At 46.2% G+C, this 251,255-nt stretch overlaps 10 protein-coding genes, 1 long non-coding RNA gene and 1 other non-coding gene across 40 annotated transcripts; 7 read left to right on the top strand and 5 right to left on the bottom strand.

The window, feature by feature from the left end:
* The first annotated feature begins 21,867 nt into the window (after positions 1–21,867).
* Positions 21,868–25,157, top strand: ANAPC15 (anaphase promoting complex subunit 15). Of its 10 annotated transcripts, none has more exons than XM_055548988.1 (6): positions 22,396–22,664; positions 23,319–23,368; positions 23,538–23,667; positions 24,174–24,233; positions 24,563–24,700; positions 24,807–25,157. In XM_055548988.1, exons 3-6 carry the CDS (start codon positions 23,548–23,550, stop codon positions 24,864–24,866), a joined length of 378 nt encoding a protein of 125 aa, XP_055404963.1. In that variant the 5' UTR covers positions 22,396–22,664; positions 23,319–23,368; positions 23,538–23,547; the 3' UTR covers positions 24,867–25,157. The 10 variants fall into 10 exon arrangements, with proteins under 10 accessions (XP_055404955.1, XP_055404956.1, XP_055404960.1 ...); XM_055548984.1 differs by having other exon boundaries at positions 23,319–23,398; XM_055548987.1 differs by having other exon boundaries at positions 22,397–22,664; positions 23,319–23,398; positions 23,543–23,667.
* Positions 25,158–25,288: 131 nt separating this feature from the next.
* Positions 25,289–30,689, bottom strand: LOC129629162 (transmembrane O-methyltransferase). 2 transcript variants are annotated; one of them, XM_055548974.1, is made up of 4 exons: positions 30,446–30,689; positions 27,943–28,217; positions 26,679–26,875; positions 25,289–26,206 (listed from the first exon to the last, which is right to left on the bottom strand). In XM_055548974.1, the coding sequence occupies exons 2-4, from the start codon at positions 28,199–28,201 to the stop codon at positions 25,886–25,888; spliced, it is 777 nt and encodes a 258-aa protein (XP_055404949.1). In that variant the 5' UTR covers positions 28,202–28,217; positions 30,446–30,689; the 3' UTR covers positions 25,289–25,885. The 2 variants fall into 2 exon arrangements, with proteins under 2 accessions (XP_055404949.1, XP_055404948.1); XM_055548973.1 differs by lacking the exon at positions 30,446–30,689 and having other exon boundaries at positions 27,943–28,349.
* On the top strand, positions 30,539–36,977 carry LAMTOR1 (late endosomal/lysosomal adaptor, MAPK and MTOR activator 1). Its single transcript, XM_055548990.1, has 5 exons — positions 30,539–30,748; positions 35,114–35,259; positions 35,502–35,579; positions 35,912–36,038; positions 36,347–36,977. The coding sequence occupies exons 1-5, from the start codon at positions 30,707–30,709 to the stop codon at positions 36,437–36,439; spliced, it is 486 nt and encodes a 161-aa protein (XP_055404965.1). The 5' UTR covers positions 30,539–30,706; the 3' UTR covers positions 36,440–36,977.
* A 750-nt stretch (positions 36,978–37,727) lies between these two features.
* Positions 37,728–51,883, bottom strand: LRRC51 (leucine rich repeat containing 51). Of its 4 annotated transcripts, none has more exons than XM_055548977.1 (6): positions 51,743–51,814; positions 44,515–44,577; positions 43,786–43,923; positions 39,262–39,467; positions 38,220–38,368; positions 37,728–37,944 (listed from the first exon to the last, which is right to left on the bottom strand). In XM_055548977.1, the coding sequence occupies exons 3-6, from the start codon at positions 43,865–43,867 to the stop codon at positions 37,803–37,805; spliced, it is 579 nt and encodes a 192-aa protein (XP_055404952.1). In that variant the 5' UTR covers positions 43,868–43,923; positions 44,515–44,577; positions 51,743–51,814; the 3' UTR covers positions 37,728–37,802. The 4 variants fall into 4 exon arrangements, with proteins under 4 accessions (XP_055404952.1, XP_055404951.1, XP_055404954.1 ...); XM_055548976.1 differs by lacking the exon at positions 51,743–51,814 and adding an exon at positions 51,620–51,696; XM_055548979.1 differs by lacking the exon at positions 43,786–43,923 and having other exon boundaries at positions 51,743–51,883.
* A 41-nt stretch (positions 51,884–51,924) lies between these two features.
* Positions 51,925–124,679, top strand: NUMA1 (nuclear mitotic apparatus protein 1). Of its 8 annotated transcripts, none has more exons than XM_055548955.1 (26): positions 51,925–52,062; positions 93,782–93,855; positions 99,153–99,238; positions 104,248–104,327; positions 105,594–105,676; positions 106,385–106,465; positions 107,745–107,832; positions 109,042–109,162; positions 109,693–109,850; positions 110,131–110,248; positions 110,326–110,443; positions 110,749–110,889; positions 111,606–111,728; positions 111,877–115,275; positions 115,725–115,766; positions 117,178–117,246; positions 118,562–118,672; positions 118,755–118,973; positions 119,073–119,230; positions 120,452–120,698; positions 121,631–121,859; positions 122,418–122,554; positions 122,898–123,074; positions 123,227–123,340; positions 123,445–123,660; positions 123,984–124,679. In XM_055548955.1, exons 2-26 carry the CDS (start codon positions 93,814–93,816, stop codon positions 123,993–123,995), a joined length of 6,369 nt encoding a protein of 2,122 aa, XP_055404930.1. In that variant the 5' UTR covers positions 51,925–52,062; positions 93,782–93,813; the 3' UTR covers positions 123,996–124,679. The 8 variants fall into 8 exon arrangements, with proteins under 8 accessions (XP_055404930.1, XP_055404933.1, XP_055404929.1 ...); XM_055548958.1 differs by lacking the exon at positions 51,925–52,062 and adding an exon at positions 52,180–52,201; XM_055548954.1 differs by lacking the exon at positions 51,925–52,062 and adding an exon at positions 87,913–88,165.
* Positions 110,978–111,049, top strand: TRNAW-CCA (transfer RNA tryptophan (anticodon CCA)). The gene has a single exon. It is a non-coding gene; the product is annotated as a tRNA-Trp (tRNA).
* Positions 124,680–124,973: 294 nt separating the features above from the next.
* Positions 124,974–148,261, bottom strand: IL18BP (interleukin 18 binding protein). Its single transcript, XM_055548975.1, has 6 exons — positions 148,141–148,261; positions 126,931–127,016; positions 126,394–126,594; positions 125,672–125,795; positions 125,443–125,590; positions 124,974–125,250 (listed from the first exon to the last, which is right to left on the bottom strand). Exons 2-6 carry the CDS (start codon positions 126,956–126,958, stop codon positions 125,122–125,124), a joined length of 630 nt encoding a protein of 209 aa, XP_055404950.1. The 5' UTR covers positions 126,959–127,016; positions 148,141–148,261; the 3' UTR covers positions 124,974–125,121.
* On the bottom strand, positions 130,325–210,066 carry RNF121 (ring finger protein 121). 6 transcript variants are annotated; one of them, XM_055548968.1, is made up of 10 exons: positions 209,919–209,990; positions 208,911–209,026; positions 176,460–176,497; positions 172,673–172,814; positions 154,706–154,860; positions 151,118–151,225; positions 148,141–148,261; positions 132,791–132,924; positions 132,044–132,145; positions 130,325–130,678 (listed from the first exon to the last, which is right to left on the bottom strand). In XM_055548968.1, exons 3-10 carry the CDS (start codon positions 176,489–176,491, stop codon positions 130,558–130,560), a joined length of 915 nt encoding a protein of 304 aa, XP_055404943.1. In that variant the 5' UTR covers positions 176,492–176,497; positions 208,911–209,026; positions 209,919–209,990; the 3' UTR covers positions 130,325–130,557. The 6 variants fall into 6 exon arrangements, with proteins under 6 accessions (XP_055404943.1, XP_055404939.1, XP_055404940.1 ...); XM_055548964.1 differs by lacking the exon at positions 208,911–209,026 and adding an exon at positions 179,632–179,710 and having other exon boundaries at positions 209,919–209,938; XM_055548965.1 differs by lacking the exon at positions 208,911–209,026 and adding an exon at positions 179,641–179,710 and having other exon boundaries at positions 209,919–209,938.
* Positions 145,748–149,711, top strand: LOC129629167 (uncharacterized). The gene is made up of 3 exons (XR_008703077.1): positions 145,748–145,847; positions 146,948–147,038; positions 149,618–149,711. It is a non-coding gene; the product is annotated as an uncharacterized LOC129629167 (long non-coding RNA).
* XNDC1N (XRCC1 N-terminal domain containing 1, N-terminal like) lies at positions 210,028–229,298 on the top strand. 2 transcript variants are annotated; one of them, XM_055548963.1, is made up of 11 exons: positions 210,028–210,149; positions 210,273–210,590; positions 214,190–214,358; positions 216,775–216,916; positions 218,036–218,191; positions 219,712–219,890; positions 224,912–224,997; positions 225,237–225,409; positions 226,149–226,221; positions 227,456–227,574; positions 228,291–229,298. In XM_055548963.1, the coding sequence occupies exons 3-11, from the start codon at positions 214,314–214,316 to the stop codon at positions 228,524–228,526; spliced, it is 1,209 nt and encodes a 402-aa protein (XP_055404938.1). In that variant the 5' UTR covers positions 210,028–210,149; positions 210,273–210,590; positions 214,190–214,313; the 3' UTR covers positions 228,527–229,298. The 2 variants fall into 2 exon arrangements, with proteins under 2 accessions (XP_055404938.1, XP_055404937.1); XM_055548962.1 differs by having other exon boundaries at positions 214,187–214,358.
* A 220-nt stretch (positions 229,299–229,518) lies between these two features.
* LOC129629158 (short transient receptor potential channel 2) lies at positions 229,519–246,822 on the top strand. Its single transcript, XM_055548961.1, has 13 exons — positions 229,519–229,533; positions 231,692–232,411; positions 234,023–234,235; positions 235,288–235,452; positions 236,578–236,752; positions 239,820–240,020; positions 240,108–240,270; positions 241,492–241,584; positions 242,630–242,822; positions 243,387–243,514; positions 243,636–243,714; positions 245,217–245,346; positions 246,242–246,822. The coding sequence occupies exons 1-13, from the start codon at positions 229,519–229,521 to the stop codon at positions 246,631–246,633; spliced, it is 2,667 nt and encodes an 888-aa protein (XP_055404936.1). The 3' UTR covers positions 246,634–246,822.
* A 265-nt stretch (positions 246,823–247,087) lies between these two features.
* LOC129629161 (ecto-ADP-ribosyltransferase 5-like) lies at positions 247,088–250,999 on the bottom strand. 3 transcript variants are annotated; one of them, XM_055548970.1, is made up of 5 exons: positions 250,696–250,993; positions 250,303–250,493; positions 248,458–249,181; positions 247,689–247,721; positions 247,088–247,603 (listed from the first exon to the last, which is right to left on the bottom strand). In XM_055548970.1, exons 2-5 carry the CDS (start codon positions 250,384–250,386, stop codon positions 247,512–247,514), a joined length of 933 nt encoding a protein of 310 aa, XP_055404945.1. In that variant the 5' UTR covers positions 250,387–250,493; positions 250,696–250,993; the 3' UTR covers positions 247,088–247,511. The 3 variants fall into 3 exon arrangements, with proteins under 3 accessions (XP_055404945.1, XP_055404946.1, XP_055404947.1); XM_055548971.1 differs by having other exon boundaries at positions 247,176–247,600; positions 250,696–250,991; XM_055548972.1 differs by lacking the exon at positions 247,689–247,721 and having other exon boundaries at positions 247,182–247,475; positions 250,696–250,999.
* Between the last annotated feature and the right edge of the window lie 256 nt (positions 251,000–251,255).

The raw sequence follows: 251,255 nt of genomic DNA, 5'->3' as shown, positions 1-251,255 counted from the left end.
AGGTGAATTCCTCTCTTTCTTCTTGAGGTCCCCATAATAGCCTGCGGTTCCTGGACTCCAGAAGTGATCTTGTAATGCTGCTGAAACATTGTAAGCAAGGAACCAGAATAATTTTTTCCAAGGGGCTTTATTGGCTCTATAAAGTTCCTTAAAGTTGTCTGGTCATATCTGAGTCTGTGTATGTCTCTTGCAAATATGACATTCCTGTCAAAGTATTGGTGATACAATCAATACTTTCCATTTTGTCCTGTTACAAGAAGAACAGATTCTTGCTGCACTTCTGCAAATAACTATATTGTCATGAAGTAGTAGCAGCACATGAGCTCAGCAGTTGTGGCACACAGGTTTAGTGGTCCCCAAGTATGTGGAATCTTCCTGGACCAGGGATCGAACCCATGTCCCCAGCACTGGCAGGCAGATTCCTATCCACTGTACCACTAGGGAAGTCCAATCCTATGCAATTAATTCTTAATCTTGATCTTTTGCTAGCAGTTTTATGAATCTAGTTTTTCTTTAGACCTCTGGAAAATCCCAAAGTCAGTCCCAGCTCAAAAAGACTTCACTTAAAATTTGATTTGGGGAAGCTTGCCCAAAATAATGTTTTGGACACTTACACTAAGTAGGATCACAATTCATTATGAAACAATATGTAATTATCTACTTAACCCAGGTGACAAAAGATTCTAAAGGCGAATATAGAAGGTCCCATAGATCTGAGCAAAACAGCTCTTTTAATATTGAGAACACTAAGTTTTCTTAAGTAATCTTGATTAAGACAACATGAAGCAGAGAAAATTATTTTGGTAAAACACAGCTTTGCTTTCTAACCAGATTACTTAAAAGGCAAAGAAAAACTTCTCTTATCAGGAGTAGATTAATACTCCAAGGTAACTTTATTCTTTTAGCAAATGAAAGAAAATACATAAGCATACTGTTGAGAGTAAAGCCTATGTTTTAAGAAAACCCTTATAATGACAATTCCATTTTATCTAACTTGACTGCATAAGGTAAAAATCTCTCTTCCTTTCTCTTTCTGCCCGACTTTCTACACCTTTTCATCCTTTATTTTCCTCTTTCCCATTCTAAAATAATCGGTTTTACTTTAGGAAAAAAATTTACTTTCTTTTCTCTTAAAAATGCATCTCCACACCTCATGCCTTTTCAAAGCCAAAAATGCATCCTGCTTTCCTTGCATTCAGAGTTATTTACCTTATTATTTCTAGTAGGTTAACTACGTATGTTAATTAGAATTCTTAACCTTGAGAAACTTTAATTTCTGGTGAACACTGAGTAAGCACATATGTGGGGAGTTCCCTGGTGGTCTAGTGGTTAGGATTTGGCACCATGCTGTGGTCTGAGTTGAATCCTTGGTTGGGGAACTGCAATCCCTCAAGCCTTGGGGTGCAGCCAAAAACGAAATAGAAAGAAACAAAGAAGAAGAAGTAAGCACTTGCAAACTGAACTGTCTGTTAAATCAGCGTTCTTTAGATTGGCAAAATTATGAATGCATTTTGTAATTTCTATAAATATACATTTCCTCATAGTATACATTTTCAATCTAGCACAGGACATGTTTACTAATAGAACAAAATATTTCCTCTGTAATAAGAAGGAGATGCTTACTAATAGACAAAATATAATTTCCTCTGTAATAAGTCAAGATTAGGTAAACTTAGCGGAGAAGGCAATGGCACCCCACTCCAGTACTCTTGCCTGGAAAATCCCATGGACAGAGGAGTCTGGTGGGCTGCAGTCCATGGGGTCGCTAAGAGTCGGACACGACTGAGTGATTTCCCTTTCACTTTTCACTATCATGCATTGGAGAAGGAAATGGCAACCCACTCCAGTGTTCTTGCCCGGAGAATCCCAGGGACGGGGGAGCCTGGTGGGCTGCCGTCTATGGGGTCTCACAGAGTCGGACATGACTGAAGCGACTTAGCAGCAGCAGCAGCAGCAGCAGCAGGTAAACTTAGACTTTAGCAATTGCTGCTTCAGCATTTTATCATATATGGAAATGATCTAGACATCCAATAATTCCCATTATTTAACTTAGCAAAAATTTAAAGATGGAAATTACCAAAGATTTGAGAAACTGTTTCTAAGTAGACATACTGTAACACATAATTATTCCTGTAAAGTTCACCTAAAAACTCTCATCCCACGTACATTCATCTATCGCCCAACAATTATGTTTAGGCTACCCACAAAACTTCATTAGACATTAAAGTCTGCCATCATCCAAAGCTACTTTTCTTGTTGACAAATTTTGTAATGGAGATAATGTGAATGTATTTGACTAGTGAGCAGGGAGAATAGAAGTTGTTCACCTACATTTAATTATTTATTTATTTTTGGACTTGCAGCATGTGGATCTTAGTTCCCTGAAGGGATCAAACCTGTACTCCCCGGAGTACAGGAGTAGAAGCGTGGAGTCTTAATCACTGGACTGCCAGGAAAATTCCAATCTATGTTTTATTTAATGCTGACAACTCTGAAGACACACTTTAAAAAACTTAACCAGTTTTTATTTACCAGAGATCATCCTGGATTATGCGAACATGAAAAACAATTGAGTTACTTAATGTATTTCTGAGTTTTAGGAATGCTTCATTCATAACTACTTATTTTTAAATCAGTTAAATAGATCTCTATTACAAATTAATTTTGGCATTTCCATCCAGAGGTAGGCAAAGCAAAAAAATCACACATATACAACATATATCCATAGATGTACATAAATGTGCAGACAGACACAGACACACTGTAACTTCTGTTCCAAATTTTAGCTATGAATCATATACAACAATATAAAACTCATTAGTTTATAATAACAGTTGAGTCCAAGTTGGCAGATAGGACAATTTAAGTTTAACTGCTCCAATGGCTAAAGCTTCTCACTAATATTTGTGGAGAAGACTTTTAAGATTTGTATTTATTCTTGACAAATAGTCTCCTGGCATGCTATATTTCAAAGACATGGTAAGATATGTATCTTCAAGGGACATAAAAAGAATGCAAGTTTTCTCCTAGGAGTTTTAGTACATTTTGGGTGGTTTTGGCAGTCCCAATAAAATGTAATTAGAGGAGTACCCTGTAAAAGTAATTTCTGGGTTCCAGGTCAAAGTAGGCCTTTCCAGAGTTGGAAATGAAGAAGCATGATTTTTGGATCACTTATGGTGACAGAAATGATAAGCCCATTGAACCATGCCAATTTCACACAGCAGGAGATGGGCTTCATCTTAATGTTTTCCATTCACCAGTGATTACTGTGATGGAAGGATGGTCAGGGTGCCAGGCACTAGATATCCAAGTGAGGAGAGGAAGTCCCCTGGTGCAAGTATCAGTGGCTCTAAGGGGTTTTTGGCCTGTTATACAGTTTGTGAGGTTCTCATGGCAAGTATACTGGGGTGGTTTGCCATTCCCTCCTCCAGTGGATCACGCTTTGTAGGAGACCTAGTAGATGCTGAAGAGATCAAGAAGAGATGGGAAGAATACACAGAAGAACTGTATAAAAAAGATCTTAATGAACCGGATTACTATGATGGTGTAGTTATTCACCCAGAGCCAGACATTCTGGAGTGTGAAATCAAGTGGGCCTTAAGAAGCACTGCTGTTAATAAAGCTAGTGGATGTGATGAAGTTTCAGCAGAACTATTCAAGCCCCTAAAGGAGGATGCCATCAAGGTTTTACATTCATTATATCAGCAAATCTGGAAGATCCAGCAGTGGCCACAGGACTAGAAAAGGTCAATCCTCATCCCAATTCCCAAGAAGGGTAGTACCAACGAATGTGCTAAACATCAGACAGTTGCACTCATCTCCCACACTAATAAGGTCATGCTTAAAATCTTGCATGCTAGGCTTCAGCGTTATGTGAACCAAGAATTTCCAGATGTTCAAGCTCGGTTTAGAAAAGGAAGAGGAACTAGAGATCAGTCAAATTGCCAACATTCACTGGATTATAGAGAAAGCAAGGGACTTTCAGAAAAACATCTATCTCTGTTTCATTGACTACACTAAAACCTTTGACTGTGTGGATCATGAAAAAATGTGGAAAGTTCTTAGAGAGATGGGAATACCAGACCATCTTACCTGTCTCCTGAGAAACCAGTATGTTGGTCAAGAAGCAACAGTTAGAACCTTGTATGGAACAACTGACTGGTTCAAGATTGAGAAAGGAGTACAACAGGGCTGTCTGTTGTCACCCTGTTTGTTTAACCTACACACTGAGCACATCCTGAGAAATGCCAGGCTGGATGAGTTACAAGCTGGAATCAAGATAGGCGGGAGAAACATGAACAACCTCAGATATGTGGATGATACCACTCTGATAGCAGAAAGTGAAGAGGAACTAAAGAGCCTCTTGACAAGGGTAAAGGAGGAGAGTGAAAGACCTGGCTTAAGACTACATATTAAAAATACCAAGATCATGGTATCCAGCCCCATTCAGTTCAGTTCAGTCGCTCAGGCATGTCCGACTCTTTGAGACCCCATGAATCGCAGCACACCAGGCCTCCCTGTCCATCACCAACTCCCGGAGCCCACTCAGACTCATGTCCATCGAGTCAGTGATGCCATCCAGCCATCTCATCCTCTGTTGTCCCCTTCTCCTCCTGCCCCTAATCCCTCCCAACATCAGAGTCTTTTCCAATGAGTCAACTCTTTGCATGAGGTGGCCAAAGTACTGGAGTTTCAGCTTTAGCATCATTCCTTCCAAAGAAATCCCAGGGCTGATCTCCTTCAGAATGGACTGGTTGGATCTCCTTGCAGTCCAAGGGACTCTCAAGAGTCTTCTCCAACACCACAGTTCAAAAGAATCAATTCTTTGGCACTCAGCTTTCTTCACAGTCCAACTCTCACATCCATACATGACTACTGGAAAAACCATAGCCTTGACTAGATGGACCTTTGTTGGCAAAGTAATGTCTCTGCTTTTCAATATGCTATCTAGGTTGGTCATAACTTTCCTTCCAAGGAGTAAGCGTCTTTTAATTTCATGGCTGCAGTCACCATCTGCAGTGATTTTGGAGCCCCAAAAAATAAAGTCTGACACTGTTTCCACTGTTCCCCTCTCTATTTCCCATGAAGTGATGGGACCGGATGCCATGATCTTTGTTTTCTGAATGTTGAGCTTTAAGCCAACTTTTTCACTCTCCTCTTTCACTTTCATCAAGAGGCTTTTTAGTTCCTCTTCACTTTCTGCCATAAGGGTGGTGTCATCTGCATATCTGAGGTTATTGATATTTCTCCCGGCAATCTTGATTCCAGCTTGTGCTTCTTCCAGACCAGTGTTTCTCATGATGTACTCTGCATCGAAGTTAAATAAGCAGGGTGACAATATACAGCCTTGACGTACTCCCCTATTTGGAACCAGTCTGTTGTTCCATGTCCAGTTCTAACTGTTGCTTCCTGACCTGCATATAGGTTTTTCAAGAGGCAGGTCAGGTGCTCTGGTATTTCCATCTCTTTCAGAATTTTCCACAGTTTATTGTGATCCGCACAGTCAAAGGCTTTGGCATAGTCAATAAAGCAGAAATAGTAAAGTACGCTAGTAAAGTAATGCTCAAAATTACCCACACGCTAGTAAAGTAATGCTCAAAATTCTCCAAGCCAGGCTTCAGCAATACGTGAACCGTGAACTTCCAGATGTTCAAGCTGGTTTTAGAAAAGGCAGAGGAACCAGAGATCAAATTGCCAACATCCGCTGGGTCATCAAAAAAGCAAGAGACTTCCAGATAAACAACCTCATCTCAGGTGGTTTCCTAATCTTGGTGAGCCTCTCTGGTTCCTTTAATCTTGCCTCAGGTGTTTCTTGGCTGCTTCTCCCTTGATTGTGTGTGTATGCACAGGCTCAGACTCTGTGGCCCCATAGACTGTAGCGCTAGATGCCTCCTTTTGTAGAATTTTCCAGGCGAGAATACTGGAGCCAGTTGCAGTTTCCTCTTAAAGGGGGTCTTCCCGACCCAGGGATTGAACCCGTGTATCCTGAGTCTGCATTGGCAGGTATGCTCTTTACCACTGAGGCCACCTGGGAAACCCCTTGATTCACAACTGTGAACTCTGTCCTCTGGAACTCAGGGAAGGTCATGAAGGCTGAAGTTTGTTCCCAACAAACCAGGAACAGGGGACAGAAAGGCTTCCATGCCCAGGAACCCACATGGTCCTGCTCAGTTTCAACAACACAGCAGGAATCAGATCCATAATATACAATTGAGTGTTGTATCCATTTTGGCCCAGCCACTTCATTCATTCTGGGACTATTGATAATTCTCCTCCACTCTTCCCCAGTAGCATATTGGATACCTTCAGATCTGGGGGACTCGTCTTTTGGTGTCATATCTTTTTGGCCATTTATACAGTTCATGAGATTGTCATGGCAAGTATCCTGGGGAGATTTGCCATTCCCTCCTTCAGAGAATCAGCCACGGTCATATTTTCCCTCTGGTGGTGCCACTGGTTGCCAGACTATTTTATTCTTCAGGGTTAGGACACATGGTCCTATATAGCACAGCCTACTGACTCATTGGTAGCAGGAAGAGGTCTCCTCCCCTCCTCCCCAAAGGGAATGTTTTTCTCATGCATTTAGCCATAGCTTCTCCTTGGGTAGTGACAATAGCCTTGCAACTTACCTTGGCTGTCCTTGGCCTTGAGGCATAGAGGACCCTTTGGGCAAGTGGCTCAGATGGTAAAGTCTTCCTCAAGGCAGCTATCATGAATCCACAGTGTGAGAGACCTGGGTTGGGGAGATCCCCTGGAGGAGGTCATGGCAACCCACTCCAATATTCTTGCCTGGAGAACCGCCATGAACAGAGGAGCCTGGCAGGATCTATGGGGTTGCAAAGGGTTGGACACGACTGAAAAGACTAAACACAATGTTACTAAGTCCAAGCTCAGCCTGCTTACCCCACACTACAGAAGATGAGGTGTTGAGGCAATGAATACTGACTTGATTCAGAAAGTCAGACATCTGAGAAGATGGTGAACTAGAGTCCTGTTGGGACTTATTGGGGTCTGGATGCTACTTTCTTTTGTAGAACAGAGAAGAGGAGGAAGTGAGGAAGTAAAGTAAAAAGGCCATAAGTCTTGCAAAATATCTCCTGATTTGGTCAGCCTGAGAGAGGAGATGTGTCAATTTCTTCTTTCCTGCAGCCATTTCCAGGTGATCAGGATCAGGGTGTTTCCCTGTGAGCTGAACAAAGGCACTCTAACATTCAGGCAGAGGGGTGGGCTTCCTCAAGGTAGCTATCATGTATGCTTAGTAACAAAAGCAACGGAAAGCAAAGGTTAAAATGAAAGAAACAGATCCAACATGGAGTCAGATTTTGTTCTTCCCTATTACATTAATAGTTAATTAAGGCCATTTTTACCCTGGCCACACTGCATGGCATGTGGGATCTTTCCCGATCAGGAATTGAACCCATGCCCCTGCATTGGAGGTGTGGAGTCTTAACCACTGGACTGCCAGGGAAGTCCAAGGGCCTTTATAATTAGTGGTCTAATCATCTCATTAGCGGAGAAGGCAATGGCACCCCACTCCAGTACTCTTGCCTGGAAAATCCCATGGAAGGAGAAGCCTGGTAGGCTGTAGTTCATGGGGTCGCTAAGAGTCAGACACGACTGAACGACTTCCCTTTCACTTTTCACTTTCATACATTGGAGAAGGAAATGGCAACCCACCCCAGTATTCTTGCCTGGAAAATCCCAGGGACAGGGGAATCTGGTGGGCTTCCGTCTATGGGGTCGCACAGAGTCGGACACGACTGAAGTGACTTAGCAGCAAAAGCAGCATCTCATTAGGCCACTTAGCCTTTTTTTTTTGGCGGGGGGGTCTAATTATTTGTTTATTTTGGTTGAGCTGGGTTTTCATTGCTGTGCTGGGGCTTTCTCTAGCTGCAGTGAGCAGGGGTCACTCTTGGTTCTGGTGCGTGGGCTTCTCATTGTGGTGGCTTCTTTTGTTCTGGAGCACAGGCTCTAGGTTCATGGACTTTAGTAGTTGCAGCCCACGAAACTCAGTAGTTGTGGCTCTCGGTCTCTAGAGTGTGGGCTTAGCTGCTCCGAGGCGTGTGGAATCTTCCCAGATGAGGGGTTAAACCTGTGTCTCCTACATTGGCGGGCAGATTCTTGTACCACCAAGGAAGTCCTAGACCACCTAGCCTTTATCACACCAGTCTGGGGAGATCCTTGGGTTATTATGGCTGCTGTGGGCTTTTGGGTTGGATACCACAGGCAACACACTACTGAGAAACACGTGAAAGCACACAGTAGTACAACAGACCCCCAGAAAGCAAAGTTCAGTTGGTGTTACCCACCTGAGTTAGTAAGCAAGTTGCAGGTAAAAAGGAAATTCCCCTTGGTTAATTGCAAGGGCAATCATGCAATCCTCCCTACTATGCTGATTGTTTTATGCTTGTCTCAGCCTGTTAATAAGCAATGTTATGGTTGGACTGGCCCTTAAGGTTCTTAGTATGATTGCAAGACAAACTGCAGCAATAAGCATCAGGAAACTGAAAAAATAAAGATTTGTTCACCCGACCCGGAAATTACACAGTGTACCTGGGGCCAAATAGCCAGGTTGTGTGTAGAGAGAGGAAGAAAGAATGTGTGGGGTTGGGGTTGTGTTTTTATTGGGGAAGAAGGTGGGAATCTAGGGTTTCACAGTCTCACTCGTCACTGATGAATTTAACACATATGAGCAGGAATTTAAAGTGTAGGAAGAGAAATAAAAAGTGTCCCAAATAGTCGGTTATTGAGATAAACCAATACCTCCAAAACAAAGGAGCCTTGGTTCCAGGAGATGGCCTGATTAGTTACCTAGCAATTTGTTTATTCAAGATATCCTTTGATGTGGCTGCCTTAGTAACCAAAGCTTAAGTCAGACACTTTCATTACGAAAAAGGGCTGGGACTTCCTTGGTGATCCGGTGGCTAAGACTCCACATTCCCAAAGCAGGGGGCGGGGGTTCGACCCCCAGTCAGGGAACTAGATCCCACATGATGCAACTTAAGAGTTTAAATGCTGCAACTGAAGATCCTACTGCAACAAAGATCAAAGATCTCAAAGATCCTGTGAGCTGAAACTTGGTGAAGCCAAATAAATCAATGTTTTTTAAAAATCTGTAGGGTCTGGGGGCTTTGGGGACATGGGGAGAGAGGGAGAGATCAGGGACAAAAATGACTGTCAGGTTTCTGGCTTATGGGTTGAGGAGATGTTGGTGTCATTTTCAGAGACTGAGAACCTGAGAAGATGTGGAAGGTGCTGACTGGTACTGCAAAAGTAAATCTGGGTAGCAGCTGCTGGAAGTGATGCTGATTCCAGCCTGGAATATTCCCCCACTTCCAGCTTGCTCACTCCCTTCTCTCTTTGGGAATCTATTTAAATGTCTGCATATCAGCGAAGATTTTCCTGTCCACCTTCTCTGGAATATGGTGTCATCCTCACCCCTGTGTACTCCATTGCCTTCCCTGGCTGTATTCTTTTTTTTTTTTTTTTTTTTACCACATTTATCACCATCTGATATTATTGCTTATTTATGTGATGGTCTCCCACCACTACAAAGTGGGTCTTATGAGAGCAAGTAATTGTGTCCATTTTGTTCTCAACTTAGAACAGTACCAGGTATCCAGTCAGCACTCAGGAAATATGGGAAGTCTGAATGAATGAATGAATGGTGAATGCCCAGTAGGGACTGTGATGGGTCCCTCTGATTCTGGCCTGAGACTGTCCTCAGTTTGGACTCAGTGATTCTTGATGAAACTGTCCTGGCTCTGGAGGCTGTGAGCAGAAGGAACAGTGGCAGAGGAAAACAGGGAGCTGGAGTGAGGAGGAACAAGGAGAGCCTCAATTTTGTATGTGATCTGTGTGCTCAGTTACTCAGTCATGTCCAGCTCTTTGTGACTCCATGGGCTGTAGCCTGACAGGCTCCTCTGTCCATGGGGATTCTCCAGGCAAGAATACTGGAGTGGATAGCCACACCCTTCTCCAGGGGAATCTTCTCGACCCAGTGATCGAACCTGTGTCTCCTGCATCTCCTGCACTGGCAGGTGGATTCTTTACCACTGTGCTGCCTGGTAAGCCCAGAGCTTCCATTTCCTTATCTGTAAAACACAGAGAAATGTAAAATGAAATATGAATTCCCTAAGGGGCTGTGTGTGAGGATTGGATGTGGGAGAAATCCTTGGATCAAGTTTCCTGAAGTGCAGGGTAGGGGATGCAGGTAAGGATAGTGTGAGACAGTAGATGTTTGCTATTTAGTAATAAAAGATGTTCTTGTGTGGGTTGTCACTGGGGTGGGAGGAGGCTGGCCTGCTTGGGAAAGTCCAGGAAATGGAAGGAAAGGGCAGAACACAGCTTTGGGGACAGTTGGGTCCTGGGGCTGTAACTAATTGTGATAAGATTGGGGCGATTTGTGAGCTGGAGTGCTCAGGCAGTCAGGAATTCAGTCACTGGTCTCTATCCAACATTTCTGGCTCCGTGAGTTCACTCCTCTGGGAGAGATTGTCAGAGGCAGGGAGGGGGTCAGAGCAGGACTGAGGCTATTATTTTCCAGAAAAAGAGACTTGAGGCCCAAGTGGGAGAAGGATGGTACTAATGCCCATGTCCTAAACCCCAGAGCCTGGATATGTTACTTTGTATGGCAAAAAGGAGTTTGCAGATGTGATTAAGGGACAGCTCTTGAGATAGATTATCCCGAATTATCTGGGTGGGCTGATATCATCACAAGAATCCTTATAAGAGGCAGGCAGGAGGTTAGAGAGTGCCATAGAAGATATAAAGATGGAAATAAGAGGTTGGAGTGACATGAAGAAACGGCCACCAGCACAGCCTTGCATGTGGTCTCTGGAGGCTGGAAAAGGCAAGGAAATGGACTTTTTCTAAAGCTTTCAGAAGGAATGCAGTCCTGTTGAAACCTTGATTTTAGACTTCTGACCTCCAGAACGGTAAGAGAATAAATCCATGTTTTGTTGCTGTTGTTAACCCTTGGGACTTCCCTAATGGTCCAGTGGTTAAGAATCCACCTTGCAACGCAGCAGACATGGGTTAGATCCCTCATTGTGCTTCACAGGTGGCACTAGTGGTAAAGAACCTGCCTGCTAATGCAGGAGGTATAAGAGATGTGAGTTCAATCCCTAGGTTGGGAAGAATCCTTGGAGAAGGGCGTGGCAATACACTCCAGTATTCTTGCCTGGAGAATCCCACGGACAGAGGAGCCTGGCAGGCTACAGTCCATAGGGTTACACAGAGTTGGACACGACTAAAGCAATTTAGCATGTACGGGGAACTAAGATCCCACGTGCCTCGAGGCAACTAAGCCCGCACGCCACAACTACTGAGCCCACGCTCTCTGGAGCCCGTGTGCCACAGCGTCACAGCTAGAGAGTCTGTGTGCTGTGACGAAACATCCCTCAGGATGCAAAGAAGATCCCATGTGTTGCAACTAAGATCTAGTGCAGCCAAATAGATAAATAAATATTTTATTTTTAAAAATCTATTAAAAAGTTCACCCTTTAAAACATATTTACTTTTATAGCATGTTTCTTTTATTTCCTTATTTATTTGGCTACACTGGGTCTTAAGCACAGCACACGGGCTCTTTAGTTTCAGCATGTGAATACTTGTTGTGGCATATGGGATCTAGTTCCCAGACCAAGGATCAAACCCAGGTCCCCTGCATTGGGGCATGGAGTCTTAGGCACTGAACCACCAGGGAAGTCCCAATCCATGTTGTTTTAAGCCACAAAGCTTTTGGTAGTTTGTTATAGCAGCCCTAAGAAACGAGGGTCACCTGGGGATTCATGGTGGACTTGGAACAGAATTAGAATCCTGTTAGTCCAACTCTCTCAGTTTAAGCCTCCTTGCTCCCTCCATGCTTCAGCTGAGGTTTCTAGGTCAACGTGCAGCTCCCGGGGGCAATGACTGGACCCTCATCATATGTATTTCACTTGACCTTGACAAGAGCCCTGTGGGGCAGACAGTGCCCCTACTTTACACATAGAGAAACTGAGGTTCAGAGGTGAAGTGTCTTGGTCAAAGTCAGAGCACACAATGAGGAATCAATGAACTAGATCCCAAACCCAAGTCCTCTGCCTTTCCCTGGACAGTTCAGATACTGCATGCGTCCAGTATATATATTTTGGTCTCTTATTCATTCATTCAACAAATATTGGGCATCAGCTGATTGATGGTCACTGTGCTCAGTGCTGTGGATCCACTAGTAAACAATCATGACATTCAGGGAGTAGGAATCCTTTGTTCTTTCAGTGTCCACATAGGTCAAGTCACAATGTTCCTGTAAACCTCCAACAACACAAATATTATTCTCTGTTCTGCAACTTTTTATCTCTATACGAAGGGGAAAGTGTTATATTAATACCTTTAAAGGTAGGATGGAGCCTTGAGAATGGGCTGTCATGTATATTTCAGACTATAGGCAACATTCGTTTTTAAATTAATTTTTATTGGCTTATAGCTAATTTACAATGTTGTGCTAGTTTCTGCTGTACAGCAAAGTAAATCTGTTATACATATATGTATATCCACTCTTTTTTGGATTCTTTTCCCATATAAGTCATTACAAAGTATTGAGTCACCTCCCTGTGCTCAACAGTAGGTTCTTGTTAGTTACCTATTTTATATATATAGTAGTGTGTATATCGGAGAAGGCAATGGCACCCCACTCCAGTACTCTTGCCTGGAAAATCCCATGGATGGAGGAGCCTGGTGGGCTACAGTCCATAGGGTCGCTAAGAGTCAGACACGACTGAGCAACTTCACTTTCACTTCTCACTTTCACGCATTGGAGAAGGAAATGGCAACCCACTCCAGTGTTCTTGCCTGGAGAATCCCAGGGACAGCAGAGGTTGGTGGGCTGCCGTCTATGGGATCGCACAGAGTCAGACACGACTGAAACGACTTAGCAGTAGCAGCAGCAGCAGCAGTGTGTATATGGGGCTTTCCAGGTGGCGCTAGTGGTAAAGAACCCACCTGCCAATGCAGGAGACGTAAGAGATGCATTTTTGATCCCTGGGTCAGGAAGATCCCCTGGAAGAGGTCATGGCAGTCCACTCCAGTATTCTTGCCTAGAGAATCCCCATGGATAGAGGAGCCTGGCAGGCTATGGTTCATAGGGTCACAAAGAGTTGGACACGACTGAAGCGACTTCACACACACACACACATACAGCGTATATATATCAATCCCAATCTCCCAATTTATAGGCATACACAGCTTTCTTCACTTGAAGCAAAAACAGTAGAATACAAAAGTTACAGTAAATCTAATGTGGAGTCAGATTTGTTCTCTGTTATGCCTGCAACCACTATTCCCCTATCCTCTATGAATTTAACTTTTCTAGGGACCTCATGTAAGTGGAACCATACAGCTTTTGTCCTTTAGTGACTGGCTTATTTCACTTGGCATAATGTCCTCAGGGTTCATTCATGCTCTGTTCACATCAGTGTTTAAGGTAAAAACTGGTGTAGAGGTTGTTAAAACTAGAATGTAAGGACTGAGGGAGCAGAGTGAAGGCAAGAGAATTTGCCCAGCAGGTGAGGGTTTTGCTCTGTGCTTTCTCACAACAAACAAGAAGCAGCCCTAAGACTGCACCCTGCCCCACAGAGCACCCCTGCAGGCTCACTGCTCCCCAGCCTCCACTGAAAGCCTGCTCACGTCTCTGGGTCTCTCTGCCTGGGGCTGTTCAAGTGTGTATGACAACGTGATTCAATGTCTATCTAGGCGTGAGGACATAGGCATTGCCTGTGTCTTTTCTATTGGTGCTGTAACAAATTACCACACATTTTGTGGGTTAAAACAGCACATGTGTATTATCTTACAGTTCTGTAACTTAAAGTCCAACTTGGGTCTTGCTGAACTACCACAAGGTGTCAGCAGGGCTATATTCCTGTTACGAAGTCTGAGCTTATATTGCTCCCTGCACAACAGGCCAATAAATGGAGAGATGAGTTGCTGAGGCATGGAATAGCAACTTTATTTGGAAAGCCAGCAGACTGAGAAGATGGTGGACTCATTTCCCAAAGAACCACCTTACCTGAATTAGAATTCAGGCTTCTTTTACACTCAAAGGGAAGAGGGTATGGCTGATTGTTGCAAACTTCTTGATTCAGGAATCCTTTATTCTTACAGCTGTCCAACACCTGGTCATAATTCTCCTTTAGGTCTCCAGCAAGACAACTGTTATTTTCTGTTTTGCCCATTTTTATCTCTAAAAGTGTTGTACCTTTAGAGGCCAGAGTCTTGAGAATGGGCTATTGTGTATATTTCAGGCTGTAGGTAATATTCTTTTAGTGATTAACTCACAGCAAAAGCAATAGAATACAAAGGTTAAAGTAAAAGAAACAGATCAAATATGCAGTCAAATTTGTTCTTCCCTACAACATTTCTTTCTGGAGGCTCTAGACTGAGAATTAGTTCCCTTGCCTTTTCCAGCTGCTAGAAGCTGCCTGCGCTCCTTGGCTCGTGGTCCCTTCTCCCATCTTCAAAGTCAGCAGTGTAGCATCTCCTTGTTTCTTTTTCCTTTCTTGTATTGTTTTTTTTTCTGACCAAAGCTCTTGGGAAAGATTCTTCAATTTTAAGGACTTGTGTAGACAGACTGGGCCCACCTGGGTGACCTGGGCTATGCTCACCATTTTAAGGTCTTTAATCACATCTCCAAAGTCCCTTTTGCCCTGTAAGACATGTTCACAGGTTCTGGGACTAGCATATGAACATTTTTGGGGAGCCTTTATTCTGCCTAGCACCCGTGTGTGTGCTGGGAGTGTGCACTGGTGACTGTATGTGCATGTTTGTGTCCCCTCAGCCTTGCCATCTCATACAGAGGGCCTCTCTTCCCACTTTTTGTTTTTGCTTTGATCAGAGTGAGGAAACCTTAGCTATAGTAAGCAAATATGTGCAAATCCTCCATGCAAGTAGGGGCCTAGCTGGAGCACTATTACTGAGCAAGTTTCTGTATGCTTATCAGAGAAAGTGCCTCCAAGATCCCTGGAGGGAAATGAGCTCTGGCAGCTGCTGGGAATTCAGGCAAGGGGCTGTCTGGCCGGGATCGGCCTGCCACAGGTGCAGACTCCTAGGCTGACTTCTTGCCAGAACTGCTGCTGAATGCAAGTTCCTGTGCCCGATGCACAGTGAGGCCAAACAGCCCTGAAATGTTGCAGTTTGGAGCAGAGAAAGGTTTAGTTCAGGGCCATGCAAGGAGAGTGACTCAATGGGTGGCTCATGCCCGCAAAAGCCCTGAACTCCCCGAAGGTTTTCAGCCAGGCATTTTTAAAGGCAACGAGAGGCAGAGGCATGGTGGGTTGTTGCCAACTTCTTGGTGTAGGAATGGTGTTTTCTTACAGCTGGCCCCGTAAGTCAGATCACCATGTCCCTGTAAACCTCCAACAAGACAAATGTTATTCTCTGTTCTGCAAACTTTTATCTCCATATGAAGGGAAAAGTGTTATATATACTCTTAAAGGCAAGAGCCTTGAGATTGGGCTATTCCGTAGATTTCAGGCTGTAGACAACATTCTTTGCTTTTTTTAAAAATTGAGATATAATTGACATATAACGTATTCATACAAGATGTACAACATAATGATGCAATGTTTGTATGTACTGCAAAATGATCACCACAATAAATTCAGTCAACATTTGTCCCCAAACAAAACATTTTTTTCTTATGATGATAACATTTAAGATATACTTTTTTAGAAACTTTCAAATATACAATACAGTATTGTTAACTACAGTAACTATGTAATGCTGTAAAGTTTGTAAAATATGGCCTTTAAGGGCCTAATGATTTGCTTTATGCCTCCAAATTAGATGGGGGACTTCCAGGGGATGAGGACTCAGATATGACTCCTACATGAGTCCCCATCACTAAGCACAGACTGGCTAATAAGAAAGCTTTGTAGATGGGAAACCATGTCAATAAATTTTCAAATACAAAAAAAAAAAAAAAAAAGAAAGCTTTGTAGAGCGAATGCAAGATTGACCATCTTGAGTTGTGGCTTCAGTTTGGAAAAGTCACTTCACTTTTTGGAACCTCATATTCCTCATATGCTAGCTAACTGGGAGCAGGATTTCCAGGACTGGGGTGAGAATAAGAGGAAATGACAGGTGTGAAAGCTCTTTAGAGAACAACTATCCCTTAGAATACATAAAAGATGGTAATTGTGATATTTTCCTCTGTCCTCTACTAGGGCCAGCCATACTCCTCAAGGACCATGGAAGCAGCTCTCACTAGCATTGAATTCACATCACCCAGCTATAAACCATCCTGGATCCTGGAGAATTCTCTGCATAGAGCCATGGACTTATCACTCCAGCCTGCAGGCTTTGGATTTATCTCTGACTGTTGGGAAATACCTATCCCCATCCTGCCTTCTGCTTTCAGCCCAGGCCCTGGTTTGTGTAAAACCCAGCTAAGGAGCAGGTAACATCTGAGGACAGAAAAGGCCAGGTTGGGGGCTTCCCTGAAAATCCAGTGGTTAAGAATCCACCTTTCAATGCAGGGGATGTGGGTATGATCCCTGATCTCGGAACTAAGATCTCACATGCCCTGCAACACAGCCAAAAAAAAAAGAAGAGAGAGAGAAAGGGTCTGCTCAGGGAAGTGCCTTCCAGGGACTCACACCAGAGCTGGAGACATGGTTTGTACTTTATGCTAGAGAAAATGAAAGTGGGGGGATGGGGAGGGACCTGCCTGGGGTCTCCATAAGTCAGTCATAGAGCCAAGATAAATCCCAGGATGCCCGACTCTCATCCCATCCACTCTATCTTATGGCCACACCAAAGCCCTATGCCATCAGAGTCCCCTTAACATTCTTTCTCATCTCTCTCTATCCCCAGACACCTAGTTCAGTGTAAACATTTTCTCATTATTCTCCAAATACATCATTTGATTAACTCCATGCATTTGCATGCAATATGCCTTTTTGTGCATCCCCTTCTCCCACTTGTCTAGCAGGTAAACTCCTATTCATCCCTCAAGGCCCATTCAAATGTTTCCTTTCCTCAAACAAAATCTAAACTCATTTTATCCAGAACCCATTCATCTCTCCTTCCTCTGTGTTCTTATAACACTTTCCTTATACACTAATTTTAATATTGACTACTGTCTCCTATAATTGTCTATAACTATCTTAGTTTTCACTAGATTGTATTTTTCTCTAGAACACGGATTATTTCTACTTCACCTCTTTGTCCCTGGGGCCTGTCAAGGTGTCTAGAACTCAGCTGGCACTCAAACAATATTGATCAAACAGTGGAACAAGTGAAGGACCATGAGGCAAATTTTTAACCTCTCAGAGTCTCTATTTATTTATTTGTCTGTACCTTGAGGCTCGCAGGATCCTTCAGTTCCCCAACCAGGGATTGAGCCCTTGGCAGTTAAAGCATGGAGTTCTAAGCACTGGACCATCAGGAAATTCCCTTAGAGTCTTAGTTTATCATCCTTGAAATGAAATGAAAAAAAGTCTAACACTTCAGATCAGATCAGATCAGATTAGTCGCTCAGTCGTGTCTGACTCTTTGTGACCCCATGAATCGCAGCACACCAGGCCTCCCTGTCCATCACCAACTCCCAGAGTTCACTCAGACTCACGTCCATCAAGTCAGTGATGCTATCCAGCCATCTCATCCTCTGTCGTCCCCTTCTCCTCCTGCCCCCAATCCCTCCCAGCATCAGAGTCTTTTCCAATGAGTCAACTCTTCGCATGAGGTGGCCAAACTACTGGAGTTTCAGCTTTAGCATCATTCCTTCCAAAGAAATCCCAGGGCTGATCTCCTTCAGAATGGACTGGTTGGATCTCCTTGCAGTCCAAGGGACTCTCAAGAGTCTTCTCCAACACCACAGTTCAAAAGCATCGATTCTTCGGTGCTCAGCCTTCTTCACAGTCCAATTCTCACATCCATACATGACCACAGGAAAAACCATAGCCTTGACCAGACGGACCTTTGTTGGCAAAGTAATGTCTCTGCTTTTGAATATGCTATCTAGGTTGGTCATAACTTTCCTTCCAAGGAGTAAGCGTCTTTTAATTTCATGGCTGCAGTCACCATCTGCAGTGATTTTGGAGCCCAGAAAAATAAAGTCTAACACTGTTTCCCCATCTATTTCCCATGAAGTGGTGGGACTGGATGCCATGATCTTCATTTTCTGAATGTTGAGCTTTAAGCCAACTTTTTCACTCTCCACTTTCACTTTCATCAAGAGGCTTTTTAGTTCCTCTTCACTTTCTGCCATAAGGGTGGTGTCATCTGCATATCTGAGGTTATTGATATTTCTCCCGGCAATCTTGATTCCAGCTTGTGTTTCTTCCAGTCCAGCATTCCTCATGATGTACTCTGCATGTAAGTTAAATAAACAGGGTGACAATATACAGCCTTGACGAACTCCTTTTCCTATTTGGAACCAGTCTGTTGTTCCATGTCCAGTTCTAACTGTTGCTTCCTGACCTGCCTACAAATTTCTCAAGAGGCAGGTCAGGTGGTCTGGTATTCCCATCTCTTTCAGAATGTCCCACAGTTTATTGTGATCCACACAGTCAAAGGCTTTGGCATAGTCAATAAAGCAGAAATAGATGTTTTTCTGGAACTCTCTTGCTTTTCCCATGATCCAGCGGATATTGGCAATTTGATCTCTGGTTCCTCTGCCTTTTCTAAAACCAGCTTGAACATCAGGAAGTTCACGGTTCACATATTGCTGAAGCCTGGCTTGGAGAATTTTGAGCATTACTTTACTAGCGTGTGAGATGAGTGCAATTGTGCGGTAGTTTGAACATTCTTTGGCATTGCCTTTCTTTGGGATTGGAATGAAAACTGACCTTTTCCAGTCCTGTGGCCACTGCTGAGTTTTCCAAATTTGCTGGCATATTGAGTGCAGCACTTTCACAGCATCATCTTTCAGGATTTGGAATAGCTCAACTGGAATTCCATCACCTCCACTAGCTTTGTTCGTAGTGATACTTTCTAAGGCCCACTTGACTTCACATTCCAGGATGTCTGGCTCTAGGTCAGTGATCACACCATCGTGATTATCTGGGTCGTGAAGATCTTTTTTTGTACAGTTCTTCCGTGTATTCTTGCCATCTCTTAATATCTTCTGCTTCTGTTAGGTCCATACCATTTCTGTCCTTTATTGAGCTCATCTTTGCATGAAATGTTCCTTTGGTATCTCTGATTTTCTTGAAGAGATCCCTAGTCTTTCCCATTCTGTTATTTTCCTCTATGTCTTTGCATTGATCCCTGAAGAAGGCTTTCTTATCTCTTCTTTTGGCAAGGATAAATAGTGGATAATGAATGTAAAGCAAATGGCACCATCATTAACTCAGTTTCCTGAGCCGAAAATAGGGTATCACATCAAATTTCCACTTCTCCTTCTCCTTTTCCCCCTCCCCCTAGCCACCATGGCTTGTTGAACATGGGTGAGGATCTAGGTAAGAAACTGTCTGTTAGTGGGGAATTTCTATCAGACCAGAGCCATCAGGCAGGATGGTGGTAACGAGCGCCAGGCATAGGGACCTTGTAACTAAATTAAGAAGCAGAAGGAGCAACTGATGGGAACACTGAAGGAGAGATAAGGGATCAAAAAGAAGGGAGAGGTCAGACTGGGTTCTGAGGATTTAGAAACCACTCAGTGTCTGCCCTCAAGAAGCTCATGGTCTGCTGAGGAAACAGAAATAATTTTATATAGAACCCTAGTACAGTGCAGCACTACCTCCTCCTGATACCCCTTTCTTTACTTGGCTTCCAGGACACCACCCAACTTACCTGGGTTTCTGCTTATCTTTTTGGCCCTTCTCAGTCTAGTTTTCTGCTTTTCCTAGTTTCCTCAAAATTCTGAATTTTGAAGGAAATGTTCTTACATCTACACTCCCTCCTTTGGTGGCTTTAAAGACCAATCATGTGCTGATGACTCTTAAAACTGCTATTTCCAGTCTTGATCTCTCCTTCCACCTTCAGAAGTATTCCCCCTCCCTCTCCCTCAACATCCCTCCTCTAAAGGACATCTCAAACTCAAAAATGACTCCAGATGTTTTCCCCCCACACCAGCACCTCTCATGTCTTTTCCTGCTTCTGCCACTATCCCCAACTGAATTTCTCTTTATAAAATTGCCAGAGTAACTCTGTTAAAATGTAAATCAGGTTGTGTGGATCCTCTGCTCATAACCCTTCAAGGGATCCTGAACACGGGGTAAAAGCCAAAGTGCTATTGTGATCTGTGAAGCTGTCCTCTCTGGCTCCTACCTCTATCCTCATCTTCTCCCCTTCTCTCCATAAAACACTACACTATAGCCATTGGAGGCTCTTTGCACTTGCTCTTGCCTTGATGCTCTTCCCTAAATATCAGAATAGTGCTGTCTTTTTTTCTTCAGAACTTTTACTCAAAAGTCAACCTCCCAGTAAGGTTTTCCTTGGCCCTCCAAGATAAAACATCTCATCTACCAACATTTTATTCCCACTTCTCTGATTTATTTTTTCTCCTTAGTATTTACTGCAATCTTAAAACTATATATTTTATTTAGCTATCTTTTTATCTCTCTCATTAAAACGGAAGCACCATGAGTCTCTTCATGATTTTGTTATTGTTGTTGTTCTGTTTTGTTCACTATTGTACCTTCTTTACTTAGAATAATGATAGGCATATAATAAGGTACTCAGTAGATACTGGTTGAATGAATGAAAGAAAAAAAAAAAGGTGGACATATCCAAGGGGCAAATTTTACTCTTTAATGAAAAACTTTATAACAACCAGAACTGCTTGGAAACAATGTGAGTCCATATGCACAGTACACTAACTCTTAAATATGTTATCTCATCAAATTCTCACATCAGTCCAAGGTAGGAAGAAGCCTGGGCGGAAGAGGAAACGGAGTCCAGACACGGAAAAAGGATTTGTTAAAAGGCACACATTGGGTCAAGGCAGTAGTGAAATGATGGCTGATTGCTGGCCTTAAAATGGGCTGGTGGATGATGGAGCGTAATGGGCACTGGGTTTGAAGGAATTCCATTGCCAGAATGTATTATGATTTCTGAAGGGGAAGCTGAGTCGGACAGAGGTTAGAATGAAGGCATCAGCAAAGGAGTGGGAGAGATGTGACAAGGCTGACCCCTAAGCGGATTTAGCACAGACCTGGAGAGGGCAGCTCAATTCCCCAGTAGCAGAATGCTGCGCCTGAGACTGAGTAAACACTAAAGCCCTTACAAAATCTGGAATGCAGACTTGGAAAGGCAATCTTGAGATCAGTGAAAGGAATTCCCTGGAGGTCCGCGCTTCCAATGCAGAGAGCGCTGGTTGGATCCCTAGCCAAGGAACAAGATCCCACATTCCCTGGGGCTGCCCGTTCCGCGCCCCCCACCCCCCCAAAAAGACCAGGGAGTCCACTGCAGATCTGCAGAGTCTGGCTTCCCTACTTAACTCTGAGGTCTTTGAGGGCAGGGACCATGTTCTTAGATTTAGCTCCCGCTTCTAGCAGGGCCTGGATTACAGAATATAATAGGGACCCAAATATTTCCGTTGAAGGCATACATAAATGAATGTATGCACCAAAACGGGAAACTGAAGGAGAGAAAGGACAGACAGGAACGGCGAGGGGTTAAAATCACCCAGCGATTCTGAGGTAGAAGTAGACTAATTTTCCTGGTACGCAGTACGACAAACAGTCCTAGAACTAACGCTGGTCGCCGCCAGCTATTTTTCAGCAGGGACTGGCCAGCAAATACGGCCTGAGGAGGGAGAGGCGGGGCTACACAGGACCGTTGGGGCAGGCCAGGCTAGAGAGATCGGTTGGCTGAAACTCAAGGCTGGGCCGACAGAGCTGGCGCGCCAAATTTCCATCCAGCACGTGACCGACGTATGGAACGTCACTTCCACTCTGGCGGGGCGGGAGCGGGAAACAAAAGAAGAGCAAACACGCATGCGTTTGGTGTGTCCCTGGTTCTGGCGGGCTCTTCCGGTCAGGCAGAAAGAAGTGCTTCCGGGTCGCCGCCGGCTGCCGCCTCTCGGCGCGGTAAGTACAGAAGCTAGGCTGCGGCTCCTGACTCCTCGTCCCTCCTTCCCTCCCTACCCCAGAGAAACCCCATTCTCCTGATCCGCCTCCTCAGGAGCTGCCTGCTCACACTCCCCTTAGCATTAAAACGCTCCAACTCATTGGCCGTTTCCTCGAGAGTAAGCCCCACCCCGTCACACAAGACCCGTCACTCATTGGTACCACTTCCAGTCACTCAGCATTTCTTCCAGTTAATTGGCCTTACCCTGCCGCTCCTTTCGCGATTAGCGACCCTATAAGGGCAAATGCCTGTCCGAATCCCGCCCCTGCCTTCTTGTTGGTCAATTCCACGATTATAATAATAAGCAGAGAAGGGTGGTAGCTTTACGACGCTGGGTTGGTCTTTCGGAGCCGCGTTCTTTGGCCCTTCAGTACTTCTGCGGGGGGGAGGGGTGTTATTGAACCTGTTAAACGCGCCGGGAAGCTGCGGTACACGGAAGGGCAGCAGCTAGCCCCGGATTGGTCAAATAAATTAGGGCAAGAACAGAATTAGACGTAGATCCTTTTCTCCTCATCTCTCGGGCCTGGCCTGGATCTACTACCCGCAAGCGTTCCCCCCAGTTTACCGTGTGACCTAGAGCCAGTCGTTGCCTGTTGCTGGGCCTCAGTTTCCCTGTGAGCTGAAAAGTTTTAATTCAGATTCTCTGGGACCTTCCTTGTCAGCTCCCTCAGCCGCTTAAGCCGAACTGAGTTTATGTATTCTCTCACGTTAGTTCATCTATTCAGTCTTTCATTTACTTATTTACTCATGCCTTTAGAATGTTTTACTGAGCCATACTTGCACGTGGTAACACCTCCCTTCCCTGCCCCCCAGTTTGGCTGTGGTTCATTATAGAGATGGTTCGTGTCCTAAATTTCTGACACTGGGTACGTATGGGGTGGGGCAGCATGGAGGAGCAGAAAGTAAGTCTGGTGTTTGGAGCGGGTAGAGGTAGTTTCAGTAGAGTCTTTCCATCTTTAATTTTGTTGAATTTTGTAATGCCAGTCTGCATTCTGGTTTCCTCTCTCCACATTTGGCTTCCATTCTCTTCCCTCCTTGAACAGCTTACAAACAGCTTTACTTATCCATAAAGTAAATTACTGATTGTTATAATAATGGTGAAGTGAAGTCGCTTAGTCGTGTCCGACTCATTGCGACCCCACGGACTGTAGCCCTGCAGGCTCCTTGGTCCGTGGGATTTTCCAGGCATGAATACTGGAGTGGGTTGCTATTTCCTTCTCCAAGAATAATGGTGAGGGTGGTATAATTGTTATTGTCTCATTTTACAGACGAGGAAACAGGCTCAGAGGTTAAGTGACTTGGCCAAGGTCAAAAGCTAGTAAGTGGTGGAGCCAGGACTCAAACCCAGGTCTGTCTGATTCCCACAGGGAAGGGGTGCGTCTCTGCTACCGTCCACTCCACCCAATCCCCAAGTCAAAATGTAAGCAAATAAAATCTAAAACCACACACATCTAAGACAGCTGGATTCACCTGACCCTTTCCCTCAGTCTAGGAGCCATGTCCACCTTGTTCCCCTCACTCTTCCCCCGTGTGACTGAGACACTGTGGTTTAATCTGGATCGACCCTGTGTGGAGGAGACAGAGCTGCAGCAGCAAGAACAGCAGCATCAGGCCTGGGTGAGTGAGAACCTAGCACAGCAGGGGAGCTTCAGTCAGGCTCCCCATCCCCCTTCACTGGCCTTAACCTGGCCCTACTCTGCAGATCTGCCCTGGGGGAGGTTTTTGTCCTGAGCTGGGGGCCTAGGTTCTCACCTTTTACCCTAATCTGCTGAGGACTGTGGGCCCTCTAGGCCAGATCAGAGCTCAGGCTCTTTTCCCTACAACACAGGAAGTATTTTTTGACTGTCTATTGAGGACCTTGCAGATGTCATGTTCTAGGCTGGTAGTGTCACTTCATCCTTACCATAATCTTATAAGGAAACCAAAGACCAGAGAGTTTACACAGCTAGATCAAATTCATAATTAAGTGGCAGATGACAGGAAAGAGACTGAATCTTCCTGAGAGTCGGAGGAAGCTTCTCCTCCACACTTGGGGGTCTTCTTGGGGGCAGGGCAGGTGAGTGCCAGGCCTTTGACTGCCCTGCTTGGGCCCCAGCCTTGCTCTCCTCCCTGTTTGGCCACAGCTCCAGAGCATTGCAGAAAAAGACAACAACCTGGTACCTATTGGCAAGCCGGCCTCAGAGGTGAGTGGCTCCAGCAGGTGGGGCCTATGTGGGGCTCAGGTGGATGGAAGCTCTGCTCTAATTCTGAAGGTCTGACCTCTGACTCCAGAGTAGGTGTGGTCCTCAACTTTGGTGGAGACCAGAAAGAGGTGAGAGAGAGGGTGGGTAGTGGACTCAGCACTAAGGTCGTGCACCAACCAGCTAGACTCAAGTGGGACAGGATCAGGGAGTGGAGCTCCTTCATTGGCCCCAGAGCGAAGCTCCAAGTGGGCCAGTCCTTGAAGTGGGCCAGTCCTTGAAGTGGCCCAGGCAGACCTATGGAACCTCCAAGCTCTTCCCTGCCTCACCAGCACTATGACGACGAGGAAGAGGAAGATGAAGATGACGACGAGGACAGTGAAGAGGACTCAGAGGATGACGAGGACATGCAGGACATGGATGAGATGAATGACTATAATGAGTCACCTGATGACGGAGAGGTCAATGAGGTAGGCAGGAGTGTAGCCAAGGGTACGAAACCCTGGATCCTGCCAGGGGCAGGATCTGGGACTGGGGCTGGCTGGGTGGCTGAGGCCCCTCCCCACCCACACCCAGCCTCCTCTGCAGGTGGACATGGAAGGCAACGAACAGGATCAGGACCAGTGGATGATCTAGGTAGACAAGAAAGGGTGGTCTCAAGAAAGGGGGTCCAAGGACGGCCCTGGACCCCCTGCAGAACCAGCTGATCACCCACCCCCATGCCCCACCCCAGTGCCTGAATCCTCATCCTTGGGCACTTCCTCAGCTGCTGCCAGGACCTGATCTTCTTGGTCCCTCCCAGGCCATCAGTCTGCCCTTGAATCCCCAGGGCCTAAGCCCAGCCCCCTCCCTTCTAGCCAGCACGTCACCCATTGTTTGTCAGATCTAGTTTCTTTCTAACTTTCTTTAATAAAGACACAGAACTGATTTTTTTTTTCCCATGTCTACTCCCTATTTCTTGGTGGAACCTAGAGGAGTCCAGCATCTTTTCTTGAGCTTCGGGGAAAGGGTTTTCAAGGGACTTCAGGCAGATCTACTTGGCCGTGTGGGCTGGGGCTGCTGCTGCTAAGTTGCTTCAGTCGTGTCGTGGGCTGGGGCTAGGGAAGGCCATAGTAGCCCTGGCTGTCATCTGAGGCTCCACTGCCATTTCCTCTGGCCCAGCTTGCACCCAGCCATTCTTGCGAGGCCTCTAACTTAGTGTTTAGTGTTTTCCTTTGATACCACCCGAAACAGAATGGAGTTGGGGAGAGTCGGGGGCAGGTTCTCTGAGGCCCAGAACTGAGAGGCCCCTGGAACTCTCCTAGTCAACTTCCTTGGTGTTAGAAGAGATTAAATCTCAAAACAGGGCAGAGACTCCCATGGAGTAACCCAGCAAGTCAGTGACAGGGCTGGGTTGGGAGCTCAAGTTTCTTGCCTGTCAGTCCACAACTCTAGACTGGAAGGAGAGGAACCAATGGAATCAAACAGCCTGACAGAACTTGAGGCCTCAGGTTAGCGTGGAGCCAGAGTGGGACAGAGGTGGGAGGAGAGCCCCTCTAGCCCTGAGCCCAGCATATGTCAATCCACAAGCAGGGAATGGAGGGGAGGGGATATTCTGAGGTCCGTGCTTGGGGAGGGGTGGGGGGAGGCAGCAGTAAGTACCCCTGCACCTGGACTCAGCCAGGCCCTGCATAGGTGAGCTGGGCTATGCCATCCTTGATGGCAGGGAAGTCAGGGAGGCCAGTGTGGTGGAGGCGGCAACGGTAGCGGCCACAACTCTTGGCATACTGCAGGAAGCGGGGTGCGCCAGGGAAGAGCACATGGTCAGCTAACACAGTGGCACCAGCTGGCAGCAGGGCATGGCCTTCCAGAAGCTGCAGGTCTTGCAGGTAACATCGGGGCCGGTGTGCCAGGAGCACCAGGTCAGCCCGATTCAGCTGGTATTGGGTTCTTAGGCGTGGGATCACCTCCTCTGATCTCCCCACGATGAGCTCCACCTGTCGGGGGAGACAGTGGAGGTGAGGTTGGGAGGGACAACTGTTCTCCCACACCAGACCCCACTGGCATTTGGCTTATTTTGTGCCAGGCCCTGGCCAAGGTCCCCATGTGTGTTCTCATATTTCCTCTGGCTTCAGAACAAGAAATCAGAACCAGAATTGTGATTTCCATTTTACCACTGAAGAAGCTGAGGTTCACAGGACAAGTGCTTTGCCCAGGATCACATAACTAACAAGAGGCAGACTAAGGTTTGAACCCAAATGGGTTCCAGAGACTTTCCTCTTAACTGCTTCTTTGTCATCCAGCAGCAAATATGTGCCAGTGACTTGGAAGAGAAAGACAGTTCCTCTCCAAGGTCATAGTTCCTAAGAGGAGCTGTTTCTTTCTCCTAAGTGGGAGACAGGGGAGGCTGACTAGTGTAAGGCCAAGGGTGGTAGGAAAGAGATCAGGGGTGGGGAGGTGGGGCCTGACCGTGTGCTCGTCAAAGCCAGCCAGGCGGATGAGTTTTTCAGCCACTGCTGCCGTGCGTGGATCCTGCTCCACGGTGAGAAGGCGACCCCCAGGGGGCAAAGCACGGGCAATAAGCAGTGTGGAGTACCCGCAGTAGGTGCCCAGCTCCAGTGCACTGGCAGGGGCCTTCTCCTCCACCAGCCGCATCAGGATCTGACCTGTGGGAGGAAGTGGCTATTGCAGCAGACATGGGAGATGATGCAGGGGGCCTCATAGAAAGGGGTCTCAAATGCCCACTTTCCTCACTGCAGCCCCCAACTGGCTAGAATCTCATTTCTTTTTTGGGTTATAGTCCTAGTAGCTCCATTGGTCTCCCTGCCTCCTTCACACCAGCCACTAGGAATCTTTCTAACAAATCTGACCCTATTGCTTCCTATTGTTTCCTATGATCCTAAAGGCCTTTGGGATTGAACATGGGATCCTCAGCCTGACATTCAGAACTTTCTTAGACCTGATCCTGTCCTTCCTTTCTGGTTTCAGCTCTCAATTCTTCCCACCACAACAGTCCTGAACAACTGCGCCCAGAGTCAACCATGCTGGCTCATTCCTTCATGCCACATTCAGATACACGGCTGGCTTTGTCCTGCTCCACCTCTATCCTCAACTACCTGGCCAACTCGAAAGCAATCACTCTAGGCTCAGATCAAATGTTGCTTTCTCCGGGAGGGCCCAGGTGGAAAGCACCACCAAAATCCTAAGAGATCTTTGTTAGACCTTCCAGTTTCATTCTCCCTTGTTTTGTTCATTGAAATATCTTTCTAACCATTGAGTTGGATGAATCTCTTAAATAAGACTCCAAAACACATGTGCTGGGAGGTGGGATTCAGACAAATCCAAGCAGACAGCTACCCTGAATAGGATGGGGGAGCCTCCATGGTGGGGGAGAATTACAGACCCATAATTACAAGGTTATGGATTATGTGCTGAGATGTTTATTCCCTGTATTATGCCCCCTTTGAGGCCAGCCTTTGTGGCTGATTCATCCTTGTGGCTTCTACCTCTTTCTTCCCCAGCACTTAGCACATGCCTGATACAAAACAGGTGGTAAATTTTACTGGACGAATAAGTAATTTTACCCAGCTCCCTGCTTTGCAGAGGAGAAAAAAAGAGACCCATTGAAGATCAAGAATCTGCTCAAGTCACCCAGTAAGACAATAGCAGATTGCAGATCTTCCTTTACCATCTTGGAGGTGCTTCCTGGAGCAGAAGGCTAGGGAGCACTGACCTTTGGCAGGCCCCATGTGGCTCAGGTACTCGCAGTGGCTGCTCCAGTGGTCCAGAGTGGTGAGGATGTGACCAGGGTCCCCAGGCAGGGCGTGGGTGAGCACGTAGCTGAAGGCCCGCTCCTCCGTCCGCAGCCCTGACAGGCAATCTCGGAGGCTCCGGAGCAAGACTGTGCGAACCAGGAGTCGGAAGTAATGCCGGTACCTCACCAACAATGTCACTACCAGGGGCAGGAAGGCCAGCGCGATGGCAGGGGACATGGTCCCTACCTGGGCCCTGGGGTGGAGGAAGGGAGGGAAACCACACATGTCATTTGCCTGTCATTTGTGCAGCCCTTACTAGTGGCAATTATCCCCGTATTTTACACACCATGGCTCAGAAAGGCTAAGTCCGTTGTCCAGAGTCACACAGGACAACTAGGATTTGAATCCAAGCTGGTCTGATTCCAAGCCCACACACTTTCAAGGACTCCATGCCACCTAAGTTCAGCACCCAATCCCAAACCATCTCTTCCCGCTTCTGGACCCTGGTATACCTTCACCTTGTTCCCTTCATCAGTTTTGTATCATCTCTGTAGTCTCCCTTTTCAGGACCCCTTTCACCAGTTCCTGCCTGAGTTCTCCTCCCACCTTACCCAGTGCCTGCTTGGTCTCTGACCCATTACTGTGTAGCAAAATAGCACAACTCTGTAGTCAGGAGCTTCTTCACTGTCACTGCTCTGCGTCAGTAAAAGGCCATCAAAATACTCCATAGTGTGTTAGGATGAGATATCCTTACCACCACAGAACTCTCCCTCTGTCAGCATTTCCCTGGAAGGTGAGAATGGTCCTTGATTGGCATATTTATTCTCCAGTTCTGTCTCCCCTCTCCTGCACTCCCCTCCTCTGTCCTCTCTCAGAATTCCCTTCACAGTCACATAGACACACAGCACACACTTTCCCCTAACTCAGCCTCTTTTCTCTACATCCCAAGACACCCACCCCACTATCCCCATGGACCCTGTCTTCTCCTGTGCCCTGGACCTTTACCCTTTTGAGGCCACTGGTGGTAGTTGGAGGGGGGAGGACTAAAAAGCATGTATGAATGGGGTTAATAGGTAGGTGAAGTGAAGTGAAAGTTGCTCAGTCGTGTCCGACTCTGCGACCCCATGGACCATACAGTCCATGGAATTCTCCAGGCCAGAATACTGGAGTGGGTAGCCTTCCCTTCTCCAGGTTATCTTCCCAATCCAGGGATCGAACCCAGGTCTCCTGCATTGCAGGCAGATTCTTTACCAGCTGAGTCACGAGGGAAGCCCATAGGTAGGTGGGTGATGGTGAATCTGAACTGGTGTGCTTGGGAACCCACATTCCAGGGCCCTGCTTACCTGGGCTGCAGGCTCCTGCTTGGGAAGATCAGAGCATAGGACAGAAGGGGGAGTCCTTGGGGTGAGGAAGAACCCTAAGGCAGGCTGGACTTGCTCTCAATTATTGATGCTGAGGCTGCTGTTGTTACCTGAGACCTGCGGTTCAAGTTGCCAGCCCCAGAATGTGCTGCAGCTGCCTCCTACCCTTCAGGATCCCTCAAAGAACTTATAGAACTCCAGGACCTTGATTTGAGGGATAACAGAAGTACTTGGTTTGGTGACATTTCCTCCAACCCCTTGATCCAAGACATGGGTTATGGTGTGAGCCAAGGTGATGGGGAGGTTGTAATTTATTAATTCCAAATTCTAAGCCAGTGCTCAGGATCGAGTCACAGATTAGAGTCAGATCCTGTCCCTGTCCCCAGGAACTTCACCTTTAGTAGAAGAAACTGATACAGGGACAGAGAATACAATATAACGTGATCACTAGAATGCATGCTCCATGAACACCGGGACTTTTGGCAAGCAGACCAGGTTGGGGAGACAGACAGTGTGTCAGCCCATGGGTGCAAAGACCAGAACGTCAATCAGGAAACTTCCTAAGTATTTCCCTGCGGTTGGAAAGGCAGAATCTACAAGATCTTGCACGACAGTCTTGGACTTGTGTTCAGAGTCCAAGGGAAGATGTGTGATGGTTCTAACAGCACTGACTATGAGCTTTGTGTGTTAGATTACTCTGCTGTAAAAAGGCAGGATTTAAAAGAAATGCCTCAGGCCAAAGAAATCAGCGAGGTGGCCTCTACCTCCTCCACCACGATTGAGCTCCACTCTGCTTCATTTTGTGAAGATATAAAGTCCCTTCTTCCACTCTCAGAGCCCTACTCCAGGTTGGGTGCCACACCCGCTGTGTGAGCCCGGGTCTGGTGCCAGCCAACTAGGCCTGTGGGTGTGTACCCACACTGCGCTCTTGGAGCGTAGGGCCTGGCTTCCACTTGCCCTTCTAATGTCATTCAGGAGAGTATTTCATGACCGCAACTGGTATAAATTCATTATAGCCTAGTAGCCTCGGGAACTCATACACTTCACACGAGGACCTTTACACCCCGCAGTGGACGTCTCCAGCTGAGACCAGCAAAAGCTTAAGTCATGTGATCCACACCTCCCTTTCCTTGCGTCACGTGTCTGACGGCCCGTCACGCAGGGTGTGCCTTCCCATTGGTTGGCTGTGATCACGCGGTAGGGGTGGGGCCGGAAGCTTGGGTTCTGGCGGCAGCCACGGCAGCGAAGCCGCTCCGGGAAGGCGTAGGCACGGGGGCGGTGGTTACTTGCTGGATCCTGGTGCCGGTCATGTGACCGGAAGGGCTCGTGACGGACGCCGTCCCTCCTCGGCGCGGCCTGAGTGCCCGGCCCGACCCCCGCCATGGGGTGCTGCTATAGCAGCGAGAACGAGGACTCGGACCAGGTGCGGCCGCCGCGGGCGGGGCTCGGGAATGAGGGCTGAGATCCTGGGGCATGGGGCCCAGAGAAAAGTGCAGAAGAGGGTCACCTGGACTGCAGGACTTACTGAGTACGGAGGCCCGGAGGGGACAGATTACAGAGGAGACGCCGGGCCGGGCTCCTATTCCTTTTAAAGCCCGAGTTCTTTCTGCACACCCCCCACGTTAAGATGTGCAGGCAACCGCTTGTCCCGCTCGCTCCTTCCCCTTCTCCTACTTTCAGACGTTTACAACTTAAAGGGTCCTCAGCCTCCGTCTCTGGGAAGCACTCCCTTCCCAGCTTCTTGTGCCTTCTCTGTGCTTGTGTTAGTGGGCTTTGTGAATCCATTGTAGAGGTGGGTAAGCTGAGGCTCTTGAATTGCCCCGATATGAATCAGGAATCTGTGTATACTCTGAATCCTTGGGGTTGAAGAAGGAAGGTCACTGCTGGTTTGGAGTCAGGGAAGGCCTCTGGAAGATGGTGTCATTTGAGCTGATCAGTGAAGGATTTAACAGACACAGTGAGGGCATTGAGACGGTGGGAATTTGGAAGGCAACAAAACGGGTTTAGCTTTGGCTAGATTGCGGGGAAAGAGAGGTGGGATGGGAGCTCACTTTGGCCTGCCTCAATGCAGTCCCTGCCTGGGGCCTGAGGGCTCCTGTACCTAGAGGGGTGTTCTGGGTATTCGGCTGTAGATCTGATTCCTTGGCAGAAAGGGTTAGGTTGGGGCGGCCTGTACAGTTTTAAATTCTGCCTCTTCCCCTTGGTGTATTCTCACTTCTTGCTACACTTTAATCCCTGCCCTGCCTGCCTAACCTTTTTGAGGAGGGCAAGACCTTTTCAAGATGAAGTCCCACTTGCTGTCTTGGTTGCCACTGAGCCTGGATTCTATATTTCAAAACATATTGACAGGAAAACTGTAGAAAGATTTCAACAAGTAGTTCACAGTCTAGAGAAGTAGATGGTCACAGAAATGGATTATGTCACTGGTATAGGGGAAGTAGGTCTTTCCTCAGTGACTCACATGAATCTATTTTGGGTCAAAGACTTAAACTTGGGAAAAGTCATTTGTATGGGAGGCATGGGTGGCCCCTGGATCTCACTGTCTCCACACACCCAGTGAACATATATTCATATTTCTGTGCCTTATGTTAGGTGTGCCATCCAGGCAATACTTCACTTCCGGTTAGAAATTGGAGACAATATCTGTTTCTACTGGGAAAGCTATGGCCTAATGAGAAATTGTCCCATAAAGTATAATAATGCACTCTTGCACAGAATGAGTCAAGGGTTAACTTTTTGTGAGAAAGGATACCAGCTTTTGGAATTTCTCATTGGAATTTCTACTGTCCTGAATCTACACCTTCCCCTTGATGGACTTTCACTTCTGGTCCTAGCTCCCAGAGATGGTGCTTGATCAGTCCTGGGTGATTTTTTTTTTTTTTTTTGGACTGTGGACCATCTTTAAATTCTTTATTAAACTTGTTACTGTATTGCTTCTGTTTTATGTTTTGGCTTTTTGACCAAAAGGCATGTGGGATTTTAGCTCCCTGACCAGAGATTGAACCTCCTCCCCCTGGAAGGCAAAGTCTTAACCCTGGACTGCCAGGAAAATCCCTGTCCTGGGTGATTTGAGGCCTCAGGTGGAGAAGGTCTGCTTTCCTAGTCTATAAGCCATAACCATTCACTGTCCACTCTCTCAGGTCTTGGGCAGGCCTCTCTCCCATTCTCACATTGGACTCTTTGTTATAATAATAAAAAGAAATGTACATTATGTTACAGTTTTCAAAGATCTTTTACAGTTATTTTGCTTGACTCTTGTCCAACATCTGTCTTAGGTTCTAGTTATGTCTATTTAAAGGTGAAGAAAAAGTTGAGAGAGGCTAAGTGATATAGCCAAGCTTATAAAACAGAGGGCTTCCCAGGTGGCACAGTGGTAACGAATCCACCTGCCGTTGCAGGAGACGCAAGAAATGCAGGTTCAATCCCTGGGTCAGGAAGATCCCCTGGGGTAGGCAATGGCAACCCACTCCAGTATTCTTGCCTGGAAAATTCCATGGACAGAAGAGCCTGGTGGGCTACAGTCCATGGGGGTCTCAAGAGTCAAACATGACTGAACGATTGAGGAGACACACACATGCACACACAAAACTGAGAAGTGCGACAAGCACGGTGTTCTGCTGCCAAGGCCTGTCTTTATCCATTGTGCTAAGCAGTGTCTTCTGGCTGTGCCCACAGATCAGGTGGCCAGTCATAGGCAGACCACATACATGTCTGTGAAGAGAAGATGGTGAAACTCCTCCCAGGTTGACATTGACTTTAGTACAAATCTTGGTGTGAAAAACCCTCCCTCATGTTCCATTCACCCTTTTGGGGGTGGGGGCGATGTTATTTGTCCACTCTAATGGTGGTAGCATGGCCTCTTCAACGAGTTTAGGGCCCAGGAAAACAATCTTGTTCTTTTTCTTTTGTTTGGCCGTGCTGGGTCTTCACTGCTGTGAGGGCTTTTCTCTAGTTGTGGCGAGCAGCACCTAAGTTGCGGTGTGTGGGCTTTTCGTTGTGGTGGCTTCTCTTGTTGGAGAGCACTGGCTCTAGGGCATGCCAACTTCAGTAGTTACAGCACTTGGGCTCAGTAGTTGCACAGAGCCCTCCTGGGCTCTAGAGCACAGGCTCAGTAGTTGTGGCACACAGGCTTGGTTGCTCTGTGGCAAGTGGGATCCTCCCAGATCAGGGATCGAACCTGTCTCTCCTGCGTTGATAGGTGGATTCTTTACCACTGAAACCCCAAACAGCCTTGTTCTTAAAGGACCCCGGATAGGGGAGAAGTGGCCTTGTCCTGCAGGAGCATCTGTCTGAAGTGTGGCTGGGGAAAAGATGGACATATAGAAAGCAACTCAGGCTTTATTATGGAGCCAACTTTCCTTAGAGATAGTTTAATCTTTGGCACACATTTTGTCTTTCAAGTTCTTTAATACTTAGTCTGTGTTTTAGGTGGGTCGGGGTGTCTAAAGGAGTTGGGAGCTGATGAGGCAGGAGCCTAGAGCTTCTGTCTCACGCTGTTGGGAACGAAGGACGTGGGCAGCCTAGGCTTGAGAAAGAAGAGGAATGTCAAAGGACTGACCTTGCCTAGGGTGGGGCAGGAGGAAGTGTGCTCTGTAAGGAGAGCTGAGGAGCTGTTGGCAGGGGAGCTGGGAGCCTGCAAGCGTGAAAGACTGTAATAGGAACTGAGATGGGCCTGGAATGGAGCACTAAGAAGTCCGGTGGTCTGGCACTGAAGGCCGGTGAGTCACCTCTAGCCAGGATGGCCCCTTGTCCCTGGCATCATCCTGGGTACCCTTGTTCTTTATGCTTTGGATACCCAGCATGATGGCTTATCCATTTTGCAGCTGACACAAAGCCAGCAGGGATTTACAGCTGATGGGCCCAAGGCAGGGTTGTATTCAAAAAGATTGCAGTAGATTAGATCAAGGGACTAAAACAAGATGAGGAGAAATAACACGTAGCATTATATAGGACCAGGGAGACTTGGTTTGGTCTCAGGTCAGTTCAGGGGTTGTGGTGATTGGCACGGGCTGGCAGAAACAGGACTGCTGATGCTAAGGAAGCCACGTTCACAAAGGTGTGGCTTGGCGAGGGCGGGAGCAGCTCCATGTTCAGGGGAAGGTACTCTGGGAGCACCGAGTTAGGTTCTGGGAATCCCACACAAAGAGGAAAGGATAGTGAATGCCTGAGAGTAGAAGGGGCCTACCCTCAGGAAGGGACCCTTGGACAGCAGGACCCAGAGCCTGCAGCCGGGACTCCTGAGATAATACGAGGAATGGCCATCGAGAGGATGAGCTTGCTTTCCCTTGGGGCCCAAGGCCTTGTCTGGCCTCACAGGGCCTCTGGGAGCAGAGAGTCTGACCAGGGAGGATCTGGTCTCGGGGATCAGAAGGGCCATACTCAGGCTCCTGACTTGTATCAGTGTCCCCTCTAGACCCCACTGTTGGTATTTTCCACCTTCTCTGGCTTCCAGCCTCCAATATCCTTTCTCTACCAGGTGCTAGACTATTTCCTGCAGCTGCAAGGCTGTGACTAAATACCTGTGTTGTGCCTCTGTCCATCTTTTCAGGGCCTCTAGGACTGCTTGGTTCCACTTTAGCTCATCCTAGACTACCACCAGCCTAGCTCCCAAAGGCAAGCAGGATCTTGGTCCTGGAGCAAACGCTTCTGTACAGTTGGGCACTTGGGATGTTCCTAATAGAAATATTTTTGGTGCTTAAAGGTCAGAGCTGGGCTAAGAGGAGAGCCCAATACAGGTGGGTTGGACTAAGGGCCTCGGGGCCGATGTCTCCCCTGTGGTCTCTCCTAGGACCGAGAGGAGCGGAAGCTGCTGCTGGACCCTAGCAGCCCACCCACCAAAGCCCTCAATGGAGCCGAGCCCAACTATCACAGCCTGCCCTCTGCTCGCACTGATGAGCAGGCGCTGCTCTCCTCCATCCTCGCCAAGACAGCCAGGTGGGCATCACAGGACCGGGCCTGGGACAGCGCTCCTCCATCCATGTTAAAGACTGGGATGGGGGGCCAGACCCAGGATGCAGGGGACAGGTCAGTGGGAAGAGGCACTCCTGGGCCCAGTTGTGCTCCCGTGGGCAGGCAAGGACACGATTGTCAGATAGGCCTGGAGTTGTCACCTGGCAGGGAGTCTGTTCAGCCCTCTCGGAAGCACTTCTCACGTGCTCTCTCTTCTCTCCCCGAAGCAACATCATTGATGTGTCTGCTGCAGACTCCCAGGGCATGGAGCAGCACGAGTACATGGACCGGGCTCGGCAGTACAGGTGAGCTCCCGGCCACTTGGAGCCTGAGGCCGCTGGGCCCTCCCTCCACCTCCCTCTGCTCCAGCTGTGGAGCCTGGGCCAGGCTCCTGGTCTGGGTGTGGCCCAGGAGGGTGGCCACAAATCACTCGGGTGCCTCAGTCGATGTTCATGTTCAGCTTGCCCCGTGACCTCCAGGGTGTGGAGAGCAAAGGAGGTGGGCCTGGAGAGGCTTTGTGGCGAGCTAAGGCCTCCTCACCTGCTTCTCTGGTCTGAGGGATGAGGCCTGCCTGGGCTGGTTGGGCCAATTACTGTGGCCTGACTGCCTGTCCCCACACCCACCTCCCCTCCGCCAGCACCCGTTTGGCTGTGCTGAGCAGCAGCCTGACCCATTGGAAGAAGCTGCCGCCGCTGCCGTCTCTCACCAGCCAGCCCCATCAAGTGCTGGCCAGCGAGCCCGTCCCCTTCTCCGACTTGCAGCAGGTGAGCCACCCCGAGCCCCACCCTCTCCGCCTCTGAGGAGGTGGAGGAGTAGAGGGAGGGAACCCGGTAGCCTGTGGGCCCTTCTGTCTCCCACCTCACTGTTTTTCTCTCCTCCCCATGCCCTCTTTCAGCCTTCATTCTTTTTCTACTCTGTTCTTTCTGCCCGCCTTTCCCATCCGTGCCTTTCTCTTTGGCTCCCCGTCCCCCATCATTCCCTCCTCTCTGACCATCCAATCCCCCTCTCCCACTCCACATCTCCCTTCTCACTCCTCTGTTTCTATTTCTCTCTCCCCGTCCCCCTGTCCCAGGTCTCCAGGATAGCTGCTTACGCCTATAGTGCACTTTCTCAGATCCGTGTGGACGCAAAAGAGGAGCTGGTTGTACAGTTCGGGATCCCGTGAAGAGAGGGGGGGGTCCCTGGACAGCTCTTCTTCTCCTCTCTTCGCTCCGTCTCCACCCTGCCTCCCCTGGCCCCCAGCCACACTGCGGCTTATACAGTATCCTAACCTGCTACTAATCACAGAAGAAAGTGGAGGAGGAGGAGAAGAGTGAGGCGAGAAGCCTGAGCAAGTGAGGATGCAGCAAGGGAGGGTAGAACCATTTGGGACTGGCCTTTGAAGCTCTGGCCAGGGGTGGGGTAGGGGTCACAGGGACAAGGCCCGGTAGCTCTCACCCGTCATTGGGAAGGTGGAGGTGCCAGTGTGGGGGTGGTCACTAGGGGGCCTGTTAGGGCCCCCTGCCCACCCTTTCTTGGCTCACTCCTGTCCCCCGTCCCTGATTTGGTGCTCACGTGCACCTCACGAGGGCTTGTGACCAGGGTCTGGATGAGCTTGAATTTGAACGAGTTGAGTTTGTATTTCTAGCACCCTGGGTTTTTACATGTTTGGGGTTTTTTGGTTTTGTTTTGGTTTGTCATCCTCGATAAAGGACATGTATCCATCTGTGTGTTGGTTCCCGCCCCTCTGTCCTGCCCACCACCCTCCTTACTTGTGGCTACTCCAATCTGTGAGCGGCATGATGGACGAGGGGGAGGGGGTATCTTCTACGGGCACTAAATGGAATCCAGGAGATTTCCAGGTCTTAGCTGAGACTTGACCCGTGCTAACCTCAGATTGGATAAGACTGTGCTTGTCCCTTCTCCAGCGATGGGAACACTATCAAAGCTGAACAGGCTGAACTCTGAGGCAGCCATCATCCTTGTGGGCATTGCCTCAGGCTCAGTGGAATTCCCAGGAAGCTCAGTGAGGGGGTGGAGGTCTGCACGCAGACCAAGAGCACCTGATACGGATTCAGCAGACACAACAGTTTCAAGCAGAAGATTGTTTTTATCAAGTGAAATCTTAAGCAGAATCATAACACATAAAACATGAGTGAGGAACTACTCTGATCTGATTGAAGTGGGGCGTCCAGAGGTCACAGCCCATCTTCCTGGCCTCCTGTCACAGAGGCCTCTGGGGCGTCTCCACAGAACCTTGATGCTCTGCGAAGCAACTCTAACCTCAGGATATCTGAACTAAAGAACGCCAAAGGTCCCAGACAGGTTAGATATATTTCCCAGGGCTATGCCATCAGCTGAGGCCAGTGGGCCTTTCTTTCCATTTCCTCCTTGTTTCAGTGATGTAAGACCAGAACATGATGCTGGTTCCCTGATTTGGGGGGCATCTTTGCATGGGACAAGGTGGTCTGCCGAACAGTTCAAATCATTTATTGTCAAACCAAACGGACCACCCTCAGGCCTTTAGGACTGCTGGGGTCCTGGGAACCTCAGAGTGCACTGTGCTTGATCCGGACCTTCTTTGGTTTGATGTTCATGTGTTTCCACACTTCAGCCGTTGTGCGGTCTGCTTTGGTGACCCCACTGAAGTCGAATGTGGTGATGTGGGGCAGGGTGCACAGCACATATTGCCTGTGGGGAAGACTCAGGCTGGGGGCCAGCCCCCCTTGGAGGACCCCTTTCCCCCTCCACCAGTCACTCCTGTCTCCCCTGACTGCAAGGAATGGAGGGACTTGAGTTTGGAGGAGACTGGATTTATCCTGACTGGCAAGCAAGAAATGCCTAAAGCCTTCTCCTCCCTTCCCCGGTCCAAGCAGAGCAGAAGGATGGTGTTGGGTTTGTAACCCCCGCTCTCCTTTCCCTCGTGGGGGCCCAGCCGGAGCCCATATCCAGGGCGGGGGACTCACCTATACCCCTTCTCCTCTTCAATGGGGTTCCCGTGCAGGGTCAGGCTCCGGAGCCGAGGGAGGGCAGCCAGCTTGTTCACTTCTCCAAGGCGCTGGATGCTGTTGCCATGGAGATAGAGGACACTCAGGTTGAAGAAAGTTGTCAGGACCTGTTGGGAAAGGAGACTGGAAGCTAGACTGGACAAAGCCATGTATCTGCTCAAGACTGACTGGTGGCCAAAAAGGAAGTTTGGGGAACAACCTGTCACCTTCACAGCCATGCTGGATTGAGATTGAGTTTAGCATTTCATTACCTTTGAAGGGTAACCACACTGACAGCACTGTGATCGAGGGCAGGAAGTACGGACCTGGGTCCTACCACTGCCACAGGCTTGGCAGGCGCCTGTGTGCTCTCCCGGAGCCTCAGCTGTCCCTTCACTGAAGACCATTCCAGCTTTAGTGTTCTAAGATTGTCACAACAGGGGACAGCACCTTGGTAGGTACATCAGAGCTTTTAAAAGAACAGTTAAATTGAGATCCCTGCACCCGGGGAATAGTTTCCAAGTCATACGATAGCTCCTGCCTTTCCTAACATAGAACTTGGATGAAAAGAGGCCAGTCTTGTTTGTTCCTTCGCATTTAGCCTGAGTTCATGGAAAGTAACTGCTGTTCTTTTAGTTACTACCTCTATTGAAGAACTTGGCACAAAGCACAGTGGGTGCCCAGTAAGCTACAATATTACTTTAGCCTCCTACGCGAGGGCTTGCTGTGTGCTGGTTGCTTTTCATACGTTTTCGTTTAATCCTCACAAAATGTTTATAACGCTGGCCTATTTATCCCCATTTTTCAGACAGGGAGGTTGAGGTTTTCAAAGGTTAGGAGCTTACCCAAGGTCACAAAGTCAGTAAGAGGCACATCTAAGATTTGAACCTATAACTGTGTGAGCCCACAGCCGTGTGCTTTGCACAGCACCATGCTGCATCACTACTTCCTTGACAGCGTGGGAGGTGGGGAGACTGGAGGCTGGACAAGGTGGCTTTGGGCCCGCCCTGACTGGACTCACAGGATCAATGGAAGTCAGGTCATTGAAGGACAGGTCGATCCAGGCCAGGTTCTCTGGATGCTCCAGGAGCTGTGAAACCGCATGGTTGAAGTCTCTCAAGTCAGTGAGGACATTGTTGTTTAACCACAGGGACTGGGTCATTGACTTCCCCGACTTCGCATGCCTTACTGGTCGTAGCCCTGTCCGGGGCTCCTCGCTTAACAGATCTGTGGGCACAGAGTGAGCTTTGGGTATGTTATCTTTGCTTTTCTGGCTCTGGGGGGTGGGAAGGGACAGAGCTGGGAGGATTTGGCAGGGCCGTAACCCTATGCTTGTGTCTTGTGCAACTGCATGCACTGTCCCACAGGCCCCAGCAGTTGGAGCTTAGATTAAGGGCCAAAGACTTCCCATCCCAGGCTCTTGGTTTGGATCACATGCTCATGTCGACTGTCATTAGGTTCTCTGTATACCACCCCTTGGAGAAGGAAATGGCAACCCACTCCGGTGTTCTTGCCTGGAGAGTCCCAGGGATGGGGGAGCCTGGTGGGCTGCCGTCTATGGGGTCGCACAGAGTTGGACACGACTAAAGTGACTTAGCATTAGCATACCACCCCCGTGTGGGAATTGGAGGGAGGCACATTTTACAGATGAGGAAACCAAGAACAAGAGATGTTGCACCTGAGCCAAGATGCTAAAGCACAAAATCCAGAATTAGCCACCAGCAGACCCTATAGAATTTCACTTCAGTGTTAACACACTCTGGATGTCCTTCCCCTTCTTCCGTTAATAGTAACTATGTGCATCATACTGGACATACAGTGGTGAACAAAATGAGCGAGAGGCTCTGTATGGTAATAGAGCAGGGGTAAAGCAGATGTTTGTCTTGGAGGCGGTCACGTGGGCAGAATGAAAGCAAAACAGTCAATATAATATGATAAATGCTCTTTAAATTGTGGAAGCACAGGCGAGGGCCTCCTAACCCAGTCTGAGACCTCAGGCAAGTTTCCCAGGGAAGGCTGAGCCTGAGCTGGATATCTCAGTGGGTTAGGAGACATTAATCAGGCAAAGGAGTGGAAAAGGTGAGAAGAGCACTAGCAAAGGCACAGAGGTATGGGATAGCATGGGCACACACGTATGTGCTGTGCAAGGGGGCAAGGAGGGGAGAGGAGGCAAGGAGCCTTGAAGACCAGGTTGAGTGTCTTAGACTTTATCCTGTAGGAGGTGGGAAGCCATTGGTGGGTTGAAAGCAAAGGAGATGATTCACATCTTTCAGAAATGAAAGATCGCTCTGAAGCCTCAAGGGGACATAGCATGACTTGACGGTTGACCACATGTAAGGGTAGAATAATATTCAAGGGTGTTGCTCAGTTTCTTGGTATTTGGGGAAATGTCAGTCCTATGGGGTGATGTGGGATGAAAAGGAGAAGCACGGTTGGGAAAGTGGGAGTTCAGGCTTGGCCGTGGCATGTCTGAGGTTCCTCTAGTACAGGAAAGAGGAGCAGCCAAGTAAGCAGTTGGATACGAAAGTCAAGCCCAGGAGAGACAGACTTGAGAATCATTAGCATAGGCTGTATACAAGTTAGTAAAATAGATGAGATTGTTCAAGCAGAGTGAGGGGAGAGGGGGAAGGAGAGAGGAAGAGGGGGTTCCATTTAAAGAAGTCAGTGAGTCACCAGGGAGGGCAGGGAGAACCAGGACGGGATAGTTTTAAAGATGCTCAGGGAATCCATAGTCTGTAGGAGTTTTAGGGAAATAAACTGAAAAGTAATTTTGGCAACTCAGAAGTCTTTGGTGACTGTTGAGGGTTGTTTCAATGAAATGACAAGGGCCTGGGGGCAAGCTAGATTGGAGTGAGTTCAGGAGCAAATGAAAGGTAAGGAAATATAAACAGGTGGTATAAACATCACTCTCAGAAAGTTTGGCTGAGGAGTAGAGTTGGAAATAGAGAAATTTTTTTTTTTTAAGAGCGATCTTAGAACCCATCTGTATGGACCCCTTCCCTTCTTTTTTTTTTTTTTTTGTTCCAACAAATAAGGTCCAGGGAGAGAATGGGCTCTGCCTAAGCTCACAGACTTGTCAGTGGCAGAGCCAGAACCACTCATCAGCTCAGCTGAGGTGATTAGATGTTTCCTGTTGTTCCTATTATGCCTTTAGTTACTTGTCTAAAGCTGCCTCCAAGAAAGGAAATTATGTAGTATTTTCTGAACTGGTCAGCTTGTCTTAAACCTCCTCTTAGCTCTGACTGGACACACTTCTCTTCCACCCCTACCCAACTTGAACTCAGCTGCAGGTCAGGCAGCATCCACCAGATGGCTCTCTGTCTTAGTCCTGGAGTGAGCACAACCCACAGGTGGGGCCTGAGGGTGGGGGGAGGTGGCAGGAGGGTCCTGTTCTGGAGGAGAGTACCCTAGCTCATGAATAAACTAATCCTGACCTGTGTAGCCTCACATCTCCTGACTTCGAACCCTGAGATGAAAGAGGAGTAAAAGTTAAGATCAAAATAAACCTGCATATGGACTAGTCTCCAGTTTGATGAGACAGTGGCTTGGGAATACCAAGCATGGGGCTGATCCCTAGCTCAGGGGAAGCCCCTGGGGATGGCATTGCTTAAAACTTGAGGCTGCCTGGGGTTGCTGTTATCACAGGTGGAGGAGGGAGTCCAGGTTGCTATGGTTACTGAGAATCAGACTCCATCACAGCACTGCATTGCCCGAGGATCAGTCAAAGCTGCCCTGTTCAGAGTAGGCCAAGACAGGGCTGGAAACTGGACCAAAATGCCAACATTCAAAGAACTGGGAATTGTCTAGCTCCAGGATGATCTGAGGAAAACATAATCTGTCTTCATATCTCCTGAAGGGTTGCCGTGCAACTTTCCCCGTGTCCCCAGAGGGCAGGAGTTAGTCTGATGTGAAGAACTTCTGTATGTCATTGCTCACCCTGGAATGGAAGGGTTGGGAGGTGTGTGGCAGACTCCCTAAACTGTGGGAGTAGTTAGAGGACTGTGCATTGGAGGTGGTAGGCTGTTTGCCTTCTAAAGTCACTGTCATTTCAGATTCTGTGCTTCATATATTAATTCAGGAAATTGTGTACCAAGTTCCCCCAAACCACCCTGTCCTCTAACCCCAATTCTAAGTAAATATACCAAGTGCTGTGGAGAACCTGAGGCGACTGGCCTTTTGGGGCTTAGATGTACCTCTCTGCTTGTCCCTTCCTCGCTTAGCAAGAAGCACCATGCCTGGCATATGTGTACAGACTGACACACATATTTAGAAGTGCTTAATCATAGTTCGGTGCTCAGTATTTAAGTACTGAATGAAAGACAGGGCATCTGTACAGATTATGTTTGGTGCTGTGCAGTTATCCTTGGTCATAGTAACTTCTCTCTCTCCTCATTCTGAGGACACCATGGAGGGCAGAACTACGTCTCCCCACTCAGAGCTAGGAATTCCCAGGGTGGGTGGGAGTCATACTTCCTTCTTCCTCTGTCACCTCAGCTATCTTGTACATAGCCATTATTTCAGCTAAAACCCTGTGGAACATGGACTCCCATCAGTCAGAAGTGATGGTGTGCATAAGAAAGGAAGATCACAGCCAGTGGGTGTGAGAGAACAAGCAGGAGTTACTGTTGTGACTGATGTCAACCCAAGCTGTAAGTATCCTAAACCCAAACCCAAGTAGTATCCAGTATCCTTGATAACTATTCATCTGCTTCTTGAACTTAAAGGTGGCCGCTGATTACCTAAGAGAGACAACCAAAGCCAGGTAATGCGTCCAGGATAGGCCAGCCTGTGTTCTGTGAGGGCAGATGTACTGATGTGTTTATGAGAGCAGATAACAAAGACAGAAGAACTTGCCTGGGAAGAAGCATATTACCTTGAGAATATGATCTTGCTGAAGCCTCCCTCTGTCCCCTCCTGAGAGGTACTAACTGCCCCCTTACAAACACACTGAAAGATAAGATGAGCGTGGGCAGTGCTGGAACATGCAATAAGTGTGGGTGATAATGGAATAAACTTGGATATGACGGGAATGAATATAAAATTTGTCAATAACTATTTCAACTGGAAACATTCCAGTTTGTTAGTAACAAGACCGTGCATGTTTCTACTGGTGATCAGGACAGGCTTGTGTCCTGAGACAGGAGAGAAGGTTCTGCCTGTTGACTGGGATGCTGAAGCAGCCTGTATTTTTCTTTCATTAGTCTCTTCTCTCCAAGTAAGAAATGGAGAATAAAACTATCAGCTGATAGACTAGCTCCCCAGTTTTCTTCCACCTGACTTTCCTGCTGTAGCCTGGATTCTTTTGAAGAGCATCAGTTACCCTAAAAGCCCCCTGGGTTCCTTTCAGATGTGCTGATTTTTTAAAAGGTCAGATTCTTCCACTCCCACCTCCCTACCCACTACTTCTCCCCAAAATGATGACAAAAATCCCATAGGCTTATGGGAAGAATCTCTTTAGGCTTTTAAATAAAGGGCTGGTTTCTCCCTAGGGACCACACCCAGCCTGCTGCCATGGTGAGTGGAGTGCTGTGCTCTGGGGGCTGACCTTGGGTCACGTGGATGCTTCGGAAGGAGTAGTCAAGAGGGGGCTCTTGCACCGAAGTGTTCATATAGTTCCGTTTGTTCATAGCTCAGGCCATCATTTGTCAGGTGTAAGCATGGGCCCTGGGAATCCGGGTTCAGCCTGGGAGGACAGAGAAGGACTGGTGTTCGGCCCTTGGGTTTTCCCAAGAGCCCTCCACCCCAGCTTTGTGTGGCTGCATTTCTACTTGAAGATCCCAATCATGATTCCTTGCGTTTGTAGGGCACTTCCTACTTCTCCGAGCACCTTCACATCCCTGAGAGTTCACTGACAGTTAAAACACCTTCTACTTTCCAGATGAAGAGACTGAGACCCCAGGGTGAAAGCACTTGCCCAAAGTTAAGCCAGTGAGTCAGCTGAGGACTGCCATCATCGTCTCCTGAATCCTACTCGGAGACCCTTCCTGCTACTCCACAGTAGTTACCACAGAGGCTGTCTTGATACCTATCCTCTGGTGACATCAGCTGGGCTATTCTGTTGCTTAATAAACCCTTGAGGGCCTGTAGTGGATTTGGTGTCTGCCAGCCCTTTGCAGCCTGACACAGATGGGGATTTGCTACCTTCTCTGCTTGTCTGTCAGCCCCCCATCATCTTTCCATCCAAAGACCTTACTTTCAGCTACATCCTGAATGTAGTTGTACATACATAAACACACGTACACACAAAACCAGAGTCTGCCTCACTCTCACTCACCTGTCACTGATGCCTGAAACTCCACCATTAGGGATTCACTCCTTTGGGTTCAGGGATTGTTCCCTGTTAAAATGGAAATACCCCCGGGAGGGGTGAACAGTGTTACCGTCATTTACAATGTGGTGTGAATTGTCTTATCAGATCCTTTCCAATTTGTTGGCTCAAATAAAGCTGAGAATTTTCCCAGACTGGGCAGAGCCATGAGACCACCACTCACCTGGGGAGGGGAGAGCTGGCACACTTTGCTAGAGGGGGTTTGTATGTGGCACAAACAGAAGGTAAATAGACTGACAAGCATGTGTCCCAATCAACCTCCCCTTCTCACGCCATCCACCGCTGTCACCTTTGCATTTACTACTTCACTTGTTTTCCCAAAGGACTTGAGGTATTTTATGGTAATAACACGCTCATGGAAAAGGATGATCTGTAGAAAAGAGCTGTCCTGACAGAAATATAATGAACGTCACAAATGCTGGCCATGTGTGTAGTTTTTTTCCCCACATACATAATTTGAATTTTCCTAGTAGCTGTATAAAGAAAAGTCAAAAGAAACAGGTGAAATTAGGTTTAGTAATATATTTTATTTAACCCACTATGTCCAAAATGTCATTCAACATATAATCAATATTAAAAATTGAGATACTTGACACTTACAGCACATCCCAGCTGGAACAAGCTACCTGTCAAGTGCTCAGTAGCTGCATGTGAATACAGGCTACCATACTGGACAGTATGGATGCAGAAAATGAAAACATGGAAGAGAAAGATTAGAAGCCAGAATAAAGGAAGTGAGAGAGAAGTACCAGGGAATTAGGAAACACTGCTCATCCCCAAAATTCCTGGAAGCTGAAGCAAAAGGGGGAAATTTAGCATATGTGGTTCTCATCATTTTATTCAAAGAAACAAATCATTTGTATGCAGAGACAATGAAATTCATAAATGTTATTAAAATGGAATTTCTCTTAAAAACCACAGACCTGGTAGCTTGTAATTCCGCTTAAGCTTAATACAGTCCAGGTAAATTCGTTTTTTGGTGACTTAACATATGCAAGGATAGAGTTGAACAGGTTTAGAGGAATGGAAAGTGAATTTCTTCCTCTCAAAAAGCAGCAGCCTCAGGAATTCCCTGGTGGTCCAGTGGTTTCACTGCTGAAGGTGCAGGTTTGATCTCTGGTTGGGGAACTAAGATCCCACAAGCCGTGCAGTGCAGTCAAAAAGTAAAATATATATAAAAAAGTGAGATCTGTCAGCGCACTTACAGGTTAGGAAAAAAAGCATTCTCAACTGAGTTTTGGGAAAATGCTGGCTTGAGTCACTTGACAGCTGAATTGTCAAGTGTGGGACAGACCTGGTGGGCATGGGTTGTCGGGAGTTCTCAATCTTTGGATATCAAATCTACAGACATGACAAAAAACACTTTATTCTTTTGTAGAAATAGAGGAAGGTGGCTTGTCTCACCTAGACTTGAGGACCCACAATGAGTTTGATGCCTCTGAGTAAAACTGGATATTTTCTCAAAGTGAGTCCTGTGTTGGGACCTCAGAGTTCAGCCCTACAGGACATGGATTTTAGTTTACAGTATTTAAGGGCAGATTTTTATCATTAGTCTCCTTGACCATCAGAGAACCTCAGTGGCGTTCCAAAGGGCTTCTGAATTTGTGTAGCACCAGCTCCTGGTGCATTTTTCTAGAAGAGTTAGTATTAAAAAATGGAGCCCCAATAGTTGGATAAATCAGCCTATTGGAAAGGGTTATTAGTTTTCTCCATTTAAACAACAGCTCAGGCTGTGAACTAGTATTGTGTCTTATTCATCATCTAATACAGGACCTGGCTTACAGATACTCGGGAAATGTTTGTGGGAGGAATGAATTGAGACACTGCCAAATACAAGGATTTCTGTTTTGGGAGTGTTGATGCTAAACTGCTCTTTCTAACAATTGGCTTCAAGATTCAGCTGTTTGAGTCCACACCTCATTCACAGTAAGATATTTAATTCAATTCTTCGAACATTTGTTGAGTGCCTGCTGTTCTATGCCTGACCAGAAGGAATGAAGCCAAGATACAAATAATAGAACCCTGTCTGTCATGAGTACAGGAAGGCCTGCTGGGTTGCTATTGGTTGTAGAAAACCAGCCTGCATCCAGTTCTAAGAAACAGCTGCATACTTAGTGAATACTCTTGTATTTCAATGCTCAGCTCTAGTGTACCCTCTTCAAAGACTTTCTTTCCAAATAAAATTGATCATTGTGTCCTGTATTAATTCTCTGGATGAACCTTATCATGGTCTCCCCTGTATCCATCTCTTTTGCCCTCTGACTTTTAATAGTTCCATCCACTCTGATGCTTGGTTCAGCCATGTGACTTGCTTTGGCCCAAAGGATGCTGGTAAACATGAAGCAAACAGAAGCTTAAAGAGAGGACCTGCCCTCGTGCTCTTTGTCAGTGCCAAGAGAACACTGCTAGCCTGCTGGAGGGATATGAGAAACACGTGTAGGTGAGATACATGATAAAAAGAGCCAGTGATCCCAGGTGAGGCCATCCTAGACGAGCCTATAGTCAGCCCACCCCAAGTCAAGATCAGGAGAGTCACCCAACCCACATGTGACTGCAAACACATGAATGAGTCCAGCCAAGACCAGATGAAACACATGGCTGACTCAGAGACCTACGAGCAATAATACATGTTTATTGTTTTGAGCCACCATGTTTTTGGATGGTTTGTTATGGAGCAGTAGCTAACAGATACATGCCCCCACTGTACTTGGAAAAAAATTTCATCACAGCCTGTTTCCTCATTTGTAAAATGGAGACAAACGCTGTCTTGAAAGCTATTGTATGTCCTGTAACAGATGTTCAATAAATAAAACCGGTTGTTCTCTCTGTACTCATAGGCTTGAGGACAGGGACAGAAAGCAGACTTCTTTCTCTCTTCCCACCTTCCCACCTACCCTGCAACTGAGCCTAAAGTGAAGTGAAGTCGCTCAGTCGTGTGCGACTCTTTGTGACCCTGTGGACTGTAGCCCACCAGGCTCCTCCGTCCATGGGATTCTCCAGGCAAGAATACTGGAGTGGGTTGCCATTTCCTTCTCCAGGGGATCTTCCCGATGCAGGGATCAAACCCAGGTTTCCTGCATTGCAGGCAAACGCTTTAACCTCTGAGCCACCAGGGAAGCACTGAGCCTGAGTATTCACTGAAGACTTGATGGACAAATGGATAAATAGAAAAATGAATGAATGAATGAATGATATCTTCAAGGTGTCACATAGTGAGCCTTGAAGTGACATATGTGAGGAGAAGTGTCAAGCTCTAAGGTTGCCTTATTCACTCCAGTGGCTGTTTTTGGAGTCGTTCTCCAAAGCTGCGATTCAGCCTCATGACCAAGAGCTAGTCAGACCCTAGTGCCTTCCTCATTTGCCTACATTGATTGACTTGATGAATGACAGGGTTAGGGGCATACCTACTCGATTTCAAAGTCTTTCTTGCAACTGGAAATAATATTTACTGTTTTTCTTTTTCAATTTTGAAAGTTAACACGATAGCTGAACGAAGTCAAACAGCATAGAGAGGTACATAGAGTAGCAACTAAAAGTGTGACTCCCCATCTCACTCTCCAAGAACGCTCATGATTTACAGTTTGGGAATACAACCTCCTATAAGACATACATAACAAAAATATATTTTAAAATGAACACATTCTGTATTCCTTTGTAAACCTATTTTTTTTCCTTTTCAAATTATTGTAGATTATTTTACCCTTTTTAATAGCTGCAGTTTTCCACAGAATTTGTGTGTAACTTGCTTTACTTAATTTAACTTCATTTAATCAATCCCAAGTTGGTGATGGAAATTTGTTTTCAGTTTGGGGAAACTGCTAACAATTGCAATCCCTTCCCTCTCAGGTAAGTAGCAACATGATGGCCCAGGAAGCTTTAAGAAATATTCAGATGAAGAGATCTGATAGGAGATTCAACAGCCTGGCCCCAGTAAGAGCTATTTATGGGCTACAGGTGGAAGGAAAAATCGAAGAATGTCATGAAAAGTTTGCCACATAATCTAATGTATTCTGGGAAGATACATCTCCAGGTACCAAAGGGAGGCCCCAAATTCAACCTGGTTCTTGCCCCTCCTCCCCCAACACACTTCCATTTCTTAGCCTCGCCTCCAATTTCGCAGTCCAGCCAAATTCAACTACTCAGAGTAAGTTTCCTGTGCCTGCCTCTGGGCTTCTGCACATCCAGCTTTCTCTGCTTGGTGTACAGTTTCTTCTTTCTGCTGTGCTAACTTTTAATGACTCAGCTCCGGTTTCCCTTTTTTCCCCCCTGAGAAGCCCACCCTCATATCCAAGTCTGGGTGTGCAACTTTTCTTCTGGCCTCCCAATGCACCCTTTATTTACCCTGGTAGCACTCATAACATTATCTCCTAACTACCTGTGTTTACATAAATTCCACTGGGGCAGAAGCCATGTTTTTCTCGTGGCTGTATCCCTACAGTGGTGGCAAGAGTTATTTAGTTGCTTAATCATGTCTGACCCTTTGTGATTCTATGGACTGTAGCCCACCAGGCACTTCTGTCCATGGGATTTCCCAGGGAAGAATACTGGAGTGGGTTGCCATTTCCTTTTCCAGGGGATCTTCCTGACCCAAGGATCAAACCTGCATCTCCTGCATTGCAGGCAGATTCTTTGACTATTGAGCCACCCAGGAAGCCAGAGGTGGTAAGTAGTAAGTACTTAACAATATGTTAAATACTGTATCAGTGAACAATACTATAAAGGAGAGGGACACAAAGTTGCTATTAATTGAGGGCTCTGAGCTGGTCTGGGCTCAGTCAGGGGAGTTATTCCTGAAGAAGTGAATGCAAGAAATCTGAAAGATAAATGCAAATAACTATAGCATAGGAAAAGATGAACATTTCAGGAAGAGATAACAGCATGTGCAAAGGCTCTGTGGTGAGTGGTTTCTTGGAAATTTTGAAGACCTTAAAGAAGGCCATATAACTGGAGGGAGAATGGGAAGGAAATGTATGGTTAGACTGGAGGTTGGAGAGGTGGGCAGGAGCCAAGTTGCTGCTGCTGCTGCTAAGTCGCTTCAGTCGTGTCCGACTGTGCGACCCCATGGACAGCAGCCCACCAGGCTCCTTTGTCCATGGAATTCTCTAGGCAAGAGTAATGGAGTGGGTTGCCATTTCCTTCTCTGGGAGCCAAGTTGAGATGTTGCCTAATGCTAAGAGCAGTAGGAAGCCCAAGGTATATTTTTAATTGGGAATGTTGTGGGGGAAGTGAACAATATCAGATTTGCATTTTGAAGGATTAGTCTTGTTGCAGTATGCAAAATGGCTGGGAGGGAAGGCAGGAAGGATGTGATGGGAGCTTGGACTAGAAAAAAAGATATTTAGAAGTTGACAAGATTTTATAATGGATGGGAATGGAAGAGGTATTAAAGATAACTCATTTTTTTGACTTCTGTAATGGTGGATACAGTGAGACATTGGAAGAGATCCTGGCTTGGAGTACATAGAGATTATGAGTTCAGCTGAAGACATGCTAAAGCTGAAACTCCAGTACTTTGGCCACGTCATGCGAAGAGTTGACTCATTGGAAAAGACTCTGATGCTGGGAGGGATTGGGGGCAGGAGGAGAAGGGGACGACAGAGGATGAGATGGCTGGATGGCATCACTGACTCAATGGACGTGAGTCTGGGTGAACTTCGGGAGTTGGTGATGGACAGGGAGGCCTGGCGTGTTGTGATTCATGGGGCTGCAAAGAGTCGGACACGACTGAGCAACTGAACTGAACTGAAGACATGTTTGTATGTCTTTGAGATATATGAAGGAGCTATTAAAGATGCAATTGGTTCTATAGATCTGAAGCTTGGGGAGGAGGTTGGGCAGGGTTGGAGATACATACTTGTGTATTGATGCATATAGGCGGTAAACAAAGATGTGGATAAGACAATTCAAGAGGAGAGTGAGGTGGGAAGTTAGCCTAGGACAAAGCATGAGGGAGCTTTAAGATAGTAAGTGACTCAATTAGGGTCAGTTAGGAGTCAACCAGAAGCTAGCTAATCATGGCAGGACCAGACACAGGTGCTGTGTTAGATTGTTTACTTCTTGTTTAGTTAAATCTGTTTGATTTCCATTGCCTTCAGTCTCTCTAGTTCCCTTTCCCCATTTAAACTTTCAAGGAAGGATTTGAAACTCATTCAGGGTGAAATGTCAATAACCCAATGTAGGCTATAGAAGGGTCTTTTGCCCCAGGGCAGTTAAACTACTTTGAATAAGTCCTTAAGCTTATTGAGAGGCTGTAGGCTCAAGGTAGAGACTTGGCTGGAAGATGGCAAACCGGGGTCTAGTCCTAGTTGTCACTGACTTGGTGTATGGCCTCTGGCAAGTCACTGCTCCTCTATAGGTTTCAGTTTTCCAATCTGTGATATGGGAATAAATATCCTTGGATTCACTAAGTTCAAAAGAAGACTGGATGTGAAAACACTAGTTAAGTCGCTAAATATAACAAACCTGTCATGAATACTGTTAAAAGGAATGAAGCTTTAACTGCAGAACTTGGAGAACCAGACCACAGAGTAGTGTAGGGAGAAAATATAATTTAAGGACAGAACCCCTAATAAATATGTGAGGGAAGATCCTGCTGACTCTCTGAAAAGGAGGCTCTACCCTGGGGTCTTCCTGCTTGGAAGGAAAGGGACAGTTCAAGCCCCAGAAAGTTTCCTACATCTCCAGAATTACGGACTGTGATTTACTCTAATCCTACTCCCAGATTTTGAAGACTTAGTCGACCAGAGGAAAACCAACCCCACGTTTGACGGCGTTTCAGATCTCCCAGGATATGTCACGGATTTGAGACAGTAGTACTGCGGGGAGGGATCTGTATGGGTGTGTTTCTCAAAATTCCCTTCACTCCCCTCGCCCATTTATCCCACAAGGGTTTGTGTCTTGTTCACTGTGAAAAGGAGTTAGAGGCAAGGGGTCGGGGGCTAGGTCTCAGGTTCCCAAGAAAGCAAACTCTTAAGTCTTTCAGTGTGCCCCTCCCCTCTCCACAGAGTTCTTGTACCCTGGAGCAGGCTTCCTGTTTTCCCGCCCAACTCACCCGCAGTTGCTTCCACTCCAGCCTCGGAGTCCACTAGCTCACGGTTACTCAGCGCAACTCCATGGTAACTACTTACGTCACCACGTCCCCTCTAAGAGCCGTAGGCGCTGCCGCGATGCCTACCGGGAACTGTAGTTCCTCAAGGGAAGGGCGCCAAAGCCGCGGGCGGTGCTGGGATTTGTAGTCGTCTTTGCACTCAAGCCGCGGGCCGGGGTCCGGAAGTTGTGGCACCCTTTTCCCCTTTCCAGTGGCCCTCACACTTCCTTTCCCCCGGTCCTTCAGGCTGCTTTTGCGTGCGACGCCAGCCGACAGGGGCCAATCGCAGGGCGACGAGAGGGGGCGGGACCATAGTTTAAACTAATTGTGCGCTCACAGCGCTGGCGCGGGCCCGAGAAGAAGGCGATCCTGGGGAAGTGAGAGTCGGAGCGGGAGCGCGCGGCCAGGTAATCGGCGCGGGCCCGCTACTAGCGTGCGGCTGGGGCCCCTCCAGGGATGCCCGAGTCTAAAAGAGGTGCTGAAGAGGCGGGTGCGGGTGGAAGGCCTCCTTCATAAGCGAGGCTGACTGGGGAGAGTCTTTCGAGGGTAAGGTTTGTAAGGAAAGGGCCTTGTCCGAGAGGGAGGTGCGGGGCGTGCTTAGGGGGAGGGTGTGTTTGGGGGCGTGTCCGTGGAATTGTGTCGGGGGGCCGACGCGGGTGTGGGTAATGCAAGTTCCTGAAAGGAGTGTCGCCGAGGGTTCCTGTAGTGGGAAGTCTTCGCCTATTATTGTTAACAATAGTGGTTGTAGTAATAATAAACATTTTCTGAGGACCAACTACGTTTCAGACACTGTGCCACACCCTTTATATGGATCATCTTTTTAATATTCCTAACGCCTTATTATAGTTTATTACAGATGGGCCGCCTGAGGTTTATGTTCAGCTTGGCCCCGGTTACATAGCTCGTGCATGGTTGGCTGTACGGGGGGTTTTTGTGGGTTGGGTCTAAGTGAAGGGGAAGGATTGTGTTGGCTGTGAGGGTCGTCTTCGACGAGTCGGTTTCTTTTGAGTCTCCCTTTTTTCATATGTAAACAATGAATTTACCTGCCTTATCTACTTTCCTGGGGTTATTAGGGTCAAATCAGGTGAGCTGTTTCTTGCAAGCATCTTGGAGAGTACACATTTTTGAGTTTAAGTGATGTGACTGCTGTGAATATATGGGAAGCTAGAGGGAATGTTCAAATCAGGTAAGGCAGCCTTCAGCCTGCAGGGTTGAATGTGTTCCCTCCCTTTCTGATCCTGTGTGGTATTTTCTCCTTCAGAGGAAGAAGCACATACTTCTTTGTGAAAGCTGCCAAAGTACTCTTTTCTTGGCCCAAGTTCAAGCAAATGATGACTAATTATAAAGCCTGAATCCTAATCCATAGCCAAAAATTACACTCCCCAAAACTAGCAGATCTTAACCAAAAGCTCATATAAGGGACATTTCTATTTAGAATGTTCTTTTTTTAAATTTGTGGAATATGGGAGTGGAAAGAATGCCTTGAACTGAAACTCGAGTTCTAGAACTGTTAGGATGAGGGAAAGCCCTGCCACAGATGGCTAAACAGAGCTGATCAGGAAATGTTTTGGCAGCTTTGTCTAATTGATAAAACCATACGGTCAGTAGGTATGTTGGAGGCCATTTATTTCAGCACAGTGTACATTAAACAGACTCAAAATGAGCCTTTCCAAGAATGAGACCACCCCCAAATGTTAGAACAATTCTAATAAATAGCATAGTTTTGTGCTTTCAGTGGTTATTTCATTTTACTGATATATGTTTACTGTTTTTTTATCATTCTTTCTTGCATTTTATTCCTTCTTTTTCATAAAATAGATGAATACATACTTCTAATTTTTTTTTTTTTTTTTTGGGGGACCATATTATGCAGCATGTCAGATCTTAGTTCTCCCACCAGGGATCAAACCCATGCCCCCTGCAATGGAAGTATGGTGTCCTAATCCTGGACTGCCACAGAATTCCCCCTTCAGATGTTTTCTTAGTGAGAGTCTGTTAGTGGTAAATACTCTGTTGGAAAATATCTTTACTTCCTTATCAATCTTGATTGATAGTTTAGCTGGGTACTAGGCTTCCAATTATTTTTCCCCCAGCACTTTGAAAGTATCATTTTACTGAAATTATGGCTTTTTGTTGTTAACTCTTGAGAACTGTGTTCACAATTTAACTATTATTTCGTTGTATGTAACCTGCCTTTTTCTCTGGTTCTTTTTAAGATCCTCTTTTTTGTCATTTGTGTTTTGCAGTTTCATTACATGTGTGGATTTAATTTTATTCTACTTGGGCTTATAGTGATGCCTCAATCTGAGGTTTCATACCTTTCAGTTTTCTAAAGATTCCCAGTCATTATCTCTTTATTTAAAAAAAATGTTTTTCCATCTGTCACCATACAAAGATGCTACATTATACCCGCTCCCTCAGCAGCCACCTGTTTGTTATCTGTATGTGTGAGTCTTTCTGTTTTATGTTTTTTCATTTGATTTTTAGATTCCACGTGTAAGTGAAATTTACAATATTTGTCTCTCTCTGTCTTATTTCACTCACCTAGTACATGTTATCGCATGTACTCACCATCCATGTTGTCACAAATTGCGAGGTTTCATCCTGTCTTACTCCTTGGAAGGAAAGTTATGACCAACCTAGACAGCATATTAAAAAGCAGAGACATTACTTTGCCAACAAAGGTCTGTCTAGTCAAGGCTATGGTTTTTCCTGTGGTCATGTACGGATGTGAGAGTTGGACTGTGAAGAAAGCTGAGCGCCGAAGAATTGATGCTTTTGAACTGTGGTGTTGGAGAAGACTCTTGAGAGTCCCTTGGACTGCAAGGAGATCCAACCAGTCCATTCTAAAGGAGATCAGTCCTGGGTGTTTGGAAGGAATGATGCTAAGGCTGAAACTCTAGTACTTTGGCCGCCTCATGCGAAGAGTTGACTCATTGGAAAAGACTGTGATGCTGGGAGGGATTGGGGGCAGAAGGAGAAGGGGACGACAGAGGATGAGATGGCTGGATGGCATCATTGACTTGATGGACATGAGTCTGAGTGAACTCTGGGAGTTGGTGATGGACAGGGAGGCCTGGCGTGCTGCAATTCATGGGGTCGCAAAGAGTCAGACACGACTGAGCGACTGAACTGAACTGAATATTCCATTAGATTATATGCCACACCTTCTTTATCCATTCATCTACCCATGTGCATTTAGGTTGCTTCTATATCTTGGCTGTTGTCAATAATGCTGCAATGAACATAGGGGTGTATATATCTTTTCCAATTAGTGTTTTCCTTTTCTTTGGATAAACACCCAGGAGTGGAATTGCTGAATCATATAATAGTTCTATTTTTAGCTTTTTGAAGAACTTCCATACTATCTTCCATAGCGGCTGCACCAATATACATTCCCCTCAACAGTGCAGGAGGACAGTTTTGTTCTTCAGGATGGTTTTGGCTATTCACGGTCTTTTGTGTTTCCATACAAATTTTAGAATTACATTATTTGTCTTAGTTCTGTGAAAAATTACCTTGGTATTTTGATAGAGATTGCATCAAATTTGTAGAATGCCTTAGGCTAGTATGCTCATTTTAATAGTATTAATTCTTCCAAACCATTAGCATGGTGTATCTTCCCATTTGTTAGTGACATCTTTAATTTATTTCACCAATGTCTTATCTTAAGTTCAGTTGCTCAGTTGTATCCGACTCTTTGCAAACCCATGGACTGCAGCACTCCAGGCTTCCCTGTCCATCACCAACTCCTGGAGCTTACTCAAACTCATGTCTGTCAAGTTGGTGACGCCATCTAACCATCTCATCCTCTGTCTTTTCTTAGTACAGACTTTTTACCTCCTTAGATTTACTACTAGGTATTTTATTATTTTTGATGCAGTTGTAAATAAAATTGTTTTCTTAATTTCTCTTTCTGATAGTTCTTTGTTAGTGTCTAGAAACAATAGATTTCTGTATATTAATTTTATATTCTGCAATTTTACTGAATTTATTAATTGGTTCTATTGGTTTTTTGGTGGCACCTTTAGGATTTTCAGTAATACCATGTCATCTGCAAACAGTGACAGTTTTACTTCTTCCTTCCAAATTTGGTTTCTTTTTCTTTTTCTTGCCTGATTGCTGTGGCTAGGACTTCAAATAGTATGTTGAGTAAAAGTGGTGACAGTGGGTGTCCTTGTCTTGCTCTTGATCTTAGAGGAAATGCTTTCAGCTTTTTACTATTGAGATGCTGTCAGTGTGGGCTTGTCATATCTGGTCTTTATTTTGTTGAGGTATGTTCCCTATGGACTCATTTTGATGTTTTTTTTTTTAAATCATATACAGATGTTGAACTTTGTTTCTACATTCATTTAGATGATTTTTATTCTTTAGTTTGTTAATACTGTGTTTTACATTAATTGATTTGTGTATATTGAACCATCCTTGCATCCCTAGAATAAATCCCACATGATCATGGTGTATGATCTTTTTAATGTGTTGTTGAATGTTGCAAATATTTTGTTGAGAATTTTTACAACTATAAAGTGATACTGGCCTATAATTTTCCTTTTTTGTGTGATATTGTTGTCTGATTTTGGTGTTTGGGTGACACTGGCCTTGAAAGTGAATTTGGAAGCATTGCTTTCTGTAATTTGTTAGAAGTTTGAGAAGGATACGTGTTAACTCTTCTTTAAATATTTGGTAGAATTTCACCTATGAAGTCGTCTGGTCCTGGACTTTTGTTTATTGGGAGTTTTTTAAATTGCCAATTTGATTTTATTACTGGTAATTGGTCTGTTCATATTTTCTATTTCTCCCTGATTCAGTCTTAGGAGGTTGTATATTTCTGGGAATTTGTCTGTTTCTCTTAGGTTGTCCATTTTTTGGCATATGCCTCTTTAAATAGTGCCTCTCCCTGATCTCATATTTAACTTATTTTGAGCCTTCTAGTGGCTTCCCTGGTGGCTCATCAGTAAAGATTCCGGCTGCAGTGCAGGAGACACAGGAGACTGGGGTTCAGTCCTTGGGTTGGAAAGATCCCCTGGAGGGAGGGTATGGCAGCCCACTCGAGTATTGCCTGGAGAATCCCACAGACAGAGGAGTCTGGTGGGCTGCAGCCCATAGGGTTGCGAAGTGTCAGACATGACTAAAGTGATTTAGCGGCGGCAGCAGCAGAGCTTTCTAATTCTGTCCTTCACATCTCTTATTCTTTATCATTTCCATCTCTATCTTTCTGTGTTACTTCTGGATAATTTCCTTTAAGCTAGAATTAGTTTATTTTTTGAATTCTTATTTTCATTTGCTAAGTTTTTCATTTATACAAGTACTGTGGTTCATTTTCAAATCTGGCTGTCTGTTTCTTGGTATCTTGATTTTGTCTTGTGTTTCCAATTCTTCTATAATAACTTCAGATAAGTTTAATGTGTCCTGTTTTCTGAAGTTTTGGGGATATAATTCTGCCATTTGCTTTAATGACTCTGTTCATGATGGATTGTTTCCTCAAGTATTTTATAATTTTGGATTGTGAGCTCATTCAAAGGAGTATCATCTATGGTGGTCTTTTTAAAAAGCATTTTTATTTATTTATTTATTTTTGGCTGCACTGGGTCTCCATTGCTGCTCTCGGGCTTTCTCTAGTTGTGGTGAGTGGGGGCCTCTTTGCGGTGCACAGGCTTCTCATTGTGCTGGCTTCTCTTGTTGTGGAGCATGGGCTCCAGGTGCTCGGGGTTCAGTAGTTGCAGCACTCGGGCTTAGGTGCCTGCAGCGTGTAGAATCTTTCCAGAGCAGGGATGGAACCCATGTCCTCTGTGTTGGCAGGCAGATTCTAACCACTAGACCACCAGGGAAGTCCTATGGTGTAGCTTGAGTTGAGATCAGTTCTCTAAAGAAAAGCTTTTTTTTTTTAATCAACTTTGCTTAATCATAATTTATGTACAATGAAATTTATTTAAAGTAAAAAGTTTTGACGGATTTATACACTTAGAAAAGGTTGCCCCAGTCATGATACAGAGCATTCCCATAACTCCCAAAAGTTTCCTTATGCCTCTTTACAGTTCATCGTTGGCCCCCAAGAACCAAGTAATCTAATTACTGAAGATTAATTTGTGTTTTCTAGAATTTTATCTAGAAAATATATACAGAGTATATGTTTGTGTTTGCTTTCTTTCAGGTAGTGTAATGCATTTGATATTTATTTATTTAGTGCATATATCAGTAATTTGTTACTTTCTGTTGCTGTTGCCAAAGAATGCTCAAACTACCACACAGTTGCAGTCATCTCAGGGGCTTCCCTGGTGGCTCAGGGGTTAAAGTGTCTGCCTGGAATGCAGGAGACCTGGGTTTGATCCCTGGGTCGGGAAGATCCCCTGGAGAAGGAAATGGCCACCCACTCCAGTACTCTTGCCTGGAGAATCCCATGGAGGGAGGAGCCTGGTGGGCTACAGTCCAGGGATCTCAAAGAGTCAGACACGACTGAGCGATTTCACTTTCACTTTCCTTTTCACACACTAGTAAAGTAATGCTCAAATTCTCCAAGCCAGGCTTTAGCAATACGTGAACCGTGAACTTCCAGATGTTCAAGCTGGTTTTAGAAAAGGCAGAGGAACCAGAGATCAAATTGCCAACATCTGCTGGATCATCAAAAAAGCAAGAGAGTTCCAGAAAAACATCTATTTCTGCCTTATTGACTATGCCAAAGCCTTTGACTGTGTGGATCACAATAAACTGTGGAAAATTCTGAAAGAGATAGGAACACCAAACCACCTGACCTGCCTCTTGAGAAATCTGTATGCAGGTCAGGAAGCCACAGTTAGAACTGGACATGGAACAACAGACTGGTTCCAAATAGGAAAAAGAGTACATCAAGGCTGTATATTGTCACCCTGCTTATTTAACTTATATGCAGAGTACATCATGAGACACGCTGGACTGGAAGAAACACAAGCTGGAATCAAGATTGCCGGGAGAAATATCAATAACCTCAGATATGCAGATGACACCACCCTTATGGCAGAAAGTGAAGAGGAACTCAGAAGCCTGTTGATGAAAGTGAAAGTGGAGAGTGAAAAAGTTGGCTTAAAGCTCAACATTCAGAAAACGAAGATCATGGCATCCGGTCCCATCACTTCATGGGAAATAGATGGGGAAACATTGGGAACAGTGTCAGACTTTATTTTTCTGGGCTCCAAAATCACTGCAGATGGTGACTGCAGCCATGAAATTTTTTTAAAAGACACTTACTCCTTGGAAGGAAAGTTATGACCAACCTAGACAGCATATTAAAAAGCAGAGACATTAATTTGTCAACAAAAGTTGGTCTAGTCAAGGCTATGGTTTTTCCAATAGTCTTGTGTGGATGTGAGAGTTGGACTATAGAGAAAGCTGAGCGCCGAAGAATTGATGCTTTTAAACTGTGGTGTTGAAGACTCTTGAGAGTCCCTTGGACTGCAAGGAGATCCAACCAGTCCATCCTAAAGGAGATCAGTCCTGGGTGTTCATTGGAAGGACTGATGTTGAAGCTGAAACTCCAATACTTTGGCCACCTGATTCTAAGAGCTGACTCATTTGAAAAGACCCTGATGCTGGGAAAGATTGAGGGCAGGAGGAGAAGGGGACAACGGAGGATGAGATGGTTGGATGGCATCACCAACTCAATGGACATGGGTTTGGGCAGACTCCAGGAGTTGGTGATGGAGAGGGAGGCCTGGCTTGCTGCGGTTCATGGGGTCACAAAAAGTCAGACACGACTGAGCGACTGAACTGGAACTGTTGCTAAGTAGTCCTCCTTTGTATGACTATATCATACAGTTTTGTTTATCACTTACTTTTTAAAATTTATTTTATTGTAATATTTACAATATTATGTCAGTTTCTGCCACACATCAACATGAATCAGCCATAGGTATACATATGTCCTTGCTCTCTTGAACCTCCCTCCCACCTCTCACCCCATCCCACCCCTCTAGGTTGTCATAGAGCACTGGGTTGAGCTCCCTGCATCATATAGCATTTCCCCACTGGCTATCTGTTTTACATATAGTAATGTATATGGTTTCAGTGGTACCTTCTTCCCGAACTGTGCTCACAAGTCTATTCTCTTATGTCTGTGTCTCTGTTGTTGCTTTGCAAATTGGTTCATCAGTACCATTTTTCTAGATTCCATATATATGTGTTAATATATACTTGTTTTCCTCTTTCTAACTAACTTTACTCTGTATAACAGGCTCTAGGTTCATCCGCCTCACTACAGGTGACTCAGATTTGTTCCTTTTTATAGCTGAGTAATATTTCATTGTAATTATGTACCACACCTTCTTTATCTATTCATCTGTTGATGGACATTTAGGTTGCTTCCATGTCCTTTGTAAATAGTACTGCTATGAACATTGGGGTACATGTATCTTTGAGAATTGTGGTTTTCTCAGGGTAAATGCCCAGTAGTGGATATGCTGTGTCATATGGTGGTATTATTCTTAGTTTTTTTAAGAAATCTCCATACTGTTCTCCATGGTGGCTGTATCAATTCACATTCTCACCAACTATGCAAGAGGGTTCCCTTTTCTCCACATCCCTTACTAGCATTTATTATTTGTAGATTTTTTGATGGTGGTCATTCTGACTGGTATATCATTTACTGTTGATGGACATTTGGGCTGTTGGCAGTTTTTGGCTGTTGTGAATAAAATAGCTGTGAGCAATCATGTACAAATCTTTGAGTGAACATACATTTTCCTGACTCTTTGGCGTGAAATGGCTGGGTCATATGGCAAGGTATTTTTAATTTTTAAGAAATTACCAGTTTTCCAAAGTGGTTGTACTATTTTATGTTTCCATTGCAGTATCTGAGAGCTTTGGTTTTTTTATTTTCTTACCAACATTTGGTATAGTGAGTCTTTTTAATTTTAGCCATTCTCATGGAGATGTAGTGTTATTGTGGTTTTAATTTGCATTTTCCTGATGATGTTGAACATCTTTTCATGTATTTATTGGCCATTTGTGTGTCTCCTGCTACAACTTTGTATTTGCTTCTTTGGGAACTCAAGGCTGTTCCCAACCTGGGGCTAAAATGTCTGTAATTTTTCTTTTAGATTTCTAGGCCACAGATTTAGTATAAATTTTTAAATTCCAAATCCACCTCTTGTGTGCACTCAGGTTATTAATTCCTAGAAAGTTTTTTTTCCTCCTACTTTACTACATTTGTAAAGCAACCTTCCTTATTTTCCTGTGGATAGTTTTTTTTTTTTTCCTAGTCTCTTTTTACTGAGGGTCTCAGGGTCACGAAGAGTCAGATGGGACTGAAGCAATTTAGCACACACACGCAGCCTTTATACAGAGATCTCAGTTGCTTTTTATGGGCTCAAGATCTGAAGTATGAGGAGGTCACAGATTCCTTACATTGCTAGGACAGCTATGCCTCACTAATCCAATTTTCTGCTTCTTTTGTTTCTGTTTCCTGGGATTTCTTTTACTTTCTTGTGAGTTAGGTTTATCTAGTGTCAGAATCCTATCAGGAAAATAGAAACCACACACAGGTATTTTAAGAGAGTGAATTCAGTAAAGGGGTTTAGTTTAAACCTTTGTTGGAGGGCTGAAAGAGCAAAAAGGAGAATCTTCAGGTAACTTATATTATAACTGCATTAAGCGGCTGCTTCATCCAGGACTGAAAAACAAAGGGAGAAGGTTGGGGTTGGCAGAACTTAGAATTCTGGAGGGATCTGGTGGGACTGCGCCTGGATTCTCTGAGGAGAAGGCGTTGCCTGGTGTTGCTGGTGTCTCAGGAACCCCCAGGAGGGGTCTGGGGAGCCAGTTTTGGTTGAGCCCTGCTCTGGTGCCTCGAAGAGGGAGTTTGGAAGGAAGCAGGGAGAAACCAACTGCAGTTGTCAGGAGCAGAGAGCCACAGGAAGAAGGAAGCCCCTGGCAGCCTCCTCCTGCGTTCGATTTTTCCTGTTTGCACCCCGTTAACAGACCCTAACTGGGAGCCAGCTGGCAAAGGTGAAGTGGTATTGGAAGAGTCCAAGCCCCGGCAACACAGAGCAGACCATAACCACAGGGTAGGTGTGGTTCTAAGAGACAGTAATTTAGCAAGTCAAAAAGGATTTTTATTCTATTTTTCTGGGCATTTTCAGGCACATTTAGTAGGAAGATTTTCAGGTTACCTGGTCCATTATATCAGCAGTCAGTAACAGCAGTAGCTGACTTTGTTTTTTTTTTTCCAGCATATAATGTGAACCCGGCACTGTTTTAAGCACTTTACATGAACTGCTTCCCAAAGCTCTATCGTACTGTTGTTGTTACTATAACTTAGTTTACCCAAAGCCATACAGTTTGTAAGAAGTGGAGTTGGTGTTCTGATCCAAGCATTCTGGGTTCCGTAACATACATTCTTAACTTCTCTGCTGTGCTGAGGGTTCCTCCCCTACATCAAACCAGAATCTATCCTCCTCTGACTTCCACTTGCTAGTTCTGGTTTTGTCTTCTTGCAAGGGGTCATATGAGTCTTTCTCCTCATCTGCATGACAAGCATGCATACATTTGAAAAAGTTTTCATGTTTCATGCCATGAATTTCAGACACTTCACCAGGGTGGTTATCATTCTTCCTCTGCATGTACTCTTTGCTTTTCAGAGGTGGGACATAGATTAGTCTTCTACTAACATGTCCTTATTACCAAATTCAGACTTAAATTGAAGAAAGTAGGGAAAACCACTAGACCATTCAGGTATGACCTAAATCAAATCCCTTATGATTATACAGTGGAAGTGAGAAATAGATTTAAGGGCCTAGATCTGATAGATAGAGTGCCTGATGAACTATGGACAGGTTCGTGACATTGTACAGGAGACAGGGATCAAGACCATCCCCATGGAAAAGAAATGCAAAAAAGCAAAATGGCTGTCTGGGGAGGCCTTACAAATAGCTGTGAAAAGAAGAGAAGCGAAGAGCAAAGGAGAAAAGGAAAGATACAAGCATCTGAATGCAGAGTTCCAAAAAATAGCAAGAAGAGATAAGAAAGCCTTCCTCAGCGATCAGTGCAAAGAAATAGAGGAAAACAACAGAATGGGAAAGACTAGAGATCTCTTCAAGAAAATTAGAGATACCAAGGGAACATTTCATGCAAAGATGGGCTCGATAAAGGACAGAAATGGTATGGACCTAACAGAAGCAGAAGATATTAAGAAGAGGTGGCAAGAATACACGGAAGAATTGTACAAAAAAGATGTTCACGACCCAGATAATCACGATGGTGTGATCACTCACCTAGAGCCAGACATCCTGGAATGTGAAGTCAAATGGGCCTTAGAAAGTATCACTACGAACAAAGCTAGTGGAGGTGATGGAATTCCAGTTGAGCTATTTCAAATCCTGAAAGGTGATGCTGTGAAAGTGCAGCACTCATTACGCCAGCAAATTTGGAAAACTCAGCAGTGGCCACAGGACTGGAAAAGGTCAGTTTTCATTCCAATCCTAAAGAAAGGCAATGCCAAAGAATGCTCAAACTACCGCACAATTGCACTTATCTCACATGCTAGTAAAGTAATGCTCAAAATTCTCCAAGCCAGGCTTCAGCAATATGTGAACCGTGAACTGGCAGATGTTCAAGCTGGTTTTAGAAAAGGCAGAGGAACCAGAGATCAAATTGCCAACATCCACTGGATCATGGAAAAAGCAAGAGAGTTCCAGAAAAACATCTATTTCTGCTTTATTGACTATGCCAAAGCCTTTGACTGTGTGGATCACAATAAACTGTGGAAAATTCTGAAAGAGATGGGAATACCAGACCACCTGACCTGCCTCTTGAGAAATCTGTATGCAGGTCAGGAAGCCACAGTTAGAACTGGACATGGAACAACAGACTGGTTCCAAATAGGAAAAAGAGTTCGTCAAGGCTGTATATTGTCACCCTGCTTATTTAACTTATATGCAGAGTACATCATGAGACACGCTGGACTGGAAGAAACACAAGCTGGAATCAAGATTGCCGGGAGAAATATCAATAACCTCAGATATGCAGATGACACCACCCTTATGGCAGAAAGTGAAGAGGAACTCAGAAGCCTGTTGATGAAAGTGAAAGTGGAGAGTGAAAAAGTTGGCTTAAAGCTCAACATTCAGAAAACGAAGATCATGGCATCCGGTCCCATCACTTCATGGGAAATAGATGGGGAAACATTGGGAACAGTGTCAGACTTTATTGTTTTGGGCTCCAAAATCACTGCAGATGGTGACTGCAGCCATGAAATTAAAAGACACTTACTCCTTGGAAGGAAAGTTATGACCAACCTAGATAGCATATTGAAAAGCAGAGACATTACTTTGCCAACAAAGGTCCGTCTGGTCAAGGCTATGGTTTTTCCTGTGGTCATGTATGGATGTGAGAGTTGGACCGTGAAGAAGGCTGAGCACCGAAGAATCGATGCTTTTGAACTGTGGTGTTGGAGAAGACTCTTGAGAGTCCCTTGGACTGCAAGGAGATCCAACCAGTCCATTCTGAAGGAGATCAGCCCTGGGATTTCTTTGAAAGGAATGATGCTGAAGCTGAAACTCCAGTAGTTTGGCCACCTCATGCGAAGAGTTGACTCATTGGAGAAGACTCTGATGCTGGGAGGGATTGGGGGCAAGAGGAGAAGGGGATGACAGAGGATGAGATGGCTGGATGGCATCACCGACTCGATGGACGTGAGTCTGAGTGAACTCCAGGAGTTTGTGATGGACAGGGAGGCCTGGCATGCTGCAATTCATGGGGTCGCAAAGAGTCAGACACGACTGAGCGACTGAACTGAACATGACCTGAGCTGGATTGATGTTTTGGGTGGCTCTGTCAGATTCATGCTTCCTGTGAGAGTGTATGGCCTCTCCTCCCACCATAGGCAGCCTTCCCTGCCACCCCCAGCCAAATGGCAAGCTTTTCAGTATCAACTATGTACCAGGTCTCTACCATCCTGTATTAGTTTGGTTGATTTCTTTTATTCTAAATGCAGGGTTTTATATTTAGTCCTATTAAATTACACATTTGCTATTTTTGGTACATCAAACTTGTTAAGATCTTTTTGCCATATCAAATCTAAAAACATTGTATTTTCTTTTCTTCGCAGTTTACAATTCCAGAGTTTAACAAACCAACCTTACATGTTAAATTCTATCTTTGGTAAAACATGCTAAATTTGGTAGGTTTGAGAAGCAAGCTGAATGTTATACCTCTAGAGATCTTGAGGACTTCCCTGGTGGCTCAGAGGGTAAAGCGTCTGCCTTCAATGCAGGAGACCTGGGTTCGATCCCTGGGTGGGGAAGATCCCCTGGAGAAGGAAATGGCAACCCACTCCAGTATTCTTGCCTGGAAAACCTCATGGATGGAGAAGCCTGGTGGGCTACAGTCCATGGAGTCACAAAGAGTTGGACATGACTGAGCAACTTCACTTTCACTTTCTTTCACTAGAAATCTTACTTCAATTGATGGAAGTTTGGGGGGAATAGTTTTGACTAGACTTTCTGCTAAATTGTGGGAGGAGCTATCCGGAAGGGACAGAATCTTGGCTGTCAGTGAGGGGAGGAGAGAGTCAAGGTTAAGGGCTGGCCATTGGGCAGTCAGTCACCCTAATAAGGGACCACTTGGCAGAAGTAAAATGATCTGGTGTCTGAGGAGAGGAGAGGGAGCATATTGCACAGCATGCTGCTGGGCTGAGGCCTCTGTTGGCAGCTGTGTCAGCTGCCCTTTCTGTCCTCTTTAAGGACCAGTTTCTTTGAAGTCAGTGCAGGAAGTGCCAGTGATTCAGCCTTGCATATTTCTTCTGCCTTATTGCAGCTAAGGACTGGTTTGTCTGGTGAGGAGTAAAGACCGCGCATATATTTCAGGCATATTTATTTGACTACTTGAGCGCCTTCCTGTGACGGGCCAGAGATGCTTTGTAGGCTGTCGAGTTTTGGGTATCCTGTGGTAAGGTGGATACAGAGCCCTTTGTCTTATGTGTGGGTAACGACTGCATTCTGCCCTGCAAGGGGGCATTTGCCGAGTGTGTGACTTCTGGATGGTCTCAGTGAGGGATGAGGTAACAAGAGCTTTGATTGCCTACTTTTCTGGCTTGCTTATGGCATGACAGTGTGAGTTTGAGGGAAGCTTCTGGTTCACTTGGAGTTTGCCACTGTACCCCTCATGCACTGCTGCCAAGTGGACTCTGTCTGGTTTGCTGACCCCCAAAGCCCAGTTTCCTTGTGCAGTGAGCAAATGCATAATGTGTCTCTATTTCACCTCTCACAGAGCTGAGTATTTACAGATATATATATACACACACACACCTACACACACACACACACACATATATATATATATATAAAATATATTTAAAATACAGGAGTTACCTACTCCCCAGGCTCTTCAAACCTACAGATACTTTACAGGAATAATGTAACAAATGTTTCTATATTCTTCACCTAGGTTCACTGTTAACATTTTGCTGTTTTGGCCTCTGTCCTTCATTTTTGGAACCTTTTGACTGGTAGATGTGAACTTCATATTACTTCATCCCTTAAATAGCTTAGCAAGTATTTGCTGAAAAAATCAGAATATCTTCCTATGCTAAACACAGTAAAATTACACTCAGAAATTCAGTACGTTCGTACAATACTTGTTCAGGTTGCTCTGGTTTTTCCAGTGATATCTTTCATAGATTTTTTTTGTCATTTCAGGATCCATTGAAAGATCATGCATGTGTTAGTTGTCATGACTTTGTCATTCCCTTAGTATGCTTTAACTTTGAACAATTAAAAAAAATTATCTCTTTATTTGCTGCATTGGGTCTTACTTGTGTCACGCGAGATCTTTTGTTGTGTCTCATGGACTCTCTAGTTTTGGCGCATGGGCTCAGTAGTTGCAGTGCAAGGGCTTAGTTGCTCCACAGCAAGTGGGATCTTAGTTCCCTGACACCAGGGATCTAACCTGCATCCCCTGCATTGCAATGCAGATTCTTAACTACTGAATCACCAGGGAAGTCTCAACTTTGAACAGTTTTTAAATCTCTTAATACTGAATGCCTTTTTGTCTGTCATATCATTGACATTCTTTAGAGTTCAAGTTAGTTGTTTGCAGAATGTCTCTTAATTTGGATTTGTATTTCCTCTTGATTATTTGTGATTTGTCTTTCCTCTTGATTAGATTCAGGATCAACATGTTTTTGGTAAAACTAGGTAGGTTACTACAGTAGTTTGATAGTGAAGCTAGACAGGGAAGCAGTGTTCAGTTTTGCATGACAGTATATAATTTAGCACCTGATTATGTTTTCTGATCTGTAAGCCCCACAGGAATTGAGTATGGCATTCAGTAGGACCTAGAGGAACCAGGAAAGACTTTAGCTGGAAGATGACAGAATTTTTGGGGCAGTTAGACAAACTGCTCTTTGGACTTCTCATCCTGCTACTGAAGTTATATATATATATCATGAAAAGTGAAAAGTGAGTTTCCTCTTCAGAGTTTAGAGCTCTGTATCTTCCATGGTTTTTGTACTGCTGGGAAGCCTAATAGTTTAGAGCTCTTGCTTTGGTTTCAGATAGGCCTGGAGACTGTGCTCAGCATTTTTCCAGCTGCCCAACCTTAGGGAAGTTTTCTTACACGAAAGCTAGAAAGACTATTGGTAACTCTTTAAAATGTTACTGTGATACTCATAGTGCAATATTGCATAAATAACTTGAATGAAAATATTTTAATGCCATTATGTGGGGGCCACACTTCCTAGTTTTTCTGGGTGCCTCACTGGAACATTCATTTCTATTACCTGCCAAACCTTGGAAGGGGCTTGAATTTACCACTGCTGGATAACTAAAGGCATAGAAATGAGAAAGGGCTTGGCTCATGAGAGAAGTGGGAAGACTGGCTTGATTAGTTCAGAGTGTACACTGTGGAATAGTGAGAAACAAAGTCGAATAAATGACTTGAGGCCATGTAATGGAGGGCTTGGGAAGTTAAGCCAAAGAGATTGAATATGGTGCTTAAGGAAGAAAACCATGGAAGGTTTTTGAGCAGGTGGGCAACCCTTGGAAATGTGAATGGTACGGAGTCTCGTGAGGAAGGACCTTTCCTGCTTTGGAGACTAGAATTCTAGTAGGGCAGAGTCTTCCCTGTGCTGACCATGTTGGGGTGTGGTTTGGGCTGTCTTGCCACAGGAGGCCAGACTTTCTGCCCCAGTGACTCTTCCTGCTCTGTCACTGACTCACCCCGTTGACCTAGGCTGGGTGGCTTTCCTTCCGGTGGCTGGCTGATGTACAGAGCGCTGGGGCTGCCCAGGGTGAGGTGAAGCCGAGCTGACCCACAGCTCGGTGAGATGGGGGAATGAACAGCATTCCTGTCCTTTTGCCCTTCCCTGGGTTGAGGCTAGTTATAAGCCATTGCCAGGGATCGCTTTGTCCCAGCCTTAGAAAGCTGTTCACCAGGAGGTAAGTCAAGATGGTTCCTGCCCTCTCTGCTTTTTCATAGGTCAGTTTTTCCTCAAACAGGATTTCTACTACTTTCTTTTTCCTTGATCCAGGTCCTTCTAAGTAACCTCTTTCACTTACTTGAAGTAAACAGGTTACTGCAGGAGGTGGGCAGAGATGTTTAATAAATATATTCTTCTAGCTGTGGGGGGAGTGTCTCTGGGGGCTCACTGACCCCTGTTGTAAGGTAGTTTACCCAGAATTCTTGTGAACTAGACATTGAATGAAGGCTCAAACTCATAGGGAGTGACTGCAGAGAAGTTCTGGTTTTAAGTTATCATTTCTTAGCAACTGGGTTTCAGAACCATTCTTGGTATGCATTAGTGTCCTGAGTTAAAGACAACAGTGAGGAACAGGAAGAGGGAGGTGCCTGGATTAGGATATGCTTGTGGCTTATGCTAGGAGTTAGGGTGGCTAGGTTTCTAGTCCTAATTACTCCTCACCAGCTGTGTGATCAGGGACCAACTGTCTAACCCCAGTGGACTGGAGTTTTCTCATGTAAAAATGAGCAGTTTATATGATCTGAAAGATTTCTTTCAGGGCCAAAATCTATGATTATATAATGTGTGATTATAAATCAGTATAATAGTTTAAAAGGCAGTTCCCAAAGGAGTATTTGTAAACTTTAGGAAACTATTTTGATTACCATCTTCATTTGATTTAACAAGATCGGAAAGGTTTGTTTGAAAGAGTGTCACTTCCTTTATACTCACTGTGCGTTTGCTTACTTCTAGGTCAAGGTGACTAGATAGTGGAGAAAATTAACCTTTCTCGTGGAAGTCCTCCCAAATCACAAATGTGTTAAGGGCCAAAAAGTGTTGGAACATGTTGCTGTGGAACACTTCAACTGAGGAGCCACTGCGGTCCCAGCTCCAGGAGACCCACAGCCACAAGTTCTGTAGGCTGCAGCAGCCACTGCTCGCCAGCACGCCATGGTCCATGGGGACGCTTCCCAGGTGGCGTGCTGAAGCAGATGATTTGGTAGCTCCATGCTTTTGCAGGAGAAGTGATGTACCAAGTTACTTGATTTTTTGTCGTTGTTTACTTACTAGGTTTGGTCAGCACTTTGAGAGACGGTGGGGGTTGTTGGGAAGGGGGTGGTCAGAGCAGAGGGGCTCTCCAGTGCATTTCAGTTAGGCTGTCTGTAGTACCCTTGAATCTGTGCCAGGCAATGGTGGTCTTGTTGATAACTAGTCAGAAAAATAAGGTGTTAGGCATCCTAGTCAAAAGATTCTGTCATCAAGACACTCTGTGATCATTTGCAATTAATTCTCTTTCTTAAAGCCATGTTTTCTTCATTTATATATTGAAAAATTTAGATACTAAGAGTTCCAGATCTGAAACCAGGTAGGCCAAAGGAGGTTTGAGGTGGGAAAGGATCTGTTTGTTCTAAGCTGCTTGACTATTAGACAAGGGGTAGAAGTGGAATTCCTTTTTAGTACTTGAATTATAGCAACTATGCTCTCTACTCACAGTCACAGCTGAGTGATCAAACGTGAAGCAGCTATTTAATGAGAAGCAGGCCCTGGGAGCTTTCTCCTGAAAAACAATCACAGGACTTGCTGGTCCTGAGAGAAGTAGTCGTTCCCTGGTAGGACCTATTGTTTGAAGGAGGTGGGGGTGAATATCATCAAAATGGACAGTGTGGATATTGTGATTTAGATGGTTCAGAGAATTTGTTCCCTGCTGTTGTTAATTTCAAGCCTCTCTTTAAAGAGATTCTCTTAATGATTGGAGCAGTGTGGGATTCATTTAGAGAAAAGGCCCCGAGTAACCACAATTAGAAATTAAATGCCTAAAAGCAGAGCCAGTTGCTGGAGAGACTGAAGTGGCCTAATCAGTTGCTTTTCAATACTCAGGTCCTAGGGCGACAGCAGCCAGAGAATAGGCTGCTTGGTGAGCTCGCTGGGTACTAGGCTGGGAGATCTGGGCTCCCGACAGAGGAAAAGGTGACCTGTAGTATCCACACTGGAGAAGGCAATGGCACCCCACTCCAGTACTCTTGCCTGGAAAATCCCACGGATGGAGGAGCCTGGTGGGCTGCAGTCCATGGGGTCGCTAGAGTCGGACATGACTGAGCGACTTCACTTTCACTTCTCACTTTCATGCACTGGAGAAGGAAATGGCAACCCACTCCAGTGTTCTTGCCTGGAGAATCCCAGGGACGGGGGAGCCTGGTGGGCTACTGTCTATGGGGTCGCACAGAGTCGGACATGACTTGAAGCGACTTAGCAGCAGCAGCAGCAGCAGCAGTATCCACACCTCTTAATCTCTCTGTTTCTCTTCTTTCCCTCAGTGCCCTTTAGTTTTAATTAGGATTGTGTAAACACAGACAGCTTGCCAGTCCCCTTAAAGTGGCAGGCCCATGACAGCTTTTTGCTGGTCACTCTTACCTAGGTGTGTGGCTTTAAATTAGAGGGCTTGTCCTCTGACAGTTCAGCTTCACTGGCTGCCTCACTGAAATAATCCATTAGAAGAGGGCCAGTTGGCTGTCATTCAGTCGGGCAGCATTATTTAGCACCTGCGGTGTGCAAGCATTGTGCTGGAATGGAGCTGATAGGCGAATAAGATGGTTTCTGCTCTTCAGGAGCTTAGTCAAGTGAAACATATATGCAGCTAGTGTCGACCTAAGGAGGAATGAAATGAGGTGTGTAGAGGAACAAGCAATATGGGAGCATATAGAGGAGACAACAGAGTTGTTCCTGAATTGGGGGGAACAAGGAGAGCCTCTGAAGGGAGAAAGCATTTGAGCCAGGTTGTAAAGGGTGAATTAGAATTCCTTAAGTTTATAATTTTATTTATTTATTTATTTCTGGCTGTGCTGGGTCTTCCTTGCTCCAAGGGTTTTCTCTAGTTTTGGAGAGGAGGGCTACTCTCTAGTTGCTGTGTATGGGCTTGTCATTTCGGCGGCTTCTGGTTGCAGAGCACTGGCTCTGGGGTGCCGCTTCAGTAGTTATGGTTCCCAGGCTCTAGAGAACAGGCTCAGTAGTTGTGGCGCATGGTCGTAGTTACTCTGTGGCACCTGGGATCTTCCTGGATCAGGGATTGAACCTGTGTCTCCTGCATTGGCAGGCAGATTCTTTACCCTGAGCCACCAGGGAATCCTAGAATTCCTTAAGTTTAGAAGGGCATTTTGGAGGAGGTTATAGAATGGCAGCAACACAGAGCCTGGGGAAATGTTTGGCATATCTGGGAAAGTGCTCTTGAGATAGAAGATATTTTGGAGGAATGAGCTGGAAATGAGGCCGGAAAAGATGTTTGGTTGGATCTTAAAGAATAGTAAGAGTCATACTAAGAGATTTGGATTTTATTCTGCATGAAGTTAGCTCATGAATGTTTTGGATAAGGAGTGACACGATCCCAGCTGTGTGATTTAGGTTTTGATGTGTTTTTCAGGTGTAAGGTCTTCGATTTCAGGGTTGAGAAGGTGGTTATCTTGGTTCTTAAAGTACAAAGTTTGTCAGGCATCTAATGTTTAGGTTCTTTATTCCTTAGTTATATTTTCTAAGAAATAAAAGTAAGTGAAGTCTCTCAGTCGTGTCCAACTGTTTATGACCCTATGGACTGTAGCCTACCAGGCTCCTCCGTCCATGGGATTTTCCAGGCAAGAGTACTGGAGTGGGTTGCCATTTCCTCCAAAAGCAAGAAGACAGGAAGTAGTCAGCAGTGTCCCTTTAGACTGAGCTTTCTTTACCCCTCAAAGATGAAGGTTTTCTTAGACATATATATCATGCAGTCTTGTTTCATAGGTTGCTTACTACTGCTTATTCTTTGAGGATAAAACCCATCATAAGGGGTCAACTTCTGATTATATAGTGGAAACCAACGACATTTTTTTGAATTGGTTGAAAAATAGTATATAATCATTGTAGGAAATATGAAAAGTACAGAAAAAAATACAGAAAAATATATAAAGAAAAAGCTAAAATCATCCATAACTGTACCATCTGGAGAAAACCACCTATTTTCATTTTGGTATTTTGTACCTACGCATATTTCTCTGGAGTAGTCCAGGTCATATAGTACCTACAGTTTTGTCTTATGCTTTTTCTCTGTTTCCCATTGGTTTTCATTATATGTGTGTGTGTGTGTGTTAGTTGCTCAGTTGTGTCTCACTCTTTGAGACCACGGACTGTACCCCACAAGCCCCCTCTGTCTATGAAATTCTCCCGGTAAGATTACTGGAGTGGGTTGCCATTTCCTTCTTCAGGGGATCTTCCTGACCCAGGGATCGAACTCAGGTCTCCTGCATTGCAGGTTCAGTGCTATACAGCGGCTTCCCACTAGCTATCTATTTTACACATGGTAGTATATATATTTCAATCCTGATCTCCTAATTTGCCCCACCTTCCCCTTCGCCTTCCATGTCCACATGTTCATTCTCTATGTCTGTGTCTCTATTCCTGCCCTGTAAATTGGTTCATGTGCACCATTTTTTCTAGATTCTACAAGTATCCTTAATATATGATAATTGTTTTTCTCTTTCTGACTTAACACTCTGTATGACAAACTCTAGGTCCATCCACATCTCCAAAAAGAACCCAATTTTTTCCAGCCTTTTTATGGCTAAGCAATATTCCATTGTATATATGTATCACATCTTCTTTATCCATTAATCATATAGGATTTTTATAGTGCTTTCAGTTTTTTCTATTTTGAACAATACTGTAATACTTTGATACAAATTATAAAAGTAATATATATAATAAGTAAGTCCCTTGCACTTCACCCTTTATCCTAATCTTACTCTACAGAGGTAACAATGACTTATTAATAGTTTTTATTACTCTATAATTTATTAGTAATTTCTGTTGTATCTTTGCATGAACATTATTATGCATAAGTTTTGGTCAGTATTTTTTGTTATTATGATTTATGTCTGCAAGTGAATTACTGGGTCAAATGATGTGAAATTAAATTTTCCTGATTGTATGTCATGGTACAGTTTAGAAAACTTGAAAAATAAGGTTTTTAAGGGAGAAAGTAAGAGAGATCCATAATTCCACAAATCAGAAATAAACATTATTTGACCTGTTTCCTTATAAATATACACATGCACGTTCATACTCACAAGTGTGCAGATGTGTGTATATGTATCACATACACATCTGTATATGTAGTTTAAAAAATAAATGGTCATACCCACTAACACTATATATGCTGCTTTTAAAATTCAACATTCCTTGTGTCATTAAAATTATTTAAAATATTTTTAATGACTGCATAAGGCTCATATGCATGTATCTTAATTTACTTTGAGTTATTGTTAGATATTTAGTTTTTCTCCATTTTTCATAATGTTAAATAATTATATTAGTACCTATATATGTATTTATATTTCAGATAATTTTCTAAACTTTTATTGCTGTGAATGGAATTATTTGATCAAAGAATACCAAACTTTTTTTTTTAGCAGTCTCACTTTAAAATTTTTTGGTAAAATATGCATAACAAAATTTACCATTTTAACATGTTAAATTCATAATTAGGAGTACAATTTAGTGGCATTAAGTGTATTTACAGTGTTGTGCAATCATCACTGCTATTCATTTCCAGGACATTTTAGCATCCCAGACAGATTCTCTGTACCCATTGAACAATAGTTCCCATTCCTTCCTCTCCCACTCCCTGGTAACCTCTGTTCTACTTTCTATCTCTATGAACTTACCCATTCTAGGTACCTCATAAATGGGATCATACCATTTTTGTCCCTTTTTGTCTAGTTTATTTCACTTAGCATGTTTGACTATGAACATTTTTTAGGTTCTTGATATGTATTGCCAAATTTCTTTCCAGAGAATCATTTAAAGAATGCCTGATTACTTACATAAGAAAATGTGCTGTTCCTTTTTTAATCATTAGTTTCTCAATTAAAATCCTAGATTGTTATCTTTCCATTATTATATTAAATTATATAATTTTATACATATTAATGGGCTTCCCTTGTAGTATGCTGCGCTGCTGCTGCTAAGTCGCTTCAGTTATGTCCGACTCTGTGCGACCCCATAGACGGCAGCCCACCAGGCTCCTCTGTCCCTGGGATTCTCCAGGCAAGAATACTGGAGTGGGTTGCCATTTCCTTCTCCAATGCATGAAAGTGAAAAGTGAAAGTGAAGTCACTCAGTCGTGCCCAACTCTTAGCGACCCCATGGACTGCAGCCTACCAGGCTCCTCCGTCCATGGGATTTTCCAGGCAAGAGTACTGGAGTGGGTTGCCATTGCCTTCTCCGTCTAACATGCACAGACTTCATCAGTTCCAATTATTGGTACCTATCCTAGAGAAATATTAGCTTGTATGTAAAAAGGTTCACTATTTATTGCTGTAGCATTCTATCATAATACAAATTATACAGTATGACTGTAGGTAGGTAGACCAAACACACGCACACTTTGTCTAAATACACACACATTGTGTATCCATACATATGTGCATGTGTGTGCATGCTTAGGAAAAGTCTGAAAGGTTATACAACAAATTTCCAACAGTGGTGCTTCTGAGGAAGGGAGTGCCATTGGCAAACATAGGTTAAAAGTTTGACAAATGGGGTGTTTTGCATTTTACTCTGTGTACTTCTTTATTATATTATTTCATGGTGATAATGTATTCTCCCTCCTTCCCACTTGTTTGGATAGCTGGTGGGCCGGGAGTGTGACACAGTAGAATTAATTCGCCAAGCCAGCTCTGCCCACGTCAGTTGAGTTGGAAGCAGCTGCTGGGCCGAGAGCAAGGAGCGCATGTGCGAGGGCCTGGGAGTCCACTGTGCACAGGCGGCTGGGAGAGGCAGCCAGACAGGCCAATTCTGATTCACCAACAGTCACTATCGTATGTCTTGACACTCTCCAAATTGCTTTATTCTTGGTTATCACACGGGGCCCAGAGAGGAATTCAGTGAGCGTGTAAAGCATGGATGGTGATAGGAAAAAAAAGCAGTCATGTTTGGGACAACAAGGAACGTGTGTGAAAAGAAATATGTACAGGGATATTCATTATAGCACTGTTTGAAATCTAATACGGGAAATATCCACGTCCATTGATAGGAAAATATGTGAACACATTATGGTATATCTTTTATATGCACTGTTATTATACAGTTTTTTTAAAGTATGAGTTAGAATTAAATTTACTGACCCTTGGGATGTTCATAATCAATTATTAAGTGAGAAAAATAAGTTGCAGAGCAATGTTAATATGTAAACCTAGTTTTTGAAAAATAGAGAACAATTAAAAAATCCTCTTAAAATATAAAAAATATACTTGGCTTATGATTTTGGGGGCCTGGAAAAATCTGATAACATTTCTTTTTTTAAAATTATGGTGATGTATACACAAGCCTAGGAACTGAATGCCTGCAAGTTGTACATTTAACTTAATTTTTGGCCACGCTGCACAGCATGTGGAATCTTAGTTCCCTAACTGGAGGTGGAACCCACCTCCCCCACCCCCCGCAGTGGAAGCATGGAGTCCTAACTATTGGACCGCCGTGGAAGTCCCTAATGTTTCTTATCTTATGGGAGGACTTGGAGGCTGAGAGATTATGGGAGGCTAATTTTGTTTTTATCTAACTTTGTATTGCTTCATTAGTTTTACAGAACAAGGAAGATAAACTTCCTGAGTAAAAAATGAAGTTTCCTAAATAGTTTTTCATCTTAATTGATTTCTAAGAGGTACTTTAAATTTTTTTTTAGTGAGTTAATGAAGTAAAGAATTATGAAAGTAAAAATAGAGTTATCATGTAAATCCCTTGGGTTTAGTATCTGGGTAGTGGAAAGAGAACACAGGAGTAAGGGAACCAACTTTGTAGTTGTAGTTCTAAACTTTCTTATGTGTGAGCTTTAATTTAATAAGGTCATTTAACAACTGTTAAACAAGGGCCTCAGTCTTTTCATCTGTAAAATGAAGAGCTTGTACCAGGAGACAGTGGTCTCCAAGGCCCTTTCCAGGCCTGACATTCCACAGGTTTAGGGTCCTACAGTTCTACAATTGCAACACCTCTTGAGATTTTAGAACATTGCATTTCATTTACTTTTAAATGCCTTTTGTTTTTGTTACATTTTAACAGTCTGAAATTAAAATGCATTTTATAATTGGCACTGGCTATTTTTTCACATTTTTATTATCTCTAAAACTGAGATATCATTGAAGATACAGGATAGTTCTACTTTTCAGTGCCTTTTTTTTTTTTTTTTTTTCATTAACTATATATTCTTGGCCCCTTTCTGGGCTTCCCTTGCTCCTAATCCCAACAGATTCACTCATATCACCTGGTCGTTCTGGGTAGGGAGAAGCAGGTGGGTGGATATGGTATTTGAGTGTGCAAGGATTTTGTACTTAATTAACTGGTAGGTGTCCTATATGTAGCTGCTGCTTGAGAAGTCAGGTAAATATACATGTAGTTCTGAGGCATCCTACGTAATGCTTCTGAATTTTGATTAGTCTGTCGTAGTTTTGCCTGGTATTTACTTTTTACAGTGTAACACACGTAGAACAGCTTGTAAAGTATATAGTTCCTGAAGTTTGCAGAAAGTGAGCAGATCTGTGTAACTAGTGCTACATCAAGAACCGGAGCAGCATCCAGCATACCCACCCTTCCAGTCATTGTCCCCATGCGGTTTTCTTTTTAAAAGGAGTGAAAGTATATGTCAGGATAGCTCATGGTTCTCTTGGGTGAGTCTGCTGGAAAGGGCTCCAGGTCTGGAGCCAGAATATCAGAGTTGCATCGTGGTCCTATTGCTCTTTCGTTGTAGAACCTTAGGGGAGATACTTTTCTGAACCTCATTTCTTTTTGATAAAATGAAAACAATAACGTCTACCTCACAGAACTGTTGTGAGATCACGTGAAATATTTTGTAGATGGAAAATACTGTCAGTGATGAAAAGCCAAACACAACTGCTAGTTGGTTTTGGTGAGGGAGGTATCCAAGCAGGAGATGATGTGAACCTCAAGTAAGAAGAGAAATGAAGAAGTTTGTTTGATCCCAAATCCATTCTCTTATCTACCAGTATTATCTCCTTTTTTGTTGTTGTTGACATTTGGTATAGTCACTAGTTTCTGTTAAATGCTCCAAAATGGAAATAATATAGAGGAGTAGAGGACCTAAATAGAATCCCCAAAGATGTGGAATTTCTTCCATTTTTCTCTCATTTCCTGTCTTAATGCTGGTGCCTCCTAGAGTTGTGTAAGGCAGAGGCTTTGGCCTCAGATTAGCTGATTTCAATAGCAAATGAATATACCACTCCTTTACAGGCCCAACAGGGCAAGCATGATCCCACCACAGACCCACTTCTGATTATAGTCACAGTGTTCCAAATGTGACCCAAATTGATATCTCTAACCTATATAAAGATTGCATCTTATAAACAGTTCATTTTAAAAATGTAATTTGAAACCTTTCATTAATTCTGTAAATGCCTATCAGGTGCCATGCACTTTACTCAGTTCCAGGAATTCAGTGGTGAGCACATGGTATGTGATTTCATGGAGCTTACAATAGTAGAAAAAAGAGAATGAAATATAGAAAGATATAACTAGAGACTATGAGAGCTATAAAGGAAAAGAATATGATGCTGTGCCTGACCTAATCCAGGTGGTTAGGGAGATTTTACATGGAGAAGTGGCATTTGAGCAAAGATATGAAGGATAAGTTGGGGCTTCCCAGGTGGCCCTAGTGGTAAAGAACCCGCCTGCTAACACAGGAGACTTAAGAGACTTGGCTTTGGTCCCTGGGTGGGGAAGATCCCCTGGAGGAGGGCATGGCAACTCACTGCAGTATTCTTGCCTGGGGAATCCGAGGACAGAGGAGCCTGCAGGCTCTAGTCCATAGGGTCCCACAGAGTTGGACATGACTGAAGCAACTTAGCATGCAATCATGCAAGAAGAATAAGTTAGAATTAATCATGTGAACAGGAAGAGAAAGCTTTGGGTAGGAGGAAGAGCATGCACAACACTAGACCACACACAGAAGTAACTTTTTACTAATAAACTTTCAACCTTTCTGCTGGGTACTGTGCTAAGCACTTTCTTCACACATACTATCTTGTAAATTCCCTATATCACCCTCTGAGAAAGTATTCTTACTCCCATTTTACAGATGCGGAAGCATGCACAGTTACTAAAGTCCTAGAGCCAGAATTTTTTTTTTTTTTTTTAATTTGGCTCCAGCTTTTTTGGCCGTGCTGGGTATTTGTTGTTACATGTGGGGGCTCTCTAGTTGTGGTGATCGAGGGTTACTCTTTGTTGCATGGGCTTCTCATTGTGGTGGCTTCTCTTGTTGCGGAGCACAGGCCCTAGAGCACGAGGGTTTCAGTGGTTGTGGCTCGAAGGTTCTAGAGCTTGGGCTCAGTAGTGGTGGTGAATGGGCTCAGTTATTCCATAGCACATGGAATCTTCTCTGACCAGGAATTGCACCAGTGTTTCCTGCATTGGCAGGTGGACTTTTTAATCTACTGTACCACCAGGGATGTCCCTACAGCCAGAGTTGTAATTAGCCTGTCTAACTCCATACTCCATGCTCTTAACCATTATGCTATATTGCCTTCCTTCTGTTTCTCACCATTCTAGCCTGTACTTTATACAGCCGGGAACATAGGTCTGATCTGTGTTACTCCCCTTTACTTCTTCCCTTCAGAAACCTTGATTGTTTCCCATCACCTCCAGGATAACTTCTGAATTCCTTAGTGTGATGTCAGTACCTTATGGTTTAGTGCTCCTCAGCCTCACCATCTGCTACACCTTCCTAAAACTGCACGCCATGGCTCAGATGTAATAAGCTCTGTCTTTGCACATGCTGTTCTCCCTGCTAGAATGCTTTTTTTTTTTTTTTTAAACTTCTCTTTTGGTGAAACCATGCTCATCCTACTCATACTTTAAGTACCCAGCTTCAATGCCACTTCCTCGGTAAAGCTTTCCTCATCATGCCTTCCTGAGTTAATCCGTCCCTCACAGGGCCTGTAAAACAGTAGCTCCTCCTGTGTTCCTCTTCTGAAGTCTTTCACCAAAGTGAGAATCCTAGAGGTCTTTACTGCTCCTCACCTTTCCCATACTCCTGTTTCCTAAGATCTTGGAGCCTATTCCACAGTGCCTTTTAAATATACCTTTTTAAAGTTCCTACTGCCCTTGCCTGAGAGCAGCAGTTTTACTTCTGCTGTATCTGCCTCTGGACTCAGAGTCCTGCCAGATCCATCCTTTACACAGCACGTAACACGTATGCCATCCTCCTGCTCAGAATCCTTCAGTGCCGCACACTGCTCCTTTAGTAAGTCACTCCTGGTCTCCACTGCGCTTTCCAGTGTTCTCTCACCTTCTGTTCAGCACTACCCAAGGCCTTGTCCTTTGGGCTCATGTTTAGGTGAGTTATAGGTATGTCTCTTCACAGGATTCTGAGCCCATCTCATTCATCTGAACACAGTATTTCTAGGTTGGTTGTTTCATGTTTATAGTTGCATGTCTCTGATTAAATTTCATTAACTCTAAGAGTAACATATCTTAGGCATTTTGGGGACTTTGTATCGTGAATAGTTTTTTCAAAAGGGGTTTGGTCCTAAAGGGAGATTTCAGTTTTTAGAAAAACTGCTTGTTGGGGATTCTGTACTTCTCAGTGATGCCAGATATATGGAATGTTATTTTGTCAAATGGTGTTTAGTGTCTTTAAAGATGGAGAAAATCATTCCAGCTCTGCCACTTCACAAGCTGTAGTAGAAACAGTTTGAACAAGGAATTCAAAAGTGCTTTGAATGAATAAAAAGCTGTGCTGATGGGAAAGGTATATAGGATGTAGCTCAGTTGGACTGGAGAGAGCCATGGATTTAGAAGATGAATTCTGGTTCTGCAGCCTTGGTGGTTGACCCTGAGGGCAGATATTGCCTTCTTTTTTGAAGCCTAGGGTCCTAGTTATAAAAATGTCACTCATTATCAGAGAAATGCAAATCAAAACCACTATGAGGTACCATTTCACACCAGTCAGAATGGCTGCGATCCAAAAGTCTACAAGTAATAAATGCTGGAGAGGGTGTGGAGAAAAGAGAACCCTCTTACACTGTTGGTGGGAATGCAAACTAGTACAGCCACTATGGAGAACAGTGTGGAGATTCCTTAAAAAACTGGAAATAGAACTGCCTTATGATCCAGCAATCCCACTGCTGGGCATCCACACTGAGGAAACCAGAAGGGAAAGAGACACGTGTACCCCAATGTTCATCGCAGCACTGTTTATAATAGCCAGGACATGGAAGCAACCTAGATGTCCATCAGCAGATGAATGGATAAGAAAGCTGTGGTACATATACACAATGGAGTATTACTCAGCCATTAAAAAGAATACATTTGAATCAGTTCTAATGAGGTGGATGAAACTGGAGCCTATTATACAGAGTGAAGTAAGCCAGAAAGAAAAATACCAATACAGTATACTAACGCATATATATGGAATTTAGAAGGATGGTAACAATAACCCTGTGTACGAGACAGCAAAAGAGACACTGATGTATAGAACAGTCTTATGGACTCTGAGAGAGGGGGAGAGGGTGGGAAGATTTGGGAGAATGGCATTGAAACATGTAAAATATCATGTATGAAACGAGTTGCCAGTCCAGGTTCGATGCACGATACTGGATGCTTGGGGCTGGTGCACTGGGACGACCCAGAGGGATGGAATGGGGAGGGAGGAGGGAGGAGGGTTCAGGATGGGGAACACATGTATACCTGTGGCGGATTCATTTTGATATTTGGCAAAACTAATACAATTATGTAAAGTTTAAAAAATAAAATAAAATTAAAAAAAAAAAACACAAAACTGTTTAACCTTAAGCAACACATTGAAAAAAATGAAAAAAAAAATGTTAATAAACATACTTGCCTTTTAGGGTTCTAAGTTTAGGGGGGTTAATTGAGACATGAGACGTAGCCTTCTTTAAATCTTTGAAATCTGTTAAAATGTTAGGGTTTTTCAATTGTTTAAATTTTTTATCATGACCATGTTAGACACTAGATCCATGTATTTTACTTATTAGTAACATATTGACAGGTTTGGTTCTTGAGTTATCTGGCACCCCACTGAGAAATCTAATCCCTATTAATATGTTTTTGTTCATTTCTGTCAGTGGTTAAAATCATCCTGGTGTGGTAGAAGAAGTGGATTTGAACCAGAAAGACAGAGGTTTCAGTGCTGAGTGAGAGGTGGAGATATGAAAGAGAGGAAGAGGAAGACAGAGAGAGGATGGGAGAGAAGAGAAAAGAGAGAGATGTCCTCTGAGTTTTATGGCTACTTAAAGCTGATTTGAAACAGACCAGATCCTGGACAGTATCATGCTCTCCCAGCTCATGTTCTGAAATTACAAGTTGTCTCGAATTGGCAGTCCTTGCTCAGGCATAAGCAAATGAGCTTTTACAAATAAGCTGAACAATTTCTCTTGGGCAGAAGATAGGAAATCTTCAGCAGAGCTGTCACATGGACTCCAGTGTTGATCTAAGCGGGGACTAGAAGACCATTAAGGGCTCTTTCATCCTTGAGGTTCTGTGATTTGTTGGCCGGGTATAGAAAGCTGGTTTTCTTTAGGGTGTTGAGATCAATGTAATCATAAATTGCACTTTCTCTGTGGCTTTTATTTATGAAACCTTGTAAATGCCAAGTATGGCTCGTATTACTTTTCATTGTACCCCATGCAAAGTTGGAACTACCAGTTTTTGAGGACCTCCTCCTCTCATCAGGATTAATGAAACACCCTTGAGTGCCTCGCTTTGGGCATGGGACCCAGTAGGGTGACAGACAAAGTGCCTCTTTCTAGTGGACTTGCTATTTGGGGGAGAAGGAAGCCCTAACTGGTGAGGTTTTTGACCATGTACTGAGGAAATTCATTTTATTGCAAGATTCTTGTTGTTGAGAATGGTGTCCTGGAGAAAGAATCATGGGAAATTTTTGGAGATACCTTTAGATATGCTCTGACCCTCACCTTTTCCTGAGGCCCAAGTTAGGGCAAGTGCCTTGCTTGAAAGCCACAAGTACAGTCTGTGGCTGACACAGAATTTCCCTCCAGTCACTTCCAACACCAAACCTAGTGTGTTTTCTATTACTGGCAAGGCTGTCTCCAGGAGTTGCAGATCTTTACATTAAAACTGTTCCTTTTGTTTCTTTGACCTTTCTCATCATCAGTTCTGTGCTTGTGAGCAAACACTATGCTAGACATGTTGCCTGTAGGGACAGAGCCGTTTGCTCCTCTGTGACAGTGAAACAGGGTGAACAGGTTCTTAGGTGTTTTGCAGAAAGACCTCCTTGAGGGAGAAGTGAATAGAGCCTCTTGGATGTCATAATGAATCCTCTCTGGGTTTTGATATGCCCTCTGCTTTTCTCCCCAGGAAGCTCAGGCTTGCCAACACTGCCTCATTACTTAGCCCCTACCCTCTGGAGAGGGAGAATAAGGCCTGGTAAATAAGCTCCAGATCAGGGTTCTGAAATACTGTCCTTCCCTCCAGCCAATGGTATTTCCTCCAGCCTTCTTTCTCCATGGCTTCTCACCCTTTAGATATGTCCAACATCCCTTCTAGGAGAAGACTTCTCTTCTGTGCTTGCTGATTCAGAAGAGTTTTGGCCCTTTAATGTTTATAAAGCTCTTGCATCTTCAGAAAAAAATTTTAGTGATTACTTAAAAATGCTTTATTTATTTGGCTGCGCCAGGGGTTAGCTGTGGCACACGGGACCCTCGATCTCTGCTGTGGCATGAAAACTCGTGGTTGCAGCATGGGGGATCCAGTTCCCTGACAGGGAGTGAGCCTGGGTCCCCTGCACTGGGAGTGTGGAGTCTTAGATACTGGACCACCAGGGAAGTCCGTTTAGGGGTTATCTTGGAAATTGGAACTGTTGAATGTTTTTGATTAAACGGTTGGTTTTTGGGAGGAGGTAGAGGTGCGAGGCTTCTTTGAGCCACTGAGGATGTGCTGCTGCCTTTTTTTTATTCAATGATTTGAGAGCAGCAGAGAATGGTCTAGAGACCAGATAGACAACTCACTACTCAGGTGACCAAGTCACTTAATTTCTGAGTCTCAGATTTTGTCATCTTTAGAAATAAAACCTACCTTAAGACTTCCTGAGAATTAGATAAAAGGACCATGTAAGAGGATGGATCTGGGCTCAAATTGGGCTCAGATTTTACCTCCAGCACTTATTCTTTGTGACCTTCAGCAAGTTATGTAACCATTCTCGGTTTTCCATTTCGGTAAAATAGGGATAATCATAGTATTTTGGGTTATTGTGTCACTGGGTTATTGTGAGGATTAAACAAAGTAAAGCTAAGAAGTGTTTAGCATAGTGTCTGCCACATACCAAGTGCTCATTAAATGTTAGCTATTAATTACAACAGTAACAGCAACAACAGTAATGATAGTCTTTAGGTATTTATTATGCTGGGACATCAAGTGGCAGAGGAAGGACTTAGAAGGCATTGCATAGGGTAGTGGATCCATAAGCATTTCTCCTGCCAACATTCCTTGTGGGAGGGCCTGTAGGGACTGAGAGAGAGGCTCTCGGTAGGCTTTAGCACGTAGCTTTCTGTGGCGAAAGCTTCCCTCCCAGGCTGGTAGGCTGAGGTGTGAGGTTCAGAGGGACCTCAGAAGACAGTTCGAAGACCAGTCTGGCAGGGTGGAGGGTTTGGGTAAGGGCAGTGACTGTGGAAGGTAAGACCTGGGCCGGGTCCCACAGGACTGTGAATACCAGGCAAATGGTTCGTATTAAGAACCACTCATTCCTGAACCATCTCAGGGGAATAGCTCCCTTCCTTTCTTCAGTTTAAACTTGTAAAAATGATAATACACTTTAAAAAATCATAATGTTTATATCTTAAACAAGAATAATAAATACCCATACACCATATACCACTCAATTCAGGAGATATAATATACCAGATGCCTTGAAAACACCTTGTGCGTTCTGTGCCCATCCCCAGTGCCGCCAGCCTCTACCTGAATTCAGATTTTGTGCTAGGTGTCGTTTTCTTCCCCTCCTTCTCTTTCTTTTAAAAATGGTTTTACCACTCTTATCGCAATCTTTCAGGGACCGTGAGCAGCGGCTGTGGAATCCAGCAGGAGCCATGGCCGGCTGACTGCCTGGCTAGGCTGGGAGGAGGGGTGGGGAGGTTCTTCTGGCCGGCTGCCCTGGGAGGGGAGGGGAGGGCTGGGGAAGGGAGGGGAGTGGTGCTCTGTGGTGGGGGAGGGAGAGGCCAGGGAAACTGGCCCAGCTCCTTGGGCTGTCCTGAGGAGCGGGCCCAGAAGCTTGGCAGCTGCAGTGGAGAGGTTCCAGAGGAGAGTTCAGCGCCTCTGAGGCCGCACAGCTGGAAGCTGTTGTCTTGAGTTTAAAGCCAAAGGAGGGCGGGAGGAGGACTTCTTGTATTCTTTTGAGACTCAGTATCAATCCTTTCGTGTGCTGGGGAGCTTCAGAGCTGACACAGTGCCAGATGTGGCAATGGTGATTTTAGGAGGCCTGCCTCCTATTTTCACCTCAGACCTTTTCTGGAGTATTGATCATGCCAGTCATTAAATCATGTTTGCCTCTTTGCTTTTCTATAAAAGCTTTGGTTTTTGCTTTGCCTTTACTTTCCTGGTGCATATTTGAATACCAAGAGCAATTGCTAACCACAGACTGCAAGTGATACGATGGGAATAGGATACAGGGTCTGCCCAGGAGAAGAAGTGGGACCATGGAGGTCTCTGCAGCAATGGGCCTCGTTCTGACTCCTTCCAGAACACCCCCACTAACTCAGCACAGTCCTTCTTTGGCGGCCAGAAGGTTGAATTTGGCCAGAAGGTTGAAAAGGCCAGAAGCCTTCCATCCAGATGTAGTTCCGTGGAACAGATTCAAGGAGCCCTAGGTACTATGGGGTATCATAGATGGTTATGCCCACGAGGAATTTACATTCTAGATGTGAAAACAAGACTTCCCTGCGTATACAGTCAAGGGAATACAAATGACAAATGCAGTATGTAGACACATTTTCTGATCACCAGTGTAATACGTGGTTATTAAAAATAAACTGAAACATAAAAAGAAATCCAGTGTAGAAAGTCCCCTACTATCTAACCCCATCACAAGATAACCAGTAATCGGGGTGTTGATAAAGTAAAATCCATAGAAGCATACTGATGGAAGGAAAGCAAGCATCCTGGCTGGGGACCTAGTCTCTTTCAGGGAGAAGCACCCCACTAGCTTCCCTGACAAATGGTGAGCGAACTTCCGCTTGGACATCTTGGTGACAAGGGGCCAAAACCCGTAAGTAGGAATTGACCTTTAAGTACCACCCTGTGCCTTACTTGCTAGTCAGTGTGCTGGGTTCCCTGGTAGCTCAGCTGGTAAAGAATCCGCCTGCAATGCAGGAGACCCCGGTTTGATTCCTGAGTCGAGAAGATCCCCTGGAGAAGGGATAGGCTACCTACTCCAGTATTCTTGGGCTTCCCTGGTGCCTCAGATGGTAAAGAATCCACAAAGCAGGAGACCTGGGTTCGATCCCTGGGTTGGGAACATCCCTTGGTAGAGGGCATGGCAACCCACTTCAGTATTCTTGCCTGGAGAATCCCCATGGATGGAGGAGCCCGGTGGGCTACAGTCCATGGGGTCGCAAAGAGTTGGACACAACTGAGTACGTATGCTCTCTGGAGTGTCCTCTAGCAGCACCTTTTGCATAGTTCAGTTCAGTTGCTCAGTCGTGTCCGACTCTTTGCAACCCCATGAATTGCAGCACGCCAGGCCTCCCTGTCCATTACCAACTCCCGGAGTTCACTCAAACTCATGTCCATCGAGTCAGTGATGCCATCCAGCCATCTCATCCTCTTGTCGTCCCCTTCTCCTCCTGCCCCCAATCCCTCCCAGCATCAGAGTCTTTTCCAATGAGTCAACTCTTTGCATGAGGTGGCCAAAGTACTGGAGTTTCAGCCTTAGCATCATTCCTTTCAAAGAACACCCAGGACTGATCTCCTTTAGAATGGACGGGTTGGATCTCCTTGCAGTCCAAGGGACTCTCAAGAGTCTTCTCCAACACCACAGTTCAAAAGCATCAGTTCTTCGGTGCTCAGCTTTCTTCACAGTCCAACTCTCACATCCATATGTGACTACTGGAAAAACCATAGCCTTGACTAGACGGACCTTTGTTGGCAAAGTAGTAGTTGCTTAATAAATGTGTGTGGTGTAAGTGCAAGTAAGAAGAGGGGCTTCCCAGTGACCCATGGGTTTCTCTCATGATTGGTGAGGGTCACTGTTTGGTGGGTGGAAACTCTGTGGTTTTGTTTTATGAGCATCAGACATCTTTTCTTTTTAGTTGCAAAGAGTCGGACACTACTGAGCGACTAAGCACAAGAAGTGTGTTGGGCATTTTATAGATGTTATTGAATCTTCATCACAATCTTACAAAATAAGTATCTATCCTTGTTTTACAAATAGAAGAACTGAGACTCAGTGTCCTGCCATTCACAAGCTGTGTGATCTGGGGCAAATTATTTTATCTCTGTGGCTCAGTTTACTCACTGTACAGGTGAGTGATAATAGTATCTACTCTTTGAGGGGAGTTTTTCAGATTAATGAGTTTAACACAATTAATGCACAGGAGACCAGCAGAACAGTGCTTGGCACATAGTCTGCACACAGTAAGCATTAGCTGCTATTTATTGCACCTTGTTTTCTTTCTTGTTCTATTAATAATGTGATCCCTAGCATTTCTACACTTATTTTAATTCTGTATATGGCTTCTCTGTCCTCCCTCCCACCCCTCACACTTTGTTCTTTACAATTCCTCCCTCAGCTTTCAGTCATTCCCTTCCCTTCATCCTGTCCCCACTGTGTCTGTCATTCCCCTTTCCACTCTCTAAGCTTCAACCTCCCCACCCATTGCCTGTCTCCTGTCTTATGGCAGCCTTCTGACCTGCTTCCCTGCTGCTAGTCTCATTCATTTATATACCAGAATAATTTCTCAAAGTACACTTCTCATCACACCACATCTCTGTGCTAGAAACAAACGATAAAATAAATATCTAAATCTTTGTTCCATTTCTTGAAGTTCAGAATTTTCCAAATCTTACCCCAGTTCTCCCTTCAAGTCTGTTCCTCCACTATGTCCACATCTTTCTGCTTTCCTTCTTCCTTACTTCTCTCTCCATTTCTATGTGGGCAAGTTCTACCTATGTGTTTTTAGATCCAGATTAAAATATCACTTAGTTTTTATTTTTAGTCCTTCCCTACTCTTGACTGGTTAGAATTTTTGTGTCTTTTTTTTTGTGAAAATTAGCACATGCTGTCTTGAAATATAATTTCAAGTCACACTGCTTATCTCCTGTGGAATTATAACCTACCTTAGTACAGATGCTTGGTGTAATTCTTCTTTGTGTGCTCTCTGGGCTTCCCTAGTGGCTCGGAGGGTAAAAAATCTGCCTGCAATGCAGGAGACTCAGGTTTGATCCCTGGGTTGGGAAGATCCTGTGGAAAAGAGAATGGCAACCCACTCCAGTATTCTTGCCTGGAAAATCCCATGGACAGAGAAGCCTGGTGGGCTACACAGTCCATGGGGTCGCAAAGAGTGGGACACGACTATGCTCTCTAGAGTGTCCTCTAGCAGTACCTTTTGCATAGTAGGTGCTTAATAAATGTTTGTGGTGTAAGTGCAGGTAAGATGAGGGGCTTCCTGATGGCCGGTGGGTTTCTCTCGTGATCGGTGAGGGTCATTGTTTGGGGGGTGGAAACACTGTGGTTTTGTTTTATGAGCGTCAGACATCTTTTCTTTTCGGCCCTGGCGGGGAGGCGGGAGCAGACACTGCCGACGGGTCCCAGTGCGTGTGTCTGCTGAGGGGCTCCTGCCTGCCGCCCGAGGTCCCGAGACTCGGCCCCTCAGCCCCTCCCCACCAGTGCTCGGCGGAACAGGGGATTAGGTTCTGGCAGCACAGCTGGGGTTTTGGCGGCCATTCCGCAGCCGACAATAGCGCGCAGTCACCCGGACAGGACAGCGCAGGCCCGCGCTCCAGGGCCGCCGTGGGCCCGGGCACCTGGTTTGGGTGGCCGAGGGGGAGGAGCGGGCGCGGCGCGGCAGCCCGGCCTAGCCACGCAGAAGGTACGGGCTGGAGAGGTTCCCTCGGGGAACGGGGCGGCCATGTCCCGGGGCAGGCGGCGCCCGCGGACGGAGGCCGGCGCTTTGTGTGCGAGCGAGCGGCGTGTATGCTTACGGACGCGGCCCGCCCCGGAGCCGGCAGGAAGCCGCCCCTTGTTTCCGAGGGCCTGCGTCCCGTGCGCTCTCTAAAGCCTCTGTTCCCGGGTCTTACTCCCTGCCCTGCTGTCCTCCAGGCAGGGCTGATCTAACCCGCGGGGCAGCCCGCGGCCTACTCTGCAGCGGCTGGCCAGAGACGGACGGGCTGTCACTGCCGCCTTAAGAGCGCGAAGGGGGAGTGTCCGGGGCTATCAGGTTTGTCAGGCAGGCCTCTGTGAGATGCGTTTCGTTGTGTTTATGCCACAGTTTGCTTTGGCGCTCGCCACTGTCGCAGTTCAGTATTTTTGTCTGCCGGCTCCTCCCCCCGCCGCCCCCACCCCGCGCGTCCTGGGCTCTTGTTTGCGGCCGGCTTCGGCAGCTCCCGCTCGGGCGCGCCGGGGGCCCCCTCCTCCCGGCCCCGACTGCCGCCCCTCCCCCCTCGCGGAGAGTGCCCTGCTCCCCGCTCGCGGAAGCTCGCTGCGCCTTTAAAGAAAGCAGACTCCTGGCTGTGACGCACTTCTGGCTGTCAGCCAGGAAGATCGCTCCTGCCAGGCAGACTGAGAAGAAAACCAACAACTTTTCTTTTGTGTGTGTGGGGTTACTTTCCACTAGACCCCCCCCCCCCCTTCCTCCTCTCAAGATTTAAATGCTAATGGTGGATTAAAACCTCTAGATCCGTGTGGCTTTGGGAGTCTGGTAAGGCCCCCCTCCCCTTTCCCCCCTGCACTGAGACTTTTTCTCCCTCACTGTTTCTCTGGGGTTTTGTTCAAACATGGAGGAGGGGGTGCGGTGGACTCTCCCCCCTCACCTCCCTTTCCTGCGCCATCCTTGAAGGGGAGGGAGAGGAGAGGGAGAGCAAATAAACACTCAGAAACAGGCGCTGGGAGCAGAGCTTGCCAACATCCGGGAGTTGGCGCCTTTTAGAGCAAAGGGTCGCTTTCTTTCCCCCTCGCGTAGATGTCAGCGTGTTTTTGTTCGGAGGGAGAAAGCGTGTGCGCCTGCACGTTGAGCTGTAGACAGCTCTGGAGAGCGTCTATTCCTGAGTGAGGCCTGGGTGTGTACACAACGGTGGGGAGTGAAAAAGGTTCATTTTGTCCGCTGGTAGGGACCAGGGTGTGTTGATATAGCAGTGGGGGCAGGTGCTGATAAGCTGCTGGAGTTGGGGGGGTGTGTGTAGTGTCGGGCTGTAGGCCCCAGATCTGGTTCTTGATTGCAGCCCTTGTGCCCACCTCTTTCTGATCTGGACCCTACAGAGCATAGGGGGAAGGGCAGATACTAGTAAGCCACTTTGAAGAAACCAGGGAAACCTTGGTTTCCCTTGCAGTCCTTCTTGTGTTCCTCACCAGGACACTGGGCCAAATTCTAGGCTACACAGAGGGGCTGGTCTGCGTGCAGAGGAGGAGGCCTGAGTCCAAAGTGAGCCCCTTCGAGGGCTTGGGAGTACAGCCAGCACCACTGGTTTGCCCTGACCTCAGGAGTGCAGAGAAACTCTTTGGAGTTGGACAAGACCTCCTGCTCAGAACTCCTCAGGGGTTGAAGAGGACTGTGTTTTCCCCTCATTGGCTTCTCTTAGAGCTGCTGGTTCTTGGGCTTTTTACCTCCTCCTAGCCAGGGCTGCACCAGCAGGATATTTCCTATCCTGTTCTTTATGACATGTGAGCCAGTGGTGACATGAATTGGCCTTTGTTGGGTCACTCTGGAGTAACCCAGCAGATGAGGTCTGGGTGCTTGCCTGAGTGTGCCTCCTCTCCTGTTAGAGGAAAGGAGCACCCTCAAGATCAGGGTGTTCACTCTGGATGTGGGGGTATCCTTTTAGAAAGACGTATGGAGGTCACAAGCAGGCAGGCTGTCTAGGTAAGTAGTGGTAAATCTTGCATGGGCACAGAGTTGGGACAGCCATTTCTCTCGTGAGTTGTGGGCCTTCGGAACCCACGGTAGAAAAGCAGTGGGTCACACAGCTGAAACCTTTGAGGTGAGGGTTTGTGTGGGCTTTGGGTCCCAAAAGTCTGGGAATGGGAGTTAGCACCTAAAAGAATGAAGATTCAGCAGAGGCAAGGGCCCCTGTTCTGAGTACAGTTCTGCAGCTTTCTGAGACCACAGGGCACTTTGGTGTTATCATGGTGTTCATGAGGGCAGTTAGTGGCTAAGAAGTGGTCTCAGAAGGAGCTGGCACCCAATTTGGGGGGCGGGGTGAGGAGAGTAGTGCTGCCACAACTCAAAAGTCTGGCCTTTGGCCTGTATTTGGTCAGTGCTTAAAACTGAAGGTTTTCCAGAACAGACCCCAGAGCTCAGCAACCTGACCCTCCAGTCCTGGTCCTTCCATCTGAGCAGGTGGTTTGCATTAGCTTCAGCCCTGGTAGGAAACCAGGACTAGGTTTTAACTCTTTAAGACCCAGAGAGGGTACAGGCCAGGTCCCTGCGTGTCTCTTGAGTGTCAAGTTCTTGTCCTGATTTATCTTCTCTGGAGACAGAGGGGTTACCTTAAATGTGGGGATTTATCCTGACATGAGGGAGTTACATTATGTCAGTTGTGAAAATGTCAAGAGGATACAAGACCTTTGGTATAAGGCAGCTGCTTTTGTGTCTTGGTTCCTTTTTGAGCCCAGGGCAAAGAGAGTGCTTCTCTGCTGAGGGCACTTCTTTTCAAAGAGAGATAGGTTGGAATTCTGAAGGTGTCCACAGAGGACCTGCATCTCAAGATTTTTATTTGTTAGTTTGTTGATTGAGGGTTTGGGGGGTGGGTTGGGGGTGAGTTGCTTGATTGAATTGGGGGTGAATCTTAGCAGACCTTTCTGTGAAATGGTTCCAGGCTGCAATCGCGGGGATCTGTTTTTCCATCACCATCACCCAGTCTTCTGGGTGGGGCCTGCCTCAGATTTCAGGGGGAGGGTGTGGAGGATGGTGCTCTGGCTGGGAGCCCTAGGGTTTCAAGCCAAGGTCTGCTTAAAGTTGTAGTCCCATTGCCGAGGTCTAGCTGTGTCACTGGCTTCAGTCATTCATTACCCAAGGTGAGTGAATGACTGAGCTGCTGTAAAGGCTCTCACCCCAGTGTCCTGTCTCTGAGAAAGTGCCCCTCTGTGGGATTTGACCTGATAAGGTCTTTCCTTATGTTGAATATTGAATTCTGCCTGTTTGTGTGCCTGGGGAGCACAGAAGAAGGCATTTGGCCTTGACACCAGTATTAGACAGGCTCCCCTGGGAGGACGTAAGGGTTGTGTGTTTTGCCTCTGAGATGAAGGGAAGAGGTGGGTCAGGTCATTTTTAGCAACACAGCTGTGGAATCTCTCAGAGGCGGCAAGATCCACCTCCGGTTGCAAATGCAATTTCTGACTGCAGTTTTGGGCCTCATCAAAAGGACAGTGAGTCTGGAGAGGCAGCAGGGGGGTTGACGGGGAGGTGATCAGGGCCTCATTGCCCTTGTTCCTGAATACCTCTGAGGTTTTATTTTTTTTGCACTTGGACATTGCTGCCTTTACTCCAAGGGCCAAGCGTGGTCCTTGTGATAACTTTGACCAACCACAGAAAAGACTTTGTGCAGTTCAGTAGTTGAGGCCATCTGCCTTCATCCTGTCGAGGGAGCAAGACAGTCAGTGCCCATAGATGGGCCGCACTGGGTGAACATCATCAAGAACCGAGGAATACATAAGCCCCTTAGCTTCTCTGCCCTCCTGAGAACTCTTCGTTAACCACTACACTTGCTTTTGCCAAAACCTGGGTGAATTGGCTCATTTCCAAAACTGTGATGTTTGTATGGCAGGTGGAATCACATTGGGTTTTGCAGGGTCAGGAAGCAATTAATTACAATTAGCATTTAGTTATATTTAGCATTTAATTATTCTATTATTTCGTGCGCTTCTATGTTTAATTTTACTTCCTCTGTAAGCCCCTCAAAGCAGGGACCATGTCATTGTCTCCCATTTCCCATGTAGCTTCCAGCACAGGATGAGCATATGTAAGGACTAAGAAAGTAACCTTTTTGGTTGGTTTTATTAAGCAGAGTACACTTGCAGAGGAAGGCCTAAGAGATGATGGGTAGTGGATTATCAGATTTAGGTATCTCTTTCCCCTATTAGACAGTGAGCTCCTTATGGACAAGCATGGCATCTTATCCCCAGCACCTTGTATTCAGATAGTACTCAGCATGTGTTGGTCCCACAGAGCCCACAGCTTGGAGATGCTGATATATAGGGAAAGTTATAGGTGATGTGGCTCTTGCCACTCTTGTTCCTCCTTCTACTGGAGTAGTGACAGACTTGGCACCCATGGCAGTAAGAGGTGGGGGGGTGGGACTGATTACTCTCATGAAGATTTGTAGGAGTTATGTGAGCTGCTAAGAGATGTTGGGGAATATGTAGTCACCGGGGTGTGTGGTCTCTTGAGCAGTTTGGCAGACAGATGGAAGATTCCCACTGGAAAGGAAAATTGGGAGTAAAAATACCAGAACAAGTACCTGATCTTTCATTAACTGTCCCCTGGGATCTCTACCAGCATTGGATTTGGCTTCATCCAGTCTCCCATGGCACCCCGCTCCAGTACTCTTGCCTGGAAAATCCCATGGATGGAGAAGCCTGGTGGGCTGCAGTCCATGGGGTCGCGAAGAGTCGGACATGACTGAGTGACTTCCCTTTCACTTTTCACTTTCATGCGTTGGAGAAGGAAATGGCAACCCACTCCAGTGTTTTTGCCTGGAGAATCCCAGGGACAGGGGAGCCTGGTGGGCTGCCGTCTATGGGGTCACACAGAGTCGGACACGACTGAAGTGACTTGGCAGCAGCAGCAGTCTCCCATTGGAGCCATGTCTTTGATATTGCTGTGGGGGATACAGAAATCCAGAATTTGATGGTTTTCCCTAAAGACTTGGTTATTGTTAATTAGGCAGACTTTGGGTACCTACAGAAAGAGCCAGAAATCAATCTTTTTGCTTAAGGACTGTGATCATTTATTGAATACCTACTGTGTGCCAGGCACTATGCTATTTGCTTTATGTGTTTTGTCTTGAAGCATCACAGTAAATAACCTGGAGAGGTTTTTGCAGATCCTTTTTTGCAGGTGAGGAAACTGAGACTAAAAGAAGTTAATGCTACTTGTCCAAGGTCACAAGAGCTTGGTCACATGGAATCAGCATTCAGACCTAGGTGTGTCTGAAAAACCATGTTTGTTCCACCTTTTAAGGGCACCACGTCCCAAAGAGTAGGGCTGAAGTCCAGCTTTGAGTGTTGTATTTTCTAAGGGACAGAAAGATTGTGTGTAGAGCTTGTGGACGTTAAATTAAATGCAGAGTTCTTTATTGTCAGCTATGACACTGTATGTTATATAGAATGATTTTGATGTATGCTCTGAGCTCTCCAAAAACTCCCATGGTGTCTTGGTAGATTAAGTGCTGAGTAACTTATCGAAGCTGGTAAATGAAGCCATTTCCCCCTTCTTCCTTCATCGTGGATATCTGATGTAATTAACTACCCTGCCTCTTCTCTTGGGTTCCAGGTGCATCGGGGTGACTGTCTGGTTTCACCAAGATGACGCTCCATGCCACCCGGGCGGCTGCACTCCTCACTTGGGTGAGTGGTTTTCCTCTGCTTTTGTGAGCCACAGTTCTCCAGGAAGCTTGGGAGAGGTGAGAGAGGAGTTCTCTAGGAGTCAGGGCTATGTAGAGTCTTCTCTCCAGATAAAGAAAACACAGTTTTCTTTTGCCTTTCCCCGTAGCTTTTTTTTAATTGGGGTATAATTGATTTACAATGTTGTGTTACTTTCAGGCGTACAGCAAAGTGAATCTGCTACACAAATACATATACCCACTCTTTTTAAGATTTTTTCCCCCATATAGTCCATTACAGAATATTGAGTAGAGCTCCCTGTGTTGTACAGTAGGTCCTTATTAATTATCTATTTTATGTGTAGCAGTGTGTATTTGTCAGTCCTAATCTTCGAGTTTATTCCTTACCCCCTTGTAACCGTAAGTTTATTTTCTACATCTGTAACTCTATTTTGGTTTTGTAGATAAGTTCATTTGTGGCCTCTTTTTAGGTTCCACATATAAATGGTATCATGTGGTATCTGTCTTTCACTGCCTGACTTACTTCATTTAGTATGAGAACCTCTAGGTTCATCCTTGTTGCTGCGGATGGCATTATTTTGTTCTTTTTATGGCTGAGTTCCCCTCAGTTTTTAAAAATTTATTTATTTATCTGTTGGCTGTGCTGGGCCTTCATTGCTTCAAGGGCTTTTTCTCTAGTTGCGACGAGAGGTGGCTACTCTGCAGTTGTGGTGCGTGGGCTTCTCACTGTGGTGGCTTCTCTTGTTGCAGTGGTGGGCTCAGTAGTTGTGGTGCATGGGCTTAGTTACTCTGAGACATGTGGGATCTTCTGGGACCGGGTATCAAACCCATGTCTCCTGCATTGGCAGGTGGATTCTTTACCACTGAGCCACCAGGGAAGCCCTCCCCTTGGTATTTAACTTTGATTATTTCTGATGATGTTGCTGCTGACAAGTGATCCATGACTTCACTTGTATAGCTTAGAAAAGGCCTCTCTGAGGTATATACTCCCTTTCAGTGAAGGGAAGGGTGGCTGCAGAACAGCCCGGCAGCCCATGTTTGCCCCCTCCGTGTGCATGTTTCTTTCTTTTTTTTTTTTTTCCTTTCACGTTTCTGAAAAAGGATTGATGCTGGATTTCGTTGACGTGTAGGGACTTTGGTCTTGAAAGGCCTTTAATCTCAGGGCAAGGTTCTCCTTGCTTGCTTTACTGTGTTTCTGTCAGCTTCCATTGTCCTCCTAGTGCCTTGATTACTTCACCAAAATTCTTCTCCTATGTCTTTTCATATACTTCTGCCTAAGACAATGGCAAATAACAAAATAACGCTGAGCATTGGGAGCTTAAAGGTACAGAGAAACAGAAACTGCCACACAGTGTAATGATGACATGCGAGGATCTTAGAGGCAGACAGCCCAGCTTAATTAGAATTGTTGCTCTGGCTTATCTGTGTGACCCAGGACAAGTTACTTAGCCTCTCAGCACCTCATTTTAAAAATGGAAATAATAATATTACCTCATGGAGTTATTATGAGAATATGAGATATGTCTGTAAAAAACACTTAAATATTAAAATATTGCCTGGGGGAATTCCCTGGCAGTCCAGTGGTTAAGACTCCATGCTTCCACTGCAGGGGCATGGATTTGATCTGTGGTTGGGGAACTAAGGTCCTGCATGCTGTACAGAGTGACCAATAAATAAATAAGTTAATAACACGTCACACAGAGTGACCAATAAATAAATAAATAAATATGCTCCACAGAGTGGCTGATAAGTAAATAAATAAAATGAGTAAGTACATACAGTACTGCCTGGGCATGCTATTTGGTAGAGGGTATTTTAGTAGTCACCCTAACTACTGATCAAAAAGACTAATTAAAGAGCCAACTTTAAGAAAAAATTACAGAATTAGGAAATGAATGTTTAATTTCCAAGTAAGGTGGATTTACTAAAACTGTCCTTATAATCACTGTCAATTCTGTAGTCAGGAAATAATGTGTTTAGTGTCCAAAACGTGTGTTCTTAATCTTCAGCTTCTGAAATAGATTCAAATTTTAGTTGTATAGTTTAAGATGGGTGTTTTATATTTATATTTTTATTTACATTTCAGTGTTTTATGTCTGTATTAGAAGCATTATCTCTTTCTCCTCTTCCCCAGGAAAAGACTGGTTGAGTAGTGTCTGTGTGCCTAGTTCAGTTGATGAAGTGATCTTTAGGGGTCCTTCAGCTGCATTGTTTTAAGTTTATCAGTTTATTTATATTGGTTTTAGGCTTGGTTTTATAGTGACTACTACAGTTTACCGAGAAGACACAAAAAAGACTGGTTTTATTTAACAGCAGATACTTGTATGCTTTTTTGAAAAATCAGAGTGAACGTACATTAATATATTAAAATATAGTTAGATACAATTTTTCAATTGAAATACATTAGGCAGCTAAGTGGATTTTATAACACTGTAGCAACATGGAATAGTGCTTGTTAGTGAGAAGAGTGGCATCCACACAGACACATGCATGTGACAATCACAGCGGTGATTTCTTTTTTAATGACCTAGGAAAAAAGAGAAATAAATCAAAATGTTAGAAGTACAGGTATTAAAATACTAGAGTGAGTGGAATTTTTTGTTTTCCAAGTTTTCAGTAATTTATTTTCTAATGTAAAGATAAACCTATATTTTATTTAAATTGAAGTAGGGCTTGAAATTATTCTGTACCCAGCAATTATAGTGAATAAATTGTTGTAGGGAATGTAAGGAACTTTAAGATTCAGCCACCGTAAATGACCCTGATAGCCTCACAGGAAGTTCCTGGGTTCTTCAGTGAGCTTGGCCCTCGCTCACATTTTATATCCTGACTAGAGATGAAGGAGCTTGTCTGCTTCCTCAGCTTTCAAATGATTTCCCATTTAAGAGCAAAATAATGCACAGGAAGGAAATATATTTTTATATCCATGAAAGAAACTGTTGCTGAGTTATTGCTTAATTGATATGAGATGAATCCTGATTCCTCAAGTTAAACCAGCTAACTGGTATGATTTTTTCCCAATCTTGTTAGTGAATGAGCATTCACAGCCCTTGAATGTATTTATGTAGGTTCAGATATTAAAAGAAGATAGTTTTTGGATGCTTAAGTCATTGTAGTCTCTTCATTTTCAACAGATAGAAAGGGACCGTGGCTTGGAATATTCAGAATCTTCTTTAAAAATGCACACGGGCCTTTTCTAATTAGATTAAGCACACACACACACGCACACACACCTGTGCCCCTAAAGATAGTATAAATGAAGAGCATGTGCATGCATGCACACACACACACACATGCCCCCAAAGATGGTATAAATTATTATCTTTAAGAGTCCAATGAAAGGTTCTATTTTATATTCCACATTTAAATTTTTTTTTTTACTTTCAATCCACTTTAATTTAGATCATTTAGAAGTTCTCAATATAAAATTATTTAATGGAAATAAGTACTATCGTTTCTGTAACTGATGACTGATTTTTTTTTTTTTCATTCTCATGATTCTCCAGTGTAGTCAGCTAATTTAACTAAGAAGTAGAAGTATTGCTGGATCTGTTTCATTATTTTAATTTTTATTAACCATAGCAGAGCCTTGCATTTAGTCCTCTTACTTGATAATGTGTTCTTTCATCCACAATTTCATTTGAACACACACTGGCCCCCTAAAGTAGGTAAGTTTGACAAGCGAGAAAATAGGCGCAGAAAGAAACAAAATTGGTAACAAATGTTCCTGGCAAGTTAGTGGACGGAGGAGCTGGATTCAAAATCCTTGTCTGGGAGCCTCTTCTAGTGCCTGTTGAAGAGCACATTTGAGGGGGAGGGACAAATTAGGGGTGTGGGATTAACTGCTACACTAAATAGAAAAGCACCAAGGATATACTGCATAGCACAAGGAATTATTTGCAGTGTTTTGTAATAACCTATCATGGAGGATAATCTGCAAAAATACTGAATCACTGTGAAACAATTTTGTCAATCAACTACTTCAGTTAAAATAAAGAGTACATTTAATAGAATGTACTCATTTGCGCATAACTGCTACTCTGAAGTTTTTAAAAATACCTTGTAAAGCAGGATATGTCTCCCTTCTCCCTCGGTCTTGCATATGTGATTGACTGACTTAGCAAACCCTTCCTTCCTAATAAGGAATCGCAAAGGTAAACTTTAGCCCAGACTTCTGCACTCGGTACCAGTGGAATTTATGAGGTTTTCCCGTAGAAGTCAACCATGCATGCTTGTTGAATACCCTCTGTACCTGGTTCATCTGTGTGTGACTGCTGGTGAACTTTCTAGTGGCAAAGACTGAGTTAGATGAATGCCTGCCTGAAGGCCAGGAATGGGAAAGGTGATGGAATCTGAATTGACACGTTTTTCTTTGGGGTTTGTAGCTCTTCGTTTCCTTCCTCCCTCCTTTTTCTTTGTTATCGTGTGTTCCCATCGTTTCTCCCTGCCTTAGCCAAAGTTTCATGTCTGGAAAGAATTTAAAAATGCATCAATTATGAGATTTTATGTCTGTGTGGGAGCATATAAAATATACCTAGTATTTAATATCAACTTTAAGTGGATACAAAATTCAGATTTCAAGAGCTATAAAATCAAGAGATACAAAGGGCTGTAAATGTAACATCTGAGCTGTAAACATTCAAGAAATACAAAGGGCTATATAAAAAAAGCCTTTCTTTTTCCTACCCCTCACTCCCAGCCTCAGGTTCCTCTCTTGGGGTACAAGTTTCTTTCATTCTTTCTAGAACCATTTTATGCCCAATTACATTTAAAATACACCCGAGTGCTGGAACATTCTAGGAGAACTTAAGCTCTTATTCAAAGGATAAGAAGCCAAAGGAAGGACTCTGAGAGCAGCTTTCAGGTGGCCTTTAGTGGATGAGTTGGTGCAGCAACATTCCTTTGCTGAAATTAAAAGTCCTAGAATCGCCTGTTCCTGCATTCCTTTAGCTGCAACTATAGGCTCTCAGAAAGGGCTTCCCAAGTGGCACTAGCAGTTAAAGAGCCTGCCTGCCAATGCAGTGAGACATAAGAGATGCGGGTTCGATCCCTGGGTTGGGAAGATCTCCTGGAGAAGGGAATAGCAACCTACTCCGGTATTCTTGCCTGGAGAATTCCATAGACAGAGGAGCCTTGTGGGGTACAGTCCAGGGGGGTGCAGAGAGTCGGGTACGACTGCAGCAACTTAGGACGCACACAGGCACTCAGAACAAGCAGAGTTGCCAACACCTGGGGAAAGGAGCAAACCCCAGGGCTTCTTGCACTAGACGGTTTCACCAAGTGCTTCCCTTTGCCTCGCAGGTGAACAGTCTGCGCCTGGCTGACCCGGTGGAGGCTGTGCTGCAGCTCCAGGACTGCGGCGTCTTCATCAGGATCATTGACGGCATGTAAGTCGGCACTGCCTTCCCTGCAGCCTCTCGTGCAGCTGTAGGCTGCGGTGGGAACTGCATCTGTTTCCTTTCCTGGCTGGCCAGAGAGCGCCACCGGATTGGAACGTCTTCCAATCACTGTGTGTCTCTATGAGAGAGGTTTCACTCTGGTCCCGTCTTGAGGCTTCCTCGCTCTTTCGTAGGAGAGCTGCCAGGTCTCTGTTCTCACCTCTGGGAGCCTGCCCTGGTGTTCCCTGTCCTCTTGTCTCAACAGGAGTCTTCTACAGCCCTCCTCCTTATCTCACAAGATCATCCTTACCTCACAAACCCTCTTTGCAACCTTTGGGGCCAGGAAGAAGAAAGGGGAAGCTCATAAACTTGAGAGAAAGAAGCAGGACCTAAAAATCTTTTAACTTGTTAGCACTGCACAGATTTATGCCTTTCTAACCCATTAGCGCATTTCTGGGGTTTTCACCTACCTCATTTAACTTATTCTCTGAGGTCAGTTAGCATTTGGTAAGCTGCTTGTCATGTAGCCAGGATCTCAGTTTAGGCCTCTTCGTTTTAGATCTGTGTCTTTAGCACATTTCCTTTGAACTTCACAATTATCTGAGAAATGAGTGGAGTGGGCCCTCCTCCTCTTGTCTCACCTTTCTGGAACCCAGCAAAGATGGGTCAAGCCATAACCTATATTTATTTTTTTAAAGCTTATATGGTTCATCTTGTTTCCTGTACCCTCAACTTTAAGGAATTATGAAGGGCAGACTGACTGACCTTTTACTTCTTTGTGCTATGGGCAAAAGTATAGGGAAACCATGATGTAAGGAATTGGGGGGACAGTGGAGAGGACCGACTTTCCCAGTTTAAAGGAAAGCACAATAGATGCTGAGTCCCCCGGACCAAGATCTGAAGTGTTGAGGCATCCTATGGGGCTCAGTGATAATCTGCAATGCAGGAAACACAGGTTCGATCCCTGGGCCAGGAAGATCTCCTGGAGGAGGAAATGGCAACCCACTCCAGTATTCTTGCCTGGGAAATGCCATGGAGAGAGGAGCCTGGCGGGCTATAGTCCATGGGGTCGCAAAGAGTCAGACACGACTGAGCGACTGAGCACACACACACCTGTATGCGTTGTATCCACACACAGCATGGGGCAACTGGAATTCAGCATCTCTGTGAAGCAGGTTGGCTGCATTTATAGGCAGCAGCTCATTGACAGGGAAACAAGGTAGAACTGAACTTGTCAAAGGCAGGGTCTGGGTCTAATTCATCTTCAGGTCCTCTACACCTAACTTAGGACTGCGGTGATTAGTTTTAATTAATGTTTATTAGGTGAAAATGAGTGAATGAACATATAGTTGATATTCTAGTGGGGCTGAGTGCCCCACGACAGATGTGTTTTCTAGAGTGGGTTTTTTTGGTTTTTTAATCTTTTGAGATTTATATTGATAATGAGATGTCTAATATGATTTCTTAAAGGTCCCTGTGGCTCTGACTGGCCCACTTGCCTTAGTGAAGGAAGCCACTGTATTTTCTTATTTTGGTACAGACACTGCCATTTTCTTTTCTTTTGGTTGCACCACATGGATTGTGGGATCTTAGTTCCCTGATCAGGGATAGAATCTGGGCCCTGGTAGTGAAAGTGCTGAGCCCTGACCACTGGACTGCCAGGGAATTCCTGGACAACACCATTTTTTTCCCCGGTTACCCAGACACAGGACATTTCAACATCATTTTGAATTCTCCCCTCACCTGGGCACTGATTTCTAATGTCACCATCTTCTCAGTTTGTCCTTTCAGGAGATTTCTCACATCCCTTCCTCTGCCTCTGGATACCAGACTCTCATGACTTCATTCTTCTCTAACCTATCCTTAGTCCTGGGTATCCCTGTAGTGTGATCTCAAGACCTTCCTCCATCCTGCTTTCAAAACTGTGTGCTCAACAGCTCATGGATCTCGGCAACTCTTCATTGCCAAGAGGTTGAAATCTAAAAACTTCAGTTTGGGTATTCAGAGCTTTCATCAGGGGCCCATTTCTTCCCTCCAGTCTTGTTTCTTATTCATTTCTACCTCTACACCCAACTCTCTGTTTTTTTGTTTTTTTGTTTTTTGGATCTTGTAGACTTTCCTAAATTCTGACCTTTGTTAATTGCATCATCATGGTACTGCTTAACTTGTTCTTCCCCTTGTTGCCTATAAACTGGTAATTAGATCTAAATTTAATTAGCTTAAGATTTTTTTTCAAGGATACTTCATAGACGGAGTTGTGTACCACCTGTAAGTCAGCATTTTGTAACTCATAATGTAACTAGTAACCATTTTGCAAACCCTAATGAAAGTAGATCTAGGCAACTAACATCAATGGCCAGTAAAACATTAGGCTGGCAGTACCTAACCTACAATTTAATTTTAACATCACCAAAGGAGAGACAGCCAGGTATGACTTCCTCATTGTAACAGATATAGTGTGCAGCATGGATGGATCAAGCTTTTGCTTTTGAGGAGATAAATTTCCTTGCCTGATGACAAAAGCTGTAGATGTGTCCAGGGGTGCGGATGTATATCCTTGGTTTAGCCACTGTAAGTTTATAACCCAGTGGGAAATTTGCATAAGGCAGGTCAAAATTTCAAGATGCCCATTTTCCAAGTTATTTTCTAAGGTGCTGCCTGAGCTTTAGATTAGAAGAGACAGGTGGGGAGAAGAGTAGCAGTGGGGAGAGAGGGAGTGTGTGTGTTGGATGGAAGTGCTACTGAAATCCCAGGTTAACCCTGATCACAGATACAGGGCAATGCTGACCAGCTTTCTATGGGAAAACGTTATTGGTGAATGTGTTCTGGCTGATTCGTTTATGATGCTCCTACTGTTGCTAACAGAAATCAGACACCTGGTTCTCAGGGAAAGACAGCGGAGGAGGGCTAGGTTGGCAGCGGATAGAATCTGTGGGAATTGAACAAATGCTTGTTCCTTGGCCACTGGCTTTCTCTCTCAGAAAATTGATTAGAGTCAACGCCTTTGACAAGTTTTTCCATTTTTCTGTATGTGAATTCAGTTCAGTTCAGTCGCTCAGTCATGTCCGACTCTGCAACCCCATGAATTGCAGCACGCCAGGCCTCCCTGTCCATCACCAACTCCCAGAGTTCACTGAGACTCACGTCCATCTAGTCGGTGATGCCATCCAGCCATCTCATCCTCTGTCGTCCCCTTCTCCTCCTGCCCTCAATCCCTCCCAGCATCAGAGTCTTCCAGTGAGTCAGCTCTTCACATGAGGTGGCCAAAGTACTGTAGTTTCAGCTTTAGCATCATTCTTTCCAAAGAAATCCCAGGGCTGATCTCCTTCAGAATGGACTGTGTGTGAATAGCCTGAACCAAATAGGCTATCCCATCTCTTTGATATCTGCAAATCAAAGTTCAGTGGAGGCATTTTCCCAGAAAACTTAAAGCCCTGATATTTACCTTATGGATGTTGATCTCTGCTCATCCCAGTTAAAAGCATTCCTCATCGGTCAGTCAGTATTCCTACCTTTCAGCTCACACAGAGTGGTCACTTACAAATGATGCGCATGGGTCTGTGAGTGTTGTAGGAATGCCTGAGAAGGAGGGGGGACATGACTAGCAGTGGTTCTGTTTGGCTTCCTGCCAGAGATGGGACTTGAATGCAGTCTTCTTAAAGGATGGGCTGTGTTTCCCCAGGACCAGCGTTTTCCAAAGCATGTTCCATGCAACTGTGCTATCTCAGGGGCTCAGTGGTAAAAAAATGGGTTTTGTGGTCAGATATGTTTAGGAAATAATGCATATAATGCCTTCTTCTTTAGAAAATGTTCAGTTGGGTTTAACCCAGTATTTCTCAAACATTTAACCGAAGTACCATGTTTATTTTTTTTTTATCAAATGGAATACACTTAGGTAAATTACTACTCTGTGATGAGGCAAAGAAAGAGTCACAACATTCCACATTGTGGGTGGGTAGGGAGGATGGCTCTTTTGGGAGTCTGAGGAGATTAGCATCTCTGAAGGAATTTGTAGGTGTCCCTAATCACAGACCAGCTACCCAGAGTGCTGCTTGTGGGGCTTCCCTTGGAAGAAGCCCTTGTAATCACTCCGGAGCTGGATGGAGTAACTCCCAGTCTTGGCTGGGATGCTTCTGTGCTTTGCAGGGGGATTCTCAAGTCTGCCCTGGGGGATTCTCAAGTCTGCCCTGCCCTCTGGAAAGTTGATTGAAACCTGGAGATGTGGGATCTGAATAATAGGAAGCCTTTTAATCAGTATCTTCATCTGTAGCCTTGATTGAAAAGTCAGCTTTCTAACTTCTAAATGAGGGTAGTCACTTCTGAAAATGAAACTGCATTTAGCCAAAGGGGCTGGGGCCAGGCCTGTATGAGAGCGCCCCCTGCTGCTCCCTGCCGTCCTTGCTCTTCACACTTCGCTCACCTTTCCACTTAAACCAGCGTCGGGAAGGTCACAGATCAAGAGTGATCGTCCCTTGGCCTGGCCCCTCGGAGACCACCTCAGCCTTCAGCCTTGTGAGTGTTGAACTTTGCCGGGCCACTTGAGAGCCTTGTTCCCATCTGCTCTGTCAGTTCTTGGATCTGATTTCCTGTTTCCGTAGTCCTCTCACTCTAGCGGCACACATAGTGTGCCCGTACTTGTCCTCTTGTCACATGTTCCCAGGCGTCCTGACCTTTTACGCTGAGCCATTCTGGACTATTGACCCCAACTTCCCCTCCATCTGTGCTGCCTCCATCACTTCTCGGCCTGCTTCCCACAGAGCTTTTCCATATTCACAAATGGGGTGGCAGAGTGCCGTCTTTTCCAGGAGGGCCTCAGGCCTCAAGTCCCCACTTCTCAGCCACCACGCAGTTCCTTCTGGGTAAATGGTGTCTTCTCCCCTGCTTCCAGCGCCTGGCCTGGCTCTCCATCAGATCCAACAGAGACCCTGCCTGAAGGGATGGGAAGGTGGTAGGTAATGCAGTAGCCAGGAGGGAAGGCTGGCCAAGTACTCTGGTTCTAACACTTGTTCTTTTTCTAGCCTTGGCTCTGATGAGGGGCAGCAAATCCTGCAGCGGCCGGTGCCAGAGAGACTGGAGTTTGTGTGCAGTTTTCTGCAGAGTAAGCACCTTCCTGGCTGGGAAGGAGCTGCTTCCTGGGGCTCGGGCGGCCAGAAGAACCAGGTCTCAGGTGTCGGGAGGGGCAGAGGCTTGAGGCCACCCACTGTGTGCCACCGAGATGAGTATGGCCAGGGTGGCTTCTCTGTGTCTGGCCTGCACCAGTTGGGGGAGAGTATCACTACAGTCCCAGAGTATGAGTCTGGGATCCAGGTAGAGCAGGGGGTTGATTCTGGGGACTCATTACCTTGGGTTCCCATTCCTTCCACTGCAAGGAGACAGAAAGATCCGTGTTACCTTCTTCCCCTTGCTGGGAGAACAGTTTCCCATGGTAACCCTAAATTAATTGCGTAAGTGATAGGTATAGGGGCACAGGCAGGGTAAGAGTGAGATCTTGCCCTTCTATTCTACTGTTTGTGTGACCTTTCTAGACATGGGTTCCCTGTCTATAAAATGAAGATGATTAACAATTGCTCTTAAGATTGACATGCAGAGTAAATAAAGATACATGCAAAGCTTCTAGTGGGCTTCCCAGGTGGTGCTAGCAGTAAAGAAACTCCCTGCCAATGCAGTGAGACATAAGAGATGCAGGTTTGATTCCTGCATTGGGACAATCCCTTGGAGGAATGCATAGCAACCACTCCAGTATTCTTGCCTGCAGAATCCCATGTACAGAAGAACCTGGTGGGCTACAGTCCATAGGGTCAGAAAGAGTCACCTGAACAGCTGAGCACACGGGCAGTCAGAGCTTCTGGCGCAGTGCTTGTCGGTCCCCTCCCCCATAAGGCTGTGGACACAGTTCTCACCTTTGATCCAGGCGCTCTCTGCCATCCCCACCTCAAGAGGCTTATAAGAAAGGTGATGATGGATTAAGATAAAGCAGGGTATTAGTAATTGAGCCCAGCCCCCCTGGCAGCATAAGAAGCAGGTATCCCCCCCAACCCTGGTCTGACTCAGCTGCAGGCAGGCTTCCTCTGTACCCTCAGTTGGAAGGAGACTCTGCAGTGACCTGGAATCTGGGCTCCTCCTCTGTGGTGCTGAGGGGGAGTTGGTGTGTGGGTGGGTGAGTGCTATATCAGGCCCCAAATCTGCTGTGAATTCCCAGCCTGTTTTCTCCTTGAACTGTCCCTGTAGTCCTTGGACTAGCCCAGGATAGAATTAACTTCAGGTGGAAATGTGTGTGTCGTCTCCTGGCCCCACCGGTTTTCTGATTATCTCAGGGATGGTTCCCAGGAAATTCACCTTGTTTTCTATATTATTGTCATTACAGAAAACCGAAAACATCCCTCTTCTGCAGAATGCTTGGTGTCAGTGCAGAAGGTGATGGAGGGCTCAGAGCTGGAGCTAGCGAAGGTACCTGTGGAAAACGAACCTGATGGGGGTGAGAGGGTGGCACCAGAGGGGCCTGCTGGGGGGCCTTCTCTCAACCCAGAAGTGGTGGGGGCTTTATTTCTGAGTCTTGTGGAGGTTGGTGGTAGGTCAAGGCAGCCACCTAGCTGAGGCTTGATTCAGCCAAGGATTTTAGCCCATCCTAATGACCAAGAGACTTACTGGACCATTACTGTGGCCTCTGTGGACAGCTGGCAAGTCAGGCCTTAGCCGGCTGTCGTCATATTTTTCTTTTTAGCTCAATCCAGTTCACTCCCCTTCTGTTTCTGGGTGCTGTCGTATGAAGGATGCCTTAGGTGTCATACCCTGGGTTCCATGAGTGCAGGGATTCTGGCTCCCGGCTTTTTGCACAGTGAGCACTGAATCCTCGATCAAGAGGGATGGGGTGGGGAGAGGTGGGAGTGGGGTTCAGGACGGGTGACACATGTACACCCATGGCTGATTCATGTCAACGTATGGCAAAAACCACCACAGTATTGTAAAGTAATTAGCCCCCAATTAAATAAATAATTTTTTTAAAAAAAGAGAAGAAAAGTGTTTCCTGATACAGTTAAGGGCAGCAGCCTGGGGCTGCTGAATTCTGGGAGAGCTCGGAGTCCCCAGAACAGGGCAGGGGTTGGGGCCTGAGCAGAGAGGCAGCCCTGCTCAGCAGCCGCTCCTGCTTGCTCCTAGGTGGCCATGCTGCTGCTGTACCACTCCTCCATGAGCTCCAGGAGTCTCAGGGACTGGGAGCAGTTTGAATACAAGATTCAGGTAAGCCCTGCGGCTCCATCCCACCCAGCAGGCTTGCCCATGTTTCACTCCATGCCAGTTGTTTTTCTCTAAACAACATGCATTGTTCTTTTTAAAAATTATGTTATAGTAGTAACAGCCATTCAGTATAGAAAGTCTGGAAAATACCAAGAAGCACAAAGAAGGAAATAAAAGTTGCTGGTAATCGCATTCTCAGCAGTAACTGCTGACTTTTAAAGGATATACGTCCAGGCCCTTTTCACGTACATATGTTTAACTGTACCTGTACGTGAACTGTGTTTGGATAATACATAGAAATTATTTTTCCCTCTTGTGTGTGCTTCTGTATGTTTAAGTGGGTGTTTTACACAGACTGTCACTGCATTTCACCCTCCTTTCCTCTAGTAGGACGGATCAGTGAGGGTGTCTTTGTCTATCGTGACAGTCTAGCTCAGAGCGGTTGCCCCTCTTCCCTCCTCTGCATGGTCCCTAAGTGAAGGGGAGTTGGTGCATCTGCTTCATTAGAGAGGGAACTACCTGCCGTGCGGTCCTGATGTTGTCCTTGCTTCCTGCATGAGCAGCTGTGCTTTGTTTAGAGCAGCAGCAGCTGGGATGCCAGAGGGTCATGTCTGTTACTGGCAGGGCAGTGTCCGGAGAGCTGTGGCCTTTCACGTAGTGGTAGAAGTGTTGAGTTCACCCCCTTTCGTACTCACTTAGCTCGTGGCTTGTCACAGGTTGGGGTTGTAATGCTGTGGGAGGAACAAGTGGCTCCTTCCTTCCTTTAACGTTTTCTCTGCTCTAAGCTGATCATAGACCAGGTAGAAAGAAATTCTAAAGAAATAAGGAAAATGGCCAGAGAAGTCAGATCAACTCTGTAGCTTTGGAATTCAGACAGCGAAGGCAAGATTTTACAGCTGAGCTGGTGGTTAAGCCCTGCATGAGCCCCGAAGGTGTTTTCACTCAGACAGAGAACAGCAGTCAGGGCCAGCTGGGAGGGGCCAACAGAGTTCTGTGTAAAAGCTTTCTGACTGGGTTGCTTTGCTTACCTATTCTTATCTCATGGTCAGGAGTGAAGTCAGTTTGGACTTCTGTCTGACCCTGGGTGCATCTTTGGGGGAAATGAGGGGCTGGGGACAAGTAGAGTGGAACGTCTTTGGTGGGATATTCTGGACTGGACCATGGGGCTCTGAGGGCGGGGATGGGTTCCAGCAGAACCTTAGGGCACCTCCAGGATGGTGCCCTCCATGCCTGCAGGCCTCCCGAACACCTCAGTGATGCTCTTTCTCTGTCTGTGGCCCAGGCTGAGTTAGCTGTCATTCTCAAATTCGTGCTGGACCATGAGGATGGGCTAAACCTGAATGAAGACTTGGAGAGCTTCTTGCAGAAAGGTAAGTAGGGACCATTCCTGACGATCTCGTCTTTTCTGAGCTGGGGACTGCTAGGATCCTGAGTTGTCAGAAAGTTCTGGGGGTTTGCCCCCACACAGGGCACTGAGTAGGTGCTTAGGAAACGTGTGGAACATGGAGTGACATGACTTCTGGCCATGTTGCCTTCATCCCAGTTTCCACAGAGCTCCTCCTCGTGCCTGGCAGCAGCTCAGCAGGACATTTGTAAGTGATCGTGTCTGCTGTCAGTTCTCCTGGTTTACCCCACTACCTACATGCACATCTTGTTTTGTTTTTTATTGTTTAAACAGTCATTACTCTTGACTTACAAGCTGGAAGTACACAGTTTTAGACGACTGTTATTCCTTACATATTGCTCGTGTGCTAGGTGGGAAGGCAGATACATAAACCAGAATATATGATGAGAAAAAAGTGCTAGAACAGGGAGGTATTGAATCTATCAGGCATCTTGCTGGAAGTACAGTAAAGAGTGCGAGTGCTGCCTGTTGGGAAGAGCCATCTAACGACGACAGGTGGCAGGTCTCGGCACATTCACCCAGCCCCTGAATTTGGTATTCCTTGTGTTCAGGTTCCCTGTGAGCAACTTCAGGTGGAGATGTTGTAGATGTGAGTGTAGAATGCAGGAGAGGGCTCTGGGCCAGGCTGTGGGCTTGCACGTTGGTATATGGATGGCCACTGAGGCCTTGGGCACTGTGGGCAGAGCACGCAGGCCCCATCAGAACTCTGGGGCTTGGTGGGCAGGTGGGTGGGAGAGGAAGGAGCGGGTGCCGGAGAGGGAGCCCAGGTGTTCGAGGCAGGAGGGCCTTGTGAAGGTCGCCGTGAGAGCCAAGAAAAGAGGAGATTTTGAGAAAGAAGTCATGCTGGCAGTGCACGATTTCAGAATGAGGGTTTCAGTGAGGAGGCTGCTGGCTCTTGACTTGAGAGGCCACTGGGACTGAGAGGAGTCATGAGCACTTGGTCCGGTCTCTTGAGTACAGAGTCTGGGCAGGGAAGCCCTGTACTTTGGCTTAGGGCACTGACTGCTGGATAACCCAGACCTCAGGCTTCAAGCTCTGCCCAGCCTTCTTCTGCAGCTGACATATAAGTGTCTGGATTCATCCCCGCTAAGGCAAGTTCTCAAATAGGATAAAGATGCAAATCTGTCCACCTCTTACTGACCTCTCTGTGGCTTGTCTGCTCTTTCCACTCCAGCTCCTGTCCCTTCCCCCCGTTCCAGCACCATCTCTGAAGAGCTGTCTCCACCCAGCCACCAGGCCAAGAGGGAGGTTCACTTCCTAGAGCTACAGAAAGTTGCCTCTTCCAGCGGGAACAAGTATGTGCTGGGCCTCTTCTCCCAGGATGGGAGGCCCTCGACACCCAGCGCTCGGATCCCTGCCTCCAAGGGGCCAAACTGTTGACCAGCCCCTGAGTCATCAGAGAGCTTGGAGTATCTTACAGACGTGTGACGTCCTCCCCTATGTCAGGATCAGAGGGGGACTTGGTTGGGATCTGTCCTGGGCAAAAGGCCTGTCAAAGACTGGTCTCTGTTTATGGGATTTCTTGCTTTCTTGAAGACTAGGCTAAATTCCCTTAGTGCAGTTCTGTAAAGGCAAAGAGAATGCCCTCCTTTTGCAGCTGTGGGGGGTGGGGAGGCATAGAGAAATTAAGACTTGAAGAAAGAAGAGGAGCTTTCTCTAGGTCACGTCATAAAGCACGAGGTAGCACTGCAGGCAGAACCCAGGTATTTGGGCCTCGCCCCTGTGCGCATACCCACAGGGCCCCCCGACCCCCACCCGCGCCTGTTGGTTGCTTCCGCCCTCATGTCTTGGGCTCTGACCATGGCATCTGGGCCATCTTCCTCAGCTTCCTCTCAGGTTCTCCAGCCTCCCCCATGGGTGACATCTTGCAGACCCCACAGTTCCAGATGAGGCGGCTAAAGAAGCAGCTTGCAGATGAGAGAAACAATCGAGACGAGCTAGAGCTGGAGTTGGCTGAGAACCGCAAGCTCCTCACCGAGAAGGGTAGGTTCCTGGCTCGCTGGCGGATGTGTGTGGACGGGCAGCATTCAGGATTTTCATCTGGGAACGTGCTGGGCTTGTCTGAGGTGTGGCCCTTCTGCCTCCTGTGTTGTCTCCTCTGCTGGCCTGGGAGCCGAGCTCCTCCCTGGGCCCACTGGCTGACCCCTGGAAGCAGGTGCTATCCGTGCCCCCCTCCTTCTTTCCCTGGACCAGCTGCCCCTCCCCCCTCCCCCTCGCTCCTCCCCTCGCCCTGGGTTGAGTCCTCTCCTCCCCTCCGGGGCAGATGCACAGATAGCCATGATGCAGCAGCGCATTGACCGCCTCGCTCAGCTCAACGAGAAGCAGGCGGCCAGTCCGCTGGAGCCCAGGGAGCTGGAGGAGCTGCGTGGCAAGAACGAGAGGTACGGTTCTCCTGCTGTCCTTCTGTGCCCGGCACAGCAGCCATGTGCTCTTTCCTCACTGCCCCACTCTCTCGCAGCCTCACTGTGCGGCTGCATGAAACTCTGAAGCAGTGCCAGGACCTGAAGACAGAGAAGAGCCAGATGGATCGCAGAATTAACCAGCTTTCTGAGGAGAATGGGGACCTTTCCTTTAAGGTGAGAGTTGGGGTTTCTGGTCCGCACCTGGAAGCCCGGTGCAGCTGAGTTGGTCTGTACAATTCCCCCAGAGGATTGAGGAGAGTGTCCTCATTCCTTAATTGGCTACTGCCAGGGACGGACCGGCTGGTGGCCGTAAATTTTGATTAGTAGTCCTGCGTTAGAGATATGATTAGTTGCATTTGGCTTGAGGAGGGCTGGAAGGATAACAGGAACCGTCCAGACCCTGGAGCTCAGCAGGCAGACAGCAGTGGTTCTGGCAGTTTTGACCCTGCGTGACGGGGCTTCCCTCTTGTCTGTCTCAGCTGCGGGAGTTTGCCAGTCACCTGCAGCAGCTCCAGGGGGCCCTCAACGAACTGACAGAAGAGCACAGCAGGGCCACTCAGGAGTGGATGCAGAAGCAGGCGCATCTGGACAAGGAGCTCGGCACAGCCCTGCAGGACAAGGTAGCCCTCTGCTTTGGGAAGTCAGGGCCACGGCCTTGACCACATGCCCAAAGCTGAATGTCGTTTACCTCTATGGGACCTTTGGACTTCCTTGGTGGCTCAGATGGTAAAGTGTCTGCCTCCAATGCAGGAGACCCGGGTTCAATCCCTGGGTTGGGAAGATCTCCCGGAGAAGGAAATGGCAACCCACTCCAGTATTCTTGCCTGGAAAATCCCATGGATGGAGGAGCCTGGTAGGCTGTAGTCCATGGGGTCACAAAGAGTCAAACATGACTGAGTGACTTCACTTTTCAGTATGGGACCTTTGGGAATTATGCTAACTACTCTTCAAGGCTTAATAATGTGCTGTAATGGGCTTTGGTTCAGTATACCTGTATATCCTGTCTCTGCTGTTTACAGGTGTGGCTCTTGGACAAGTTACTTCTTTCTAAGCGTCTTTTCCCTAAAATGGGAAAAAGAATTAGTAGCTGCCTTATCGTCTGTTGTAGGATAATGCGTATAGAGCACTGAACACACATTGTCTGGTACGAGGTGAAGTTGCTGAGATTATTGTTGCTATTAAGAACGCAGCTCTGCCACGTATTAGTAACCATGTAGCCCCCGGACAAGGCACTTACCTAACTAATGGGATAATAATGTTGATGCTCACAAGGGCTTGTGTGACAAGCTGGTGCCTGTTTCATTTCTGTTAACCTGGGGCTCTCATTTACTCCCAGAAATGCCTTGAAGAGAAGAACGAAATCCTTCAGGGAAAGCTTTCACAGCTGGAAGAACACTTGGCCCAGCTGCGGGAGAACCCACCCCAGGAGAAGGGTGAGGTGCTGGGTGACATCTTGCAGGTAGGGACTCGGGCAGCGGTGACACCTGTGGGCTGGGGTGGCTGCTGACCCGTGCTCTCCATGTTCAGGTTCCTGGTGGGCCTCAATCCCTGGAGGGGCAGAGGGCACCAAGTCGTGCTGATCCCCGTTTGTCTCTTTATTTCACCAGCTGGAAACCCTCAAGCAAGAGGCATCCACTCTCGCTGCAGACAACACCCAGCTTCAAGCCAGGGTGGCAGCATTGGAGACCGAGCGGGGCCAGCGGGAAGCCAAGCTGCTCGCCGAGCGGAGCCACTTGGAAGAAGAAAAGCAGCAGCTGGCTGGCCTGATTGCCGAGCTGCAGGGTTCCCTGTCCAACCTCAGCCAGGCCAAGGAGGAGCTGGAGCAGGCTTCTCAGGCTCAGGTGGCCCGGCTGTCCACCCAGGTGGCCACATTGACCTCCGAGCTGGATACCCTCAACACTGCTGTGCAGCAGCGGGATGGGGAACTGGCCGGCCTGAAGCAGCAGGCCCAAACGGAGCAGGCACAACTCACACAGACTCTCCGTCAGCAGGAAGAGGCTGCCCAGGGCCTCCGCCAGCAGGTGGAGCAGCTGAGCAGCAGCCTGGAGCGGAAGGAGAGGCAGCTGGAAGAGGCCGCCACGGAGAAGGAGGCCACCCGGCGAGACCAGGCCCAGCAACTGGCTGTTGCGGCCGAGGAGCGGGAGGCTGCTCTCCGGGAGAGAGACATGGCCCTCCAGCAGCTGGGGGCAGTGGAGAAGGAGAAGGCTGCCGAGTTGGACGTCCTGCAAGAGCAGCTGCGGGCTGCCCATGAAGCCCAGGATGGTGCCCAGTCCTCGCTGACACAGGCCCAGCAGGAGAAGGTGGAGCTGAGCCAGAAGGTGGAGGAACTCCATGCCCATGTTGAGGCAGCCCGCCAGAAGCAGAGTGAGGCACAGGCCCAGGTGGCAGAGCTGAAGGCCCAGTTAAGGTCTGAGCAGCAGAAAACAACCGAGTGGGAAAGAGTGGCCCAGGAGAAGGCCCAGCTCCAGGAGCAGGTCCGGGCCCTGGAGGAGTCCCTGAAGGCCACCACAGGCAGCCTGGAAGAGGAGAAGCGCAGGGCTGCAGACACCCTGGCAGAGCAGCAGCGGTGCATCTGCAGGTTGGAGGCGGAGACGCAGAGCCTGGTGGAGCAGCATGAGCAGGGACAGAAGGAGCTGGAAGAAGAGAGAGCTGGGCGCAAGGGGCTGGAGGCCCGGTTACAGCAGCTCGGGGAGGCCCATCAGGCCCAGACGGAAGCCCTGCGGCAGGAGCTGGCCGAGGCTGTAGCCTCCCAGCGCGAGGCCGAGAATGAGTGTGAGCAGCTGGCCAAGGAGGTGGCCACCTGGCGTGAGCGGTACGAGGACAGCCAGCAGGAGGAGGAGCAGTACAGCGCCATGTTCCAGGAACAGCTGATGACTCTGAAGGAGGAATGCGAGAAGGCCCGCCAGGAGCTACAGGAGGCCAAGGAGAAGGTGGTGGGGATCGAGGCCCACAGCGAGCTCCAGATCAGCCGGCAGCAGGACGAGCTGGCTCAGCTCCACGCCAGCCTGGCCAGGGCCCTGCAGCAGGTCCAAGAGAAGGAGGGCAGGGCCCAGCAGCTCGCCACCGACCTTGCCACCCTGCAGGAGAAGATGGCGGCCACCAGCAAGGAGGTGGCCCGCCTGGAGGCCTTGGTGCGCAAGGCAGGTGAGCAGCCGGAGACGGCCTCCCCAGAGCTGCCCAAGGAGCCGCCCAGGGCAGGAGACAGAGAGTCGGAGTGGCTGGAAGAGCAGCAGGGACGCCCGTTCTGCAGCACGCAGGCCGCGCTGCAGGCTATGGAGCGTGAGGCTGAGCAGATGGGTAGCGAGCTGGAGAGGCTGCGGGCCGCGCTGATGGAGAGCCAGGGGCAGCAGCAGGAGGAGCGTGGGCAACAGGAGAGGGAGGTGGCGCGGCTGACCCAGGAGCGGGGCCGGGCCCAAGCTGACCTTGCCCTGGAGAAGGCCGCCAAGGCGGAGCTGGAGATGCGGCTGCAGAACGCACTCAATGAGCAGCGTGTGGAGTTTGCTGCCCTGCAGGAGGCACTGGCCCAGGCCCTGAGGGAAAAGGAGGGGATGGACCAGGAACTGGCCAAGCTTCGTGGGCAGGAGGCAGCCCAAGGGGCAGTGCTGAAGGAGCTTCAGCAAACCGTGGAGCGACTGAAAGAACAGCTGGCCAAGAAAGAGGAGGGGCGCCCGCAGTCTCTTCGGACAGCCAGCCGAGAAGACGCTTCTGGATTGCGAACCCAGTCCGAGGCTACTGGAAAGACTGAGCCAGAAGGCTCTGAACTGCAGGCTCTGCAGGCAGAGGTGAGCCGGCTGGAACAGCAGGCCCGTGAGCACCAGGAGAAGGCCTCCAGCCTGGAGCACAGCCTTGAGTCTGAGCGCGCTGCCCACATGGAGCAAGCCAGTACTCTGAAGACTCTGCAGGGCCAGTTAGAGCAGAAGGCCCAGGAGCTGGGGAGCAGTCAGGATGCCTTAGCCTCAACCCAGAGGGAGTTGGCCACCCTCCGTGCCAAGGCCCAGGAGCACAGCAAGGCCGAGGACGAGTGGAAGGCCCAGGTGGCCCGGGGTCAGCAGGAGGCCGAGAGGAAAAACAGCCTCATCAGCAGCTTGGAGGAGGAGGTGTCCATCCTGAACCGCCAGGTGCTGGAGAAGGAGGGCGAGAGCAAGGAGCTGAAGCGGCTGGTGGTTGCTGAGTCAGAGAAGAGTCAGAAGCTGGAAGAGCGGCTGCGCCTGCTCCAGGCGGAGACCGCCAGCAGCAGCGCCAGGGCTGCGGAACGCAGCTCCGCTCTGCGCGAGGAGGTCCAGACCCTCCGGGAGGAGGCTGAAAAGCAGCGGGTGGCTTCTGAGAGCCTGCGGCAGGAGCTGGCCTCGCAGGCGGAGCGAGCAGAGGAGCTGGGCCAAGAGTTAAAGGCCTGGCAGGAGAAGTTCTTCCAGAAGGAGCAAGCCCTCTCGGCCCTGCAGCTGGAGCACACCAGCACACAGGCCCTGGCGAGCGAGCTGCTGCCCGTCAAGCACCTGTGCCAGCAGCTGCAGGCCGAGCAGGCTGCTGCCGAGAAGCGCCACCGGGAGGAGCTGGAGCAGAGCAAGCAGGCGGCTGGCGGGCTGCGGGCAGAGCTGCTGCGGGCTCAGCGTGAGCTCGGGGAGCTGCTGCCTCTGCGGCAGAAGGTGGCAGAGCAGGAGCGCATGGCCCAGCAGCTGCGAGCAGAGAAGGCCAGCTACGCGGAGCAGCTGAGCATGCTGAAGAAGGCTCACGGCCTGCTGGCTGAGGAGAACCGGGGGCTGGGTGAGCGGGCCAGCCTCGGCCGGCAGTTTCTGGAAGTGGAGCTGGACCAGGCCCGCGAGAAGTACAGCCAGGAGCTGGCAGCTGTGCGCGCTGACGCTGAGACCCGTCTGGCTGAGATGCAGCGGGAAGTGCAGAGCACTGCCCGGGAGCTGGAAGTGATGACCGCCAAGTACGAGGGTGCCAAGGCCAAGGTCCTGGAGGAGAGGCAGCGTTTCCAGGAGGAGAGGCAGAAACTCACTGCCCAGGTGAGGCCCTGGCTCAGCCACACCCCCGAAGGGCAGACCTGAGAGGTGGAGACGTTGTCCCTCTACGTTCCCTGGCCTCTGATCCCCCTGTGATGCCAGAGTGTCTGGGTGGCAGGAGGAGAGGTGGCTGCTAGTACAGGTTGTCTGTTGCCCCTGCTTGCCTAAAGAAACTCTTAGTAGCCTCCCCTTCCCCAAAGGTTCTGTCTCTGGTGAGGCAGGCTGTGAGAGCCATCAGCCTTTTGAGGCGCTCTGTCGTGAGGAAGCATACTTAGAGTGGAGGCCCCAAGAGCCACCGGGGCCTCCAATGAGCCAAGATGGCATTTAAAGAGGCTGCTAGACATCTAGTTCCTTGGGGGCAGATTAGAGCCTCGGTGAGGTCAGCCTGGGAGCAGGGCGGGTGCCTTTTGGGCCCCCATCTCACGCTGTCTCCGTTGCTCCCCCATGCGCAGGTGGAGCAGCTAGAGTTATTTCAGAGAGAGCAGACTAAGCAGGTAATGCCTGAGGTCCTCGATAAATGCTGGCTGCTTAAGCGGTGACTGGTCTCGGTGCATGACCCCGGCTGCAGCTTGCCTCCGTGGGCTCCTGTTGTGAACTGTTTGTGAAGGGGCAGGGTCATGCTGTGGAACCCAGGCCGTCCCAGAGTGCGGTGTGCTGGGCCCTTTCAGGCCTCGCCCCACCCATCCCAGGTCGGCCTCTCCACCCGTCTGTATTCTCATCGTCTGTCAGGGACGAGGGGTAGGGCAGGCTTCGTCTTTTCCGTACCAGGTCCAGAGACAGCCTGCCCTTGGGACTCCCAGACTTCCAAGTCCTGCTCCCAGTTTGGGTACTCAGCTGTGGGGACTCGCAGTTTGGCCTCAGGCCTGGTGTGGCACAGCTCCCTTCTTTCCTGCAGAAGCCAGAAAGGTGATGTGCCAGGCGGCCTCCACAGATTAGCAGGGCCGTGAGCTCAGGACACTTGCCCATCACCCTCTGGGGTTTTTAACCCCCAGCATAAGATAGAGATGTCTGGGAGCAGGAGGGCCAAGGTTGAGAGGAGGTGAGGTCTGACTGCCTCACCCTTACCAGGGTTTCTGTGCTGCCCTAGACATCAAAGCTATCAAACTGGCATTTAGTGGGCGCCCCCTTCCTCCACTCCCTTTCCTACCCCATCATCTGGGGCCTGCTGAGGAGGTGGGCCCTCCTCTCCTCACATCCCCTCCTCCAGGGAGCCTGAGATGATGGGGAAGATCAGACAGAAGAGCAAACAGTTAGCAATGGAGCTCCTGCCTTTTGCCTTTACTGATCGTGCTTGAGCTCCCAGAAAGCCCAGGGGAGCCAGGAGCGTCTGTGGCTGCCATGCGCCCTCTCGTCCCCTTCCTCCCTGAGCCCTTCCTCTCTCTGGGGGTGGGGTGGGCGTGAAATGCGTGTGCTGCCCTGCTCTCGTCTTCCAGCTGCCTGACCCAGTGCTAATCACAGCCACCACACCACTAGCGCCAGCCCTGATGGCCTGTGGATGTCGGGGAGAGGTCCGAGCAGTTGGGCTTTTGCTCTGGCAGTTTCTTGCGGTAGGGGTTGGGGGGTGTAGTCATTGAGAGTGTCTGCTGGCGTTTTAGAATGGGTGCCCTGCTCCTGTCCTGCCGTGGGAAGGTTGGGGCTGGGAACGGCGGCAGTAAGTGGTGGTGGGGTGTCAGCTCCCGAGTGACCCTGCTGCCTGTGTCTGAAGCAGGGGGTGGAGGCAAGCGCGGGCAGGTGGCTCTGACAGCACTTGCGTTGGGTCATGTCACTCAGGTCCTGCCCACCAGCCAGGGCGGCCCTGAGTTTCTTACAGGGACACTGGGGACTGGCCTGGGGAAACCCCATAATTTGTCTGGATCTTCAGCGGAAGGCCCCCTGAGTCTCTCTCCTCTTGCCTCCCTGCCCCAGGTGGAAGAACTGAGCAAGAAGCTAGCCGACCATGAGCAAGCCAGCAAGGCTCAGCAGCAGAAGCTGAAGGTGGGACAGCAGGGGATGGGCCTGCCCTCCATCGGCTCAGGGGAGCAGGGAGGGAAGCGCTAAGCCCCGTCTGGGGCACCCTGGGGCCTGGCAGCCTCAGGAGCCCTGCCTGTGCCTCTGCGATCTGAGAGTGACCAGAGTGGCTCGCAACCCGCAGACCTTCACTGTCTGCTGCAGTAGCCACTAGCCATGTGTGGTTATTTAAATAAAATCCAGTTTCTCAGTTGCGCTAGCCACGTTTCCACATTCCCATGTGTGGCTAGTGGCTACCATACTGGACAGGGCAGATCAGAACATTTACAGCACTGCAGGGGCCAGTTGGGCTGTGCTGTTTAATCTTAGGGAATGAGCGCTCGTGACATTTAGTACTGCAGTGCAACTGAATATTCTTAATGCTTTCCGTGGCATCACCTTCTTTGGTTTAATGTTTGCTTTTTTGCAACTCCAGGCTTCACAGCTTTTAGTTAAGGGCAAAGGAACTTGGCCCCAGTGGCCCCAGGAGGGTCACAGGAGTTGGTGGGAGCTCAGAGCTGTTTGCCCAGCTCACTGCCCTGTGTTCCACACCGTGTCACAGTCACGCTGACACACAGGCGGAGTACACTCCTCTCAGGGGCCTTCCTGGTGCCGGGGGGTGAGGAGGTAAGGCTGGGTGGCCCTGGCCAGTGCCTGCTACAGACTTAGCACTTGCTGGCACAGATTGCGGGTGGACAGAGAATCCGCCACGGACAGACAGATCCTGCGCCCAAGGAGTCTGTGGTCTGTCTGGGAGGCTGCGCCCGCAGCATCACTGAGCCCACACCCACTTCGGAGTGAGGTGGGCAGAGGCGCAGATCTTACTCTGCTGCTCAGTCCCCGTGGCCAATGTGCTTTCAGGCTCTGTACTCAGTTTCTTCATCTGTGAAGTGGAGCTGAAGTTAGTTCCCAGAGTGGTTTTGAGGAGAAATGAGTTCTCGTGTCCTCAGCACACATGCCTGTGCCTAGACCCCTGGTGTTCCTGGGGGCCAGTGCCTTTCCTCCCGGGAGACTGTCCTCACGGAGGGAGGGTGAGGTAGCATGTGCCTGGTGTCAGGGCAAAGGCAGGCTGCCAGAACTCTTCCAGAAAGGGCACTGTCTGGACAGGAAAAGCTCCTACAGCATCTGGACTCTGAGGGGTGTGTGGTGCTTAGGCTGGAGCTGGGAGGGGCCCAGAGGCCTGTTGTGTGTCCTCAGAGAACATGCAGGAATCTGTAAACATCGTGGAGCCCAGGAGGCTAGGGGTCGGTGGATTTGGGTGAGCCAAAGAGGCCAGTGGTCATCAGCTTCTCTCCTCATTCAGGCCCAGGGCGGTGAGAGCCAGCAGGAGGTCCAGCGCCTCCAGGCCCAGCTGAGTGAGCTTCAGGCCCAGCTGAGCCAGAAGGAGCAGGCGGCTGAGCACTACAAGCTACAGGTAAGGAGCCCGGCCCCAGCCCCGGCCCTGGCGCCCCCCACTTCTCAGACCCCACCACCCACTCGCCCTTCCACCCACCCAGATGGAGAAGGCCAAGACTCATTATGATGCCAAGAAGCAGCAGAACCAAGAGCTGCAGGAGCAGCTTCGAGGCCTAGAGCAGCTGCAGACAGAGAACAAGGAGCTGCGGACAGAAGTGGATCGGCTGGGCCGGGAGCTGCAGCAGGCCGGGCTGAAGACCAAGGAAGCTGAGCAGACCTGCCGCCACCTCACAGCCCAGGTGCGCAGCCTGGAGGCACAGGTGAGGCTCTGGCCGTGCCGGCACACTGGCCTCCAGTGCCCTCCTCTCCGCAGCCACCCTGCTGAGGCCTGCCTTCACTCTCTCTCCACCGTTTCCCAGGTTGCCCATGCCGACCAGCAGCTTCGGGACCTGGGCAAGTTCCAGGTGGCGACTGACGCCTTGAAGAGCCGGGAGCCCCAGGCTAAGTCTCAGCTGGACTTGAGTATTGACAGCCTGGATCTGAGCTGCGAGGAGGGGACCCCTCTCTCTGTCACCAGGTCAGGGGGCACCCTTCCTCCCTGTCTGTTGTCAGCCCACTGTGATCAGGCAGCCTCCTGGGCACTGGGGCTATGAGAGAGGAAGATGGGAACCCTTTGCCCTCTGGAAGCTTGTTCTTAGAGGAGGAGGATGTATTAGAGGTATTAGGCCAGATGCTTGCATGTAGCATAGCGGGAATGAGAAGTAATGAGTGGTCAGAAGAGGCTTCATGGAGGCTGTCACTCCTGCTCTTGAGTCTTGAAAGAAACTGTAGGTGTGTGTCCCATGGACAGAGAAGAGTGATAACAACAAAGGTCGAGAAGGAGCTTGGCTGGACAGTGAAGTGGGGAGGGTTGGGCTCAGGCCCCTGAGGGCAGGCTGGACGCCCCCCCACTGAAGGAGGCTGGGGTTTAGACCTGATCCTGAAGGCACTGAGGGGCCTCAGAAGGGTTTGCGGTTGAGCACATGGTCAGTTTTGCATCTTAGCCTACCTATCTTGATAGGGAAAACTGAGACTTTAATGAGAACAATAAATGTATTTTTATGTTAAACACTTTATATGTGCCAGAGATACTGTTACACACCTGAGAAATATGAATTCATTTATCCCATAACAACTCTCTGAGGTAGAGTCTATGATTATCTCCTTTCACAGAGGAAAACTGGGGCAGCCTGGGGTCCCACAGTGGCAGGGCTAGGCTTGACCCCAGGCAGCCTGGCTTGAGTCCTAGCTTGTCACCACCGTGTGTCTCTCAGAGGCTGTTGTAGTCGAGGTGAGAGGGGACGAGGTAGACAGGAAAGGAGAGGAGTTGGGTGTGGTTAAGGGGCTCCTGGGTTTGGCAGGAAAGGGAAGAGATGGAGGCTGGCTGGAGGTTGCTCCCCCCAGCTTCGTGTTGGCTATAATAGGAAACAGAGGAGGAACAGACAGTGGACTTAGTTCGGGACATGTTGTTGTGGAGTCCAGAGGGGCAGTCTGGGGCTGTGTCTGGGAGGGTCTGGAGAGCAGGGTCTGGGAGTTGCCTGTATTGAGGAGCTCAGGGCATCATGGGGTGAGTGGGCTCACCAACAACAGAGCAGATGGAAGGCAGGGTCCCAGTCAAGGACTCTTTTTGGTACCTCTGAAAAATCAGAGGGTGGGGTGCTTGACCTAGTGGTCTTGTTATAAATGTCACTGGAACAAAGGGATGGACAAAATGTGATCTAGCCCCAGGAATGGCGCCTCAGCAGCCTTTTCCCCACAGCAAGTTGCCTCGCACCCAGCCAGACGGCACCAGCATCCCCGGAGAGCCAGCCTCCCCCATCTCCCAGCGTCTGCCCCCCAAAGTGGAGTCCCTGGAGAGCCTCTATTTCACACCCATCCCTGCTCGGGGTCAGGCCCCCCTGGAGAGCAGCCTGGACTCCCTGGGGGACATCTCCCTGGACTCAAGCCGGAAGACCCGCTCCGCTCGTAGGCGCACCACGCAGATCATCAACATCACCATGACCAAGGTCAGGCTGCTGGGAATGGGGCTGTAGGACAGCACCAGTCGCTTCCTCTCCAGGGCCTCTCTCCATCAGGTCTCCAAAACCGCCTCCAGACACCCACAGACGAGAGCAGCAGAGCGGTGACTTGCTTTGGCCTCCCGTAGAAAGGGGCAAGGCTGGCCTCGGCTGCCTGTCCACTGACAGGCTGCTGTGCTCTCTGTGTACAGTAGCGACCCTGTGCAGGCTCAAGGGGACAACGCAGAGAAGCCGCCCAGCCCGTGCCTCCCAGCACGCACGCTGGGTGACAGATACGTTGTGCTGCCCAGGGGGCTGCCTACCTGCCTGGGGCTCTGGTCCTTGTTTCCACATCCCAAGGAGGTTGGGGAAGAGAGGAGGGGAGCACTTCAGCTACCAAGAAACCGAAGTTCTAAAAGATGGTCCCCTGGTGCACTTGGTCAGAGGGACCTGTGGGACAAGCCTGATGTGCTCAGGAGCCACGGAGTCCAGCCCCAGCTCTGTGACCCTCAGGCCAGTCCTTTAACGCCCGTGTACCTCACTTCTAAGACAGCCTGAGGCACTCGGCCCACCCTCCCTCAGAGCCTTGTTAACAGACTCAGCGAACAATGGGCAGGAGTCCCGACAGTCTCAGCACCTTGTGTGGGATTAACAAGGCCCATTTCTTGCAGATGGGCAGCTGAGGACCCTGTGCAAAGCAGTGTGGACACGGGCAACCATGGGATCTGAGGCGCTTCGGGAAAGGAAATGGGAGGCTTTTTAAAAAAATGTTGATGTATTTGGCTATGCTTGGTGGCAGGTCTTAGTTGCGGCATGTAGGATCTAGTTCCCTAACCGGGATCAAACCCTGCATTGGGTTCAGTCTTAGCTGGTGGACCACCAGGGATGTCCCAGGACGTCAGGGCCCAGTCCCACTGCAGCAGGTGCGTTTTCTCTTCCAGAAGCTGGACGTGGAGGATCCAGACAGTGCCAACGCCTCCTTCTACAGCACACAGTCAGCCCCCGCTTCCCAGGCAGGCCCGAGAGCCGCCTCCTCCACCCAGTCTCTAGCCCGCCTGGGCTCTCCCGACGACGGCAACTCCACTCTGCTCAGCCTGCCTGGCTACCGGCCCACCACTCGCAGCTCCGCTCGCCGTTCCCAGGCCGGGATGTCCAGTGGGGCCCCTCCAGGTAGGGGACTGTGGGGGCCTGACACCCAAACATGAAACGGGACAGATCCTGACACAGCCAAAGGACAAGCTGCGATCCAGCACCTCACCCCTCTCCTCCCTTCCTGTTGTTCACCCAGGGGCTGTGCTAGGCAGTAAGGCTGATGTCATTCTCAGCCAAATGCTGCATGAGGGGCGGGGGATTCCCTGCACAGGACTGGTCCAGGCCCCTTCTCAGGTGGGGAGGGGCTGCCAGGGGGGGCCAGACTGCCAGGGATCTATCCTCAGATTCCTTTCTGAGGCTCTTGCCTTCAGGGAGCCCTCTGGGTATGGATTCCTGGTCCTCCAATAGTTTCTTTTGGTGTCACAACCTCTGCATGGGACCCCAGGGAGGAGGCAGGGAGCCAGTCCCCAGGGAAGAGATGGTAGTGGGCCTCGTGCCCATAGCTGCAGCATGGAGCAGAGCAGGACCCTGGGGTGCTGGAGTTCAAGGGCTAGGAGGGACAGAGTGGTGGCACCAAGGCGGGCAGGGTGCTGGCCTTGCAGCCCTGCTTGTTGCTGTCTCCCTGGCCCCGCACAGGCAGGAACAGCTTCTATGTGGGCACCTGCCAGGATGAGCCCGAACAGCTGGATGACTGGAACCGCATTGCAGAGCTGCAGCAGCGCAACCGAGTATGCCCACCGCACCTGAAGACCTGCTACCCCCTGGAGTCCAGGGTGAGCTCTTGGGTTCCCTGCCAGGGACCCGCCCCTGCTGGCTTCCCTCTTCCTCCTGGACCTCCCTCCCGTTTCCTAGCCTGCCAAGGAGGGGGACCTGCTTCTGGTCAACTAGCAGGCAGAGAGGAACTCAGGAGGAGGTTCTGTGGAGGGCCGGAGTGGGCAGAGGTCTCTAGGGACGGCTCCTGCGGCTCTGGTGCATGGCATAGGCCGGAAGACAACAGGACGGGAGCCGTTTGCAATAGGAAGGCTCCAAATGCCTGGCCAGTGAGGAGTTCTAGGGCGGTCTCGCTCCATTTCCAAACAGCTGAGGTCTACCGACCACTTCTTTTACCCCACACAGCCCTCCCTGAGCCTGCCTGCCATCACAGACGAGGAGATAAAAACCGGCGACCCCCGGGAGACCCTGCGCCGAGCCAGTATGCAGCCAGCCCAGATAGCTGAGAGCGCTGGCATTACCACACGGCAGCAGCGCAAGCGGGTTTCCTCAGAGACCCACCAGGGTCCCGGCACACCCGAGGTGGGTGACTTGGACTTTGGTCATCTCTAGCGGCCGCCACGTTTGCGAGTCTATTAGCAGGGAGTCTCCTGGTGCAGGAGGGAGGCAGGCGCTGGCTGGACACAGGCCACTTGTCTCGTATGCTGTAGACCTAACTGTCCTCTTCCCCATAGTCAAAGAAGGCCACCACATGTTTCCCGCGCCCCATGACCCCCCGGGACCGACACGAAGGGCGCAGACACAGCAGTACCGAGGCCCAGAAGAAGGCAGTTCCAGCTGTTAAACAGGTTAGCCGGGGGTTGAAGGGAGAACCTGGAGGGGCCCAGCCCGCGGAGCCCTAGAGCAACTGTGTGGCCAGTGGTGCCCGCAGTCTGACAGCCCTTCCCAACAGGCTGACCGCCGCCAGTCTATGGCCTTCAGCATCCTCAACACGCCCAAGAAGCTTGGGAACAGCCTTCTGCGGAAGGCAGCCTCAAAGAAAGCCCCCTCCAAAGCCTCACCCAACCCCTGCAGTGGGACCCGCCGCTCTCCGCGCATCGCCACCACCGCAGCCAGCGCTGCCACTGCTGCTGCCAGCGCTGCCGCCACCCCCCGGGCAAAGGGCAAGGTGCGGGCACTGACTGGGAAGGGGGAGGGTTCGGCTCCTAGAAACCCAGTAAGGAGCATGGGTGACAACCCCCACCCAGCCACCCCAGGGCTCTGAGTAGGCCCCTGGAGGGCAAGGGCTGAGAGCAGGTGCTCCCCTCTGGTTAGCTGCTCCTCCTCGAGGAAAGCAGAGGATAAAACACCCAGAGCTGCTCAGGTGAAACCAGCCCCTGCAAACCCGCGGTAGATGGGTCCAGGGCTGCAGCAAGGAGACCACCCTAGTCTGGGCGTGTGGGAGCGGGAGGGGGCACAGGCTGGCACTGAGCAGCTGTCTCTCTCTTCCAGGCGAAGCACTGAAGAGCCAGTGCCAGTGAGCGGCCCCACCTGTGTTCCTGATGCTGCCCTCGCCTGGCCCTTCTCCTTCTGTCCCTTTCAGTGCCTTCTCTCAGCTCCCAGGCCAACAGTGGCCCAAATCCTCGAGACAGTGACGCCTGCCCACACCCTGACGGGGACCCGGACCATCCCCAGGTGAACCGTGTGTCCTCAAGAGTGGCCCAGAGCCTGGGCAGTCTGGGTCCTCTCCCTGCCTTGCTTCCTGATGTTTTCCTAGAGTAAAGTCACTTCTCCATCGTAACCGGATTAGAGGCTGGCTTTGTGTGGCTGGGTCCTTGGGCCTAGCCAGTCCTCCCAGCCTCTGGATCTAGAAGGGACCATTGGAGGAGCAGGCCCTGGTCCCTGCTGCTCCTGGCCTCTGGGCCTCGCAAGGGCCCTTGCTCTTGAAGTCCAGGACTGGGCACTGACCTAGTGGGAGCACCCCAGCCCCAGGTGCATCCATCCACCCAAGGACCCAGTTGCCCACAGGATGCTCTTTTCCAGGAGAAGGGCCCTGCACCTGGGGGGGGGGGGCAGCCCTCAGTGGCAGCTCCCATCGCCCACCCTCCGGGGTGGGATTTGGAGTGATGGGAAGGTTTTTAAGGGCCAGAGATGGATCTTTTCTAAATGTTATTACTTGTAAATAAAGTCTATTTTTTCTCCCTTGAATGCCGAGATGCCTTGGTCTGTGTCGGGGAAGCAGGGAGACTCCAGACCACCTACCTTCTCTCAAACCCCTTCTCCTGGCCTCTCTGAGGCCACAGGATCTTCCACTGTTTCTGGCCTCTGCTCCTGAGGAGCGTTACGGGCCGGCATCTTGTGAGGGCCTGTGTCCCTGAATCTGGTTTTGTCTTCAGCTTCAGAGTGGCATCCTCTCTCACTCCATGCTCCCTCCTCACACGAGCCACGTTCTGCGCTGGAACGACGGCCTAAAGGATAAGTGACTGGACACACGTCAGATGCTGCTGTTGAAGATGGTTTATGAATGCCCCCCCATGGGCCTTGCTGGGGTGACAGATACAGCGGTGGGTCAGAAGCAGCCTCTGCCTGCATCCCAGGAGCCCACAGAGGAAACAAATATATTAAATCAATGCAGACTGTGGCCTGGACTTCAGTAAAGAGGTGGTGTTTCAACCAGGTGGCGGTGGAGCTCGGGTTCACCATCGGGATGGTGCAGCAGAGGGGACTGGCTGGAGGGTGGGGCTTCCTGTGGCAGGGGCACACTTGTCTTCGGCCCAGCCTGGGGGAGTGAAGCAAACAAGCATCAGGGCCAAGGTGGGAAGAACTTCCCTCTAAGCCATGTCTCTCCTGCCTGAGTGGCTCGGGCAGTCAGTGGGCATCAGCTGGAAGCTGCTGTGGGCAGAGCCCACCCTTTCCTTCCCACACTGAAGTAGGGCTCCTTATGTCCCGGAGGCCCTCCCTTGGGCCTCACCCAGAGCTGGGCCAGGACAAGGTGACGCTGGACAGTCTGCCCAGGATCCATGAAAACACAGGAGAAGTTGGTATCTCGCAGGGTAGGGCTCAGCTCCTCCAGCACCAAGGGCCTCCACAGCTGGGTCCACTTGCCCCTGTACTCCCGCCTGGAGCAGAGGAGGGGGAGAGGCTGTGAGAGGACCGCAGCAGCGGCCTGCCTCCAGCCAGCCTCACCACCACGCCCTCACCTGGTGCTGCCCTCCCGCAGCCGGCCTGGGAGGTGCTCGATGAAGGAGCCGTTGCCCAGCCAGTAGAGGATACTGAAGTGGGGAAAGCGGCTGCAGGCGGTACAGGACAAGGTCAGCGTTCCATCTAAGGGGCACATGTGGCTGTTAGTCCTATAGAGCAGACCCTCCCGCCTCTGCCACGGTCTGCCCGCCCTGCCCCACGATTCAGGAATCTGGAATGCAAAGTCCAAGGGAAAGGCTGAGCAACAGGAATCTGGGGATGGGTCCCTCATCTGGGTCCTTGACTCCTGAGCTTGTTTCTTCAGAATGCCCCGGGGTTTCTAGCACCCAACTTCAGTGATTCTAGGAGCTCTGGCCAAGGAGGCAGCACAGTAGGCAGTCGCTCAACTGAGAAGGCCAGAGGGCAAGTGGGCCCTGTGAGGAAGGGCTGGGCTCGGAGCCACCTCCGTCAGGACTCTGGGAGTCCTCTGACTGTTCTGAGTCCTCTCCATCCCACGTGACAGCATCTTGGGAGCTGTGAGCTGAGCCCTGCACCAACTCGCAATGCTGGCTGGGAGAGGGAGAATGCCCACTGCTCAACCGAGCTGCTCGGTTGGTGACAGGCTACGTGGCAGAAGGCTGGGGGGTGCGTGCTCAGAGGCCAACCCACTCTTGGCGCCACTGTTCCCTCAGCCCGCCCTCAGACCACCGCGCCCTCCCCTCCCACTGGAATAGCTGCTTACTCAGTGAGACTTTCACTGCTGGCCAGGTCACTGTCAGCGCTGGGCACTGTTTAGCTGCTGGGAGCGCTAGCGGCCGCGAGGAGCAGGGGGCCTTTGCCATCCCAGGTGAGGCAGCTGTGGTGGCCTGAGGCACAGGTGTGGCTCTGGCCAGGTGGGAGATGATGTGGGCACAGAAGAGCAGGGCCCAAAGAGGGCTGGGGTCTGAGGAGAGGACAGTCACAGAGATCAGCAGCTGTCTGACCTCCTGGGACTGCTCGGCATCCCAGCTCTGCTCTTGAGAGGGAGCTCCTGCCAGGATTAAGTCTGGCAGATTCTTGGCTCTGCTGGGAATGGGTGGGGCAGAAGAACCCCTCCAGCCCTAGCTCTTGTCTCTCTGAATGGAGCACAGGGAGACCTTGGAATGGAGCCAGAGCACAGCATCCAGAGGCTGAAAGCCACAGCACAGCAGCTGAAGGGACCACCTGGGGTCAGGTTCCTCACTGCCCTCAGGCCGCGCCCCACCCCTTCCACCCGCACATGCACAGCCCCAGGGCCCACCTGGAATCCAGTTCTGTCTCATGGTCATGATGAACTGTGTCAGGAGCTGCCGTGCCTTGCTCTATATATCTGTGACAACTTCCTCTCTGGGGAGGCGGGGGAGGTGACCGTGACAAACGGGTTCTCCTACAGATTCCAGGCTGACTAGTACAGCCTTCCTGTGGTCTCCACAGCCCCTTCCTACATCTGACTTTTCAGGGGGCTGCCAGACACTGTCCACTCTGCCCTGTCCACCTGTCCCAACTGTCAACTGGAGGACCAGCATCAAGCGCAGGCTGGAGCTCTTCCAGCCCCTAGAAACAAAGCTGGTGGATCCCCACCCTAGCTCTTTCTACCATCAACATTATACTTGTCACTACTCCAATCAAACGCTTCATTATAGGATGGAAACTGAGGCCCAAAGAGGATCAGGGACTTACCTAGTCACAAAGGAGGGAAAATTCTGCTGCCAGAGCTGTTCTGGGAAGGGCAGGATAGACAGTGAAATCCTTCTGGGAAAGCACTGCCCCCCTCCTATCTTACTTTCAGTTTTATTTAAGCAGGGGATCTAGAATAGGCTCTGGCCACCAGCAAGACACATGTGCTCCACAGCAGTCTAGACCCAGTCCCGAAGGTCCCTGCACACCGTGCCTTCTGCTGAGCTGGAGCTCACTGCGGCCGTGAGCCTTCTCACTTACCCCCAGGCCCCCTGCTCTGCAGGTGGTGTCAGCCTTCAACCATCCTCAGCCTCCCCCTCCAAGGGGTGCACAGGGCCATGAACTGATGAAAGTCTCTCCATCCCAAGACTCTGCTCTTCTATGTGAACAGAAAAGGCCTCCTGCTTCTTCCTTCAGTCACACTATATTCAAGGGGACAACTGTCCTAGGCACTGGGGACCCGAAGTTGGATCAAGTGGACCATTTCAGACTCACACCAGCCCATCCACATCCTGGCCTTTCTCAGGCTCCCCACTCCCTCCAACCAACCCAACACCCACCCCTCACCCCCATGAATCCTCACTTCTGTCACCCCAGCTCCTTGGCCAGAGTTACAGATCTAAGCTCACCAGGAAGTCTAGTTTCCCCTTGCCTGGATCCCAAGAAGCCCTGAAGAGCCCTCTCTTTTGGAAGCTGCCCCTTTCGGAGCTCCCCAGCTCAGTTTGGCTGTGTCTGGCCCCACATGAGCCCCATCACGGGAGCTACATTTCCCGGCCTCCACGGGAACCTCTCAGACACGCTTGGAGCACAAGCTAGAACACTGGCCCTACGGAGAGGAGAGGGTGCTTTCCAGGGAAGAGTGGGTACACCCAGCACTGGCTGGAGCAACAAGAGAGCTACAGAAGTCAGGGTCACACATGTGGCTTCAAGGGGTGGACAGACCAGGGCTGGTGATCCACGGAGCAGGTGTGAAGGACCAGACCTGAGTGTCTGGGATCAGGAGGATGGGGTCCTGGAGACAGAGCCAGGGAGGCCAAGAGATGAAATAAAGTTTGGAAGATGAGTCAGGAGCATGGCTGCAATCTCAAGGGGTGAGTGTGTTGTGTGTGTGTAAAAACCATACATTTCCAATTTAGATGTGGGAGACTAAAAGTCAACTCCTCTTCTCCAGGGCTCTAACTCACATCTTCTCAGTCCTTCCCCCACCGCCTGCCCAGCAGCTTCTGGGCTGCAAGACGCAGAGAAGCTCCTCCCTAGGAGCGCCAGTGTCTCCAGCAGGGAGGTCAGGAGGCAAGACTGTCGGGGCTTCTGAGACCCAGTTCTCCGGGGAAGGGGGTGGGGATGCAAGGGACAGGAGACAGGATTCTACCTGTGAGTGTAAATAAGGCCAGAGTCGGGCTGCTGGGAGGTCATGGTACTCAGGACTGTTGAAGGACGGAGAGAGTGCCCTGGAGAGACTGGCCTTGGCTTCTCACATGACCTGATGTGGGGGTGGGGGGCAGTGGTTTATTCACTAAGTTCTGTCTGACTCTATGACCCTCTGGACTGTAGCCCACCAGGCTCCTCTGTCCATGGAATTCTCCAGGCAAGAAAACTGGAGTGGGTTGCCATTTCCTTCTCCAGGGGATCTTCCCAACCCGCGGATTGAACCCCATTTCCCGCATTGCAGGTGAATTCTTTACCGCTGAGCCACATGTGGGTGAAGGAGGGACAAAAGTGAAAGGATGACCGCAGGCCCCAATCCACCGAGGACGGGCCCATGGGCATGAGCGAGCGGCATGTTGGGTAAGCCACAGTTGGGTAAGAGAGTGACTGGGAAGAGGGGTGGTTGCGGCAGGGCACTGACCTCAGGTCGTGAGGATGGTCACCCTGTGATGACCCAGGGCCCCTTCTGCGACAGGACAGAAGCCCAGCAGGCCATCTCACTCAGGGATGTTGGACGGGACCCACCACTCACAGGACCCAGCTCTCAAATGGGAAGAGCAAAAAGGCAGCAGAGGCCAGGCAGCCCCGGGGACCGCAGGGCAAGAGGTGGGAAGAAGAAAAGCAAGATGGATATTCAGCTTTCCAACCCAGCTCACAGAGCTTTATTAAGAACAGATGACAAGACCCTGCTTGGTTCCTGCTGCACCTGAAGGGCCATATTCCCTAGGAACCCGGCGTGGAAAGCCCGAATTTGCCCTCCTACTTCCTTCAAAACCCCTAGGACCAGAGCTGGGGCCTACCTGAAACCCCCTTTCAGACACCATACTCACCCGGCCCTGACCCTCTTCCCAGCCACCCCAGCACTCAGGCTGCTGGGCCCAGGCAGAACCCAGGGGATGACCGGGCTAACATGAGGATATTCCTTGAGCTGGGAATCCCCTGGCAGCTTTAAGGGAACAACGTGTGACTACAGGAAGAAATGTCACGTCTGTCAGTCCCTCCACCGCAGACACACACACACACACGCTCACTCGGGCTTGCAGGGAAGGAAGTGATGTGGTAGTGGCGTTCGGCACATGTCACCACTTCTGGGCAGAGCGTCAGCTTGCATAAGCGGCCCTCAATCACTGCTCTGTATAGATGGTCTCTGTTCTTGACTGAGTAAGCCCTGCTTAGGGGAAGGTTCCCCAACAAATTCTCAGGGAATTCTGAGGTCCCAGGGCTTCCTTCACTGGAAAAGCCATGACAAGGTTCCACTTGCCTCAACCAGCCTATGGCCACCCCCACAGGGAAGGCCCGCCCGTGGCCTTAGCTGGGAGGAAGGACACTTCACCCCGCAGTGCTCTTCAGTGGCACTGGCCACAGTTCTCTGGCCCTTCCGCACAGAGTGTACCAGGCTTGAGCCCCACGCATGGAAAGAAGAGGGGGGCAGGGCCTGGGGCTCACAGCCAGAGGTAAGATGGCTCCTTTACGTCAAAAATGTTGTGGCTCTGCTCCTGCCCTGCTCAAGCAGGGAGGTGAGGCCTGGAAGAACTGGGGCAATTCCTAAGCTCCACAATAAAAAAGGTTTTTAAATATATTCATCAAAATAGTTTTCTTTTAAAAAGCCCCCACTGCTGACAGCCCCACCGGCTGGCTCTCCATCACCTCCCTCCCCAGCCCGGACACAGCCGGAGGAGTCCTGAGTGGCCCAGTGCCCCTCTGAGTCTTTCCCACCCAAGAGGTCTTGGAGGGCAGGGAGGAGAGTGCCCTGAGGTCCATGGTGGGTGGATGTTCTTCTTCCTGACTATTCCAGGCCCAGGATATAGTTGATGCCTTGCACCAGGCCAATGATGACAGGCTGCCATGCTACCAAGTACCGAAGCCAGTCGAGCAGTTGCCCGTACATGACATGAGGCCTCTCCCAGCTGTCAAGTGAGTTAAAGAAAAGGGGCTACATGTTCGAGCTGCTGAGGCTGGCCTAGGGGATGGGTAAGAGGGTCTGTCTACATGTTCCAGACACTTCACAGAAATCAGCCTACAAAGAAAGGTGCTTTCTAGAAAGCCCCACCCAACCTCTCCATGTTGGAACACAGGTCTGAACCTGGAGAATGAGGGAAGTGGGACAGAGGGGATCAATGCAGAGGATCAGACAGACAAGGCAGAGGGTGGAGTGGTGAAATGAAGCTCTCTGTGGATGATACACACAGAGGGCTCTGCATGACCCCCTCTGTAAGCTGGGACTGCCAGTGAGCCTGAGACTGCCGTAGATTTCTCATGACAACAGCTTCGGGAAGACGGGGAAAGAGATAAGGTAACCCGAAGGTTCTTGTCCAAAATGGGAAGATTTCTAGGTCAACGGAGGGGTTGAGTGTGAGGACAGAGGCATATAGGGGCAGAGCAAGAGGCTGGTCACAGGGGATAACTCCTGGTAGAGAGGCTCGCACTGAACATGGGGGCCCTGCTGAGGCCAAGCAGCCCTGGAGAGGAGTCCCTTCCCTCCACTTTACAACCCACTGCCGGGAAAGACACTGGAGAGGGAGCCTAGGAATCCAGCTCCGGGGAAGCACAGACCTCACAAGCCTGTGGGGAGTCCTTCTGAGGGCGTCAGGAACCACAGTCTGGCCCAGTACTGGGAACCAAGAGAAGCCCCGACCCTCAGCTTGACCATGGAGTTACTGAACTAGACCCCAAAAGAACCAAGCAAGGAACCATAAAGGGGAACACCAAGGCCCTCCACAGCCCGGCTAGTATCCAGGGGCCAGGAAACCCCCATACAGAGAGAAAGGGCAACTGGGAGAGGTCCCTAGATCCAGGGGCAGCTGAGAGCAGCACAGGTCCTGTGTTCAAAGTGGAGGGGACAGGGCTGGTCTCCAGCCCCGCCCGCCAGAGATGAGGCATCACATGTTAGTTATATCACCTTGAGAATGTTACTCAACCTTGAAACTGTTTCACTGGTAAAAATGAGGATACTATTACCCAGGTCACAAGGCTCTAGAGAACGAGTGAGCCCTCAGAAGGAAAGCGCTTGGCACAGTGCCGCCAGGTGCGCAGGAAGCAGGCGGGCAAAGGAAGTAGCTATCACTACCGATTCACCCTCGAGGGATCCTGAGTGGTGAGGAGAAGCTGAGCTGTTGGTCCTGCCCCATATCCCACCCACCTCCCTAGACAAGCCAAATGGACTGGTGGGCAGTTACCAGACAGGACTCAGGAGGGGAACCCCAAGACCCGCCTGATGCAGGCTGGTACTTTCTTACCACTGCCCGCTCCCAGCAAGAGCCCAAAAAGGATACGGGTTGCTGAACATCCTCTTGAGGTCTACCTTCTCTTTGCAGTAGGGACACGTCTGCTTCTTTCCCACAATGCACCAGCCGCGGATGCAGAACTCGTGGAATCTGAGCACCACTGGTCAAGGGAAATGGTGGGCAGCCAGGATGGCACTCCAGCCCCATGACGGGCTTCACGGCGTCCAGGCCCTAGCTCTGGAGGGAGGTTCAAACCCTGGCTTCATCTCTTACCAGCTATATCGCCTTGGGCAAGCTGAGAGTACACCTCCGGCCCTGCTTCCTCACACATGAAGTGGGGTTAATGAACTCTGCCTTACAGGGCCACTCTGGGCACAATGGAGAGCACACGGCACGGAACGGGAGCCGAGTAAGGACGTGGTGAACGCCAGAGGCGCCACTCAGGGGCACTTGATTCCAGCACTGAGGGAGCCAGTTAGAGGATGCTCCTCCCTGGCGACTGACCCAATCTTGCAGCAGCTGGTGTAGCTGAGGCTCCCTTCTGACCTGGCCAGGCTATACACACTGCTTACGCACAAGTGGCTCCCATCTATGAGAAAGACCAAAGGAGGCAGCCGTTTCCACTCCCTGGGATTGGCTTCCCTATCAGAGGACATCACCCAGATGTGTGCCTCTTGTGACTCTCCTCCTCTCAAAGGTCTGGATGGCATGCCCAGGGTCATGACGGTCCCCTCCATCCCTGACTGCAGTGTGCATGTGGTGAGAGAGGCAGCCCAGGAGCTCCAGGCAGGATACACGTGATTGCAAGACAGCCTATACGTGTTCTCGATGATGCCTTCTTCACTGACATCCACAAAGATCTGCTGCCCACACACTGCGCACACACTGTCCGAGAGGTGTTTGGTAGGCATGCCCGACTCGCTGTAGAACTGGGAGAGAAGAGCAGGAGGAAAAGACAGGAAAGACGTGAGAATCAACCAAAGTGGCACGATACCAGCGAGGCCTGGGGTCTTCTGGAGAGAATGTGACACGGCAGGTGGAGGATCCCGAGCTGGAGAATATCTCACCGTCAGTCATCCTCATCTCTGTGGGGCAGATGGCATGAAAGGACTAGACCAGAGATGGGCTGGAAGTCAGATCAGACAGAACCTGAAGACGGGGCTGGTCAGCATCAGGGCAGGAGACCGGCAGGGAGAAGGGTTCGGGGCCACTGATAGGGAACCACATCAGCTAAGCCACTCTGTGGCCACACCGTGGTTCCCCCAGATGGGCGACATCTCTTCTCCAAGAGGCACATCAGTGAAACACCTGGTGCAATGGTGGCTGGGTGACAAGGACATTTTCAGGCACTTGTTGCAGCAGTAAAACAGCTTCAACCCATTTGGACAGCATTTGGCATGATGTCTCAAACTGCCACACCATTTAACCCATTAACTTCACCTTAAGAAATTTAAAGAAATTTCTTTAAAAACAAAAAAAGCTTCATGCATACAGATACTCATTTAAGTGTTATTTATAACTAAAGAAGTGAAGAGTCTGGCAACCTCTCAAAAAGTTAAACACAGCAATACCATATGACATAGCAATTCCATTCTTAGATAATACTCCTAAAGAATAAAAACCAGGCCTAACCACACACTTGTACACCAATGCTCATTAGCAGCATTAATCACAAATAGCCAAAAGGTGGAAACAGCCCAAGTGTCCATCAACAGAAGAATGGACAGACAAAATGGGGTCTATCCCTCCAATGAAATGTTACTCAGTCACAAGAATAACGAAGTTCTGATACATGCCAAAACATGCAGGCACTTTGGAAACATGCTAAGTAAAACAAGTCAGACACAAAAAGATAAGCATTGCACTGATATATGAGTCTATTTCTATAAAATATCTAGAATAGCCAAATTCATAGACAGAAAATAGAATAGAGGTAACCAGTGGTGGGGAGGAGGAAATGGGTTATTGCTTCTGTTTGGGATGATCAAAAATTTTGGAAATAGCACACTGAACAATGGCTAAAATGGTGAATTTTATGCTACATATATTTTCCCAAAAAATCAAGAAAAAAAAAGCGGCAAACAAAAACAAGCAAAGAAATGGAAAGAACCATAAATGACCAACAATAGAGGGATGCCTCGATAACCTGTGGCACCCACTCAAGGGGCTAGATAGGCAGCGAGTCAGCTGAAGCTTGAGATACAACATTAAGTGTCAAAAGCAGGGCACAAAATTGGAGGCACAGTACTGTTATTGGTACCATATGTAAAGACAAGCAAGCAGATCAGTCAAAAGGTCAGAAGGAAACGTATGAGAATATTTACACCAGTGATGTCTTGGTAGTAGGATTATAAATGGGTGTTTTTTATTTTGCCTACTTTTCTGTACTCAAATTTTCCTTAATGAACATATATAACAGGCAAGCCTCAGAGATATTGTGGGTTCCATTCCAGAACACCACAATAAAGTGAGTCACACAAATTCTTTGCTTTCCCAGTGCATTTAAAAGTTATGTTTCTACTTACTACTAGGGATGCAATAGCACTATGTCTAAAAACCAACTAGGACAGTAACATCCAAGACCACAGATCACCATAACAAATAATAATGAAAAAATTCAAAACACTGCCAGAAATACCAAAATGTAACACAGAGACACAAAGTGAGCAAAGGCTGCTGGAAAATGGTGCTGACAGACTTGCTTGCTGCAGGGGTGTCCTAAACCCTCAATTTGCAAAAAGCAAAACAAAAAATTATCTGCGAAATGCAATAAAGCAAAGCATGATAAAAAGAGGTACGCCCATACCTTAAAAGATTATTTATTACCATGGTTAATCACAGTGAATGAGGAATTCCATGCTCCAAACAGAAATTCAAAATTTTGCATACCTTCCTTATGGTTTATTGTTCAATAGCTACATAGCATTTCCCCTTGATCCCAAGAATAAAAGACTTGAATTTTGTTGAAACTGTCTATTGTTTTTTTTTCTTTTCTTTGTTCTTAAAAATGATGGTAAAACACACATAACATAGAATTTACCATCTTAACTATTTTTAAGTATACAGTTTGGTAATGTCAGTAAGTATATTCACATTGATCTGCAGCTCATCTCCAGAACTTTCACATCTTGCAAAACTGTAAAATTAATTTTTTAAAAGGCTTCTGTATTTATTATTACAATTTGATCTGTACCTATAAAGGGAAACAGATTATACTTAGCCTTTTTTGTATTGTTATTTTCCTAATTCGAGTTTCCTGTTTTTTGTTTCCAAGCAACTGTCTTCTGAAAACTTCACAGACTGTTAGCTGGGTGAGGGACAACAGTGGAAGAAGGGCGGGGGTAAAGGAGCTGGGACAAGGAGTAGGGAAGACACAGCTACGTCTGCCACGACCTCCACTCCACATGCGGCTTCTCTGACTCCAAGCAGCCCTTCTGAGAAATGGCCTCTCCTGACTCCAAAAGTTTTCAGGGGTAGAGGGCAGAGCTGCCCCAAGAATCCATGAATATAGAGTTTCTGGCCTTCAACACTCCCTCCCTGTCTTGCAAGAATGTCTGAAGTGGCTTAAGGTGAGCCTGTTACTGTCACAGGACACCAGAGCAGCCCCGTCACTGGGGAAACCAAAGCCCAGTGATGGAAAGAAACTAGCTGTGATGAGAACCCAGACCCCCTGACCAAGATGTTCACTGACATCTGAACACTGGAGAAATGCAGCTACTTAGGTCAGTGAGGGCCAATAATTCAAAAGGTTCTGATTTGTGTATCTAGAGTGCAAAAGGATAAGTGAGAGTTAAGTGAAAGTGAAGTCGCTCAGTCATGTCTGACTCTTTGCGACCCCATGGACTATAGCCTACAAGGCTCCTCTGTCCATGGGACTCTCCAGGCAAGAATACTGGAGTGGGTTGCCATTTCCTTCTCCAGGGGATCTTCCCGACCAAGGGATCAAACCTGGGTCTCCCGCACTGGAGGCAGACGCTTTTTAACCTCTGAGCCACCAGTGAGAGTTAGGGTGAAGCCAAACCCATGGGAGCCCACTAGCTGCAATTCTCCAAAGCAGGAATCTGAATGTTTGTGCTGAGGGGACCTCTGAGAGAGACTCCACCAGAGTTCAAGAGGCTGACGGCTCTGAATGTGCCTGCCTGAGTATTTCTAGGCACATCAACTGAACGGCGAGAAGAGAGACCAAGAAGTCTGAGCCCAGCTCTGGCACCAAATCCTTGCACACTTGTGCAGCACAGGAACACCACCACTCATTCTGGCCCATGGCATCAGCAGTGAGAAAGGGGAACCCTCCAACTCAGGACAGGAGAGCTCTGAGGAAGAACTTAACCTCAAACCACTCCAAGTTCTGCCCCGGATACTGGGGCAGGGATACAGCATCAGAGAGAACCTGCATGAGGTGATGAGAGTAGGAGGGACACTGAGGCAAAGTTCTATATTAGGCCTCTAGCTTCTCCATTCTCCCTGCGAGCTAATGTAGCGACAGGCCAGCAGGGTCAAATCCCACAATGTTTCAACAAAGTCATCAGATGAGTCTGTCAAGTCAGGAAGGTCCCAGCAACCAACAGTTCGCAGAGCCCACTGAGACTGCATAAGGAGGCCCTCGGGCTGAGTAAGGTAAAGTACAGGGAGGAAGATTCTGGTTTAACCTCAAGAGCCTGATGCCTCAGTGTGGAAAGGGCTCAAGGGGCCACACAGTTTGTCAGGACAGACTGCATTTCCATCCTCTGTCACTTACTATCTTGATGATCTTGAGCAAGCCACTCAAACTCTTCCTTCCTTCCGTCAGATATACTGGGTACCTACTAGGTACCAGTCACTGGACTATGTCTTGGGCTATAATGTTGGAAAAACACAGACCTGGCCTCTGTCTTCAGGAAACCTACAGCAAGGGGAGACTGGCATTTAATGGCCATACTACTCAAAGCAATCTACAAATGTAATGAGATCCCTATCAAATTACCCATGACATTTTTCACAGAACTAGAACAAATGATCCTAATACTTACATGGAACCATAAAAGACCCAGAATTGCCAAAGCAATCCTGAGGAAAAACAACAAAGCAGGAGATATAACACTCTTAGACTTTAGGCAATACTATAAAGCTATAATAATCAAAACAGGTTCCCATTACCACAAAAACAGACATATATAGATCAACGAAACAGAACAGGGAGCCCAGAAAAAACCCACATACCAACAGTCAATTAATCTTCAACAAAGGAGGCAATAATATAAAATGTAAAAAAGACAGTCTCTTCAGCAAGTGGTGCTGGGAAACCTGAACAGCCGTATGTAAATCAATGAAGTTAGAACACACCCTCACACCATGCACAAAAATAAACTCAAAACAGCTTACAGACTTAAACATAAGATATGACACCATAAAACTCCTAGCAGAGATCAAAGGCAAATATTCTGACATAAATCATAACAATGTATGCTTAGGTCCCTCTCTCAAGGCAACAGAAATAAAAACAAAAAAAATGTGGCTTAAACTTATACCATCCTTTAAACTTATACCAGCTTTTGCATAGCAAAGGAAACTATTAAAAAAAAAAAAAGACAACCTATGGAATGGGAAAAAATATTTGCAAATGATGTGACCAACAGGGCTTGATTTCCAAAAAATACAAACAGCTCATACAACTCAAGAACAAAAAACCAAACAGTCCAATGGAAAAATGGGCAGAAGACCTTAACAGACATTTCTCCAAAGAAGATATACAGATGACCAACAGGCATATGAAAAGGTACTCAACACCGCTAATTATTCAGTTCAGTTCAGTTCAGTCGCTCAGTCGTGTCCGACTCTGCGACCCCATGAATCACAGCACGTCAGGCCTCCTTGTCCATCACCAACTCCCGGAGTTCACTCAAACTCACGTCCATCGAGTCGGTGATGCCATCCAGCCATCTCATCCTCCGTTGTCCCCTTCTCCTCTTGCCCCCAATCCCTCCCAGCATCAGAGTCTTCTCCAATGAGTCAACTCTTTGCATGAGGTGGCCAAAGTACTGGAATTTCAGCTTTAGCATCATTCTTTCCAAAGAACACCCAGGGCTAATCTCCTTTAGAATGGACCGGTTGGATCTCCTTGCAGTCCTAGGGACTCTCAAGAGTCTTCTCCAACACCACAGTTCAAAAGCATCAATTCTTCAGCGCTCAGCTTTCTTCACAGTCCAACTCTCACATCCATACATGACCACAGGAAAAACCATAGCCTTGACTAGACGGACCTTTGTTGGCAAAGTAATGTCTCTGCTTTTGAATATGCTATCTAGGTTGGTCATAACTTTCCTTCCAAGGAGTAAGTGTCTTTTAATTTCATGGCTGCAGTCACCATCTGCAGTGATTCTGGAGATCAAAAAAATAAAGTCTGACACTGTTTCCACTGTTTCCCCATCTATCTCCCATGAAGTGATGGAACCAGATGCCATGATCTTCGTTTTCTGAATGTTGAGCTTTAAGCCAACTTTTTCACTCTCCTCCTTCACTTTCATCAAGAGGCTTTTTAGTTCTTCTTCACCTTCTGCCATAAGGGTGGTGTCATCTGCATATCTGAGGTTATTGATATTTCTCCCAGCAATCTTGATTCCAGCTCGTGCTTCTTCCAGTCCAGCGTTTCTCATGATGTACTTTGCATTGAAGTTAAATAAGCAGGGTGACAATATATAGCCTTGACGTACTCCTTTCCCTATTTGGAACCAGTCTGTTGTTCCAAGTCCAGTTCTAACTGTTGCTTCCTGACCTGCATATAGGTTTCTCAAGAGGCAGGTCAGGTGGTCTGGTATTCCCATTTCTTTCAGAATTTTCCACAGTTTATTGTGATCCACACAGTCAAAGGATTTGGCAGAGTCAATAAAGCAGAAATAGATGTTTTTCTGGAACTCTCTTGCTTTTTTGATGATCCAGCACATCATTGTTGGCAATTTGATCTTTGCTCAAATCAAAACTATAATGAGGTATCACCTCACATCAGTCAGAATGGCCATCATCAAAAAAATCTACAAACAGTAAAAGCTGGACAGTGTGTGGAGAGAAGGGAATGCTCTTACACTGTTGGTGAGAATATAAATTGGTGCAACCACTAAGGAAAAGAGTATGGAGGCTCCTCAAAAAATAAAAATAGAGTTGCCATGTGATCCAGCAATCCCACTCCTGGGCATATACCAGATAAAACTACAATTCAAAAAGATACATGCAACCCTATGTCGATAGCAGCACTATTTACAATAGCCAAGACATAGAAACAACCTTAATATCCATCAACAGATGAATGGATAAAGAAAATATGGTATATATACACAATGGAATATTACTCAGCAATCAAAAAGAACTAAACAATGCCATTTACAGCAATCTCTAGGATGGACCTAGAGATTACCATACTAAGTGAAGTAAGGCAGAAAAAGAAAGAGAAATACCATATAATAAAACTTATATGTGGAGTGTAAAATACGATACAAATCAATGTATCTACAAAACAAAAACTGACTCACAGACATAGAGAAGAGACTTGTGGTTGCCAAGGAGTAGGGAGGATAGAGGAGGGAGGGCATGGGACTTTGGTATTATCAGAGTCAAGCTATTATATATAGGAAGACTAAACAACAAAGTCCTACTGTATAGCACAGGGGACTATAGTCAACATCCTGTGACAAACCACAATGGAAAAAATATGAAAAAGAATACACACACACACACACACACACACACACACATATATATAACTGAGTCACTGTGTTGTACAGAAGAAATTAACCCAACACTGTAAGTCAACTATACTCCAATAAAATTTGTTTTAAATGTACATAAAATGAGAACTAATTACTTAGAAGGCTAAAATAAGAATTAGTTAACTAAGAGGTGTTCAAAGGGCTATCACAGAACACTGCAATGAAGGGGTCTCCTAACTAAGCCGAGGTCATCTGAGGAGGCTTCCTCAGAGGAGTGGCATTTTAGGCTGAGAGGTGAAACGTGAGTCAAGTTAGTGAGATGAAGACAGGCAGAAGTGACAAGAGGAGGCCAGGGGCAGGGAGAACCTGATGCACTTGAGAAACTGAAAGAAGTCTGTAAGAAAGAGGAAAACAGTAAGTCCTTAAGGCCAAAATGGAGGACTTTGGACTTTAAATGAGAAGTCATCTAAAGGCTTTATTTTAGACTTGTACTGTTTAAAAGATCACTCGATCTTCCATGAGAAAAATGGATTGGAGACAAGGCCAAAATGGATTCAGTGAGACCAGCTAAGAGACAGTTACAATATTTTAAATGCAACGGATAATGGGGCCTATGCTCAGGTGATACGCTATGCTATGCTAAGTCGCTTCAGTCCTGTCCGACTCTGTGCGACCCCATGGACAGCAGCCCACCAAGGCTCCTCTGTCCACAGGATTCTCTAGGCAAGAATACTGGAGTGGGTTGCCATTTCCTTCTCCCATGTTCAGGTGATAACTTGGGCTAATTTGATGGCAATAAAAATTGGGAGAAGTGGACCAATTGTTGATACCAAAGAGACAGCTGACTAGGAAAGGCCTGGAGTTCAGAATAGAGTTCTGGATTACAGATCTGGAATTCATGGAAAAAGAAAGGAAATAACTAGTGAAGAATAGAGAAGATGGTTTCACCTTGAGCTCATAGGAACAGTAACATTTAAGGGGAATGAAAATTAGCAGAGAAGACAGAAAATATCACAGAGAAAGAAAACCAGGACAGGGTAATGTCACAAAAGCCACTGTTAGGAGGCAGGGGCGGGGGGGGGGGGACCCCTTTTTAAGAAGAAATAAGTGCTGAGTCAACTGTGCTGTTGACTGCTGAGATCATAATCAATCCCCCAGAATAAGTGACATACAGTCCCTGGTGATCTGAGTAAGAGTCACTGCATAAAAAGGGTATGACTTGAGGTCAATTAGAATAGACCAGAAAGTAAGTGAAAGGTAATCAAAAAGGAAACAGAAACTTTCCACAAATTTAACTGTCAATGACAGGAAATGGCTCAGTAGCTAGAGAAAGTGTGTCAAAGAAAGGACATTTTTTCAAACAGAATATTTAAATGATTAATAGGCAAGAACCCAGCAGAGGGAGAAGTTGAAGTCCTAGGTGAGAAAGGAAGTCAGTGGTACACCAGGTCCCTGGGAAGGCAGGAGGTGTGGAATCTAGAGCACAGGTAGAGCTGGTCTCTGATGGAGGAGAGGACACTTACTCCACTGTTCCTGGAGGGGAGGAGAAGACAGGTGCAAACAGAAGTGGGTCTACAGGTACCATGTCAGGAATTGGGGGGAAGTCCTGTTTGGTTTCTAGTTTCTCAGGAAAATAGGAGGCAAGATCATCTGCTGAGAATGAAGGGCAGAGGGAAGGGGTATTAGAGGTTTAAGAGTGGAGGTTTGAAACAGAGGTTACTCAAAGTGGGAGAGGGTGCGCTCCCGATGAACAGTCAGATTTCTCCTTTTGCACAGGAGCTTGTCTGTAGTAGGGGCTCAGGATACAGGAGTTCCAATCCACACCATTGACCATCACAGGAAACGTGTGCCACGACAGCCTCAAGGGCTCTTCTGGTCCATCCCCTCAACTAGTGAGGAGATTAATGGCCAGGGAGCAGAGCCTCACTCGAGGCCAGAGAGTTGGTGGCAGGGCTCAGCTGGCTCCCTGTCAGTTCAAGATGGCTTCAGAAATACTTGCTGAAAAAGTGAATAAAATACCCATTTCCAGGATTATAGAGGAGGAAATTCCATACCACAGAGTGGTTGAAGGTGATTTCAGACAAAAGATAGCATCAAGAGAGAACTGGCACTCGTGGTTAATGATCTGTCTGGCTTGCTTTATGTGTTGAGTATGATGAAGATACAAAGTCTACAAGGGCCCTGTGCTCCAGTTGATTAAATATAAAATATGTAGCACAGGAGGACTGTACAGTAGGTAACAGCAGTTGCTATCATCATCACCATCTGAGTGTCTGCCATGGGCCTGGCTAGTCTGCAAAGTGCTTGACATTAACCCATCTGTTCCTTACCACAATTCTATAAGGCTGACAATATTATTACAGCTAAGAAAAGATGATCAGAAAGGTAAAGCAACTTACTTAAGAGTATATAGATAATTAAAAGTGGAGGAGAATCTGAAACCAAGTCTGTCTGACTCTGACCCCCCAGCTCTTTACACTACTACTTCAAGTCAGATGAATGGGTAGCCAGCCCTGTCCTCATATTATCTGGGGCTGCTGAGCCTCCAGGAAGTAGGAAGCCTGAGGCACAGCAATTTGCTCAGGAGACAGAAAATGTGAGCTAGGACACCAGGCCCAATGCAGCACAATATGTTGCTACCCTGCCTGCTAATCAATCCCACAGAGGAGGAAGTCCCAGAAATAAGCTTATTTCCCAATGGCCATTGCCCCACCCCTCCATGACTTTCGGGTGTGAATGGAAACTAAACTGAGTGGCTATCACAAGCTTATGACCTCACAGTAACCAGCTGGAAAACACAGACTTCATCCAAGAGTCCCTTGAATCAACTGACTCAACAAAACAGTTACAAATTTCTCCAAGTGAGGCAAAACAAAGAGCTGCTGCTGCTGCAGCTAAGTCGCTTCAGTCGTGTCCGAGTCTGTGCGACCCCAGAGACAGCAGCCCAGCAGGCTCCCCCGTCCCTGGGATTCTCCAGGCAAGAACACTGGAGTGGGTTGCCATTTCCATTGCATGAAAGTGAAAAGTGAAAGTGAAGTCGCTCAGTCGTGTCCGACTCTACACTAACTAAAGAGAGTAGTAGCGTAGAATACTGTAAAAGGAGTTAAGAATGCTTAATACAACTATAAAATGTCATAGTTTTATTTCTAGGAATTGTGAAATAAATTAATCACAGATTTTTTTTTTTAGGTCAAACCACTCCCAGAGGGGGACTAAGAGATGAATCAGACCTAGTTCCTGACTGGTACAGCTCCAAAATCAACTATGACTCTTTGGGATAGAAGCTGTGATCACCAAATATACAAAAGACTATGAAAAAATAAATAGAACTGAAAATGTGGTATATATATATACAAAGTGAAATATTATGTAGCCTTAAAAAGGAAGGAAATTCTGACATGCCATAACAAAGGTAAACCTTGAGGATACTATGCTAACTGAAATAAGCCAGTCACAAAAGACAAATATTGCATATGAGTTCACTTATGAGAGGTATCTAAAGTGGTCAAATTCATAGAGACAGACAGAATGACTGTTGCCAGGGGCTGGGGAGAGCGGGGATTAGGGAATTATTGTTAAATGAGTATAAAGCTTCAGTTTTGCAAAATGAAAAGTTCTATAGATGGATGATGGTGACAGTTGAAGAACAATGTAAATGTATTAATGCTACTGAACTGTACACTTCAAAATGGTTAAGATGGTATGTGTATTTTTAGCAGTTTTTTAAAAAAACAACTAGGGCTGCTATTGAAAGTGAGCAATGAAGCTAGTACAGGCTGTACTTGGTCACATTCTGTGCACTGTAGACTACTGATAAATAACTGTTGCTTGAATAAATAAATGAATGAGTTGAAAGCTGCTGTCTCTTGACTTCCTCAAATTACCCTCCCCAAAGCTCTGGTCAGATTCTGGCTTTGAGACCACAGATATTCTCTTTTTTTAACTTCTTTATTTATGTTTTAAATTTTTTGGCTGTGCTGGATCTTTGTTGCTGCACATGGGCTTTCTCCAGTTGTGGTGAGCGGGGGCTGCTCTACAGTGGCAGCTCTTGGACTTCTCATCTCACTGCGGTGGCTTATCTTCTTGCAGAGCACAGGCTCTAGGTGTGCATGGGCTCAGTAGTTGTTGCACAGTGGCTTAGTTGCCCTGCGGAATGTAGAATCTTCCTGGGCCAGAGAGCAAATCTGTATCCTCTGCAAAGCCATGTGGATTTTTAACCACTGCACCACCAGGGAAGCCCCAGGACTATTCTTGAAATTCAGGCTGTCATGGTTCAGGGGCCTATGTGTTCCTGAGAAGACCAAGGCCCATCTGACCAAAGTGGGCAGAAATAATAACAGTCCTGAAATTCTCAGGGTTAGAAAGAACTCTAAGATAGATCCCTTTAATCTCATGTTGGAGTCTCTTCTCCCACATTCCTATCTGATCTAATCTGCTGGCATCCTGAGCCCTAGCAGAAGACCTGTTACTAAATCTCAGCAATATTTACGAAGAAAATTGGAAAACAACAAATCAATGAACTCCTGGTGACTCACCCGGTACTATCACAGGCCATCCTAGTATTCCTATGACCTCCAGGATGGGACCCTGGGGAAATAGCAAACTGCTTGTCCATAGTTAGGATCAGCAAGGTCACATTCTGTTGGATGGGAGTTTTCAAAGTGACTCCTCTGAAAGAGACAGTTGGATAGAGTGGCTCCTCTGAAAGGGAAAGCCATTCTCAATGTCAATTACTTAGGGAGAGGTAGCTATCAGGTAAGATACTAGGATTCAGAAGATTAGCCTGTGGAATAAAGGAGGGGCAGCACTATTTTTGTCAAGAACACAGGCTCTGGGTGTTGGCATCTGGAGGACAGTCGCTGTCCAGGTGTGGATTCCAGGTTGTGGGTGCTAAGATGACACCCAGTACACTGACACAGGCCGAGATGGATGAGGCAGGGTCTAAAAGCCCTGGAGAGCAGGCCGCCTGGTAAAGATGCTAACACTTTATTTTCGCACTCTTATCCTCAACTCTGTGCTAAGAGGTACAGTGAGGTATGTGGTTTACCCTTGGGACAGACTGTTATCATGGAGTGGTGGGGGTAACTAGTGGCATCCCATGAAAGGAAGGAGAATGAGGCACTCTCCACCCTAACGAGAAATTCTCCCACCAGGTCTCCTGGTGAAGCTGGAATTTATCGTTATTAGGGAATTATCTTGGAGAAGGCAATGGCACCCCACTCCAGTACTTTTGCCTGGAAAATCCTGTGGATGGAGGAGCCTGGTGGGCTGCAGTCCATGGGGTCGCTAGAGTCGGACACGACTGAGCAACTTCACTTTCACGTTACACTTTCATGCATTGGAGAAGGAAATGGCAACTCACTCCAGTGTTCTTGCCTGGAGAATCCCAGGGACGGGGAAGCCTGATGGGCTGCTGTCTCTGGGGTCGCAGAGTCGGACACGACTGAAGGGACTTAGCAGCAGCAGCAACATCAGCAGCAGCAGGGAATTATCTTATGAGGGATTATCATTTACAATCACTGAAGTACCCAATAATTCTTCCCAAGAACATGGGAAGAGGCCCAAGTCAAATCCCATCTTGCAGAGGCCAATGTAATAACTCCATCTCCCAGCTGCTGCTCCTGCTAAGTCACTTCAGTCGTGTCCGACTCTGTGCGACCCCATAGATGGCAGCCCACCAGGCTCCCCCGTCCCTGGGATTCTCCAAGCAAGAACACTGGAGTGGGTTGCCATTTCCTTCTCCAATGCATGAAAGTGAAAAGTGAAAGTGAAGTTGCTCAGTCGTGTCCGACTCTAGCGACCCCATGGACTGCTGCCCACCAGGCTCCTCCATCCATGGGATTTTCCAGGCAAGAGTACTCGAGTGATGCTAATTTGGTGATCAATTAATTCTGAGCTTAGCTCCATCTGGACAGAAAAGGGATTCTGCAGATTAGTCATTAGGGACCCACCTGGGAGGGAATAAAGGCTATATTTAAATTGGCAGCTGATAATAACCTTGAGATAAAGTTGGCAACTACTTGGGAAAATCAGAGAATTGGTCCTGTAAAAACAGAAAAAGAAGAAGAAATCACTAGAGAGTAAAGGACAGGATTCCAGTAAGAGACACTCTGAAAAGCTGGCTGTGCCACCGAAGGAAACAGTTTTAGTGAACAGCTGCTGCTGAAAGTAAAGTGAGTAATTAGACAATCTAGGGTCTGAAAATCTCTTCAGGGAGTGAACTAGTTGAATGAACAGCTGAAGACACAACTAAATAAGAGAAAGTGAGATGCTGTTAAAACATGACACAGCTGTTCAGAAAAGAATCCAATAGGCTGTCTATAAAGTGACCCAATATACTTTGTTTTCTATTTAATCCATTACAGGAAAAATAAAAGAGTCCCATGATACTGGGACACAAAGTTCCAGACCCAAAACTGTACTTGGTTGACATTACACAAGGTGATAGGGCTTCCCAGGTGGGACAGTGGTAAAGAATCTGCCTGACAATGCAGGAGACACAAGAGATGCAGATTCAATCCCTGGGTCGGGAAGAACCCTTTGAGTAGGAATGGCAACTCACTTCAGTATTCTTGACTGGTAAATTCCACGGACAGAGGAGCCTGGCAGACTCCGGTCCATGGGATCACAAAGAATTGGGTATGACTGAGTGACTAGCACACACACCCAAGGTTATCGATAGCTGTATCTTCTGTTTAACCTGAATTGCCCTAAGCCTACCAGCCCAAGGCACAAATGAGATCACAGTAGCTATGATATACAAATTTGCACAGCCAAGAGGTCCCCACCTGCAAAACTGCCACAAGCTCAGCAAGAGGTCCTGAAGTGCCTCACATGAAGTCAGTGCCAAGCCTTTCTTGTTCTTTTCAATTGGTCTCCATTGATATCTCCTGGCTAAAAGCCAGGACTTGTATGTGGAGGAACCAGGAGAACCCACTTCCCTGATGTTCTAGAGCTTCTCTCCAACTTGCCAGACTTCGACCTAGAAAGAACTTTGGAATGCCCTTCAGTCCCCACACATCAGAGTCACAATTATTTCAGCACAGAAACTGGAGAAATGTCTATTAAAGTTGGAAATATTTCTTCTTGGGGTGGGGTCTAATGGAATGATACCAAGATGGGGAGCACTTCTGTGTTGTTCACACAATTACAAAAAGAACTCACTATTTTTACAAACAACAGAACAACAAACATATTTCCATTGTGGAAAAAAAGGAGTTAAGGATACTGAGTTGGGTTTCTTAGACTGACTGTTACTTTATCTATATTTTAGGCTTGAAGAATCTTTGCATGGTCTCCACCTGGTCCTCTCACAGCATTTCCTATCTCAGTGAAGGATCCGAGGAGTTGCTTGAGTCAGAAATGTCAGCTTCGGTACCTACCTTTCTTTTCTTCCTGTTTTTTCCTTCAGTCCCCAGAACCAATCTATATCCAAGTCCTGTCAAACTTACCTCCAAAATACCTCTCAGTCTACTTCTGTCCCTTTTCACCATCTCTACACTAATCCAAGCTGCCTTCATCTTGCACAAACTATTGCAACTGTCTCTTTAAATAGTCATAGTGGGTCACGCTGATCTGTGGATCTGTGGACCCCCCTCCCATCTGTTCTCTATCCAAAAAGCCAGAATGAACTTTTCCAAGTGCAAATCTGATGACACCATTTTCTACCTTAGACCCTTAGTATTTTTAGTATAAAAATCACAATCTTTCATTTGGCCTATATGGGTTTTTCTAGTCTAGCCTTTATTTCTCTAGACACTTCCACTATAATTCAGCCCCACAACCACGTTAGCCTTAGTTCCTCAAAGTTCTCACCTTTTCTCCCACTACAGGCCTCTTATACATGCTATTTCCTCTACCTGGTACACACTTCACTTTTCACTTCATCTGGTTAACTCCCACTCATTGTTCAGGTCAGCTCAAAAGTCACATCAGGGAAGGCACCGTTGAGCCGCAAGACTAGGTCAAATGATGTATTTGTTAATAGTATCATGAATATCCCTTGATAATATTTATTAGTTACAATTTCTAATAATATAATTTCATAATATATTATTATGAATATATAATGAATGTATCATATATAATTTATTGGTGTTTTAAATTAATACCCATCTCTCTCGACAATAAACTCCATTTGGGCAATACTCAAGTTTATTTTTGTACACCTTTCTAATCTAAGCACATTAGATGTGCTTAAGGACACAGGAGACATTAAATAATTATCTGTTGAGTGACTCTCAACTTCCTGTAGGGTAAAGTGATTTTTACCTTATGGCTTAGAGTTAAAAATTCCGGGGTACCTCTGAGATCCAGCTTTCCAAATTTTAAAGAGGAAATCTCCATATATAACCACTCACATCTTGAAGGATTTTGTAAGGCTTATCTCTTCCATCAAACAAGTGATGCTATCCTGAACTCTTTGAAGATGGCAGGAGGCAGTAATAAAAGCCCAGGTGAACTCACCCCTATGGTCGATGCCATGTAGTCTGCACACATTTCTGCAAAGTCCCGCTCAAGAACACCATAGTAGAGGCCATAGAAGAGGAGAGAAATGCCAAAGTCCATAGCATCTTCAGGTTTGATCCTGTAAGGGAAGCAGTATGGCCTGTAAGACTTGCCCTGAGATGCACTTGCTTTGCATTACTACCCTGGGACACATAAGACAGCACCTAAAATTGGAAGCCTCAAGAGTAGAGCAAGTATTGACAAACTAAAACCAAGTCCAACCTGATTGCATATGGTCTGTGGGCACCTCCTGACAGGCTAGGACTGGAAGCTGTGAAGACCAAGACAGAGTATCCCCTTCTGCCCATTTCCTCACAGGGTTTCCAGTGCCTGCCTCCTGTGACTGATGACCATGCCTTGCAGCAGCCTAGGCTCTGTTCTGGTTCGCATTTACACATTGGGGACTCCACCACTGGCAACCACTACACACCAAACAGTGGGATTTTCGGTCTGGAAGTCAGCAACTCACTAATGAATTGCCTCTCCTCCAGCAAGTTGCCTAAATTGAAATGGCCAAGCCCTCCAAAAGGAGGGAAGAGCACAGCAGGTTCTGGGTGTCACAGGAGCAGACTGAAACTGATCCCAGTGCTCACCCACCCCCATCAGGCCCCTCCTTTAGAGAATGTTTCACCTGATGGCAAGTGGACACAAAGAACGCCCACCATCTGAGACAGTTCACCCAGACAAATATATGGGGCAGGGAGGCGTTTTTCTCTCTTGTTATGTAAATACCTAGAAACCATCCTAGATCTTGCCTTTTGTCCCATGAAACCGAAAATACTTGGCCTTTTACAAAAAAAAAGCTTTCTAACCACAGCTTTAGAAAAGAAAGATACGGTTAGTAAATATACACATACCCGTTACATACAATTTTTAAGTTGCAACTACACATATTCTGTATCATGTCACCAAAGTTAAATTTTGGTTCAAGTCTTCTTACTAAGGACAACATGCCTGTATTAGGAAGCTTGTTTTAGTGATTTCACGGACCAATAATTTGCAAACTTGAGTCTTTAAGTGTTTATTAAAGAAAACTATCTTTGTTAAAACATTTGTATGAAGAACTGAATGTATTCACTTAAGAATGTAAATTACATTTCTCTCAGAAAGTTGAATTTGCCCACCAAGCTTGTAATATTTAACATACTAATTTGATATCATGGTCTTATACCAATTAACTAATTAGCATCATAAAAATGGTCAAGATTCTCAAGTATATTTTCCTCCTTATGTAGTTTATCAAAGTAGAAATTATAATTCTAGAGTAAATACCTTTAAAAACATAACATAAAACAAGGAGAATCTTGGTTTTTACTTTTTTAATCACAAAGGTTAGGAAGCTATCTGGAAATACCTGGGTTTTCTTTGATGAGAACTGATGACTCTTCACTGATAAATTCCTATAAAGATCTGTGGCACCTGTTTATTCTTTCAGCCTGTACTACACCTGGAAGGAAGAATTCCGTGGTTGTCCTCTCACTATATAAAGTAGGACTGACATCTTTCAGTATCAGAAACTCCTGCCTACAGCGTACTCAGTTTGGGGAAGAGGTCAGTGGTCATGAATTTAAATTTTAATCCTAAATCTCTAGCTTCAACGCACTGTCCCAGGCTTAGAATTCCTCACGACCCACAGCCTACAGCCCCCATTCCCTCAGCCAGGAAACCATATTTCTACCCTTTTCTGCCCTACTTTTTGTACCCTCCAGTCCCAGAGTCATTATCATTGTCATAATCATTGTCCCAGAGTCCAGGACAGGATTATCTGGCTTTCAATCTAATGAGCAGGGGCGTGGGAGGGGACCTGTATGCTGAATCAGATCTTTCGGAAAGCTTATGACAATAGGAAAAGCCAGAATCCCACTCCTAGTCGTGTATCCTTAGGAAGCAACTCGGCAATGTTATCCGTGGCAGCAGTACACTGAAAAACAACCTACATGCCCAACAGTGGAGCAAGATGTAGAAGTCCATAGGTTAATTCTGTCTCCTGAGAAATCTCTTAAAAGTAGAATGTCAGCTGTGTTACAAAGCAACAATGCTTATGTTAAACCTGATCTGCAATTAGAACACAGTATCTGGATCCAGGAAGTTTTAAACCTGATGTGTTCCTTGGAGAAGTGCAGCTTCTGGGCCTGGGTGGCTCCCACACTCATATGCGTGGTCTCATTCCCTCACATCTCAGCCCTGGGACTACTGGAAGGACTCCAGCAGGCACTGCCTTATTATTTCTGGTCTTGTATCTTTCTAGGTGCATCTGCTGCCAGGTGCAACCAACCGTTCCATGAGTTCAACTGTCTAGCCTGGGGTCAGCAAACTTTGTCTGTAAAGGTCCAAATTGTAAGTATTTTAGGTTTATGGCCCTACAAGTCTCTGCCACAATTATTCAACTCTGCTGTTTTACTGCAAAAACAACAACAGGCAATGTGTAAACAAATGAGTGTTTCAGCAGAAATGTTTTATTTTATAAAAATCGAAGGCAGGTCAATTTGGCCCATAGGACGTAGTTTGCCAACTCCTACTCTCCTTGAACATAAGACCACTAAGGTAGAGTGGATGCTGTAAGAAACGATACACACATGGAAAAGGAAAATGGTTCTGTTGGGGTGATGGAGTTACGGGTATAATCATTATTATGATTATAATCATTATTATGCTTATTTTTGTTATTATACTTTTCCATTAAAATATAAATTCTTAGAAAGTACAACCAATGATTTGAGACTCTTAACTCTGTATTATCCAGACATTCCTTTCTCTGTACCAGCACAAAATCATAGAGGGGCCACCCATCCTCCCATCCTCCACAGCCCAAGTCGCCTATCCTGAGTGCCATGTTCCTCTCGCTAATACTCAGGACTTGTCCCAGGAACAAAGGCACATCTCACCAGTCCCTTCTCCCCAAACACCAGCAAAAACAAAAGCAAAGGGTACTCACTTGAATAATAAGTTAAGACCAAAGAGGGTAAACATGACAGCCATGTAGCCAACGATGCCAGTGGCATAGCTGATTTTATAGATCAGCAAGAACCACTTATAAACCAACCTGGAGAAAGGAGAAAAAATTAGTAATGCTGACCCAGAAACACTGGCCCAAGAGCCTCTGCATCACCAGAATTCCTTTCTCTCACATCAATGGGGACATCAGGCTCTTTGCCTAAGACTTATATTGAGCAACTTCAGTTACTATACATGGCTGATCACTCCCTCAATTGCAAAACACCTCCACATACCCGGGAGGTATTTTGTATTTGTATTTTGGTATTTATATTTTCCTGGTCTCAAACCAAGGGAAGAAAAGGGAGCATTAAAAGGAGGTTTCAACATATGTAAAATAGATAGCCAACAGGAATTTGATGTATGTCTCAGAAAACCCAAACAAGGGCTCTGTATCAACCTAGAGGAGTGGGATGGGGAGGGAGATGGGAGGGAGGTTCAAGAGGGAGGGCATAAATGTATGCCTATGGCTGATTCATGTTGATGTTTGACAGAAAACAAAATTCTGTAAAGCAATTATCCTTCAGTTTTTTTTTTTTTTTTTAAAAAGGAGGTTTCAACATCAAAGAATGCCTGCCTAACCTCAGACAACTATGTCATCTCAAATTTAGGTTAGCTGGATAAGGAAGTGAAAATCAGTAACTACAGCTATGCTCAGAAGGAAACAGGTATTCTTGCCAGGAAAGAGGATTCAAGGAAAAATGAATAAGAGGTAGAATTAGCTACAGGCTTTTGTAACTGGGCATGGTTAATCTGAATACTGCTTTGTTCTAACCCACAGAACAATAACAAAATGAATGATGTCTAATGAGTTCGCTTCTGAATTTTTTCCCCCTTGGAAGAGAAGGGATAAGGAAGGAGGCACTCGAAGAATACCTTTATTTGGATGTGTGTGTGTGTGTGACAGTGGTGTGGGTTGGGGAGTGGGGGTTTGATGGGGGTATGAGATTCTCCTAAAAGAGCCATGCTCCCTAGGATTCAATGAATAGAAGTATGGAATCTGGTTGGTTGACTGCAAGTAGGTTCGGAGAGGAAAGATGGTTCCCAGAATGTACCAGAGCCTTTTAAATGCTGTGGACATAGGTCCCTTATATCATGGGTCACCGTTCTACTGGCGAGGAGAGCTAAAGAGCAACTCAGCAAATCTGTCTAGCTATTGAGAGCCAACAAGGTTAGTGTCACTCTAATGGGCCTCAGGGAAGATGCTCAAGGTCCCTGCTTGGGCCTCCCTGCTGTGGCTAAGCAAGGGTGTAATGACTTCTCAGGTTAGCAAAGGGACCCAAACACCTTGCAGTGTCCACCTTCAAAGACCACAGAAGCTCCACCATCCAGAGTTTGCAATGATCAGCTGGGAGTGAGACACAGCGGAAAGGATATGGCATTTTAGGAGGAACGTGGATTAAGTAACCCCAGATAAGTCATATTAACTTGAGAGAAGTTTATTAAGTCCTAAAACAGGAACCCCTTACTACCTTTCTCACTGGATTGTATATAGCCCACTTCCTAGTGTATAAAATATATGGTCAATAAATGCTGCAAAAATAAATGTGGATGTTTATGAAAGTGCTTTGAAACTGTAAAGCATTATTGAATGCTAGTTGTTAATCATTGAAAACCTCTCATGTTAAAAACATATTTTCAGTCATTTAGCTAATATATTTAAATTACCTGATGATGCTTAACATGCTTTATTACACTTTCTTCATATTACCCTATATGAAGTAGCAATTATTATCACATTTTTTAGGGATAAAGAATTCAAGGCTGAGAAACATGCAGTCATATGGGTCATATAATTAACAAATGGCAGGGCTGGGGGTTTCCAATCCACATCCATCTGGCTCCAGAGCCTATATATTTTATAATGGCTTTTACTGTAGGAGACTTTCCAGGTGGCCCAGTGGTAAAGAACCTTCCTGCCAAGTAGGAGATGCAGGTTTGATCCCTGTGTAGGGAAGATCCCTAGGAGAACGAAATTGAAACCCACTCCAGTTATTTTTGATTGGGAAATCCCATGGACAGAGGAGCCTGGTGGGCTGAAGTCCATGGGCTCACAAAAGAGTCAGACACGACTTAGCAACTAAACAACAGTAACAACAAACTGCTGCTGCTGCTGAGTCACTTCAGTTGTGTCCGACTCTGTGCGACTCCATAGACGGCAGCCCACCAGGCTCCTCCATCCCTGGGACTCTCCAGGCAAGAATATTGGAGTGGGTTGCCATTTCCTTCTCCAATGCATGAAAGTGAAAAGTGAAAGTGAGGTCGCTCAGTCGTGCTGACTCTTAGCCACTCCACGGACTGTAGCCTACCAGGCTCCTCTGTCCATGGGATTTTCCAGGCAAGAGTACTGGAGTGGGTTGCCATTTCCTTCTCCATAACAACAAACTACCATAGCCAGAGAGGCGGTTCTGGATCACTGACTTCACCTTGTAAGTAAACTTTATTTTGTAGAATAAAACAAACATGTAGAATAATAGAAGGCCAAGAAAAGGCTGGCAGTAAAGTAGAACATAAGAAGCATGGGAAAAAGAGGAAGTTTCAAGTTGGAGGTCTCTGGATCAGGTAGTCACAACTCTGAGACTGGCCAGTTCCTCTGTTAGGCTCTCCTAGACCTGCACACGTGTCTCACAGCACTTACCAACTGCACTGAAACAGCTGCTTTCTTGTCCATCTCCTCCATTAAAACGAGTACTCCTTGAGGGCAGGGACCATATCTTATTCAGCTCTGTATCCCCAGCACTCAGCACAGGGCCTGACACAGAGCAGGTGCTTGTTGAATGAATGAACGAGAAAATCTCTCTCTCTCTTTTTTTTTCTGTCAAGCATAGATATAAATGACCTCACAAGCTGGTTGGGAGGATCAGATGAGAAATGCATTTGGAAATACAAAGAATTATACAGGAAGGGGCTGCTTTGTGACCAAAGAAGGAAGTATTGTTTGTTATAATTCTCCAGTTTAAATTTACTGAGATTCATTCATTCAACAAAAATTCAGAATAGGCTACTATGTGCCAGGCCCTTTGGCAGAGCCTGGATATACAGTGACAAACAACATGGATGTGGCTCCTGATCTCACAGTTAGTTAGTGGGGGAGATAGACACTTAAAATAATATTTAGTCATAAACTGTGATTAAGTTCTATGAAGGAAAGCTACAGGGCACTAGGAAGAGAATGTGACAGAAAATCTACTTAGAGATCAGAGAAGAGTTCACAGAAGAAAACAACACTTAAAATGAGACCATGAGGACCAGGATTTGCTTACTTATATTGTTAGCTTTTAATATAAACAGACCTTGATGTAAATCGTAAGGTAAGCTACAGGGAACTATTTGGGGGGTTTTATTCTGTGAATGGGGCAGGAGATCTCCCAATCAGCTTGTTTTGGTGGGGCTGTGTGCCAAGTAATCTTGGCAGATAAAAACTGCAATTTTTTTTTTCCAGTTTAAGCCCACCCACCTCCCATGCATCCCAACCCATTAGTTTCAGGAAACTTTGCTCCTTCCCACTACGCACTAGCTAAATTCTCACCTTGGGGTTGTCTGGACTAGTGGTTTTCGGGTGGCTCGGAAGGTGACAAAGGCTGTGACAGCGGAGAACAAGACCCAGATCACTAGGAACCTCCACCAGTGCAGCTTCACTGTGAAATAGAGGGGAACAACCCACATCTGAAAGAGGGTCACCATCTGAAACACAAACATAAGCACTTCAGCTCTAGCCAGCTTCCTCTGCAGCTCCATCCACAAATCCAGAGCATGTCTTTTGTGTTCCATTTTAGCCTGATCCTCTCTCTGTGCTTCCAGTTTTGGATAAAAGCACTTCCTAGTGACCCAAGTTAGAAACCCTGGGACCATGCTTGACACCAACCTTTTCCCCCACCCAACTGTTCATTGTACCTACTCTTTCCTTTCCATTTGAGCCCTTGCTGTCTCTTACCTGGCTGACCATGACCTCATTAAGTCTCCCTGAATTCAATGTCTCTGTTCCAATTTATCCTTCCCAGGAACATGTTCCCAGTGAACATGTCACTCCACTGCTTAGAACCCTCTGAGGTCCCCCTTTCTATAGATAAGATCTGACATCCTTAGACAGTCATATCTCCCACAATGGAGCTCCAAACGACTGTTTCAGGACCATCTTCTACCACTCCCCATGACTGCAGTCAAGGTGTTCCGCTCTGAGACTAAAACATCCTTCCCACCTGCCTTTCAGCCTGAGAGTACCACATGAGAGACACATGAAGCCTTCAGTCTCCTTGCTAGGCAGAATAAGTCACGATTTCCCAATGCTCCAAAAGCATTTTCCTTTCTACCATCATTACAGTGCTTATCTAGAGTATGAGGCTAGGTTCGAATTCATCCTCTACCTTATTGTAAGCTCCTTGAGAGCAGTGACAAGGCCATACTCTGGCCCATGACAGAGCCTCAATGAATTTAGATAACTGAGGGGAAAGCTAGACTAGAACCTTAAGAGAGAGGCACAATTCTGTTATAAGAGTATCTATTTTACTTTCCCTCCTTCCACCTCAGACTTGTTAGCTAAGGTGTTCCAAATGTATAAAATGATTCTAAGTCAGAAACTGGGACCAACACCAGTCTTCTGCTTCCCCAAGTCTTCTAACTCCTTCCCCAACCACCCAACTGTCACTAGATGGCACTCTTCTCAGGTGAGCAGCAGGTATAAAAAAGATAACTGGCACTTAGACGCTTTCTTCCTGGTATTAAATGAAATGAAAGAATATATTTTTATAAAAGGTGGGGTGGGTATAGAGAGGACAATAGCAGCTAGCATCCTAAAGTTTCACAGAAGAGAAAACTTTTGAGAAAATATTTACTCTTGAGGATTTCTAGACTAGTGCTGCCTAGTCCAAATATAACATGAGTCATATGTGTAATTTTAAGTTTTATAATAGCTATGCTTTAAAAAAGTAAAGAGACACAGATGATCTTAATTTTAATAATATATTTTATTTAACCCAATACATCTAAAATATTACCCTTTTGACACGTATTCAATATAAACTACCCATGAAACATTTTACTCTTTTTTTTTTGTAATAAGGTTTTAAAATCCGATGTTTTATATTTACAATATATCTCAAAAGAGACTAGTCACATTTCAGGAGTTCTACTGCTACATCAGATTGGATAGTGCAGCTTAAAGCATCTTTTTAGTTGTAGCTACTACTCTTTTATAGACAAGAAAAAGCTTTAGTTTTTTAGTGTTATTTATATATTTTAAAAGAGAGCAAGAGACAGAGGGAGAAAATGGTGATCAGCCACTTTGCCTTAGAGCCTCTAGTGCTGTCTGCCCACTGCTCAGTGAACAATGCAGCCTCAGGACCAGTTCCACTGCACAGGAACCTGCAGCTGACTCCTTGAATGAAGCATTCTAAAATATTTAAACTAGGGGATAAGGCAACTAGAATCCTGACACTAAAAGTGGGTAGATGAAGGTGGGTGTGCAAAGAAGGGCTGCATGGTCTTCAGCCTTCACATCATTTACTCTGACAGGCTCATGCAGGTGTTTATAAAGCAGTAGGCCCAGAGACTTGAGAAGAATTCAATCACATGGTCCAGTCACATATGTTTTCTCTAAGAAAGAACAGGAATTCTTGTCTACTTCCAGCTTTTCCAAAAACTTGGCTCTTTACATAACAACAACCAGCCTGCCCTCACAGCCTCTTTCCCACTCCCCATCACCAATAGCATGTTCTGGTGGGGAAGGGGTGGGTAGAAAGCAAGTCAAGATAATTATCCCCACATGAGCTGTAGCTATGCATATTTTGGGTTAGGAACTGGATTTTATTTGCAGTGGAAGAAAGACATAGTTAGGAGTAAGTCTGGGCTTCCCTCATAGCTCTCAGTTGGTAAAGAATCTGCCTGCAATGCAGGAGACCTGCGTTCGATTCCTGGGTCAAGAAGATACCCTGGAGAAGGAAATGGCAACCCACTCCAGTATTCTTGCCTGGAGAATTCCATGATCAGAGGAGCCTGGCAGGCCACAGTCCATGGGGTTGCAAAGAGTCGGACACGACTGAGCGACTTTCACTTTAGGTTCTTCAAAACAGATGTCCTGGTAGAAGCCCAGCAAACCTGGATTCTAGTTCTGATCTGCCTCCAAATCATTAGGTCACCCCAAGGAGGGTTTGACTTGATTCTCAAAGCCCTTTAAGTTCTAGCACACTAAGGTTCTGTTAGACCTTATCTGAGCCTTGTATCGCAGACTCCCTGGGAGAGTGAAGGCAGTGTGCACTCTCACTCATCCATCAAGTATTTACTGTGCATTTGATGGGAAGAAAAATAAACATGACTTCTAGTTCCTGTCCTCAAGGAGCTAACAGTCTAGCAGCAGGCAAATAACATAGATCAAATCCTTATTTAATGACTCAATAAAACTTTAGACCCTTTCTAAAGAAGAAAAAATCATTAAAGATCAAGTGGACACAGTAGAATGATGTAATACAATGAAATGACTAGCGACTTTAGAATTAAAGATATCTAGATATGAATCCCAATATAGCTACTTACTGTTACCTAGGCAAGTCACTCAGCTCTGATAGCATCAGTTTTTTAAAGTATAAATGAGGTTAAGAGTATCTACTCCATTAGGCTATACAGATTATGTGTTAACGCATGGAAAACTTTCAGAACAGTACCCAACAAGGCAAGCATTCAATACAGGTAATGTAATAAATACAATGTAAGGATTCAATATGATAGCTCTTTTATTTCAATGTCAGCTTTCCAGGTGGCTCGATGGTAAAGAATCAGCCTGCAACGCAGAAGACATGGGTTCACTTCCTGGGTTGGGAAGATCCCCTGGAGAAGGAAATAGCAACCCACTCCAGTATTCTTGCCTGGAAAATCCTATAGGTAGAGGAGTCTGGAAGTTGTAGAATCCACGAAGTTACAGAGTCAGACATGACTGAGTGACTAAAAACAAAAATATTTCAATGGCAACAATGTGTATAAAACCATAAGCACAGCTGCATAGTAAGCACAGTTGCTTAAAGAAATGAGAACTCTTACAATGGCTTCACATGATCGAAAATTCATAAAGTCACATATATAAGGGAGCAAAGATTGCAATGAGGTAACTAAAATAATCAACATATTAAAAGTGGTGAGGTATCAAGACACTCTCTGCCAGGGAAGTTTGAAAGCCAGATTATGTTCAGGGCCTTGAAAGCAGCTGCTGGGGTGAGAGCCCAGTGCCCGACAAGGGGCAGGCAGAGGGGCTGGGTGAACACAACAGTTTACCATGGGGAAAATGGTAAGTTACAATTCTGCCTGATTAATTTATTTGTGTCTACTGTAGTATCTACTGGCATTCTGCTTAATAAATTAAGTTGAAGGCATTTTTAATGGCTAGCTTGGCAATAAATGGCTGAAAGTTACTCAAAATTCTCAAGACTAATGGCAGGGACTCTGGTGCCATCTGGTGGCAATACTCCGGTTCAACAGTTTGTTTAACCAAATGCTTATACCTGATGCCATGAAAGGCACAAAACAAGGGGAAGCCGTGGCCCTAACTTCTCCTCCAGAATCTGGGGTAATAAGACGTAAATGCAGGAACTGGGCGGTCATGCAAAGCATCAAGCACTGATATGGGAGTTCAGAGGAGAGATGCAGCAGTGCTGGCAGAAGCTGTCAAGGGGAGACTGGCCAGAAATGGCAGTGCTCTGGCTGGTTCTGAAACGTGAGAGTGAAAGTCGCTCAGTCGTGTCTGACTCTTTGCTACCCCATGGACTATACAGTCCATGGAATTCTCCAGGCCAGAATACTGGAGTGGGTAGCCTTTCCCTTCTCCAGGGGATCTTCCCAGCCCAGGGATCGAACCCAGGTCTCCCACATTGCAGGCGGATTCTTTACCAGCTGAGTCACAAGGGAAGCCACAAGCGAAGCTGGTTCTGAAGGAGTTTCATTATGGTGTTTGTGCATGTGTGTGTCGTTTCATTATGGTGTTTGTGCGTGCGTGTGTGTGTGTGTGTGTGCAAGTGCACATGTATGTGTGAAAGCCATTCATCCTCTTTCCCTGAATCTGCAAATATGAAGCTGAAGTGAAGACCAGCCTGAAACTGACTTACTGATTCTTTCAGCAAACATTTACCGAGGAACAATCTCAGCTTCTCCACAAGACTACACAGTTGACATGATAATGTTAGATGCTACAGGAAGAGTTAGCTAGCCCTTATTCAAATGGACTTTGTTTAGATTTCTTTCATCTCAGAAACTGTAATTCATGAAAACAAAAAAGAGCTGCCAGATTACATCCTTCTCTGGACACTAGCTCCCTTGCCAGAGGCACATCTGACTTTCAGGATTCTCATCACTTCTTATTTGCCTGTGTTGTGGGGATAGAGATCACCTACTATGCTTGACTGCAGAGGAATACCAAGAATGATATGAAAACTACAAGTCCAGGTAGCACAACAAAGTAAGAGACTCATAGCTTGAATCAGCTTGAAAAAAAAATGCTGATAAATGGACAGAGGTCAACCGGAAGAAGGTCTGGGATATGCTCCACAGCTCTGATCAATACTGTCATGAATGATTCAGATGAAAATACAAAGGATCTGCTTATCAAACTGTGAGCAACACAAAGCTTGGGAGAAAGGAGAGAGGAGCAACACAGTGAACATGGAAAATAGAAACAAGATCCAAAATGAATGAAGCTCATTCCTACAGTTCTTCTAGATCTACCATTCTGTGATCTGGTAAGCTGAAATGAAGAACCAAAACCTCAGGCTGAAACTTCACCAACTACCCAAGTATAGGACGGGGAAGGAGCTGCTCACATGAAAGAGATCTAGGGGTTTCACCTGACTACAAATTGCCAGGGAATATATGCCAACAGGATCATTATCTAAAAGCCAAGGCAACACCATGCTACTGAACTAAGAGTAAACCCTGAATGAAGGAGCAAGTAGCTCTACCGTTCTCTGCTCTGTCAAAGAATCCTTCGGCCCTGAGATCTGGTTTTAGGTCCACAATGTACAAAGAACACTGATAAATAAACATGACCATAACAGAGTAGCCAGGATTACAAAGGGTTTGGAAACCAAATCACATAACAAACAGCTGAAGACGCTGGGATAACAGGCCTGGATAAAACTAAAGGAAGGCGTGGCTATTATCTGAAGATCATTCAGAAGCCCAGCAAGCAGATATAGTCAGCATGGTTTCTGTGACCTGGTAAGACCCCAAGTATTGCTAGAATATTACAAAGAGCAAAAACTGGGTTGGCAATTACCTCCTACCACACCCCTGGAAAATGGTCAACCTTATCATAAGAAGCAGATATTCCAGTGACAAAAGATGTGCTAGATAGTTCTTTCCTATTGCTGACCTGAAAAAACCTGCCTTTGTCTACCTTATGCCTCTGGGTCAAATTCTTGTCCCTCAGAGAAGTGCAGAGTATATTTACTCCCTATTGCTTATGCCTACTTTCCTAATACCCCGAATTATGTCTTTTTCCCTCAAGTCTTCTCCTCTTCAGGTAAAAGTCACTCAAGCAGTCATTTAACAAACACTTGCTGGGCATTTACCGGACACCAGGCTAAGGACTGGGGAATTCAGAGTTGATAAACAAAAGCTTCTCAAGGAGAAGTCTACTGAGGAGAAATAACCATAATGCAGTATGCTGCTGCTGCTAAGTCGCTTTAGTCATGTCTGACTCTGTGCGACCCCATAGACGGCAGCCCATCAGGCTCCCCCATCCCTGGGATTCTCCAGGCAAGAACACTGGAGTGGGTTGCCATTTCCTTCTCCAATGCATGAAAGTGAAAAGTGAAAGTGAAGTCGCTCAGTTGTGTCCGACTCTTAGTGACCCCATGGACTACAGCCCACCAGGCTCCTCCGTCCATGGGATTTTCCAGGCAAGAGTACTGCAGTGGGGTGCCATTGCCTTCTCCGATAATGCAGTGTAAGTGCTATAAGCAGGTCCTGGTGGCCAAGAAAGCAGAGCAGAAGTGCCCCACCCAACGTGGAGGAATTATCATCTCTGTCCTGGGTGGTCCAACAGGTGCAGATGGAGAAAGGCATCATGACGCAAGAACAAGGTATCCTTGAGAGAGTACACAGGTACCTGAGGGAGGTGTGAGAAATGAGCCTAAAGAGGTAGGTAAGGCTCAGAGAAGGCTGATCACACTTAGGAGTTTTTAATTATATTCTGGGGAGAAAAGTTTTTCTCACAGAAAGTGGATTACAACCCTTTACCATCTTAGTCAGCATTCTCTAGCCACATTCTACTGACCCTCTTATTGTCTCGGTCTGAGAAAAATCTATAGTACTTTAAAGATTTCCAGGTAGGAGATTTTGCCACTCATCCATTCCAGGAGGGAATAGCAGTTCAGGAGACAGGAGTCTGAAAAGATACTATATTTGGTAACAGACAGGGATGATGAAAGCTTCTCCTTGGAGATCTTTAAAAATAGGATAGATACTTTTCCAGGCTTAGGCTTACTCCTTCCCCTAACATCCCTGAGGGAGCTAAGGAGCAAGTAAGATTAGACTCTGAATAGATGATGAAAACTGAGTTACAGAGAAACCAAACATCAAGTCCTGGGCTAGGCTTCCAACCCAGATCTTCTGTCTCCTGAGTCCTGCCTCCCAGCACTGGTCACCAAGTTAGCGAGAACCCTGAGGAGGCAAAATAACATAGACCAAAGTGGGGATGGTTGTGAAAATACTGAAATTCAAGAAGAGGACATGGGCAAAAGTCATTAAAGGAAAACCCGGGGCAGGGAGGGGGTTAAAAACAGAAATGACTATGGCAGAAATGTCAACAATCTCCTGAAACTTTTGGAAACCTAAAAAAATGGTTGAGTACTCTATGGAAAGAGCACTTAACCAAGTACCAGATTTTACATCCAGCACTCCAATATGATGGTCATGTGCTCCTGGCAAATTACATCTGGATTTTGCACTTCAGTTTCCTAATCTGAAAAATGGAGACAAACCCCTATCCTATCTTATAAAAGCTATTTGTTGTGAGGTTCCAAAGCAATAGCAGATGAGAAAAGTATTTTGTTTTTAATCAACAAATTCAAAACTATAAAGCAGTGTAAGGTGGTATTATAGTTGTTGCTGGTACTGAAAAGAACAGTACCTGAAATTTAAATACAGAAAACAGCAGGATTGCTTGTTCCCAAGAGCAGTTAATTTAGACTCTTCTTTTAATCTAAAATTTCTTTTCTTTGAACTCCTATATTACAGAAAGAAGTCTGATAATCTTCACAGTGAAACCAGTAGATTGGCATACTCACTCATAATCAGCCTCATGGCTGGCAACATCCGTGCCGCTCTAGGTTCCAGAGTCTAGGACAGTGTTTCTCATTATGGATGAATTTTCTCCCCAAGGGACACCTGACAGACAATGTCTGGAGATAGTTTCGGTTGTCACAATCAGAGGGAGGAGATTCTAGGTAGAAATCAGGGCTGGTGCTCAACATCCCATGATGCACCTCACAGCCCCCGAAAAAAATAAAGAATCATCTGGCCAAAATGTTAATATGCTCCCTGCTGAGAAACCTCGTCTAGGAGAACAGAGCTAGTGTTTATCTACTTAGCGGTCATGGGTGCCTGATGGAAGGCTGGGCCACCAACCAGCACTAGTAAAGAATAGAAAATTTCATTCAGTTGGAGAGAAACAGAGCCTTATCAATTAATTCCATCATTTCTTGGCATGCCCTGAGAAGCATTTTCTGTGAAGCTCTGACAGCTAACCTCAAACAGCTCATGTTTCCACTACTCAACAACAATCCGAGAGCTTCACCTTTGCACAACATTCTCAAAAGAGTTGTTTTGATTCTTGTTTATTCCCATTCCTTACTCCACAGACATTTTACTGTGTTTAATATGTGTATTTTGGGTTGTTTTTTTTTTGAAATAACAAAATTTACTTTTCACATAGATCTGAGTAGCAAAAGAATTTTTTAATTAATTTTTTTTGGAGTATAGTTGCTCTACCATGTTGTATCAGTTTTAACCATTATTAATCACCCCAGTTTGAACTGTAAACCTATAGCTATAGCAAGTACCTAAAATCTGTTTAGGCACGGAGAAGAACTTTAGATTTTAGATGCCCCAGGATGGAAAACAAGGAATAACAAGATGGGATATCCAAATAGAACAGCAAGGAATAGAATCCTCAGTCCACAGGATGGTTCAAAAATCTAATCTATAAAGTACCAATCCTAAAAATAAAATCAAAGCAATCTGGGGAAACAGATTGCAACACATATGTCAAAATGCTTATTCCTAACATACAAAAAGCTCTTATAAATCAGTAAGAAACATTCTAAAAGAATCCTAAGCAAGGAAAGAAATGTGACTGAACATACCACATGGTTCAGCTGTGAATAACATTTACATGTCACAATAATGTAAATAGAGAAAACTTATTTACTAAAAACTGGAAGGAGCAAAAGTGTGTATGTGATGGGTATAGACGTAGTGTATAAGATAATCACCACTTTCCATGGCAGAATGTCAATACATGTTCAAAAGTAAAATTTTATATATATATTTTTATATATATATTTTATATTATTTATTTATATTTATAAGGCAATGGCACCCCACTCAGTACTCTTGCCTGGAAAATCCCATGGATGGAGGAGCCTGGAAGGCTGCAGTCCATGGGGTCGCTGAGGGTCGGACATGACTAAACGACTTCACTTTCACTTTTCACTTTCATGCATTGGAGAAGGAAATGGCAACCCACTCCAGTGTTCTTGCCTGGAGAATCGCAGGGATGGGACATCCTGGTGGGCTGCCGTCTATGGGGTCGCACAGAGTCAGACACAACTGAAGTGACTTAGCATAGCATAGCATACATTACATACATATATAAAGGATGAATAGAGATAGGCAGAGGATTGTTGGTTTCTAAACATCACAGAACTACCTGATTTTTAAATTAGATATTTTCACCATATTAGATTTGACAAAGATTAAAAATACTGAGGATTCTCTATATTCTCTTTAACACTGGGTAACAGCACTGTTTAACATCTGTTGGTGGGATTGTAAACTGCTGTAACTTTTGTGAAGGGCAACTTGACAAGATCTATTAATAATTAAATGGCAATTCCACTTGACCAAGAAATTCCATTTTTAATTCTACAAGAATGCTGGCCCAGCTGTGCAAATTATTTCTGTAAAAAGTTTACTGAATCACTGCTGTAACTAAGATAAACATCACATTGAACAAGTCTATTGGTGCCATTTTTCCAATAGCATTTACTCAGTTCATGTGAGTCTCTGTGTCACATTTTGGTAATTCTCATGATATTTCATCATTATTATATTTGTTATGGTGATCAGTGATCTTTGATGTCACTACTATACCTGTTTTGGAGCACCACAAACTACGCCCATATACGATAACAAACTTAATCAACAAACACTGTCTATGTTCTGAGTGCTCCACTGACCACCCATTTCCCATCTCTCTCCCTCGCCTTGAAAAAGTGAAAGAGTTGCTCAGTTGTGTCCAATTCTTTGCGACCCCATGGACTACAGCCTGCCAGGGTCCTCTGTCCATGGAATTCTCCAGGCAAGAATACTGGAGTGGGTTGTTATTTCCTTCTCCAGGGGATCTTTCCAACCCAGGAACAGAACCCAGGTCTCCTGCACTGCAGGCAGATTCTTTACTCTTTGAGCCACCAGGGAAACCCCTCCCTCTCCCTGGGTCTCTCTATTCCCTGAGACACACAATATTGAAATTAAGCCAATTAATAACCCTACAATCACCTCTGAGTGGTCTAGTGAAAAGAATACTCACATGTCTCTCATTTTAAACCACAAGCTAGAAATGATTAAGCTCAGTGAGAGCTTAATCTCACTGGCATGTTGAAAGCTGAGACAGGTTAGGCTTCTTGGTGCCAGTTAACCCACGTTGTGAATGCAAAGAAAAAGTTCTTGAAGGAAATTAAAAGTGCTACTCCAGTGAACACATGAATGATAAGAAAGCAAAACAGCCATATTACCACTGACATAAAGAAAGTTTCATGGTTGGATACAAGATCAAGCCAGCCAAAACTTTCCCTTAAGCCAAAGCCTATAATCCAGATCAACTTTCTGAAGGCTGAGAGAGGTGAGGAAGTTGCAGAAGAAAAGTTTAAAGTTACCAGTGGCTGGTTCATAAGGTTTAAGGAAAGAAGCCATCTCCACAACATAAAAGTGCAGGGTGAAGCAGCAAATGCTGAAGGAGAAGCGGCAGCAAGTTATCCAGAAGATCTAACTAAGATGATGAATGAAAGTAGCTACACTAAATGACAGATTTTCAAACAGATGCCATCTTTGACTTTCACAGAGAGGAGGAGAAAATGCCTGGCTTCAAAGCTTCAAAGGATAGACTGACTGACTCTCTTCTTTAGAGGATAACGCATCTGGTGACTTTACGTTGAAGCCAATGTTCATTTACCATTTCAAAAATCCTAGGGCCCAAAGAATTATGCTAAATCTCCTCTGCCTGAGATCTGTAAATGGAACAACAAAGCCTCAATGACAGCCTGTCAGTTTACAACATGGTTTACTGGATATTTTCATACCGTTCATGGGGTAGATCATGGCATCTGGTCCCATCAGTTCATGGCAAATAGACAGGGAAACAATGGAAACAGTGAGAGACTTTATTTTGGAGCTCCAAAATCACTGCAGGCGGTGACTGCAGCCATGAAATTAAAATATGCTGGCTCCTTGGAAGAAAAGCTATGACCAACCTAGACAGCATATTAAAAAGCAGAGACATTGCTTTGCCAACAAAGGTCTGTCTAGTCAAAGCTATGGTTTTTCCAGTAGCTATGTATGGATGTGAGAGATGGACTCTAAAGAAAGTTGAGTGCTTAAGAATTGATGCTTTTGAACTGTGGTGTTGGAGAAGACTCTTCAGAGGGTCCCTTAGACTGCAAGGATATCCAACAAGTCCATCCTAAAGGAGATCAGTCCTGAGTGTTCATTGGAAGGACTGATGTTGAAGCTGAAACTCCAATATTTTGGCTACCTGATGCGAAGAGCTGACTCATTTGAAAAGACCCTGATGTGGGGAAAGATCGAAGGCAGGAGGAAAAGGGGATGACAGAGAATGAGATGGCTGGATGGCATCACCGACTCAGTCTGGGTAAACTCTAGGAGCTGGTGATGGACAGTGAAGCTTGGCATGCTACGGTCCATGGGGTTGCAAAGAGTAGGAAACAACTGAGCGACTGAACTGAACCGAGCCCTCAGACTGGGAAAAAATACTTGTGAATTAGATATCTAATGATGGCGTAGTATCCAGACTATATAAAGAACTTCTGTAACTCAACAAGAACAAAAAGACAAAAACCGAGGAGTTCCCTGGTGCTCCAGTGGTTAGAACTTGGCTTTCACTGCCATGGCCTCAGTTAGTCAGGGAACTAACATCCTGTAAGCCACATGGTGCAGTCAAAAAAAAAAAGGACAAAAATCCAATTAAAAAATGGGCAAAGAACTTGAAGAGACGTTTCTCCAAGAAAGATATACAGCCAGCCAATAAAAACATCAAAAGGTGCTCAACACCATTCAGTTCAGTTCAGTTGCTCAGTCGTGTCCGATTCTTTGCGACCCCATGAATCGCAGCACGCCAGGCCTCCCCGTCCATCACCAACTCCCGGAGTTCACTCAAACTCACATCCATTGAGTCAGTGATGCCATCCAGCCATCTCATCCTCTGTCGTCCCCTTCTCCTCCTGCCCCCAATCCCTCCCAGCATCAGAGTCTTTTCCAATGAGTCAACTCTTCGCATGAGGTGGCCAAAGTATTGGCGTTTCAGCTTTAGCATCAGTCCTTCCAAAGAACACCCAGGGCTGATCTCCTTTAGAATGGACTGGTTGGATCTCCTTGCAATCCAAGGGACTCTCAAGATACTTCTCCAGCACCACAGTTCAAAAGCATCAATTCTTCAGCACTCAGTTTTCTTCACAGTTCAACTCTCACATCCATATATAACTACTGGAAAACCATAGCCTTGACTAGACGGACCTTTGTTGGCAAAGTAATGTCTCTGCTTTTCAATATGCTATCTAGGTTGGTCATAACTTTTCTTCCAAGGAGTAAGCGTCTTTTAATTTCATGGCTGCAATCACCATCTACAGTGATTTTTGGAGCCCCCCAAAAATAAACACCATTAGGGAAATACAAATCAAAGCACAATGAAATCCCACTTTTATGCAAAATAATGTGGCTATAATACAAAAAACAAAAAAGAAATTGGAAAATAAGTATTGGTGAGAACGTGGAAAAACTGGAACCCAATATAATGTGAGTTAGAATGTAAAATGGCATAGCTGCTGTAGAAAACCATTTGGCAGTTCCTCAAAAAGTTAAATATAAAGTTACATATGACTCAGCAATTCCACTCTAGGATATATCCAAGAACTGAAAATAGGTGTTCAAATAAAAACTTACAGTGAATGTTCAGAGCCACACTGTTCAAAACAGCCCAAAGGTGTAAACAACTCAAGTGTCCACCAACTAATGAATGGATAAACAAAATGCAGTATATCCACAGAATAGAATATTATATGGAGGAGCCTGGTGGGCTGCAGTCCATGGGGTTACTAAGAGTCAGACACAACTGAGCGACTTCACCTTCACTTTTCACTTTCATGCATTGGAGAAGGAAATGGCAACCTGTTCCAGGGTTCTTGCCTGGAGAATCCCAAGGACGGGGGAGCCTGGTGGGCTGCTGTCTCTGGGGTCGCACAGAGTCGGACACGACTGAAGCGACTTAGCAGCAGCAGAAGGAACAAAGTACTGGTAGATACTGCAGTGTGAGTGAACTTTGCAAACACTGTTAAGTGAAAGAAGTCAGGCACAAAAGGCCACATATTGTACGATTCTATTTATATCTAGAATAGGCAAATATATAGAAAGCAGCTTAGTGGTTGCCAGGGTGTGCTGGGAGGGGGGAAATGGGAAGTGATTGCTTAATGGGTATGGAGCTTCTTTTCGGGTTAACAAAAATGTTCTAGAACTAAATAGTGACAGTGGCTGCACAACAATGTGGATGTGCTAAAGGACACTGAATTATACACTTTAAAACAGGTAAAATAGCGAATTCTGTTATGTGAAATTGTCTTTAACAAAAATAAAATTATATTCCATTTCCACATAAAATAGTACCTGAAGATATTATGTCTTGAGCTTTTTTTCTCTTAAGAATAGGAGCAAAAAAGTCCCTAACATTAGCTTTGGAGTTTACAAAATACTTTGCCATGTGATCTTATATAATCTCCACAACACATGAGATAGACATTATGACCTCAATTTAGAGACAAGAAGAACTGAGTCTCAGAGAAGTACAAAGTCAGATAGCCAGGAAGCAGAAGCGTTGACTAATCAAGTCAGACAGTCTGACTTAGAGTATTTACTGTTGCATGGCAAACAGCTCCAACTTCTGATAAGCTTGAAAAAGGACAGGAGATGCCATTGTGTACATACATCTTGGAATTTTTCTTCTTCCAAAGTTAGTATTTTAAAGCAGCAAAAATATTCACTGTATCCAAGTTAATCAAAGTTTTAACAAAACCAATATAGATAATTACTGAATAAGAGAAGCATAAAGCAGGACATACAGATTTCCTCTTCCAATTTTCTAAAGATATGAGTTTAAGTTTCTTAGTACAAGATATGCTATAATGCTAGCGTGTCCTCTCACCAACACAGTTCAGCATAATGTTTACAGGGCATGGCACTAAGTAATGAGATGACTGTGCATTTCCTTATACAACTGGCCTCATTAATTTACAATCACATTCCTATTAAGGATTAACTACTGAATGGCACATTAGTGGTTTTCTAACACTCTGATGAGTCCTATATATGTTCTTGAGAAAGCAGAGGGGTCAGGGTTACCAGCCCAAGCACAGCATCCTCTCATTTTCTACATAAGGTTTTTTCTTAAGATACTGTTTTAAGTAAGGATGTCATTGCTTTAAAAAAAAAAATACATACGCAAAGACACTCCAGTATATATATGCATCTTCAATTTTTCAGAGATTTTCAAAAATCTCTGCAGATAAGCTAACATTATATAATCATTTCTAAATACAAGCACAGAAATGCAGTGGGTTCACTCGACATTTGACTTAAGATTTTCTTAGTTTCTAGGTTCAATTAAACTACCCTGATAATCCCTATTTTATAGAATAGGTATTGTAAGCACACAAGGAGAAACAAGTGACTTATTTCACATGGTAGGGTGAAGCCCAACAGGGTCTAGACATCAAGCTCCACCCAGATGGCTCAGTCTGTTGGATGGTGCCTAGTTCAAAAAGCCTTGGTGTCACGCGGTCATTCCATGCACTATGACCTGAAGATACAGATGTCTCTACTTGAGGTACATGACAATACTTGAGGTGGCTATGTGCCAGTAATGTCTGGAACATGTGCCAGCTCAAAGGCAAAATTAGTCTCTCTTCCTCCTATGCTTTAGATTATCCTTTGGTTCCCCTGATAGAAAATCCTTTCCAGAAGCACAGTCAAAATTGTGAAACATGAAACAGAAGATCTGGATTCAAATCACGTCTCCATCGATTAGTTTCTCCTTCATGCCTGAACTCTCTGGGCCTCAGTTTGTTCACAGTATTTACCTCAAGGGCTATTAGGAGGGTTAAATGAGATAGTTTAGCAGTTCCCATCCTGTGGGCTACAGACCCCTGGGCATCTCTGGCCATATTATAAGAGGTCTGAAAAAGCACATACTAGAGAAAAAGAATTATTTAGGGTTTAAGACTAAAAGCTCTGGAGTAAAACCGTCTGGGTTCAAATAATGGTTTTACCACTGGAGCAGGTTACTTAGCCATTCTGTCTCAGTTCCTCATCTGTAATTGGAGGCAACAGTATTCATTGGATTATTCTGAGGATTAAATGGGGTATATATGTAAAATGCTTAGAACAGTGGCTGGCATAGTAAGAATTCAATAAATGTTAGCTATTACTGACATTTACTGAATTAGTAATTGCTATTACCTGAAAGAGATGGGAATACCAGACCACCTGATCTGCCTCTTAAGAAATCTGTACGCAGGTCAGGAAGCAACAGTTAGAACAGACATGGAACAACAGACTGGTTCCAAATAGGGAAAGAAGTACGTCAAGGCTGTATATCATCACCCTGCTTATTTAACTTAGATGCAGAGTACATCATGAGAAACGCTGGGCTGGAGGAAGCACAAGCTGGAATCAAGACTGCCAGGAGAAATATCAATAACCTTAGTTATGCAGATGATACCACCCTTAACAGCAGAAAGTGAAGAACTTAAGAGCCTCTTGATGAAAGTGAAAGAGGAGAGTGAAAAAGTTGGCTTAAAGCTCAACATTCAGAAAACAAAGATCATGGTATCTGGCCCCATCTCTTCATGGCAAATAGTTGGAGAAACAGTGGAATGGGAGAAGGGGACGACAGAAGATGAGATGGCTGAATGACATCACCGACTCAATGGACATGCGTTTGAGTAAACTCTGGGAGTTGGTGAAGGACAGGGAGGCCTGGCGTGCTGCAGTCCACGGGGTTGCAAAGAGTTGGACACAACTGAGTAACTGAACTGAACTGATTACTACTGTATGTGTTTACATATTCTTTCAAAGTATAATTATCATCATGTGGATGCTTGCCAAGTTTGTTAAAGAACGGTTGTTATACTTGAAAAGGTTACATACTTCTATGATAATAGTTATAAAAGAATTCAGTATACTACCTGCCATGTCCTCATCCAGAGTAGTTGCATTTGTGATTTCAATGTTTTTTAATTTACTGAGGTTTACTCTGTGGCCTAACATATGGTCTATCCTGGAGAATGGGCTATGTGCACTTAAGAAGAACATGTATCCTGCTGTTGTTGGGTACAGTGTGCTGTGTATGTCTATTAGGTCTAATTGGTTTATAATGTTGTTCAAGTCCTCTGTTATCTGTTAGTCTTCTATCTGGTTATTCTATCCATTATGGGAAATGGGGTAATGAGCTCTACAACTATTACTATAGAATCATCTGTTTCTCCCTTCAATTCTGTTAATTCTTGCTTCACTGATCTGGGGACTCCTTTGTTAGGCTACATATATGTTTATAATTGTTGTATCTTCTGGCTGCAGTGAACCTTTTATCAATATGTAATCACAGCAAATAGATGGGGAAAAAGTGGAAGGAGCAACAGATTTTATTTTCTTGGGCTCCAAGATCACTGTGGATGGTGACTACAGCCATGAAATTAAAAGATGTTTGCTCCTTGGAAAGAAAGCTATGACAAACCTAGACAGTGTGTTAAAAAGCAGAGACATCGCTTTGCCAACAAAGGTCTGTATAGTCAAAGCTATAGTTTTTCCAGTAGTCATGCATGGACATGAGAGTTGGACCATAAAGACAACTGAGTGCCAAAGAATTGATGTCTTTGAATTGTGGTTCTGGAGAAGACTCTTGAGAGTCCCTTGTACAGCAAGGAGATCAAACCAGTCAATCCTAAAGGAAATTAACCCTTAATACTCATTGGAAGGACTGATGCTGAAACTGAAGCTCCAATACTTTGGCCACCTGATGCAAAGAGCTGACTCACTGGAAAAGACCCTGATGCTGGGAAAGACTGAAGGCAAAAGAAGGGGGTGGCAGAGGATAAAATTGTTAGATAGCATCACCAACTCAATGGACATGAATCTGAGCAAACTCCAGGAGAAAGTGAAGGACAGGGAAGCCTGGTACATGCTGCAGTCCACAGAATCGCAGAGTTGAATATGATTTAGTGACTGAACAACAACGTCCTTCTTTATCTCATGTACCTTTTTTGATTTAAAAGTCTATTGTCTGATATTCAAGAGCCACCAGCTCTTTCTCAGTTATCATTTGCATGAAATATCTTTTTCCATCCTTTTACTTTTATCTCGTTTCTTTGTATCTAGAGTATCTTGCAGACAGTATATGGATGGATAATGTGTTTTCTTAAATCAATCTGACAATCAGCCTTTTTAAAGGAGAATTTAATTCACTTACATTTAAAGTAATTACTAATAAGCAAGGATTTATTTCTGCCATTTAGCTATATGTTTTGTATGTTTTTGTTCCTCATTTCCTCTATTAGTACTTTATAGGTCTCTCTAACTCTGACCCTGCCTTCTCATCACCTGCTACATTGCCTCCCCACTGTCACTGCCTTTTTAAAATATTAATCTAAAGATTCACTGGAGGCCTGCTCTTTCTAATCTATTTGAATAGCTCCTGACGAACAGTTCCTTCATGAATTTATCCCACAATGTTAAAAGGACCTACCTTTTCTGGCCATGAAAGTAGGTTCAGGTGCTAGCCCAGTTTTCACCATCTGAATCACTTGTCCTTTAAAGGCACATTCACCACACACTATTCACAGTTTATTATTATTATTGATTCCTTGCCTATATGAGGCCTGGGTTAGGCTGGACTCTAGAATACTTAAGAAGAGTCTCTTGATGACTGGCAAGCAAAGAAATGAGCAAAGTGGCTTACATTGTAGGAGCGGGGATGTCTCTGTTTCCACTGCACCAGGAGCAGCTGGGCCACCACCAAGGTAGCAATAAGGATGAGGACCATTTCAGCATGCATGGCTTCGTGGCCTCGATGCTTGGCATGCATGCGTGCGTGCTCGATCCTGAAAGCCAAACAGATGCAGTGAGCTAGGTCAGGGATGGTGTGGTGATAAAGGGTCAGTGCTTTCCAGGGATACCCACTGGTCTATAGCTCAGAATACACTGTTTTAAAAAATAATAAACATTTTTATTTTTGGCTGCACATGGGCTTTGTTGCTGCATGTGGGCTTTCCTTAGTTGTGGTGAGTGGGGGCTACTCTCCAGTTGCAGTGTGCAGGCTTCAGCAGCTGTGGCACACAGGCTTAGTTATTCCGAGGTATGTGGAATCTTCTCAGACCAGGGATCAAACCTGTGTCTCCTGCATTGGCAGGCAGATTCTTAACCACTGGACCATGAAGGATGTCCAGAACATACTCTTAAACTACACAAATTAGGGGCTAGAAAGACACACGCCTTAGAAGACAGGAATTCTGAGATAGAACAGGGGTTCTAGGGGCTCCAGTCACCAAGGTTAGGTATGGGGTTAAAGGTTGGTGGCCTGCTCCCTTCCCCCAATGGTAGAAACAGTGGATTCCTTTCCATTTTGGTCCTATTTCAACCTGTCACTGGAAGGAGAAAAGTAACCCAGAGAGAAGGTCACAGCCATAAAAGCTCATACTCTTATTCAATGATATTTATGACACCAATAAAGGAATAATATTGCAAATGTGTGCTAATTTCAGTTTTAAAGTCTTGCTTTATTTGTCCTACCCTCTCTGTCAGGATCAGAGATCCTTAAGACTAAAGCCTGAAAAATGTGAACTGCTTCAGCTTTATACTACTCCAACAGTGACTTCACTATCAGTATCCAGAGGTAAATAGTCTCTTCAAAGGCTCAGGAGAGAAAACCTAGAAACTCTTATTTAATCCAAGGCTGGCATTCTCTTATCTCAAGGACTGGCAGAAAGTGATTCCCTTGGCCAATACAGGCAAAGAGCTTCCTCTGAGAACAGCAAAGTCAATCCTACCATTATGTGTCAGAGTCAGCTAAGGGAGAGGAATTAAGGAATTAGAAAACTGAATACAAATATAACCTATGGTCAGAAGTTTTGGTGCAAGTTCTCCGTGGTGGTGACGGTGGGGGTTTAGTCGCTCTGTTGTGTCCAGCTCTTTGCAATCCCATGGACTGTAGCCTGCCAGGCTTCTCTGTCCATAGGATTCTCCTGGCAAGGACACTGGAGTGGGTTGCCATCTCTATCTCCAGCAGGGACAAAGGGAAAGGACAACATAAATGGTATGTATCTTCATGGAATCCCCAAGGGCAATGAGAGACTAAACGAGAAGAACCAGTGGGATGCATTATAGACAGATAAACCATAAAGAAATATAGCAAAAAGTTAGTTGTAGATTCTAGGTGGTAGGTACAAGGGTGTTCAGTGTACAATTCTTTCAACTTTTCTGTATCTGAGATTTTTCATAATATAATAAAATGTTAAGTTGGAAAATTTAGTAGGCAGCCAAATGTCAGCCAGCCAGGCAGCCACAGTACTTAAGGGTTCATCTTACATAAATTTTTATCCTAGGTGGGAGAATCTGACAAAATATATTAATACGGGGAGGAGTCAGAAACAGGTTCAGAAACACCTATGTGGTCTTAGCCAAGAAAATGTACATCTCTTCACCACAATTTCTTCATCTATCAAAAGGAGTCCATACCTTTTCTGCCTCCCTCATAGGATTGTTTATTTGTTGCCCAAACTAAAAGGGCAATGGATATTTAAAAACCTAAGGACTGTGGGGAGTTATAAAGACAATAAAAGATAAATTTCCTGTTCTCAGACAGTATATAACTGATCGTGTACAAGAAATCAAAGAAAGGATTGAGAAAAAATAGAAGTCATCTAGCTCAAGTTTGCAATCCTGTGTTTGAATACCTCCATTGGCTGAGAATATATGCCTCTTAAAGTAACCTATTTAGAACCAGAAGTGTCTGACACATTTTTAGTACTCATATGTGCCTATGAAGGAATACAATTCTAATGCTTTAAGAAGCAGGAAGCTCAGTATCTCAATATACCATGATTTTTTTTTTTTTTTTTTAGTATTTATTTACCTGCCCCAGATCTTAGTTGTGGCATGTGGGAACTAGTTCCCTGATCAGGGACTGAACCCGGGTCCCCTACATTGGGAGCATAGAGCCTTAGTCAATGGACTACCAGGGATGTCCCAATAAACCACGATTATTTTAATGATGTTTCTGATAATGAGATAAAATCTATCTTACTACAGCATCAATCCTTCAGACCTAATCCTATGCTCTGGAACATATCCACTCTCTCTTTCACAATGCTGCCCCTTCAAATATTTATCATAATACTTAAAAACAAAACAAAACTAGGCTTCCCCGGTGGCTCAGTGGTAAAGAATTTACCTGCCAATGCGGGAGACACAGTTTCAATCTCTGATCCGGGAAGATCCCGGATGCCACGAAGCAACTAAGCCTGTCCACCACAACTACTAAGCCTGCACTCTAGAGTCCTGGAGCGGCAACTACTGAAGTCCATGGCCGAGAGCCATGCTTCCAACAAGGGAAGCCACTGCAATGAGAAGCCCACCCACCACAACTAGAGAGTAGCCCCTGCTTGCTGCAACAAAGACCCAGCACAACCAAAAATAAATATAATTTTTTTTAATTCCTTAAAAAAAAAAAATCCTGTTCCTACCACCATTTTCCTGGACCCTTTTAGGCTAACAGTTCTAGATCTTTTAAACATGATGCATATAACATAATGTGAAGACCATTAATTCTGAATGCCTTCTAGATGTATTTAGCTAAAGATCTTTTAATATGCAGTATTTACAATACAGTCAGTGTGGACTCAGCAAAACAGAACACAGTAGTACTGTTACTTCCCTTAAGGCAGATAGCATACTTTCAATGAACACTTTCCAAAATGTGGAATATTTTGGTAGCTCAGGTATACAACTGGTGCATATTACACTTAAAGTCACCTAAAATCTTGTCATATGAGTCACTATCTTTGCCATTCTATATTTTTATCATCAATAGTTTTCCTCTAAATGAAGTGCTTTTTTCTCACTATTAAAACTTCACTGGGTTGATTTCAGCTCATTGGTCAGCTACCTTGTGAAGTTGAAACTCATTTACTGAGGAGAAATAATGATAAGATATTTGTTGACTCACTCTGGTTACAAAGCAAGTTAGCAGCAGATGTGAGATCAGAAAATACACCTCCCATTTTCTCAAACAGAGCTCTCTGCCCTGGTTCCCAGATAATGATGATGATAACCATCCTCAAAACAGGTAACACTTACTGGAAGCTTACCACATGCCAGGCACTGTTCTAAGAATTTCACAATTATTAATCTTCAACTCTATTATGGGTACTGTAGTTTTCCTCATTTTACAAATGGGAAAAACCAAGGTAGTATGAAGTAAACTTGCCCAAGATCACATCATTAGGAAATCGCAGAAGTAGTATTCAAACCCAGATGGATGGTTTGGTACAATTATCTATTTACTCCCAAGGATTGAGTGAGCTACCCAGGAGTGACTCAAATACTGGGAAAGATCTCAAATGACCTGTCCTCCTCGTCACAGGTCACTGTCTCCCATAGACAAGGAAGCAAAGAGGGTAGGTGTACAACTCTATCAGTAGGATTAATCTATGGTTCCCACCATGAGGGGCCCATTCTGTCACACTTACTTCCATTGCTCCTCTGGAGAGAGTTCTGACATATCCACCTGTAGAAAGACACCACCATAAACATCCATTACTGTCTTAGAACTGTTCCTGCCCAACATACAGGGATCACACATCTGCTAAAGCTAAAAGTATGAATCAGGATTTGTGGGATATGAAGCTAGATAAAATATTCTGCCACATAATACCATTTGACTCTAATTGGCCTCATTAGACTAAGCATCAGTCCCTGCTCTGCTATCAGCTAGTGGTATGACCTTCCAACCACAAAGCTCCAGTTCTATTTATTAGTCTTATCCTTTTATAGCAGGATTTCTTAAACCTGGACACTAGTGATAATCTGGGACTGGTTAATTCTCTGGGTTGTTTGGGAAGGGGGGATTCTGTAGATTGTATAATGTATAAGCAGCATCCCTGGCCTCTACCCACTAGATGCGAGTAACATCTTCACAGATACAACAACCAAAAAAGTCTACAGATATTATCAAATGTCCCTTGGGGGATGAAAAATTGCCCCCAGGTGAAAAACCACTGCTCTAGAATTAGAGCAGTGGTGGGACTGCATCACTGACTCAACGGATATGAGTTTGAGCAAGCTCCAGGAGATGGTAAAGGACAGGGAAGCCTGGCATGCTGCAGTCCATGGGGTCAGAGAGAGTCAGACACGATGGAGTAAATGAACAACAACAGAATAATACTAAATTCTTTGAGTTCAGAGCTTGAGTGTAGCCATATGGAAGAATACCCAAACCTCAGGACATAAGTCACTCAATACATTCTTACACTGAACTGAGCTGAAAATGCTTTTTGATGTAGAGAAGAAAAGCCCTCATAAACACTCAAAGGAACCAATCAACAAATATTCCTTTAGTACTTATGAAGTTCAAGACCCAGTTTCCCAGTGTTCCTCTAATAACTTCATAAAAGTACCTTAAGTGGAATGTTTGAAGTAAAATGGGCAGAACACCACTCTACTACTAAGTAAGTTGGTACATATTTCCCATGCATCTTTTATGTGTGTGCACTGGGAATTCACCATTGCTTAGGGAGGGGTTTCTGGTTTCTACATATCCCATCTAGGGAAGGAAGGAAAGGGAGAAAAAGAAAGAGGGGAGGGATAGAAGGGAAAGGAGAGGAAGGGAAGAGAGAGAGGAGGGGAGAAACAATATCCCAAGGCTTTCCCCAGCCAACCAAGGTATTGAAATCAACCACCCCTTTATCCTACTTTACACTGTATCACGGAATTTATTCAAGTGACTGACTCAGTCCTTCATCTTCCTGGAAGGACAGAGGTCCCCTCCAAGAGAGGACAAGTAGATGCAGGAAATGGAAAGGCCCAGCTGGGTGGTACCTGAGCAGACAATTCAGAACCACAGTCTTACATTATCTTAGATATGCTTTCCAAGTGATTTAACTGCTGCTTAAATCCAGGGCCAGGGCCAGGGTGATATAAGCAAGGCATCGAGGACCCAAAATTTACAGAGGCACACACTTTCAGGTACTGACCCCTCACTTGCATGACCTTAACGGTGACTGCCTCCTTCAAGTCTGTGCCCTGCACTTTGTATGCTTCACCCTAGTCCAAGTCCGGCTTATGTTTATCTTGCTCCCATCCTAGAGCATCTCACAGAGCTAAGGAGAATACACTGCTTTTGTGTCTTTCAAGAATAGCAGAGCTGAGCATATATTAAACACTCAATGAGTACTTATGGAACTGAACAGAATTCCTTCCAACAGGGTAATAGGTAAGTATGCTGACAAACCAGCATCCTACCTGGAGATGCTTAAATGAGGATGTAAACAAACTCTTGAAAAATACCTAATGAGCATCTGGGAAATAAGTATTCATTTTCTGGAGGCACCCAGAAAATCATGCTTAAAAAAACTGCATGTCAAAACAAAACACAACACAACTACATGTTCAAAAAAGCAAGACAAGTCTGTTGAATGGAAAACAAGGAAGATCCAGAGAACTGGGCCAGGCATGGGGACACCTCTCTGTGAGATAGTGCTCAAGCGTGCTACTATTTGTGCCTTAAAGTTTCTCTCATTGGAAAATAGAGACTGTCTTCTGACTTCATTGTGGGGCTGTGAGAATATACTAGTATTATACTGCAAGTGATTTCACTGCCTTTCCTCCTAGGAGCATAGGTGCTCAGTTGCTAAGTCCTGTCCAAGTCTTTGCAACCCCATGGACTAGCCCATCACAGTCCTCTGTCCACGGAATTTTCCAGGCAAGAACACAGAAGTGGGTTGCCATGCTCTCCTCCAGGGAATCTTCCCAACCTAGGGTTCGAACTTGAATCTCCTGAGTGTATTTTACAAAGTACCTGGAGAGGCCAGGGAACTGAATGTTGGTGAAGCACAGGGCAGTGATGCTTTCAGAGCCTCAGGGAAGGCTCAGAAGGGCAAGCTCTTACGCTGAGACTAGACCTGGTGCTCAGAAGGCCATTTAGCTTTTCATGGAGTAGCATGAGTACTGGAGTGGAGTAATGCTAAGAGTCAAGAAATGATGTGGCTTTAATATTTCCATCCTGAACCAAAAAGATTTTAAAAATTACATCCAAACCAGTAATCTAGCTCAAGTGGAAAAACAAGGAGAGCTATAAGCTATTCTGTAAGTAAGCTGTACCCTAGAAATACATCTGCATTCTCTCCCTCACTAATGAGTTTATTCATCTGGGGCCAAGCAGTTAAGTCATTCAGGTCCCCTGTCCAGGCTCAGGTAGCTAATTAGGCAAGCTCTCAGGGCAGGATTGATAGGCCCATACTCCACTCCTAAGACTTGTACACAGAATGTCTTTTTGACAACCAATCACTCCTCTCCTAGGATTTCACAAAGCTTCTAGTCATGTAAATCTACCAAAGTCCAGATTTGAAAGAAGTTAAATCAAAAATGTCAGGCAGAGGGCAAGATAAAATTTCACAAAAATGGAAAATGATCTGCGGTTGACTGATATATTTTCTCAGATGCAAAACACAGATGGATCCACCAGTGTAATCCCACAAGCAGGCCTCTGTCCCCCACAAATACTGATACTCTGGGGTCTCTTGAGTCTTTACACAGACTGATTAGTTTGTCCCTTCAGCCTTTCTCTTCCACCAAACCACATTCTGCCTTCCTGCAAAATGCTAGCCAAATCCTCCTGGATCCAGAAAGGCCCATTAGACTGACCCCACTCACTGAAGGGAAGAAAAAATCCTCTACTGCTTTGAGCATGATCCACAGTCCAGAAGCATCAGCACCCTGAGAACTTAAAAACAGAGGCTTCAGAATCCATCCCGGACCTCCTGGATCAGAAGTTGCATTTAATAAGATACCCAGGTAATTCACACGCACATAAAAGCACTGCTGTTGCATTCCAGCACTCACATTCAGTCTGTCCTACAGTCACACACCTCCACACAGCTGAACTGCTTTTGTTAACAGCTTTCCTGAGATCTAATTCACAAAGCATAAAATTCACCCATTTAAAATGTGCTATTCAATGTTTTTAGTATATGCAGAGTTGTGCTACCATCACTGCTATTTAAATTTAGAACGGTTTTTACCAGTCTCAAAATTAAACCATATACCAGTCAGCCATCACTCTGCAACATCCCTCAGCCCAAGAAACCACTAATTTAATTTAGATCTCTATCTACACATTTGCCTATTCTAGATGTTTCATATACATGAGATTTGACAATATGTGGTCTTTAGAGAATGGCTTCTTTCACTTAGCATATTTTCAGTGTTGCTGCAAGTATTATAGTCATTCCTTTTTACTGCCAAATAATACTATATTTATGGATATACAATATTTTCTTTGCCCATTCATCAGCTGATGGACATCTGCATTGTTTACAGCTTTGTGTTATTATAAATAATGCTGTTATGAACATTCACTTACAAGTTTTCATACAGACATGATCTCATTTCGCCTGAGCATATATCTAGTACTGCAATGGTCTGGTTATATGGTAACTCAATGCCTAACCTTTGGAAGAACTGCCACCTTGTTTTCCACAGCAGTTGTACCATTTCACATGCCCACCAGCAGTGCAAGAGTTCCAATTCCTCCACATCATTGACAATACCTGGTATTATCTTTTTGGTAAGAAGCATCCCACTGGGTGTAAAATGATAGATTAATGTGATTTTGATTTTGCATTCCTCTGACGTATAACGATGTTGAGCACCTTTTCATATGACTATCAGCCCTTCACATATCTTCTTTGGAGAAAAATTTATCCAGATCTTCGTCCACTTGTTAAAAACAGACTTTTTCCCCAGCAGTTTTAGGTTCACAAACTTCCCTGGTGGCTCAGACAGTAAAGCGTCTGCCTACAATGCAGGAGACCCAGGTTCAATCCCTGGGTCAGGAAGATCTCCTGGAGAAGGCAATGGCACCCCACTCCAGTACTCTTGCCTGGAAAATCCCATGGACGGAGGAGTCTGGTAGGCTACAGTCCATGGGGTCGCAAAGAGTCGGACACGACTGAGCGACTTCACTTTTAAGTTCACAACAAAACTGAGTGGAAAGCAGAATTTTCCATATGCTCCCTGCTCCTCAATATGCATAGCCTCCCCCAACAACATCCCTCATCAGAGAAGTACCTTTGTGCCAACTGAGGAACCTACATTGACGTATCATCACCCAAAGTCCACAGTTTACCTCAGAGTTCACTACTGATGTACATTCTATGGGCTAGGACAAACATAACATTCTTATGGACACATATCCATAAACAGAGTATCATACAGAGTAGTCCTACTGACCTAAAAATTCTCTGTGCTCCTCTTATTCATCCCTCCATCCTCCCTAATCCCTAGCCACCACTGCTCTTTTTATGGTCTCCATAGTATCAGCTTTTCCATATAGTTGAAATCATGTAGTACACAGCCTTTTCACATTGGCTTCTTTCACTTAGTAACATGCATTTAATATTCCTCCATGTATCTGCAGGGTTTAATAGCTCATTTCTGTTTTAGTACTGAATAAAATTCCACTGTCTGGAAGTACCACAGTTTATTTATCCATTCACCTACTAAGACACTATGTGTGTGCTCAGTCACTCAGTCATGCCCGACTCTGCAACCCCCGGAGCTACAGCTTGCCATGCTCCTCTGTCCGTGGAATTTTCCAGGCAAGAATACTGGAATGGGTTGCCATTTCCTACTCCAGGGGACCTTCCCAACATAGGGATTGAACATGTGTCTCTTTGTCTCCTGCACTGTCAGGCAGATTCTTTACCACTGGGCCACCTGGGAAGCAAAAGACATCTTGGCTGCTTCCAAATTTTAGCAACTGTTAAGCTGCTATAAAGATCTGTGTACAGGTTTCTATATGAACATACATTTTCAGCTCCTTTGGGGATATATTAAGGAGCACAACTCCTGGATATGGTATGGTAATAGTAAGTTTAGTTTTGCAAGAAACTGCCAAACTATCTTCCAAAGTTTGATGGAAGATATTATCTTGCATTCCCACCAGAAATGAATGACAGTTCCTTTGCTCCACATCCTCCCAGTATTTGGTAGTGTCAGTGTCTCAGATTCTGATGATTCTAATAGGTGTGTAGTGGTATCTCATTGCTGTTTTAATTTGAATTTTGCTGACTACATGAGGTGGGACATCTTTCATACGCTTATTTTCTAGCTATATATCTTCTTTGGTGGGCAGTATGTTAAAGTCTCTAGCCTACTTTTTAAACAGGTTTTCTTATTACTGAGTTGAAAGAGTTCTTTGTGTATTTTGGGTAATAGTCCTTTATTTCTTTATTGTATATTTATTTATGGCTGTGTCAGGTCTTAGTTGTGGCATGTGGGATCTTGGGCTTCCCAGGTGGCTCAGTGGTAAAGAATCTGCCTGCCAATGCAGGAGACGCAAGAGACATGGGTTCAATCCCTAGGTTGGGAAGATCCCCTGGAAGAGTAAATGACAACCCATTCGAGTATTTCTTGCCTGGAAAATTCCATGGACACAGCAGCCTGGTGGGCCACAGTCCATGGGGTCATAAAGAATCGGACACAACTGAAAACACACACACATGTGGCATCTTAGTTCCCCAACCAGAGATTCAACCTGCACGCCCTGCATTGGAGGATGGATTCTTAACCACTGAACCACCAGGGAAGTCCCTGACAGTCTTTTTTCCTGACAATCTCTTTTAATTGATGCATTTAAACAACTAATGTTCAAAGTGATTATTGATACAGTTGGATTAATATCTTCTATATATTTGTTACTGTTTTCTATGTGTTGCCCTTACCTTTTCCTATTTTTGTCTTCTAATCTTTTTCTGCCTTTTGTAGTTTTAACTGAGAATATTATATGATTACATTTCCTTTCCTTTCTTAGCTTATCAGTTATACCTTTTTTTTTTGGCCACACTGTGCAGTTTGTGGGATCTTAGTTCCCCAACCAGGGATTGAACCTGGGCCATCAGCAGTGAAAGCACAGTCATGACCACTGGACCACCATGGAATTCCCTAAACTTTTATTTTTACTTCTTTTACAGGTTGCTCTAAAATTTGCAATATACATAAATAGTAAAATCCACTTTCAAATAATACTGTATCATGTCACAGATAGTGTGAGTACCTTATAACAACAAAATAATCTTAATTCCTCCTCTCATCCCTTGTATCATTGCTGTCATTCATTTCACTTATCCCTAAGTACACATACAGAAACATATGCAGTCAAATATAGTGTCGGTATTACAACTTTCAAAAAACTATTCACTGTTATATCAATCAACAACTTGTAAACTAAAAGAGCAACTACAAAATTCCTATAGCTTATATATTTAATGGTGAAAGACTGAATGCTTTTCCCCTAAGATCAGAAATAATGTCAGGATGTCCACCCTCACCACTACTATTCAAAACATACTGAACTTTCTGGCCAGCAAAATAAAGTGATAAAAGGTACAGATTAGAAAGAAATAAAACTGTCCCTTATTTGCAGATGACATGATGGCTTACACAGAAAATCCCAAAGAATCTATGAAAAAAAAATTCTAGAATAACAGCGTTCTGCAAGGTGGCAGAATATAAACATACACACAAAAGTTATATTTCTATATTAGCAAAGAACATGTGGAAAATGACATTTAAGATACAATAAAATCTACAATTAAAAAAAGAATTAGTAAAATAAATGTTTTTTTCAGTCTACTTTCACTAACCCCCATTCCAATGCTTTTCCTTTGTTTAGGTAGACCTGAGGCTCTGATCTCTCTCATTTTCCTCTCTCTAAACAACTTTTAATATTTCTTGCAAGACAAGCCTCTGTGTGTGCTCAGTCATGTCTGAGCCTCTGCCACACTGTGGACCGTAGCCCGGCAGACTCCTCTGCCCATGGGACTTTCCAGGCAAGAATACTGGAGTGGGTTGCCATTTCCTTCTCCAGGCTACCTTCCTGATGCAGCGATCAAACCCGAGTCTCCTGAATCTCCGCACTGGCAGGTGAATTCTCTACCACTAGTGCCACCGGAAGCAAGACGGCCTACTAGCAACAAATTTGCTCTATTTTTGTCTGTCTTTTTTAATTTAATTTTATTTGGGTCTTTGTTGCTGCACATGGGCTTTCTCTAGTTCCAGTGGGCTGGGGCTCCTCTAGTTGTGGTGCACAGACTTCTTAACGTGGACGCTTCTCTTGTGAAGCATGGGCTCAGAATCATGGTGCACTGGCTTAGCTGCTCCGCAGCACGTGGAATCTTCCCAGACCAGGGATTGAATCTGTGTCCCCTGCATTGGCAGGTGGATTCTTAACCACTGAACCCTATTTCTCCTCTTTTGAAGGCTGATTTTCAGGAAACAGAAATCTAGGCAGATGGGGGTTTGTCTTTACTCTTCTATAGGTAAAGTGTTTTCTCTGCTGGCTTCTTTCAGAATTTTTTCTTTGTCTCTGACTTTCTATGATTGGAAAAATGATATGCCTAGATGTAGTGGGGGGAGGGGAGGCACGGTGTTGGCATTTATCCTGCTTGGTGTTTTCTGAACTTCCTGGATCAGTGGTTTGGTGTCTGACATTAACTTGAGGAGATTCCCAGTCATTATTGTTTAAAATATTTGTTTCTCTCCTCCTTCTGGTATTCCCATGATGCACCTGTCTCTGTCTATTCAGGTTGCTGTAACAAAGTACCATTGAATAGGTGGCTTATAAACAACAAACATTTACTTCTCACATTTCTGGAGGGTGGAAGTCCAGGATCAAGCACAAGCTGGAAGGGATTAGGAAACTCTGTGGGGCCTCTATTGGAAGAATACAGACTCCAATTATGAGGGTTCTGCCCTCAGGACCTAATCACTTCCTAAAAGCCCCATCTCCTAACACCAATACCTTTAGGATTAGGATTTCAACATATGAATTTATGGGGAACATGAACATTCAGACTGTAACAGCACACCTTTACTTTTGTAGTTGTCCCACAGTTCCTGGATATTTTCTTTCAAGTCTTTTTTTTTTTTTTAATTTTTATAGGTTTCTACTGAAATATTCTCAAGCTCGGAGATTCTTTCTTCGGCTTTATCTAGTCTATTGATAAGCCCATCAAAGGCATTTTTCATTTCTGTCAGGGTGTTTTTGATCTCTAAACATTTCTTTTTGATTCCTTCTTAGAATGTAAATTTATCTGCGTACAATGCCCAGTTGTTCTTGCATGTTGTCTAGTTTATCCATTTGAGCATAATGGCAACCCACTCCAGTGTTCTTGCCTGGAGAATCCCACGGACAGGGGAGCCTGGTGGGCTGCCGTCTATGGGGTCGCACAGAGTCGGACACGACTGAAGCGACTTAGCAGCAGCAGCAGCAGCACAGCAATCAGAGTTATTTTAAATTCCTGGTCTAGTAATTCCAACATCCCTGCCAGAGATGGGTCTAATTCTGATACTTGGCCTGTCTCTTCTGTGTGTTTTTCCTTTTAATATATCCTGCAATTTTTTGATAGCTGGGTATGATATACGAGGTAAAAGGAATTTCTATAAACAGGGCTTTAGTACTGTAGTGGTAGGATGCTGGGGAGGAGCAGCCTTCTACAGATCTATGGCTGGGTTTCAGTCTTTTAGTGAGTGTGCGCCTGTGAACTTCACAAGTGCTTCGCAGTGCCTCACCTACCCCTCTTAGGTGGGGCACAATGGCTTAAGAGGACTGGAGTTGGGGATTTCCCTTATCCAACATGAAAAGCTACAACTGGTCAGAGATGGGTATTTTCTTTCCCCTAGATCAGTCAGGCTTTGATAAAACCCCAAAAGGTTAGACTATGGTTAAACAGTTTCCCCTGATGGCAGATCTTAAGAAGAACAGAATGCTCTGGAGTATTTTTAAAAGGTTCTTTCCCTGCCCTGCCACCCTCAAAAACACACAGGGATTTTTCTCAATACTCAATGTAAGAACCTGCCAGATACCTGGAAGGTCATGGTCGGGGCCCTGAATAACTATGAGTACCCGTGGAGTTTGTAACTTTGAGTTGTCCACACTGAGCCTTTAGCAATTTATTACAAGCCAGGTTTCCCTGCACCAATACTGGTTCCCACAGAGGTTTCTGCTTCTGTAAGTTGTGATTCATGTCGGCAGTATGTCTTTGTCCTATGACCTCACTTTTTTAAAGATCTAAGAATTGTTGATTTTTCAGTTTTTTCAGCTTTTTCCTCATTCCTAGGACAGAATAGTGATTTCCAAGCTTCTTACATGCCATACTGAAACCCTTCTGTCCATTTTTTAAAAGTAGGTTATTTACATTTTTATTGTTGAGTTATAAAAGTTTTTTTTAATATATTCTGGATATAAAGTCTTTTATCTGATATATGACCTGCAAGTACTTTCTCCCATTCTGTGCTGTGCTTAGGCGCTCAATCATGTCCGACTCTTTGCGACCCCGTGGACTGTAGCCCGCCAGGCTCCTCTGTCCATGGAATTCTCCAGGCAAGAATACTGGAGTGGGTTGCCATGCCCTCCTCCAGGGGATCTTCCCAACCCAGGGATCAAACCCAGGTCTCCCACATTGCAGGCAGACTCTTTACCATCTGGGCCACCAGGTAAATCCCCTTCTCCCATTCTGTGGGTTCTCTTTTTATTTTTTTTTTGGTGATGTCCTTTGCAATACAAAAGTTTTTCATTTTGATGAAGTACAATTTTCTTTTTCTTTTACTGCTTTTGCTTTTGGTTTCATATCTAAGAAACTACTGTCTAATTTGACAGTGATTTATAACTATCTTTTCTTCTAAGAGTTTTATATTTTTAGTTATTACATTTACGTCATTGGTCTGTCCCCCTCCACTCACTGGCCTGTTTTGAGTCAATTTTTTTATATGGTGCAATGGAGGGGGTCCAACTTCATTCTTTTGCCTGTGGCTATCTAGCTGTCTCAGCATCATTTGGTAAAAAGACTATTCATTTTCCCTGTGGACCTGACTGTTCACATTGGCTCTTAACTCTCTAAGATGGCACAACACCCTTGTTTCCCACATTATTTTCTTAAGTGTCCACACAGCTCTATATATTTTGCTGACAGAACCTCTGAAAAGATAGCTAGACATACATAATACCATATATACAATATCAGGCCTATAAGACCTTTTAGAACTAACATCCATAAAAGATGTCTTTTTCATTACAGGGGACTGGAATGCAAAAGTAGGAAGTCAAGAAATACCTGGAGTAACAGGTAAATTTGGCCTTGGAGTGCAGAATAAAGCAGGGCAAAGCCTAATAGAGTTTTGCCAAGAGAACGCACTGGTCATAGCAAACACCCACTTCCAACAACACAAGAGAAGACTCTACACATGGACATCACCAGATGGTCAACACTGAAATCAGACTGATGATATTCTTTGCAGCCAAAGATGGAGAAGCTCTATACAGTCAGCAAAAACAAGACCAGCAGCTGACTGTGGCTCAGATCATGAACTCCTTATTGCCAAATTCAGACTGAAATTGAAAAAAGTGGGGAAAACCACTAGACCATTCAGGTATGACCTAAATCAAATCCCTTATGACTATACAGTGGAAGTGAGAAATAGATTTAAGGGACTAGATTTGATAGACAGAGTGTCTGATGAACTATGGATGGAGGTTCATGATATTGTACAGGAGACAGGGATCAAGACCATCCCCAAGAAAAAGAAATGCAAAAAAGCAAAATGGCTCTCTGAGGAGGCCTTATAAATAGCTGTGAAAAGAAGAGAAGCAAAAAGCAAAGGAGAAAAGGAAAGGTATACCCATTTGAATGCAGAGTTCTAAAGAATAGCAAGGAGAGATAAGAAAGCCTTCCTCAGCGATCAATGCAAAGAAATAGAGGAAAAAAATAGAATGAGAAAGACCAGAGATCTCTTCAGGAAAATTAGAGATACCAAGGGAACATTTCATGCAAAGATGGGCTCAATAAAGGACAGAAATGGTATGGAGTTGAACAGAAGCAGAAGATATTAAGAAGAGGTGGCAAGAATACACAGAAGAACTGTACAAAAAAGATCTTCACGACCAAGATAATCATGATGGTGTGATCACTGATCTAGAGCCAGACATCCTGGGCTGTGAAGTCAAGTGGGCCTTAGAAAGCATCACTACAAACAAAGCTAGTGGAGGTGATGGAATTCCAGTTGAGCTATTTCAAATCCTGGAAGATGATGCTGTGAAAGTGCTGCACTCACTATGCTAGCAAATTTGGAAAACTCAGCAGTGGCCACAGGACTGGAAAAGATCAGTTTTCTTCCAATCCCAAAGAAAGGCAAAGCCAAAGAATGCTCAAACTACCGCACAACTGCACTCACCTCACATGCTAGTAAAGTAATGCTCAAAATTCTCCAAGCCAGGCTTCAGCAATATGTGAACCGTGAACTTCTAGATGTTCAAGCTGGTTTTAGAAAAGGCAGAGGAACCAGAGATCAAATTGCCAACATCTGCTGGATCATGGAAAAAGCAAGAGAGTTCCAGAAAAACATCTATTTCTGCTTTATTGACTATGCCAATAGTCTTTATTTGACTGTGTGGATCACAATAAACTGTGGGAAATTCTGAAAGAGATGGGAATACCAGACCACCTGACCTGCCTCTTGAGAAACCTGTATGCAGGTCAGGAAGCAACAGTTAGAACTGAACATGGAACAAGAGACTGGTTCCAAATAGGAAAAGGAGTACGTCAAGGCTGTATATTGTCACCCTGTTTATTTAACTTATATGCAGAATACATCATGATAAACACTGGACTGGAAGAAACACAAGCTGGAATCAAGATGGCCAGGAGAAATATCAATAACCTCAGATATGCAGATGACACCACCCTTATGGCAGAAAGTGAAGAACTAAAGAGCCTCTTGATGAAAGCGAAAGAGGAGAGTGAAAAAGTTATCTTAAAGCTCAACATTCAGAAAACTAAGATCATGGCATCCAGTCCCGTCACTTCATGGCAAATAGATGGGGAAACAGTGGAAACAGTGTCGGACTTTATTTTTTTGGGCTCCAAAATCACTGCAGATGGTAACTGCAGCCATGAAATTAAAAGACGCTTGCTCCTTGGAAAGTTATGACCAACCTAGACAGCATATTCAAAAGCAGAGACATTACTTTGTCAACAAAGGTCCGTCTCATCAAGGGCTATGGTTTTTCCAGTAGTCATGTATGGATGTGAGGATTGGACTAAAAAGAAAGCTGAGCACCAAAGAATTGATGCTTTTGAACTGTGGTGTTGGAGAAGACTCTTGAGAGTCCCATGGAGTGCAAAGAGATCCAACCAGTCCATCCTAAAGGAGATCAGCCCTGGGTGTTCATTGGAAGGACTGATGTTGAAGCTGAAACTCCAATACTTTGGCCACTTGATGTGAAGAGCTGACTCATTTGAAAAGACCCTGATGTAGGGAAAGACTGAAAGCAGGAGAAGGGGACGACAGAGGATGAGATGTTTGGATGGCATCACTGACTCAATGGACATGAGTTTGGGGAAACTCCGGGAGTTGGTGACGGACAGGCAGGCCTGTCATGCTGTGGTTCATGGGGTCACAAAGTCGGACACGACTGAGCGACTGAACGAACTGAAAGAATGTATGTAAAGCATACTACAGAGAAAGAAAGCCTCTGAAGCTATCTGTAAAGTTGATACATTTATTCTTTTATTCAACTCTCATTTAAGGGACCTGTGTACTAAATGTGTAGGTTCTGGCTAGTCATGGAGATACAAAGATGAACCAGACATTTTTTCCTGCCCTTGAGAAGACAGATGAAAAACAAAACAATTAGGCTGTTTTAAAAGCATTTACTCAGTAGAGGGAGCACAACTCTTCCATTTTACAAAACACACAAGTGAGGTATAAAGGAGAACATCACTCACTAAAAATGACATTATGGGGGACAGGGACAGGAGTGATGGGGAAAGACTCGCAGACCTTAAGGACGAAATCAGAGTCAAAGCTTTGGGCCTCAAATGGCCAAGCCAATGACTAGCCACAAGGTCATGCGAGGGCCACATTATGACTTTCATGGGCCCTAGGTACTTTCGCCTTTGTGGAACCCTTCCTACGTTAAAAATATATATATTAGGGACATCCCTGGTGGTCCAGTGGTTAAGAATCTGCCTGCCAATGCAGGGGACACAGGTTCAATTCCTGCGCTGTGGAGGTTACACATGCCGAGCGGCAACTAAGTCCATGCATCAAAACTACTGAGCCTGTGTGTGAGACTACTGAAGCCCACACTCTGGAGCCCATGCTCTGCACAAGAAGCCGCTACAGTGCGAAGCCCATGCACTGCAACTAGAGAGCGGTGCCTACTTGCTGCAACTAGAGAAAGCCCGTGCACAGAAATGAAGACCTAGCACAGCCAAAAATAAATAAAAATAAAAATTTTTTTAAGTATTTCAAAATATATTTTATAACTGCATTAATATAAAGATGTACAATCCAAGGTGGATTATATCCATTTTTCTCTTCTGATTAAAAGAAATTAAGACATTTTTATGGGCCACTGGGCACTGTGCCTACTGGGTAAGTCAGCCCTGAATCCTGCTGTCTCTCCACAGCTATGCACCAAGAATTCTCTCCCCGGCTGCCAAGTCACATTGCTCTACCACTTCCAAGATTCTGTCCTCTACTGGGTTTAACTGATCAAGTGGCTAAATCTTATACCATCTAAATCCACAAAAAAAGGTAACCTCATTCTCTACTCATATGAGCACTATAAAGTTACTGGACAGTCATTTGCCAATACTGTGTATTCTATGTTTAAGGAAGGTTTAGATATATTCAAGAATGATCAATCCCAAACAAAGAAACAGACATGTCATGACCTGCAAATGGCAAAGTCCTAGGAAGCATGTGCTTGGCATCTTGGGGACAGCCAAAAAGTATCTGTTCATCTGCTCATTCATTCAAGCACAAGACAATCATAAAACAAGTCTCTTCCCTTATAAAACCATCTAAGGAAGAAGACAGATAATAAATATGCAAGTAAATATATATTTATAGTATGAAATAATTTCTGGTAGCGGTGTTATGAAGAAAAATAAAGCAGAGTGAGAGAAGAAAGAATGAAAAAGTAGGCTATCATGTGGCTACATGTAGACACTCTGTTTTCCCCAAACAGGTTTCCAACAAAAGGAGAACATGGGCAGGCTGGATAGGAAAACTAGTCCATGTGGAATGCCTTATTTCCTTGGCTTTTACGTGGCTCCAGAGCAACAACCACCTTCCTCAGTGATAAGAAAAAGTTGTAAGTCCTCATTTGGCATAGCTATTTACTTGCTATATGTCAACAAACAAGGCACTTCTCTCCACGCCTCAGTTTCCCCAAATATAAAACGAAGAGGTGGGCTTAAGTGATTTTCAAGGTCCATTAAAGGTAAAATACTGTAATAATTCATGCCAAATCTAACTCCAAAGCTTTGGAGTCAGCTATAATACTCCGACTTTCTAGACTGCCACAGTTTCCTTAGTTACCACAGAAGTGAAAGCAAATGCCTCTACTGTGGTGAGATGTGATATAACAGGATGCTACCAAATTAAGTCAATGAAAATTTACCAAGCAACGACCATGCATCAGAAATATCCATCACTTGGAGGATGGCCTCTTGCCCTAGCTTCAAGTACCTGTTAACTGCAAAGGGCCCTAAACTCTGGAACCCCATCCACCAGGGCAACCTGGCACTTGAGAGGTCTCAACTGATCCTTTCAAGTCAGGGACTGAGCAACCATGCAGCTAGAGACATCACTCTTTCACAAAACATTAGAGATGACTAAGTCCAACCTTTGCCCTTGCGGTAGTCACAGTCCAAGGGGTAGAGGGCAGACAGACTATTAAACATAATATGATAAAGATAACCACTGACACATAAACAAAATGCTGTGTAAGCCCAGAGAAAGGAGAGATTAGCTAGTTTCTGAGCCTGTTATGAATACAGCAAAACCATCATGCTAGCTGTCTCTGTCTCTTGGGGAAAGATACCATGGCCTGCTGAGTGATTAGGATAACACATCAAGTCCAAAGTTTCATGGCCTACACATATTTGTAACTCCCACTTTCCTTCTTGTTCACATTCTTCTCTAACTCCTTAGCCCTAGCAAGAATTCAAGGCCAATTAATTAAAGTGCAATTATCTCATTTTTCATACCTCATAAGTCATCTGGGGACCATGAAGACATTGGTCATGCATAGTCAAACCGTGAAGCCTGCCATGGACAGCACACTGGGCAGCGGAGGGAGAGCAGACGCTGGCTGGGATAACTGCTGTGGCTGCTGTCTGCCCACCACTCCACCCCTCCCACTATCACCAGAAAAGCGCATGCTCCAGGCCAGCTAACTGGAAAGCTTTTTAAAACCAACTTTTCAAATTTCTACAGAAGTGGAAGGAATATTTAATGACCTCTCTCACATTCAACAATCATCAAATTTGGGGGCATTTAATGCTCACTTCCTGGGTTCTTCAATTCCTACCTCATAAAATTTCTATTTCTCCAACTGGCTTCCTCTCCACCTGGTCCTCCTCTCTCTCTCCTACCTGCACTCCAGCTTTCCACACACTCTTTACTTTTCTACCCATCCTTAAAGACCAACCCAGATGTCACCTCTTCCAGAAGCCCTTCCGGACCAAAACTATGAAACTCCTAAAGCCCATGTGTCTGGAATATCCACCCACCTATGAAATCTTCCTCCAGATTTTCATTGCCACACTTCGTTGGTCCAGACTTTATCTTGTGCTGTCTCCTAGACGTGCAGTCACTTCCAAGGTGCCCTCTCTGCCAGAACAATTCATAACAGAAGCAGCCACAGTAATCTTTATCAGACACCATCTGACTGCATCAGCCCCCTACTCTGACAACTATGACAATTTTCTACTGCCTTTGGATTAAAGTCCAAAACTCCTTGGTATGACACACAAGGCACTTCATCATCTGGTACAACCAGCTACTTATCTCAACACCGCCTTTCACTCCAGCCTCACTCCATCACCTACCACTCTAACATGCTCCTCCCTTTTCTCCCTCAGTGCTTTGGCTGCTGCGGTCTTCTCTTCCTAGAATTCTTTCCTGACCTTCACTCTCTAGTTCATTTCTATTCCTTAAGATGCAGCTCAAATATCACCTCCTTTGTGACATATTCTCCAACTTTATTCACTCACACCCCCATTCAACAACTGTTAACTGATCATGCTATGCTCTAGACAGGGAATACAATAATAAATAAATAACAGCTCTCACTCTCAATGAGCTTAGAGTCTAGCAGATCTCCTCAGGCAGAGAGTAGTTCCCTTCCTCCTCTGTTCTCCAGAAATTTACAATTTGCACAAATCTCTAAGGTCATATTTATTACATTTAATATAATACTTGTTTCTGAGTCTGTTTTTATCTCTAATCATCTTGAGGTCAAGGATCTTTTACTTTTAAGGCTTTATTAAGGCATAGCATCCATCTCAGGTGCACAATTCACTGACTGTTCATATATTTATAAAGTTGTACAGCCATCTTCTTTTAAATCATTTCCATCACACTATAAAGAAAGCTCAAAGCTCACTGGCCAACTCCCCATTCTTGTCCCTAGACCTGCTGCTGCTGCTGCTGCTAAGTTGCCTCAGTTGTGTCCAAATCTGTGCGACCCCATAGATGGCAGCCCACCAGGCTCTAAGCAACCCCTAATCTACTTTATATCTCTATAGATTTGTCTGTTCTGGATCTTTCATATAAATGAACTCACACAATATGCTGTCTTTACTTACTGGCTTCTTTTATGTAGCATAACAGGTAGCATAATGTTTTTCAAGGATTATCCATGTATCATGATACAGCATGTATCAGTAGTTCACTCCTTTTTTGTAACAGGTAATCTTCTACTATATGGATATACATTTTATGTATCCATTTACCAGTTGATAGACATTTGAGCCATCTACTTTTTGGCTATTATAATACTGCTATGAACATTCGTATGTAAGTTTTTATGGAGACATATGTTTTTATTTCTCAAGTAGATTTCTAGAGTGGAACTACTGGGTCTTTTGGCAACTCTATGCTTAACCTTTTGAGGTACTGCCAAACTGTTCTCCACAGCGGCTGACCATTTACATTGCCACTAGCAGTGCATGAGGAGTCCAATTTTTCTACATCTACAACACCTGTTATTACATCTTTTTGATTATAGCATCATATTGGGCATGAAGTTGTATCGTGGTTTTGATTTGCATTTCTCTGATGGCTAACGATGTTCAACATCTTTTCAAGTGCTTATTGGCCATTTGTGTATTTTCTTTTGAAAAAGGTCTAGTCAGATCATTTTTACTGGATTATTTACCTTTTTCTTATTAACTGGTAAGAGCTCATTACATATCCCAAATATAAATCCCTCATCAGAAATATGGTTTACAAATATTTTCTCCCATTTAGCAATCCAAAGTGGTCTGATAATCATCTGAATCTTACTCACTTTCACATTTCAAAGAACTAGCACATAATCTGATGCACTGCACATGTTCAGTAAATGTTAGGTGGACATTACTGCTTTTAACTGCTTTGAAGGCAAGAATAATGCCTTACTTGTTCAGCATCTCCCTCACATGTCACACCTAGCACTAGACATAAAGCGCATGCTTTGGAAATACACAGAGGCTGAGTAACTCTCACTTGAACAAAACAGTGGGAATGATGTTGCAGAAGAATCCAGAAGAACTGGGAAAGCCACCTGAAACCAAGAGAACTTATTTACATTGGCTACTACCAGTTACCCCTGAGACCGCTGCTGCTCCCTGAGAGTAAGAAGCAATTCTTGCAGTGGCCCACACTAAGTAGTAGTCATCAAAACGTTCCATTACTTAGAAAACCAGCCACCCTCCCTCCATTCCCTCAGCCAGTGAGAGACAGCAAGCACACGACAGCACTAATTGAGACGCTGGCTCTGCTTGAAATGCCCTTTCTTCTCCTTCAGTTCAGTTCAGTTGCTCCGTCGTGTCCGATTCTTTGAGACCCCACGAATCGCAGCACGCCAGGCCTCCCTGTCCATCACCAACTCCCGAAGTTCACTCAAACTCACATCCATCGAGTCAGTGATGCCACCCAGCCATCTCATCCTCTGTCGTCCCCTTCTCCTCCTGCCCCCAATCCCTCCCAGCTTCAGAGTCTTTTCCAATGAGTCAACTCTTCGCATGAGGTGGCCAGAGTACTGGAGTTTCAGCTTGAGCATCATTCCTTCCAAAGAAATCCCAGGGCTGATCTCCTTCAGAATGGACTGGTTGGATCTCCTTGCAATCCAAGGGACTCTCAAGAGTCTTCTCCAACACCACAGTTCAAAAGCATCAATTCTTTGGCGCTCAGCCTTCTTCACAGTCCAATTCTCACATCCATACATGACCACAGGAAAAACCATAGCCTTGACTAGACGGACCTTTGTTGGCAAAGTAATGTCTCTGCTTTTCAATATGCTATCTAGGCTGGTCATAACTTTCCTTCCAAGGAGTAAGCATCTTTTAACTTCATGGCTGCAATCACCATCTGCAGTGATTTTGGAGCCCAGAAAAATAAAGTCTGACACTGTTTCCACTGTTTCCCTATCTATTTCCCATGAAGTGATGGGACCGGATGCCATGATCTTCCTTTTCTGAATGTTGAGCTTTAAGCCAACTTTTTCACTCTCCACTTTCACTTTCATCAAGAGGCTTTTTAGTTCCTCTTTACTTTCTGCCATAAGGGTGGTGTCATCTGCATATCTGAGGTTATTGATATTTCTCCTGGCCATCTTGATTCCAGCTTGTGTTTCTTCCAGTCCAGTGTTTATCATGATGTATTCTGCATATAAGTTAAATAAACAGGGTGACAATATACAGCCTTGACGTACTCCTTTTCCTATTTGGAACCAGTCTGTTGTTCCATGTCCAGTTCTAACTGTTGCTTCCTGACCTGCATACAGGTTTCTCAAGAGGCAGGTCAGGTGGTCTGGTATTCCCATCTCTTTCAGAATTGACCTAAAGAGACAGCCTGGTATCTGGATCACATCAGAGATGCACAGCTGGCAAAGGTGCTCCACCCTTTGTGGGTTTTAAGTTAAAAAGTGCTCCTCCTCTTAAGCACTAGCATGAAGTCCTTCATGATTATCAACAGTCTATAGTAAATACTGAATACTTTCCAAACTTGTAAGCATACAAATAGGACTGAGGGAAGCTTTGGGAAGAAGGAAAAACTGAAGAACATGGTTGGTTCTACCAGAAGGCCTCGATCAGTGGGGCAGGAAATGTCTCTATCATCTCTTCCTTTCTACTATTCAAGCTACAAACATAATCCAAGTCCTTCAACCTCATGCCTTTCTTGCCAGTCACTGTGTCATTCAAGTTCAAAATCTTCTGGTTTCCTAATACTGCCTGTAAGAGAAAGTAAGAACTCCCCAGTAGGCTACATAGTGCCCTCCAAGAATGCACTGAGAGTGAGCTCACGTGACCACACAAGGCCATGACCTGCCCCAGACTGCCTTCCAGTTCCACCCTCCTCTGCTCCTGCACACCTCTGGCATTTAACACGTGCTCCCCTGCACTATACATAATACACCAGGAAGCACACTTTGAAATTAGTTAAATCTGGAAGCACTACTTGCCTGGGTTAAGGTATGTCTTCCCTGCCTCTCTAATCCCTTCTTCATTTCTGTCCCCCGAGTGATCTTTCTAGAATGCAGATCTGATCCACGGCACTCACCTAAGTGCTTAAAGTTCTTCCACAGTTAATCACCCAGTACATATAAAAATCCAAACTCCTCAGCGATCTCACACCCACCTCCGTTTCCAGTCGTGCTTTCTCACCACGCCCCGCCCTCTACTCACGATGCTGCAGTGCCACTAAACCTGACTCGGTGCCCGGCCCTGCTGTCCCCTCCCTCTCACCTCCCACCTTGCTCATGTTGCTCCTTCTGCCCAGAGGCTCTTTCCCTTCTTTTCTTGGCTGATTAACCTCTGGTCATTTTTTCCACACCAGCTGAAATGCCACTGCTCTGGGGAGCCTCTCTTGATCTCTTGCCCCCCATTTTCTGTGCTCACAGAGAGCTCTGTGAGTCTCTGTATCACAGCAGTTGTTACATCTGCTTATTTCACTAACTCTTCCACTGGACTATAAGCAGCCTGATAGCAGGGCCTAGGTCTTCATTATCCTTCACAGCTAAGACAGTGCTGTGATAAATGCTCAGTGCATACTTGATGAATGGATACATAAATAAACAGGATTCTCCCGCCATACACACAGCCTGGCCTAACAAATACCTTTATTACTTCTTTAAGCCGACGACACTGTGACTCAAGTGTCTCACTGACTTGTCTCAGTAACAACTGTGTGGTAGAGACAGGATAAAAAGGCAGCTCTTCAGAGTCTCAGACCAACGTCCAGAACTCTCCTCCCACTCTACATTCATATTTCCAACTGCCTAATTAACACCACCACTTAGATGTTTACACAGGCATCTCAAACTTAGCATAGACAAACACAAGTTTTCTGTATTTCCTTCTCCTCTCCCCGACAAAAATTTCTCCTAGTCTGTCCTGTCAGTACACAGTAACATCAGCCATGGTGTCACCAACTACTCAAGTGAAAGCAAAACAAACTCAAAAAACCTGAAAGTCAAGCTTGATTATTTTCATTCCATTACGTCCCATATCCAATCCACCAGCAAGTCCTGTAGGCTCTACTTTAAAGCATTCTAATTTCATCTCACCATCTCTGCCACCCTACTCACACTCCCCCTCGCCCCCAACTCCAAAACTATCATTTCTCACTCAGCCTCTTAACTGCCCTCCTCGAGTGCTCCCCTACAATCCATTCTCCTCAAAGCAGCCAGAAAGATCTTTTTGAAAAATGCAAATCAGCTCGCCTCACTATTTTAAAAACCATCCAAAATCTTCATTGTACTCTCAATAAAATTCAACACATTCAGCAGCATCTACAGGGTCTTACATATCTGACTCTGCCAAACTCCATGACTTCATACGGTGCTATTTTTCTTTTGCTCACTGTAACTCAGCCCCACTGGTCTTCTTCTTTGGTCCCAAGACATGCGTAACCCGTTGCCACCGATTTGTAGTTGCTTCTCCCTCGACTTGACACAGTATGCTTCCAAATCTTCAGGCTGCTAAGTCTTCTTCACTCAGGTCTCAGTTTAAATATCACCTCCTCAGAGGCATTCCATAAACCTCCCCATTGAAAGTAGCATCTCTCCTTGAGTCATTCTCCATCCTTTTCTCAGCGTACTTAACACCATTTGAAGTTATCCTGCTAGTTACTTACTCATTATCTGTGTTTCCCCTATTAGAAAGTAAACTTCACAAGAGCAAGGACCTTCATTGTCTTGTTCACTGCTGAATTACTGGGACCGAGAAAAATTCCTGACATTCTGAAGTTGCAAGTATTTGAATCAGAATGAATAAATAATATAGATTATATATTTAATAAACGCTTGATGAATGTGTGAGTGAATGAATTAAGGAATGGAATGGAAAAAGCAAAAAATAATAAGTGCACTGTATTTAATATTTTTATGGCTGCTCACTTTTCTCCACCCTGCTTTTGGTTTTGCTCAGATCCCCACAATCTCTTGGACTACTGTGGTACTCCCAACTAATTTCTTCTCCTTTGCCCAAGCTGATCCTTCCAAAAATAACTTCCACCCTTCTACCAGATTTGATCATTCTGAGTCATATATCTGAGTGTGTTGTAAGTTCAAGCCTCTTAGCATGTTGTTAAAAAGGCCTTGCCGACCTTATAACTCATTGCCATCCCCCTACATTTAATCTATATTCCACTAATACAGGAAATCTTACAGTTCCCAGAATATTCTATGTGGAATAGAATAGAATATTCTAACGCTTCTAAGCCTTTGCATATCTTTTCATTTTGCTGGACTACTCTTCCCTTTCTCACAGACTATCTACTGAACTCAATCCTCAAGAATCATCTCAAGCATCCTCTGTTAAGTTTTTAATGATTCCCTCAAGCAGTTAGTCACTCTCTCCTTTGTCACCACAGTACGTAACACACACTTGCACTACACTGCAATCATTTGTTTCCATGTCCGTCTTCCTCTGTGTGACCATTAGCCCCGTGAAAGCAGGAGTTATGTCTTCATGTTTGTGTCCCCAGCACTGTATCTGGCGTATTGAAGCACTCAATAAATGCTGACTGAAGGAAGGAGTGGATGTCTTAATTCCTCAACCTGGCATTTGAAGTCAACCTCATACTGGCTCCAACCTATGTTTCTCCATTTAGTACTTAGTCCTCTCTTACTAAGAGAAGGCAATGGCAACCCACTCCAGTGATCTTGCCTGGAGAATCCCAGGGATGGGGGAGCCTGGTAGGCTGCCGTCTATGGGGTCGCACACAGTCAGACACGACTGAAGAGACTTAGCAGTAGCAGTAGCAGCCTCTCTTACTTGCTGATCCCCGATCACATTTACTTTCTCATATTTACTTAGGACCTTTATTTCTAACGCTCTCTCTCAGTTCAGTTCAGTTTCTCAGTCATGTCCGACTCTTTGCGACCCCATGAACCGCAGCACACCAGGCCTCCCTGTCCATCACCAACTCCTGGAGTTTACTCAAACTCATGGTCATCAAGTTGGTGATGCCATCCAACCATCTCATCCTCTGTCATCCCCTTCTTCTCCTGCCCTCAATCTTTCCCAGCATCAGGGTCTTTTCCAATGAGTCAGCTCTTTGCATCAGGTGGCCAAAGTATTGGAGTTTCAGCTTCAACATCAGTCCTTCCAATGAACACCAGGACTGATCTCCTTTAGGATGGACTGGTTGGATCTCTTTGCAGTCCAAGGGACTCTCAAGAGTCCTCTCCAACACCACAGTTCAAAATCATCAATTCTTAGGCACTCAGCTTTCTTATAGTCCAACTCTCACATCCATACATGACCACAGGAAAAACCATAGCCTTGACTAGACGGACCTTTGTTGGCAAAGTAATGTCTCTGCTTTTTAATATGCTGTCTAGGTTGGTCATAACTTTCCTTCCAAGGAGTAAGCATCTTTTAATTTCATGGCTGCAATCACCATCTGCAGTGATTTTGGAGCCCAGAAAAATAAAGTCAGCCACTGTTTCCCCATCTATTTGCCATGAAGTGATGGGGCTGGATGCCACGATCTTAATTTTCTGAATGTTGAGCTTTAAGCCTCTCATTAATGTTTTAATTAAATTAAATTAAATTAAATTAAGCTTTAATGCTCTCTCTAGTGAAACTTAAATCATCCATTAAGGTCCAGCTCAAGCGTCTCCTTCTCCATGAAGTCTTCCCTAACCATTTTGATAAGAAGAGATTTACTTCCCCTACAGCACTTTGTTTTTTCTACTGATGAGGTATTTAGAATGTCTGATTTTATAATTACAGCCTTCCCAATTGAACTACACGTGCTACTTTTCTAACTGAATGATGAAAGCTCTTTGAAGGCATGAAATACGAATTAGTATATTTCTTCTCAACTTAAGTACCTAACACAGTGCATTGCACAAAGCAAGCAGGTATCACTAAATGTTTTATTAGTGGAGAAAAATATGTTTAATAGTATGCTTAGAGATAATAAGCCTCCAGTCCTTCACATATATGTGCTTTTACCTTGGTATAAATTAGTCTCCTGATCATATGATAAACATTATTCTTGCTTTAAGAATGAGCCCAACGTCATATCCTCTCTGAAGTCTTCCCTAACTCTCCCAAATACACTTTCACACTTTGCCATGTACCTGTGGTACCTGTACATGACTTCACACTACACTGGTCATTATCACTTAGGGGGTCCCTCTCCCTACTAGACCATGAACTCTTGAAGCACAGAGTCTCTTTAAACATTTATGGGGTTCTTTTTTGGTTGTTTTTTCTTTTTGGCCACAACGTGCAGCATGCAGGATCTTAGTTCTTTGACCAAGGATCGAACCCGTGCCCCCTGCAGTGGAAGAGTGGAGTCTTTACCACTGGACTGCCAAGGAAGTCCCTCTTTAATCATTTATGAATTCCCAACACAAAATAAAGTATCTGGCAAAATTAAATGCTCAATAAATATACAGTGAATTTTGAAAACAGTAAATTAATGTTATAGAGTATACCAGCAATAGAGATCATGGCATCCCATGGCTGGGTTCAAATCCCAGTTCTACTTACAAGCTATCCACCCCTGAATAAGTTACTTGGCAATGCCTCAGCTTTTACTCATCTGGAAAGTGAAGACAATAATAGCATTAAAAGAGAATTAAAACAGCTAATGCATGTAAAATGCTTGGTGTAATGCCTGCCATGCAGCATGCACTGAAAAAGTTAGCTATTGTTTGTTATCATTAGAAAGAGAGCTAAAAGACAGGAAGCTTAATGACAGGCTCAGCAAGAGGGTGGGCTCAGTCCTATGGGAAAATGGGGAATAGAACGCCACTGGAGCCGTCCTCAGTAACAGACACACTCAGTTACTGAGAACATCCTACTGGGAAGGGGGAAGGAGGGCAGAGAGAACAGACCACGACAGGGCTATGCTCTCTGCCTCCAGCTTCCCCTTTCCCCACTGGTTCTCCCTAGTTGCTCAGGGCCAAAAGCCCCATGGCCACAACTCAGCATCCTCTTGGGATAGCTGCACTTTAGAGGGAACTAATGAGTTTATGTTTACCGACAGATTTTCCTCTGAGGAGCAGAGAGATAAATGACTTCAAGAAGGGAAAACACAAAGAAATAAAATAGAGAAGAGGAATGACACTGGGTGGATTATCCTGGGTTGACTTCCACAGAGTAAGCTTTTAGGCCAATAGCCCCAGGTGAACTGAACCTAATTAACCCCAAGTGGAGTGAACCTAAATTCGTCAGAGGATTCTCTAGCAGGGCATGTGCCTCCATCATGGGTCAAAGATGCAAAGAAGTAGGATCTAGGAAAAGAGGACTAAAAAGATGAAGCTACAGAAATAAGAATTCTAGCCCAATCTGAAGAATACTGCAACAGAAGAAATCAAAGAAGGAAGAGGCTGACCAAAGAATGATAAACTCCCTTTCACTGTTACTTAGTCGAGCTAAGTTGTGTTCAACTCTTTTGCGACCCCACAGACTGTAGCCCACCAGGCTCCTCTGTCCATGGGATTTCCTAGGCAAGAATACTGAAGTGGGTAGCCATTTCCTCCTCCAGATGATCTTCTCCACGCAGGTCTCCTGCATTGGCAGGTGGATTCTTTGTGTTTAAACACAGACTAGGTGACCACTTGCGGGGAGTGTTTGACATGGGTAAATGGATTAGATTTAAGATCCTTCAATAAGCATTTGAATATCTACGATAACTATTGTGAAAGATTAGGTGCTGGGAACACAGAGGTGAAAAATAATATGGTCTGTCCCCTCAGTAAGTTCACTGCTCACTGGGGGAAACAAACAATGCAACACAGTAAGTGCTGGCAGACGTCTGCCCAGGGCACTGTGGGCAAAAATCAGGTCCTCAAGATTCTGTGCTTATGACTCACTGCTGAGCAGTAATATGGCATTAATTAAAATTGGAAAAGCAGTTTATAAGCAAATAGTACTGTCAGGAGCTATTGTATTACTGCCCGGCCAGAACAGACAGTATGTCAGTTAATCTTTGCAATTTAGTCAACACTTCCTTAAACCTGAGTAGAATCCACATCTACAAACATTCTCATTTATTCAACAAATATAATCAATGTCTGCTATTGCCAAGCACTGGGTAAGGCAGAGGAATGCAGAGATGAGAAAGACAGTTCCTGCATTCAAAAAATTAGAACATTCCTCTTCATCTTTTCTTATTCTCTCTCCAACCTTCCCTTATTGACCAGCATGTGTATGTGCTCATCATGCCTGATTATTTGTGACCCATGGACCCGCCAGGCTCCTCTGTCCATGGAATCTTCCAGGCAAGAATACTGGAGTGGGTTGCCATTTCCTGCTCCAGGGGATCTTCCAGACCCAGGGATCAAACCCATATCCCTTGCATCTTCCGCATCTCCCTCATGGGCAGGCAGATTCTTTACCATTGTACTGCCTGGGAAGCTCTTTATTGACCAGAAGACACTTTAAATTCCTTCTGGAAGTAGATGAGTTATTAAGTAACAGGTTAATTGCAAAAAGAAAGAGTGAGCTGGGGGGGGGGGGGGGAGGGCAGTGGGAGGTTTGTAATGGGAAACCAAATGGGAAAAACTGTAGACATGTAGACAGGGTGTCTGCCGGAGTATGAGACTCTGACTGCACAGAAAGTCAAAGGTTACGGTATTGGAGGTTATATGGAGGCCTTTTTGTCTACAACTTTCCTATCACCATTTTTTCTACTCTTATCCTAAGATTATGAGCACAGATTATTAATAATAATTACACCTTCATTCGGTCATTCTCTACCATTTACCAAGTACCCAACAGGAATTACAGGACTCACAAAGCAAAGTAAAATACTTTCAAAGCTGCAGGAGACCTCTAGAAGTCATGTGGTCCAAACCTATCATTTCAAAGATGAAGAATTAAGGTGTGGAATCTCTCATAAGCTCTTATCTTCAACCATTTATTGAGTCATACTCTATGCCAGGCACCAAGGATATAAGGATGCATAGGAAAACAGCAACTGACTTAATTTTCTTGGGCTTCAAAATCACTGCAGATGGTGACTGCAGCCATGAAATCAAAAGATGCTTGCTCTTTGGAAGAAAAGCTATGACAAAGCTAGACAGTATACTAAAAAGCAGAGACATCACTTTGCCAACAAAGGTCCATACAGTCAAAACTATGGTTTTTCCAGTAGTCATGTATGGATGTGAAAGTTGAACCATTAAGAAGGCTGGGCACCAAAGAATTGACGCTTTTGAACTGTGGTGCTAGAGAAAACTCTTGAGAGTCTCTTGTACGGCAAGAAGATCAGTCAATCGTAAAGGAAATCAACTCTGAATATACACTGCAAGGACTGATGCTGAAGTTCCAAATACTTAAGCCACCTGATGCCAAGAGCCGACTCATTGGAAAAGGCTCTAATGCTGGGAAAGATTGAAGGCAAGAGGAGAAGCAGACAACAGAAAAGGAGATGGTTGGATGGCATCACCAACTCAATGGAGATGAGTCTGAGCAAACTCCAGGAGATGGTGAAGAACGGGGGAAGCCTGGAGTGCCGCAGACCATGGAATTGCAGAGTCGGACACAAAAAAGCAAAAAGCACTTTCAAAGAGAACTCAGTCTCAAAGAGTGTGATCACAAGTCAAATCATCTAGGTAAATGAAGTCCCACACTTACACAGTAGAAATGTCCAGCATAGGACAGCATGGGAAGTTATAGTACTCTTACTGCCCACAGTGGTTAAGAGCACAGATGCTGGAGTCATCTTGGATTTGAACCCTACCTCTGTCACTTACCATCTGTCCAAATTAGGCAAGTTACTTAAATCTCTGTGTCTCAGTTTCCACATCTGTAGAATGGATATAGCCATAATAATATCTATCTTGTAAAGTTGTGGTATGAAATTAGATAATGCATAGAAAACACTTGGCACAGGAACTGGCACATAGTAAGTACTGTATCATTTTGCCTTCAGCACTCTCCCGCTGAGCCCTGGCCTTAGAATCCTTCTGGACACAGTCTCCTAAGCATCTATTATCATCTGGCTGTCTCTGAGATAAAACAAAATCTGCTATTCCTAGTCTAAAACCTAGGTCTATCATTTATAACTAGTTTTTTTTTTTTTTTTGCACACTACATTACGCTACTACTCATTTTAAAATGATTAGTCTTTAAAAAGTCTTTAAAAAAAAATCTGAAGATACACGGTCAGATGGCCAAGATTAAACTTCAGTCACACATGCCTCAATCCTTCAACAAGCTCTTGACTTTCCCTAGAGAAGAAAATCCCTGGAAACAAGGAGCATTTATCAAATGTCTACAGGGAGAAACCCATGGGAGGGAAAACAAAAAACAAAACAAACAGTCCAAGATTGCTACTTTGAAAAAGCAACAGATGGGAATATCTACAGTCTGCCTGAGAAAAGAAGATATGATACAGATTGCCACTTCCTCCTTGATGTACCTATGGCACCTACTCCACTGACACAGCACCTGTGACACAAATTTGTACTTATCACTCTCCACCCAGGCTAGTCTGTGACCTCCTTGAAGGCAGTTATCACACATTATCCATCATGATATGATCAAGCATAGCACAGTACCTGGAACAATTAATCGAAAAGTTTGATGAATTGATAAATGAACACAGAGAAAAACCATGAAAGACAAGGAAAAAAGGTATTAGTGTAGATCAGACTAGTTCTATAAGACAAGAGCACCTTGGGCTTGGACCTTAAATACACATAGGATTTGGAAAGACATAGGGAGAAAGGGAAGGTACTCCAGGCAGACAGGACAGCACAAACAAAGGCCTGGCAGGAATCAGAAACATGGTTCACTGGACCTGAGAGCTTTAGTCACGATTTAGTTCAACGGTTCAATTCTCATAGGGATGCTGTAAACATTCAATTTAAAAAAAAAAAAGCACATACTACTAAGGAGAGGAGTGTATTACCACTATTCAAAAATAATAATTGTTGAACACTGTTTGGTGCCTGCTTTATGCCAGGCCCCACACCGAGTGAAGGGACTGTGACCATGAGCAAGATAGACCTGGACTCAGCTCTTGGGCAGCCAACAGTCTAGTGGGGAAGACACAAACAGTTAAAATAATGCTTGGTAGAGGTGGGCTAGAGGAAGTACAGGGAGGCTGAAGGAACATAAAATAGGGTCACCCAATCAGTGGACAGTAAGAGAAAGCTCCCTGGCTTTTAAAGTGTGGTTTGAGACACTTAACGGGTTCTGAGTCCCTTCTAAGTCTACGAGTCTTCAAAGTGAGACTTTTTTTTTTAAATAAAGGGTTTCATGACTAAGGTTTAAAAACCACCAATCTAATCCAATCTTTTCTCTTAACAAGAATAAATCAGGGCCCAGAAGAGGTAAATGACACACTAAAGGCAACAATAAGTTAGCTGTAGGCTGCTTTGAACTTGAGCTGGAAGCTACTCACTGATCTGCATGATATCATATCATTTTGGCAGATGAACAACTACTGGGAGCAGACACATCCAGAATTCACAGGAACTATCCAGGCAGGCAGGCTGGATTAGTTGGATGCTGAAGTGCTTTTTTAGCTTAGGTCCCAAGCCAGGTCTCCATGCCAAGATGGTGCCTCCAATTCCTCTAATGGCTGGCCCACTACCCCTTCACGAAGGAACTCACAGGCTCCAGGAGTAAGTCAGCTTCCAGGCCTCCAAGCTGGTACCCATGCTTTATCCTCCCCAACACGCTCAAGCACCCTATGGTGTTTAGCAAGTGAAAGAACTTAGCCAGTCATCACAGCCTGTGTAATACCTAGCCTGAGCTGGCTAGACCCAGAGCTCATCTCCCTAACTGCCACTGGGCCGGTCACTCCCCATGACCAGGGAGGGGCTCAGCAGAATCACATTATTGGTAAACTAAAGGATCTGTATAGAAAAACCAATATTCTTTTAGTTACCCCCACTCTGAACCTCTCAGGAATGAAATGCTGCTTTACAGATTTGTGATGGGTCCTTTGTACATTAAGAAAGGGGTAGTTTACTTTGGTAAGATGAGCCTGGCTTGAGAATGGAACCTAGGTGCTCAGCATAGCACGGTGGTGTAAAACTTAGTTCTGCACAGCAGAGGCAGACTCCAGTTGGAATCTGCACTTCCCCATCATGAACTGTTGGAATCCTAGGAATGCCACTTAGCCTCTCTTGCCTCAGTCTCCTCATTTACAAAATGCAGTAAACACCAACTAATTCACAGGGTTGCTGTTAATAATAAATGAGATAATGCAGGCTTTAAACAGGAGCTGGTTTATGATAAGGGCTCAATAAACAGTGGTCTTTACTAGTAGCTCTTTTCCTAAGCCCTCTTTTCTATTCAGGAGAAGCAGTAAGTGAAACCTAAACTACCTTAACTACTATAGATATTATACAGAGTGAAGTAAGCCAGAAAGAAAAACACCAATACAGTATACTAATGCATATATATGGAATTTAGAAAGATGGTAACAATAACCCTGTGTACGAGACAGCAAAAGAGACACTGATGTATAGAACAGTCTTATGGACTCTGTGGGAGAGGGAGAGGGTGGGGAGATTTGGGAGAATGGCATTGAAACATGTAAAATATCATGTATGAAACGAGTTGCCAGTCCAGGTTCGATGCATGATATTGGATGCTTGGGGCTGGTGCACTGGGACGACCCAGAGGGATGGAATGGGGAGGGAGGAGGGAGGAGGGTTCAGGATGGGGAACACATGTATACCTGTGGCGGATTCATTTTGATATTTGGCAAAACTAATACAATTATGTACAGTTTAAAAAAAAAAAAAAGAACCATGGGATTCAAGGAAAAAAAAAAAAACTACTATAGAAAGTAATAATGAAAAAGAAAAAAGGAAAGGAAAAGAATATGAATAAACTAATGGCTGCTATTCCAGACTGCTTATGCTAAGGACATCTGATACTGGAAAACAGATCAGATATCCTAAAGAAATCAGAGCATGCAGTCTTTCCAAAGAAGTGGCATCTTAGCTAGGTTATCCATTACTTTTTTATAATCTGAGCTTCACAGTAGTTTCTCTACCAAGTAGAAAGTGTTAAAGGAGAGCAACTCTGATACTACATGCTTCTTTGTAAACCTAACCTTTCATTCTTCAGCTTCAACCCATCTCCATCATAAAGACTTCAATGACTCTCAGCAGATTTGAGTGCTTGTCTCTAGCGCCCCACTGAATCTGTTACACCCTTCCATTATAAAAAGTATCTAGTATTGCAGCGGGCCATTTGCATGTCTTTTCTCTACATTACAAATTGGTAAAGATCCTGTCTTACTCATCTTTGAATTCCCAGTGCGTAATACATGGAAGATTCCCATAATTACAAATTAAAGGATGGATTTCACCTTCTGTTTCACTAGTTAAGGATGCTAAAAAACAGCTGGGGAAGCTTTAGTAGAAACTCACTCACAAACTAAGGTCAGCCAGACCATACCCCTGCCTCTCCCCCTCCTTATTTGAGCTTGAAGGGAAAACTGTTCCTGCTTCCCAGAGTTACTTTCTTAAACACACAAGGAAAAGGACAGAACCAGTCCACACAGAATTTCCAGACAGCAGATTATATTATTTCTTAGTAAATGAAACAAGGAACAGAAGTTTCTGGGATGAATGCTAGTGCTTCATATAAAGTTGACTTCTAGGCATGACACTCTGGAAGTATAATTATGATACTAGAAGCACTTAGGTTTTTAAAACAATAAGGAAGATAAGCAAAAATCAAAAATACCTAACTTCAAAACTTTATTTTCTGCTTTGCCAAAACGTTTGCTCTTTATCTCAATGAACCCTGGTATATGTAACTGATATCAGCTCCCCCCACCCCGCCCCCGCTCAAAGGAGGCCATGATTAACAAAGCATGTATAATAACCTAAACACATTGTTTACTTTTACAAGGCACTTTCAAATACATCTCACTGAACTACAGGAAAGCATAATCACAGAAACTTAAAGCTGAAAGGGGCTTGGAAGTCATTTCCACAATTACCCCACTTCACCAACCAAGTGGTATCCAAACATTCCTAGTCTTTAGTGACTGAAAGATATGGGTCTAAAACGGTTCTTTAAAAATCTCTCCCTGCTCTGACCACTTGTTAGTTTCTCAGTCTCCTCTCCCCATCTTAATGTTCCCAATCAGGTAAACCCAAACCTCCAAGTCATCCCACCAACAAACAACAAGCTTTGCTTCTCAAGTCCACTTCTACTCCTTTTCTCTGGGCCTCATCCCCAATCCCCACCCAGCCAAGGCCTCTAAGAAGCTGATCCCTCAGAGATCCCACTGGTTCCATCCCTGACAATCAAACCCCTTTCTCCTATTCCTCCCTGCTGTCCATATGCTGTCATGGGCAAGACCACTGGCACCCCTAGCCATGAATGTACCTTTGGCCTGGGAATCTTTTCCCTTTCCTTTCTCACCTTCTCTCTCTGCTTCTCAGCGCTGTCCCTTCATTCCCTTCAAACTCAATGTCTCCTTCCTCCTAGTGATTTCCTTCAAGGACCACTGGTCACTGAATACACCCGTTGTTAAATGCCTGTTACGTAGGTAAAAGAGACATACACCCTCAACAGCTCACTCTCAAAAAACTCGTAAGTCTAATAGGAAAGAGGGAAAGGGTGAAAGAGAGGTAATCGCTGATTCGTTAAGACTCGACTCCTCTGAGAAGCCTTCCCTACCCCAAACTGAACTGGTCCCCTCTTCTCGGTGCCACCGTCATACCTCCGATGAAAAGACTTCTTGTGCGTATCCTACCACCATACCTTGGGTTCTTCTATGGGAAGGTCCCTAGCACCTACCCCTGAGCTTCGCTCAAAGGTGATACTGAAACGTTTAAGTGAGTGAATGGATAAATTTCGCTATACAATCGTTCATTCACCCATTCGTTCTATCATTCGTTGACCAAAACTCTATCGAGCCCACATTACGTACAAAGTTCTAGAACTTAAAGCGCTCTAACATAAAAAATAACTCAAACCTGTAATACTAGTAGATAAACACTCTTCCCTGGTCCGCGTCCCCCGCCCCGACTCCTAACCCAGACGGTCCTTTCCTTTCCCTCAGTGAAAACCCGGCTTTCCCTCACAGACGTCTACGCCCCTCTAACTCAAACCACCTGGCAGCCCTTCAGTCCTCCCCAGGACCCTTAGCTAATAATCCTAAATCTTAACACCCCTACCTCTCTGGCTTCTCTCTCTGTACCCCACCCTCCACCCTTGAGGTTGCTGCAAATCTTCTACCCCATGACTGCCTCAGAGTCCCCGAGTCCTGGGTACCTCAGATTTCCCTCTCCGCGCACCCGCTCCCCAGTTGGCTCCTTCCCTCTAAAGATCTCGTCTCTCCTAGGACCCCTACTCCCGATACCTCCCCTCCCTTCCCTTCAGTTTCAGGCTGAATCTTTCTTCTCCTCAACTCTCAACTCTTCTCACCTCATCCAGCTCCCGTTCCCCGGCAGCACCGGCTCCAACCTCCACCTCCACCACTGCCGCCATCTTCACGGCTCTCCCCCTCCCCGCAGGCCCCGCGCGAGCCAGCTGCTTCCGCCGCTCAACTGCTGCTAGCCAATCGGCTGTACAAGCTTCGGCAGAGGGGGCGGGGCACCAAGACAGGCAGAGACCCGAAGGCAACTAAGAGACCGTCTGCCTGCTACCCACTTAAAGGTTAAGGAGGGGTGGATTCCGTGTACTTGTAAACTTCGGCGGCGGAGGAGGGATCTTGGGAAATGAGAAATTAGCCTTGTATTATTTTCAGTACAAATATGTCACCAATTTGCCCCTGTGTAGAACCAAAGAGAAGGGCACCTAAGCTGTCTACTTTGCGACGCTCCCTCAATGGGCAACTCGAGGGAAGCGAGGAGACTACGGGACTACATTTCCCAGAATGCATAGAAACTGACCCGGAAGTTTAAAGTCCGCTCTCTCAAGGAGATTTGCAATGCGTGAAATAAACGTAAACCACCCGAATGTATTTTTCTGTCTATAGCACGTGTCTTCTTACCTTAGTGCGAGTCATTTTCCGGAAACAGCGGCTTCTTGAGGCCCCAGAACCTGTTCCCGGGCTTCGGGAGGCGGAAGAGTGGTGCTTCGAGTCAGAAGGCGGAGGTTAGAGAGCCAAATTGGCGGGAGAATTTTTGGGGGGGGGGGGGGGGGCGGTCCAAGATCTAAGGCAGCGGTGGCACTTCGAGGTCCATTATCCCGGGTGAGGGTCATTCGGGTTTTCGATGGAGAGGAGAATGGACAAAAGGGAGGAAGGGTGGCCATAAAGGAAGTGGACAGAATAGCGCATTCCGAGAAGCGGTGGAAGTAGCGGCTTAGACTCAGGAATCTGAGAGCTGAAGAGTCTTGCGGGACTTACACCGCCCCCAAACTACTTCTTAAGCTCTCACGCCTCCGGATCCACTTCACACATCTTCGAATTCTTTACTGTGCCCACACACTGCGTCCGCAGCTTCTACCCTTACTCCCGTCCTGCACATCTTACTCACTATGCTGCACCCCAGCTTACAGTTTTCCTATCTCATTTCCAGCACCCTGTTTTTTTTGTACTTTGTACATCTGAACCCTACACCTCGCAACCCTGTGGTCCCTGCTTACACTTCATCCTGCCCCCCCGGAGGTCCCGGCTGAATCCTCAGCATAGATAGGGCTAGGATGTCTTGTGGGCTCACATTATTAGATTGACCGTCAACCCTATTTGGGACCATCTACATTTATTTAAAATGGGAATTATATTTATTATGTGAAACTGGGTACAAAGAATATTATAAACACCGTATACTCACCACCCCCAATTGACGATTGACATCATAATCTATTTGCATACTCATTTTTAAGAAAGATAATATGAAACAGAAATGGAATTTATCTGTGTCCTTTACTATCAGATTCATTACCCTTTCATTCTCCCTAGAAGCAAGTCCTATAATTAGCTGTGTATTCTCCCAGTCTGTTGAAAAAAAAAAAAATAGTGTGTATTCAGTGGGCAGTACAAGTATTGTTTCATTTCCTTTTGTAAAGAAACTAAATGCTATTTTTCTATATATAGTTATTTTTTTATATAACTTATTCTTTCACTGTTTTGGGGGGAGGCAGTGTATCCTCCATGTTTCCATCTAATTTATTCCTTTTAACTGTTATATAGTATTCCATATGATATAGAAAATTTCATTCATCCATTCCTCAACTAGTGGACATTAGAGTTTTATGCTTTTTGCTATTAGAAACATTACATGTATCTTTTTATGCACAGGAGCTAGAGCTGCACTGTTTAAGTAAACCAGGACACGTGGCTATTCTTGAAATGTAGCTAGTCAGAATTAAGATGTGCTGGAAGTGTTTATGAGAGAGCCCATTTCCCCATATTATTGCCACTCCTTCATATTGTAGACTTTTCTATTTTTTCCAGTCTTAGAGGAACAGGTATTTGCACTTTCCTTATTATCAGTGAGGCTGAGCACTTTTTTATATGGGGTATTGGTCTTTCAGATTTTATCTTATGCGAACTGTATGTTTGTATTGTCTCCCCAGTTTTATATTGGACTGCTTGCCCTTTTCTTGCCGATTTGTAGTATTTAAAATTTAAAAACAATAGCAGTTTGTGGCTCATTATTGGTTGATGAGTTTGTGTTTGCCAGAAACTTCTGAGCAATTCTGATTGAATTATATTGACCTAAGAAGTACTCTTTTCAATGAATATTTATTTATGCCTACTGTGTTCCAGCATCTCTCTAAAGTGTGGGAGATGATGAGCATGACAAAAATCCATATCCTCAAAGAGCTCACTGCTCAGTGTGGGTACACACAGAATAAATAAGCTGATGCCAAAAACCAAGAACAACAGCATATGCAAGGGCAGTGAGGTCAGAAAGCACTTAATCCTGTGAGAACAAGCAATTTGATAGATAGTGATCTTCATAAAAAATACTGTATATGTCTTATTCACCACTGTGTAACCTGGTCCAATGTCTGGTACCTCCTAGACACCCCCCTCCTCAAAATATTAGCTAAATAAAATATCTAAGATTGACAGCTTCAGGGTCCCCAAGCCTGGAGTGTAGTGTTGGGACTGGTTCAGTCAGATGTGTATGTTAGTTATGAGAGATGGTGGAGTTTTTCCATCAAATCACAGGTGTATACTGGGAGTTTCTCCAAAACAGAGACCCTATCTATGTTATTTATTTTTCTGTCTCCAGTATCTAGCAGAGAGTAAGAAAAATTGTTGAATGTTCAGTGAGTTCCTAGAATGAGAATAATCAGCTTTAGTTAATCTAAAGGCCTGGGAGGTGACTCAGGACTCACCCTGACCTCTTCTTTCTTTGAAGCCTTGGTACCATCTTGAATGCAACCTGTGACCTTTAGAAGGGTATTCATTAGACTTTGGTTACTGCTGTCACAGCAGCTACCTCACTCTGAGCATTCCATGATGGCTGACCATTTGGAGCCTAATTTTTATGGTCATTCATTCAGCGGACACTGGTTAATCTGAAACTATGTTTCTCCCTCTTAATGAGGATACAGAAATAAATCAAACATGAAGCCTGTCTTCCAAGAGCTTACAGTTGGTCAAGGGACAAAAGACATATGCAGATTATTGTAATATAGAATTGAGAGGAGGGAGCTATCACTTTGAGTGCTGAGCAGAGTGGAGGTGACATTTGGCCATCAAATATGCATTAAATTTGTCAGCGGAAGAAGGAAAGAGCATTCCAAGCAGAGACAATGGCATGAACAAAGTCTCAGAGGTGGGAAAAAGGTTTTTTGGTGGGAAGGACACAAGACTATTATGACATGAGTATATCGAGGTCATGGACTCATTTCAGGGACCACGTGAGTGAAGAAACGTGAGTGAAAGGGCAGGAAAATATTTGAAGAGAGATCCCATCTAAAGACATTCCGACAACTTTAAAATACCTCTCTCTGTCCAAGGAATTGTTGAAGCTAGGTGATGCATGAGAGTTCATTATACTAATACATGTGTGTGTGTGTTCACATATATTTAAATTTTTCCATAAAAAGTTTAGCAAAAGACAAAACACAAATTCCCACATAAACTTTTAAGATTAAATAAATAAAGTAATTATGGTAAAACATCCCCTGCTGAAAGGAATAGTAGGAGATAAACCAGGAAATGGACAGATCTATGTTGTAGATGCTTTGAGGGGTCAAACTGAATTAAAGTTTATTTAGTCCTACCATATAGCAAGGGATTTGCGTATGTCAGCAAGCCCTTGAAGATCTCTAGTAGAGAAGTAACTTAATCTAAGAAGATTCGTTTTATGGGAAGGAAAAAAAACAAGAATCTTGTATTCCTTATTTAGTTGAATGTTTGTTGCACCTCTTTACTATGTGCTAGGTAGAATCTAGGGTTATAAAGATGGATAATTTAAGGCATAGTTCATGCCTTGAGGGCTCACCTTCATATAAATACAACATCTACGTGTTTACATATATATAAAATATATATAGTACAATAATTCTATTTATTATATGTATATATATATGTTTGTACTTGCTGCTCTATTGCATTCCAGTTGTTTTACTTTTGTTGGAATTTCATCAGCGACTCTAGATCTGCTCCCACCACCCCACCAACACCATCATGGTCATCAGAAATAGTGACTCATGTACTGATGTAAATAACTTCTGTTACCAGAAAAACATTCAAGGCTTGTTTATTTTCCTTTTGTTCTCTTCTTCAGTAGTAACATGATGATTCCTTCTCTTCTGGAAGTGGATGGGACCAAAATATAGGCACCAAAGTGGTGACAGAAGAAATCTCAGGAGAAAGCATTTTGCCTTGTGCTTAGGACAACTGCTGGGCCCACCATGGCTCCAGTGAGGATTAGCCACGTGGTGTCATTCTCCTCTCAGGTATGTTAATTAGCAGGCATGGTTTTTTTTCCTGGTGATTGAAAAGAGTGAAAGAAAAAAAAGGAGACTGGACACCACTGAAGCAACCTAGCAGCAGCAGTAGCTCCAACTTTCAGGAAACTCCCAATTCAAAAGAAGAGCCATTGTCCCTTCTTTAGGAGTTCAGAGTCAAAGGCAGGAAATACAGCTCTTGCCTTCAGGTTGCTCTCAGAGCAATGCAGGATACATGAAAGCGGGCCTCAAAGGTAAAGAAGGAAGCAACCTCAGGATTCCACCCTTCTCTGGAGGCAGCTGGCAAAGCTATAGGCCCAGAGTCTATACCAGGGTCCCCAGAAGGGCAATGTAGTCACACTGTCGTTGAGATCAGGCTAGGGCACTCAAGGTCATCCCTGACCTGTAAGGATAACACTGCTGCCATCAAAGGGGATCTCAGCATCCCTCCTATGAATCCACTTCCAGGAAATCGCAGTTATCCCAGTTAGTGCTAGATGCTGGGCCCTGTCCTCCACTGTCATCTCTCTATCCATTTCCTGCTCCTCCCCACACTTCCCTTTCTGTTACTCTAGTCTTTCTCAAGGGGTGCCATTGGTGTTTTGTGTAGGAGAAGTCTTCGTTTTTATAGCGATATCCTATGCCTTCTAAGATGTTTAGTCCATGGCCTCCAGACCCTAGTGACAACAATGCTTCCTAGTCACTATGACAGTCGAAAATATCCCCACGTTTCAGAAAGCCCCGTAGAAAGTCTTTATGAACTACTATGTCAACTCCAAAGTGAAATAAAATAAAAACTACCGTTATCTTTCTTACCTACATGGTCAGCCTAAATGGTTTTCTTCATGGACTCAGCCTTATGAAGTGCTAGAGGACATTAGCTCTCTTCTAATATTGTGATTTCCAAACTGAACTCCTAGAAACCCTCTTCTGGAAGTTTAAGGGAAGGGCCACAAGTATGTCTCTGGGCTCCTCAACCAGTGCTTTAACCATAGCTCTACTTTTATTTTTGAAAAAATTTTAAATTATTTGATAATGATAAGTAATATTGATGCTATGCTATGCTATGCTAAGTCACTTCAGTCGTGTCCGACTCTGTGTGACCCCATAGACGGCAGCCACCAGGCTCCCCCGTCCCTGAGATTCTCCAGGCAAGAACCCTGGAGTGGGTTGCCATTTCCTTCTCCAGTGCATGAAAGTGATAAGTGAAAGCGAAGTCGCTCAGTCGTGTCCGACTCCTAGTGACCCCATGGACTGCAGCCCACCAGGCTCCTCCATCCATGGGACTCTCCAGGCAAGAGTACTGGAGTGGGGTGCCATTGCCTTCTCCGAGTAATATTGATAATTAGTATCAAAATATTTTTGAAAATATTTATTATTGAAAAAATAAATAATCTTTAGTGTAAGATTTCAGTTAAAAGGAAGGGTTTTATTGCTAAAAAAAAAAAAATAAGATTGAAAACCATGAGTCTAGTCTCCCCCTCCTTAACTTAGAAAGAAATTTAGATCCAGGGAGAAAAAGTAGTTTGTTCAAGGCCTTTCCACCAAAAAACACCTGACTTGGGTCAGAACTGAGAATTTTTATCTCAGTTTTAATATTGTCTTTGAACAAATTACTTTATCTCTAACCATCAGTTGTAAACTTAGAGTAAAAATCTTTGTGTTTTTTATCTCATAGGGTTACTTTAAAGATACATGTCTGTGAGAGCACCTTATAAATGAAATGAAACAGTCATCCCTCCATATGGATGGGTTCCACATCCCCAGATTCAGCCAACCACAGGTCAAAAATATGCAGGCGAAAAAATATTCCAGAAAGTTCCAGAAAGCAAAACATGAATTTGCCACATATTGGCAACTATTTACATAGTGTTCATATTGTATTTATAACTATTTACATAGCATTTACATTGTATTAGTTATTATAAGTAATCTAGAGATGAGTAAAGTACACGATATAAATACATATCCATTTTATATAAGAGACTTGAGCATCCACCGATTTTCATATACAGGGGAGTTCTGGAACCAATCCCCTGTGGATGCCTAGGAAAGACTGTAGTATTATGTGGTGGTTAAGAATTCTGAATTCAGACACCTAGGAGTTCCAACTTTGGTTGGTTATTTGGTCTTGTGGCCTTGGGTAAGTTTCTGAACTTAAGCATCTGTTTGTTCATCTTTTAACTAAGAAGCAATGATAGTAACCACCTAAAGTTGTTATGAGGAGGATTAAATGAGGTAGTAGAAACCAAAGAAGAGATAAGCGATGTCTGTAAATCCCTTAGTACGTGAGAGATGGACTCCTGTCTAAAGCCTTTTCCATTAGGATCCTGGAAAGGTTTAAGAGTGTAGAGATCCCTCATTCATGGACATCCTTTTTTCCCTTGATGAGGTTCCTCATTTTCTCCTCCTCTCTCTGACTTAGGATCCCAAATATCCAGTGGAGAATTTGCTGAACCCAGACAGTCAGAGGGGACCTTGGCTCAGCTGTCCTCAGGACAAGAGTGGGCAACTGAAAGTGGAGCTGCAGCTGGAGAGGGCAGTGCCCATTGGCTACATTGATGTGGGTGAGTGAGTTCTCCAAGGCCTGGGAACCTCTGTGGGGAGCACAGGAGTACCATTCCCTCCCAGGGCTGCAGCAGTGTGTTTGAATGCAGTCTCGCTGAACAGCCTTCCTGGTGCAAGCCCTACCTGGCGTGAAGGGGATATGTGGCCCTTGCCCCTGGGGCAGGCATTTGATATTGCTGAACCCTGTGAATGCCATTCCCTTAGTTACACAGCATACCTGCCTTGCTTTGATCTGAGTGGTCTTGGTGAAGCCTTAGGACATTAACAAACCTAAGTGCCAACAGATAGAACTTGTATATGCCTCTAAATATTAGTGGTATATAGCGGTGGTCCAGTGGTGAAGGCTGTACTTCCACTGCAAGGAGCTTTGATCCCTGGTCGGGGAACTAAGATCCTATAAGCCGCACAGCACGGCCAGGAAAAAGGTAAAATTTAATTTAAAATTTTATAAAATGTGTATATATATATATATATATATATATATATATATATATATAGGGGGACTTCCCTGACAGTCCAGTGGTTAAGACTCTGCGCTTTGCACTTCCACTGTAGGAGGCGTGTGTTTGATCCCTGGTAGGGAAACTAAAATCCCATGTGCTGTGCAGTGCCGCCAGAAGATTAAAAACGGAAAACTGAAAATGCAATTAAAAATAAATATCAGTGGCAGGAGGATGCTTGGGGATGAAGTGTGCAGGTTCATGCAGGAAGGCTCCACAGGAGTTTTGGGTTGAGGAGGCTGGCCTTAGAATTCTCTAGAAATAGAGAATTGACAAGGCTGTCTGTCTCAGCTCTGTCAGGACAGAGAGACGTCAGGCTCCCTAGGAAGGATTTCAGAGAGAGACAGAGTTCAGCACTGCCCACCAGAGCCAGAGGACAGGGAAACTGTGAGTCTCTTGGGTCAGGGAAAGTTTCTGGCTGGGAGGAACACAGTGAGCCTTCATTTAGCGGCTGAGGTCCCATCCCACTTCAGTTGCTGGCTCACTGTGTTGCTCGACCTCTCTGGGCCTCTTCTGAGCTCTAGAATGGAGGAATGTCCTCTGCCCACCAATCCCCTTGTGGGCAGTCAGGGGAGCCCGTCATCCCACCTTCACTTTCTCGCAACCTTCTGTCCCCAGGTAACTGTGGTTGTGCTTTCCTGCAAATTGACGTGGGTCGTTCCTCCTGGTCCCTGGACAGACCTTTCGTCACCCTGCTCCCTGCAACCATGCTGATGTCCCTGGCTGATTCAAAGCAGGGAAAAAACCGCTCAGGGGTCCGCATGTTTAAAGATGGTAAGGAGAGGGAGTTCCCTGGTGGTCTGGTAGTTAAGACTCCATGCTCCCAATGCAGGAAGCCTAGGTTTGATTCCCTAGTCAGGGAACTAGATCCATGTTGTAACTAAAAGATTCTGTGAGCCAAATAAATATTAAAAAAAAAAAAAAAAAAAGATGGTGAGGAGGGCAAAAGCAGAAATGAGAGACTGAGAGAGACAGTGGTAATGAAAAAGAGAGACGCTGGACTCTAGAGGGCTGTGCCAGCTGGAAGGTGTGTATTGTGAAGGGAGCCTAAGCAGGGGCTCACTTATATCTGTGGGGGGATAGGGTAATGAGTGAACCACTGCGTGGTGTGTTTGTGTGTGAGTTCTCTGTGATGACAATACCTGATAGAGGTACTGATACCTCTATCATACCTGATACCTGATAGAGATACTTACGAGCTATGATTTATATTTACACATAACATGTGATTCAGTGAAGCCAGATATAGAACCCACATCTGTGATTAGAGTGTTTGTATAAATGTGTATAGGGCTTCCCTGGTGGCTCAGTGGTAAAGAATCCGCCTGCCAAGCAGGAGATGCTGGTTGGATCCCTGGGTTGGGAAGATTCCCCTGGAGGAGGAAATGGCAACCCATTCTAGTATTCTTCTTGCCTTGGAAACCCCATGGACAGAGGAGCCTGGCAGGCTATAGTCCATGGGGTCACCAAAGAGTCAGACACGACTTAGTGACTAAACGGCAACAGCAGATACATGTGTGTGAGTGTAGGAAAAATACTCCTGTAAGTGCAGGAAGGCTGTGTGATGGTGTGGTTATGTTGTGTACAGTGTTTCCCGAGTCCTCTTCGCTGCACATCTCAGTGTTCACTGGGCACTGCACAAGAAATGCGTGGTCTGATTCCTCGCCTCTAGGGACTTGCAGTCTAGGAAGGACTCATTCGTCTGTGTCTGAATTGGAGGCATTTGTAATGTTGTGAAGGAGAAGTGACCTGGGATACGAGGTGGGATACGAGATGACGTATACTTAGATCTGGGAATGGAAGATGAGAAGGGTTGGGAGTACTGGTCTGTGAGCCAGTGAGCAAGCATGTAGAGCAGGTAGTGCCTTGAGGGAGATTGGGGTCTCATGGTCCAGGAAGGGTGGATATAGCTCAGCTGATCCACTGGGCAAGTGGTCACCTCAGACTCCAACCCTCCGGATACCCCCTGTTAAAACGAGACAGCGGTAAGGTCTGTGGAGAGGTATGGACCGAGGATATAGTCATGCTGGGAACAGCATGGCACCAGGACAGAGGAGCGATGGTGGGAAGGCAAGGCGCTGGGTCTGAGAGGGCCCTGACTGGCCTGCGTGGTACTGCCCGATCCTGAGCGCCCGAGCCTGGGGGAGGAAAGGCCTCCGTTCTCCCTTAGGGTGGAATTCACTCTGTAGTCCCAGTCCTTTCTTTCCTCTCTGCAGTACTGACCTTCTCTCCCTTTCTCCCAACCATTCATCCATTTCATTTCTCCCTCATTTCCTTCTTGTTTTCTCCTTGAGCTGACTTCCTGGCCCCAGCCTCAAGTGAGTCATGGGATCGACTTCGCCTGAGCTGCTCCCAACCCTTCACACGTCATCAGCCCTTTGGCCTGGCCTTCCTGCGGGTGTGTTCCTCTCTGGACTCCTTAGATGACCCTGTGGAGGGTCCCTCGGTCCCTGTGAGCTCAGGGCTGAGCCAGGTATGTACCATGGGGGACTTAGCAGGTCCCAGCCTTTTCTGTTCCTAGTTAGGAAGCTGGTGCTTGATTTAGGGATGGATACACACACACATACACATTCAAATATGAATATAAGTTCTTCCCTGATGGTCCAGTGGTTAAGAATCTGCCTTCCAGTGCAGGGTATGCAGGTTTGATTCCTCATGGAGAACTAAGATCCCACATGCTACAGAGCAACTAACCTTGTGCACTGCAGTGAAGACCCAGCACAACCAAAAAGAAAAGAAATTAATTAATTAAAAAAAAAAAACGGGCATCCCAGTGGCTCACTGGTAAAGAATCCACCTGCCAGTGCAGGAGACACAAGTCTGATCCCTGGTCTGGGAAGATTTCCACATGCCACAGGGCAACTAAGCCCATGCACAACAACTGCTGAGCCTCTAGCGCCTGGAAGCTGCAACTACCTACTGAGTCTACATATCACGACTACTGAAGCCCACACACCCTAGAGCCCATGCTCCACAGCAAGGGAAGCCACTGCAATGAGAGGCTCACACACTGCAACTCAAGAGCAGCCCCTGCTCTCTACAGCTAGAGAAAAACCCTCGTAGCAATGAAGACCCAGCACAGCCAAATAAATAATAAGAATATATAAATAAGAATATAATAATAATATTTAAGAAACTAAATACTAACATAAATGGGCTTGTGGCCCTTTCTCACAAATAGGCATGAACACCTTTCCTTCATTCTCACACACACAGGAGCCAAGCAAGTGAGCCTTCAGTGCAGTGTGCACAAAGCTGTTGGACCATTTGTTCTATTGTTATTCAGTCGCTGAGTCATGTCTGACTCCTTGCGACCCCAAGGACCACAACATATCTGGCTTCCCTGTCCTTCACTATCTCCTGGAGCTTGTGCACACTCATGTCCATTCCGTTGGTGATGCCATCCAACCATCTCATCCTCTGTCGTTCCCTTCTCCCTCCTGCCCTCAATCTTTCCCAGCATCAGGGTCTTTTCCAGTGAGTCGGCTCTTACCATCAGGTGGCCAAAGTATTGGAGCTTCAGCATCAGTCCTCCAATGAATATTCAGTGTCAATTTCCTTTAGAATGGACTTGTTGGATCTCCTTGCAGTCCAGGGGATTCTCAAGAGTCTTTTCCAACACCACAATTCAAAAGCATCAATTCTTTGGTGCTCAGCCTTCTTAATGGTCCAACTCTCACATCCATACATGACTACTGGGAAAAGTTTTCTAGTTATTTTTTTCTTCTACGGCTGATCTCACTCCTCCTGGTTTCTTACCACTCATGTCTCCATTTATCTTTCCAAGCCAATACCCTCCCCCATAATTCACTCACAAATATGAAGATGTAATCACACAAGGCTAGAGCCAGAGAGTTCTAGAGATAAAAAAATACTTAGAGATCATCAAGCCACAACCCCATCATTTTATATCTGAGATAGGGAAATGTATATATTTTAATTCACACAGAGCAGAGTAGGGACTGGAAGGAAGCCAGGTCTCCTGCCATTACATCACAGTGCTTCCTGTGGACACAGTACATTTTTTAGAAGCTTCATTTGGTAAAGCCAAAAGAATTTTGATTCCCACAAGTGAACCTCACAGGTGTTGCTCCTGTTGAGGTTACTGGAAAAAAAAACACAAAAAACAAGAGACCACACTTTGGGAAGAGAAGATGGAGTTGGAGCGGACAGAGTGGGAGAGAGGCTTTTGTCACACAGCCTTGGGAGAGGCCCAGAGTGCTGAGGCAAGGTAAAAGAGATTTACTCTTCCCCTGTAGGAAGGGCTGAAAATGCAAAAGGGTCGATGGAAGCAGTTCTCTGTGCTCTGCCAGGTTGCCAGCATTGTCCCTGTGGGTTCCGGAACTCTGTGGCCTGGCTGTTCAATAAAGTGGGAGCTCTGGGAGATTTAGGGACCTGTTTGTCTTGTTCCACCAGGCATTCCTGGCAGCTAGGATGGTGCCTAGAGCAAAGTAGACTTTCTAGTATAAATGTTGATTATATAAATAACCTTTCAGAGGGGAGTGGTAGGTATGGTCACCATAAAATTTATCATCCAATCTGAGATACTTCAAGAGCCAAAAAGAATGCTATTAGTAATTATACTTAAGACGACAGACATAAAGCAGGGTGTCCCGGGCAAACTAGGACATCTGGTGTCCTTAATGATAGGCTAAATGAATGCTTCCTAGAGTCTTTTCCATTCTGGTCAGATATCTAAATTACTCTGCACCTTTAGGGCCATGGTGGGATCGAGCAGGAGGCAGTCAGCAACTCGGAGTCATGTCAGACATTGAACAGCAAGAGCAGAATGATGCACATTCCAGGCCCTCTCTGATACCCCAGGGAGAGGAGTCCAGAAATATTTCCATAAGAGAGGGCTCATGCTGCTGCTGCTAACTCGCTTCAGTCATGTCCAACTCTGCACGACCCCATAGACGGCAGCCCGCCAGGCTCCCCCGTCCCTGGGATTCTCCAGGCAAGAACACTGGAGTGGGTTGCCATTTCCTTCTCCAATGCATGAAAGTGAAAAGTGAAAGTGAAGTCACTCAGTCGTGTCCGACTCTTCTTGACCCCATGGACTGCAGCCCACCAGGCTCCTCCGTCCATGGGATTTTCCAGGCAAGAGTACTGGAGTGGGGTGCCATCACCTTCTCCGAAGAGAGGGCTCATATGTGGAAACAAATGGACGGCACTCCGTTTTATAATTTAAGATATCTCAAATGCCATAGACTTTTTTCTAATATGTCATTCTAATGGTATATTATTGTGAAAGCACTATATAAAGGCTTATTACTCTGTGAGGTAAGGTCTTTCATGATCTTTGATTTTCCAGTTAGGAAACAGAAGCACAGAGAAATGTAGTGGGTGTTCCAAGTCACTGCCAAACAAGTCCTGGACTGGATTAGAACCCAGGCCACTAGACTCCACTAAGCCTGTGCTTCGAAGCTCAGTTTGTGATAACATGCATGCGTGCTTAGTCACTGCAGTCCTGTCCAACTCTTTGCAACTCTATAGACTGTAGCCTGCCAGGCTCCTCTGTCCATGGGATTCTTCAGGCAAGAGTACTGGAGGGGGTTGCTATGCCCTCCTCCAGGGGACCTTCCCGACCCAGGGATCGAACCCACGTCTCTTTATGTCTCCTGCATTGGCCCGGTGGGTGCTTTACCACTAGCACCACCTGAAAAGCCTTCAATTCCTGATACTTAGTCTCATTTATATAGTTAAAATTAGAAACCCATCTCTACATACCCATCTAGTAACCCTTTCTATTAGTATTCATTCTGAAATTTATGAGACAAGATAAAAAAGAAAAGAAAAAAAACCTGGAAAATTAAATATTTTAAAATTAATGTTAAGTCCAAGATGAGATTGTAATGGTATATTAGAAAATTGTGAATGTGAATAAAAATGCTACTTCTCAAACTTGTAGAATGAGGTCAAAGTCATACTTTACAAGAAAGACATATATATGTATAATTCCCTACAAGAAAGAAAGATATTTTACCTTTAAAAGAATTTGTGAGGGAATTCCCCAGCAGTCTAGCGGTTAGAACGTGGAGCTTTCACTGCCAAGGGTCCATTTCAGTCCCTGGTTGGAGAACTAAGATTCCACATGCTATGCAGTGAGGCCAAAAATAATAATAAATAAAAGAATCTATGGCTTAAAATTAAAGGAAATTGTTTTTTTTTAATTTAAGGGAAAAAAGGAAATTTGGGAAAAAAAGGAAAAAGTCACAGATGAATTGACACAGATAAATTGAATTTTGATAAATTAAGAATTTGTAGCATACCACATGAATAAAATCTATGTAGAAATTATCCATACTTGATTATTGCTTATAGACATTTCTGAATTGAGAAGCCAAAAGGTTTATACGATGCCTGTTGATAGTTACAGTGTCTGATGCTAGAAAGAGACATGGGATATCTATATGCACATCTTTTTATAAATAGCTAGAAGTGGTGGCTAAAACTGATAGGTTTTTAGTTGCAAGTGAGCAAAATTGTTCACAAAATAAATCCTACTGGAATTTAAACATTTAAAAGAGAAAAATGACTGAAATATCCCCAAATAGTTCAAAATAGAACTATTTTTAAATATAAAGAAATACCTATGTATGTATAATTTGTTTCTCTCACATGGGTATATAGAGATGAGTGATTAGAGTTTTGTACCTACATGAATCAATTTTATATGTGTTCGATTTATATATGTACAAATTTTAAAAAATACGTGTTGTTGTTCAGTCACTAAGTTGTGTCTTAGTGACTCTTTGCGACCCCATGAACTGTAGCATGCCAAGCTTCGCTGTCCTTTATCAGCTCCTGGAGTTTGCTCAAACTCATGTCCACTGAGTTGTGTATTTATGTATATGCGTGTGTGCGTGCTCAGTTGCTTCAGTCGTGTCGTGCTCTTTGCGGTCCTGTGGACTGTAGCCCTCCAGGCTCCTCTGTCCGTGGAGTATGTTTATGCTGTACTGTGCTTAGTCGCTCAGTCATGTCCAGCTCTTTGCGACCCCATGGACTGTAGCCCACCAGGGTCCTCTGTCCAGGGCAATTCTCCAGTCAAGAATACTAGAGTGGGTTGCCTGTCCTCCTCCAGGGGATCTTTCCAACCCAGGGATCGAACCCAGGTCTCCCGCATTGCAGGCAGATTCTTTACCAGCTGAGCTACCAGGGAAGCCCATGTATGTATACACATGTATACAAATTTGCATATAATATGAGTCCCATAGACCTGGTTTTCCCAATAGCTTGTGTTCTTTTATCTTGGAGTCTTTCAGAATCATAACAAAATCCTTAATACTAGGGATCTAACTACACAAAATCACCATATCTCACATCTTAGAGCTGGGAAAAGTGTGTACATAGACAAGCCAAAGTGCCGTGTACAAGTTATAGCAAATACACTCCCTCACGGAAACCCTGAGTTTGGTACTGTCCCTGGCATTATGTGACAGTGCCCCCTGGTGGTGAATATATGTACTTCATATTTCTCCATTTTCTTCTCAGGGCTCTTCTGATGCTCAGGAGTCTGGTCCCAGCCCCTGGCTGGCTAATCCTTCCATCCGGAGGACATTCTTCCCGGATCCCCAAACGTACGTAACTGCCAGAGTGAGGTCTCTTGGCCACTTCTCAGTTCTTTCTCTTGGAGGAGACTACCAGGTCAGTCACAGACACACAGGACCTGTCTGGGTTCTCTCAGTTACTTCCAAACTCTAGGCCTCACCCGATATATATACCAAACCTGGCTTTCTTGGTTAGATGCTGCTGACCTGGGTGAGCAAAATGCAATCTCTGTTCTGAATGAAGCCAAATGCTCCCTGTTTCCCCGCAGGACCACCAAGGAAATCTCAGAGCTCAAGAATTTCCTAAAGCAACTGCAGCCGGGGACTCTGGGGCGTTCAGCCTGCATGGTACTTTCAGCTGCCCACAGGGCACCTCCAGCCCGTGTGGCAAACCCTAAAACCAACCATGCAGAACCAGGTCCCACTCATCAGGACAGCACAGGTGAGGCCCCGTGACCTACCTTCAGCTCCTTACTTCCCAGCACTCTCCTTCCTCCCTGAATGCATCATTGCTACACAAGGATGGCTCACAAACAGGACATCAAATGGAAGAAAAGATGATGGTCAGTGTCCTGTTCCCAGAAGAAAAATCAAATAGTGTATATAATTGAAAGAGCGCTGGCCCAGGAACCTCACATCACAATGACAAGTAGACCTCACTCACCACAACTAGGAAAGGAGCACATGAGGCAACAAAGACCCAGCACAGCCGAAAATAAAAATAAATAAAAAATGTAAAATATTATATATAGTAAATGCTGTATGTGGTGCTCTGTAAGTTCTGAATAACTAGACAAATCGTTGTTGCTAGCTTTTGTTACTGTTCATTTGACAGATGTTAGTTGCACATCTCTATGTGCAAGGCTCTGGGCTAGGTGCCAGGGACACCACAATAAATAAAATAGCAATGCTTCTACCCTGATGGAGAGATACGCATCCATGTCACACAAGGAAATCTAAAACTTAAAAGTGTGATAAGCACTTCAAAGGCAAAGCATAATAGGATAACCAGATTTAGATGAGAGAATCCTGCCTCACAGCAATTAGCACTTCATCTAAGACTTAAAGAGCAAGAAGGAATTGACCAGAGAAGGGGAATAGAATAGTCTCAAAACAAGGAATTTTGTATGTGAAGGGCCTTTTATTAATGAGATAAGATTTAATGAGTGTTTCTGACACAGAGCCCAGATCAGAGGAGCAGAACACAGAGAAGGACGTGGGCAGGATGAAGAGGAGGAAAGTGGGAGGCCGCAGGTAAGTAGGTCAACCTGAAAGCCCCAAATCACCTCCCCAAACCTACTGTCCTTCTGCACCTGTCCACCCCCAACTCATGTTTCGGTTATGCTAGAGAGCACCCTGGTGTCTGGTCTTGCTCTCATGGTCTGGACTTGCAAGGTAGCAAGAGAAAAGATGTCCTTGTCTGCATGGTGTCAGGTGTGGAGCTAGACAAGGAGGTGGCCCTGGAAGCAAACCAGAAGAAATGAAGACAGGTGCACTATATCTCATGGGCTTCTTTAAGATTTAAGTTGTTTTCTGCTTCAAAGGACACCGTCAAGAAAATTAAAAGACAGCCTTCAGAAAAGGGGGGGGAAATATTTGCATATCGTGTATTCAATAAGGGGTTTGTATCTAGAAATATAAAGGAACCCTTCAGTTCAGTTCAATGGTTCAGTTGCGTCTGACTCTTTGTGACCCCATGGACTACAGCACGCCAGGCTTCCCTGTCCATCACCAGCTTCTGGCGCTTGCTCAACCTCATGTCCATTGAGTCGGTGATGCCATCCAACCATCTCATCCTCAGTTGTCCCCTTCTCCTCCTGCCTTCAGTCTTTCCCAGCATCAGGGTCTTTTCCAGTGAGTCAGTTCTTCACATCAGGTGACCAGAGTACTGGAGCTTCAGCTTCAGCATCAACCCTTCCAGTGAATATTCAGGAGTGATTTCCTTTAGGATTGACTGGTTTGATCTCCTTGCAGTCCAAGGGATTCTCAAAAGAGTCTTCTCCAACACCACAGTTCAAAAGTTGTAAGGAACCCTTACAATTCAGTAATATAACCTCATTTTTTAAATGGACAAAAAATATGTCAGAGTGTGTGGGAATAGAGGAATACGGAGTGACTACGAATGGGCTCAGGATTTCTTTTTGGGGGTGATAAAAGTATTCTGGAGTAAGCTGTAATGGTTACATGACCTCGTGACTATCCTAAAACCACTGAATAATATATTCTAAAAGGGTGAATTTTATGAGATGTGTATTATGTCTGCAAAAAAATAATAAACCTGAAGGCAGTGATAGAAGCTCTGTTCTCAGATATTCAAAGATTAAATGACTTCCCTCAAGTCTGATACGTCAAGTGAGCAAACCAGGACCCCAGCCTAGGGCTTCTGGCTCCACAGCAGCACGTCTGCACCCTTTCACCCTGGTTTGAGGCTCCTTCGGTCCCAAGGACCTCTTGCTAACAGCTGGTCTTTAACCATTCTTTCTCACAGGCCTGTATCCAACTCAAACACTCGGCCAAACCAGCGGGGGCTAGCAAAGGCAGGCCAGAAAGAACACCTGCGGCGAAGCAGCAGAGTCCAGGAGCGTGGGTGGTGCCCCATTTGTGCAGGTGAGCTGCTTGGGCACAGGGGTGGTTGGGGGGATACTAGGCGTCCCTTGAGGGAGGAATAGGAGATCTGGGAGCGCTGCCAGGAACCAAGTGAGCCAGGGCCCCTGGCCTCTGTCATCTGCAGTTACGTACAAGACTGTATCGAGCACCTCCTCACGTTGTGTTCACCAAGCTGAGGAAGGGACCTCAGCTCTGTCCTCGGGAGAAACGTGAAACAAAGCAAACTATAACACTATCAGTGAGGACCTGGAATTTTGTTTAAAGCTTCTTCTCCGTGACCAAATTCTGCTTCCTCTTAAGGCTCTGTTCAGGTGGTTCTTATTTGCCAGGTCTTCTCTGACCTCAGATATTCTCTCCCACTGAGCTCCTGCTGCGTTCTCTGATTCTCCTGGGCTTAGCACTTCTCACCCTGTGGTTTGTGACAGTTATTTGTGGTCACAAGTTATCTTTACCCCTAGATGCCATAGTCCATGAGGACAGGCCTGGGCTTACATCCCTCAGCGCCTCGCAGTGTCAGGCACATAGGACTTCCTCAAAAAATGTTTGGTGGACTTGTGACTGGATGTCATCAGGTGTCAAATATTCAACCCTAGTAAAATTTTCTTATGAAAACAGCTGCATTTTGCCAGCAGATGTTCCCTTCAGGCTGCATGGGGTGACCTCCTGCCCAGGAGTGGGCCCAGGGTTCTTACCTCCTTCTTTCCTCTCCCCCTCAGGCTCCTTCAGCATTGACCTGCTTCCCCAGCACGCTGCCACTTGTGGAGGGGCCTCCCCGCCTCCCCCAGCCTCTCCCGCCTCGTCACCATCTTTGTCTCCGCACGTACTGTGGGTTTCTTCTCCGGAGAGCTCGCCGCCCATTTCCTGGGTCCAGTGTCCTATCTGCGAGTTGCCGTTCTCGGCAGGAGAAATAGAAGAACATGCCAGCACGTGCGGGGAGGTCCTTCAGGCCTGAGCCATGAAGTCCTGCGGCCTTGGCCCCCCTCTGCCCTCTGTGACAGAAACGGACGAGGGGCTCTCTTGACAGCTGGGAGGGGCTGACGAGGCCAGGCCACCCCCTGTCCTCCCCGCGCTCATTCCCTTAGGACTCTCTGCCTGAGGGCACCTCTGGGCCCAGCCTGCTCCCCACTCCCAGTTGTCAAGGCTTCTGTCACCATGGCACCCTACTCTCCCAAGGACAGCTCCATGTGTCTCTTCTTTGGGACTTCTGGGATAGAGTTGGTGAGTTCTCAAGGGCTTCAGGACACAATCCAGAACATCTTCCCCTCAGTGAGTGGTGTGTATCCTTGTGCCCATTTTCTTGAGAGGAAAATTGAGGTCCATTAAAAAGAAAAGCACTCCCCGACAGATAAGATCCTGTGGTGTCCTGGGAAAAGTGAGAATGATTTTTGAGTATGAGCATGACCTTCAGCGCCCCATGAACTGTACTCTCAGTATCCTTTGGGCCTTTCCTCCCTAGGATAATCAGGTAACAGTGTTGCTGTGTGTCTTTAAGCAAATTATTTATCTTGGGTCCAGAGTTAACCCTCAGTAACAGAAAAAAAAAAATCCCATCCTCCTGTTGAGTTTTATGGGAATCAGACAGACTAAACACTAAGGAGTGGCTGGCTGTGGAACCCTGGGCGAATCCCAGGCCACATCAGCACATTGGGGCAGCTGGACCAGAAGGTCACTAAGGTCCCTTCCACCTGTGGTTTTCTAAAATACATTCCTACCTTTTTTGAGCATCTGTGTCCTCTCTCCTTTCCCAGAAGGTTTCGTTGTGTGGCACTAACACCAGTTCCCCTGGTCTCCAGGGTACAGGGCAGAAGGGGAGCAGCTGAGCCTGGCAGAGGGAGGGCAGGGTTTGGAAGGGCTAGGAAAGAGAAAGCTGGGCACAGCTAGGGGAGCAGACAGAGGAGCCGGAGTTCTCTCCTGCCATCCCCACCAGCATAGGTGGGTGCAGCCATGGACCCCCTCACGGTAAGAGGCCTCTGCTTCCTGCCTTCCCCTATCCTTGTCCCGTTTCTGGCTGTGATTAAAACAATAGATTGACTCAGAGGAGTGGCGGGAACAACACAGCTGCCAGGCAGGTGGGGGACACCACCCTGCGGGTGGGAGGAGAGGGGTTGGAGGCCCAAACCTGGGCACAGAAAGAAGAGCGCTGAGGAAGGGCTGGGCCTGGTGGGAAAGGGGGGCAAGGCAGCACCGGGGGGTTGGAGGGAGTGCTGCCCAGAGCAGGAGGGCAGAGCTGGCAAGTTGGAGGAGAGCCTGGTGGGATCCTGCCGTGAGGCCTGGTCAGCACTCAGGGGCTTGGGAAAAACCCAGTTCAAAGACCCTCCTGCATGGACGTGTCTGGACCTGTCCTTCAGAAGCTCTGGGACTTCGCCAGGGAGGAGCAGCTGGAAGAGGATATCAACAAGATGGGAGCAGGTCCTGGAGAGATCTGTGTGCCCACCCAGGGGTTCCACTCCCAGTGCAGCCCTGTCCTGCTTCAGTCTGCTCCTGCCCAGGCTGCCCACATTGGCCCCACTGTGTGTGGCTTCCTGTGAGGTGGGAGTCGTGCTGAGGGAGGGGCCCCCCGTTAGAACTGAATGAGTACCTTGGATGAAGAGTGTGATCCACACAATAAAATAGCGACTAAGAACATGTTTTTAATCTTTATATCTTCAGGAGACGTGAGAGTATGCCACTGGCTTTTAAAGCTGAAGTGGCCATAAACTAAGGAATGCAAGGGATGTAACTGGAACGTAGCTGCCAGGCAGTTGCGTTGGAAAAGGACTCTGCCCTAGAGCCACTCTGCCCCGCTAGCACCTTGACTTTAGCTTCATGATATGATCTAGTTCTGACTGTGTGAACTGTAAGAGAATAAATGTGTGTGGTTTTAAGCCACTAAACTTAAAAAAAAAAAGCATTTTTCAACCAAGACCAATTTTCTAAATATTATCAGCATTTCATACCAGTCAATGGGATATTGTTGACTAACAGCTTAACAAAAATATACAAGAAGCTGTTATGGTATGAAAGGGTATTTCTAAAACGATTAATTCCTGGAAAATATGGACATGAAGTGTATTCCCTACACAGATATAACTGGGCAGAGGAGGACATTCATATTGTCATCATACAAGATGATCACATTATATAAACTATACATACTAGAGTATATGTCATTAATGTAGAATTTAGTTTCAGAGTAAAACAGATAAAAGTGGTAGCATCGTTATTTTCCTTCTTAAAGGAGGGAAAGTGTTTACCTATCTACCACATTTGGGAGGTTTTGAAGTAGAGATTCCAGAAATCCAAAAGCTACCTACTACTACTAATTTTTGAATTGAGAAGTACCACGGAAGAATAGCTAGGAGCACCAGCTTCTCAACCAAACTGCCTGGGTGACCACCCTGTCTTAAGTGGCTTGGCAAGTCTACCTTGGTTTCCTCTTCTGTTAGTGGGGACAGGGTGAAGTGATAGCTCCTGCCTTATAGGGTTATTTAAGAATTGAATGAGTTACATACTTCTGAGGGTTTAAAAAACTACCTGTACTTAAATACGATATGCTAAGTCACTTCAGTCATGTCCAACTCTTTGCGACCCTATGAACTGTAGCCCACCAGGCTCCCATGTCCATGGGATTCTCCAGGCAAGAATACTGGAGTGGGTTGCGATGTCCTTCTCCAGAGGATCTTCCTGACCCAGGGATGGAACCCACGTCTCTTCTGTCTCCTGTGTTGGCAGACGGGTTCTTGACCACTAGCACCACCTGGAAAGCCCAAACATTAAGTGTACATTAAAACAAAAAGAAACTTGTGTTTGGGATGAAAGTCAAAGTGAAGTCGCTCAGTCATGTCCAACTCTTTGTGACCCCATACTGTAGTCCCCCGGGCTCCTCCGTCCATGGGATTCTCCAAGCAAGAATACTGGAGTGGGTTACCTTTTCCTTCTCCAGGGGATCTTCCCCACCCAGGGACCCAACTCAGGTCTCCCACATTGCAGGCAGACTCTTTACCGTCTGAGCCACCAAGAAGACTATAATGGTGGCTGGGTACAGAGGGTTAAGGGCTTGAAAATGGAAAGGTGAGGGAGGCCCCCAGCAAAGAAGGTTGGGGACCCAAGGTCCCACCCTGTCTGCTCCTTCATCCAGCCTCAGCCTAACTGGACAGAGATCGTGAACAGAAAGCTGAAGTTCCCCGCTCCGCTGCTGGGTGCCATCCAGGAGGGACATACAGGCCTGGTGCAGCAGCTGCTGGAGGTGGGGGTCGAGGCCTCGGGCGGCGGGCCAGGCGGGCCCCCCCGGAATGTGGAGGAGGCCGAGGACCGCTCCTGGAGGGAGGCCCTCAATCTGGCCATCCGCCTGGGCCACGAGGCCATCACTGATATGCTGCTGGCCAATGTCAAGTTCGACTTCCGCCAGATCCATGAGGCCCTGCTGGTTGCTGTGGACACAAACCAACCCGCAGTGGTGCGTCACCTGCTGGCCCGGCTGGAACGCGAGAAGGGCCGCAAGGTGGACACCAGGTCTTCCTCACTGGCTTTCTTTGACTCGTCGATCGATGGCTCCCGCTTCGCCCCTGGGGTCACACCCCTCACCCTGGCCTGCCAGAAGGACCTGTATGAGATCGCCCAGCTGCTCATGGGCCAGGGTCACACCATCCCACGGCCACACCCCGTCTCCTGCGCCTGCCTCGAGTGCAGCAACGCGCGCCGCTACGACCTGCTCAAGTTCTCGCTGTCTCGCATCAACACCTACCGCGGCATCGCCAGCCGCGCCCATCTCTCGCTGGCCAGCGAGGACGCCATGCTCGCGGCCTTCCAGCTCAGCCGCGAGCTCCGGCACCTAGCCCGCAAGGAGCCTGAGTTTAAGGTTGGTTTCTGCTCCTTCCTCCTGCCCTCATTGCCCTGTATCTGTCCTTCCACCAGGGCATGGTCGGGCCTCTGGTGGGTGTTCTGGGAAGAGAGAAAAAACAGAAAGATATTCTCAGAAAACCTCCGTTCTGATGGAGAGTGCCAGAATCCTGCCCTGAAGGGGATTCATTCTAATGGCAGACAGCTGTCACTCCAGGGGGCAACGCATACCCCACCCTAGGGGTGTCCTGGGTCTGTCTGATGGAGGAGGGAGAACACAGATAGAAAAACAGCTGGACAGACTTAGAGATGACATTCAGTAGAACCTGTCCTTTCTGAATGCCTACTGTGTGGTCCCACCTAGAGCATCCTGTGTTGGGGCCTCGAGCTCATGATCATATCAAGGTGGAAGAGGGCAGAGTGAGGAGGACCAGACTCCCCAGAGACTCAGCTACATTCGGGGCCTCTGTGGATGGTGCTACAGGGCTTCCAAGGGCCAGAAAATAGGTCAGGAGGCTACAGCTGTTGTGTGCAGGGCAGACTTCTTAGAGGAAGCGGGATTAACCTTGGCTACACGACCAGGTAGTTTAACACAAGTGAAGAGGAGTAGGGAGGATATTTGATGTAGGGGTTCAGGGCAAGCAAAGACTCTCAGCTAGCAAAAGGTGACACGGGATGAGAGCAGGGGCTCTGTGGGGACAGAACACCTGAAGGGAAGGCCTGGAGGCTGGGACTGATCAGGGGCCTTGAATTCACAGTCTAGTTCCATCCATCACTCACCCACTGACATCCTCTCGGTGCCAGCCTGACTTGATCCCCGTGGTGACAACTACCATTATGTGAGGAAACAGACGGGGATATTAAAACAGAGGCCTAAGGCTGGATGTGACCCGTGCCAGGTGAGCGGGGGAGGAGCGTGCTGCTTCCCTGGAGTCAAAGGATCAGAGAATGAGGACCCCCACTTCCAGGAAGCAGGAAGAGCAGCCCTCTCCCAGAGCCTTTCCCTCCATCCACACAGCAGCCCACAGAAGGAGACACAGGAATGACCATCCCCCACTTCCCAGCAAGGGACAGAGGCTTGGAAAGGGGACACGGCTAACCCAGGGTGCTGCCCCCTGAGGGACCGTGCTGGGCCTCCTGGAATCCTAGCCTGGATTCTCTCTGGTGTTAGGGTCCCAAGTAAGACCGAAGCTAAGCAGGGGAAAGTAGAGGCAAGAGCTGCCCACTCTGTAGCTCCCAAAACTGCCAGCATGTGTTTTCATAGGTAACAAAAGTAAATGAACCCAAGAAGGCATGAAGAGTAGGAGCAAAATCGAAACAGGCAGAGGAAAAGGAAAGGACAAGGGGGGAGCAGAGGTGATGGGAGTGGGGGGGTCTGTGTTGAAATGACTCAGCGATCAGATAGATGTGGTACCAGAGAAGCAATGTTGACACAGTAGGTGCCTTGTTATAGCCAGGACAGGTGGGGCGGCAGAGAAGAAAGGAATAGATGGTTTAGGGTGACATCAGCTGTGGGGAAGTGGCAGCTGAGGGCAGGACAGAGTGGCCCAGGCCCAGTGTCGGGAGGGTGGGCTGACCCAACCGGCTGGGCCCGCAGGATGGCCAGCACACCTGGACTTTCTCCCTACAGCCCGAGTACATTGCCCTGGAGTCGCTGAGCCAGGACTATGGCTTTGAACTGCTGGGCATGTGCCGGAACCAGAGTGAGGTCACCGCAGTGCTCAATGACCTGGGCGAGGACAGCGAGACTGAGCCCGAGGCCGAGGGTCTGGGCCAGGCCTTTGAGGAAGGCATCCCCAACCTGGCGAGGCTGCGACTGGCCGTCAACTACAACCAGAAGCGGGTCAGCTGGGCCTGGCCTGCATCCCCCGCCCTGCCCCCTCTAGATGGCCCCTATCCAACCCTAAGCAAGTCATTTCCCTGCCCTCAGGACCCCCTCATTTTTTTTTAATATTTATATTTATTTCTTTGTGCTGGGATTCAGTTGTGGCACTTGGGATCTAATTCCGCATCCAGGGATTGAACCCAGGTCACCTGCATTGGGAGTACAGAGTCTTAGCTACTGGACCACTGGGGAAGTCCCAGGACCCCTCTTAGATCTTGATTCTGAGCACCCTTCTCTCCAGGCCCTTGATCCTATGGGTCTCCCACCCTCCCTTCTTATCGTCAGTCTAAGTCCCTAACCTCTGCCCAGCCTTGAAAGTCCCATGACCCAACCAGACCAGACTTCTGAGCTTTACCTGTTGGCCTGCTGAGTAGGTTTGGTCTAGTCTTTTTCTGTGGTTATACTTCAATATCTCACTCTATCCAGCAAGATTAGACTAGATCTCTCAGGGCTGAAATATCAAGTGATTCCATTACTCCCCATCTCATTAGCTGCCCACCCCTAAGCCAAAGACATGTTCCCTTTCTAGCCTCCCCCAGCCTCTCACTCCTCCCTCTCACCCACCCTCAGATATCCTAGCCCACCAGGAGCTTAATTAGAAACCTTCCTTTCCAATGACTGCCCAAGTCAGCAAATTCCACCTTCCCTGCTCCTCCCTTTCTCAAGACCATGCTGCCTGGTGCCCCACATCGCTAAGAAGACAAAGAACCCTCAGGGTTCTGGGACCTGTATCCAGTTGCACCCACCACTGCCTGGCTTAGATTCAACAATGTAGGATCTGGAGAGTCCAGAAAATTCTTTGAGCTCAGTTTCTCCTTCATAGACTAGGAAACTAAGTCCCAAAGAGGGGTGGGGTCTGCCCAAGGTCACTTGGCAAGTGGGTTGCCTCTGTTCTTAGCTGGCTGGCCTGGGGAGAAAAGAAACGTGATTCACTTTCTATACCTGACTGACTCCTCTTCTTCCTCCCTGGCCAGTGGTCACTCCCTCTGCTCACACCCTTCTCTGTTTAGTTTGTAGCACACCCCATCTGCCAGCAAGTCCTGTCCTCCATCTGGTGTGGGAACCTGGCTGGCTGGCGTGGGAGCACCACCATCTGGAAGCTCTTCGTCGCCTTCCTCATCTTCCTCACCATGCCCTTCCTCTGCCTTGGCTACTGGCTGGCACCCAAGTCCCGGGTACTAAGAATAGAAATAATGATAATTGTCATTTATTGAGCACTTGTTTTATGCCAAGCCCTGAGCGGGGCCCTTAATGTTCCTTTTAGGCAGTTTGAGGTGGTTCTGGAAGGTAGGCATTGCACCTGGATTTTACAGTGAAGACATAGGGAACAGAAATTCTCTTTTGTCCGCAGGAAATAGCAGAGTTGGGATTGAAACTGAGGTCTCTCTGCCTCCAAAACCTGAGTCTTATATGCAGTCTCTCCTAATGAGATCCCTACCCCAACCTCAAATTCTTTGGGAGCTCTTTTGGACTCAGATATTTTTATTCCTTACTATGAGCCAGACATCATGCCTTGGCACTGCGGACATAAAAAAGATCAGGACCCTGTAAACCAGGTGAGGAATAGGGTAAGCAGTGCTCCAGGAGGCAGGAAAAGGGCATCCATCCAACATCCCAGGGAGGGAGAATGCAAAGCATTAGAGAGACTGAAAGGAATTCTGTGCAGCTAAAGCATAAGTGCAGATAGCAATTAGCAAATGGTGGGAAGCAAGCAGGGGCCCGGGTTCCACAGAACCTTATGCAATGTTGGGAGCTGCTGGAGGATTGTAATGAGGTGAGAGAGCCTATTAGTTTTGTGCTTTAGAGAGCTCTCTCTCTCAGGGGTGTGAAGGATGAATTGGGGGAGGGGTGGGAGGCTGAGAGACTGTCAGAGTGTGTGAGAGAAAGGAAAAGGATTCAGGGATGCCTTCAAGCTTCCTGGTCTGGGTGGTCGGGATGTTTTCTAAGATGGGGACACAGGAAGAAGAGGAAGACATTTGAGATCCAAAGATGATAAACTTACTTTTTAACGTGGTTGTGATCGAAGAGCCTGGAGGACCCCCCTAGGGAAAGTTTTACTTCTGTGATCCTCAGTTCCTAGCTTAAAAATGGAAATAATGATACCACCTCCTACAGTTGTGACGAAAAACATCAATATGAAAGGGGAAAGCCTAATATACAGTACATTCTTGATAAACGTCTGAATAAGTGAGTGAGTGAAAGGAGGAGACACGTGGGGGCTGAGCATCCCCGAAGTTCTCCTGGGAGGGGACAGGTGTGAGCAGGACTCTGAGAAGCCTGCTCTCCTTCCTCCCCCGCAGCTTGGCCGCCTGCTGAAGATCCCGGTGCTGAAGTTCCTGCTGCACTCGGCCTCCTATCTGTGGTTCCTCATCTTCCTGCTGGGAGAGTCCCTGGTCATGGAGACACAGTTGAGTACCTTCCGAGGCCGCAGCCAGAGTGTCTGGGAGACTTCACTACACATGGTTTGGGTTGCAGGTACATGGGTGGGGCCTTTTATTTGTGGTAGACTCCCTCCTGGGGACCCCCTCACTTTTCTTCACAGTGAGCACCCCTATATGGGGTGGCCCCTATAGATGCTCCCTGAATATGTAACCAGACCTCTCAGGGCTCTAGTTCACCATGGGTTTCCCCTTCACCTCTAATCAGGGGATCTCACCCTGTGATAGATCCCTGAGTATGGACCCCATTCTTCCCCTACCCTGGCATTAGTCACTACCCACTCTGGATATTCATATCCTCTCACAAATAAGACACTGGTCCATGGTGTCAGGTGGCAGATCACCTTGGCCTAAAGGTAGCCAGCAAGTACACCACCAGGCAATCTATCCCAAAGGTCATGGAGCAGAAAGACTCATAGACCAAATTAAGATGCTTGAATCGTACAGTTTATTACATAAGTACATACAAATGGTGTACTTATGATAGTGCTGTTTTAAGGACCAGAGGTGAGGTTTGAGCAGAGGATACAGTAGCCAGAAGCTGCCTGGGCCCAGCACTTGATCGTAGGAGAAACCCAGGGGCACATATGTACAGCGGTAGCTTACTAATCATCCTGGTGAGCAGCTATGACTTTTCTTTGCAATTTTGTTGCAGAGGACTTGTGAGGCCACTAGGCATTACCAGTGGGGAGCTAATTTAAGTCAGATGAATCCTAAGGGCCTCATTTGTCTTGTGCATATTCAGTGTGTCACTAATATTGAGTGTCGACCCTGGATATCCTACATGTGTTCACACACGTGTGCTCTGTGTGTGTGTGTGTGTACGCACTCAGTCACTCAGTCATGTCTCACTCATTGTGACCCCATGGACTATAGCCCACCAGGCTCCTCTGTCCATGGAATTTTCCAGGCAAGAATACTGAAGGGAGTTGCCATTTCCTACCCCAAGGGATATTCCCGGCCCAGGGATTGAACCTGCGTCTCTCGCATCTCCTACATTGGCCGGCAGTTTCTTGGCCACTGCACTACTTGGGAAGCCCAACGCATGTGTTCTACTTGCTTTATTTGTCCAACATGTCATCTGGATAATGAACTTACGTATGCTTAAGGCATAAGTTTCATCCATTCTATTGGTGTTCTTTCCTTCTATAGCAAAATTGCATTTTCTCAAACAGTTCAGCAAATGCAGTTGACAAGAATCCCCAGAGCTCTGCCGAGCATTTGGTTAGTCAGCTAAGCAGCTAGGTTGGGCACCTTCCTCATCTATCTTCTCTTGACTTACCTCTAGCTTAGTTGGAAACTCCCAAACCACCAGTAGACTAAGTCTGCTCCTTCACTCTGTAACAAGTCAGTCAGTGAGGCACGAAAGGAAATTTGGCCAAGAAACTCTTGAGAAGAAAATAAGAGTGATCCAAGAGGAAAAGTGTCCCATCCAACTGTTTATCAATCATTATTGACCTGTATTGGGTGGAGGTGAAACCAGTATAGTTCCTGCCTGCAGGGGAAGAAGTCTTAAGAAACAACATTCCTCATTTCTTCATGTAGTGAACACCTGCTGCTGGTCTATTGTGAGCAAAGCCCTGAGAACACATGGATAAATTAATTAGGACTCTATCCAGTAATTTCTGTTGTGATCCGGTGGTTAAGACTCCACACTCTCAATGCAGGGGGCCCAGGTTCAATCCCTGGTTAGGGAACTAGATCCCACACACCACATTTAAAAAAGATTCTGCATGCCACAGTTACAGATCCCACATGCTCAACAAAGACTGAAGATCTGGCATGCTGCAAGTACAACCCTGCACAGCCAAATAAAGATATTTTAAATAAATAGGATTCCATCCACCCATTCAGCATACATCACTGAGCATCCATCCCACCTTCTTGGTGCTCTGCTGCCATGGAAACGGACTCAGTTTCCACCATGCCCTGCTTGTCTCCAGGCCCATGCAAGTTCTCTTTCCCCACAACCCCCTCCCCTTCCATGCTGCCCCAGCTTCCACTCCTCCATCCAGTCTCAGCTCAAACATCACTCTGTGGGAAGTGAAGCTTTCCCTGGTTCCCAAATCAGGGTGAGGATCAGTTCCTGAACACTCCAAAGACAGCCTCTGTTCCCCTGCTCTCCTTCACCTTAGCACTGACCACTCTGGGCTGTAACAACTTGGCTACTTGCCCACCTCCCTCACTAGATTATGAGTCCGGGGAGGCCTGTATGTCTTTTTCACCACAGGATCCCACTGGCACATGATAGGAGCTTAATCAGTGTTTATTCAGTAGTGATTGCTGGGCCTTGTTCTGGGCACTGTGGACAAGGAGGTGAATCGACCACAGTCCCTGCCCTTGAGGGGTTCCAAGTTCAGGGAGGGGAGGGGGACAGACCCAGGAAGAGATACCTTGCAGTGCTCCATGGTGACGGCATCACAGAGGTCTTAAGAGAGCTGTGAAACTCACTGTCCCCGTTAGAGAGGGCTTCGGAGAGGAGGTGAGATTTATCCTGAGTCGCAAAGGTGAGCCCACCTTCCAAAGGGTGTGGAAGGGCTTTCTGGGTGTGGAAGGGCTTTCTAGTTGTGGACAGAACCATGAGTGAAAAAGCATGTGCTTGTATCCAGAAGGGCACAGCATGGCAGGGTCACCTGGCTCACGGGGTCCAGCTCCCAAGACCCTCCCTCCCCAGGCCTGGCCTTGGGCTCTGGGCTGATCATGAGCAGGTTGATAATTTGGAGCCCCTTCAAATCAATACTCTCTAAATATTTGTCCAGTGTGTATTTGGTGGAGGGCAGGGAGACCCAGATTTAGATCATCCCCTCCCAATAACCAGCCTCTGCAGGTGTTACTTTCTGAGTTTATCAGCTGATTGGATCACTGAAACTGGCCTCATGGCCACCGAGTCTGTATCAGCCAGGAGTCCTTTTTATTTCCATGTAAGATCTTTGTGACATTGAAGCAGACTAAATGCCTACATTTTATCACTTTCAAGCCTGGAATATTTTAGTTCCCCTCACCCGGTGGAGAGGTTCCCCCGCCCAACCACACCCACACACCCAGCTCTGACCTGGATGCAGGGGGTGCCTCACCCGGTGCTGGCGCCCTGCCGCCTCCTTCAGGCTTCCTGTGGTTTGAGTGTAAGGAAGTGTGGATCGAGGGCCTGCGCAGTTATCTCCTGGACTGGTGGAACTTCCTGGATATGGTCATCCTCTCCTTGTACCTGGCGGCCTTCACGCTGCGCCTCCTCCTGGCCGGGCTTGCACACAAGCACTGCCAGGATGCCCCTGATGGGGCTGCCTGCCACTACTTCACCTCGGCTGGTGAGTGCCCCTCAGCGCAGCCCTGAATCCCCCGGCCCCCTCTCTTCCTTGGCTCTCAGCCTCGGCCCCCCATTCCCCCCGGCACAGAACGGAGTGAGTGGCGCACGGAGGACCCCCAGTTCCTGGCTGAGGTGCTCTTCGCTGTCACCAGCATGCTCAGCTTCACCCGCCTGGCCTCCATCCTGCCAGCCCACGAGTCGCTGGGCACCCTGCAGATTTCCATGGGCAGGATGATTGATGACATGATCCGGTGCGTACCGCCTCTGCTCCGAGCATCCTCCCCTCTGATGGACCCCATCTGACCTCCTTCTGAAGTTCCCCAGCTCTAGTTAGCACAGGGGTTCTTAACCTGGGTTCCTTGTACAGGCTCCAAAGACCTTGGAAACCCTGGAACTATAGGAAAATTGGGGAATGTAAATGTCAAGATATATTTCTCTGCAGAGAGGGTCTGTATGTGCTGCATGCATGCTAAGTTGCTTCAGCTGGCCAACTCTTTGCTGCCCTATGGACCATAGCCCACCAGGCTCCTCTGTCCATGGGGTTCTCCAGGCAAGAATACTGAAGTGGGTTGCCATGTCCTTCTTCAAGAGATCCTCCTGACCCAGGGATTGAACCTGTGTCTCTTAAGTCTGCATTGGCAAGCAGGCTCTTTACCACAAGAGCCGCCTGGGAAGCCGGAGAGGCTCTATAACTTTCATCTAATTCTCAAAGAGACCTATGACTCCAAAGATCAAGAACCACCGAATGCAGAAAAAGCCCTTGGTTGGCATGCCAGTTCTGTCACTGTCTCCATGGCCAACCTGGGCCTCCTTTTTCCCATTTTTGAGGTGAGACACTGGACTCAGAGGTCCCTTTGGATGGTTCCCCCTGTACAACTGTTCTTGGAACTCATGGAATTATCTGGTCTTCTTGATAATTATCATCTAATCATTTACAGCCTACCTGGCCTTTCGCCCTAGTCAGAGCCCATAGTTAATGCCTGCTTCCCTGGAAATCCCCTGCCTGAGGTAGGATGGGAGTGGGTGCCCTTGGTGGGAAAAAACCTTGGTTACATCTGTGAACATCTTCAGCTCAGCTCAGCTTCCATCCCTCCCTGAAGCAAGGCAACTCAACTCACACACGGCTTTAACTCTGCTGGTGAGAAATCCTGTCCAGTAGGACTCTGTGACTCTCCCCATCCTTGTACCACATCTCAGCATCTCAGTCCCTCCCTGGGAGCCTGGACCATCCTCAACTTTGACTGCTTCAACCCAGAACTCTTTATTCTGGAGGGAGAGTTTCTGCTTCAACACCCTTTCAATCCCTTCTCGTTTCCCACCCCCTAATTTCTCTCTTCTTAATAATAACCAGACTGAATGCTTGTCAAGTAGAGGCTGAGCCTAGGAGCCATCACCCCCATCCTCTTCCTAGAGCCTGCCTTCTCCCAGGGTACAGCCCTGCTCTGACCCTTCCCCATCCCGCCTCCTGCCAGGTTCATGTTCATCCTCATGATCATCCTGACCGCCTTCCTCTGCGGCCTCAACAACATCTACGTGCCTTACCAGGAGACTGAGCGGCTGGGCAAGTATGCCGGGGCGGAGGCGGGCCAGGCAGGTGGGAGTCTGGGCATTCTGGGCAAAAGGGGTACATGTACCAAAGCAAGGGGGTATGTTTGGAGACTAGCAAGACTTCCTCCATGGCTGGCACATGGAGGGGATTTTGAGAGAGGAGGCGGGAGAGGGTAGAGGGGCCAGGTCATGGAGCTCTTGAAGGGCCTGCCAAGAAACCTGCCTTAACCAACCTCACCCAATCTGCCTTACCCTGCCTTTCCCAGGCCAGAGAGCTCCAAGTGGCCTCCCAAGCAATCGTTCAATCATGAATTCATGAGTACAACTACATGATGGTTTTATTAATGATGCTGAAGGACTTGTGGTTGGATCTGTGGATGTTTGTCAAGGCTTTCTCAAAGTAAATGGAGGCTTTATTCAGACCAACCCTTTTTTCCAAGAATCTTTGTTCACGTTCTGGCTTCTGGATGTTGAAAAACTCTGCTGGCACGGTTTAAAGCATGAATCTTAGTGCTAGGGACAGGAACTACTCCTTCCAGCCTCCTTCAAGGACCCTGGTGGGATCAGTCACTCCACAGTAGCATGAACAGGCTGAGCCCTCCTGCTCTTTGATGGGTGACAGCTAAATAAAAGTATTTTTGCTAAAAACCTCAGGTAGGTCACGTAATAGGCATCTGGACCAAGAGTAGTTAGGAGCATTTAAAGTTTGACAAACAGAAGTCAAGCTCATCAGCTCAGCATTGAGAAAGAACACACTGAATGCAGTGTGGAGGATGGAAGAGGTAGAGTTAAGTGTCCATCTCACCCCCATCTCCACCCAGAACATAAAGTCCCTGAAGACAGGGACTCTGCTTGTCTTGTTCATGGCTGCATCCTTAGCGCCTGTTCCTGGTACTTCTGTGTGCTCAGTAAATTCTGGCTCAGAAACTGCAAGCAGTCCAAAGGGCTTTGTGGAAGCAGAGCACCTTTGGCTGGGTCCCCAGGGTGAGGAGGAGTGAGTCTGGGTGGCCCCCAGGCTCATCTCCCACCTCTCACATCCCACTCTTCGGCCCACTGTGCCAGTTTCAATGAGACCTTCCAGTTTCTGTTTTGGACGATGTTTGGCATGGAGGAGCACAGTGTGGTGGACATGCCTCAGTTTCTGGTGCCGGAATTCGTGGGCCGGGCCCTCTATGGCATCTTTACCATCGTCATGGTGATTGTGCTGCTCAACATGCTCATTGCCATGATCACCAACTCATTCCAGAAGATTGAGGTACGTGAACTGAGGGCAGCTCAGGCAGAGGGAAGAAGAGGGAAAGGGAAGGAAAGGAATAGGATGCAAGGAGTCAGGAGATTTGGGTTCCTGCTCTGTTGCCACTACTGCCTTGTTTTGAGACTGGGGACAAGTTTTCCTCTCAAGCCCTCAACTTCCTCGTCTGTAGATTGAGGGTCTTGATGTTATTGTTTTTATCAGACACAAGTCTAGTGCTCATTCCACATTAGGGCTGGGAGAAAGTGTGTGTTGTGGAAAAGAAGGTGGAAACATGAGAAGTGAGAGGGAAGAAGATGGATGAGTTAGGGTTTGTGGGCTAGAGAACAGGCTGGCAGGAACTGAATGTCAGAAGGAGGCAAGATGATGGGGAGGAAGTGGGAAGGGGGGTACCAACAGGGGAGATGTGGATGATAGGTGAGGATGGAGACAAGAATGGGGAGAAGAAAGTGGTGGGCACACAGGAGATAAGAGACCAGAGGATTGGGGGAAATGGGGCAGACTGAGTGGGCGGGAGGGCTAGGCACCAAAGTGGTCCTTGCTGAGTCCCCGCTTCCTGGCCCTCAGGACGCTGCTGACGTGGAGTGGAAGTTTGCTCGCTCAAAACTCTACCTGTCCTACTTCCGAGAGGGCCTGACATTGCCTGTGCCATTCAATATCCTGCCCTCCCCCAAGGCCATCTTCTACCTGCTCAGGTGAGGACCTCAGAGCCCTCACTCCCAAGCCCCCAGCACTCAGCACTTCCACCCCACTCCTGCCCCATCTCCCTGGACCCTTTCCCCTGACTAACGCCTTCCCACCATCTCAATGTCTCAGGAGAGTTTTCCGCTTCATTTGCTGTTGCCACTTCTGCTGCAAAACCAAGAAGCCAGACTATCCCCCAGTCCCCACCTTTGTGAGTATCTCATGTGCTTGTTGTGAGTCTTCCTCACATCAGGCTTTTAGCTGTACTCTCTGTACCATCCATTTGTCTGAACACCCCTGTCTCATCTGACTTCCCAGGTATGTTTGCAGAAAGTCTGCTCCCAGTTCCTACTCTCTCCTGTGGCCTTTCCCTCTACCTGGCTCTGGCCGTGCCCTAAATCTCCAATCCTATATCATCCAGTTTAAAATGAAGTCCATGCCACCCTCCTCTCAAGCCACCAATACCCTGTAAGCTCCAGGCAAAACTTTTTGCCCTAAACCGAGCCAAGAACCTGTTGAATGTTTCCCACAATAAAACATTTAGAAGCTAAGGGAAGAGTGCCCCACACACTGGGAAATTCGAAGGTGACTGAGGCCTGAGAGAGGAGGGCAGGCCTCCAGGGGATTAACTTACCTCTGCTTCTCTGCTCCCTAACTCAGTCTGGCTTGGCATGGGACCCCGCCTAATTCAGATAGCATTATTGTAGGGGGTCCCATCTTTTCCCCTTAAAACATGTTACCTGAGGGTCTCTCTAAGGCAGGGTCTCTCTAAGGTCAGCTCTGTGAAGCCATAGGCCAGCGCTGAGGCTCAGAGGCCCCTGGATCCTCTGATGAAGTAGGCCTTCCCTTTATCTGCTGGTCAATACTTTGTTTAATAAATACTTACCTAAGCACACCTATGCTGGAAATAAAGATATGCAGAATGGTGGACCCTTGAAATGCCAAGTCTAGAGCAGCAGAAAGAAACGGCATGTATGATCTTTCCTGGCCAGGGATCGTACCAGCATCCCCTGCCTTGCAAGGCAGATTCTTAACCACTGGACCATCAGGGAAACCCACCATCTCCATATTCAGTCTGGAGACATTCAGCCTGAAGAAGCTGAGCAGCTTGGCTCAAGGCTCACAGAGGCAAAGTGACCAAGCTGAGATTTCAGCCTGTTTTCCAAGCCCAGCACTTTGCAATCTTTACCTCTGCTCCCTCTCTCTATTATCTGCCCCAAAGGTCTGACTTGCCTTCCTAGTTCTGTCCTGAGGTCTGAAACTGGACCCAGAACCAATCACTCTAACTTACACGATGGTTTCCATTTTCTTTGCATGAGCTAGTCTGTGCATGTGCATCCCCATATCCTCTAGTCTCCCCTCTGAGGAATTGGAAGGACAAGGTTAACCTGCCCTGACTCAGCTCAAGAAAACCAAGGATGGGTTGGTGGCACGAGAGAGCTCCACTCTGTCCTGCTCAGCATTTCTCCTTGCCCACTCCCCTCTTCCTCCTCTTCCTCTCCTAACCCTCACCCACCTCCGTCCCTGGTTCCCTGCACTCAGCCATTCCACAATGTGTGGCCTCCATCCAGACTATCTGCCAGACCTGCACGAAGGTCTGGACGTGCGGCCTTCAGGGACAGACAACTCTGCACAGACTGTGCCTCCATCCTTCATTGCCTGGGGCAGGTTGCAGTGAGGAATCCCTCTTACCCTCCTGTCTTCCCATCCCAGGCCAATCCTGGGGCAGGGGCAGGGCCAGGGGAGGGAGAGCGTGGATCCTACCGGCTTCGGGTCATCAAGGCGCTGGTGCAACGCTACATAGAGACTGCCCAGCGGGAGTTTGAGGAGACTCGTCGGAAAGGTTAGTTGCTTACTTCCCAGCCTTTCCCATTCCTGTCCCTTGCTCATCTGGAACACCCAGCCTCACACCCCTTGTCCAGCCTGCAGTTCTCTCTGTGGTCCCCTCTGACCCACCCTCAGAAGCCACAACTTACAGAGAGAGTATGTGCCCTTGCACTCAATATCCCCCGGCCCCACCCCCCATTCAGACATTTATCCCACTCCCTTCATTTATCCCTTCGTTCCTACCTTCATTTATGTGTTCATTTATTCTCTCAACCATTCCCTTATGCATTCACTCTTTCACTTTATTCATCATTCATTCATTCATTCAATTAGAGTTCATTGCTAAGCCCCCTTATTCCCAGCAGGGACACATGGGAAGCTTTCAGTTTGGTGAGGAAGAGAAACTATCTCCCTAGTCAGGAAGTGCTTTAAAAAAGAGAAACAAATTGCAGTGGGAGCTCAAAGGAGAGGAAGAGCCTATCATTTTGAGAGGCTCATGGGAAGGCAGAAGGCTAGAGTACCAGAAGCTGGAGAGAGAGAGAGGGTTGGGTCTGCACTCGGCCCTGAGGGTGGGTGTGAGCAGGCCAGATGTAAATGGGGAAGAGGAGAACTGGGCAGATATACATATATCTACCCATAGACAATTCTCATCCCTATGACTCCTGACCCCTCTCTGGTCCATAAGACCTTTATTTTGCTATCTTCTAATCCCATCACCACCCCAGCTCTGCTGATTCATCCACCCCTGACGCAGCCTGCTCATCTGGCCCACAACCCAGTGCCAGTCCCTCACTTCCTCCAGTTCTCCTGCTTCAGGATGCTCCAGCATGCCCTCCCCTGTTGAGGGTAGAAATGGACCAGGGCAGACTCACCTTCTGAGAGACCCCCTCATCTCTACTCCCACCCCCCAGACCTGGGCAACAGACTGACAGAGCTCACCAAGACGGTGTCTCGACTGCAGAGTGAGGTAGCAGGTGTGCAGCGGGCTGTGGTGGAGGCAGGGCCACGCCGGCCGCCCGGAGGAGCCAGCGTCCTCAGTCGCTACATCACCCGAGTGCGCAACAGCTTCCAGAACCTGGGGCCCCCCATCCCTGAGACCCCGGAGCTGACAGTGCCAGCGACAGTGGGGACCCAGGAGTCATCAGAAACAGGGCTTCCAGATGCTGGAGGGGCTCAGGCTCCAGCCTCTGGGGAATCTGGCCCCTCCTCCCCAGCTCACGTGTTAGTGCACAGGGAGCAAGAATCAGAGGGGGCTGGGGACCTGCCCCAGGAGGCAGACCTGGGAGCCAAGGAGGGGACCTGATGCTGGGGGAGGGGGTCACTTCCCTTCTGTTGCTGACTAGAGCAGCCTAGATAGCTGAGGGCAGGGGTCACATCATGGGAGCCCCCGCTGCTTTCCTTGCCTCAATAAAGCCTTTGCTCTGGAGCTCAGATGTCTCCAGAGGATGTGAGAATCTCTGATGTTTTGAAATGACCAACGCCGAAATGAACCCTGGTGGGAGCCAGAACACAGAGAAATGGCTTGCTCTGGGGAACTGATATCTTGGGCTTAGGATCCTTCTTTGAGCTCCTTCAGACTTTTGATGGAACTGAGGCTGGGTGGCAGGGGTCCTGGTTTGAAAACAACCTCTTGGACCTTCAGCAAGTTGCTTCCTTCCTTGGCTCTGCATTCCTTGTCAGACAAACAGCCGAGGAAGCCATCTGTCCCCCTTCCTGCCTTCCGGGCTGTTGTGAGGAACCTCTAGGTCTATTAAAGCATCTGGGGTTGCAGGCTATGGTGTGTGACAAGGGTCTGCACCTGGACCATGTCTAAAAGTGATCAAGAAGTCATTCATTGAGTCCCTGAGTCCCATAAAACCAAAGCAGGGCAGAGAGTCCAGTCTCATGAAACAAAGCAGTCATGAAATTTGATGTCACCATACTGCAGCACTGTTTAATGGAGCAGCCATCACAGCACTATCCTTGCTTGTTCCCAGGAGTCCCCACCACAGAGCGGGGCTCCCTCCACCCTACCATGGCCTCAGATCCCCCGACATCCTGGTTGAAGACATGCCTGCTAGGTCTGGGTCTGAAACCATCTTGTTGCTTCTCCAGGCTCGTCGAAGCCTCCCTTCTTCATCTGGAGGTCACATGTTCCCAGGACTCCTAAGTGGCAGGCATTGAACGTTCAGAGCCCAGCTCCTAAGAGCTGGAACCCCCAAGAGGCCAAGAGCAGGGTCTTCCACGAGAGCAGAGAAAAGGCCCCTTGGAGAGTGAGTCTGCCTGCCCGCCTGCTAGAGAGAAAAGAAAAGGCAGTGAATGGTCAGCAGGGCCACGGGGGAGTCAAAGAGCCAAGGGAGGGACCCAAGGGTGACTCACTTGGCACAGACTCACAGCTCGGCCTCTTCTTCTCTGCAAAAGACACCACAGTGAGGCCTCCAGGTAGACAGACCCTCACACTCCAAACTTCCCTTCCCACCAGGCCCTGGCAAGGCCACTCCTCATCACAATCCACCTTTCCCTTTTCCCAAACACACTCTGACTTCCCTTCCTCCTCCTCCTGCAAGAAATCTTCCCCGTTTGCCTTTCCATCCCTGCCCCACCCTGGCCCAGTCACTCTGTCCTGCCTCAGCGCTGGGGAATAGCACATGTACGTCCCATCAACCCACTACGCCCACCTCCTCTTGGGATCTGAAGCAGCGCTCCTGCCACTTTCCTCTGCTTATTGCCCTCCTTAACCAGGTTCTTTTGGTCTATTAGACTGTGTAGCAGAAGGAATGGGGAAGGCAATGGCAACCCACTCCAGTACTCTTGCCTGGAAAATGCCAGGGACGGGGGAGCCTGGTGGGCTGCCATCTATGGGGTCGCACAGAGTCGGACACGACTGAAGCGACTTAGCAGCAGCAGCAGCAGCAGCAGAAGGAAAATTTTGAGAACATTTAGAGAATCATCTGAGAATATCACATGTGCAGAAAACACTTATCTGACTATCTCTGAGCTGGCAGAACCTGAGTCACAGAGAAAAATATCTCCAACTAGCTTCTGGCCTTCAGCGTCCTCATTAATCACGTGGGTCTCTTGAAGGCCCTGGGGACTGAAATCAACTGGGGACCTCCTGGCAGTCCTGCTTCCCTCATGCATGGCTCACCACCCAGATAGGCGCAGTTAAAGTGGCTGCACATCTGATCACTGCTGGAGAGAGTCACCAGGCTGTTGTTTCCATCCTTAAAGAAACTTGTCACCACGAAGACTTCATGAGGGGGGATCAGCACCTCACGCTCTTTAGGAAAGACAGACAGGGCCTGGATGGGGGCCCCAAAGCAAGTCCTTAGAGAGAAGAAGGTGGCATTACCAAATCCGCGGGCCACTGTCTCATCCAGGGAACTGGAGGTAAACTGGCCCAAGCGGACAGAGTCCCCCACACTCTTGGGTTCAAAGCAAATGGTGCCCACACCACGGAACACCTCCTGCCCAGGTTCCCTGCTGCAGCCCCCACCACCCCGCAGCAGCTGCAGGGCCCGGGTCAGGTAGAAATGCAGGGCCTTGAAAGGGAAGTGATTCATGTAGGACTCCCAGGAGCCACCGCCAGTCCGCACAGCCTGGTTCAGCTCCCGGTACAAAGTGTTGGATGAGTTGGTGTAGACCATGATGGCAATTCCGTGCTGGCTTCTGAAGCCAGGAGGCAGAATGAGCCCTGGACGTTTTTGTTCCCAGGCCTTCTGGGCTGTCTCCCAGGACTCTCGCAGCAGGGCATGGTCGGCCATCTCCTTCTCTAACAGAAGCACTGCTTTCTCCTCCATCTCCTCCGAGCAGCCCACATAGGCATCATCGAATGTGTCTGGAGCCAGGCTCAGGTTCTGGATGGAAATATTCTGCGGTAATGGAGAAAAGGAAGAGAGGAGCCACACAGGAAAACACATAAGTTCAGGGTACTGGACAGAGGTCCTGGTGGAAGATCAGTTTAGAAGCACAGAATCTCAGTCTGGGACTTCCCTGGCAGTCTAGTGCTTAAAACTCTGAGCTCTCTATGCAGGAGGCAAAGGTTCAATCCCTGGTCAGAGAACTAAGATTGGCTGCACCGTGGGACCAAAAAAAACTCCCACCCCCCAAATGCCCCAAATCTCATTTCTATGCCCAAAATAGAGTGTGAAATTTGGCAAGAGCTCCAAAATATAAATAACAGGCACTGGAGTCAGTCAAATATGGGTTAATTCCTGAATTCACCACTTACTGCTTGTGAGATTTAGGGCAAATCTCAACTTTTCTGGGCTCAGGTTCTCCCCCTATACACTGAGGATACTTCCAACCTCAGGGTTATTGTCAGGACTGCGTATAGATCCTCACTGTGTACCAACTAAGAGGAGTCATCTATCGTTAGAGAGGTTCCTGCGCGTGGTGGGACGTGGGGCTGGATGACCTCCAAACACCTTTCTGGCTCTGAGACTCACTGTGCAGATAACATACAAATATACAATCAATCTCCAATGACCTGACCCCATGCCCAGCCTCTGACTCTTTCCCTCTCCCACACAGGTGTGTAGATACCACACCAGATCCCTGTCAGCTCTGAGATTCAGTCCTCTGCTGCTCTAGAAGCCTGCATCCTCCAACCTGGGGTGGGAGTGGGGAGGAAGTCAAGCCCTGGTCTGGAAGGGGCTGCAGGAGGGTCGTACACAGGTAACCCTAAGGAGAGTGTGCAGGCTGGGCCCCGGGTGGGAAATGGGAAGTGAGAGGAGGAAGCTGGAGGCTGTCCCGAGGGAGGAGGGTATGAAGGCAGGAGGGTGAGAGGAGAACCAGTGGGTGGAGGTGGGGTTCTGGGAGATGGAATGGGAACTTGGGGCTCCCTGCAGTGATCCTGAGAGGAAGAGGGTTCAGAGGATGACATCCTAGAGAAGCATCCCTGGGAGGGATCTTTGAGGAGTCAGGCAATGGGTTCCCCCCAAGTGTTCCTTACGTGGCAGCATATAGTTCCCCCCTCCCCTGCCCCCGTTACCTGCCAGGGGACAGACGGGCGGACACTGCTGCCGAGGGTGTGGAGGCTAAGGCAGCTGAGGGCGATCAGCAGAGCTGCCAACATTATTCCTCAGAGACACTTGGAGAATGAGATCCAGCTGAGGGTGGGACCAGCGATGGTCCAGGCTTGGCTTCGATGGGCTGGGGGACAGAAATTTGGCCCGGCAGGGCCTGGGCGGAGCCAAGGGCGGGTCTAAGTGAGTGGGCGGGGCTTGGGTTTTAGCATCCGCCGCCTTCACCCCAGCACAACGTCAGTCTTTGCTCCCCTCCTCCCGGCTGCCGGAGTGCTCAACACCTTTTGCCCCGGGGGTGATATAGGCGGATGGGTAATTTGGTTCTACTTGGAAAGAGAAGATGGGAGTCAAGGACCCACCTGGACGTGGCGAAGACCCAGAGCGGGAAAAAGCACTTAAGTTTCCGGGCAGCAGGGGCTGAAGTCTATGCGGGCGCTACAATGTCCCCTGTCCCCCGAGTCCCGCAGATCAACAAAGTCGGCGGCTAAGTATAGCACCGGTGGCGGTAACCCGACACCTCTCTTCCACAACAACAGACACCGGAGTGGGGGGAGCGGGACTGTGGGCTGTAACTCCCCTTCCCAGTGACTGCGCGGTCTTTCTCGAGGACCTTCTTTGTCTTCTAGCAAGACCAGAGCTAGAGAAAGGGAATTTTGAGACGTGGTCTCTCCCTTGGGAAGGCCCTCACCGCTATGGCCGGCATCCAGATCAGTAGGCGGAGGGGACCAAAAGGGTTCCGCCCGCAGAGAGGTCCCCACTTGTGCACTCGTTGATTTGCATATAATTTGCATACGGCCAACTGTTGGTGATGTGTACTCCAGCATCTGAGCGGTCTCCACCCCTCTCCTTTCTTTTTACACCCCTTCCCTTCGGTAAGCCTTGCCCAGATGCAGGGCTCTCTCCCTGACATCCTCAGGGG

Source organism: Bubalus kerabau, chromosome 15 (assembly GCF_029407905.1).
Source record: "Bubalus kerabau isolate K-KA32 ecotype Philippines breed swamp buffalo chromosome 15, PCC_UOA_SB_1v2, whole genome shotgun sequence".
NCBI lineage: Eukaryota > Metazoa > Chordata > Mammalia > Artiodactyla > Bovidae > Bubalus > Bubalus kerabau.
The sequence above is the reverse complement of the archived record's forward strand: the minus strand, read 5'-3'. Positions and strand labels throughout refer to the sequence as shown.

Bases quoted from the DNA above. Each gene is read 5' to 3' on its own strand.
- ANAPC15 (XM_055548982.1), top strand. The intron at 23,668-24,173 runs GTGAGTGAGAAC...GTTTGGCCACAG, and splicing joins AACAGCAGCATCAGGCCTGG to CTCCAGAGCATTGCAGAAAA. The intron at 24,701-24,806 runs GTAGGCAGGAGT...ACCCACACCCAG, and splicing joins ATGACGGAGAGGTCAATGAG to CCTCCTCTGCAGGTGGACAT.
- LOC129629162 (XM_055548973.1), bottom strand. From the start codon at position 28,249: ATGTGTGGTTTCCCTCCCTTCCTCCACCCCAGGGCCCAGGTAGGGACC. The intron at 26,876-27,942 runs GTCAGTGCTCCC...TTCCTCCCACAG, and splicing joins CCACATGGGGCCTGCCAAAG to GTCAGATCCTGATGCGGCTG. The intron at 26,207-26,678 runs GTCAGGCCCCAC...CTCCCCCGACAG, and splicing joins CTGGCTTTGACGAGCACACG to GTGGAGCTCATCGTGGGGAG.
- LAMTOR1 (XM_055548990.1), top strand. From the start codon at position 30,707: ATGGGGTGCTGCTATAGCAGCGAGAACGAGGACTCGGACCAG. The intron at 30,749-35,113 runs GTGCGGCCGCCG...GGTCTCTCCTAG, and splicing joins AGAACGAGGACTCGGACCAG to GACCGAGAGGAGCGGAAGCT. The intron at 36,039-36,346 runs GTGAGCCACCCC...CCCCTGTCCCAG, and splicing joins CCTTCTCCGACTTGCAGCAG to GTCTCCAGGATAGCTGCTTA.
- LRRC51 (XM_055548977.1), bottom strand. From the start codon at position 43,867: ATGAACAAACGGAACTATATGAACACTTCGGTGCAAGAGCCCCCTCTT. The intron at 39,468-43,785 runs GTCAGCCCCCAG...CTGTGCCCACAG, and splicing joins AAGCATCCACGTGACCCAAG to ATCTGTTAAGCGAGGAGCCC. The intron at 38,369-39,261 runs GTGAGTCCAGTC...CTTTCCCAACAG, and splicing joins ACCTGACTTCCATTGATCCT to GTCCTGACAACTTTCTTCAA.
- NUMA1 (XM_055548955.1), top strand. From the start codon at position 93,814: ATGACGCTCCATGCCACCCGGGCGGCTGCACTCCTCACTTGG. The intron at 104,328-105,593 runs GTAAGCACCTTC...TTGTCATTACAG, and splicing joins TGTGTGCAGTTTTCTGCAGA to AAAACCGAAAACATCCCTCT. The intron at 118,974-119,072 runs GTGAGGCTCTGG...ACCGTTTCCCAG, and splicing joins TGCGCAGCCTGGAGGCACAG to GTTGCCCATGCCGACCAGCA.
- IL18BP (XM_055548975.1), bottom strand. From the start codon at position 126,958: ATGACCATGAGACAGAACTGGATTCCAG. The intron at 126,595-126,930 runs GTGGGCCCTGGG...TCCTCTCCTCAG, and splicing joins GAGACAGAACTGGATTCCAG to ACCCCAGCCCTCTTTGGGCC. The intron at 125,591-125,671 runs GTGAGGGCGTGG...CCTCTGCTCCAG, and splicing joins CTGCGGGAGGGCAGCACCAG to GCGGGAGTACAGGGGCAAGT.
- RNF121 (XM_055548964.1), bottom strand. The intron at 154,861-172,672 runs GTAAGCCACTTT...TTTGTGTTTCAG, and splicing joins GACATCCCCGCTCCTACAAT to ATGGTGACCCTCTTTCAGAT. The intron at 132,146-132,790 runs GTATCCTGCCTG...AGTGGTGCTCAG, and splicing joins AGGCTGTCTTGCAATCACGT to ATTCCACGAGTTCTGCATCC.
- XNDC1N (XM_055548963.1), top strand. From the start codon at position 214,314: ATGGCTCCAGTGAGGATTAGCCACGTGGTGTCATTCTCCTCTCAG. The intron at 219,891-224,911 runs GTATGTACCATG...TTTTCTTCTCAG, and splicing joins TGAGCTCAGGGCTGAGCCAG to GGCTCTTCTGATGCTCAGGA. The intron at 226,222-227,455 runs GTAAGTAGGTCA...TCTTTCTCACAG, and splicing joins AGGAAAGTGGGAGGCCGCAG to GCCTGTATCCAACTCAAACA.
- LOC129629158 (XM_055548961.1), top strand. The intron at 235,453-236,577 runs GTACTAAGAATA...CCTCCCCCGCAG, and splicing joins GGCTGGCACCCAAGTCCCGG to CTTGGCCGCCTGCTGAAGAT. The intron at 243,715-245,216 runs GTGAGTATCTCA...TTCCCATCCCAG, and splicing joins ATCCCCCAGTCCCCACCTTT to GCCAATCCTGGGGCAGGGGC.
- LOC129629161 (XM_055548970.1), bottom strand. From the start codon at position 250,386: ATGTTGGCAGCTCTGCTGATCGCCCTCAGCTGCCTTAGCCTCCACACC. The intron at 247,722-248,457 runs GTGAGCCATGCA...TGTCTTTTGCAG, and splicing joins TAACTGCGCCTATCTGGGTG to AGAAGAAGAGGCCGAGCTGT. The intron at 247,604-247,688 runs GTGAGTCACCCT...TTTTCTCTCTAG, and splicing joins GAGCTGTGAGTCTGTGCCAA to CAGGCGGGCAGGCAGACTCA.